Source organism: Eutrigla gurnardus (genome assembly GCF_963514095.1).
Source record: "Eutrigla gurnardus genome assembly, chromosome: 1".
NCBI classification, from domain to species: domain Eukaryota; kingdom Metazoa; phylum Chordata; class Actinopteri; order Perciformes; family Triglidae; genus Eutrigla; species Eutrigla gurnardus.
In genome coordinates, this window is record NC_139915.1 from 26,583,009 (window position 1) to 26,871,366 (window position 288,358).

A 288,358-nucleotide genomic window follows, 5' to 3' on the forward strand; every position below is an offset into this window, starting at 1 on the left:
TCACGCGCAATTCTTATGGCTCTCATGAAATCGTGTATATGATTGATTGGAGTTGATTATGTGACTTTAGGCTGTGCATTTAGCCTAGTTAGCTCAGCTGTTAAAATGTCTTTCCTTTGCTAAACGCCTCTGTGATATGGTTTGACACACTATAAAGGGCGTATATAACGTAGGGCTGTGGGTAGCCATTACCAGCTTTGACAGGCCTACACAGTCCAGTGGCTTGTCAGAAACGACAGGCAAACGTGTTGAAATGGAAAGTGGCACCGGTTACCCCGAGAACGGCTAACGAATCCCCTGGCTCCGGAGCTGAGCGAGGGTCTGCAGACTATGACAGATCCACGCTCGCTCCGCTGAATCCGTCCACACCGCGTACCGCTCCAAGCCAACTCACGAAGGCATCCAAAGACCTGCTAGCTGTCCACATTCTCCCTCGCACCACGTCTAACGAAGGCCGATACATAGGTTTTGTTGAACCAGAGGATAATAATTGCTTGACTTTTATGATAAAACTACCATGCGTTCCTAAATGCTCCGTAGAGTCGGGGGGGCTGTGCAGCTGGACGTCGACCCGCTGTTTCCTGCAACGTAAAAAGGACATTGTGCGTTTGATATTGGTGCTGTCTGGCGTCGGTGTTACCTTGTCACCAAAAAGCCAGAATTGATTGGTCCGAATGAAGGGACGCGGCTCCTTCTCGGCCCGTAAATGAATGCGGCAAAATGTGACAAAGAACTGAGTCGCTCTGATGAAGGCTGCGGCTGTCAGCGAGCGCCCGGGCCTGACTGGCACATCAAAGCCACCGAAAACACAAGGAAGTGGTGGCATTTCCAACAACAAATCACACACAAATCATCCTTCCTCCATCATCGCTAACTTTACCCCATACTCAGCACTGACCATTAAGTCTGAATTGAGTCACACTCAATGGGGGAGGAGGGCTTTGAAAATAACTCTTTATCTGTGTGTTGCTGTTTTTCAGGGAACACAAAAGGACAGACGAGACCATTTATCTGCAGATTCTTTAAAAGAAAAAGAAAGTCAAAGAAAAAAGGCGAAGCCTACCTGATGTTTTCTCTCCCTCTCTCTCTTTTTTTTCTCTTCCCCACAGCCGCTGTCTGTGCCTGCAATCCCTTTATCTGCCTTTCATTAGCGCCTCGCTCGCCCTCTTCGTAGGGCGGGTGTCTGGGAGATAGTCACTCTCTCCCAGCCTGTGATGTTTCTGCAGATTACAGAGGGCCTTTGAAGCCACTGCACTCCTCATTGCCAGGGCCTCAGACGGGGCCCATGCCATCTGTCACATTGATGGCAAAGTAGTGGAATGGGGCTGAGACACCCTCTGTTGATCCACGCTTTTGTCTTTTATGTGTCACATTTGGATGTCGCGTGGAAGCCACACCTTTGTAATCTGCTGCTGAAAGCCGAGGCCTCCGCAGCATACAAACACACACACATACACACACACATACACAGAATAATGGCTCCTCCGCAATTACTCTTACCTGTGGGCATCAGTCTCTAAATGACACAATTATCGTCATGCCCTCACAGTCATCGCTGGTTTCCTCCCACTTTTCCAAGACCCTGGAAATCACTATCATGTGGGTTCTTTTTATGCTGAAAACCCTGTGGGAAGGATTTGATTGTTCATGAGCTTAAAGGACTGTAAGTTTTGTCTGTTGCAGGCTGAACAAGTCGGCAGAACAAGCCACCAGCAGCTCAAAGTTTACTTTTACAAAAGAAAAGTTTTCACAGAGAAAAATCCAGAATTTGATTTTTCTTCCAACGGTTGATAAATGCACAAAAGTATTTCTGTGGTTGTTACACTGAATATGTAAATATGGATTGCAAACACGCAATTTAATAATAACCGCAGTGGCACTACAAATTCATTTTTTAAATAGAATTCAGAATAAACTCACAGATATTATTAGCTGTATTTAGCTAATGAAGCTAATGCTGGCTCAATTAGTCGGATGATTACAACTTGTTTATATGCACTTGATGGCTACATGCTAACACATGATATTGTGCTAAAAGTCGGAGGCGAGAGCTACGTGTCCCAACAAAAAAAAGGCCAGTTGATGACCCATGTAGAAGAAGATAAAGACACAGCATTGCTCTCGTATCACACAGAAAAGCTGGTTCCTACAGTGTGATAAGGGAAAGTGTTAGATCTGAATCATAGGCTTCTTCCCTCCAACATCATCCTGTTTGGCAGCTTAGCTTCACTAGAAGACAGAGGTTAGATTTGTGCTTTATTGCTCAAGTTTTTTAAACAGGATGTTCCACTCCACCCGATCTCATGGGATACAGCAACTGTGTCATTAAGATGCATTTTGTGGACTTTTCACGTGTCATATATACGCCACGGGCAAAACTTCACATCACATTGTTACCTTGCAACCATCGCGGTTATGTTTACGCAACAAAAGCATTCAGGAAAAACATGATGGTCGGGCTTAAAATGCGTAAACTAAGTAAAATACATACGTAAAAAAACACTTTTGGGTCTTGAACACTGGTTTCCTGGGCATTTTGTTGGACCGATCCACCTTAGTGCTGAAGTGGTCTCTTACACATTTTATACTCCGCCACTTGTGGATACTCGTGGATACGTTTACATTGCAGGCCTTACAGGCTACATGGTGTGGTGGAAAAACACGACACATGGCAAGCAAATAAAGCAAGAAAGGCGTTCTTATTGGACGCAAAATTACAGACAGATTGAGGCGACATTCATACGTGGAGCAGTGGGCTGTTTGACTCCTAACATTATTTAAAAAGAGTCATTTAGAATGAGGACTAATGCATTCTGTGAATGGAAAGTTAGCATTGCATTGTTAGCATTGTATCGTTTGCATTGACATTCATTCATTCATTGACTCAAACACTTAATTGACTGTTAATTAAGCACCTAGATAACTGCAAGATATTCGATTGTGTTTCAGCATCCGCAGGCCTCAAACAGGCATGTTGTTTTAGGGGCTCCAGGCGAGGAAGGGTGACAGCTGAGACGGTGCATTTTGAGGACCTGGGTTTGCCTGTTTGTAGGGAGGGAGGGCCTGATAAACCTCTGAAGGAGAGCCAGATTACAGGCGCCGCGTTTTCCACCTCAAACGGTGCCTCTCCCTGTGTCGAGATGATAAACTCCCATTGAGTTTGCAAAGACCATTTCCCAGTGGCCGTCTCTCAGTTTATAGGAACTTTTTCAAACGGCGAAGGATCTGACGGAGGATCGTCACCGAGCTCGCAGGCTTTTAACGCGTCTCCCCTGTGTATTTTACTCACTGCAGGGCCACCTTCTACAGAGACTCCGATCGACATTAATCAGCGGTCACCCCCCACCCTCCCGCTGCTCATCCTGTCACACATGCTCACACTCACACAAACTCCCAGATATATGATGCATGTGAGCATTTTGATGTGTGCTCCGTGAAAATAAACTCCCATCGAGCATCCCCTGTAGAGTCACATCAGCCTTCTTAAAAAAAAATCCTCCATTATAATGGAATAATACATTAAGTACCTTAAAGCAGAGGGTGATGTTAAACCCCAAAAACATTAAGCAAGGCCGATGAAATCGCATACTAACATACTATTTATACTAAGTATGACATAAAATTGAGTATGTAGTACCTTGTGTAGGCAACAACTGCCAGGATGTATGCCAGATCAAGAATAATTAATATGCAACATGAGCTGATGGATGGTTCTGGCAAAACATGGGAGTGCACATATTGTAGATATAATGTACTGCAGAAAAAATATTTAACACTAAAGCATTTATTCAGTTTAATTTGCCTAAAAATAATACTGGAAACATTGAGTAGAAAAGGTAAATGATTTCTATTTGTGATGATTTATATAAAAAGCTAGCTCAGACAAGTGTTACACGTTTTTTTTATATTAATTAAAAGGGTAAAAATGTATTAATTAAAAAATGTACATGATATGCAGTAATATGATGTCCTCATACTTGATAAAATAGTGCCAGTAACAGTTCAGGTGGAAAGTGGTACTGCAGCATACAAACATACATACGCAGCGTGTGGCATGCAGAACGTTAGTGTGTGGTTTCTAACACGAATTGGAGATGGCAGATGCAAAGGCGACACTAATGCCTAGTTCACATTACACGACTTTGACCCTGATTTTCCACTACCATGGAGCAAAACCCACAGATCAGTGAGAAATCTGCGTTGGCTCGTTGCTTGCACATTGGCCAATGAGTGAACATTCCAAGGACGCGAGCTGAGAGTTGGTTTCTCTTGATGGATGTCATGGTGGAGGGCAAACTTAGCAGAGGAGTCGCCTCGCATGGAACCTACCTGCTATGTGTTGCATTTGCTAGTTGTTGTTGTTGCACCAGTCTGCATGGAGGTCTGCATGAGTAAACATAACACAGGGAACGATCTGCATATGGGAAATATTAAAGACGTGTGTGGCAACGTCAACGAACTCGACTGCGCCTCGGGTCACTTCTCCTGTGTGTTTTTGTTGTCAGAGATTCCATCTGGTGGAAGATCTGGTATTGTGTGAACCCTCGTCGTCGGTCAGTCGTGTAGTGTGGGAAAACTCCTGATTACAAGACAAGTCGTGTAGTTTCAACAGAACAGACATCTGATAACTCTGAAAGTTGTGCAGTGGGAACTTGGATGAAGGAGCAAGTACAACCTCGTTGTTGATGTTAAATAAATAGGCATCAAATGTGTATGAATAAAAAAAATCATTAGCTACTATGTTGACTATTGTTTGATTTTGTTACCTCCATAAGAAGATTAGCCTAATTAGCCTTTGTCACCACCCAAACAAATATCAAAATATAAATTTGCAGACAGGACCTAAGACGAACACATTCAGCAACTCTAGTGGTGCTTCCTGTTGGTTCGGTTATTGAAGTAAAACTATGATGTCGTGGTTGTGAATCTGGCGGGATTCTGGTCTACTGTAGAAACACGGCGGTGCAACACCGTTGAAGAGGACCCACTCCCTATGATGGGCTCCTATTAAGCTCACAAAAACACACAGATTCTTTTAGCTGATTATATTATCAAATATTCCATTTCTGCCAATAGAACCCTAATATGCTCCATACTGGCCCTTTAAGACATGCAGTTATTGGGTTATCGCAGCACGGGAGCGGTCCAGACCTTCATCCACACAGACCTGGGTAGGTGGCAGAGGACCACAGGACGGGAACATCATGGTAAGAATTGATACTCAAAGCCTCCCCACATAAAAAAGTGTTGTGGTTGCAGATAAAAATAGAGTCACCATACACATAAAGCTTTGACGGGAAGATGAGTGACTGACGCTCAAAGATGTTGCCATGACAGACTGGCAGACGGGAGAGAGAAACACTGAGGCAGAATGATTGGCTTCTCCTCTTTGATGTTTCCGTCTGACTTACTTGTGACGGCTGGTTACATCTTCAAAACCGTTCTGCGTCGACAGCTGTAATGACCCCAAACATTTCATATCTGAACAGCACTCTAACAACTTCGAATGAAAAGAACTGTGACCAAAACCTAATGCCATATTCTTACATCTGTCCAGAGAAGTTATTGATTTGCCACCAGGTTTATGCTTGATGTAATTACCCGCTGGTGCAACTTTCAAGTTTTCAAACTTGTGCAGGAAACAAAATGCTACAAAAACCCAGACATATGATGCAAATATTCATGGGGAAGAAGATGACATTTTGTATTTTAAATACATTCTATCAAGTGCAAAACAAGAAACTGGCATGTAAAAGTAAAGTTTTAATTTAGGAGCAGCTCAAACTCTACAGCATAGTTCATTTGGCTTCCGGTATACGGTCGAACCATGTGCAAGACAGATAACCCGCCTTTCTGCGCCTGTTTGTATTTTTGTTGCCTATATGTGGAGAGACCAAACATCCTCCAGTTCCATGCAGTCTGCAGAGTGGGAAGTGGTTTTGTTGGGATGCCGCTTTCATGTGGAAACAGTCTCTGGGTCCATTTAGCCCGTGTTGTGACAGAGGATAATGAAATTCACAACATCTGCCATATGTTAGCCCCGTTTTGGTGTAAGCGTGGACTTCCCATGCGTGTTCAGCTCTACAGCTCCATGAAGCAGACGGATCCCACGGCCTCTCTGGGGCTATGGTGGTCCGGCCCCAGGACCGCCATATAGCCTGCCCTTCCTCTCCTCGAGGCACGCTGCGTTTGACCACCGCTGCTTGCTATTAATGAAGGCAGTCTATGAATACAAGCTTGTTCCCCTCTCTAGACGGGTTTTTTAAAGGCTTACGATGTGAGTTCAGAGTTACACTTGCCTTAATGGGATTTGTTCCTCAGTGGAAACTAAAGCCATGCAATTTAAAGCCACCATGTGTAGGATTTTAAAACGTTTTAATTTGGCGCCATCCAGTGGTAATATCAAGCACACCACTCTGATCGAGAGGAAATATGTTTCTACAAAATAGAAAGACAAAACAAAAACTTATGATTTAAAAGATGCAATGAGAACAGAAAATATTTCTCATGATTTATGATGAACTTAATGAAGATTATTTGTTTATTTTTCACTAAGAAAAGTCTTATCTGTGATGCAAAATAGCTTGTTTATTAACAATATATAAAGTGAAACCAATATGTTTAAATGCAATTTTAAGAGATTTAAGCATATTTTGATGGTTAATCGCAAAATGGTACAATAATTCACTCCTGGCGTTTTATGGTTTCTTTTCACATTGTCCACTGTCTTGCCTTGACATTGTCAAAATATGTACCGTTTATTTTTTAATTAATGAATAAAAGAAGAATTTTAAGTTCCCTGCTCTGTCTTTTATTTAATTACTTTTCATGATATTTTTAGGTTTTTGCAGTGGTTGCAGCATTAGTGACGTCTTCATAAAACCTGGAATGTGCTTCAAAGTATGCACACTATCTTTCCTCCATGAATTAAACATCTGTCATTCATCAGCCCATTCAATATGTGCCTATTTAATAGAGCATAAGCTCTGCAAGGCAGCGAAGCTCCAGACTGCACGGAGTCCTGTGCAGCCCGACCATAACCAAGTGTCATTTGTGTCGTTTGGGAGCTTAGCCTGGTTTATTCAAACAAGATTCATTCCCACATTAAATCCAACTGAAATTAAATTGCTTTTTTTTGGTCTGCTACAGTATAAACATCTGCTCTGTAAAGCACGTGTCTTGTGTTCTCCAGAAAGGGAGAAATTTGGACGGTTCCACAATGGCGGCCCCTAGTTTTGCATTAATTCAACACCTCTGGTTTAATGCCGGCAGCGTGCAAACAGCTCCGTCCAGCTCAGAGAAAAAATAGCTGCTATTTGTATGACCTCTTTTCCTACCCTTTAATGATATAATAATAAAACATGCCCGTTTGGAACGGACTTAATTCTTGGCTTGTGATATTGCTGCTTGCTGGTTTCTTGAGAAACGCATACAAACAACTTCATTCCCGACACTGCACTTCATTGGGTCCTAAGCAATAAGTCTGTTAAGTCAAATCAGCCTCTATTTTAAAATAAAACCCCACATTTTTAGATAACATGCTTTTGTGCTATCAAAATAATGTCATGTGACATGTTAAGCGCTGTCCTCACAGCCTCTCACACATTCAACCATTGACCATGTGACGTCAGTTAAGTCCCTAAGAGTTCAAGGTTTAGACCTTGGAGGGGGGTATTGGGGAGATTGGGCTCTTGTCTTGCTCAACAACACTTGACTCACTGAATGATTCACTTGCTCCAACAGAAGATGCTGCGGCTCTCTGTTGGTTCTGGTGCTTTCATCTCAATAAATGGTCCATGATGCAGACAGACAGTTAAAATCTGGAATCACAAGGGTACACGAGATAACGTTTTTTTTTTTTTTGCCCATGCTTGAAGTTCAACTCTGAGTTTACTCCGCCCCCTAGCGACCATAACCACTTCGCGTTAGTACCTCCTCACCGGCAGATGGCGCTAGAGGCCCGCGTCGATCTGCGCAGTACCGCCCTGTACTTCGGTACTTCCGCCAGCACAGAGATCAGAAGCAGCGACCAACCGGTGCCAGATCAAAATACAAACAATGGGCAAGAAGCACAAAAAGCACAAGTCCGAAAAACACGGACACGAAGGTATTTCCTTTTCAAATAGTTTTTTTAATACACTACCGGAAGCCTCTGATTTGTTCGCGTGGTAGCTACGTTGGAAAAGCCCTAACGTAGCTTGATTATCTAGCGTACCGCTAGGCTAACGTTAGCTACCGGGCTGATTGACGCGCTTGCTCCCCGCGGGTCTCTGTCAATACGCCACAGTGCGTTTATAAATACAAATGCATGCAACGTAAGAGTATAATACAACATTAGCTGTAGCCGCGGCTTCACCACAACGCCCTGCTAGGTTAGCTAGCTGTTAGCGGCTGTTTGTCACTAGCATCTTTCAGCTAACGTATATAAAGTTACCCACCGTCAGCTGGATACATGGTTTTTGTTTGACTTGATTTCCACAGAGTATGTAGAGAGGCCACTGAAGCTGGTGTTGAAAGTGTCCGGAAACGAAGTGACGACAGGAAGCTCGAGTCTGGATACCTTTTATGACGAACCTGCGGACTATGACAAGCCCAAGGACAAGAAGAAGAAGAAGAAGAAGGATAAAGAGAGGAGCTTAGGGTCGCCGGAGGATGACAAAGGAAAGAAAAAGGTAACGTCACTCAAGATCACATCCTTTTCTTCCAGATGTGAAATTCGGTGTTAAGCCTTTTGAGGGTGACATTTGTTTGTCTTGTAATTAAAGGTAACAAAGAAGAAGAAAGGACAGGAAGCAGATGGAGATGATGAACGGAGCAGGACTCCCATACGTACAGAGCTGGATAAACAGGAAGGTTGTCTCCAAATTCGTCTGGTGCATAGTTCACATCACTTTTAATGCAAAAACTTTCCTTGATGCTTTGTTGTTCTTCCTTGTAGAAAAGGAACAAACTCCCCTGCAGGAAGCTTTGAACCAACTCATCAGGCAGCTCCAACGGTGCAGCATTGATTACTTATTGATAAGATATAATTGTGTGTTTCTGCGTGTTTATTTATGAGCTGAAGAGTAAAGTTAGTGTATGTCTGGTGCTGTGAATGAATCCCGTTTGTGTGTTTTCTCCTCAGGAAGGATCCCAGTGCATTCTTCTCATTTCCGGTGACGGACCTTATTGCTCCTGGCTACTCTGTAATTATCAGACGGCCTATGGACTTCAGTACAATTAAGGACAAAGTAAAGAAAGAGTACTATCAGTCGTTGGATGAACTCAAGGTATGAGTCTCTTGAATAACAATAACGCTTTGTGGGCTCTCTGCAAACATCACTCTTCTCCACGTTAGACTTTTTGAATTAGGACCGTCAGTATTTGGATCAATAGCTTGTGAAAGATGAGGTGTATCAAATTTAGAAGACTGCTCTTCTTTTAAAGTGTATACAATCAACATTTGGGCAAAAAGAAACATCGGAGGGGGACTTGGTAACGGCAGATAATTGATATTCAAGGCTTCAGGGCCAAAAAATGTGATGGGTCAACCCTAAATATAACTGCAACTTGGGGTGTTGATGTTGGATCAATGTCAAAATAAGAGTAGCACTTGCAGAGAGGGTACATATTGAGTACAATAAAGCAGAAATACCCAAAGTTCCCCTCCTATAACAATTAGCATGGGTCGTGGCATCTAGAACAAGATTATTCACTCTTCAATGCATTTAGATTCACAAGAGTTGTTTTTGTCGTGTGTGTGTGTGTGTGTGTGTGTGTGTGTGTGTGTGTGTGTGTGTGTGTGTGTGTGTGTGTGTGTGTGTGTGTGTGTGTGTGTGTGTGTGTGTGTGTGTGTGTATGTGTGTATGTGTGTGTGTGTGTGTGTGTGTGTTGATGCAGGCGGACTTCAGGATTATGTGTGAAAATGCCATGATTTACAACAAACCAGAGACGATTTACCATAAAGCAGCGCGGAAACTGTTACACTCTGGGATGAAGATCTTGAGCCAGGTATGAAACTGAAGATTTAGAAAAAAAAAGATCTCGTTGAGGTACAGGATTGTCTCTTTCAGTTTATCGTGAAGAGAATCGTGAACTCTGACATTTGCCGTTTTGTGCCCATTCACTAGTACCGTGTAAAAATAACCTTTTAGTAGGGGTAAAACAGCTTCTTGGGACATTTATTATTTTTGCTGTTTCTGTATCATATAAAGTACATCTCTTTATATTTAGCAAAGATATCCAGGTTTATTTTAAAACTGTGTTAGAATACAGTGATGATTAGTCAACATGCAACCTTTCCTTGTCTGTTAAAATCAAACAAGTGACAGAAAAGTCTCAAAGTTAGGGAGATTCTTCCACAGAAATAAATCCACTGCTGGTATTTACTGTACATGTGTATATCTTCCCATTCTCTCACACAAAGCTTTTTGCACCACAATATATCCTTATTTAACTTTCTATACTAGTTAGGAAAGTGCAGCATTGTTGTCTGCAATCAAGTTAAATGGCTTTGCTTTGACTATAATGCAACAGATGGGGGCAGCAGATAGCCTCAAATTGTGGTAGCAAGTAGGTTTATCAAGCAAATGTTCTTCTCTCCTTCCTGGCCTTAAAAAACTCTGATTTGTCTTTCTAATAGGAAAGACTGGATAGCCTGAAGCAAAGCATAGAGTTCATGTCTGGCTTCGACCCTTCTGCCAAACTGCCGGGGAAGACTGAGGAGCAAGGGGGCACCAGCCTGGACCAGAAAAGAGAGGGACCCTCGACCGCAGGAACCAGCGAGAGATCCCAGACCCCCAGCACACCCAGGTCCTTTACCCTGCTCACTTTACATGCATGTTTCCTCAAGTCACAGTCATGTGCCACTTCGGCATAGCTGCTCTTAAGCTCGGAGTGCCTCGCTGATATACAACCGAAATAAATGCCGACATTCTCAGCCACACTTTAATGCAGCTGACCGAACCGGTTTCCCAGACACTGTAGGTTTCTACAGACTCATTTTCCTCCTCCTATTACTAAAGTGAATCAGTTTTCCACTGGAAGTGGACAATGTGAGGAATGCTTTGCAGCGTGCTGGGTCTCGTTTCCTCTCGAGTCTGTACGTCTTTTAAATCAGTAGTTGCTCAGTGACGTAACAGACCCGCCGATTAAAGTCATGTGTTGGTGATGACTCACCCTGAGAGGAACAGCTGGAGAAAAAGAAAAACGAAAAAAACTTTTACTGTGCTGTTTTTTTTGTGGTTTTTTTAAATTCATCCACTTTTTACCTTCTGTTTGAAATATTCACGGCATTTCATGACGTCAACAGAACGCTTCCAGGTAGATTATCTGAGGAGCAGAGCAGAATGGAAGCGTTTAATGAACAGAAGCACTTGCACATGTTTTCTCTGTGCAGTGTGCATGCTTTTTATCCTTGCCACAAAATAAAAGAAATATATTTTTTATTCACAACCAAAGAGTCTCATCTGTTTCGGCTTTCAATTTGTGTTCCCTTTGCAGACAGGACAAGGACTCCAAGGATGAAGCTGCAAAGGTAGAGAAAGAGCTCGAGGAAATCCGCAAGGTCATTGCAGAGTCTGGAGGAAAGCTGTCCAGCAGAGTGCTGCAGTGTGATGTGAGAAAGCACGGTTAAAATCCCAAATGTTCGACCATAACACGGCCGTTTCTCATACCGAAAAGGTGATTGCTGCCATTGAGCCCTTTCAATTTGTTTGTGTAGTTGGAGTTTGTGAGGCGGAAGTCCGACGGCTCCACCACTCTGGCCATCCTCAACCCAGCAGATCCATCGGCAGGAGGTAGGTCCATCTGCAGCCAAAACAAAGCCCAAACAAATTACTAATCCAACCTTTTTCAAGCACAAATGTGAATATTTAGCTGGCTTTCGTATACTTGTTTTCAAATTGTAAACTGAGTATCTTTGGATTTCGGAGTGCTGCTTGTACACAAAAAAGAGAAATAATAATTGGCAGAATTGGCAGGTTGGTCTGAAATTAATAAAGGAACTGAGGTGCTGAGAGCACTTACGAAAGTTGATGCAATGTCAAAGAGTGTTTCCTGTTGCAGATGCGGGCTACTGTCCTGTGAAGCTTGGCATGATGTCCAATCGGCTGCAGAGCGGCGTGAACACCCTGCAGGGCTTCAGGGAGGATAAGAGGAACAGGATTACTCCAGGTAATGTACTGCTTCAGACCCCCCTGCCCCCTATGGTTGAGCTTACGTGACAGATACTGTCTGTGTGGAACTTTCTGTAGTGTCCTACGTCAACTACGGGCCGTTCACCTCCTACGCACCCACCTATGACTCCAGCTTTGCCAACATCAGCAAGGAGGATTCTGACCTTACCTACTCCCTCTATGGCGAGGAGACCAGTTCCCAGGACTCAGACAGGTATGTGCAGTATGGCCAGAAACGCACTCCAGCGCCGTGGCATTTACGCAGACCGTCACTTGAGGCATTCCTCGCTGATTACTTTCCAGATGTTTCTCCTTTTCACTCTGAAGGAGGTTTGCTGTAGACGGGGCCTCATTCTGACCACAACCCCTCAAATTTTTTTTTATTATCTTCTGTCTATTGTGTTCAGTTATTTCATGGTCCTCTGGGCCGCTGAGGTAGACATTTTCATTGTCATTCTGTTGCTAAGGCAACAGCTATGGTCCCAGTTTTCTTCCTGTCGACTACTGCATTAACAAGCATTGCACGAAGAAATACAAGACTTATGACATGGTTTACTATATCGCCACCAGTTCAGGGGTTATTGCTTGGTCACTACACTGTGTCTACTCCTCAAAGCACACTGTAACGTTGTTTTCAGACATATGAAAGTGCATTATTATTGTATGTATTTGACTGTCTCTGTTTTACAGTGTGCAGGAGGTTGCGTCGATATCGATTTCATTTTTTTTTTTTGGCCAAGAAAGTCATTCAGATCTTTACTCTGCTCCTGCATCAAAAACAGTGACACAGACAACGACACAGAAAACAATTAACAGTAAATGGCTTTTTCTCTGTGTGTTTGTGTGTGTGTGTGTGTCAGCTTGTCGGAGTTCCTTGCCAAATCAGACGAGTATGTTTACAAACTGGCAGACAACGTTCTGGATGCACTGACGAACGGAGAGCATTCAAAAACCCTGAAGGCGACTGAGCCAGTAAGCGCCTATTGTTTGTGACATCTTAAGTGATCCGCGTTGACTTTCCTCACTAATGAGTTAAACAGCAAGAGACAGAAGACTTAATTTGTTGTTGTTTTGCCTGTTCAGGTGGTGCAGAAAACGACAAATGCACAAGAGGACACGAAAGGCAAGCAGGTGAGCGTTGATACCCACAAACACAAAACCAAAACAAAACTGTCCTGAGCAGCTCCCGCACTGGAAATGGAAATAGACATTAAGTCCATAATGATAAATATCAGCGTGCGCTATGTAACACGAAACCCACGGCGTTCACCCTCGTTGGCGGAGGATGTGATGTTGAGGAGAGGAGCTCCTGCCGCTGCGTTGTTCGGCGCACAGCACACATTCTCAGATTACGCCTCATGTGCGGATACTTCATTTCATTTTGTCATTATAGATGGCCTCTGCAGATGGTTGCTACGTCAACCAGCTGTGTCAACATAGCAGGGGCCTGCCTTTAGCTGTGATCCATATGTGCATGGAAAGAACATTTCCCTTGAAAACACAGCGGCGGTACTCGCGCGAGGCCCGCTGTTTGGGGAATTTTGAGAGGCCCCGTGTTTTCTTTCGGTGCCCGCTTGCTGCGTGGCTGAATCGTTCCTCAGAGCAGCGGAGGAAACCAAAGCGCAAGCCCCTCCGCCAGGCATACAGCAAGCCTCTGTCCTCGCAGTTTGCTGTTCTTGGCCGCTCTCCAGCTCACCCTCATCCCCCAGCCCGGGTGTTGCAGCTTTTCATTAGCTTTGATTTTATTGGAGCGAAGAAGCAGCGTGACTAAAAGAGGCTCCAAAAGCCCTGGATGTTCCCTCGAAGCATCAGCTGTCTAGTGTGGAATGCTTTCCCCCCCCTCTAACCTGACCAAACATGTTGTCTCGTAGGTAGCTGATCCCAAAGCATCCAACTGTAACAGGCTGGACTTCCTGTTCTCTGCTGCAGGCCTGCAGGTGGCCGAGGAGCTCTCTGGGGGTAAAACGTCTCACTGACTCAGTTGATGTTGTGTATATAACACTCATTTCATTATAGATTCATCTCTCTTTTTAAAAAAAGCAACAATTTCAAATGTATAGTTTTGTCGAAACATATCATTCTAAGCTGAATATCTTTGGTTTGAACTGACTAGAGAAACTGGAACTAGAGAATGTTTGGCACATCTGCTTGACTAGTTAGTTAAAAGGTCTATTTTTCTAAATGTTTGGTTTTCTGTTGATCCATTATATAAATACACATTTGTCTCAGCCAAAGTTACATTGCATAGCCATAAATGGGAATACATGTGGAAGAACACATATGCACACATCAAACGACTCGTAGCTTTTTCAGCTCAGAATTGGATTGAAAGCCAAAGAAACTATTCAGATGAACTATAACCAAACATCATCTCAATGTCATTTGGATAATAAACCCATCAAACCAGATCACAGATATGATCCATCCAACCCAGAGAGGACACGTATTTCTGAACCTGCTCAGCTCTGACCGCTTTACATGTGAACAAAGTTCATAATTACACTGTAAATGCTGATTCCACTGAGGTAATTCAAAACAAAACAGAATTAGATGAGCCATTTAGCATTTCAGCACCCCATTATGTATCCCCTTGGATCGCTCTAACAGCCCATCACAGTCTCATGTTCATGCGAGACTGATGGGTCTACATCAGGCCACAGAAAGAATGGCTGTATTGTATTCACTACGTGCAACTAAGGTCAGGAGGGGTGACCACAAGGTAATCGGAGGAAGCCAAAGGAAGTACTAATGGTATGTGTGTTGCCTTGCTGTCCCCCGCCTTCTCCCCGATCTGTCACAGAGGCCCTGCACTTCCAACAGAAACTGGACGAGACTACAAAGCTCCTGCGTGACTTGCAAGAAGCACAGAAGGAGCGTTTGAGCACCAAGCAGCCACCTAACATGATTTGCTTGATGGCCCCGACTGCCAAGGAGCTGGAGCTGGGTAAGAAAGTGTCGAACTACTCCTTTAACAAATCACAGAACTTCCAATGATCTGGCTAATGAACGGAGACTTCAAGAGAGTCTATCCTGTCTCCTATGATTGACCCCAACCCTTCTTGTTTGCCTGCAGCCGAGAAGGTGACTGGGAACTTGGCTGAGCTGACTGGTCAAGTGGCACCATGTGATGTCAGCAGTATCTATGGCATCAGGAAGGCCATGGGCATCGCCATACCTCCTGAACCACCTGGGCCCTTCATTGACCTCACTACAGGTAAACGCACTGAGAGTTGCTTTTCACTTAACGTATAAACTACCATTCTGGTTGTCTGTGTGTTCATGACATCAAATTTGATGTGCCTTTACTTCACCTTAAGTCTTTTCTTTTTGTGGCTTTCTACTTCAACTCTTTTACTATAATGCAATTATTTTACATGCAGCTTTAGTTACAAAATAATAATTAAAAAATGTGCATACAAAACATAAAAAAAAAGATTTCTCATAAATGAAACTACCAAACAGTATTTCCATGTCCATTTCCTTTTTAATTATTTTTAAATGTATCCAGCTGGGCAAAATGAGCATTGCGAAGGTGTCACTCGGGGCTCGGGGAACGTCTGACATCATTTCTCACTGTATTACAAACCATACAATCAATCGACTAATGGAGAGAATAATTCATAGATTCATTCCAATAGGCAAATATTCATGAGTTGCATTCCTTTATACAAAATGGTTTAAAAAAAGAAGCTCCACCTCAACCAACTTCAACAGTAAAACCATGCTTTTACATGAATGCATGAATAATAATGATGCAACAGTCACAGGGGCCATTTGTCTGCATAAATACATTTCCGTATATATAATATCACTTTAGTAAAGTTTTCAACGCATGATGTGACACGGTATTTTCTACAGTGTGGTCTCCGTGCTTACGCCAAGCTTCTGAATACTTCCTCCACCACTGAACCACATGTCTGCTATTTGTCAAGTTAAGTCTTAACCTTACAAATACAAAGTGTCAGCAAGAACTTGGCATCTAATGTTTTCTTTTCAACGTTTTCAGTGCAGGAGACGGCTGAACCAATGGAGACCTCCTCCAGTTGTCAGGACACAGTTCCGGTCGTCGCAGTATGACGAAATCCCAACCACCTTTACAGTTTAATTAAGTTAAGTTTTTGTATGAAAGGTGCTTTTTGTGTGACATTTGTATGCATTTCAGTCATTAAACCTCTTTTTCTTTTTACATATAAACATTGGCTCTTGTGAAATATTTTATGACAAACTGCAGACCTAGGAAAACATTTATTTCATTCTGTATCTGTACAAATTCAATGTCACATTTGTTCACATAAAGGCCATTACATTATTATTATTATCATCATTATTATTATTATTATTATGTAACCACAATTACAGACGGTCTCAAAAGATAAGGCCACAAGACAAATCAAGTATTCAGAGACAAAAGAGGCAGGTTGGTCACGCACACTAAAGACACCAAGAAGAGCGTCGCAGGTTTCCCTCGTTGCAGCATAGATGCAGCAAAGCAGATGATGGACATACAGCACACGGATTGTGTAGTTCTCTTTGAAACGCAGCAACTACCTTGTCGTATATGTAAAATTATACAGTTGTTACTCTGGCCAAACTACACAGCTGGAACCTAAAAGATCTTCACATAAAGAGCAAATGTATATTTGTATTGAAACAGGTGTTCCTAACCGCCACACATATGTCATGCTCATTACACAGTAACAAAGCAGTGTGTCAAAACGGGAAATTACGCATCGAATGAAAATTATGATCCGTACGGAATGCATTGTTTTGTTTTTAAAGGCCAGAGGTGAAAAAAAAGTACACAACTGGATTCGGCGTTAAGTACAATAACATATTTTTGTCTATTGCAAACAACATCTAAGTTAAAGACAAAAAAAGTACAAAAGTGACCGATAGCTGGACGTAAAACGTGTGTAGAGAAACGTACTGACCATCTCGCCCACATCTCGATCTGTTCAACAGTTCCAGAGTAGAAAGTGCTGATCCAGCGGTCCATCCGCCACACAGCCAAGTCCTTAATACGCCTCAGTGTTTTCATTCATTAACATCACAGGATCAAAGCTGTATCACAGTCAGTTCTGTCTCAACACTTGGTGGAGTGCAGCCCTCTACAAACTCTTGGCTTGCGTACACGAGTCTGTCTCCGGTTGTGTTGGCTTTGGCGGCCTGGCCTCAGCTCAGCCCCATACCTTGTTGCTTGCTCATGTCGGTGCACACAAAGAAGGTTTTCAGCTCCCCTTTGCCCTTGACATTAATTAATCCACGACACTCGCAGGAGTAGCCCAGCTTGTGCAGCACATCGGATGTTTCCTCTGTCACCTGGACGTAGACACAGAAAGCACAGCTGCAGCTAAAAATATATACTTTGTACAGCAAGATTATAACATTTCTTGCGTCACATATGGAGACCCACATTACATTAAATAGTGCCAAAGTCAGCAGTTTATACTGTAAAAATCCTTATCCATAACATCCTATGCATTCATATTTTGGGATGCCACTTTTGCTGTTGGAAACAACTCAAGCAAAGAGAACAAAAAAGAGCTCAAGTCTCACTCTGTACTTCACTTGATGAAGGAAGAACAAGAGATTATGCAGCTTCGCCCCAGAGACACAGAAAACATGACAACAACAACAGGCGTTGATATGGTTGAAATTGGTGAATTTTCCCTTTCAATGTTCTGACTGTGCTGAATGTACCTGGATCTTTCCCAGCTCACCGGTGCTCTCCATTCTGCTGGCCACGTTCACCGTGTTGCCCCAGATGTCATACTGAGGTTTCCTTGCCCCGATGACTCCAGCTATCACTGGGCCATGGTTGATGCCTGTGGAAGAACAACAAGTTGAACTCTTGCTAGTTTATGACCAATTGTATAACGTCCACATGTAGAATTTACAGAGAGAAAAAAAAAGTGTAGAAATAAAACACAGGATGAAATATAAGATTCAATGAGAAAAATAAATGAGTCATCCATCTACAGATCTCAGGCTGCATACTGGTTCGTCGTTTAGAGAGTTGAGAGAAGAAGGAGAAATTAATTCAGGTGATTTTCTGAGTGAGCCATAACTTTCCAAGTAATTCATTTCATAGAAGAAATTTTTCTCACACAATTTAATTAAAAAGAAACTACAAAGATGTACTCAGTAGAATCCAGATCTCCAGCAGGTGTGTCTGCAGCACTGCTGTATTGTGTGATTGAATGAATACAACCCACATTAGCTCACCTCCTGTCTAGACACTAATGGACTGTAAGGCCTCGTCAAACACACTTCATTCAGGCTCAAAAGGAAGTGGCGATAAATGCAGCCAACCGGCTCCAAGTCGTTGTATAACACATTTCAGGCAACCTTGTAAAAAAACAAGATTGTGTGCACTGGCAGTTCAGTTAGCTGTTAGCAGTTAGCCAAGCACACCTTCCAAAACAATAGAAATTAACGTTTCCCCCCACTGTGTCTCAGCTGGGGGTCGGCGATGCACTCATCTGCGTCATTACCGGCCCCTACCAGCCAGGGCCCGGATAAGAGTAGTGAGGGAAGAGTCTACAGCCAGTCAATGGCAGTGTTACCGAAAGTGTGAGTCACCACAACCGCCGCCCAAGATATTATGTACACACACACACACACACACACACACACACACACACACACACACACACACACACACACACACACACACACACACACACACACACACACACACACACACACACACACACACACACACACACACACACACACACACACACGCTGACTTATGGACGGACGCGCAATTATATGATTCTCTGCCATCACAGAGGATCTCCAATCCCTTAATTGCTCCTTGAGGGGAAGGACCAGTGGGAAAGAGAGATGAATTCTAGAGGGGCTGAGAGGTGCCTTCACTTTATTCCGTTACTTTGAATTTTAATGCAAGCGATAGAGTAACGAGAGGAAAACTATTCACACGTGGTGGAACCAATACATCAACTGCACAATCCAGTGTTTCCCATACATTGATTTATGTGTGTATGTGAACAGCCCCTCTATGTGCACACACTGAATGAAAACATGATCATGCATGTGATGGGAGAAAAGATTGTTGTCGTGTTTTCCCCAGAGAAGACGGCTGAATAATTCCTGAATAGAATCAATCTGGAGTTCACGAGTCATGAGCGCACAAATTTGTCCAAAAAAGTAATTATCCAAAATTAAATTATTATCCCCCATCAACCACAAATAGATTATATTTCCGTGGGAAACCCTGGAATAGTTATAAGCCTTGTGAAATTGGCAACAGACAAAACGACAAAAACATGAAATCCAAAGAAAAAGTCTCATAGAACACTTAAACTACTTTATAATAAACATCTCAAAAGTGGATTTTGTTCTCTTTAGACACAGTCGCTGATAAGACGGTTCAAACAAGTTTCAGTGTTTATGGCTCTGAGCGTTTTATCTCCCAAGAAATGTGAATGTTTTAACAGAAACCTTTATCCTGTAAACTGCCTGCTCAGAATCAGCTGTCTGGGAATAACTGTCAGGATTGCACACAGAGACAGAGATTAGGGTTTCTCATACACTCCACCACGTTCTGTCTGTATTTTATGGCTTACGTGTGACATTCACTTCATATATTAGATCTATATAAATTAAGCATAGTCATGTGAGTGGACACAATACAAAGCAGATTCTACAACAGTTTGATAGGTTTAACTTCACAACCTAATCTAGTCTCGGCGAATGCAACTGCTCTCGTGGCACGAAGACTACATAGATGCCAATCATGTACAGCGTAACCAAGGAAACCGTTTGGGTTGTGAGCCCTAACAGAGCTCGATACAATGCAGTGCACTTGGTCAATGAAAGGTTTGTGCTGAAGCTGACACTCACCCACACGGAGCCTGAAGCTATTGAAGGAATGTCTGTTGATGCCGTCCAACTTGCCAATCAGAGCGATGGCAAACTCCACCATGATCCCTATCTGGGCCTGCTGCCTCTCTCTGTCCTGGAATAACACGTTTAACAACATCAATATGACAGCTTCAGGCTATGGGTTTTTTTATGACGGATTGATTAACCGTTATCAAAGCTGGTTTGACCCGCGTTGACCCCGGTGTGAAGCGGTAGCTTACTCCACCTGATTGTTCTCCTGACCAGGCGTCCCACTAAGCCCTGCAGCAGCCATGTAAGTGCTGCCAATGGTCTTGATCTTCTCCACTCCGCTGAACTTTGGCTTGGACAGCAGCTGTTGGTTTAGAGATAATAAAAGATTGTTTAGTGAGAAATACATTTACATAGCAGGGAGAATCATACTGTAAAGTTTTAGCCCAACAGTCAGGATCCACGTGGTTAACTTTGGATGTGCATAAACAGAGCTACTGATTACAGATTAGGGCTTTAAAGACATCATGTGTGAAGCACTTTGGGAATGAACTGATGGATGAGGATGTTATTCGTTTCCCTCTTTGCCGTTCTGACCTCGTCAAAGTCGGCGATGATCTCGTTCAGGAGCCTCAGGCATTCCAGACCCTCCTTGTTGATGTCACACTCTGTGTAAAATTCTTTGAAATCTGGCACTGATGCAAACATCACACAGACACAGTCATAGGACTTGTAGTAGAGGTCCTGTCAGATGAAAAACAAAACAACCAAAAAAAGCAGTTAATCATTTTACCCAGGAGGAAACAGACTTGAATACTAATTGATAGTGGCCGAAGAAACTGTATAGAAATGCCAAACTCAAAGAAGATACATTTCTAGAGTTCCTTTTAACAAGTCAACAAGTTACCATATAATCTTAGATGATGCTTGGATAACAGCAGAATTAATGCTCACAAATTACCTTTTACCAGCAGCATACATCTACAGTGTACAGTCTATATCTACATCAAGTCAAAGATAGGATTTTTTTCATCTCAACTCCTGTTTTCCATTTCAAAACAAAAGACCTCTTTCTGTGAACAGGATCCCTTCATCAATAAACTTTTGTTCTGAAATGTACCGGCTAGAAATTGTTGATTGTTGTTGTTATTAACAAATCCACACAGGCTTCTTGCTTTCTGTCTAAAAATAAATATAAATTGGATTTCTGATTAAATTAAATGTCTGCGTGGACACTACTCATGTGAGTGAGGCAGCCGTTGATCAGTGCTCATGCAGGCAGTTAGAAGTTATACATCACACGCAACACTGTTTCTATACTGAGAACTGGGAAATATCTTCAATACATCCTTTTGTGATGTGAAAATAACACTTTGTTCATAAGTAAGATTAGTAAGAATGAATTAGTAAGAATTTAACTGACTGATACCAAACCGTATATCAACAAGTCATTGCTGAAATAATTAGTGAATATTCATTCTTGTTTAGGTTTTACACAACTAGAAACCATCTTGTGATGGTCCATTGAGGTTACTAATGTGTAGGTTGAGTCCTTCTGTCTCTATAATGCTGATTCATTATTATAATTTGCCTTGCTCCATTTGTGATGGCTGAATAAGTGAGCAACTGATGATTTAACTGGTTTCTTATTTATCACTAATCATATAGCACATAACAAACAGGAGCCCCCCCCCCCTCTCACCTCGTTCTTTTTATTCTCCCCTACAAACAGCGCTGCCACGTGGGCCGGCAGCACATTCTCTAGCAGCAGGCGGTTCAGGTTCTCCCTGGTCTCGATCTCATCCTGCTCTGTGCGGTTCTTGTACTTTAGAAGGAAATCCTGGCGAAAGCAGGACTCATTCTAGAAGACAAAAATACGAAAACGTGTGTGAAAATGAGGGAAACCATAAATTAAAACGATTTTCTTTGGGATTTTCCTGGATTTCTTGCAGCCTCATTTATTTATGTATTTCTAGAAGTTTAATACTTGTCTACGGCAGGAACAGACAAATATTTAAAAGACATAAATACATTCGTAACAAGCCAACCAAATATTGTACTTTAATTACTTTAATGTAGAACACGTTCCAGCTAACCAATGTCATCACAGACATTTTCAAATATCGTGGTTACAGTGAGTGTTGCCACGTCTGCAGTGTGCAGTCTACATTATCTGTGCCACTCTGATGAAGTGCTTTGAGAAACTGATTCTCAAGCACATCAAACACAACATCGCAGCCAGCCTGGATCCTCACCAGTTTGCATACAGAGCCAACAGATACCTTCTCTCTCTCTTCACTCAGCCCTCGCACATCTTGAAAATAACAACACCTACATCAGAATGTTCCTTATCGATTTCAGCTCAGCATTCAACACTTTCTCCCCCGTGAAACTGATTGGTGAACTTAACACTCTGGGCTTGAGTACTGGACTTCATATAGAGAGGAAGTCAGCATTCTGGGAATCAGCATCACAAGCAACCTGACATGGTCGTCACACATATCCATCCCGAAAAAAAGCTCATAATCTGTAAACTTTTAGAGAGGAGCGATAGGAAGCATCCTGCCTGGAAATATTCCAAACTGGAGTAGGATGTGCATGGACCAGGACGAGGGAAGCTCTACAGCGGGTGATTAAATCTGCACAGAACATCATTAGTACCCGGCCACCGATAATGTGATATTGATGACAAGAGGTGCCTGCGAAGAGCCCAAAGGATACTCAAAGACAATACCCACCCCAGCCTCAGCCTGTTCACCCTGCTGCCACCTAGCAAGAGAAGTATCAGCTGCTGTTCCACCAGACTTCATGGCAGCTTCTTTCCTCAGGCTGTGAACCTCCTACATCATCCTCCACTTTGCACCATATAATATATTTTCTTGTTGTTGTAGTTCTTCGTTGTGCAACCCCATTGTACAACGACAACAAAGGAACGGGATACATACATGCACATTTCAGAAAGAGAGTTCAAGATTGACATTACCTGTTGCGAGATGATGAGCATAGTGACCAGGAACAGGGTGATATATATGCAGCTCATCACCTGGGGGTGTTTCACTAATCCTAACCAACTCAGGATGGTGTGATCTTCTCTGCTGTAAAACAAACAAAAGCATTCGTGGCTGGACTTTGATTCCATTTGTACATATCATGCATGATTATTCTGTGTAAACTGAAATGAATAGATGTGATGTGACCAGCACTGATTGATTATATTGTCATAAGGTGGCCCTTAATATACGGCTCTGACTCCCACCTGCTGCAGTTCCAGCTGTCGAGCTGCTCAGCAAAGAGGAAGTTTCCATAGACCACAAAGACTTCCCTCTTGGTGCTGAGGATGATGATGTAGTATGCAGTGGAGGCCAGGGTGAGGAAGAGCACTTTGAGCTCAAAACTCACCCTGAGGAAGACTCCACATGCAATGAGCGATAGGATACAGCAATACACGGAGTACTGAGAAAGAGAAGGGATGAAATAAAAAAAAATAAAAAAACAGAAGACGTCCTTCTTGCATGTATAAGTGGCATACAAACAATTAAAAATAATTATAAGAGGTTTTATAACACGTTATGTGATTGTAAGCAGAGATAAGGACATTGCTATCAATATTTGTCAGTTACGATAACTCCTGTGAAGCATCTTGTCTTTTCTGGAACCCAAACACATATCAGTACTATTGGCAAATACCATTTAATCCAGTCTGATATGAAAAAAATAAATAAATATTGCCATTTCATTATTGCCAATGGTTAACAAGTCCCCCACTCACAGGCAGGTAGAAGAGAATCTCCTCTAATCCCTGCTCAAGGGAGTCATTTGTGTGATGCGGGCCATCAATATCAGCGGAACATTCTGGGACACGTGTCTGGACGAAGCACTGCAAGGGGAAAAAAAAAACTTGACTGACAAGCGACCACTGTACGGTGTGCTCTGAAGTTCAGCTATGAAGTGTGACACAGCTAGAAATAGCAGCGTCTGTAACGAGCCTCTCTTAGCACTCAGCATGTGAGCATAGTTTTACCAGGTTGAACACTGCCAAGATGATGATGACCGTAGTAGTGATGGTGGCCAGCGGGAGGCGCACACATGGCCGCTTTACCACCGCCTCTGACACAGCTGGCAGCCACTGGCACCTCGACAGCTTCTCTGGAAACAGGCGCTGCAGGGGAAAATTAGGGAAAACATGGAATCAAACGGGTATCAAGACATCGTGTGTGAGTGAGTCGATGCTATTTCCAGTGAACGATTCTGTCTGAGAGGAGAAAACACACGACCTTGTGAATGACTGATTGTCAGGTCTCATCCACCGGGTCAATAGGTTAGCTATAGAAAGCCACAGTGAATGCAAGGAATAACTTCCATGACGTTTCCAGTCTCACTGAACTAATTCTAGCATGGTGTAGCACACATACATACACTCTGGCCTTTATATGCCACTTGCCTATTGTAATACATTTGTGTTTGTATTCATCTTCACACAACAGCAATGTAATAATATATAAAGAACTTCACATTTTATTTTCTCAAGCACAAGTGGCACAAACTGAATTAATTTAAAACTACTTTAGAGCAGAACACTTGTGAGTCACACACGTGACATGTAGAACAAGGCCAGGCCAGCGGTGTACAATTTGGGACATAAGCAAGTGTTTCTGGAGAAATTACAACTATTTTACACTGATGCTTGACCTGCATCCCAAATGTTGCTGTGAAAGAGTGATGACAGGTTTGTGGTGCCTGTGAGGCTTATTTTTTCCACTTTCTTCAAACCTAAATGCTAACTGGGACGAACTGCCCAAAAAAAGAGTTGAAACTTGAACTTAAAATCACCCGAAAATATAAATTTGAAATGTTAACGTAACATACTGACCTGGAAGTGACCTGCGAAACAGATGGCCAGGATCAGCAGCAGCACACAGGCCAACACGCCAAATGACATCCCCAACATCTGTCGACTGAGGGAGATGAAAACCATACTGTGTTACATGGATAGATTATTTGATAATAAGTAATAGTACAAGCTGGTCTTACTCACTCCTTTGTGACAAACATCTGAACCAAAAAGATGCAGAGGAAGATGAAGGTGGCACAGCCAACATAGTGTTTGAACATTGGCAAGTCCAGGGCTCGGTACTTAGAAAAACAGAAGACACCAGAACCTCTGTTTAAGCACCAGAATGCTTAAATGGTAAGGTAATCATAAATGCTTTTAATTATCTATTTGCAGTTTTGAGTCCAACTAACCTGCTTTTCCAGATCTTTCTTTGGAAACCACAGAGCTAAGCTGCCACTCTCTTCAGTCTTTGACCACTGCCTGAAAGAGAGAGCAAGGAGGGCAGGAAGGAAGAGAGCTTTACATAGGGGTGATTTTCAAAATACATCGTGCAATAATGATAGCATTATCTTGATATCAATATGTGTAACAATGCTTATTAAAGTATTTACATGTATAGAATACCCAGACTAAAAGTCTAGCAGCTGTGTGAGGCTATATTTAGCTATGCTCAGCATGCTAACATGCCCAGAATGATGATGCTAATATAATTACATTAAGCAGGCTTAATGTTTACCATGCTCACCATCTTAATTAAGTGTGTTAGCATGCCAAGATTTGATAATTAGCACTAAACACAAAATACAGCTGAGGCTGATGGGCATGTCAACAATACATTTATTTAATACATTTGGTCATAAAACATGGTCCTGGCGAAGTTGACATTTTAACCTGATGGTGTTACAATTTTACAGTTTTTAAAAGTTATTACTATTTATTGTGAGAGGCACATGAATGTCTGTGCCAAATTTTTAAAGTACTCCATCCAAAAGTTCTTGTGGCTTCTCACTCAAAACCACAAATGTCAAGAGCATGAAGTCAGGGGATAACCAACGTCAGCTGGATTCATGTTTTGGAAACTATGAATGCCTGCACCAAATTTCATGTTAATCCATTTCATAGAGATATTTCTCAAAAAACAAAATCTAAACAAAAAAACCCAACAAACAAACAGCCACACTGTTTTACTTCATATCATTCACTCAAACCATCGGTGATCTTACCACAAATTACTTCCATTAATGTGCATCCTAATTTTCCTAACATTTCAACCCACGGAGGGTAGCAGAGGGTTTTCTTCCTTGTGTGATTCAGCGCAAATTTTAGCCATATTTTTCACATTATTTGGGTTACATTATTTTATTAAATGTTCTACTTGCATGAAATGTGATTTGAATTGTTTGGGAAAATGGACCTACTTGCTGCTGAGCTCATCTATGGTAGTAGTCATTTCGTTGTGCAGCTCCTCATCAAACTTACTCTTCTGGGATTTGTTCCTGCACCGGAAAGCACAGAGACAATTAGGAAGAGGCAGACGGACAGACCCTGAAACACGCAGGCCGACTGGAACAGATGCTGGGAAACCAGATCAGGTCATGCAGGTTGCTCAGGTCCAGTTCGGCTGTGCTTGGAGGCAACGTGGTTAATGCCATTCTGAGCATTAGTGAGAAAAGAGAAATATGGTTTGTGCCTGTGAGGGAGTTATGTAGAGGGAGTGTGCCGGATGCAGAATGCTGTGTGTTAGATGATCTCTGTGGGATACAGCTGGAGTGTGTCTGCCATGCTTCTGCTTGGAAACCCCTGACTCCATCAGGAAGGAAAGACTCGCACAGATGCACAGACCCACATACACATAAGCCCCAGTCAGTGATCAGTGTTAATAGGAGCATGTCAGTCCTCTAACAGCGGTTACAGGGTTTCTTGTGTCTTTTCAGATCATACGTTGCCCTGAGGTAGCAGAGAGTAAAGACCAGTACAACACCACTGCTCAGGTTAGTTTAAAGACAGCAAGGCTCTCCACTAAGGCAATAGTTCTCACCTTGTAGGACAAGACAGGTGTTTTGGGGATGTGGGATTCACCAAATGGAAGAAAAGGTTGGTTGGAATTATACCTGTTACATTGGAATTCAATGTGCAATATATTATCTCTTTATTTATTATTGTGATCCAACTAAATTAGCCTCTTTTCCAACAAAAATGAACCAATTCAACTAAATGATTCATTTTGGGGAACTGCATGAAGCATGCCAATTACTGGGTCCTAATCTGCACTTTTAAAACAATGGTGGAAGCTCATGAATTATTTTTAGTATCTGCCAGCACGCCATCTTTCATATATACACTTCGTATATACTTTAAACAAGTGACTTTTGTTTTAAGGTGTCACAAGCCCAAAAGGTTGAGAGCTACTGCACTGAGGGGATGAGGACCTTGCGGGCCAATAAGGCCCCACTCACTTATAACTGCTGAACGGAGTGGTAGGCAAGGTGAACGGTTCTTCTAGAGACTCATCAAAGCTGTCAGGGCCCAACAGTAAAACACAAACGCATATTCATCACAACAGAGCAGTGGGGAGCAAAGAAAAAAAAGAAAAAACAGCTAAATGTATGCTTGTGAACAACAATAGCACCTTGTCACTTTTAAAACCAGAAACAAAATAAACTCCTTTATGTAATGTTATCCTGCTTGAGTGGGTGTGCCTCATTTCACTTGAGCCCCAGACATGGTCACTAGCTGCTGGCGGTGCTACAGTGGAGTGTGAGTACATGAATGAAATCAACAATTTCTGAGATTTCCATTCTATTAGCGTGGAATGCTTTTGCTTTCAGGCACACACTTATCTTTTCTAATCACATTACTCCTGCCCACATTGCTTGTGTAGGTGAGTCTTGCCTACTAATCAGTAGCTAACACTTTAAATATTTGTCCGTACGCTTACTGGCTGTGTCGGGCAGGCAAAGGTAATTAACCATTGTAAGCTCCAACCATAATCAATTTGTCTATGCATTATTTGAAGGTAATGGAAGGGCTCGTTATAGAGCTCAGCACTCCCACCACTCTGCAGGAATGACTGCCAACCCAGCACAGCTGTACATTTATTTAAATGTATTGGCAAATGTTTTATTTGCAGTTTGAGACCAACTCCTCTAACACTCCTTTTGCTTTGGTAAACACATGCTGACCTATTGTCAAATTTTAAGAGCAATTCCGCTTTTATCCCCTCAACTGGGATGCTCATGGGTTTTAACTACTTAATAATTCATCAATGATAATTCAGAGTCTATTGGTGCAATGTTTTGCCCGTGTGAATTCTGTTTGAAGGGGTAGGCAGCACACCTTATATCTCATGTCATCTCTCTGTCAACTGTGAATCACTTTACATCAGAAAAATGTTAAACGTTTGAATTATGGATTACACATCCAGAAGTAGAAAATGTGAGTGCAAAGGAAATCTCACATGTAACACGTTGTCTAACATGACTGTTTACTCTAGTTACCTCCATTACAACACCATGGTGTTACCCACTACTGACATCATTCTGTCAAAATGTCTAAGCTTTGATGAAAAGCATTCATCTTATGCTCTATGATAATCTGTAAAGCTGAATATTGGAAATAATGAAATGCATAAAACAATTTTGGCATAGTATATTAAAAAAAAATATTGTTGATGAAATGTGATGAAGATTCCAAGAACGGATGGGAAAGTCCTGCCAGGGAATGTTGATGGGAAACACTTGATGCTGTCAAGCAACAGTGCTGTTACACGGGTCAACTTCCAATGTGTGTGAGCTCACTCGCTTTGTTACAGTTTAAACAACGCAGTTAAGCAATAATATGTGAATTCATTTTGTAGCTACTGTTGCAGCTCAGAGATGTTCTTACCTCTCAGTGAGCTTGGAGCCGGGGGTCGAGCGTAGAGGGATGTCCTGGAAAAGACAAGGACAACATTCACCCGAAAAGAACGTATGATAATGTGTTGAAAACCAAACCCACTGAAACTCAGTTCATCCAACTTTTTAACAAATACTTGAATCTCTCGCAAGAAAACTATTACCGTTAGTCATTATGTGCATTTTGCTTTGCGATACCTCTCAAACACTATGCAGTTATTCATCATAAAAAGAAAAAATCAGAACAATTCTTAAGGCCCTCAGCTTGCTCTGCTCCAGCAGAGGGGTAGCTGTTGCTTTAATAACAGCTGACAACAACCATGTGCTTACCTTGCAGCGTGACTTGCCATTGACAATAGAATCTGGGGTGAAACCCTCTCGGTTCTGAAGGTGGGCAAAAGGTTTGACGGCACCCCAAGATTCCAGGTAGCGGGTCATACGCACAGACGCCCTCATTTTCAGACCATCATTCACCCGAGGTTTAGGTGCACTACGGCTCCTCAATGATGGGTCCTTAGACTTAATACACAAACAACATCATTGTATTTGCCGTACAAGCTCTGAGTCATTTGAAAGTTAAAAAAGGTACAAAACTATGATCATTTTAAAATTCTATCAAAAACACAAATTAATCTGTACTGAAACCAAATTCAACATATTTCTCATTCTTTCCCTCACATATAGAGAACTCACCCGTGGATCAATAACCAGGTAGGTTTGGATGTTGAGCTCTTTTAGGTAGGGGTCCCTGAGGTGGCCATTGCCGTCTTCAACTTCATAAGCCTTGTTCAGGTGCTTCAGAGTTGCCTCTGTGATGTGAACACGTCTGAACGAGTGAGGAAAGAGTAGGAGAACGTACAAATGACTTAGCTTTGGATTTCTAAGACTTATTTCTATTGGTCGATGGCACTTATTTATTGCAATGATACTTTAGCTTTCAGTGTTACTTTATGTATAAAAGACAATGCAATGGTAATATTCTTACCCCAAAAGAAGACATCCATCCTTAAGTAATTTACAGTATCTTGTTATGAAATAGTAAGGGTGATTTTATTTTTGTAAGTCGGCTTATGTAATAACCAATGAAAATGTTGATATTGCATCACATAATATTTAGTTGTTCCCTGGTAATAAAAATAATTTAATTTACACGATACATACATGTGTATAGAGATTTATGAAAGTTATCAAATAAAGGTATTAGCACCTACCCTGGAAGTCCTCCTGACTCCATGTGATTGGCCAGCGTGACATCATGTGACCACACGTCAAACTGCCACTTGCGAAGGCCAATGACACCGCAGAGCACATTTCCCGAGTGCACACCCACTCTCATGTTGATATCTACTCCTGTGGCCTCCCTTACCTGCCTGGAGGAGTTTCACAGCAAAACAAGAGCTCAATGTTGTTGAAAGTTGTTTAGATGCAGATCATCACAATAAAGTCTACCTCCCTTTCTATATGTGTCTATGTGAAGCATATTGTATGTCAGTTGTCCTGTTAATACAGATTTAAAAACAAAATTCAACAGAGCAGATTCAATATTCACTCACACTTTCCTACTGTTGTAACCCACTCTTTGAAATGGCATGCCATTTTCAACTTGTGTAATTCTAAGCATTACAAGATGTCTTCTATGTAACACAAACTGTGTTTCCCTAAACTTGAGACATGATTACTGAGAACGTCTCGCCCTACCACCATTACAGATGCACCACACATTCCACTGAGAGGTTCCACAAAAACCTTTTTAACAGACTTTTTTTTTTTTTTTTTACATAATCAATCTCAAAAAGTAAGTGGCTCATCATATCTATCTTAAGAGTTAAATAAAGAGACACTATATGTTTCAATCAGGGGTTGGAGGTAATAGCTGGCACAAACTCACTTGATGGCTTCACACATGTCCAGGCCCATTTTGACGCAGTTCTTGGCATGTTTAGGGAGAGAGACAGGCAGCCCTGACACACAGTAGTAGCAATCGCCAAGGATCTTGATTCTCATGCATTCGTTTTCCTATAAGGAATGAGAGGAGGAGAAACCTGGTCATTTACCTGGTTGCTTAAACTGTAGGTCAGCAATAGACATGATACGAGTGCACTCACATGCCAAGACATGGGAGGTAACCAATACAACCGCAGTCTTGTACTACTGAGGCATAAGTGCCTTGGTTGTGGCTTGATAAGAAGAGAGTGTTTCCTTGTTCTTTAGTCAGAAATCTCACGACAACAATCCTTTCATTATTATTACTACAATCTCTTAAAGAGCCAAACCGCCAACTGCAAGTTAAGCTTAGAGGTTAGTGTTGTTCAAAGTAGTGACACAAAGAAAATGATCACTTACCTTGGCAATTTGGTCAAACTTTCCAAACAATTCATTGAGCATAATAACAAGCTCTTTGGGAGAACAGTCACTGGCCAGTCGAGTAAAGCCAACAATGTCAGCATATAGAATGCTGAAAGAAAGAAAAAAGAACACAATAGGAGTTTAACAAAAACACACAAAATACACATAAACAGAGATAATGTCTGACTGTTATTAATATAAAGAATACATATTTCACTAACTGAGATACAATTCATCACTGGATTTTCAATCTGTGAAACGACTTTTCAAAGTGATATGGACCTCATAAATGTACTGATAGCAGTCAACCAGTGTTTAACGCATTGAAGCATACTTGAAGCTTACACCATTTGTGTCATCCAAATTTGGTTCTGATTTTCTCCACACATCGTTGTAGGCCCATTATGACCCATTATGACCATTACGAGCCCTAAATTGGGATGTAGGATTTCAGGCAAAAGAGCTCCTGACCATCCTCCCATTAACCTCTAGTAGACCTGATCTGTGACTCATTAAAAAGCCGATGCTGAATCGTAGCCAAGCCGCCATTAAAAGCTGCCAGTCAGCAGAGGGACACTGTTATTTCATCTGACTCCTGAAAGGCCCCGCACCTGGAAGTTCGACAAAAGCCCCGCCTACACAGAGCATCTGCCATGCCTCCCTGTCTAAGCATGCCTGGCAATGGTGGGAAATGAAATTCCAACCATTGCAATGTAAGCCCCCAGTGAACACCATGGTTAGATGGAGGTTCACATCATGTCAAACAATGGACATAAATATAAAAAAATGGCAAACCACCACAAATGGCCATTGATTGATACAATTATCCACAAAGCAATTCACGCAGGCTGTTTGTTTTACTTGTAAACCCCATGTGTGTCTGGGGCTTGATTACAAGCACTGGCTGTTTAACATTTGCAGCCTGGAGGAACCCAAGGGCCCCTAGAATAGACCCTTGGTTCCTCAAAACCCTTTTCTTTAAAACATTGCCAAAGATACATAATTTATCTTAGCCAGAAGCTTTAAAAACAGACTTATTTTCACTGTATTATTAATATTGTAAATTTTGAGTGAAACTGCTCATCTGGTGACCAGCAGAGGGATACAGACCCTGCACCTGTTCCACTGCCCGACTGAAAACAGCCAGGTGTTTCATGAGACAGACAACACAGCTAATGACTGGTCTGACTGGTGTAATTATAGGGATAGGTCAGGGTTGCAGCCTATCATTCAATACCTTCTTACTAAATGAACATGTTAGCAAACATGACGGATGCCTTCACAATGATGTCTTGATAAGCAAAGACCAAAAGTTTAGTGTCTAAACCTTCTGAAAGACAGACTGTCTAGATATGGCCAGCCAGATCGTGTTCTGTATGTCTTTCTGCAGAAATTTCTCTTTAAAATCAAAGTGCCAATTAAAGAGCCACAAAAAAAAAGCTTTCTTCCAGTGTATTCATTCTTAAGAAACACTATAATGCAATTCCATTATTGAGGTAAGGCAGATGCTGGATCGTGCCTATATTTATCCCAAAAAAATAAGCTGAACAGCCATCTGCCAAAGTTCAGTTAAGCTGACCCAATATCTGTCAGCACTTGCTAAATTAATGAAACCCTTGTAAAACAAAGAGCTGAAACTGGGTCACTGGTGCTCTGAAAACAAATAATAATAATGTCCTTTTGTTAAGAGATGTGGTAAAATAAATCTGCTTCTACTTTTTTCCCTTTTGTGAATCATCTGTTTGTGAAATGACGTGTGAATGCAGACAAAGTTGAAAGACAGGGAAATAAAATAGGTCTAACGTTAAGTTGAAAGAGTTAAAGTTGCTGTTTAAGATTCACGTTTTCAGTCTGTCATAGTGATTAGTACTCCTAAACTATCTGAACCTCCTGGTGCCATTTGTAATCTGTGTAGGCCACAGAAACTTGTCACATGAAAATAAATACACTTCCATTGATACTTCTGCAAAATATGTACATAAACATTGAGAAGACATCTGAATATCCTCAAAAGGTCTGATCAGTAAGTCCGGCTTATAACAATCCCCTTAAAATAAAGCTTCCATGATGACGCAATCCTTTAAAGCAAGGGCTATTTAATGCTCAATAAATCCCAAAATCTATGGCTTCCCATGTATTTTAAGGTAGTTTGTGGTTGTACCTGACGTTCTCGTGCCTCTTGACATAAAGACTGTGGAAGTTGTTATCTTTGACCAGCCGCTGTTGTTCTTCTTTGTCTTTACAGTCTTGCAAGCGCTCCATGATTGTAAGCTTCATCTTCATGGAGATGTAGACGGGCAGCACCGACTGCAGCAGGTTCTCCTACAAACACACACACAATTAGTTACATAACGGCAATTTAGGTGAGTCAGGCTTATTTGACTGTCACACTCAATGTACGGTGATGAGAAAAGAAGCCTATCTGGGAACAAACACACAGCCACACACAGACTCCCAGACCCACCTCATCGACATCTCACTCTTTAATATCCAGCTATGAACTATAGTCTCATCAGGCATCTATTAGAGCGTTGGAAAGTTAACACTTGTGCACCTGTGCTGACATTGCAGTCAGTCTGCCATAAAAGTAAAGAGACCTAGAAGTGTTCAAAGTTCAATGGCTTGATTAAGACAGGAATCTGAAGTGGCATCTTCTCAAGAAATGATTAATCCCTCTTCAACATACCAGAGGGGCATCAAGTGACATCTTCTGATTACACTTACCGATTCAAGTTGTTCTTTGTTAAATTCAATAAGACAATGGCTTTGACACAATACAGTCGCTTTAGAATGAACACTTGGATTTGAATGTGGATGTGGAGAATACATATACAATGAATTGTAAGGTATGAGACCAAAGCAAGTGTATGTGTGTTTGTGTATGATTTTGTCTGACAAATGTTTATATTTTGTTTTAGAACTGTGCTTGAAGATGAAATATCAATTCCTCATTTAAGCAGGTATTCAAGCATACAACCCTGTGAGTCACAGTTATGTACATTGTATGCCAATGAAAACTGGATTTGGGGATTTCTTTATACAAATCTTTCTTTAATGTTTGCTCAAAGTAGGTCAGGTGGTATGTCTGTGTGTGTGTGTGTGTGTGTGTGTGTGTGTGTGTGTGTGTGTGTGTGTCTGTGTGTGTGCGTGTGAGAACAGCGATGTTCAATTCATTAGAGTTATTTTCAAAAGGGATTTGGATCTGGGCTTTAGCCAGGCCACCTAAGGACATTCACATTCTTGTTTTGAAGCCAATGGTCATATGGTTTGCAGCATACTCCAGGTCACTGTCATGTCTTCTAATACGTTAGAAATATCTCTTGAAGAATTTTCTGCATTTGGCTCTATTCATGGATCCTTCGATTTGCTCGTCAATAGAGCTGAAAACACTGGCTTTTGACTTGTTCCTAGTTTGACACCAGATCGGACTCAGTTCTTAAGAGCTCAGATTATTTTTCTGTAGGCTCTCGGGACATCCTAAGGACTCATAGTATAAAATTGCGCCTTAAATTAATTTGGGGTGTTATTGCAAAAGGTGAATGTGGTTTGACTCAAAGCATTCCAACTTTTCACTTTTGATTAATCTTTAAATTAACCAAAATAAATTGATATATTGAGTCTATGCAAACCAAAAACAAAATAATCAAAATGAAATATATATATATATATATTTTAAATCAGGTCGTGACAACAAAAAATGTGGGAAAGGTCAAGAGGGTTAAAAACTCACTGCTGTTGCTAAGAATGTTGTGAGTATGTGCATTTCTGTCCGTCTACAAGAATAACTACCTTTTTAGTTTCCCCACTGCAACAAAAGCATGAAACTTCTCATAAAGTGAGATAGATGAGATTGTATAAATGAAGTTTGGTAACTGTAGGATGTTTCACACGACATAGTGCTGCTGTTAATATTATCCATTAGTCATTTATTTCTTTTATTTCATATGTATAGTACTTTAATATGGAAAACAGTCACTAAATGCATGCGGTGGCATACATTCAGTTGGATTTAAGGGAACGCAGTAGGTAGAAACATTTCAGGAGGAACAAACTGGGCTCCCTCCTGCTGAAATAAACGTGGGAACACAATGTGAGTTCCTGATTGGTTCCCCATTTGCCGCGTTTTTGGATCCTCCCCCAACATGCCATTATGTCCCTGTTCTTTTTGGCTTTTGACTTCTCTTTTTTCAGCCCCGATTCAATTACAACAGGAGGTTAAATGTTAACGAGTATGTCATTCCTTCCTTTACTGCTAGGCAACACAACAGCTTCCCTGTCAGCACATTTTATGTCCCGTACTAAGCAACAGTCATAACAAATGACTGTTTTAAAAATCTGAAGTCAAAGCAAGTCAGCACAGATGCATCCAATTTAAAAGGCATCACAGGAAAATCTAATTTGAGAGGGATTTGTTAGTCGCAATGAAAACATCCATGGGAGAGTCAACATGAGGCCAGCCATAGGCAAAACTAAAGGATGAAATAAAATTATAAGGCTATAGCAATAACAATTACTGGCTAGCTATTTTTTATCATTTGTCTGCAATGTTTGTTTCCATTCAGTGAGGTTACTAAAATATAGATAAAGCTTAGAATATACAGCACACTTTTCCTCACTAATGAAATGATATGAGCCTAACTTGTGTGTGTGGTGGGAGGCTTCTGTTTAATTCCCCGGCCTAAAGCCATACAGGCAGTAATACGTTTAATAATTTACATTTTTCCAGTTTTTTATTACTCATAGCTTAAGAAGTGAATAGTAGTGATTTAGTTTTATGTTTCTTTAATATGTTTAGTGTAATTGTAGCCTTTGACAGAGAGTGTATTACACTAACCTGTTGTCTTTTCTCGATCTCCAGCTTCATCCGCATGCTGAGGCACCTCAAGGTGTCTTGAAAGGTCTGCCTCAGGGTTTTCTCCATCAGGACCTTGTGGAAGGCACCGACCACACTACCACACAGAAACACCACTGCATTGGACAGCAGCTACAGAAACAAGACACAAATGTTAGAACTCAAAAGGAAAGACGTGTGTATCTGAATCCCTGTATCTCCCGGCTGGAGTGGGATTTGCAAAATTAATGTACTTTGTCAGTGGCTTACTTTCAAATTGTGTTTATTTTCTTGTGTCTAACTCTGGCCATCATTTTATTATGTCTAAATTCTGGTCATTTTTTTTGTTAAACTTAATAAAGAAGAATATTTACACAAAACAAATCCTGAATTGCTAATCTATTTTGGCTTGAAGCCTTCAACACACAGCTGCATACCGATACTTAACCATTACAGAAACATTTCTACAAAAATAACAGCATAGTTTTTATCCAACTGGTTTTACCTGGTTGGCGAGGTAAGGATTGGACTTATTGTCATAAATGGTGAGACGCAGTGTGAGGACCATGATGTGGGACAGTGAGGAAATGAAGCTCAGCACCACAGCGTACCACAACTGGAATGGCAGCATGGTATACACCGTGAAAATGATGAAGAGGAAGAAAGGCACCTGTAAACAAAGGTTCCATTACTTCAATAATTCATCTGTTATGCCACGACTAAATCAAATTCTATTCATTCACTCATTTTGAGTAATTTGGTGCCTTAAAAGTGTATGACACATCTCAAATTTCACACTCTGAAAAAGGAAATCATTTTGGAACTGCATTTGTTGTGTAAGATTTACATGCTTGCAAGCTTGCGTAGGAGGACCATATTGTAAAAGTCATTTGCAAGAAAAAAAAAAGATAACCTTAAACTGAACCCAGCTGGGAGATGAGGTTACCTGGTCCCATGGCAGGATGATGGGGCCGCTGAAGATGAAGGTGTAGCCCATGGTGAGGTGTGTGGCCCATACAATGAGGCCCAGCAGACGCCTCCATTGTTGCGAGAGCATCTCCGTACACACCAACACAAACACGGCCAGAAACACACACAGGCTGCCGCTCACCACGCTCACAAAGGCACAGTGTTCCTTTGCGCTCTGTTCCAGCAGCAAGGGAGAAAAATAACAATACATTTTATTACAGTAATATCAGCAAATTGAAGAAAATTGCCATTTTCATAAATAAACACTGACTGAAAAAAGTTTGCATCTTGAACACTGGTTTAAATAAACACCTTTACTAGTCTCAACAACAACCATATATTTAGGGCTACACCATGGTATACTGCGCACTTGCTAATCTGTCTTAATAAGCAATGTTTTTGTTTCTCACTGATTATACAGTGCTCTGAAAGTAAACCTGAGGTCTGAGGCGAGTATAAGATGCTCCTGAGAACCATTGATATTCATCAGCGTTGAGGCTTATGTTGGAGTTGGAGTTTTTTTTAATCTGCTTTTCCATCATGTCCTGTTTGCTCCAGGCCAACATCTTCCTGACTACGTTACTGTTCAGTGAGAGGCAAGAGCAAGGGGAAAAGATCATGTTCCTTTTTTGTGCATATGTGTGCCTAGAAGCATGTTTGCATGTGTGAATATCTGTGTGTGTGTGTGTGTGTGTTGTGCATGTAAACGCATGCATGAAAGCAATAACTATGTTTGTCCAAGTGTGTGTGTGTGATAATCTTGGTGTGGGAGGGATGGAGTGGGTGTCAGAGGGAGATCGTGAGTGAAAACAAAGGGTTAACAGAGCTCAGGAGTAAGACAGACGCACAAAGTCAGTGTTAATAGACCTCTGCTCAGAGAAGGCCATCTCTGCATTGTATGTTGAGCTTTCTGGTTACCATGGCAGCATTGGAAGAGGCCAGATCTCAACTAAAGCACTTTCTACTCCCTATGTAGCTGTGAGTCTTGACAAAACCTTTTTGTAGATGGGAAATTAACAAATATTCATTATGAAAAAGAGCTGTAACCATGTGAACAGAAAAAAGGGTACAATGTTTAAAACATGGCACACCAAGGACACAAAAAACACACATGGAAGTAGTATTTGCACACTTTTCATGTATTATTCACATTAATAGCATTTTTAATTCTGTTGTCTGTAAGTGCAGGATGTTACTGGGAGACAGCTTTATCTATATAGATAAATAATATTGACAGTGAGCCGTCTACCATATGTCCATTTTTCCTTTACAGTAAATGTGCGTATGGTCCGGTTGTTCCAGGACTGTTTCTGCCGGTATGATATATTCCTGCAGTAATGTCACCAGGGCAAATTCCTGACAGCTTTAAACACTGTATTCCTGTTATTTATGACCAAACAGACAGCTCAACAGTAAATAATTTCTCTACCAGATCATTATGATTTAAGTAGTTATAGATGACAAGGGTCAAAGCCGCAGTGGCTGGAAAAAAAAGTGTGAAATTACAAAACAAGATCCATGCATGGAGTACACAGGTGTCTTATAATGAAACATAACCTTGTAGAAAATGTGAGTCTTTGTGATTCTAAGAACCCAAACAACAGGCTGCTTAACACTGTATATCCATCCAATCAGAGCATGAGACTGGGGCTACGAGTGGCACTTGGAACATCGGCTCAGCTAGTTTTCCTCTCAGTATTGCTCTTCATCCGATGTGGATTGGAGTTATATAAGTTGACAGTGACATTTTTACACCGGTAGCCACCCCCTTACAGCACCCTGCCCCTCCTTTGCATTTAACAACAGTGTTATACAAGTTCCATCCCTGGATTTTCTCTTAACTCCTCTGTACCCCTGGCAACTGTGTGTGTGTGTGTGTGTGTGTGTGTGTGTGTGTGTGTGTGTGTGTGTGTGTGTGTGTGTGTGTGTGTGTGTGTGTGTGTGCTTGTAGGAATATGGTTAAAAAGAAAGAAAAGAAAACTAATAGAAGGATGAGTGATGGCTGGTGAGGATGGATGAGGGGGTTTGCATATTTACTGTCAAAATTTGCAATCTAGGAATCACTTAAAACCAACGAGACAGTTGTGGGACATAAAATTGAGTGAGTGAGAGTGTGTGTGTGTGTGTGTGTGTGTGTGTGTGTGTGCATGCATGCAAGAGAGTAAATCGTGTGAGTATAAACATGTGTAGGAATGGAGCCATTTCAAAGGACTGTGTGAGAGTGGAAGACCTTTATGTACAAGAACAATGATAAGAGAAAGGGAGTGTGCCAGAAAGTCAGCAGTAAGACAATAGAGGGAAGGTTAAGAGGGTTTTTCCAACAAGGGAAAGTAATTTAATCTTCGGTGAGAGAAGCTGTCAGTTCACTATACGAACCGTTGGACCGACTGACTGCTACCTGCCATCATGCCAAAATCAACAGTATGCCACCGATCAGCCGAAGGCAATGAATACCTGCATTTTCCTGTCAGAACCACGACTACACTCTATAATTTGACAGCTACATTGTTTTAAGCAACATTATTAGTTCTTATTCATCTCAGTTTTCCAACGAACCTCATAAAAATGTTAAGTTAAGTGCAGCAGGGTTGTGTATTTAGCAGGGAGAGAGCACGTCAATGAACAGACATGTCAGCAGGCATATATTCCAAGTATTGAAGCGCTACCACCGACCTCACTGTAGAGAAAGGCAAGAAAATGCCCTGACAGAGAAGTATCATCATCAGCATCATCAAACCTGTACCTGGTGTTGTTAATAGATTCATTTATAACCTGTCCCCTTTTGTAATCGAAGGAAAGCGACTGAAATATGCATCCTCCATTTTTGTGCCTATTTCAGCGATGTCCTCCTTCACATTCAAACAGTTACACAATCACTCACTCATTCACGCTTCTGGGCAGCTGCACTGGTAGTGTAGGGGAGTTGAGTGCTTTAAGTGGCTATCGAGGGAGAGGAGAGTGTTTTTCATTTGTCACATTTTCACAGCCAACCTCGAGATGCAAACTGACCATCCAGTCACATCCTGCTTTTCTTAATATTAGGCAACTACTGCTGTTCTACTGGGCCATGTTTGTCCCTGTACACAATCCGACCCAATGAATTCTCTCTGCAGCATCAAAGCAAAGGAAAAACGCTACCGGGCTGTGAATCTCTAAAATAATACGTACTGCATCTTGATACAACTGAACTAACACCTTCACCCATAGAGAGCTGAAGTGAAACTGGAACTTATGGGTTGCAGAAGTTAGACAACCTCATTGACATGTGTAACTACCCCAATAACTAAGTACAGTCTTGGAGTAGAGCCCGTCTCAACAGTATGCTGTGTGGCTCCCTTCATATGATAAATTAAGTATTTATTGAATATTGTTTATTCAATACATTTATGTTTTATATAAGCCTTTAATGAACACCATTTGTTCATGTGCTAAACATCTCTGCCCAGCAGGACAGAGAGGATGTGTTAAGATAGCAGAGATTACAACTAATACATTGATTAAAAAAAAAATTACTTGAGAGGAGAGCATTGGTGGGTTACGTAAGTACCTGTACTGCTGCTGTTGTAGTTTTTTCATTGGAGCTTTAGTTTGTTTTAGTCTTTGACTTTGTTGTGTCACATATTCTCATTGTTTAGTCAAGTTATAAAAGCTACCTGCTGCACAATTTCAGCATTGAATTGGATGCCTCTAATGCTTAGTACTGAAGAACTTTTTTCCTAGTTTCATAACTGACTAGCCATTGTACAGTGCATAAGAGTCAACCTGCATTCAACTTGTTACATTTAAGTGAACATGTGCTAAAAAATGTTGAAAATTCAAATGTCAACACCTTGGCTTGCCCCACTATCATGTTGTTGTGCCATTCCTTCCACCCTTGCATCATGTGTACTGCAAGGGCATACAAATACTAAGAAAACTGTCAAAGTGTAAATAACACAACTAACAGTAAAGCACTTAAACATTTACACCTCATCAAACAGAAAGAAGACTGTCTGTTCCTCAATTTTCTCAACTTTACACTTGGGTGTATTGAGCACTCTGGGAGTGCTGTGCAGTGTATTGCAAGTAGACCCCTATTAACTGTTACACCGCTAAACAGCATGCTGGTTACAGCTCACTCTCTCGTCGATGTTGGTGTGAACTTTTGCATCCAAATGATGCACATACTCTACTATTGCTAAGAGATCCAACTATGTCAAATCAGGTGTATTGCTCTGGACTAGTGAACACATTCTTTGAACACGCTCATGGTTTTAGTGAACGGTGAATCGAATGTATCCATTCGCAACTAATGAGCAAGAACGTGAGCATTGTTAACTTTCTGGACAGTCAACGAATGCTCACGTACTGTGTGGCCGGCATGCCAGCATGGCAGTGCAATCAAAAGGAGTGAAGACAGACATCAGCCTGTGTCTATTGAATAGACAGAAATAGACCTGAATAGACTCTATTCCATCCCTGCCTCAAAAGCCTCAAAAGTCAACGTGATCAGCAAATGAGAATTAGGTGAAGCCCCGTGGTTTTTTTGCATGCGGAAATGTTTTTCTGCTTACTCCTCGCACTCGTATCATGTGCACATACAGATGTGTAATCAGTACATCGAGGTAAAACAACGGTATAATCATGGTGATGAGCTTAGGACATCAACAGTTCAAAAGTCTGAAAATTAAATCTGAAAGACTAAACTCCATAGAACCCAAACAATTTAAAAGATAAAACGGAAGAATTTGTTCTTTTTTTGGGACTGTGAGCTGCAAGATGAACTATGAACTATGAACGTGAACTAGGTAATTTTAATCTGTGTGAACTGAACTTTGAGCTAACTAGTGAAGTGTGAACTTGCACAACACTACTCAAGACCTAAAGAAGCACAATGTTGAGCATTACCCATTCAAAAAAGACATTTTAAACAGGCACTGCGCTCATATGATCAATAACCTAAAATACTGTATGATATTCAACACTCTCCATGACCAGTGTGAAATCTGCAAACAGAGCTCAATTTATTTCCGTTTTTAACTATGGATGTGATGACTCACCAGTCGGAGGGCAAAGAAGAGGATGAGGAGGATTCCACAGGAGAGCATGGAGAGGCCCAGCAGGAGCACCAGCGGCTGATACTGGCTGATGCAAGAGAATTTGCGGTACAGGGCCTCATTTTTCAGCTCCTGGTCGTTCAACAGGTACTTCCCCTTGGCTGGCATGGCTCACGCTTCTTACAGAGGCATATCAGGTGTTAACAAGGAGCCCACACAACGTATGTGTGTGTGAGTGTGTGAGCCAGAAGTTTGTTAAGAAGGAGTCCACAGTTCTAGATCTGTTAAGGGCCCCTTGCTAGGTCATGACGCTCAAGTGAAACTTGTGTTTTTCCCTCGGCGTGGCATCTTGAATCTTGTTGTTGCTTCTCTCACAGCTTCGTTGTAACTCTCTTTACTCGTCGTCCTCTCCGTCTCTCCCCCTTCGCTGGTCCCTTTGTGTCTTCTATCCTCTGTCTGGTGTTGGCAGGCAGACCTGCTTCATCCTTTGCCAGCTACTGTGTTGCTCCCTGCAGTTGGTTTGAGTAATAAGCCTGGGGCTGGGAGACACGGAGGAAGAAGGGAGGGGAGTTTAAGAAAGGGGAGGAGAGGGATAAGGAGGAAGAGCAGGAGGAAAACAGTCGCTGGTGAGGGCAGTAACAAAGGTCATCAGTGATCCCACCAGGTTTCGGGATGTAATGGAGTGGTGAGGTTGGCAGCTCCACTCCTTAGGAGGCACATGGAAGGAGGGGGGGGGGGAGAAAAAAAAGAAAATTATTTTACCAAGAGTTTAGTGGCACACACATACACAAAAACAGCACTGGTCAAGCTAAGACTTCAACATGAACAGAAAATATATTGTTTTCATGGGAACATACACAAAAAATACTGCTTAACTGATCTGAAAGGGGACTTGGCTATAACTTCTAAGACCAGACTATAATCAGGCACTATATGTGACTCACTGGGGAATATTGTGAGATAATCTGGATCCCTTGATGAGTACACGCTTATTCATACCTCTACCATTTCCACATCCCAGAAAGCCCCATGTCTGTTTACCCTGGGGTCCAGGCTCAGTTTGCCCAGAACTTTCACAGAAAGCAGCCATAATGATGGGCCACACTGCTAATGAGATCAGTTGCTTAGGAGCCATTTACTCAACAATACAACGTTGTGGAATGAACTGCTTTACAGTCACAAACCACTTTATTCTCTCCCCGTTGAACTAACAAACAAGAGAGAACCACAGCCAAGTTGACATTAATAAAAGGAGACAATAGGCAAGCAAACCAAGGAGAACTGGATTTGTGAATTAGTGTGTGAATATGTTCAATAAATAAACATTTGCACAACAAATAAATTAATGAACGATCAATTTCACATTCACAACAATCTGAGCATAATGTGGTGAAACTGCATGCATTTAACCCCTTTCTATTAAAGAACAACACATTGCCTGCTGAGAGAGGGACCACATTGCATTTACACCACAGAGATTCTGTGGAGATTCCAGGAAGTTTCTGTCAAAACACACAATGTCAATATATCTTCAAACAATGGAGCTGCAAGAAGACCTAATAATCTCAACAAACAGTCCGTAGACACCACATTGTGAGAGGTGAGGCAGTGGAGCTGAGGTAAGGGCTGCATTGTGTTGATAAATACATCCAACTGTGATTCCTCTGAAAATGCAGAGGTTGTAAAAATGATTTATTATCTTGCTCACAAAACAAGAGAGGGCTGGATTTGCATGTAACTATCCAGGTCTTGCTAATAAGAGCTACATATATTCATTTGGGAGAGAGGAGACACTGGGCTTGAAACTCAATAGAAACAATATGAACTTCGCACCGCTGTCAATAGAAACCTCATTTCCTCCCGTTGCTAATATTGCTGTGCCGGTGTGTGTAAGGCACTGCGTCATGTTTGTCCCTCACATAGCAACCTTGACAGATGCTATGTGCCATAAAAAGAGAAAAGCAGAGCAAAAAGAGGTCAAGACATAAACACACCCACTTGTTGCTGTGTGTGAGAGAAAAGTCAGGCGTAATGCTTGCATCTTGTGGTGATAAAATGCATCGCCGCAGTGAGCAGTGTCATGTTAACAACAATTTTCACTGCTGCTGCTGGACAAAACTGCATCCAGCTGTGCTCTCTCCAGCCTCAGATAATACACCACAGTCTGCAGGCAGTAAAAGCAAGAGGAAGAGCAGGGAGGTAAACCAAAGCTCATAGCGCTGGTGAGTGTCTCCTCCTGCATCAATAAGAACCAGCTGGCTTGGAAGAAGGGAACCCTGAGTAGATGTTTACTCTGTTTACGTTCACCACATTACCTACTAAATGCCACATCTTAAACCTGGAAGCGACGGTATGTACATCCTTAAGCACACTTTTACTATAAATGTCATCATAACTGGTAGACAAAGCATGAATAAATGTCAGCTTTATAAAGGCTTAATTTTATGATCACATGCATGACAGTTCAGGCATTCAACGACGCATTGCTGTCACTTAAAAGCAAAACACTAGTACGATTGAAAGAAAAAAAAAGACAGAAAGAGACAGTAAAGCTTAGGCACACAAAGCAGTTAAAACAGACAGTCCACACAGTATGTATCTAAGGAGAAACGAGGGAGTTCAAGGTAACTACTTTTCAATGCTTCTCCCTTCTATCTGCTAATCTACCTTCCTACTGAGAAGAAACTATACAAAGAAGAACAAAAAAAGCAAAGAGAAACCATTAGCTGTGATGGCTTTCATACAGGATTTTTTTCCTTTAATCCATGCTCCCATGAACAAATGTCTGGATTTGTATTGTTTCTCTGCACTCTGATCAACCAGCCAGGGATGGACAAGACTGAACATGATCAGAAAACAACCTCAAGTACAATACATGAGCTACCCTGCTCCGGTTTTTGCTGGAGGGCAGCCCTTTAAATGCAAAAGTCTGTCACAGTGTGAGTCACTAGTGAGTGAGTGAGTGAGTGAGTGAGTGAGTGAGTGAGTGAGTGAGTGAGTGAGTGAGTGAGTGAGTGAGTGAGTGAGTGAGTGAGTGAGTGAGCGAGTGAGCGAGTGAGGGAGAGAGGGAGGTTACACCTTTGGTCAAAGTGAATGAGGAAGTTACACCACTGGTCGGTTGGCTTTTGCCCTTTAAAAATGGATAGGCGCGGCAGTAATTTTGCTGGTAATGTCTTTCTTATAATCAAACTGAAACAGCTTTTCAAGAGTATCAGGTTCTGTACCATTTTTCTGAGTGAAACAGGATAGGCAGGCGGGATACAACGTTGGGAGGAATTTGATTTGATCGTTCAAAAGATTACCACAATTTAGCACATTGGCCATTCAGGGTTCGGCCTATTCTATGGAAAGGTCGAAAACCTAGTACGAATATAAAGGAAAAAGGAAGTGAAAAGGTTAATCAAAAGCTCTTAAATGTATAAACCAGGTCAGATGACTTCAGCATTTAGAGGGTTTGACAAGTCTTTAGACAGCAATTTGACACTGCAAGAACTCTCATTTACCAGATGTGAAAGCTCCTGGCTCTGATGGGGCTTTTTATGCTCCAACTCTAAAGTTACCATGGCAAAAAAGCAGCACCATCAGACCTGTGGTTGTGCTGTAGCGCTGAGCTGGGCTGGGAGAACAGACAGGGATGTACGCTTCAATAGAGGCGAGTCTTTCAGCAAGCTCGGGTGAATAGCTGGAACTGTGCTGCACTGACTGCCAGGTCTTTTACTATGAAAGCTTGGCAATTGAGGGAATCACATAGCAAACCTTGTAAACTGGCGTCACTAAATCCTGGAAAAGCAGCCATACAAAACCCAACCAACGTCACTGTGTGCCTGCTGCTGAGACGCAGGAAGGTCCAGACCCCCATGTCAAAGAAAAGAGGAGGTGAAGCCTAAAAGATGCTGGGAGCTGTGTGTCGGTGTGTGTATTTTGTAGACTGCTTCAGAAAAAAACGGCAGTGTGACAATGATAAACGTGGAAACTGTGCTGGGTGGGATTTCAGTAAATAGGCCTACACTGGGGAGACTAATCTATTGCAGCAAGCTTCTTTGCTTGGTATTTTTAACGAGTCACCATTCTGTGAGGTCTTTTTTATTATTTTGGCATCATTTCTTTTATATTTAGCCATTACTTCTGTGGTGGTTTTGCAGCTACAGTGCAAAATTCGGGTTAAGTACTGGTTATAGATTGAGTCATCATTTTGTTTAAATACACAACAACAAAGATTAAGACTAAAAACAATATTGTTTTTACTCGTTCCATTTGCATTAATCACATTGAAGACACTATAAAACACGTGTACTGCACATGAGCATTGACACTGTCACTGATCACAAATTGCTATTTACACCATATAAATCTGCACAAGCAGACAGAGCAGCAGAGTGATATGTTTAACCTCCCAGGAAACAATGCCAGAGTAGGTATCTGCTTGGCAGACAATGCCAGATGCCTGACAGGAAGCAAATCAGTTGGTGAGCTACATACAATGCAATTCATACAATTGTGTATAATTGTGGCTCAGTACTTTAGCATTTTAGATTTGGAAGGTCATCATTTATTGTAAATTAATATGAACTTCCCTCCTACCTAATCTTGATTCAAGGCCAGGAGTTTGTAGTAATTTTTAATTTCAACAAGAAATTCACAGGAAATGTTCTGGTTCAATGAAGTAATCACAAAGGTAATAAACTAATCTTATCTACAGATCTGGCCAGATCTTCACCAAACCTACGCCCAATTCAAAGCCTTTTCGTGGAGAGCAAACAGGCAGATCTCTTTCCTAAGCAAGTCACTCTGCTTTTATGGCTGCCTTTGTGTTGGCATTCAATAAGCTTGGACAAAAAGGGGACAAAGAGTGACCTCTGAAAACGGTGAACAACATTTTTAAGCCCATACTCCACAGGTCCAGGGTTAAGGGGGATGCGGGTAAAGGTCAGCCAGACCTTGTGGACATCAGCTATAGAGAGGGTTTTGTTTGGTCAAGCTTGCAAGACAAAAAACACAGAAATATGCCATTTGGTGTCCTAAATAATACCTTCATACGGTTGATGTATACGTACTGAAGAAGAGTTCAATGCCCATTTAACCCATTCATATGAGACAGGTTAATCTGTGGTTGTCACCGTTTGCTAAGACTCCATTCTGCCGTATACTTTCATAGCTACACGTCTATACAAAACCACAGAAGGCACACATTTACATGAAATACTTTCCAAATATAGTTAATTTCAGTTTCAAGGAAACAATCGATAAAATCTGTATTTTTAACAATTTTAAATATGCCTCATTGATTAACTGGAGCATTAACTGGGCAAAGACAACAAAATCCTTTACTTCAAACAAGCTGTGGGCTTATTTGGAAAATGGTTGTCATGCTGTTTGAGGCAGATCCCAACTTTAAACCTTCTTTTAAACATTTTTTGCATATTTTATAGATAACACTAGAGCCATAAACATGTGTAAACTATGCTTAATTCTCAATTTTGTGGCCAATGAGGCAGGGGGTTTTAAAATAATTGACTTAACGGAGGAACTGATGATTCAATTGCAGTTAAAGACATGTCATTATGAAGACATATTACAAATATGAATAGTCGATATAGTCAGTGACTTAACGAGACTGAATTACCCCGTGTTATTTTCAGTGTGTACATGGGTTAAATTCTATGGTCAGAATTGGGTTGGGGGCTAGGCTACGTAATCTTGCAGGAACTTGCCTATACACAGAACCTTTCAATAAACAGATGACTGATGTATGTCCTGCAATGCACAGGGAAGATTAGATTAGGCCTCCTGTCCTTTCCCCCATCTCCCCATCGCTCCCCCCCAGTACTGTCTACTGGTATTGAATTAGCCACATTCACCAGAAGGAGCTGCTGAAACCTAACAATATTAACAGGATGCTATCTCAGCACTGATTTAAGCGTCAAATGCCATTGCTTATAATAAATACAGGAAGTGCAAGCAAGAGCACCACTTGCTCGGAAGCTGGCCGTCACTGCTCAAGTGTTTCACATTTACTTCCACAAATTGGAGCAGATTCTCACTACCACAAGTGAAACCATCAATTTTGCTGCTCGACACAAACAACAGTCCAAAGAGGGGTTTATTGATTTAAAAATACATAGAATTTAGATCTAAACATATCAACCATGGAGCAAATCCAATATTGAAATAGCATTCATTGAATTAGTCTATGCCATTTCCTTCTCATATGCCATTTGGCTTTGAAGACACCTGCACACTCACAAAAGGAAAATTGTTGTCCATCGGTCACCAGAGTCATCCTTAGCATAATGTCAGCATGTACAATTAGATGGCATACATGAACTATAGATGTAGGAATTGTTTGGTTTGGTGAACTTTTCTTTTTTATCAAGCTTAGTTCAGTATTTTAGTTTGTGCTAAAGCCATTAGTGTAGATAATACATATACAATGTACTATCATACAGACTGAAAGATTAACTTCATGGAATGTTTTGTCCCTCCCCCCCCAAAAAAGAAATAAAATGCAAAGGAACTTTGTGAAGAAATACAAGGTGGAAAGAATGTGCTACAATGAGACAGACCATTGTTTCCAGTTGGTGTAGCCAGCCACATCCCCATTTTAAGGCTTCATAACTGGACCTGCTCCATCCGCTAACTGTGGAGCTGCAGGGCTCCCTCTGTATGCCCAAACCTTCCACCACCACCACCAATAAGAAAACCATAATTATCCCCGAGTACGCCAGCCAGCCCAGCTTACTACCGGCGCTGCCATTCAAAGAGAAACCTCAACATCTACAAGCAGAGAGATGTTTACACAGCTCAACAAAACTGCTGCAGCAGAAACGGGTTGCAGCTTAAGATCAGCCTGATGATGGTTATTTTTCCAGGCTACCATAAAACCCTGGCTTCTGGCAGGGCCATCTGGTGCATGTTTTCTACAATCTACTCTCATACGTAGTGATGTTTCACACTGTACATGCGCCGTCATAACTGCAATGTTTGATCATTGCTGTCACTTCCTTTAAAAAATAAAAAAGGCATAATTGGCAACAATTTACTAAAAAGCAACATGTGGACTGATATAAAAGTTAATAATAGTGAATAATAAATTAATAGTAAAACTATCTTTTCTTCCTGTAAAACAACATATGATGCATGTTTACGTAAGCTAGTGCCAACCAATTCCAACCAAAAATAACCTGACATCCATCCATCAATTAATTAATTAATAAATCTGCTACATTCTAACCCCACCCACTTTTTCACAGTCCAATACATTTCTTCTCCCTGTATAGTGAAATGCAAAGGATTTCATTTAAATACCTCTTGTAACTGTACACAGCTTATTTAGTCCCCAAATGCAATTGCTAGGCATTAGAGGGACACATATTCCATGATGGTCATCCTCATTAAACACATTCTCTGTTATTTTTAGGAAGCACTGACAATGGAGGCCCCACCAAGAATGAGCAACATTGGCAAGGGATTTAGCTGTGGGAAAACCCCTGTAGTGCTGTAATAGTTGACCTCTTGACCTGCAAATCAATTCTTCTCTGTGCTCTGTGTGCGATGTTCCAAATCACCACCACACCTTCATCTGTCAACTGTGATGACTGACCTGCATCCTGTGTAAGGATGGGACTATATCATCGGGATAAAAAATAAAAATAAACACTCATAATAATCGATCTTGGTGAATTTCCATTATAGGGATAATCACAAATATCGTCAGGAGTGACTTGAAGATGTCTTGCTCACTACCATAGTAGATAAAGAAATAAAAAAATTGAGCCTGAAAAATTACAGGATACAAAATGATTTTTATCCAGGGAGACCATATGATTCATGATTATCTTTTTTAAGATAATCTGATTAATTTCCCTAAACAGGATGTTCACTAAGAAAGTTGTGTCTTATCTGTGATGCAATAACAATATTTTTTCTTAACTAAATGTAGAATATTATTCTGGTATGTTTTAGTGCCAGTAAGAATTTTAAGCACATTTTGATGATTATTGGGATAATACCATGGATCGCAGTTATTTTGGCCAAGATAATCATAATATGAAATTTTCATAGGGTTCCGTGCCTAATCCTGTGGCAAAGTCACTGAAAGATCTAACCTTATAATGGAAACACCTTGTTGCCTTCCTTGCAGTCTCCTCTATTTCTGTGACTAGTTGGGAATAAACGTACTTGAAAAGGGATACACAATAAGGTCAATAGCAGATTCTTTAACAGTAAAGTTTTACTCATGTGTAGCTGATTTACTCTGTAAATATATGAAGAAAGTTGACTAAACAAATTATTTTAAGTGCATTGGTCGTTTGCTTTTACTGATATAAAATCTGTTACAACTCCATTACGTGTTCATATACTTTGTATGTAGGTGTGTTTTACATTCTCTATATTCGCTCATGATTGTTTGTACAACCGGGTGAGGTCTTGTTCCACATCAAATGTAAATTAGATTAATGGGGCTACGACAGCAGTGATTTACACTCCCCATTGACAATGGAATTATTTAATATATATTACACAATATCACAATACAAGTGGGAGGCGCACACAAAAGTGATTTGCTTTTGTGTGTGTGTGTGTGTGTGTGTGTGTGTGTGTGTGTGTGTGTGTGTGTGTGTGTGTGTGTGTGTGTGTGTGTGTGTGTGTGTGTGCGAGCGTGCATATGTCTGTATACTATGAATTGTCGAAAAACATGTAATCAAAAGAAATTTGGCAGGTAAGCTATAGTATGTCTCTTGCTCTATATGTCAACTTAGTACTTTAGGTCAAATTAGCATTAGAACACATGCTTCACCAACAAACATAAATCAACATAAAGTTGAATCAACAGCAAAGTACATTCGCCATGATTTATTTAGCAATCTTGATGTTTGTAGTTTAATCAGTACTTGGTCTATGTGCTCTATGAAAAAATCCCTACAATAATCAAGGATTGAAAAGTTCAATGGAATAATACTGGTAACATTCCTGCAGTATTTCAACAATGTTGAACATTTTAAACAACGCTCATGAAGAAATCATCGCTGTTTTTTTATTTTGATAATTTTATTGTAGCTATAACTTTGAATGGCAAAATTTCGCACACTTTTTGTTAAATGATACCGCAATATGTTTACATGTTTATCATAATGGTGCTGAACAATACCATGTGAATAAGGTGATGTTATCTTCATACTATGTCAGGGAGTATTGTGCCTGTATATAATTTTCCTGACAAAAATATTTTCGCACTCATTGACAGATCCATGTATGAACTCCACTATGTTTGATTTTGAAATACTCATTGTCAAAGAGGTTACAGTACTAGGGTTGTCACGATACCAGAATTTCAGTAGTCGATACCAATACCTGTGAATTTCCACGATTCTCGATACTAATTCGATACCACAATTTAAAAAAAACAACAACAGGACCCATGTACTTTTAAATTCACTAATTTATTGAAAACTGCTTCAAACTGTCAAGTATTTAACACCACTGTGCTTTAAGATCTTTTTGCACAGAATTTAAATTGCAGTACCAGCTGCCAACAGACCTATAGCCATCCAGTATAAAAACAAACAATACTGTGCTTATAAGGCACTTTTTGCACGTCGGCTTGTTTGAATCAAGAATTGCTCCGGATTCATCCGCCTCGAATGCAAAATATTTCCACATGCGACTCTTCGCAACTGTCTTGTCGACGAGTCGACGTGTTGTGCTTTCGCTCCCACCTGCTGAAGCCATTTTTTTCGAAGACGGCAAGTTTTCTTCTTCAGCGCCGCTTACTGCTCTGTGCTGCTCACACGCGTATACTGCCCCCGTCAGTTCCGCCAAGAATCGACACGGCTCGCCGAGTGAAAAGTTGTATATTCGGTTCTGACGTTACCAGAAAAAAGCAAGTATTGAATTATTTTTTTCGTGTCGGCATCGAATTGGTACCGAAGTATCGGTTCTTGTGACAACCCTATACAGTACAACCTATTGAAGTTATAGTTTACACTCCTGTGGTCCATTGCTTGGGACAGATGAGACCAACTATTCCCACACAGCTTTGCAAAACAGCAATTCTCATACTGGCCTATCTGATGTTCAAATACAGTGTGCATTAGTATAATATTAGTCTAAAGCTTTTAGATTGAAGGGATTAAAATTCCCTCGGTGAGTCCATGCGCAGACTATGACTTCATCCCCAGCAATATTTAATTCTTGTGTTGGAATATATCATGTGGCTATGATAGCATTGCAGCCCATTGCTGCATATCACGCTCTGGTCTCTTCCTCCACTCGTCAAGGTCTCCAACAGAAGCAATGCAAACAGAGCGACAAAATATTATGTAAATAAAAGATGGCTTGGGTTTAAAACAAGCAAGGCCATATCTGTCACATTTTAGCAAAAGCTACACATTCCATTTACATCCCGACATGTGAGTGAAAATGTACAAAGCCAAAATTAAAACATTGCATGAGTATATATGTAGGTTTGTATTTGAGCAGCATATACTGGAAGTAAATTATTGCAGGAAACAGTAACAGCCACAGACATGGTGCATGTACAGTATGTTCAGTGTTTTACTACAGTGTGTCACATTCTCCATGTCATCTTATTTTCTTTACTCCAGACATTTACAAAGTAATTACAGCATTTGTTCATGTAGTGCTTGTGGTGGGAAGCCAGGAAGGATGCACTAGGTAAGGGGACATAAAGCTGCAGGGGATCCAAAAAAGAAAACTGCATTAAAAAAAAAAAAAAAACGCTAGGGGTGTGCGATATGACGATATTAGATTGTGAACTATTAAAATGTCTCAAATGTCTCCGCGATCGGCCTTTACAGAGAGATCGTATTGTGCTTCAGTGCTCACAGAAAAGTTTTTTGTGTGTAAACGCAGACGTCTTGCACGTTTGGGCCGAATGTTGCAGAATGTTGCAGAATTGCACATGCACATTTGATTAAAATCTGTTTGAAAGGGTACTTTGGCCTAAATGGTCTGTTATTCTGTTTGTTACCTTGTAGGGCTGTATTTTTTAAAATAGGGAAATTAGTTTGGTTGGACTGTTCAGTAACTTGCAAAATAGTCTTAAAAACCAACATGAAAAGGAATGATAAGATCGTGGATTGTAATCCTGCCTGAAAAAAATTGCGATATGATATTTTTGCTATATCACCCACCCCTCCACTAAAAGTAGGTTTCAACACAACCAAATAACAGATAAATAGATACGAGAATGTGCATGCATTTGTTTGATTTGGCTTATCTACTTCTTTAGTGCAGACTCGCAGGGAGGAGTCAGCTTGGCTGCATGCTAACAGCTGCCTGGCTCTGGCTCAAACATAAAAGACCACTGAGAGTTGTCAAACACACCCTGTCCACACATCCTCATGCACACTTGCATGCACTACAACCATCCAGCCACAGCCAAACAAAACGGTTCAGGCACAGGTCTTGACGGCAGCCAACAGTGCTACTACGAGAGGGGCGAGGTGACAGGACGTTCATTGACACTCCCATCCCTCAAAATACCCCTGATAACTTGGCCTTGAGCTAAGCACGTAAGCGTTGCTCAGGGGTCATCAGTATAGAACTCTGATTGGCACAGTGATTAGCAGTGTTGCATCACAGTGTTGGGTATCCTCCCATGCCAAAATACCGGCACTTTAGGCATTAGATATCATGAGTACTCTTGATTGAGGCACAAGCTTCAGAACTGGAGCTGGTCCAAGGGCACTGAGCTATGACTGCCGGATGACTAGTGAGGAAAGATCAAATATATAGGACGCCTTTCTCCATAGGAGGTAAGTAAAATATTCTAAACGGTTTCTGTTGAGTTTGACATTTAAAACCCAATGTCTTGCCACAGAGCTGATGGGGTGGCTCCCTGGTGTAAATGTGGTGACTTGCATGAATAGCTGAGCCTAAAAAAAAAATAACATATATAACAGGAAGAAGAAATGCTGACTGTATGTGCTATAAGCATTGCATTGCAGGGCACATTCTCCTAAGCCTTCAATTACAGCTGTGAAGCAGCAGAGAGGTCAGACAGTGGGAGTGACGCACAGAGGGATCTCATTACCTCAAATGCCTCCTGGGAGCTACGGGTGACTGGAGTGGATGGGGCATGAGGATTTAACTAATAGCATCGTTGTCTCTTTAATGAGTGTCTTCATTAGCACTCTTACAATTTGTTTCCCTGTACTGCCTTTTCATACAACTGACCAACTTGAGCCTCTTTACTTCACCTCACTGTGGTCACCAGCACACTACTCTCCATGACTCTCAATGGAGGCCTTGTCTGTGGCAGCCTTACAGTATAGGGCACGGCTAGAGTTGCACGTTTTGTAAAAGCCACCCCCTATGTTTTGCCACTGCAAGCCAAGGAATGTTCAAGAAAGCATCACTGTTGAAGAGCCACAGTTAGGAATGTCTGCAAGCAGCAGAACCCTTCCTGGGGTTTCTGTGGCTGAGTGGGAAGAAGAGTTTTTCGATGAAGTTGGGTGAAGGCGAGGTTACTCCCACTTGATTTTTCTGAAAGGAACTGGCTTGAGATGACTGGTGTTTCCCTGCAGCCCCTCCCAAGTATGAGTCACGGTCTTACTCTTTGCTGCATATAGACAATGTCATCCAGGTGTGAAGAACCCATCCTATGTGTTGAAGGTATGGCCCCAACGACAACTAAAAGATCCTTTTGCCTGCAAAATATTCTTTTTATAAATACTTTCTTTTGTTAATGCCTCTGTATTTAACAGGGGCAATGATACGTTATGTTTCACTACAAACATAGCTATATGTATTTTGTGTATAGAGAGTTAACACTTCTTAAAAACAGTGATGATTCAAACTAGGGTTGCACGGTATACCGGTACTAATTTGGTACCGGGGTACTGAGGCATTTAAAACGGTACTATATTGCATTTGGACGGGACCGGTACTTGCAGCGCGGCCGGCAGCGCCCGCAACAGCGCGGCGAACTCGCCACGTGACGTCACCGCGTTGTAACTACAGCTGAGAGGACGAGGAGCGAGCAGCAGCTTGGGGAGATAAAAAGGAAAAAACAAGCAAGCCGGACGAAACAGCTAGCTAGTTAGCGAGCAGCGTTGACTGGGGCAACAAACGGAGCAGGAGGAAAGCTTGGAGCGAGCGCGAGAGACAGAGACAGAGACAGAGAGAGAGAGAGAGCGCGAGCGAGAGAAGCACGGAGAGGAGAATGGCTGCTGCAACCGTCACCACGCCGCAACTTGCGGACAAACCAGCGCCGCAAAGTGCGATATGGCAGTACTTTAGCTTAAAACAAATGCGCAAAGCGAGGCACGGCGATGCGCCACTGTGTAAACGGTGTTTAAAACATGCATGGCTAACGGCGGAAACACCTCCGACTTAGCCAAACACTTAAAGGAACAAGCCCCCAGACCTGCACACTGAGCTCAGGGAACGACAGGTCATTTAAACTCATGAAAAAAAGCCACATTCAGTGCTAAAAGCAAGCGCCACCGCCCTTCACTCTTAACAAAAGTAGCTCTGGAAGAAAAAAAAAAGAGCTGGTTTATTTATATTATTATATTTTATATTATATTATTGTATTTATATTTTAACATTTTTAAAATTGTGTGCATTAGAAAAGCTTGTCTTTGTGGTATTTTATTTTATTTGCTGATTAATATGTTATTGTTCTAAGATTTTCTATTAAAATAAAGTCAGTAATGACATTTTTTGCGTTCACTTTTTATTTGAAAAAGTACCGAAAAGTACCGAAATACATGTTGGTACCGGTACCGGTACCAAAATGTTGGTATCGTGACAACACTAATTCAAACTGTAGCTTAGACCTGCCATCACATTTTGTTTTTGGGAACGTGCAGTAGGAGCTAGGCTATTTGTCTCTATCTACAATGGCTTGCTTGCCACCTGCCCTGAAGGGGTCTGGCTTAAGAAGCTAACTAGCTAACTAGCTTAAATTGGGCTGGCTTTTAAGGTGGACCAGCTATTCTCATTTTAGTCACAAGCCACTCCTCTGATCCTGTTGAAATGTCAGGAAGTGAAAAAACAGATATCGCTCTAGCATAATCACTGCCCACCTTGTATCAAGACACACACACACACACACACACACACACACACACACACACAGATAGCATTTAACAATGTAAAACGTAGCTTGTCTAAGCAGCAGCAGCCTCTACAAACTTGTTGCAGAGGTGTGTCTGACTGTCAATCAATCTATAGCAGATTGCACCATGTTTTAAGACGGGAAGTTTCAGAATATTGTAAGAGGGCGGTAAAATTGTATCCCTCCCACTCTACTTTCCTCACTCCGTTTACCTCTCCGTTTCTCCAAATGTGAATGTATCTCATCAGAGCTCGAACGTCTAACGGACTCACAGGTTTTCAATGCTCCAAGAGCTCTCAAGTGAAGGCCAAACGTACCCTGTGACATGCAGTCGACCGCACACCATCTTACTTCCTTAGCAACAGTGACTCATTTCCCTCACAACTCAGCAAGGACAGCTTCATAAAAAGGGAACCTGCACAATCAGTCACAGATGGATGCTGTTATGAAAGCAACTGCTGGTTTTAAGTTATGTTGGGGGGCACATGGTTACTGCCCTCCTAATGAGCAGTTAGTGTCTCTTCAAGTAAAATATGTTGTCATAAACTGTTAAATGAGGAGAGCACATACATTTTCAATTAAGTAACTTTTTGTATAATTCTTGTATCAACTGTAAGGTGGGATATCATCAGGGGATTGGCTAGCTAACCGTAATTAATTAATGGAATAGCATCCTTGACTACGAGACATCTGAGCTTAAGGCTTTGGGTCGCTCCACTGGACCACTGCATCCAAATGCTGACAGCAGCAGCCCTGTGTGACAGGCTCACAAAGGATGCAGTTAGTGTGTGTGTGTGTGTGTGTGTGTGTGTGTGTGTGTGTGTGTGTGTGTGTGTGTGTGTGTGTGTGTGTGTGTGTGTGTGTGTGTGCGTGTGCGTGTGCATGCGTGTGTGTGTGTGTGCATGCGTGTGTGTGTGTGTGGGGTCACACAGCAAGAGAAACCAGATCTTTCAAAGGTAGTTGTTGCCATAGCAGTCAAAAAGGGTGCCTCAGCAAAAAGTGAAGTGATTAATTTAGTTAATATTGTGTTAAAGGAAAACACCACCACATTTCCATACTGAACTATGTTCTGCCCTGATCTGACAACTGGAAGCACTTCGACGTCGGCGCAGTAATATCATCACTCAAAACATGACGGGACTATATACCTTCTGCTTGTTTTCACAACCCTGTACGATGCACGTTATAACCATGATGTTTGATTGTTCACAAACTATCTTACTACAACCTGATGCTTCCTCAACTGTGCACAAACTACTACAGGTAGTGCAGGCGACGGCGTGCAGGTCACGTAGGTTCTATTGACGGAAGTAAGAGGGGGAGCGGAGTGATGATATTACTGCGCCGACGTCGAAGTGCTTCCAGTTGTTATTCCGCCATACTATATAGTTATCCTTGTTATCCGCTTAGAAAAATTGGCATGTTTCATTTTGTGTAACCAAACTTGGGTCGTGTAACTACTCACGTAACCGTATTTAAATAGGGACAACGTGGAAGGGCTTGGTCGCTTCTAACTTCACCCCCCTTTGGATCCTAAGGAATATACTGGGCCAAGCTACATGCTAGCAAATTAGCGCTGCGTGGAGTGCGCGCAAGAGCCATTGAGTGCACGCACAGAGGAGAGGGAGGTATGTATCACCTCGTCTAAGATCAGGGCAGAACATAGTTCAGTATGGAAATGGGGTGGTGTTTTCCTTTAAATAAAATTATTACCACTAAACAACAAAAACTATTTTATTTGTAAATGTCAGTCACCACTTGTATCTCCCTGTATTCAGCGTGGGCAGGTCTACACTCCGATGCTAATTCTACAAAAACAAGACGACCAATGGGGAACTGAGTATCTGGGAGTTAATGACACGTCATCGTTTTAAGATCCTCCTCAAAGAACAAATTCAAGAAGACTCGACTATATATCACCACTATTGCAGTACCAAACTCTCATAAACCAGGATGATACTATCAAGGATTGAACACCTTGTGGGAGACATCAATTGTACAAGGTGAAGCCAATAAACTGCACGTGTGCTCGTTTAACCTCTCTGTGATGCTTTATAGCAATCTAACGAAAGACAAAAAATATATATATATAAATATATCTACCAAATCATTTTGGCAAAACCAGTTGCCCATGGATGAAGGGCGCATTTGCAGCTGTTAAGGAAACCATTTGTATTTTTTTTAATTATCTACATGTTACAAAGTAAGAATGGACATGGTTTCTCCAATTTAATTAAGTATTTCTTTGGATACCTACAGGTCAGTGGTTTGGTTAAAAAAATATACCTGTCCATCATTTGAGGCCCAACAGAAAAAAATATATATATTAATGCTTGCAATTTGACTCACTGAGAAAAGTGTAGTATCTATTCTACATGAGACAATCCATGTAGTCACCTCTCCTTCCTTTTACCACTTTAAGGTGTGATGAGAAGTGGAACTGGGCTCAAAATATCTGAAATCTCTCTCTCCAGTTCATTCCTCATCAACATAGATATGGTGCAGTCTAACAGAGTTTTAAGTTTTACTTTACAGGCTCCATCTTAGAAACAAATTCACAAAGTCATTTCAGGATAAGAAAATAATTACTTCAGATGCTGGCATACTAACCCACAGCCATATGTTTTTGTCCTGAGCTCTTAAAAGATTTTAATACCCTTAAAAAAAAAAAAAAAACAGTGTATGTGGTACAATTATTGATCCCAACCCTTTGGCCGCCATATTCAGGGCGGTCCCCGTGGACTGAAAAATCACCGCTAACCAAGCACTCGACAACTGGAAAAAGACTGCCACGGCATCTCGTAAACCTAGATTTCATTAAGGGTAGGAGCACAGCAACGCTGGTGGACTGAGGTTGACAAAATCCAGTAAAGTTCAATAAAGAAAGGATCATATTTCAACCGGCTCCACTTTAGCGGACAGAGATCCATTAAAATATGGGGAATCAACCCTGATACTGATACCTTACAATCAGCTTAGGATATACATTTACCTAGTGCAGTTTGAATTGTGTGACTCAAGCCTCTATCCAGTTGCATATCCCCCTTTTATCTTAGGGTCCTCACTGTATTCATTCGATAGGTCATCTACCAGAGAGCCAATCCTGGCTAATCACTCATTAACCAGCCGAGCACAATGAGTGGCTTGTTGGAGCAGCAAAGTGCAGCAAGCCAACCTGTGACATGCAAACATACATCTCTGTAAGACTGAATGAGCATACTTGTACAATGCAGACACAAAACAGCATCCACCGAGAGCAGATCAACAAAGTAAATACTTAGTATTAACTATTTTTTCAGCAAAAATCTTTCCAATCCAAATTGGTAATCACAGTTAAAAAGATTATTCATGCCTGGGAGCTGTTTGCCTACTGTACTGAAAATTCCTCTTTTCATTTATTGTCCTCCGTTACTAATGTCTTTCGCAGGTAAGCCTTTTTTCAGTTCTAAAGTGAGTTCTGAAAACTCTGTGTCTCAATGGCACTTCTCCAGATGGGATGCTCTCATAAGCATTGCATAATATCCTTGAACCACAACAAGCACATAAAAAAAGAGAAATTTAAATGGAGGGGTGGGGGGAGAGCAAGACACCCACACATCTACACCATCCGCATTGAAACGAACAGTCGCAGGAGACATGCATCGACTCAAACTGGCTGCAGGGTATTTCAACATTCGACACATCACTATCTACAAGTACAAAGCCACACAAGGTTGCTTTATATGTATCTGTGTGGCTCAAAGCGTCTCATCCCAGTGCATCATATTGTATTATGCAAGATTTAGGGGGTCTGAAGGTATGATTGATTGTATCTTTTTGGGTTAGATACATTATTCACTTCAAGTGTGTGCCTACACTGAAATACACTTTTTTACCCCCTACAATCTGCTGAAGGCAGGTTGTAATTAATGCTTTCACAAAGGAGCTGTGGGCGGGGAAGGTGCCCAGGAAATGGAACGATTTAAGAGACAATAGAGTGAAGAGGCATTTCTCTAATGGCACTCCACAGCATCCCATCTCAGCGGCACCGATCCTCTCCAAACAGCAGAAGTAAAAGAGGGCACGGCCTTTTATGGCCCCTCAAGAGCTTTCCCGAGTAAGATACATTAGCAGTCTCAAACAAGTGGGACTGAAAATTAGAGGTTAGATGGTGTCAATACAAAACAGGATGAAAATACAATACATAATTAATATCACTATTATGCGCGCACACACACACACACACACACACACACACACGCGCGCGCAGTGGTGTGGTGGTAGTTGATGAGGTGGGTGTACTGCTAGGTAGATGGGTAGGTTACAGAGGAGGAAGTGGGTATACTCTCCCATATATTCCAATGGCTTTCTGGCTGATAGGTGGGTATACTGTAAACCACCAGAAAAAGAAGTGGGTATACCCCGTATACCTGCATATACCCTCCACTACACCACTGCACACGCGCACACACACACACTTGGACTTCCATCTTTTTCCTTATTTTTTTAAATGTTCATGCATTTGGGGCGAACTTCACTAATTTATCCAGATCTGGTCACTCATAAGAATACAAGAACAGCACCTGAACACACACAAGAATGTACGCTCATCTAAAATGTGTTGCAAGACAGCGTTTCCCATATATTTGAACCACAGCAGCAGCAATCATCACTAATATCCTGACAGCCTAACATGCTGATAGATACTGTGCTTTTGTGTTTTTAACTGAGCTAGACCAGACCTTCGGTTAAAACAGATCAGTGATGCCATTGTTCAAGTTTGCTGGAAGTGATGTAATGCAACTTCAGTCCGTTTTATGTGGAGTGAGCTCTTCACCAGACTCTGTTTTTAAAAAATTGCCTTTTAAATGGTACCTTGCTTGTCAGCAACTGGTCATATGGCAACTTAGGGGGCAATTTGGTGAGTGAGTGAGTGTTCAACTAGGTTGGATCACAGGAATAACACGTCAAAAAAAATACCATACATACACATTCACACCACAGGGTAATTTAGAGTTTCCACTTGACCCCACCAGCACGTCTGCACTCAAAGAAACCCCAGACACTGGAAGAAGATCTAAACTCCACACAGAAATGAAGAATGTCAACCACTGAGTCACTTTACTGCCCCTCTGGATATTCAGTTTGCCAGGTTTTAGGATGAGACTCACTGTTGGGAACCGAGCAGTTATGATTTTATCAAGTATATTCATTTCAGCTGCATGCATTTGTATGGTCTGTCAAGAGGTTAAAGTATGCATTCAACATAAAAAAAATAACTAAAACAAGTCCGCTCACAGATGCTATTGAACAGTTTAAACAGTGGGGTTGAGTCTGGTGCAGATTTGATGACGTCAAAGACAGAAACCTTTGAACTTTGAGTGACTTTAGAGAACCCGCTTCCAGTGGCATCCTGCCTTATTTTTCTACAGTGGGGACTGGAAGCTTCCTCAGTTTTGCAGCACAATATACGGGAAATCCTGGGAGTGAGAGATGGAGAGAGGCATCACCCAAGTAAAGGTCATCTCCACCCGACACCCTGCTGTCACACGCATAGACCAGTGGGTATTGACATGAGGTTAAGCGCACTTTAAATAGATCAAACAAGCATAAGCGGTGTAAAAACAATATAAACATTTTGGAGGAGATGAATCACTGGTGATCTGATGACCAATGTTTTTGTACCTGTATTTACATCCTTGCCATGTTAAACACTCTGATGTGACACCTGTTCTCAAAAAAGCATTATAAACAGTGTGTCAGAAATAATTTTGAGGTGATGTTTGAAGCTAAAAGTGGACCTCTGTGTCTTCATAAACTACGGCAAAAATCACGTTGTACATCTTTTTTTGTGTGATGTTTTACTGTCTCTCTTAATTTGCACACAAAGCAAGCAAAGCAACACAGGAAAAGATAAAGTGTATTTCTAACATGCATGTCAAAGGCTGTGCTGAGGAAGGATTAGTGCTGATCTCTAGCTGGAAGCACTAGAGTCTGAGTTAATGAGTCCGATTAGTCCCCAGTGAGTGTTCAGGGATTAGCACGTTGTCCACCAAGAGCAACCTTTCACATATCATGCCCGAGGTGGAGAGAGAAAGCTGAGAGCCTGCTCAAAAGTGGATGAGAGAAAGTAGGGATGAAAGAGGACAGACAGAGTGAAAGACAATGGGATAGAGGGGTGAGATTGTGAGCTTTATGAGTGGCTAGAAGCATTTGGAAAATGACCCTGTGATGTAAAATGCGTATTATGTGTGGAATCCTACCTGTATGTGAGAGAGTTGAAGAGACAAAGCTGGATGTCATTTCTCAACTGAGACAGAGGTAGGTAGTCTTTAGCAGTAGAGGTTCAGTAGGTTTATTCTGACACACATCCTTCCCCAAAACTCTGAAGTGCATGTGTGATTATCTTTCATAAAGTAACTCTCAGAAAAAAATGCTAATAATTGCAGAAAAAAACACATACTGAAAGCAGTACAAAAAAGTGTACGTCTGTCTTCCTGACAGACAGTGTCAACCCTGCTTCTAAAGAAAGCCTGAAAGAAGTCACATAGACATTTCCTGTGGAGGTTTCCTATATTTCCTGTCAAGGTCACTGTCACTGTCGAGCACATACCGAGACCAGGTATTTACCTAATGCAAGTATGTCAGAAGGTTTGTCTGTGTGTGTGTTTACGTAAGCCACACAAGTCAGCAGAACTCTCTTTAGCACCACTGATGATGTACAAAAATAGCACATTTGACCACTAATGGATATGTTTTGAATAATTGGAACAAAACTAAAGAGGGGTTTAACCAAAGAGACGGAACATTTCTATTTTCTTTTGTTATTTGTCCAGAACAGAAAATCACATGTTATTCGGCAATCATAGCCTGTTCAGATAAACAGCACACCAAAGGATATTGTTGATAATTATGCTTACATAAATGAACATTAGTTCACAAAAGCCTAAAAGATCCTTATTGATTCTGTGCCAGGGACTACAAATGCATAATGTTTTTTATGATGAATGTGACATAACAGTGCAGACAGTTAATATGTAATCTGAACATCTGAAAAATTCTCTAAAACTAGATGCTCCATTTTGGAAAAAAACTTACTGACAGACCCTTGAAAGTCCTAAAACCTCACTTTGGGAACCAGAGAGAACAGAGAACTGTCTACATGGTCAGCTGATGCTGCATGACAGAGGAAAAAGTAAGAACACAAAACAACTCTACCACTGGTTATTAAAAGACTTGTCACAAAACAGCGATGAGGATAGCGGACTCTGGTGTCACTCTAAACAGTACAGATCTTTTCCAGATTTTAATTTGAGTGTGTGTGTGTACACGTGTCTATGCTGCACAACCCTCAACAGACGTTCCCTGTCCAGATCCATCAAGCTGTAAAATTAATCTAATAACCTCCACAATCACAACAAGCTTCCCATCATTTCCGAATGAGATACATCACAGCATCACAATGGATGATTGCACACCAATGGCAAATGCCAATGTATGTGTAAAAATCTAAATGACAGTTTTTCTATAAAAAGGACCTCGGCATTACAGCAGTGCATTGATCCACTAATCCATGAACAGGAATTTAACCCCAGCCAACTGTAGTGCCGCTCTGTAGTCTATTATACTCAAACAAATGAGCTCCATACCCCAAGTCAATGCCCTGTTTACTCTCATTTGATTTTTAACCACATATATGCATTTCTTTTATTCTTTTTCCTCATTGACAATTGTGACAAACCAGTTCCATTATACTTACTAATTAAATACATTTAACTTTAATATTTGCTGCTGGCTGGATAACAAAAGTGATGAAGCGCTGACCCTCATAAAAAAACCCAGCTACTGGTGACCCCATAAACTATCTCCATTTACCACGGCAGAACTGACAAAGGGATTAGTGATGCAATCATCCAAATGATGAACACCCCACACACACAGCGTGGCTGTCATCCTTGTGCAAATGGTGACACTATGGCCTCATATGTGTATCTATGTGCACTGCATTGTTGAAGTGTCAGGAAAACATTTAGCATCTAATCCCAGGGTTTTCCCATATTTTCCTTCATCTATTCTTTACGAGCATGAATTTAGTTTACAGTGCAAACAGCAATAGCTATTAAGCTTGAGCAAACAGTTTTAATCAGCTTCTTTTTTTTGTGAAGAAACACTGTGCCATATGATGTTTTCACAAGACATTTGTGCAGCAACGCAATCTCTTGTTGCCACTAAGAGAAACCTCAAGACTTCCTTTCATCCAATGTTTAAACTGCATGATGATATCAGGAAAAAGTACCTTTTACAACTTGTTTAGGAAAAGTTACAGCCGAGGAATAGCATGAAAGAGTTATGGCCATTGTTCAGACAGGGGAGTGAAATACCTCATTAATTGGCAAATCTATTGACAATTTCAATCTAATTTGGTTACATGTAAACACAAGCTGATGTGTGGTTGCTCCATTATAATCTCTGAAAACTAAAATTCACATTAATAAAATCAACTAGCCTGTAGTATCACATGCATTAAAAATATTGTTACACTGCTGGGTTAATAAAACAACATTTTCTTCAACAGACAGTAGCTCCAATGAAAATAATTAACAGCGAGTGCAGTGATGTAGCAGCTGCAGTAAAAAAAAAAAAAAACTATTTTAGGGTCCTATGTCAATCATAATTGTTGAAAATATCTTGTTTTATGTGGTAGTATGTTTTTTCTTTTACAAGAGACTACTGAAACAAGAAGGTACAAACACTAAGGCGAAGGTGCTAAAGCCCATGAGCATAATGTTCCAGGAAGAGATACGATTGAGATAACCTCATTCAAATTAGCATCTTAGACAGCACTTCTGCATACTTGTTAAAAGGAAGAAAAAAAAGAAAAAAACATTTCCTGCCCTAACGATATTTTGGGGTCAGGCTTAGTTGGAAGAACACCAAGTCACTGACAAAAGACAACACAAGAAGACTGATAAGACTTGTATAGGTTTACTGCAAAGGCATTTGAGAAATTGCCTTTTTAAAGAAAAATCGAAGAAAACTTCGGATGGATGTACGCTGAACACCAGCGTTGTTTCACACGTGTACTATTCTGCTCAATCGATTCAGACAACCCATACACTTGTGATGGAGTCATAATATAATATAAAGGCAAGTAGGTAAATAACGCATATTTGGTGACTGGTTTTACTTTAATTCTCACGCTAGCCTACTGCTTTCACTGACCGAGCCGCTCAACACATTTTCGGTGAGAACTAACTTTGAAGCTGAGTCAAGTCAACGAGCGACGGTTAATCTCCCAACTGACGTTAAGTAGCATCGTTAGCTAGCTCGACGTTAACCCGAAATGCACTCAATTCAACATCAAGACGGTGGATGACAAGAGCAGCCAGGTGAAAAAGGCGACACGGAGATACAAAAAAACAAAAAACAAAATAGTCGAATTTATGACTAAACTCTGGTTAAATGTATAGCTTTGAGATTAAATTTAAATATTTTAGGAGTTGACAACATTTGGGGACATAAAGTCGTCTTTTTCATGTTTTTGTTTTACCGAAGCAACAATTAACCTTGCTTTTAGAGGCGTGACAACTGCCGCATGGGTTTCAGGCTCGAAGCTTTCAACCGGGAGACCATTGTTGTCTATTGAACGAAGTTAAATGTGTCTTACCTGACGGGTTTGAGTAATGTCCGGTGGGGGAGAAGGGGGGACAGAAGCTTCACAAATGAGCCGGGATGAGTCCGGGCTGGGAGCGCGTGCTGTGGTCCCCGCGCGCTGCTCAGAGTGACAATGCCCCTCCTCCATCTCTCTCACGCGCCTACCAGCGATCACACACGTTTCTTTTTTCTTCTTTAAAAAAAAAAAAATATTTCTGCAACACTTTCCATATCAAATTACATCGCAGTATGTGGACATTACATTGAAACACTACCACTCAAGCAAGGAAGCAAGCAAGCAGGAAACAAAAAACTCGTCTCAACACGCGGTTTAATTGTACTGTTTTTTATTGCATGAATTGTAATAGCTGCAGAGAAACGTTTCAGATGAGTACAGTAGGGTTTTTTGCAGGTTTGAAGCCTCCCTGTGGTGAAGAAGACATGGTCAGTGGACATTCAGATGGCAGGGGTAACTTTATTCACCTTTCCTCCTTGTCCGTCTACCACACAAAACCAGCGCTTACATACTGCATTTAAACCCGCACCTGTAGCACTGAGGGATGAGAGTGGCGGCTGTTAAATTAGTGCATGGGCTTTATCAAATGTGCTTCACTGTCTTAACACAGATGATTAAACGTGCCCAGCGGTGAGCATGCCATTCTGTGGAGTAAATATATCATGAAAAGGTGGTTGTTATTGCTGGCTACTGTTTTCTTGTTTTACTGTGGTTGATTGTTTTCACATTTTGGGAGAGAGGCAATACGAGGATTGCGGTGTGCTTGGGTGCGTAAACTCCCTCTGGCAAGCTCTCCACAGTTATATGTGCGGCAGCTCACTCGGTCGAAATAACAGAATATCATCAATCGCAAAAAAAGTATCGCAGAGATACACCATCCAAAATGCAGTATACAAGCCCCAAACTCTGTGGGTTCAGACGAAGAGCAACAGCTCCGTCTACAGGTTAGTTGTTGTACTACAACGACAAGAAGGGGAGATTGACATAGTGAAGTATCCGTTTACAAAATAAAATAAAAATCAGCTCCCTTTTATAGTAAGTAGACCAGCCACATATTAAAACAGAAATTTCACCGTAGGACTTTAAAATGGTCTCTCAAAGTTTTCAAAGTAACTTGGTCACTCAACTGTCACTGAAAAAAAAGAAAGAAAAAAAAAAACCCCAATGAAATAATAAAGTTGGTAATTTTACTGTACCTGAACACAACTGTTCCCACCCCACCCTTCCCGCAACATATCCAACTTCAAATATAGGACTCAAAGATATGGTCTCTAATGTTAATAATACATGTATCCATACTATATTCATATAATTAATAAAAAAATAAATACATTTAACAAATACAAATGATTTTTCAGATTGTATTGTTAACACATTGTTTTTTTTTTTCAAGTGTAGGATTTCTCAATAAAACCATTATACCCCCTTATTAATTTAAACCTGTACGCTTAAAGCCTCTACACTGGTGTGGCTGTGCTATTAAGCTGGATGAGAGCTCAGGCTCCATCCAGTCGTCTATAGGGCTGTGTGTGAGCGTTGGCTCACTAAAAGGCTAAATGTTAACACTGTAGCACACTCACAGAGAGCAACCAGAAGTCAAAGTAGATGCTGATGATTTATGTTGGCAATGGGACCCAAACCAGCTCTTGACTTTGGCCAAAAAGCTGAGGGCACAAGATGTGCACGTTTACATGTCTTCAATCGGTATATCTTGTAAAAAGGTAATATGAAACATTTTCTTCTTACTAGTATATATTTTTTTAACAGTTTTTTTGCTAATGCATTTTTTTTGTACAAATCTTTGTATAACCTGTTTAGACATAACAAAACAGATTAAACCAACAGAAAAATCAACCAACAAAAAAATTATCATGCATAAGTTATGTCCCACTCTTACTGATTGCATTTGTAAGTTACCATCTTAATAAAATCTGTGTACATGTTTGTCTCTCGTTCAACATGACATATTTCTTTTTGTACATTTTCAGCCATATACTTTTTTTTCCTCTTTTTTTGTGGGGGTGGGGGATAAAACATTTCATCCTTTTTTCCCCAGCCAGCAGTTCCATTGGAGTATCACTCCAGAGTAGATTCCAGACACCCCGACTTGTCTATTCCTGTACAGCAGGAGGCGCAAGAGGCGAGTTGTGTAGATGCTGGCTGTAGGAAGGAAAACCGCTCCTTAAAAGAAGCTATCGGGGAAGCAAATGAGCATTTATCCATTGTGATTCCATGTTCAAGTTCAAGAAATCAAACCCCATTTCCTATAACAATTTTTTTTTGTTCTTTTTTTTTTCCTGCTAGAAATTGTTGCTCGTCACCCCGAAAATGCTTGACAGATACTGTAGATGTTTTTATACTTCTAACAACCTCCCGAGGCTGGAGTCTGGCAGCAGAAGGGGGACAGGACAGTCAGTCAGTTGCAGACAAGGACGGGGAGGGGGTGGGGGCGGGTGGGGGGTGGGGGCAGGCGAGGTCACCCCTATCTGCAGAGGTCCTCTTGTGTAGAGTCTCGCACATTTTTCCTCTTCTTGCTGTTGCCCTGGTGGTGTGGCTTGTTGCTCTGGTGACTTTTGGTGCTAGAGGAGGAGCTCTGCTGCCCATGGTTGCCGCTCTTATGGTGAGAACGAGACATTCTTGCCTGGAAAGAACATGCAAGGGGAAAAAGTAAAAAATAAATCAGAGTTCCTGCAGGACATCCATTGGGTATGCAATACAATATAGTGTCAATATCAAGCATGTTTCATCAGAAAATGCCACAAAATGTGATCCAAAATCAACTATTTGTACATAATATGGATAGTCAGTGATACAAATATGTGTTGCATAATGTGTTTTACATGTATGAGGTAAAGCTTAGCGTACCTTTCCTCCCTTGTTGCTTCCAGATGGAGTGCTGTTAGTGTGGCTCTGTGTTCGGTTATTATTGACGACGGCGGGCTTTTCTCTGTGGGTGCTGGCGCCTCGGCCAGTCTGCTGCTTGGCCGTCTTACACGGCGTGCCATCAGAGTCCTGTTGAAAACACAACACAAGAGTAAGCATGTTATCACTGGGAAGTTTCACTCCTGATGCTTCAAGTGCAACAGATAAAAAGCAATAGCACAATATTTCAAGACTGTGTGTGTAGCTGCAGCGCTGACCGCATCGCTGGAGCTGGAGTTTGAGGACGTGGAAGAAGGCGACAGCGGGGAGGAGGAAGGAGAGGAGCGCAGTGAGGGGAACGGGGAGGAGGAAGTGGAGGAGGTTTTGCTGTGAGGAGCCGACGGTAGAACTACGACAACATCGTCATCGTCGTCGTCATCGGGAACGTTGTTGTTGCACTCATCAAGCTGCTGGGTCTCAAACAGTGTGACGTCATTTCCTATAGAGACAGAGATGGGGGGAAAACACAAAAGTCAGCCCAGTTTAAGTAAAGCTCATGGGGCCCCGCTACTGCAGTTCCAGCCCATACCAGTTAAAAATTTAGTTTCAAAAGGACTTCAAATATTTGTATTAATCTAAAAATAAAATGTGGACATACTGTTGAGAGGCAGATCATTCTGAGACGGGCTCCCCCAGTTCTTGCGGATCCATTCCCTGTAGTCATCCACTTCCTGTGTTACCCGGATTATTCGGCCAAGTATGCTGTGATGGAATACAAAGGAGGTTTACCCGTTATACCAGAGTTTATACAGCTGTCAGTATGATAAGTAACACTATATTACTCTATTTTTATGATCAATATATACAGTTACAGTATATGACTGAATATTGCAACAGTCGACTGACTGGCTATGAGGGACTTACCTCTCCGTCTCGTTGTTGGGATAGTACTTGGCAATGGGTGATACAGCGTGGCTGAGCACCACATAGGCGTAGTCGAATGCCTGCTTCACCTGCATGGCACCGTATGAACTCCGACCAACATCGTTATCTGTTGGACACCAGACAGAGTTCATTTCTGTAAATCTGAAAACGTGCCAATATATGCCGCTCCCATGCCGAACCACTTCATTCTTTATGTCCACTGTTCCTACCTGGCTGCAGTGGATCCTCAATGTAGAGCATGGAGGGCCTGTAACCGTCCATCATGTTCTTCTGAACCTCGTCTTTGGCGACGTAGCAACCGCCGTCTTTTATCCTGATACCCGTTTTCAGATAGTTGAAGTGGCGACCGTAGAGCTCGAAGAACTCGATAAGCAGAACACCCATGTTGATGTTGGGACTGCACACGTCCTCCCTGTAGTGAAGCTGCAAAATACACAGTACAAGAGGAGTTAATTAATTCATTCATTATTACAAAAAAATTGGCAGTAATTAGGTGGTAATGCAACGAAATCAGAAAAAACGCCAAGAGGGGGGTGAATACTGTAGGAAATATCTCAGAAAATATCAACTATTCTGAACAAAAAGTTCAACTCAGGTGTTTAAGAATCACCATTTTTTTGCAAAAACTGTCGTAAAAAAAAGGAGAGAAATTAAACTACAGAACTGTGAAAAATCTCTCTGTTAGGGCCCAAGGTCTCATATAGTTTAGCCAATAAGTACACAAATTATTCAAAACATACAAACAATGAGTTGATAAACAAAAAAATGACGAGCTCTTCTAAGTGTATCTGACCTGCAGGAAGCTGACAGCCATGAGGAAGAGACTGTAGGAGCCGATTCCACCGGTAAAAACCTCATTGAGGTCTCGCTGCAGTAGGAACTGCTTCAGCACCAGGACCAGGTAAGGCAGCACAGGGTATTTCTGCAGGACCAAACACAGACAAAGTCAGGATGTAGAACGGAATTGATGTTGACGCCTACAGCACCCTCTAGAGGACAAAGATGTGCAGGATTTTTTAACAACCTGTCATACAGAGCAGTGACATACAGAAGGCCAACTTCCAGTTCAAGTGGGTTATTAAAAAATTACTCCCAATATGTCACACAATGTCTTTTACATAAATTACTTTTAAAACGTTAAACGCTTGTCAAAACGATCCGTTATAAGTGCTACTAAAAACCCCTTGCATTCTAAAATAGCAACATTATTGTGAATTTAATGTTGTGTGAAGGGTACCAAACAGATTACAATATTTCTGGCTTCTTTACATTGTGTCTAACCTCAAGCTGCAATTATGCTTGTAAATAATACAGGAAAGGGTTGCAAACTGTACCTCTTTGAATTCCTTGATGAGTCGCGCAGCTTTAACGCCACTCTTCACATTGAAGCTGATGTCCACTTTGACCTCAGTGAAGGAGTCTGTCAGTTTGATGATGGGAACCTGGAACCACAATCATAGTTGGCTCAAGTGCCCGCTGACATCGTTGCTGGAAGACGTTTGTAACTTAACCCACATTCATAGTTGTACTTCAAGTCTACAGTAAACCCGTGTTCTCTGATCTAATCCTTAACTAAACTGCTTGAGCAATGATTTAAAAATGTTAATATGTAATATGAAAGTGAAAGTTCAAAGACAAACAAAAAGGCTTTATTCAAATCCTTTAAATCCTGAAATAAAATAAACTCAGATTAACAGAAAATCCAATCTATGCACAGTTGAAAAATAAGGGCGTGTGGTTTAAGTAAAACCTGATCAGCAGGACATAAGAGATCCAAAGCTAACGGTAACAAGCACGCTATAAATATTGTGTCAGCACATACAAAACGTACAACATTAATGTGGATGACATAACAGTGAAACATTATATGCTAGCGTGTGTTGTCAAGGTTTTGGAAGTGTCACAGCAGCGTGCGTTGATGAGATTTACAGCTTGTGAAAACTAACTGACAGCTAACATCGGAGACCTGAATATGACAGTCAGCATTATACTGATAAATGACTGGAATAATTAATGCTGACTGTTATTAATCCTATTTCAACAAGTCAGACAGTTTTACTTGTGGATTTACATGGTGATCACCAGACAAATGACTTTAATCCTCGACAAGGAAAAGACTGACAATTAAACATGTCACACTTGTGAGTGAGTCTTACCGTGGCCTTGTCCAAGACCTTGATGGAGTTCTCATCTGCGACGTTCCTCTTCCGGAGAGCCTCTTCCAGCGTCCAGAGTGGGAGCGTCTCCCACTTCCCAAACACAACCAGGTCAATGTCACTGGTGGGGGAAAAAAGACATGACGGGTATGACTTAGGTCCAATATGCAACTCACAAGAGCAGCGCATACAACAGCACTCATGGAAAGGAGCATTTATTTTCTCTTTATGACAAAACAAATCACGAAACACTTTCCATGTTCTGAGCAGTCTGTAACTAGCCGTAAGTTTTGAAAAAACTAAATAACACAATTTTCCTCTTACAAACGAAAAAGCAGACCCTCGCACAATTCAGCACACTTGCATTGTCATAGGTAAACTGAGGTATTATACAATGGTGGTGTTCCTGTGGTGGAGCTGATACACTAGAGAGGAAACCCCAAAAGAGCTATTTTTAAATATCCCCCCCACATGGCAGCTTGCTGCAGACGGCTGACTTTGCTTCCCTCTTGTGGATGATCGCTGTGTGACTTTAGACAGAGTTTAAGAAAGCCAAGCAGTGTGTGTGTCTGTCTGTGTGTGTGTGTGTGTGTGTGTGTACTATTTTAGCAGTGTCGTGTGTTTGCTACATACAGAATGTTACACGCAAGCACCCACTACAAACAAGAGTCACACACGAGAACACAAGTACACAAACGCATACAGTGTAAATAAGCTGCGCACTGTGACTTAAATACAGGCAAATGCACTCTTTGGTTTTCAGAATAACAGAAGCACGCACACAGACACACACAAAGAGACAGAGACACAGACAGACACAAAGAGACAGACCGACCCACACACCAACACACACACACACACCGACAGCCAAGTGTGCATCAGTTAACAGCTTAGTTCCATTAAAGTGCTCAGTCTGGTGTCAAGAGTCTACTAATCCAGCTGCCATGTCTGCGTGTCGGTGTCCAGCAGTTATTTGTTGTGAGTAGGCGGCTGTGTGTTTCTGTGTACGTGGCGTGTCTGTCGCAGTCCTTTCTCAGAATTACATTTTTTTATTTTTAAATATCTATGATCAGCAGAGCTAAAATTGAGTAAAAACACTTGACAAAAACAAAGAATGATTTGCTGGCTGGACGGAACACTTTATCCATAGCAGAGCAAGGTGTTTTTTTGGTAAGGAGCCAGTTCACAGGTTGGCAAAGATAAGAAGAAAAAAAGCAAGTATGTGTTGAAAACTCTTGGCTGGTTTAGTAAACAAAATGGCTCACCTTGTTGGAAGATAAAGACCCGTGCTGAAACTCCCAAACACTTGGACCTGGGGAGAAGGAGAACAGAGTTACACACATATAGATCTTTTTGTTTTGTGGATTCAATATATTAAATTAATTTATATATGCACATCCTGCAGAACACCCAAAACATGATCAGAAACCTGAACATTTTTATCATCGTGTTTGACTGTTGTTTTGAGCTTTTAACGTCTTCTCTTCTAGACTGCGATAGTTCTATCTTGAAGATTCAAACGTGCCGACTTGTGTCACCATGAAGGCGTCAACCTGGCACTCTGCTCTTTTCCCATGCTGAGATTTACTACTACAAAAACCTGTTCTTCGTAACATCGTGTTGATTTAATGACAAGCCCAGACAATCTGCACAGGCGTGGTTCAAAAACTACCTTTCAGGGATGAATGGAAAGAGTGTGAGTATTTGAATGTCACTTCAGTTGCATTTCAAGTGAAACACCAGGGCAATGAAACAAGGAAAACCTCCATTTAATGTCGCACAAATGTGGAAATTGGCTATTGAGAAAATAAAAAAACTTGCAGGCTGTTTACACACAAAGCAGCCCTTTATGCCACTGAGCCTGCACACTATTAAGGTGCCTATAATATCTTCAACCTTCTACCTTTAACCTCCAACTGAGCAGCACACAAGTTGGTGTCTGAACAGAAATAGAGTTAAGCCTTGACCCCACCTTTACTCCCTTAAACCACCTCCCTGCATCACACACCACCCAGTAGTACAAACTCTGGTTTACAGCCCCAGTCACATGGCATGTTAAGACGATTGTAGGGACATGTTTGTGAATGAGTGTGAAACGAGTCTCGGCTCAAATTTTATGATTAGGATTTATGATCATTTTATTAAAATGTAATTGATTGATTTTTCACCCAAAAAAGGATTTGGGTCTTTGTGTATCTTGTAAAGTGATTCCAGTTTATTTAAGTGTCATTTCAAGGGATATTTTGATGATTATTGGGATAACATAAATCTCGTTATTTTGGTGACAAACATGACATTAAATTTTCATATCGTCCCATGTCTAGAGGAAACGGCATGTTGTCTCCATGGTGAGCCGTTTTATCTCGTCCTGCCACTGTCCAGTCAAACTTGTGTTTTACTTGTGGTGGTCAGAGTTTCAAAAACATTTCAAAAGCTACACTCAACTATAATAGAGAAGCTTGGGTGGACATTTTTTGGTACAGCTCAACTCCACCAACTTCCTTTTATACTGTATGTGGCAAGATGTGGGCGGGCGATAGACGGCGGAACAATTTGTGAGTGCCTGGCGGATGTCTACGCATCTAAGCTCATCAATTAAACAAGCATCAGACTGAGTAGATGATCCCGTTGCTCTTGCTCAATGCACCGTGGAAACGGCATAAAACCGGACAGGCTTGGGATAGTAACGTGCTCCTTAATATAGGAACAGCTAAGCTTGCAGCGTACACGCCGTGTAGCACATTTCTAAATAGCGGGATCAAAGAATGCCTGAGATGGTGCTGATAAAATGGTCCAAGTGCAGCGGGGAGATAACAGAAAACAACAGGATGTTTATGAACGGCTGAAGCGTATAGCCAGTAGCTGGCTCATATGCAAACTGTGGTAATTGGGTGGTGTTGTTCCAGAGGCCACTGTTTCCAAGGTAGTCTGGTCACAGTAATCAACCAGGGCAACAAATATTGTGTTACTACTTTCACTATGGCACAAATCCATTTGTTTTTGCCAAGACAAAATAACCTCTAGTGATGCTAAGTAGGGGCTGCATGGTGGTGTAGTGGGTAGCACTCTCGCCTCACAGCAAGAGGGTCCTGGGTTCGATTCCCGGGTCGGCCTGGGTTCCTTCTGTGTGGAGTTTGCATGTTCTCCCCGTGTAAGCGTGGGTTCTCTCCGGGTTCTCAGCCTCCCACAGTCCAAAGACATGCAGGATGGGGATAGGTTGATTGATGACTCTAAATTGCCCGTAGGTGTGAATGTGAGTGTGAATGGTTGTCTGTCTCTACATGTCAGCCCTGCGATAGATTGGCGTCCTGTCCAGGGTGTAACCTGCCTTCGCCCAATGACAGCTCCAGGGATCGGGGATCGGCTCCAGCCCCCCCGTGACCCTAAATACAGGATAAGCGGTAGAAAATGGATGGATGGATGCTCCTCCTTCCTCAGGCCGAGGCACTCCTAAAAATCACTCTACCCTGCATCGTAAAATAGTTGTTTGTTGTCGTTTTTTCTTCTTATGTTGCAAAACGGGACTACCAACCGCATTTCGTTGCGCAACTCCCGTGTTGTACAATGACAACAAATAAACCTTGTTTCTTTAAAACCTTCAGCTGACAGCCAAGATTTTCTAGCAAACAGCTGGGGGCAGTTGTCAGCCTGATTATCAGTGGCACATTGGAGAATCTGCTCAGTCGCACACTGTGAACCAAGCCCAAAAAAAAAAGAAAGAAAAAAAGTGAACTCTTTTCGTTTTTGGTGTTGGGAATGATACGCACCTCAGCACTGGGCCACAGGTCGTGGATGACTCCCTTGATTCTGTCCACCACCTCCAGTCGCATCTTCTCCTCCTCCGGCCGCGGCGAGATGTACTTATAGAAGTCATTGACCTCCTCGTGCAACCTGCATATAAAACAGAACACAGTGTTGTGATGAAAGAGTTGGATTTATTGGTGGTAATCTAGAGAATTAAATATCCAGAAACTATGATGATTTCCATTTGAATTAGAGATGCAGTCCATTACAGACCCAAATAACCGGAGCAGGCATCAAAGACAATGGGTCGATGTGGTACAGGATACCATTATTTTAATAAAAAAACAATTCAGTTCATTTATATCTACATTTGTTTCATTTATTTCCCTCATAAATTTAAGAAAACAATGGTTAAGTCAAGCCTGATATTGCCTTACACATAAAAGATTGATCCAAGTCACTTTCACAGTGAGGCATACAGTTTATGCATTAACACACTGCTAGCGAATCCGGCTAGATACCAAAAAAAAAAAGTTTAAACATGAAACTGTAGAGATTTGATTAAATAATACCATTAACCATCTTAAAATAAATCAATTTTTGACCGATTTATGAATTGATAATGACATGTCAACATCTCATATCACACACATCTCATATCACACACACGTTTCAGCCACCAGACAGAGGGGTATTCCTGTTCTCCTGGTCCAACATGTGCACTGCCTGCTAGCAGAGAAACAATATGCAAAGCCAAGAGTCTGTGTGCCAGCAGTCTCCGCCACAGATACAGATGTCAGATACGGAGTCACACTGACTCAATGTCTTCTGACATAGACAATAGCTGTGTTCTCTTCTGTCCTACTTTCACATTGACACACAAAACCCCAGCAACTAATGTCTCAAATTATTCTCTTCATCCCTCTGTATGTCCAATCATAAAAAACACAGACATTAAATACATTGTGTGATAGCTTAGCAAAAAAAGGCTTGTCAAATTGAATAATAACTGTAGTTTTCCCTCCCGTAGTGATAGAACGGTGTCACAGAGCCAGGCAGCTAAACAAGACTTGTCACCAAGAGTAAAAGCCTTTTAATTCATGTAACAGCAGAATGAGAAGCAGGATGTTGCCAAAAAGTCAACCTTCCATCAGCAAATAAGTCTCTAAAAAAAGAGCAGGCATCCCCAGTTCTCTGAATACTTCGATTATCAGCTTCCCTCTGGAGTGACTGATTGACTTCACGACTATCATCGGTTGAATATTACTTTGACTGATACTTTCTGTCTTAATGAGTCATCCGTCAGGTGTCTGATACTAGTGGAGGTTACTGAAATCAAACAGGAGTCTGGAGGAAGGAAGACTGAAACAGGGCTCTCTCTTCCCAAAGAGAAGCTGCTGTGTTTTTAACGTGATCCCAAACCGAGTGCTTTCTTTTTTTGGTAAAACAGCAGGGCTGAGAAAAACAAAACAGGAACCCCTACTGTGTCCCAGCGGAGAATAAAAAAAGTAGTCTCAGGGCAGGCGACGCGAGGGTACCACTTTTGTCCTTGGAACAGGTCGCTCTGCCCACATGCGCTGACCTTTCCACTGACCAGTTTTGTGTCCACACACACACAGACAGACACACACATGTCTGTGGGTGGACAAACACAAACATGAAAGCATGCACACACACACACACAAGCATGTACACATGCACGTGTACGCACAGACAACCGTATAGGCACACTGTCCCTGGCAGACCGTAGAGAAAGGAGAACTGAGGAAATGTAATGTTTCTGCTTTTAAAAATAAAATAAAGGCAGCAAAGTAAAGTCTGCGTATACCACAGAAAGTTGGAGCAGAAGAACATTAGCAGCTACAAACACTGACTTGCTGCCGTTTGGATAATGCCTCTAAAGAGCCCTGTGAGCCAGGACAGCTAGTCTGAAGGGTTATCAGATGACTGTACAGTAGCTCATGTTAGGAATCAAGCTCACCAGCTGTGTCAAGTAGGGCAGGAATTAATTATTGTTTTCATTATCGTTTATCAGCCTATCATTTTCATGATTACATTCTCAACTGCACGAGAAATGCGCGAGAATAGACACTTGACTAATCATTTCAGCTCTAGTCGTGAAAAAAGTTAGTTAGTTGTAAGTTACAAGGTGCAGTCTAAAAGTGAGTTTGCTTGCAAAGTGTTTGATTGGCCAATGCAGTCCACGGCTATGATGTTATAATTACGGCTGTCCCGATCCCAAACAGTCCTTTAATATCGCATATCTGCATATACCGATCCATTATAGTATGCCAGGATTGGCCCCGATACCGGCCCTTCACAACGGATCAGGAAATCCCCAACTTTACAGGTGAATCTGCATGTGGGGTCTCATTGAAGAGACTGCATGTACTGTATCCCTATCGACGATCCACGCGACCAAATGTGGTGAATGCAAAGGGAGGCTATTAGTTAAATGAGGATGTTTTGCATATTGTATCAGAACTGTGTTTGTTCCACACGCAAACACGCCCATTAACTAAAATTGTGGTTTTATTTTGATATCTTCCTTTGTTCACAGTAAGATATCAGGCCTCCTGGAAACAGAGTTTATATTTGCTCTGGCTGTTTGTTATGTCACACAAAGCTTTGAGCTTTTATCCCAGCATTACAAGAGACACCTTGTTAAAGGGGTGACCCAGCCATCCCACCCTTTTTTTTGTCTGATAACAGGTTGTTTCAATTTCTATTGTTGCTATAAAAAAAAAAAAAAGTTATAAAAAAAAAAGTTAGTTTTCTGTCAGGGAAGTTGAGGGAAAAGTTTCAATTTACACTTATTGTCCCTCCTCCAACATGGCAACTGACCACCACTCTAAATGTCGATGATCTAATCTCTTTCCCCTGCATGCACAGAGCAGAGACTGCAGCCTCCGTCAAAAAAACATTAGGTTTTATTTAAGGGTAAACGAAACTGAGTAGCTGCATTACAAGTACAACACTTGTTTTGATTTCAGTAGCAGTCTCTGTAGCTCAATCAGAACCAACACCATAACAACTTAATGTAATGTACAATTTAACTGAAAGCTTTTATAGGTTTGTAGCAAGTATGATCTCATTAAGCTTTAATGTATTTTCAAACCTTCTTAGACATCAAGATTTATCTATCATAATCTTTCGGTTTGTTTCTATTGGGGTGCAACATAATAAACTTTTTGAAATTCTGGTATAACTGAAAAAGTTTTCATAGTAGGTTTCATTTCACAGCAAACAAGTCACCCCTGCTCCCTTGTTATCACGTGTTGGGACCAACCATTGAAATCACATTTCATGCCCCACCTTCTTGGATCAAGTTTCATCTCAGCCCTGCGCCTGACTAGGGAGCACATGGACCCTTGGCACTGCTTATCAGTTAATCCCACTTGCCTATATCACTGTAATGTTATGTAATCTCAAGGAACAGATCTCCAGAGCTGAAAGAGAGGGGAAAAAAATGCTCCTTAGCACTTCTTCTTTTCAAAACGTTTCCCTCTGGCATGATTATTTTAGTGTTGCTCAAATGTTGCCAGTCATTTTTACTGCTGTTGCGTGTAATGTTAGCTTTCCTGCAGTTAGAGCGTGTCTTGTTTTTGAGTGGCTTTCTGTATAAATGACTAAACTATGAATGAAGGATGACAGAGATATGGAGTATTAAGGTATAAAGATTACACCTTATCTTTTATCCGAGTGATTTTTTCACTACATGCAAATACACATTTCTAACTGAATCAATTAATAAAGAAAACCCGCCTGACCTTATTAGATTGGACGAAGCACATAACGTATTGGAATTGGTTTCGAGACAGAAAAAGTTGGATCGGTGCTAATACTGCAATCCCTTCTTGCAAATCTATAATGCATATCTTCATGCTTTTGTATTGTGCACATTGCTTCACAATGAGGACCCTCGACATTCCTACGAAGCCTCTCCATGTAAACACCTTGCCAGAGAATCATAATTTGGCCTTTTACGAAGCTGGAAGAGGGAGGAACGTGGAGGAAAGAGAAAATGTGAGACACAAAGGTAAAAAGAGAAGAAGGAATGACCGAGAGCTGGGAAAATAAATGGTAGAGGGCCAGTTATACACATAAGGTGGAACAGAAAAGTGGAGGGAGAGCGGATTGGGTGTGGTGCTGAAATGCCTTCATGTGAACGAGTGCCATCTGTTAAATTGGGTAGGATGAAGGAAAATGGGGTTATTGTCGCATCACACTGAGCAGAACTAAATGACCGTTCAGATATCTTTGCACTGCGGTACAAAGGTGTCTTCCAATCGCCTGTAGCATAGATTTAGAATTGAATGCTTAAAAGCAGGCGTGCTGAGGCATAACATGTTTCAAGGAACATCTGCCTGAAGCATGATGGATGAACATAAACAATGTGTTCCAGTGTTATGCATTGGATCGGGTTGGTCTTTCAGGAGACGGCTGAAATGGTGACCATTGTTGTGGGCCAGAAAGAGTCTCAACATCGTGACCCTTTTTTTGCAAGGGCTTGAAATGTAGGGCCCCGACATCCTTTGCAACAAAAGAGGGTAGCGTGTTATGCAACACTGTTCTGTCTAGGTTGACAGGGGTGCCAGGAGACAAACAAGTCACATCACACATAGTTTTTTTTTTATTTTTCATAATGAGGACAACCACAAACAGAGGCAGGGTGTCGATGTCTCGCAGGTGGCCGATTCATTAATGTTTCATCAATGAGCTGATCTGGGGTGCTAAGTGTTGGCCACTGGGACAAAACGACTTAGGTTACACAGTAGCCCAAACACTGGCGACTGCTTGAGGTAGGCTTGGTCACGCCTGAGTGATGCAGCAGGGTACTGTGGTCAAAACAGGAACAGTCGGACTATAAATAGGGCAAAACCAGTGCCAGAATAAACATACTTCTAGTGGGACTGGGAGTATCACACCAGTAGTGTCAATCATTTATTAATTGCCTTAGCTTTCTAAAAACGAATGAGTCGACTGATGTGATACCTGTATAAGAATAACAGCAGTCGCTTCAGAACTCAAAGTGCAGTTTGAATGTTGCAAACGGGAAATAAATGTACAATGTGTAACAATTGTTCCAAATCCATTTCATTGGTTTCAATGTAGTAGTTACGCTTTCAGAATAGTTTGTAGTGTAGCTTGCAACTTTCGCCAAAGTTTCTATTGCTGTAGCTCCACTACTGCCAGTGGAGTAGCCTGTGGCTTCACCTCCTACAGTTTAAAAGTAGCTTTCTCCATGTCACATGACGCACATTTGCCACCAGCATGTAAGAGCAAAGACGACTTTTGACTGAGCACATGTCTCATAAAGGACTTTTTTTTTCTTTTGACATCTCTTCCAAATCAAGAAGAATACCCTAAAACAAAATATAGCACATCCACGACTGAACGTCGTACTGTTCATTTTCAAATACATTCAACTTAAATTAATTTATTTTTTAATGTAGCAGTTCATGTTTCTTCCGCTCTACATGGTAGCATTCCACAATGAAAGCTGTAAAATGTCCGTACTAAAACAGCTTACAATGTGACTATTGGGCAACACTAATGCATTAATCACAAAAAAAAGATTAACTTAGGCCACGAGAAAAGGAAATTGTCAAAGCACAGTCGTTCTGTACACATGCCGAGAAGGTCACAGTCTGACAACACGCTACGAAGGGAAGAGAAGAAAAAAAAAACAGAACACTGTGTGTCGCTCGCTGCATCAGTCTGGAGCATGGGATGGCTTTCCATTGGACAGGAAGAGGGGGAGAAAAAAAAAAAAAGAAAAGAAAAACACATTCCTCCCTACACATGGGAAGGCTGCGTTATGGAGAGCTGCCCACACGTGCTGTTCTGACGGGGCCCGTTTCACCTACAGTCGAAGCGGCGTGCACGCAGGCATCTCTCCACGGGCTTACACGCTCTGGCTGGGAGCCAACCAGTGAGCTGAGAGAAGCGAGCGTGACATAGATGTCAAAGCCAGTGGAGGCCGGAACCGCAGTTCTAATAATGGAGCTTCAGTCACAGAGGTGCTATCTGTGCGCTAGTGCTGGGAATCATAAATCTCCAAAAGACAGCCGCAGTAAATGGCAATAAAAGCACGAGCCGGGGCCACTCATCAGTGAGCGATTAACCACGCATTTCATTAGCCTGCAAGTGATGTTGCGCTGCACCGCTCGGAACTAGCTGCCAACGCCAGGCTTTGCTAAAATTCATCAAGCATAGGCCGCTCTGTCATTACTACCATTTTGGGCAGCGGGAGCAACGTGCTTCGCATGAATATGACAGTCAGCACATGTGAGAATGTGAGGTTACGGTGAAGACGTCAGAAGGGCAGAAAGCTTGTGCCTTCGCATTCACAGACAGGCAGGGAAAACAGGACACACACAAGAGGCATTGTCGTGGTGCCCTTGTGCACAGCAGTAACCCTCTAAAAATACTTTGATGTTCCCAAATACAAAATAAATTGAATTGTCCCCTGAGAAAGACCTTGTGGTGGTGTCATATATAAGATAAAAGAGCAGAAAAACATTCAACTAGAGCTGATGAACTGATTGACCTGGCAAAGTAGGTTGACTGAATATATACACGACTCGGGTGTGCTTCCAATGTACATTTTTTTCTCACCATAATACCCACGATAACCAATCAATAAAAGTGCAAAATGCAAAGATAAGACATTTACAAGAGACAAAAGTGCATTAGTCATGACACTACATAATAGTAATAATAAGGGCAACTATTATTATTTATTAAAGATGGCGCCTGCTCAACCAAATCACCCCATGTGTTTAATTGGGTTTGTTTCTTCTACTTGGAAATACAACTATCAACTGAGCTGTGAAAGAAATGTTCCCAAATAAATTTCAGAATTACCGTTGATTTTGCACAAACGGTAATGGTATGGAAAGGTGCTGGCCGCTAAAAAACAGAAAAACAGATCCATCTAGTAAATCCACCTATCGCTCTGAATTCATTCCCTCACAATGGCTCTCTGTTATAAAATGACTGGAACTTTGGAACGTTGCATCTTGCCTACACAATAAAAACCCACAACACCAGGTCTGAACCCAGTTCTCTCCCAGGCCTTCCTGACTTCCTCTGCCCTAAAGAGCAGATCTACGCCACCAGAAAACGAGGTGGGAACACTCCCTTAGAAGTCCCAATCTCATTGGATGAACACTCAATGGGATCGTGTTTCTCTCTCAGAGGGTTGGCTTTGTTTTGTGGAAGTGAGGCCGTGTGGAGCATGTAAACACTGGGCCTTTTCCATCGCGAGGCGGGGCCCGCTTGCTGGGACCTTCTCCGACTGGAGGAGCGTAAAACACAAATAAGCACATGCCTCTGCATCTGTAGCCAGCCCACATGGCCAAATATAGTGCACAAACTGTTCCAGGGAAAAATGCATCTGAAGTTACTCCCACTTTCACCCTTTTTGCTACTTGCACATTTAAAATGCAACAATAATTTCCAGGTTTTCCTCGCCTTAACCAATCAACCCAACTGAATGGTCCAACCACATTATATTCCCTGCATCAGACTGTATGACACACAAAAAATGGCAAAAGGTTTTGCTCATACAAAAGTAAAACGATTACAAAATGTGCATCTTTAAACAAGAGCCAGTCACACATGGGACACAAACAATGACACACATCAACAACATTCTACCACCCGTAATGACAAAGCAAACGTATCCTCAATTTGGTGGATTGCCTGTGTTGTACATGTGCTGTTACCATGGAACAGGGTGCTAATTACTCTTCCAGACTGAATCTCCCAAGCAACAAAACACGCATTATGTGGAATTAACATAACAGCGGGAGCTTTTACATCCACATACATACCGTGGGTCTATGTGTGTGCATTTCGAAATAGACTTTTCTGTAATGCCATAGAGCGTGCTCCCAGTGTGAATCATAGGGTGCTCAAGGCTCTGAGCTTCAGGTTCTGGTATTAGTAGAGCTAATCACGAAAGAATGTCCTTATGCAAACACGGGGCTTCCATATTACTATAAATGAGGATCAGCAAAACACTGAGCTCCACACTCTGGTGTTCTGCTTGTCTACACATGTCGAACAGAAAGGGGCGGGGAAGGGGCGAATCTCTGCACCTAAAAGGTCTTTTAAACACAGCCCAACCCACCAAAATATTTCTCCCAAGTCATAATATCTAAAAGAACCGCTGACAAGGAAAGGAGGTCACTCACGTAGTTATGAGCTAATAGATTAATTTATTATACCATGGGACTAACTGTTAAAAGACTAGCTCTGGTACAACAGCTAAATATGCATGCTCTGTACTGAATCAAATCTCACATTGACTGAGTGAAGAGGGAGTCTCTAGTTTATGTTTCACTGAATCGTTCACTGAATTACACGGACGTGTGCTTCGTGAACTGTCGGAAGCCAAAACACATGACCAATGATCCAAAACATTGCTCAATTGTAGTTTAAGATATGCACATGCCTTTCAGCTTTTATATTCATCACCATGTCTGATTGGATTTAGTCACAATTTGAGGAACAAAACCCGTTGTAGTTATGCAGGAGTTGGTGCACAAAAAGTCTCCCTGTCAGTTTGACAGGTGCTGAGACTTTTGTGACTGCAAATAGATTGTAGAGCAGCTGAGATCAGCTTAAATGCAGTCGATTACAATGTCTTCAGTAATGAAAACGTTTCACTTAAACAAGCATCCAAACAGCCATTAAAAAAAAAATCATTAAAATCCCTCATGCAACACATCTTACATTTCCTCTGTTCTATGCTCAGTATGTTCCAAAACCTCCTGTTCTCAAAAAATGTCTGGATTCATGAGTCTGTGTTGACATGTCACACTCCAGCAATTGCAATTTCAAAGGGGAAGCCGTGCATTCAGCCATATTTGGACAAAACTATGTGAGTTGACAAGTCTCTGTTAGCATGTTGTTGCTTCGTTGTTCTTCTCATCTTTAGAAATATGCTGGTTATCTGATCATTAGGTTGTTTTTAGATGAGACAGAAGAGGAAGTGATTAGGTCACCAACAAGCCAATCATAAGGGAACCACGCACAATATTTCGCATTTCAAGAGGGGGGCGCTGGGTCTCAGCACCACGTATACGATTGTGGACATTTACTGGTGTACGTTTGCAGAGTCAGCACACGTAGCATTAACAGGACCAATAATCAGTTGTCACCCCACAATACTCCAATTAAGGATCCACATGACATCCCATAATATCCCTTCGCCAGTGACACGACTGTATTCTTAACGTATGACATTTTAGCCGAGTGGTACAGTCTACAAAACAATGACTTTGGGTCACAGTGAACACACTGACCTTTGCTGCTCACAACACTGAAAGCAGTTGGTCAACTTTGGCAAACACATCAACTCTGACTTCCTCTGAAATACTGCCAGGCTCTCTCCATTTAAACAATGTGCTGCTGACAGACCAGTTTACTCAAGTATGCACCTTACCTAGCACGCTGGACAAGTACAGTAGTGCACAAGTGTACAGTGCACGTGTGTACAGTGCACATGGTCCAATATTCAACACCCTAATAAACACTGTAACGTTAGCAGGAACAGGATTAGAAGGGTTCAGTGCTAGTGTTCTGTTTCTACAGTAATAACCCCAAAGGCATTATCTGTTGCATTGCAATGGTGGTGTGTCAATTCCTCCAAAAGAATATCTGAATCATGCAAAAGTACTGGAACAATGGATCCATGGTTTCCTGCATACTCCAAATACACTCAAGGAATTTGAGAATTTGAACTTGCCTGCACCTTCTCGAGGAAGTTCGATTTAATGACTACCACCACCTGCACCTTCACCCTGCAGTGTAAAATGTCCTGAAATGTGCCTGCTTACCATTGAATACTCACTTTCACAGATCATTTACTGTACAGAAGTTACTGTCGAGTCGGTGGATAGGGGAAGAAAAAGTGGGTGGGGTGAGACGGCCTGACAGCCTCACTCATCTCACTTAAAGTGTTAAAGTGTTTGAAACGACTGAAGATGACAGCTCATCAACTCATCGTCTGCAGGATTGCAAGTATCTCTGACACCCCCACAAAAAAAAACTAAAATCAACTTTATTAAAACTCTCTCTTACCCTACAATTCCCTCCGAGTAGTTCCTCACTTTCCATGGCGTGCCTGCGTAACCGTCGTAGCCGCCAGTGTTGGAGCCGCTGCCACTGTTCAAGAGGCTAGAATTGAATCCGAAAGTGCTAGCTTTGTTGTCTCTTTTCCTTTTGTTGGGGTGTCCGTCCGTCAGCCCCCTCCAGAGCACCGCGACCCCGCTGCCCTGCTGCTGCTGCTGCTGCCCCCCTCCGCCGACACCGCCCCTGCCACCGGCTCGGTTGTTGTGGTTGCTATTGGTTTCCAGTGGTATAAAGTCCCCCTGCACCGTTAGTTCTCCGTCCCCCATTGATATCGACATACCCTGAGTCCTGGCCTCACCGCTGCCGGTGTTTGAGTCAAGTGCCCCGTTTCTGCTGGCGAGGACGGCTCCCGACGCCCCGTTGACGATCGCCTTCAGGCTCGACGTGCTCTGGGATCCGCTGGTGTAGCTGTGATTCACATGCAAGTACCCGAGTCCCTGTGTCGTCTCCCAAATCTGCATCCACAGGTTGTTAGCGGGTCCACGTTGTTCTGGTTGAAACCAGGCGATTCTCGGATCCATCAAACGACCCACCCCACCACCGAGCAACGCTCAGCTCGTGTGCAGCTAGCCAGGTCGCTAGCTAACGTTAGCTAACGTTAGCCTGCTACAGCCTCGTTATAGCTGCTCGCTAGCTCAGGTTCTCTTGCTGCTGCCCGTTACTTCTAGGATCTGGTCTTTAAAAAAAAAAAGAAGAGATATACGTTCCTCAGCGGTGACGAGACGCAGTTGTCAGTCGATATCATCCGCTGGAAACGAGACAAGATTGTGAGACAAGTGTTAAAAAATGGTTGGTCGAGCCAAAGTTGAGGTTGGAGACTGGAGAAACGTGCAGCTGCTGCCTGTCGAAGTGCCTCTCTGACCCTTTCCCCTGATCGTGGGTCCCTCAATGGCGAAGTGTACGGCGGCGCTGCGCATGCGCCGAGTGAGTGAAAAAAAGGGGGAGGAGAAACGCTGGTTACGCAACAGACAACTGTTTTTTTTTGTTTTGTTACGTAACGATATCTGATTTATTATTCTCTCATCAAATATAACCAGACAAGGTGTTGAGAGTACTACAGCGTTTTGTTTTATTTGACTAATGTTACTCTATTGAATGTAGCCTACTAATAACACATGCCAGGATTTTAACCACCTCTTTAAAGACTAAACTACCACGGTGGTAATACAAAGGACATATTTATTGCAGAAAAAAAGACTATCTTGTAATTTTCCAAAGTGTCAAAATGCCAAAAATGCTTGTTCTGTCCCATTAAAATTCTAAACTAAAGATATTTTATATACAGTTATATAGAGGGGCTAGAGCTAAGGAACCCTTTCATATAAATTGTACACATTTCTTGGCTGGAAGCACAAAGCTGTGTGAGCATTTTTTGCTTGAATCAGTTTTCTGACATTTTAATTATTTTTCTGTCAATCCACTAATTCAATCGTGCTGTATGGTGATTGTATGGTGAGGGTCAAAAGGTGTTACTTTTAAGGAATTTCTTATATGTAAGAGCAGTGAAATTTAGCATCAAAATGAAATACTGTCCAGTAGCCGTCATCGTTTATCTACATTTTAACTGACATTTGTTGACTATTAGAAATTGAGATTCGTATGATGAAAAGAAAACAAACCATCATAAGGAAATGCTAAAGAATTTATTTCCAAAAAAGGCATTTATTCAAAGCCTGATGGCACAATCTCCCTCAAATTTATATTTGAAATTACTTTTAATCAATGGCATGTAATTTTATAAACATTTCCATGAAAAGGTGTGGAAACCCAGATAATCTGCACCCGACTCTTACAACGTAAGAACTATCACAGAGTTCATTTTGACAATGAGGTAAATGGCAAGTCACCATTCAATTGTTACCATTTACTGCATTAATGAAAAGCGAGCCGGAGACTGTCAGTTACTCAATGCTACTGTAACGATGGATCAGGTGCAAAATAAATAGCACTCTCCTGGATTTACATATTTTCAAACCTGCACTGTTGGAGAACAGGATTTCTCCCTTGTAACAGCAATTTTCGTGTGCTGACTGATCATTACAAGTGATCGGTGTTAGTGACACCCAATCTATTTTCAATTTGGGCAATTACTTTGTTACTGACAAGCCCGCTTTCAGTAGAAAGTTGGCTGCTGTGGTGACTTGCACACAGAAGTTCACAGAAAATACCACTGCAAAAGTCACCACTCTGTGCAGAAGAGCGGCGCCTGGCAGAGTGTGCTAAGAGATGGAGGGAGCTGAGAGAGGCAGAGGGAGAGAGTATGTGCATTTTTCTTAAGGCTAATATGTCTTAATAGATTTTAATGTTATCACAACCGTGGCAGTGAATGTGACAAATCCTTTCAGCCAAGAATATAACTGAAGATACAGTCATTTTTTATTTAGTTTTGTATTAAGCAAGCCAATTTCTTTCTCAACAAAATTGCGTAGCTGATACTACAATCTTTTTTTTTTTTTTTTTCCATGAAAAGGCCTGTAATATAGAGTAGCTCTGCCTCCTGCCCTTTGTAGCAGAACTGCAAACATCATGTTTTGCCGGTTGGAAACATGGGACAAAATTAAGGATGCACATATCAAAATTCAGTGTCTGCTCTCCACACCTGATCTCTTAAAAATGTTACCGAGGGACACAAAATTATAAAAAGTAAAGTCTTACCACAATTCTGAGTGGATAAGATATCGACCAAAGGAGGAAAAAAAAACCCTCTTTACTACTTCCAGTTTCTAATATCAGATTTCACCTCATCTCTCTTTACAACAAATAAACAAGTAAAATAGTAAATCATTATTTAGAGAATATTAACATTGAAACCAAGCAAAACCACATGGTATCCTGCCAACATAATAAATACTTCCAGGTTCGACAACTTGTTATGCTCCTGCTGGCATATCCGTCCAAACCATACAGATTGCAATGTCAAGTTATTTTTTTCTCCCCACGTTCTCCAGATAACCGATGAATCTCCTCAGGTTGACTTTGATGTTGTCTAGCACACACAGCTGCTGGGGGCTGTACTTGCCTCTTCCGTCTTTACGAATCTAGTAGAAAAAGAAAATCATTATTTAAAAGTTAAGAAAAATGTCTTCTTGTTTATTTATTTTTAAACGGCACACATGCACTGTGTAAGCATTGTAAGCAACACGAGAGGGAGAAGAACAACAAGAACAGCATTCAATAAAAAAAGATGACGTCTCTTGTACCTTGGCCTTGAATACAGGTTGAAGTGCCTTCAGTGCAGGTAATAACTGGATGCTTTTGGCAGCCGCCTCTGCCTCGTCTCCATCTGCAAAAACATCAAACAAAGCGTCCAGGGCTTCTCCGTTCACAACCAGGTCGGCGTCCTTGGTGGCCACTTGAAGTAAGGCATTGCCGATCATCTGTGGGGAGCAGAGTTTCTTAGAGCAGAGGTCTTCAAAGTGACAGGATGGAGGGACCCCCTCTTACATATCGTATAAATTGAGTTGCTTATTAAACCAGGCCAATAAAAGTGCCAAGTATAAAAGTACTTTGTAACGATGTATGTATACAATGCTTAACCATTAAAATAATAATTGTTGACAGATTAATTCTATATTGGCATACAATCACAATTTCAAAACACACAATTTAACAAATAGGAAGATTTATATTTTCTTATTATAGGTTATATTCATGCTAATGTGTATTTTGGGAAGAAAAAAAGTTCAAATAATTTCAGGGATCCCCTGCAGTAACTCTGCAGACCCCCTAGGGGTCGCGGACCCCCTTGTTGAAGATCTCCGTCTTAGAGGAAGAACAAAAGTTCCAGGTGAAGGGTAAAATTAAAGAGAGAAGAGTATACCTGCAGGGTTTCAGCAGTGCCCTTCTCTTTGGCTAACGTGCTGCCGGTGATGCCCAGAATGGCGACGGCGTTGACCCTCACGCTGACAACATTGCAGCGGGCGGCTGCTTCGCTCAGACTCATCAGCTGCTGGGGGGTCATGCACTAAAAAAAAAAAACACAAACCAACCACACATGGTCAACAGGGTTTAGTGAGAACTGCGAGTGGGTGTTTGAGCCTGACAAGAAGACAAAGTCTAGCTTCTATGTTGCCTCTCTCTGTGTTCAGTCAACACTGTTAACAAACATGGACACAGGTTAAAGGGGCCATCCCCTCATTTCACACCAGTTCACTTTTCTTGTAATGGGGAGTACAACTGTAGCCTGTAAAAAACAGTTGAATAACGTGTGCTTTCCAAAGTCTAAAGGAAAGTAACCCCTGATGATGTCATCAGGGTCATCTCAGTTTAAGCTTGGAGACTTCCTCAAAAACTAGATGTGCTTTTTCTTTAAGTTTTGGACATTTACCAGGCAGAATACACCTAACAACATGCTACTGAGTTGCATTATGGAAAATGTAGGACCCAACAATTTCAACTCTTCCACATGGTCCTTGATCATTTTGATTTCTTCTTCGTTTGTTTATTCTGTCTGCAGTAACCTTTTAAAATGACAAATTAATGCAAATGTTTAAAGTCACCAAAAGGAAAGGCTGAAGCGGTGCTGCATTCTGTACCTGGGGGATGTTTTTGGAGGCAATCGTCTGTAACAGAGACCGCGTGGCGCTGATGACGGCCTCCAGGAACTCCTCATCTTCAAGTTTCTCTGAAACATGAGAAAGTAAATGACTTATTAAACTGCTGCAAATGATCATTCTAGGATTACACATTTATTTGTCTGCTATGATTATATTGTGGTTTTCACTTTCCACCATTTGTTTTCCAAATCTTGAATCAAAAGTTACTGGAAGTAGTATTTTGCCTATATCCCTGCACGTTTAGTGAAACATAAATGCGACTTGCTTGTGCTTAATTAAAATATGACATAAATGTGAGACCTGCTGCACCAAACACCAGCGTGGACAGGTGCTGGGCTGCTTCCTGCAGGGCTGCAGCTCCTCCAAGACACTCGGGGTCCATGCTGGAGAGGATACTGTGGAGGCATGTCAGCGCCCGGAACTGAACACGCTGCAGCCTAAAGAAGGAAAGATGGCTTTTTGTCACAGAACTATCTCAATAACAGATATCTGCATAGCGATGCAAACACGATTTTGGTTGACATTCTGGTTTCGTTTTGTAGTCCTAGCAGTTTTACCAATGACGTTTGAGCGGGCTTCGGCTGCATGCATAATGCAACATAATGGCCGAAAAGCAACCGGCTAGCATCTGACGACAATTAAGGTTTTGTTCTTTTTAAATCTGTATTGAAACATGAAACAAGCCCTTTATGGACGTCGTCTTTCCACTCTCAAGTCTCCAGCTGCTAATCGGACTGTAAACAATGGCCGGCACACAGAAGAGGAAGTCCATGCCTGGATATCTGTTATCCAGATATCCGCTGGCCACACCGGAACCCCTGAAATATTGGACGTTGCCCCCCAGAGGCTAAATAGTTGAACCGATAGCCGGGACACTCACCAGAGTAACTATGAATACAATATCTGATACAGATACCATTAAACTAATTTTGATCTGACAGTTAAGTTAAAGAAAGGATGAGAAGTGGGAAGATTACTTTTTTATCAGGCCTTTCCACGAGGGAACCTGATGGCACACATCCATGGCTTCCTTTGTGGGGAACTGGGTCTTTTTGAGGACCTTGAATCGAGACACAAATCAATATATATTACTACAATCATCTTTATACCATTTAGTGTGGTTTCATAAAAAGATCTCAATGAAACTGCACTGCTCAGGTGGAAACGTGGGCGAGGTTCACGGCGTCATTCCAACCATATTTTAGCTATTTATTGAATAATGCTGACGTGAGGTGTTACTGATGAAGCAGAAAGGTATTTGCCTTTTGTGGGATGCTGTGATTGATCAAGGCTCCGTGAATCTCAGCTGACAAACACAGTGGCGACATGAGATTGGACACGCCATCACAGAGGCCGTCCGGACCCAAGTCGCTGTCGTCGCTGCTCGACTCCTCCCACTCGTCGTCAGAAGGGTCTTAAGAGGCACACAGATGTAGAATTGATCAGGGAAACGAGGCAAACGCTGCCCATGCAGCACAAACAAAGCCGTTTCTAGGCAATTATTGTTATTATCACCTATTACATATGCGTGCACAGTGAACCGGGAAATAATGTTGATGAAAAAATGCCAGGGGTCAGCGCTGTTGTCCCTGCCTGCAACACTCACCGTCAGAGCAGCACATGTTGACGATGATCTCTAAGGACGTTTGCTGGGCTGTCAGCAAGGCCGTTGCCTCCCTCAGCTCCTCCTTGTCCCTCTGGACAAAACAAGCAGCCATGTGAGTCAACATCCTACCAAAACGATGACTGTTAGCACTGTTATCACCCAGTCTCAGTTCAGCTGCCCGCCACAAAGAAGAGATGCATTTCCACAGACGTACTCAAGCGTGTTTGTAACGTCATTTTTGAAGGGAAAATTCTATTCAGTTGGGGGGGGTGGGGGGCGTGCACACACACACACACACACACACACACACACACACACACACACACACACACACACACACACACACACACACACACACACACACACACACACACACACACACACACACACACACACACACACACACACACACACACACACAGGTTTGTTTAGCACAGAGAAATACTTCCCATAGCTGTATATTTGTGCTGCTAAACTGGAAAAAAAAAAGCTCAGATGGAGATAACCCTCATTGCGTAACCTACAATACCTACGGGGGGGGGGGGGGGGGGGGGGGGGGGTTTAGGACGTCACCATGAATGTCACCCGTAATCCCGGGGCTCTGGCTGTGACTGAGACGAGAGGGACAGCTCTGTCTCGCCGGGGTCAAGTCTGGGGACTGTCAGCATGGTGGAAGCCAGAAGCTGGTGCAGCTGAACCTTGCTGAGTGTCCCGAATACATCCCCCCCCCCTTCCCAACTCCCCCGCAACCCCCATCCCCCCGAACCCGACAGTTTGTCTGCTCTGTCAGTCTGGCTCGAACTCCAGCATGACTCATCCGCCACCTTTTCACCTAGCATTAACATGCTCCTCAGAAATACAAAACCAGATCGCTTCGCCGCCGCAAACACAGACCGCCGTAACTCGTCACATCCTGATATTTACAGCATTTAGAATGGAGCGTTAACTTCTTATTAAGCCATGTAGAACAATTTACATAGTAAATACACTCAATTAGTTGCATTTTAAGATTTGGGACCATGATGTGTACTGCATGGGATACTTTAGAGTAAAAAAATAAACAATTTATTGTTATTTATCAGCTGATAGAAGACTGATATATGTGCAATAAGTTAATACCAGCCAATATATCCTCTCAGCCAATTGATCTCCCTGGCTCTAACCGGGAGGGAAGCATACTGCTGATAGTGACACAGGGTTCATAATCTCTCCGACGGGTGTGATTTATTGGGTTCAGAAGGCTGACTTGTACCGCGGCTCACAACCTGACGTAGGCATGAAGAGGAACAGCATTATACAAGATACTTAACGAGACGCCACTTACAGGCAAAAGGTCGGAGAAGTCGTGATCAACTTTCGATGCTTTTCCGTTCCTGTTGCGTTTAGGTGCTTCCTCCTCGTCCTCCTCCTCCTCCATGGGGGGCTCTCCTGCAGCCTGGTCATCCATGCCTGTTGCAGCTGGTGCACTTCTGTTACGGACCTCCTCTGCTTGTCTGAGTTCAGGTATCAGCGTACCCGTGTCCAGATCCAGGCACTGGGACAGGGCGGCCACCACGGCGTTGATGGTCTGAGCCTGGCGGGCGGCAGGCAAACTGCCCTTCATGTTCCACAGAGTCCCTGAGGGACACAGAGTTACAGCGTAGGAAGGTGGCATTAAGATACATTACAGCGTTTGTGCCTTAAATAAGCAACTTCTGTCCACTGTGGACTTTTCAATGTCACTTTCAAACTTGTGTAACCGTGACAGTTTTAGACAATGTATTGCTTTTTCTCAAAAAAAATACAGAAAAACTGTACCTGCAGCCAACGTCCTGAGGAGCGTGTGTGCCATGTCTGGCTGAGGCGTCAGCAGCACGCTCTCCACGACTCCGAGCACGGCAGCGTTCAGGCTACATAGCAGCTCCGGGTTATCCTCCGTCACCGTGTGCAAACAGTGGGCTGCCCCAATATAAAAGGAGAAGACTTACAAACTGTTCTCACCGTTGAGAAACCCAATTAGTTAGAGGTTAAACTTGACTTTGGCAATATGACAATATGATTTCTGAAAGTCATATTTAGAAGGAAAATAATATCTATTATCCGACATTGTAACAGAGCTGAGTGGAAGCACCATCTACACATTTCATCTAAAAAAAAAAAAAGCGTTGCGTTGTCACACATAACATCTATGCATATTAATAATATCATATGCAACCTTCAGACAACTACCATGATCCTGTTATTCAATATATATATATTTTTGTGTGCCATATAGTCCCACTATACTCTCATTATACTCCAGAGTGTAGACTGCTAAACAGCACTAAAGGTAAGAGGAAAAATATGGTTTTTCGATTTGGGGACAAAGTGTCCTTTTAGACATTATGCAGAATCCGGCTGACGAGAGACGATTCAGAAGCGGAGCATCTGTTCTTCAGCTGACACATTTATAATATAGTTTGAAGTTGAGATGAGTGAGAAGTTGGTGTTTTATAAGCATAAGTAAACATCTGCAGCTCACAGATGCTTTATGGCTAGACTTCAATATGACAACTTTCAGTCGCCTCAAACCTCCACAGCCGTGACTCATTCTAAATACAACATTAGCTGGTCTCACAGTACGAGTGCTGTCATTAACCTGTGTTTCTATGTATGTATTCCTACGATTTCTTTATCCTAAAGTAAGGATTTGCAGCAGCTTGGTAATGCAGGCAGGTCAAGATGAATGTACGAGCTGCGATGTATTGACTGACAACAGAAACAGAACAATATGTAAATGGAAGAATATTGTGAATTCAACTGCATTAAAACACGGAACAAATATCACAGAAAAGCATTTTAAATGCAGCATTGTTTACATACACAGTATGTTTAGTAACTTGCACGCTCCAACTTCCCTGTCTTTCTGATTAAATGTTAAAACCGTAGCACACGTGTGTACTCTTGTCTGTGCACGAAACACATCGCACAAAATGGGACCAGCACATAAAAAGAACAGCTCCGCAGCACTATTAGAGGTCTAACCCTCCACTGGGAACCTTTAATGTTAGTGGGGATGGAAATGTCAGTGCTGCTTAGAGGTACATTCACTTTTATGGCATCAGGACGTGCGCCAGCTCTAACAGAAATCTGTACGTCCTGTCCTGATATTTAGACCAAAACTGAGGTTCGTCATGAATAATATATTTTGGCCAGATTGGATGCACAAACACCTTTATGAATCAATTATAACTTTGGATTCTTTGCATATTGATCAGCCCTACCAGCAGATGTGGCCAGTTCCACGTTGTGGGGGTGTCTCTCCAAACACTGGACAACCACATCCAGGAGACCCACTTTGTTGAACACAGACAGCGACTGGCTGCTGCTCTCACTGGAAGGACGACACAACAAGACAGACGGATGTGAGACGAGCAAGACATGCACATAGAAAGACATCTGATAATGGATAACAGCGGCAACAGCGGCGACCTATAAGATGAACTAAGAGTGTCATTCTCTGGACTGGAAAGAAAATCTAAGCAGGGTGAGGTATTTAATGAGGATGCATCTTTACTTCGGCAATGAAACCTCACCTCATGAGATGCTAACTAGCCCAAGAAGACTGATGATAGGGGGCGTTACTGCACGCAAATATGGAACGAGTTGCAAGGCGCCAAAGAAAAACAGCGTGCATGCTTCAGTGAAACACCCTCGTGATAAACAAAAGGTTAAAAACAGCGCTGTCCACCAGCTCACACAACCTCTTGGCTTACCATAGATTCCACAGTAGGTTCACAGCCTCATTGGCTACATCCTCCACCGCAGACCTCTGGTCTTTCATCGCCACGGCAGCGCTCTCAAAACCAGCGCAGCTCTGAAAGGAAAAACAATGTGTTGCAGCAAAACGGGTGAAACCGGTATGACCTTTGCCGTCGTCCATCCTAAAATGTTAACTCTTTATATCGTGAAAATGCAGCTCAGCCTGAAAAAGTGGATGTAAAATGAATTCAGTCGTATATCAATTATGATTCAAAATGCCTATTGACAATGGCGAGCTTGAATGTGGTAAAATGAGGACATGCAGAGATCATCACTAATTGTAACCTAATTGCTGAGGGTACGCTAGCATGCCGTAACCGCTGCTGATGAGGAGGAACTGAAGTGATGGGGTGAGCTAAAAGCGGCAGCGGCGGCACAGTCTCACCTCTCTTAGCAGCTCTGTCAGAGGAGTCATGACGTCGTGCTTCACCATGTCCTCGCACACCTCCTGACCTCCGCATGCACTCAGATTCCTGTCGGGGAGAGACACACACTCATCGTTCAGTCGGGCGCGGAGTCGCTGTCGGAGACGGCGTTTGTGTAAGAGAAGCGGAGCTCTGGGGCCGTCCCGCGAGCGACTGTTATATTTTCATATCCAGGACATGAGCCGGGATTTAAGGTTTTACTGGAGGGTTCTAGTCAGGGCGGGTGTGGAGGTCGCACTCGGAAACAACAACAAGCGTTGACTGATGGGGATGACGACCAGCGCTAACAGCCAGATGTCATCATCACTGTTAATTAAGCAGTTTAAGGAGGGTGTAATACATGTAACAGTGCCACATAAACAAACATTAACAGAATTAGGTGTATATTTTTATCTAAAATGTCATAAGCTTGTAATAACAGGAGTTTTTCTTCTTACAGTGGGACCTTTTATTGTAGCATGGCGCCACCTGTAGAGTGACGTAATACTCACCACACTGGACTACACTGTTTATGGTAGTAGGAAAAACAGAAAAATCCCAATTTATTTACAAGAAAAAGCCAAATTGATTGAAATAATGTGCTCTACGCGTTATCCTCATCAAACCTTTTCTGATTGCGTTTCTTTTTGCTCCTCCACTGTGTTATTAGGCTTATGTTTTTTAAGTGTGTAAATCTTTTGTTTATTTTCTGCCTTCGGCTATTACTGTTACAATATTTGTTTTCTCTTGAGGTTCTTGTCTAAGGTTAAGAACATTTTCATATCCTATCAAATCAAGGTTAAGCCTGAATAATCATATACACCGATTCTGGTACTCAGTCTGAACTTTTGACCTCTGACGTGCCCACTCGGTTGCAATTATAACTTAATTAATTTCCACTTTATTTGTCATTCCACAGCAACAATAAAAATTAGTTAAAATTAACTGTTGCGTCCTAACAATCAGGATGTAAAACGTGACCCAAAAAAAAAAAAACAGAAAACATGAATCCAACTCCAACATAAGTGTTTAGGAAACCAGCTGGACAACAGGCGTGAAAGAACCCACAAGAGAATGAAACCTGAGCCAGAGAGTCATACAGAAAACAGCATTAACAGCCCTTTAACCCAATAAACATATTTTTAATCTTCTAAAAAGTAATTACTTTAAACTGTTGACATATGAAGTGAGCCAACAGATCTTTTAGAGCGAGACCTGGCCCTTTAATTTAACATTCAACGATGTTAATCTTCAATCTCCAGGGATCTCGAGTAATTACTTTATTCAGCATTTACAAGCTACCATTAAAAAAAAAAAAAGTAGTCCACCTGTATTCAAAGGACTCCATATGGTCTTCATCTCTGTGAGGTACGTGTCTTCTCTGGCCACTCCCATGTCTGACAAACACCCTCTTGTAGAGTTTTCTATTTTGAATTCTGGCAATATTATAGAGGGCACAAAACCTCTGGACATGATGGTTTAAAGTCCTCCTGTATTTATGGACAACACCACACCAATGACAGGATCAGGGGGGGGGTTTAGCTCAGGAGGTAGTGCGTTCGGCTGGCAACCGCAAGATTGCTGGTTTGATCCTCGGCTCCTCCTAGCTGAGTGCCTGGTGTCCCTGAGCAAGACACCTCACCCCAATTGCTCCTGACGAGCTGGCTGTCGCCCTGCGTGGTTGACTCCGCCGTCAGTGTGTGAATGTGTGAGTGAATGGGTGAGTGACAGTCATACCTGTAAAGCGCTTTGGAGAAAAAGCGCTATATAAATGAGGCCATTTACCATTTACCATTTATCAAGTCTTTCTCCCCCTGCTAACATTCATGTGGTATGCTTGTCCTTTCTCTGCCACTCGTGTGTTTGTTAAAAACTGAGTCCCTTGCAGGAGCTGTATGCATGTTATGCGGACCCGTTTCCCCAAACCACTAGACCTAGTATTGTTGAGGCAGTCCACACCGCCGCCCCTCCCGACTCACCTGAGCGCCCCGGTGGCGGTCTCCCTGACAGCCAGGCTGCTGTCCATCAGCATGGGCCCCAGGCGCCTCACAGCATCCCTCTGCAGGAACCCCGGGATGGTCTGACTCTGCTGCACCACCCGGGAAATGCTGGCACATGCAAACTCTCGCACATCCGCGCTGGGACTCTCCAACTGTGGAAACAGGCACACGAGCCACTGTATGACATGACCTGTTTATGAAGTATAAACCCTTTATTATATATATATATTCATTTAATAATCTACATTATTATGTTATCTCTTGTTATCTTTTATTATCCTTATTTTATTGTATTGTATGCATTGTATGTAATTGTGCTTTGGCAACACATTTCATGTCATCCCAATAAAGCCATATTAATTGTATGCTGCACTTCTCTAGCACAAGTAATAGGAGGATATAAACTTCAGTCTGAAAAGTATTTCAGACTTTAAAGTTGTAAAAAAAATTAATAACTTTACACTTGACATTATATTCATCCGTGTTAGTGGACTTACCGATCAAAGAGCAGCTCAAGTCATCCTAATACATATACACCTCCTGTATACGTCATTAAAATGTTTACATGCCTATCCACCATGCTAATATATAACATAAACGAACAGCAGAGGTATTTTAGCGACATACTTTCTCCAGCAACTCCGCCGCTGGACAACTACCGTCTCCCAGGTCTTCTTCCTCGGCGTCCTCCTCCTTCACAGCATTCGTCGGCAACCCGACAGCGTTGAACTGCGGACGTTTGAATTTAGTGGTTTTACTTTTACCCATTTTTAAGAGCGACTAAAAGTGCAAGCTGAGCACGAAACGTGAGTTCTTCTCTCCTCGTGCAGTCTGGCTCAGCGACCAGACCTCAAACACACACACTCAAGCTCCAGACAGCGTCGGAGGCCATGTGGAAGCCTGGTCCATGCCGTAAAGTGTTCCTTTACTAACGGAAAGCGTAGCTGCTGTCGCAAAACCACGCGCAACGCAACCACACGGCTTTTCGTGCAATAAGACAAAACAATCAAGACAGAGTTTTACAACTGAAGTATTTATTTTGTAAATAAATTTTAAAAATAGAAACATTTACTTAAAATACATGCTCAACATCAGGGACAGAAATAAACACATCTGAATTCTCATAATCAGATGAAGATCAGCAGTGACACTGTTAAAAGGCCCCATCAGTTCATTTCTTCTTCTTCTTTTCAAATGCGTTTCCATTACGGTGACAAATGTCCACCTCAGTGCTGTTCTCCTTGGTGCTGTTCAGACCACCCAAAGGACTCAAGGCTGGGTGATCAGTGGCTATCACAAAGACCAGTAAGCACTCGAGCTTGTGGTTACTGGATGTTCGGTCGTGGCTTGAGAATAAGTTTCCCCGTCTGCAAAAAAGAAGGAAATAATAACAAGTGTTTACATGTTTACAAAAAACACAAGTTGTCGGAGCAGACTTTAGGTCAGAAGATCAAAGAGATTTTATAAACTCACATCGTCACAGGACATGTTGTATTCTGCTAAAACTGTCCGACAGCGGGCGGCAATACTGAAGGGGCAAAGGTCAAAGATTTCAACTTGTACACCAAAAACCCAAAGGAGGAATCACTTATATATATGTGCATTTAGCCGAACATTTCTTTCAAGCTCGACACTTTAATTATTACTTATAACTTTAATTATTTTTTTTTTTAAATCATGCTTCTTCATATTAACTGCAAAAGACAAAAGGATACATCGATGGTGCCACAACTCGTTTGTGTATCCCAGCAAAGAACAGAGCTATAAGAGTGATGCAGCTGATGGTGAAGAAGGGATGATTCCACAGTGATGAAAAGAAAGACACCTGCAGAACAAGAGGAGCCAAAAAGAAACATAAATTACCAAGTCAATTACAAAACTTTCACTTTTACAGATTACATCTGTAATGAGTTTAGGATATCAAAGTGTGGTAAGACATTTTAAAGGAATAGCATAACATTTCCCACTGCATTCTGCTTCTTGGGCTCCCCCAAAGCCAGTGTGCTTGGTGCGTATTAATAATATTCAGCGCCATAACTTGCGAGGACAACCAAGAACAAAGAGGTCGGTTGGAGGAAACAGTAGTCTGTATTTTGTCGTAGTAGAGAGATCAGCGATGAGCTGTGAAAGCGAGCGACCTTGTTGCTAACGAAATAGCATCAGCATCAAAGCCATACTCTAAGGGCCTGTTGTTGAAGACATGCATCAGCAGAAATCCTGTGTCCTGACAAGTGACAGACTTTTGACAACAGCAGACTGACAAGAAAACTCTGTGGCACAAAGATTGAAGATGTGTCGGGAGATGAGGATAGAACAAAGTAAAGTAATTTGTCATTTTTGCAATTGATGAGAGAACAGACATGACAGATGTTGCTCATACTTGCTATAATAATTGGTGGTGCTGACTAGAATCTGACTGACTGTCACTGAGGGAGTTCCTGGAGTTGTGGCTAATGATCGACACCACAACATCAGATGACATTTTCAACTCTCTAGTTCAGCTTGTTCACACTGCTATAGGAAGAAAACTTGGTGTTGATATGTATAGGTTGTATTAGTCTGGCTCACTTGAGGTCAAATTAAATTTGTTTTTTTGATACTTCTGACTTAGATGATGAGGTTTGACATTACAGAGTGGTGCTTTTACATGAAGTGAGGAAGACTGTTAACTCTGTTATGGTGGTGCAAGAAAAACAGCCACACTCAAAATTGTTGGACACAATAGCTCAGCTTTCATCACAGTCAATTTCAAATGAAACTGGATTGGTTTTGCCGAGATATAATAAAGTAATAAAGATACCGGTAGATAGATATAATAAAGTAAGATATCACAAATGTAAGCCTTCATATTTAAATTGTAACATTGAATGCAAATTAATCTAGATGCTCACTGAGTCTGTGTCAAAGATCAGACAAACAAAAGATGATGATGATGTCATTTATAGACTCAATCCTGTAATTCCTGTTGGCCGTCATTGTAGCGGTCACTAATAACTTAGAGCATGATGTATATTCTCTTTGGGATGACATTTCCCTTGAAGCCAGAATGGACACAAATAGACATGTTTGTCCACGAATACATACCTTTTGTGTGTCCGGGTCTATTAACCAGTTCCAAGCCCCAGTAGCCGTGCAAACAGACACCACTATCAGAATCACTGCAACAAGACAGGAGAATCACACACAGCGAAAAACAACATGAAACACTAAATTAATACTTTGTGAATCTCAATGTTGGTGGTTACTAAGTATTTACCCTGAGATTATATCCACCAATGCTGGATTTACTGTGTAAGCAGTGTCTTCACGTCATTTGTTTTGCTTGACAGATTTTGGCAAATAAAAAGGTATCACGTGCTTCATCTTCTCTGCCATGTTTTTTTTATTTTTTTATTTTTTTTACAATAATCAAAACTAACTGTCACTCACTTCTCCACCTGCCTGTCGCAGGTTGCAAACAGGAGACGTACTCTGTCAGTCTTCTCTCAAACGCCTTCAGGTCTGAAACACAAAGCGGGCACAATGAAACACTGAGGGTTTTTTTTATAATGTGTTAATATCGTGGATGTGTAACCTAGCAACAACTCGCTCGGTTTGCGTCACTTTGTAAGTGGCTATCGCGTCTTGTAAGTACGCAACGATAACGTTCAACTGAAGCCAAGACAGGAGCATTAACGTGACCGATATATAAAACATTATATAATTCATGACTCGGTAACGTTATATGTGTTGAGCTAACACCAACGACACCGTAGGAACAGACTGTTTATAGCTGTTTAGTGGAGCTAGTAAACATGCTAAGTGTCGTAAGACAAACGAGCTAACTCAAACTAGCATCTGAATTTGATCTCCTATTAAGACGTTTGCTTTGAATTATTTCTGGTGAATATAGCTTTGAGGCTAACGCAAACCAGCAGCTATTTAAAATGTCCTTGTTGGTTACCTTCGGCCTGTTCCAGGGAGTTCATATCTGAGCCTCGTCCCAGCAGCCTGCTGTTGGCCGACTGACTGCCGTCAAGTGAGCCGTGCTGGTGGAGTTACGGTACGGGTGCTCGGAGAGGCCAAAAAAGATTGAGGAAAGACCCGTAGTTCAACAATAAAGTAAAATACGACTTATATTATAGATTGTTTAATTCAAATCCTTATTAAATATTTTAATTTAACCAATGTTTCTAATTAAAAAGATAGCTCCAACGTTAAAAAACAAAATAAGTAACTAAAACAAATTATTAATAGTCATGACAAACTTTCAATGGATTCCTTTTCAGCATATTATATATGTATTATATATGTGACCAATTTGTTTTAATTCAATGTAAAACCATTTTCACATGTGTGTGTGTGTGTGTGTGTGTGTGTGTGTGTGTGTGTGTGTGTGTGTGTGTGTGTGTGTGTGTGTGTGTGTGTGTGTGTGTGTGTGTGTGTGTAATATTTACTTATGGTAGGCCTACGTTTGAACTGACCTATATTTTAATTATTTATTTTTACAAAATTAATTTTACTTAAGTAACATTTCTTTACAGAAAGAGTACAATATTTTAGTCCTATTTCCATCCCACGATAGTTTTCTTATTTCAGCACAAACGGTGGTATATTCATTGAACAGAAGATGGCAGTATAAACACTAAATATACTATACACTTGATCTGGGAATAATCTCAGGGATAATTTACTTTATAAAACACAGATGCGCCTCGAATGGGGGAGATCCTTAATTTGATTGCGTTGTTTTTTATTTTTTGTGCTATTCACTCAGTGCTAGCCTGGAGCGGTCTGTAAACTCACCTCATTGTTACTTCACAAGCCCAGATTTTCTTTCATTTTAAAAGTCGTTGTCTTCAGCCCCAGCAGACACTGACTCAAGTGACATCACGTGTATCCTCCATGCCCTGCAAACAGACTCTAATGTGCAAAATCATTATATCAGTTACGGCATTGCTTAGTCTATAAAAAAAAATCATTTAAATGCAATTTTAGAGCATGTTTTAGAGCATTTGAGGGAGTCCCACTGGCGAGCCCACGGCTGCTCTGCGCTGCTCTCTTACAGTTTATAACCCACCACCCTCCGGTTCCCCCTCAGGTAAACACTGTTAGCACGTTTGTCTTAGTTTATACTGTTAGTGCTATTTTGCTACGAGCCTGGAGTGCCATGTTGAGAGCCATTGAGAGGCAATCAAAAATGCTCCCAATCTCATATTAAGCACCTTTGACATGAAAGTTGATAATTGAAGTTTCTCATTTGGACATGCACTGTTAGAAATTACCAGCATTTCACAATAATTAACAGTATTATTTTACAGTAACTTGTTGTAATTTAGTTCCCCTGTAATATCCCAATGAATACCTGTAAAAACTACAGTATCTTTGGATTTTACAGCATCTAACTCTAATGTTACAGTAAAATCCTGCAATCAAAAAACCCCTGTTATATCACAACAAGATTTGTAATATCACAGCAACACAGTAAAAAAATGCAAGGATTTCACAGCATTCAACAGTGAAATACTGTATTGAACTATCCTGGGAAGTCACATGACATAACCGAACTTGGTTTGAACTGAAGACGCGGCGGTTTCCCTCTTCTCATCCCGGCTGAATGGAGAAGGTGAGCAGCATGCATAACTCTGTTTGCAGCACTTACACCCATGTTATTTAATATGATGATAATATTTACTTTCACATGAACGTTATTCGCATGACACAGTTCATATTTTGTTAGCAAGTGCCCGAAATTGTTGAACGTTATCTCACAGCATTTGCTAATAGCAGTAGTAATAATACTAGCTAGCAAACGGCTGCTAGCACGATTAGCAACGATTTGCTACGTGAGATAAGAACAATAAGACGAGAGAGAAATAAGAAGGAAAACGAACGGGAAAGGAAGTGAAGAAGTTCGTGTTTAATGTCGCTACGTGTACTTTTCAGTGTGTTATATGGTTAGACCATGTAGCCCAGGTTTGATTTGAAGCCGAACTGGTCCGTAGCGGGCCGTTGTTTCCACTCGGATGTCTTTTCGTTCCGGACTGTTACTGGTACTGTTGTCGTCATGTTCGCTCGCGGGGCTGGTCTGTTCTGGGTTAGCGTGTGCGGGGGTACATGGAAGTGTTTTGCTGCATATTAGCGTAACGTCGCCGTCACTATTCTCCTCTCATGAGTGGTCTTTCCGCACCGAGACAGTGGGTTACCCGTGTTAGCCGAAGCTAACAATACACCCGCATCCTCCAGTTCAGCTTCATATCAAACCGGGGCTACGTGGCCGAACATAACGCACTGTAGAGTACACGTAGCGACATTAAGCACGAACTTTTTCACTTACTTTCGCGTTCGTTTTTGACTCCAGAGCAAAAGCGGTTTTGCCGAACGGTAGCCGATCTAAGCAGGCTAATGACTAGCTATGGGGAATATAGCGGCTCCCTGCATCGTTAGAGATATTCCACATACTATTCTGCAAAAACGCTTTTGCTCTTGGTCAAGTTTCAGCTAGGGATAATATTGCCGTACACAGGTGATGTAACTCCAAAAATGTCCATTACATTTATGTACAGATCATGTTTTTTACAACATACTCATGATCATAATCTGCATTCAAACTGAAATTCATATTGTTGGTTGCCTTTGTGTAATTTCTCCTTTTTCTTTTTTCCAGGTCATCAGATGGCCAGGCTAACCATCCTGTTCAGTGTCAGGCTATCAGGTAAATAGATCAGGTAGGTGACGAGTTAAAATGCACCACAATGTTCCACTGTAAATTGGTTGGATGTGAGCATGTGTATGAGAATGTGTATAACTTCGTTCAGCACACAAAACAGCATACTAATGCCCCCTATTATTACTAGTGTGGGGTGCCTGACTGCTACAGAAAACACACAGGACTGCAAATTCATGTTTAGGAAGCAGAGGTCCTACCTGCAGGCTGCTGGGCCTATACCACCAGCTCTACCAACCTGACCCATCAGCTCTACCAGCTGACCCATCAGCTCTACCAGCTGACCCATCAGCTCTACCACCTGACCCATCAGCTCTACCACCATCCTTGAAATGTAAAGATTTTTTATTCAAATATTTAAAATGTAAAATGAGTGATTACATTAGAAGCCATTTATTACCTTTTATGATTTACTACCTCTGACCAATGAACAATATTTATCCTTTAATGTTAAATCCATGCTATTGTGTGTTACTATGTTACAGCCATGTGCCACTGCTGTGGACATCAGTACTCCAGAATGCCCCAGCACCTTCTGCTTGATCATTCAAGGTAATGTTACTTGGATCTAGTATCAACATTTCTAACTCAGTATTTTGTTTTGATTCTAGAAATCTACATCACCACAATAAATAATGATAACAAATTACATTTGTATAGCCCTTTGTATCTGAAGCAGATCTCAAAGTGCTCATAACACATGATGTTGTATCTATTCATTTTCAGGTGACATGATGAAGCCCTCTGGATGGCTGATATCCATCGAGGGACATGTCGTGATGGGCCCACACCCTTTGTTTTTACACGGAGTAGCTGCTTTCTTCAGCAGCTATTCAGTCTTCAACCTCGAGTATCCTGCTGCTGGATCGGCGACGCTGGAGTTCATTCAAAGGTATTGTATAAAGATCTCTTTTAACCTTGTAATTCACATTATAGTACAGGCTTCCAACTCAATGATTATCTTGAGTTCTAAATTGCTGACAATGGAGGTACCTGAGGCTAGCCTGGTGAGACCATCCTGATCTCGCGAACTCATCCATAAATCTATTTAAAACTGAAACTATCTTTGCTTATTAACAGGTGCTTCCTGGGCATCAATCCTGGAAGAGGCTCAAAGACCAAGAAGCGGACAACAATGAACCCTCATGCAAACGCCCTTTTGAGGAAACCTATTGACTTTGAGTGGCCATCATAGTGAGACAGGTAGTTCACTCGCAAGTTTCTGCACAATTTATCTGCATTTTAAGATTGCTTTGGAAAGTTTGACTAGGAAGTTGAATTTCTTGTATTCTTGAATTTCTTGACATTTGCTGTATGTTGAAAAATATTTATTTGTTAATAAATATGCCATTGGGCTAACATTGACTTTACCTCAGAGTTGTTTGTTCTTTTACAACAATGCATTGTAATATCACAAGACTGAAATCACAGTAAATTGCTGTAATCCTTACCGTGAAAGTCATGCAAAATTTATCCAATAATTTATTGTGAATTCACAGTAAAAGTACAGGGCCTTGTTGTAATGATGTACAGCAAAAGGTTGTAATTCCCCAGTAATGTACTGTAATATCACAGTAATTGCGTTGCCATAGAAGCTGTAAAGTTACAGTATACAGTTGTGCTTTTACAACAATGCATTGTAATATCACAATACTGAAATCACAGTAAATTGCTGTGACTTAATTTACAATATATTGTTGTAATCCTTACTGTGAAAGTCATGCAAAATTTATCCAATAATTTATTGTGAATTCACAGCGTAAAATTTTGCAGTGTGCACTTGACCTGACGTGCAAGTTAGTTGAAATTTGTTGGGAAAAGCAAAAACAATGAGAATCACCGAGGGCGAGAGGTGGTGTGGTGCACTGCTGACAAAATGCTATTTATTTGTCTTTTTCTCTCGTTTACAAAAACCTTTTGACTCTCTTTTGGGAAGGTCTAAACAGAGGCTGTCTCCAGGGAACAAGAGAGATATGGAAGGACATGAATTTCCTCTTCATATCAGAGCCAAGGGCAAACAGTTTGTGGAGCTTCAAAGACTGGAGCAGTGGTGTTCTGAAGAAGAGGAAGCTTTTGATTTGGCATCTATTTACAGCATATTTCAAACACTACGCACAGGACACTTTATTTGTTCAGTCTTTTCCAAGAAATCCTGTAATTATTTGGGACAAACATCCCCTTTGTTTGGACACGTGGATTAATTTTTTTGTATTTATTCAGATTGCGATCTGTGGCCACCGGGTTTATGTAAACAGATTCCGTTAGTGGGGTTTTTTCATGCACTTAATGAAACAGAATTGGAGATAAAATGACAGCAGATCTGTCAACCTGGGTTCTAATTACCTATTTCTCTCTGATAGCAGTTCTTTGTGTTCCTCAAGGACATTTAGAAAGGTCACATGTCCTACAGCGGGGATCCGACCTGTGACCTACCAGCTGTCTTACCCACAGTTGGGCTTCTCTTTCAGCAGCTGACATTAAGTGATGATTCTGCTGATTCATTCCTCTGATCCCTTTGGTCCATGCCTCTCCTCGGGTCTTTCTTTGTGCATTCCTGTGTGATACCAGCCCTCCTGTGTGCGTGTGTGTGTGTGTGTGTGTGTGTGTGTGTGTGTGTGTGTGTGTGTGTGTGTGTGTGTGTGTGTGTGTGTGTGTGTGTGTGTGTGTGTGTGTGTGTGTGTGTGTGTGTGTGAACTCTGGCAGCCGACACACCTGAGTCTCACCATCTAATAAAATGCTGCAGTATAACAACCCTGGTTTTCCCTCGTTCTGCTATTGTAGTGGCTCAATTCAGCCCCTGGATCTGCACCAAGAACACTTTTAGCCTGTCTAACATTATCTCTGTTCTGAAAACTAAGTTTGCAATAAACCTTTTAAGGGTCTTGTGTGCTTTTGGGTTGACTAAATAAATACTGAACATAACACATTGGGTGGCAATTTTGGGACGTCATTATGGAACAGGCTGTTTGAGTCCACCCTTCTCAATGTTGAGAAGATACATTATACTGTATATATGTATACAATGATGGTGTACAGCCAGTCAGTCCCTGGTCACCGCCGCTTTGTCACGCCTCTCAGCGCTCTGAGGCCAGACGCCGCAGAGGCTTGAAGACTGTCACAAACTTGGGTTTTTGAGATTGAAAGATATGGGTTTATGAGGCAGTTTGGGTTTAAAGAAAATATTCTATTGGATGCATTGTGGGATAGGACCCAACATTTTAGAGCTTTCATTAACGAATGGATAGACCATTTTATTTACTATTTTTTTGAATGTGGACTTTTTAAAAGTCAGCATAAATTTTAACCATTCTTTTTTTTATCTTAACAAGATTACATTGAGGATATGAGGTTAGGTTAAAATTAGGGTTAAAGAAAAAAGTTCAACATTTTGGAAACAGAGTTGGATAAGAAAAGTGATACCACTCTCTCTGACCTAATACAATGATTACCCTCTCCCCAAAACCACATGTGCAATTGACTGATTACTGTTTCATTCATATGTGTTGAGTGCAGGACAAAAAAGACACAAATAAGTCAGTCAAATCCAAAACAACGTGTGTGTGCTTGTGTGTGCATGTGTGTGTGCGTGTGTGTGTCCGTGTGTGTGTGTGTGTGTGTGTGTGTGTGTGTGTGTGTGTGTGTGTGCGTGTGTGCATGTGTCGTCTTCCCTTCCTAGTTATCAGGACTGATCTCCTTTATGACTTTTTTTTGGAATCAGCTGAAGATTTTGTCCAACAGCAGCAGAAGAAGAAGAAGAACAAAGTGCAATAGAAATATATTAAATACATTTACACCTTTTTCTTAAAGGGGAGCTGAAACATTGTATCCATTCCATTCTGGGACTTATCTCCTAGTGAAACAGGAACAGCAGGCGGGACATATAGCGTCGGGAGGAATTTGATTTGATCGTGATTGATTTGAAAGATGAGCTCATGACCTTATCTAGCTCTGTGCAGACTGATGGATGTCATAACATTATTGGTTGGTACTAGCTGATGTCATATTTTTTTTTTCCAGGAAGAAAAAGAAACCGATTCCTAAAATATTTCTTTCTGAATATGTTGTTGAATAGGTGCCCAGTATGACCGGTGATGTGATGGAAAAAGGTTTAAAAGGTATTCTTTTCACTCCAGCTTGACTTTAATGTTCAAAAACATTTAAATAGACTACAACTACATAACTTACTTGATGGTATGTGAGTGCAAATGGAGGCTCAACGGGTGGGTGGTCTGTCTGTTTTGTGTTTCTACGAGGAGAGAGAGACATAAAACTGGACTTCTTCTCTCCTCGCTGCCAAATTCATCTGGAGTCACACCAAGCCACCAGTAATATGTTTTCCTGGACTGCAGAACAGAATAGACCAGAGGGCATCTAATGAACCAGAAATGACAAATCGCTGATTTTCCTGCTCATTTCAAAACGAATGTTGGCGAATTTATGCCCGGCATGAATTTGGGCCAAATGGACGGGAAAGTAGCAGCTTAATGCACCATTTGTGGCTTATTTTCCAGATCTGATCCACCCATGCAGTTTCTGTCACGGCGGCTGTTTCCGCTGAAAAAAAGAAATAGGCAGCGAAAAACTTATTTTAAGCATTATTCTGAAAGTAACTGGTTAGCAGGCCAAATCCTGAATTCCCTCGCTGTCTCTTGTTGTCTGAGAAATGAGTAACGAGAGAAAATGATCAATATGCCAAACACGAAGAAACAAACCCATCTTTACTCAAACTTTTCCCCCCCTGCTTCATGTTGTCAGAAGAAATGCAAAGTCATGTTTACCAGAAATCTTTAATAAAAGACAAGTGTTACACCCTTGTAGAGAAGATTGACACAGATACATAATACACACACACCATGTCATAGTTGGTCTTATGTACAAACACATTATTCAAGCGACTCCCATTCACACGGATGTGCACAAACACACACACACACACACACACACACACACACACACACACACACACACACACACACACACACACACACACACACACAGAGCAAGAGAGAGAGACTGATTACTACGACTGATTATCTTTCATATCCAGCTATACCTAATGTATGTTTTTGGCCGTTGGTACAGTACACTTTTACAGATGACTGGGAATGCTTTAATGCAAACAACATGACACCGGCCGTCTCAGTGTCCAGCAATGAGTGGAAAGACAAAAAAAAAGAAAATCCCTCATTGAACCACTTCAGCAGGATGTTACAGCTAGCTTCATGGAAATGGTTGAAGAAGAAACAGGAAGACGAAGAAAGAAGAAGGAGGACGTGAGCGGTCGGAGGGGGGGGGGAGCGAAGTGAAAAGGAAATAGAAGAGACGAGCGAGAGGAGGAGAAAGCGCTAGAGGTGGACGAGGTCACGTGGGCAAGGTTAAAGCGTCCCTTCGTCCAGCAGTTTGTTGATGCCGTTGCAGATCTTCCTCAGGGAGAGTCTGTACTCCTCTCGGTCCCCGTACAGCTCGGCCAGGAACTCGCCGTGGGCGAAATGGTTGAAAACGTGGTCGATGCGTGCGTGCGAGCGCGCCGTCAGGTGCTGCTCGACCAGGGCGTGAAGCAGGTCCCTGCACTCCAGCAGCAGCTCGGACAGAATATTCCTGTCAAAGGTGTACTCCACCTCGTAGAAGGACACCGCCGTCATGGCCGCCTGGTTCATCTTCTTCTTGAAGCGTTCCACCGTGTCCAGCTCGTCGGGGCTGAACTGGTGGTTGCGGTACAGGATGCCGATCTTCAGGGCGATCTTGATGACGTCCTTGATGATCTTGTGGGCCTCCTTCTTGCTCTTGGTGAACTCCCGGCTCGTCTTGTAGAGCTCGTCCAAGATCTCGCTGCTGGTGTCGTCTGTCAGCATGTTGGCCACCACCATGGTCGCCATCTTGCTCAAGATCTTCTTCTGGGCCTGCAGGGCCAGGGAGCGGGAGTTAAAGCTCTCCTGTCCTGGGGAGAAAAGAGGAAGACAAGTGGTTTGGGGTTAATGCTACAGTTCAGAAAGCGTCAACCCAACATTGTCTTTTCAACGGAACAAACAAAACAGTAAAATAATGATCCTGCTAGTTGCATGCATTGATAGGCTATAAGGCAGAATCCATATCGTTTAGGCCACTTGGTGGCAGCAGAACAACCTGGAAACACAATGCATGCATTTAATGTGCAGACTTGTAACCTATTCACATGAAACAACACGAGCATTAATGGAGTCTTGTTTGTGTATGCCTGATAGCAGTTCAACTTTTTTGCTCTGTTTTGGTTTCCACCAGCTCCTGGAAGTTGCATGCAAAATGCCAACGCTAAAGTTTGACTGAAGGCAAATTTGTTGTTGTTATTCTTTCCAATGAAAAGAAATTATGTAAATTAACAGATGAACAGACAGTGTGGTGCCTTTAAGAGATATTGAATGGATAAACTCAGGTTTTTTGCTTCATAAAAACAGTCGACCAGCAGTGACACTCCTGGCCTTCCAAACGCTTTCTAATTCACAATGACAATAAGTTGATTCACGATGGGATTTTTTGTGTAAGCTACTTTTAATAAGGTACCAGAGTGCACAAAAAGCATAAAAATAGACTAATATAGACAGAGATCTGGCCAAATGTCCATCAAATTAACTTTGAAAATAGAGAATTCCAAAGGAAATTATCAGAGTTTTAATAGTCAATAGCTCCTCATTGTATCTGATAAATATTACTGTTTGTTTATTGACGGGCCCCTGGCGTCCTATCAGTTTGCAAAAGCAAGTTGAGTATCCCCAAACACTGGCAAAAGATAGAGCACTTTTACGGGACTTCTATGTTATTATTATAGTCTTTAACCAACGCTCTTAAACTTCAGTATGTTTACATACAACAGCTGACTTCCATCTGGACAAACAGACAACTGGGTTGACCCATCGTAATAATAATATGGGTTCTTCCCTTCTCATGCTTTTACTGACACACCACTTATCCTCGCGTAAAGAACTCTGTGTGCTTAAAAAATTTTTTTTTCATTATTCCGAAGAAAACGTCTTTCCGGTTAGACAACTTTCTGTTATGCAACAAGATCATTGGTAGCCGCGTTTAATGTGCTGTCATTAAATATGAAGGCAGAGCATGGTGCAGATTCAGGTTTGTATTTTTGGCATGGACTTCAACACTTGGATATGAAGAACCTGCTGCTCATGTTGAAAAAAACAAACAAACAAAAACAAACTAACAAATTGTACTTTGTTTTAAAAGAAGTTTAAGAAAGTAACTTGATACAGGACTAAGTGGGAGCCGAGGAGCAGATGAAACGTGGTGTGGCCACATTCATGGCAGGGCGGCGTCCTTCCTGGAGCGGCCCATGGTGCGGTTGGCTGACTGAGGGAGGAATGATTATCTGCCCTGGATAACATCCAACAGCTGCACGGCGATAAGAGCCTCTTTTGCACACCGTCTCCCCTCAGGCAGATCACATTTTTACGCCGTGTCCCGCAGCAGTCATGATTTATCATCGAGCAGAATATCAAAGACGGCCTGTGTCATCACACTGGCGAGTCCAGCAGTTTAACATGAGTCTCTGGGAATGTTGAGGAGTGGGTGGACGGAAAGGGATTTTTTTTTAATTTAGGTGCCACCCAGCTACACATTACACACAAGATTACTTCTGTTATGATTAAAGCCCAGGAAGGAGGACTCACTTCTCCCCCCCTCCTGTTCCCTGGTGACATCGTAAGCCTTGTCCTCCTCCACATGTATGGCAAAACAGAGACAAAGAGAGAGAGAGAGAGAGAGAGAGAGAGAGAGAGGATGGGGGCGCCGTTGCCCACTAAGCTCGGCACGGAACGGCAGATGAGGCCAAATTCAAAGACACCTGCTTCGTTGTCATTATAATTTGGATCAAAGCCGACGAGCTATGCGACCATGCAGAGTTCTCACCATCATCCTTTCACCTGTTTGTGTGTTTATATTCTGCATGTGTGTGTGATTTGAAAACAAGAGGTTGAATTGGGGGGGGAGATCCTATCTGTGGCATTTCATGTGAGGATGTATAGAAGTGACATTTCATGTGTTTGGGTTTGAAGCTAAGTGACATTTCATGTATAATAAGGTCACTTTGACATTTTCGACTAATAATGCAAATGTCTTTGTCTACATTCGTTTCCCGATACGATTCAGATCTGATGTCCAGCTCCTTCATGCAGCTTTGTGAGAGCGGGGTGACACCGATAGACAAAAGTGGAGCGGGTTAGTATGAAGATGTCAAACCTGCAGGAATAAAGTATGATCACCGTGATCAAAGTGAATAAAGCCCCAGTCACTTAGTAAATGGAAGACTCCTCTTCTTCAGGCTCTGTTTTGGTCTCCACCAACCGTTGGAGGGAATATATCTGGCTCTTCAGCTGCTAAATGCTTCACTTTCTGTCTGTGTTTTGGTTCTGGGTATGTAGCTAAAGCTATCAAAGCCTTTTTCCCTGAAGGAAACAAGGTTGATGAGACTTTTCGAGACGGAAGCAAAAGTTGCGTGCCGCAGAACCAAAACAACAAGCTGAAAGACGCCTAAACTCTCCGTAGAGCTCAGAGTATTTGCATTTCAAACAAATATGGACGTATGTGCAGCCTTAACTTCGTGATCCTATGTGTGACTTCTCCCTGCAGGCTGCTGTTCACACCACTACTTACACCAAATATGTCAAGTAAAAAACCTGGAGGTGACAAATAGATGACAAGTAGATTAGCATCACAACAAATAATACAGTGGTTTAAGATGAATATTTGAATAGGAACACCAGGACATATGACTGTGGTTCTCATTAGGCAGATCGGTGCCTCTCATCAACAGGCTCTCTTTGTCACTATGTTATTTCCTGTTTCGCTGAAGCAGCTCTTTGTTCCAGCGAGCTCTCTGATATTCACAAACCCAACTGGATAGATTTCTGAAACCCTGGCACACTGATTAAGGTGACAGCTCGCTCCATAAAGCCTGCCTTGTCAGACCAGTGGTCGGGCAGACTATTTGGGTTTGGATCCTACCAGCTCCATAAGCAAATTTCTCTTCCGCACAATGATGGAGATCTGTGGTTCTCTGCGCTGAGATCGGTTTCACTTACTCATTCTATTAAAGAGTCCCGCACGCAACGGAAGTGATTGGCTCCTTTCTGTTATTAGTGCAGAGCTAAAAGTAGACTAATTATTCTCCCGCCACCCTCCGACACACAGCCCGGAGCCTGTTTCAGTGGACCAGCAGGTGGCTATCAACCCAGTTGCCTTGACCCCTGTCTCAAGTCTGTTTGCACGTCCCAGAGTGGTGAGGAATGTAAGCAAAAATGAAGGGGTGTGAGTAAGGGTTGAGGGGGGAAAAAACGGTGTGAAGAAATGGACGCAAGGCTGAGGTGTGAGTCAGAGCGCCGGGGAAAGGAGGTCGGTGACTCAGAGAGTCTGGATGGAGATTTTAGCACATACAGTAAGTGAGCATAGATGATTATGTGCACATGGAGACACCGAGAAGTCCGAGTTCTCTCTGTCTCTCTGTCTCTCTCTCTCTCTCTCACATACAGCCTGTCACCCAGAGGCCTCGATGAGTGACATGCATGAGCCGGAGTGTCAGAACGAGTTAAAGAAGAGCCCAAGCTGTCAGCGGAGAGACGTCCAGGAAACTGTCTATCCTGTCACTTATCTCGCTCCTGCTCATTATTTCCTCATGTTTTCCTCAAGTGAAAAAAATAGAGGGAGTTTTTTTTACCCCCCATGTGGGAATAAGGGACCGAAAGCGGACCGGGAGCACGAGTCGTCTCACCACCGATGCAGTTTCCGGCCCATCAAAGCGGTTGCATAAGAGTGTTTTTTGGGGAGTTGGCGAAGTTTACTTTTAACATCAGGATTAGTAAGGTGCTCGCTGCTCTCTGGCCGCGGCTGTTGACCAGACAGTCTCTCTTTGTTCCGCCTGATGTTTTTAGAGCACTGAGTCAACAGTTTCTGCTGCGCTGCGTCAGAACATACATACAGTGTGGAACATGGAGACCGGCCAAACCTGCCCGGCTAAAGGTGGTACCCTGCAAAAAATGTCCATCTGGGCTGATTTATTTTCATTTCAGTCAGATGCTTTTATATCAGTGAAGTGGCTGTTTATAGCAAAATGGCTCGACAGTATAGCCATCACAAAAACAAGCATTCATTCAAAGAAGAGAAGTCATAGACATAGTCATTTTGGTCAATATACTGATTTGCTTTCTGAGTTCTGAGTTTTGGCGTGTACACACAAACGCTGTGAAATGACTTTTCCTCTTTATTATTGTGTATTTGGTGCATTGAACTTGGCCCAAGCTGCCCTGACCCTTGTGGCTGCAGCTAAATGCTAATTACATGTGTTGTTGAATTTCAAGAATTATACTGTAAAACCACAAACTGGTCCGGACGAAAAAGATGTTTGAAGATACAGCTGCCAGCTTTGTAGCACCGGTTGGCAACATTAGCATTGTAGCTATAAGGTGGCGCCATTTAGAAAGGCTACAGCACCATTGGGAGTTGGGGAGTGGAATGTAGGGAAACATTCTTATTTTTCCACTTTAAAGATGACTTTTGACGCGAATATTGATAATAAAACAACAAATGTACTGTAAAGCTACAGCCAGAAAGCATTTAGCTTAGCTTAGCTTAGCACAAAGACTGGGAACAGGGGGAAGCAGCTAACTCAGCTCTGTCCGAAGGTAACAAAATGGAAAGGTAAAGGTAAGTATGCTTTCTTAGAAAGTTGAATGAGCTGATCCCGGGCCAGTTAGCAATTAAAGTCAACACAAAATGACATGATTTGCTAATCTGGAGGTTTTTCTGCAGCGTGCGGGGCAGCTGGGCCGTGAGACGGGGTCCCGAGGCTTGTGTTGGTCTCATTCCAACAGTAACCAGAGGGACGAGCCACTGGCAGGACCAGCAGCTAATACTGAAGAGGGCCGACTGGCCTTTACTGAGTCAACGCTGGAGGCACTTGTGGGTTTATCAGCTGGAACACTGCAGAGCACACATGTGAATGCGTGTGAATGTGTGCGTTGTTTGTCTTTCAGCGGCTGTTATTTCTGTGTCTCGACAGCAGACAAACAACCTCAAAATGAATAGAAGAAAAGACTGCTTATGTCCAGTGATGATCAAAGATATTATAGTAATTATATTAATGACTGAATTGATCTGTATTCAGTCACTAACTGTCAAAGTAATGATCAAAATATGAAAGAAAGGCAGACGAGATCAAAAATAAATCCTATTAACAAATCAATAAACAACATTAGTGATATTCATTAGCAGAGAGGATCGACATCTGGCCTCGATTAAGAAACCTATATGAATGGCTGCACATATACGTAATGAGAAGAGAGCATAACTGATGTAGGCCTACTGTTTAATCGTTCCAAAACCTGCTAAGTTAGTGCTTGTGATGCAACATAAAACGTGTGCATTTTCACATATATTGTTAAAGAAACTTCCACAAACACATTATTACAAAGTAGAAAAACTACAAGGAAAGACAAGGACAAACTAAAATAACCCTCCAGCTGACTTTTCTTGCAGTTTTTTAAAAATTATTCAAATTATTTTCTCTCTTTAGTTGAGCTGGAGAGCTGTGAGTCATTTACTTCTGCAGCCACATATAACATGATCTGGACCATTCAGAGCTCCTGCAGGGCTCAAGATACTGAAATATCAGGTATCAGGAACTCACACACACACACACACACACACACACACACACACACACACACACACACACACACACACACACACACGCGCGCACACACACACACACACACACACACACACACGGTTGCTATTGACAACATGCTCATGTTAAGTATTAGACTAAAACCAGGTCACACAGGTCTCTGCAGGTGCATTGGATGTTTTCCTTCTTCTGCCGGATGGACACGTACACATGTTCACCACACCTGCTCATATGCTCACATAACGGATGAAGGCAATCATTCTGTTAGGGATTGGATATTAGCACACGATGAACATGTGGTTCGATAAGAAAAAGAGGAAAAAGAAAAGTGTCTATTTACTACTACTCTACTCTCGACTCTAAACATTATTAGTTCAAACAGCCAAACATTAAAGGTTGCTGACAGACGAACTGACTCGGAGACGTGGAAAAAGGTAAGAGAGCAGGAGTGTTCTTGGCAAGAGACAAACAAAAAGAATGCTATGGAGCCCAGTCGTTGCCTTCATCAAAATCCCCTGCTATACGGGGGACGCTCCACACGTTTACTGCCCATGTGCAAGCTATTATTTTAATGCATTTTATAACCCAACAGCCAATGCTTGCCTCTCTCTCTCTCTCTCTCTCTCTCTCTCTCTCTCTCTCTCTCTCTCTCTCTCTCTCTCTCTCTCTCTCTCGAATGAACAGTTGCACCCTGTTAATGGTAAAACAGCAATCATTTTCCAGACATTTTCCTCTCCGATATTTTCTTTTATAAGGGGAACAGCTGTCCAGTTCCAAATCCCCCCTTTGCCTCATATGCACACTGGACTTCTGCAGTAGTTGCATTTATATTTCATATACAGGAGACAAGGGGACTTTAAAGTCTGCCAGCCTGTGTGCTCGGGCTGGAAAAAAACCCCTCCCTTATAAAATGTGTCATCCATCACATTTCACAGAGTACAAACACAACTCTAAGAATGTATCAGTAGTGAAGAAAATGTCAGGGAAAAGAGAAGTCAGAGACGTAAACGAGGGTGACAGCTCCACTCCCTCTTCCTTTGCCGTGGCCTTTTGCTTTTGGTTTCCACCGAGGACTCACTGCAGACCCGGCTGCATGTACGAGGTTTTCGGAGAAAACAATGGAGCAGGTCATTCAGCAACAGTAAAGAGCTTTTTAATAGCCTGCAGGGTTCGTGTTAAGTGAGCCTGAGAGGCCGGTGGGCTGCAGTGGGGAGGGGAGGGGGCCGGTGGGTTGTGCCAGCTGCTCCCAGCACTGGTGGAAGAAGTATTTAGATATCTTACTATTTACTTACGTAAAAAATAGCAACATTATAAGAGTATTAGCAACAAAAAGTACTTCCAATGACGTTAAGTGGAGTGGAAGTATAAAGTGGCTTAAAATGCAAAGCATGAAGTTGCTTAAGTACAAGTACGTCATAATTGTCTATGTACTTGAGTAAATGTACTGAGTTACACCACTGTCAACTGGTGAAAATGTGTCACTCTCCAGGCCGCAGGCACACACACACACACACACACACACACACACACACACACACACACACACACACACACACACACACACACACACACACACACACACACACACACACACACACACACACACACAGAGAGAGAGAGAGAGAGACAGAGAGAGAAACATATCACGATGCTGGCCTTCATACTCCCCAAAAAAAAAGGAGCTGCAGAAGTATCCAGGCGGTGGAACAAATTTTGGCTTTTCATGTCCCTCCTCCACTTACTCTGGACCTGCGAAGGCTCCGTTCTGGCGTATTTGTGACTCCCACTGCTCTATTTTGAAGATGACTCAAACACACCACCTCTGTTCACTCTCTGTCTGTTGTCATGCATGTGTGTTTTTTAACTAGCTTTGCATTGCAAATTTGACGTACTTACACAGAAATTGAGGCAAATAAACAGAGCTGCATAAATAAAGGTGAAGAATAGACAGGACTCTTATGTACACAAGTAGTGAAATGATATATGAATAAGTATATAAAAAATGACCAACAATAAAATTAAAATAAAAAGAAACAACAGTCGCCAGGACATTCTTTGCACCCGGAAAATACTGAAACGGATATTTTCCTTTCTAGATATTTTGTTCTACAATGGGAATCCTGTTTGCTTCATATGTATACTGAAAGCTGTAAAAAAATACAAATGATATACTGTATATATACACAGAGTGTAGGATTTAGATTGACAGTAAGGGATGATATGTGCATTGCATTACACGTTAGATTTAAAAAACGTTTAAATGGTATTTATTCGATAACGGTGGATATTTGGACAGTTGTAGATGAAAGCAACTGGGGATGAGAAAGAGTGAGAAAGATGCGGTTTCGGCTGAGAGATAGAGAGCGAGACACAGTCCACTGTAGTGCATTGATGTGCATTATTCATGACATGTTAAAAACTGACTCTGAGCCAGTTTTCAAAGGGCACTCTGGTGCTGGAAGAGGTCATTCAACGTGCCATTAACAGCTGCTCAGGATTTAGAGGGGCATTCACACCTGTAGGGTTAATAGGTAACTCCCTTTTAATGCCTTAATGACTTGCATCTGTGTGGAGTGGGGTTTAAAGTTCGTTCCCTTTTTTATCGATGTGGATCATTTACGCTGATCCACGCTGATTGCGTGTCTCCGGCTGGAACTGGAATGCACAGGTGACCGCGGCTAACTCGTGCTTCACTGGAGCAAAGTGTAAACGCAGGAAACACCGACGGATCCTCCTCACAGATCCCCGAGGCTTGGAAAGGGCACGCTGCTCACTTTGTGTAAAACGCATGATAAAAGGATCTTTTTTTGTGAGCTGTTAATGGGTTTTGCAGGTGTTAACTGTCTCTGCCGGAACCTAGTTTTTATTTGACCCAAAAAGGGAACGTGGATGAGGAGAGGAGCAAAAGAAGCTGCATCCTCACAGAAACACAAAGATAAAGGAAACAAATTCATGGAAGAAAGCAAACAAATTCATGTCAAACTGATTCAGGCCTGAACCTATGAGTCACCTTTTTAATGTTTTTTTGTTTATTGAGGACGGTGTGATTCTTTTCCTGATAAGAGGATAATGTTCTCCCTTGACAGCCTCACCACACTCACAGGAAACACAATGTTCAAAAAATAAATATTGTTTGCTACATATTTACCAGATCTTTTAAAGACTGGCCTTAATAATCCATTCATAAGAGCTAGTTATACACGTTTATGTTGATGTTATATCATTTGTTCTGATGACACTAGATGATATGATATATGATTATGTTTTTCCAACCCCACCATGCACACAACTTTCCAATGTTGAAACTGTGTCAGACAATTTCCATAACAGACAATCGCCGTGACATCACACAGGTCAGGTAGGTGTGCAGAGCTGTTAAAGTAGGTTTAATGAACGTTACTTTTAGTTTCACCCAGGACATAAACAGCGGTCTCCTGGATGCAGGTCCTGTGTGTGTTTGTCCCATAAACCTCCACTCCCCCCGCCCTGTGTGGACCATCTCGCTCTTTATACCACGCAGCAGCTCTGACCTTCTAATAGTGACACCGGGGGTTTTAGATTGGAAATAGTTTAAAGGCCAGCACGGTATCAGACACCATGGGGCACTGACCAACTGTCAGTATTTGAAGAGTTGGGAACAGAAAAACCAAATGAATTTCCAGAGAATTGAGCGATTGGGATCATTTTGGTCTGGATAAGATGTCAAATAAACATTCCCCTGCCTGGTGGACTTGTGGGTGTGTCGGATGTAGTCAAAAGAAAGACGGATTTAATTGAATGCAACAGTCAAAGCAAAGGAATGACAAGCAGCCTTAATGAAAATGAGTTGACCGGGCCGCTACACATTAAGATGTTCTCTGTGTTCTGGTCAGGAGAACACATGGAAGTGGACACCCAGACGAGGTTTGACTCAGCAATTACTGGCAAATGCACAGTGGATGAAAATACACAAACCCCGTTGGAGTGTTTCTCAATGAAAGCAAATTGATGTCCGTTGACGCAGCTGTAATGAAGAGGTCTGATACGCAGTACGAGGACCGAACGTACAAGTGTGTTTATCCTGGGATCGATCTAAGTGTCTCTTCTGTGACTAACAGTCCAAAGCACTTAAGAGCCACTCGGAGTCAGGAGGGACACAAGAACAGATTGCCTTTGGCCTTAATGCCCCATCCCTCATCTCTTTCTTCGCCCCTTTCTGTCTCTTGGCTTTAATGGCCGCGTCCCTGTAGAGCTGGAGCGGAGGGACGAGGCGAAATGAAGCAGTGGCAGGAGATTGATTGATTAATGTGCCGGCGGCTTGACTATTGTCACAGTTATCGAAGGGGAGAGAGAGAGACGTCAGTGATTTGACCTCCACCTGTAGCTCCGGTCTTCGCTTTCTTAAAAGTCTCCCCGTTGGGAAGAACGGTCCACAGATGATGGGACATCCAAGACATCCTGTTAGGGCCCTGTGAGATCCCTGCCCTCTGACCTCTCCTCTGCTGTAAAGCTAATGACTTCACCAGCTGTGGTTCGCCGCTGTCATCCATTGTTTAGCTGGTAAAGAGCCAGGCCACAGCTAGCCGGTTAGCTGGGCATGGGAACTGGCTGGAGGCTGTCTCCCCTCGCTGCTCCCCTCCTCTGGGAGCCTCTCTGGTAAACTGCTCTAATTAGCTGTCAGGTGGGAGTCGGCCGAGGGCTGAAGTTCTACTGAAGTTTTGAGTTTCGAACTTACAGTTTGAACTTCGTTGGAACCGTCTTGACTCACAGGAAGTGATGCTTTTATACATATTTGTCAGTGCCAAATCACATAACAACCAACTGGAGTCGTGGAATGTGAGGTGCAAAAAAAAAAGTGGTTTGGTTTATGTGAAAGCTGGTTGACGCAGCAGAGAAAAAAAAAGATCCTGTAGATGAACCACCTCAAAAACAATATTTGATTCATAGAAGGTTCTATTTATAGAAAGTTGGGTACAAATGTGTGGGCGTGTGTTTGTGTGTGAACCATAATGACAGACTGTACGACTGAGGCCTAATAAGAAACAGAGGAGGATAAAATATTCATGCTTTCCTTACTTTAACAGGCCAGGAAAAATAAAACAGACAGAAGGTTCACTCGACTGTTTCCGTCTGAAATAAAGAAACTAAGCTATTTGCGGAGAAAGGAAGAAGGCGAGAGAGAGAGCGAGAGAGAGGGGGGGGGGGGGGCAGGCAGAGGCGCCATTATGTACATATTAATTTCACACCTTTCAGTCAAGAGAGTAGAAAATGAGAGTACGGAGGATGTGTTTAGCTTGAAAAATGCACAGAAGAAGAAAATAAAAACCACAGCCATCCTGCAGCCTGCAGATGTGTCACCTTTATGAACGTGGAGGAGCGACAGGAAGAAGGATGGAGGAGGCGTTCAAGAGAGAGAGGTGAAATTATATGACTGTCATTGATTGTCCAGCTCCTGACAATGTGCCTCTACGTCAGCCACACAACGTCATAAACCGTTCCCTCCTCCATCATCAGCAGCTGTATGAAGGACCGGATGTAGCGTGCATCTCTGTCTCGCATTCTCTTTTTTTTCTTCCTCTCTTCCTTCTCTTCTGCTCATTTCTCATCAGATCAACACTGAGCCGAGCGTGAGTGGCAAGGAAGTAAGTGTTTTCCGGCCCTGGGTGAGTCCTCTCATAGAGCTCAGCCAAGTCCCAGCATGCCGTGGCATCGCTTACAAAGAGTACTCGTACGTGCACGCACGCACACACACACACACACGAACACACAAACACACGAACATAATCAGCCAAGCCCTTGCCAGCTCTCCCCATAACTTTGGCCTCCTGGTTTGTTTACCAGTTCACCCACTACAGCTGAGTTTACGTGAAAAAAGTGAGGCCCTGGGAAGCTTCAAGGCTCAGTCTGCCGTTGCCTTTATATAGAGCTTTTCCCTCACATACCAAAGGGTCAGGTCTCACTGTACATTCATACCATCTATGTAAAATTATAAACACTGAGTCAGTGAATAAACAGAAATGTATCATGTAAACTTAGTAAACTCATGTCATTTACACGCACACACACACACACACACACACACACACACACACACACACACACACTCATTGCCATGCAAGGTGCCCATCAGAATCTGAACTGATGCCCAGTCACTCACACACTCACTCACCAATGGCACAGCCAATTAGGGGTTCAGTATCTCGTCCGAGGACACTTCGCCAAGCGGACTGGAGGAGCCGGGGATCGAACTGACGACCTTCCAATGAGCATTCCTTCTGTGACAACGCTAAATCCTCAAGTACAAGTACGTCAGTACAGTGCTGTACTTAGTTAGCAGACTTCCACCGCTGGTAATCATGGAAATGATCAATCATACGGCCAACATAACTGTACCAGTATTTCACACACTTCATGGTTCAATCAATTTGTGAAGAAGCATGGCGACTTTTAAAAACATTCAATCATTGTGTCCTTGGCAGCCTTTTGCAAATACCAGCAACAAGCATGACCAGCTCGACATAATCAGGGAAGTGACTGGGCCAGTCTAGTTGCTGCAGCCACGTCAGACATGGCTGGAATAAAAGGATGTTTTTTAGACGGCAGAGATTAAGTTACAACTTAGATGTCGGTAAAATGACATTAGAAGAGAGTATTAGTGAATACCATGAAGGAAGAAAGCCAATGCAATGACATAAGTACGCTAAAACTAGTAAGACATTTTAGTAGCAAGCAAGCTTTTCAAAACAGAATTCAGATTGAGAGATTTGCATTACAGCATTTAGCATTTAACAACTCATGGTGAGGCAAATTAAGTTTCCCAATGGGAAGTTTTTGTATTATTAATATTGACCCTTTAAATTCTACTAGCCAGACAGATTAAAATTTTAAAAAAGTGAAATAAACTACATTGAGAAAATTACATGGAGTTATTAATGTTATGGGAGCAAAGGTCAGCCGCTGCTGCCTCAATTAAAAGGTTGCTCTTTGATTGAGGTGATAAAATAGGAGACACTTTGGCCTTCAAGGCCCTCACTGTGCACGACACGCCGTAGTGTAAAGCCAGAGTGCTGCCGCTGCTCTCTTGGCTGCCAACCCACCACTAACTAATGACCAGGAAATAACTGTGGTTCTCTCTCTCTCACACACACACACACACACACACACACACACACACACACACACACACACACACACGTTTGTTGAGTTGACTTTTAGTGACTGCATTCCTCCCTCTTTCCCTCTCTGCTACCAGCCGAAACCCAATCCTCACACAAGTTAATTCAAATCCTAGACTTAAAGGATAACAGAGCACAGAAGTTTACTTTCCCTCTGTTGCCATTATTGCCCATGAAATGTCTAAACCCACAAATGTAATTACCACATTTTCTCCTTGTGTCTGCTCTGCCTCCTCTCCTCGCACCGCCGAACGTACGCTGAAAAGCAGCTTAACGTGACAAACTACTACTAGCTGTCGCCGAACGTGCGTATTCGACTTTTTTTCCATAATCTCATAACGCTATAATCAGCCCAGTCCCTTCAGTGTTGTGCCAGAGTTAAGTGTGAAAAGCTTTGTGTGTAATTGCCTCCCACCCGTTGCCTCGTTTCGCTGTTGCCTTTTTTTGTTGCCTTAATCGTTACGTGGGAGAGGAGAAGTCTCCCTTAACTCGATGTTATCTGCATGCCGAGGTTATATTAGGAGAAGGAAGCCGAACTGCTTCCACTCAACCATGGAGTCCATGTTGAAACCAGATATGAGTTCCTGCATCCATAGACTGTATATGAGAAGTGGACAATGGGTTGTGGATGACGGTTTTAAAGCCTCAAGTTTTATTTTTTTGTGAAGCAGAAGTGACACTAAATACAACCGAATGCTAAATAAGACATTTCTAGGCAGCCGAAGGTTACATTTCACTTTCATGCGCCTTAAATCACACTGTGAAAGGGTTGGAAGATGAAAAAAACCCCTCTCAGACAATGCAAACATTAGCAACCAGGAGGTAGTCACACCCAAAAGCATACTTTATCGTCTGTTTTCCTGCAAATAGAACCATCATTTAATAAATGAACATCATTGTGACTCGAAGGAGACTTGAAAGTAGCGATTGAGACAGTAAATCATGTTTACGATGTTGCTGAGGTAATAAATCAACCACAAGTAGGGTCATAGACTTCTAAACAATGGCACTTCTCTTTTCAGCCAGAGGAAGCGGACCCAGCTGGCCCTGAAAAAGAATGCAACTTTAAGCACTTCCGCATGGGATCCCAGATCTGGATACCTGTGCAGGCTCAACGCTCCACTGACGCCAGTCCAGCCCTCCCCTCTTTAACACACACCGCCCTCCTTCAAATAGCTCGCCTCTCACACCCGGCGCCACTGGTGACTGTTTGCTTTGCTTCGACTGGCCCTACGGCGAAAAAAAAACCACAGCCTCCTCCTCCTCCTGAGTGTGTGTCTATGAGGCCTTGTCAAAATGTGTCTGCGGTCTGATTTCATGTTTCAGAGATGGCTCCGCCCGGGGGAAACAATTCTCTCTCCAAATCTCCCACAAACACCATGATACGCCACAGTGGGAAGACGCAAGCGACACACCGGTCAGAGACCTGGGACTTTTAGGGTTTAGTGTCTTTAGCTGCATGCTAGATGGGGAAAAAATAATAAGATGAAAAAAACACTTTCTCCTGAGTCGTCTTTTCCACTTTCACTCCTGTTTCCTTTTTTTTTCAGTTCATGTTTCAATTTTCCAGAACCAGCTCCTGGTGTCTCGAGTGAGTGAGCGCCTGCATGTGTGTGTGTGTGTGTGTGTGTGTGTGTGTGTGTAGTAAGCACTCTCCATCTGTGGGCCAGATTAAAGGCAGAGGGGGGAAAAAACTCAGGGATGCATGTGTTTGGAGAGTGGGGAAAGGAGAGAGCAAGGCAGAGAGTGCGGGCAATTTTTTTTTCAGTGTGTGTGTGTGTGTGTGTGTGAGTGTGTGTGTGTGTGTGTGTGTGCGTGTGTGTGTTACAGTGTAAACAGGGCTGGCCCACTCTGCCCGTCTCTCATGTGTAAAGCATGTGGCCAGTCTAGCCAACATGGCAATCATGAGGCAGAAGCTCTGATTGCCGGTTGCTGCAGGCCGGTCTAATGCAGCCATGATCTTTAAAGTGTTTGAGGAAGTGTGTGAGTGGCGTTTAACCAATAGCGTTGTAGTGTTTGAAGAAGATCACCTGGCTGAAGATTAAATTTAAGTTTTGGCATCAAACATCTGCACCTTTTTTTTTTTCTTTTTTCCCCCCGGTTGTTTCTAATTGAACCACAGCGACAGCCCTCATGCCCTTATGCATCCCACAGCTGTTATTCCAACAGCCAAACGGCTTCTCTTTTCAACGAGTCTGTTTTCCATATAAAATTTGAAGTAAAACACAAACGGCTGGAAATAGCTCTGAGGAGATTGGCTAGTTATAGCGAGTTGCATCACCGTGATGATTCAGCCCGGCGGGTTGATTATTCGGCAATGCAAATATTCAAACCAGAATGTAAAATGATCACGGCATCGACAGTCCTCAAGCAGAGCAGGTGTGTTGACAAGCGGCCTCGGTTTGACTCGGAATAATGATAACAAGGTGTGGTCATCTTCACTCCAGCACGGGAAGGACGGGGCTGCTGGGTGAATCAGGTCGTGGGTATTGGTATGGTCAGTGGATGCTCGGTGCATGACTGGATGATTCTGGGAAAAATGTGAGCCTTTGTGTGTGTGTGTGTGTGTGTGTGTGTGTGTGTGTGTGTGTGTGTGTGTGTGTGTGTGTGTGTGTGTGTGTGTGTGTATGTGTGTGTGTGTGTGTGTGTCTGTAATGTCTAAAGGATATTTCTAGAGCAGTTACAGCACGTGGATTCTGGTTGATCTTTGTACTTTGACACAACAAAAGGCACAGAGTGATTGCTCCGGCTCAGCCCAAATCCTGACTCACACATGGTACCTGTCATAAAAAAAAAGCTTTTTTGTTTTGTTTTGTGTTTACATTCCCGGTGTGGACTTAAAAAGTAGAAAAGCTTTCAGAATCAAGGATCACATTTTGGTCTTTTTGTAGATTTTCTACATCTATATTCACAGAGAGACACCAGGAAGAGGAAACAATAATAACCTTTCCACCAACAGAACCTGTTTAACATGCTGCCTTTTATCTCCACACACACACTTGGTGTTTTATCTAACTAAAGAGCTGGAGCAGATATTTCCCAGCATGTCTGTCAGAAAATGCTAAACCTGGTAAAATGAATAATTCCTGTATAAAGCACTTTATCAATTTGTATGAAATACACGTAATGGTGAGCCAGGACCGGTGGTGTCTGTCACCTAGCAACCATATTTTCACAACTTATACCACTACTTCGGGTTGTGGGGAAGTTGTTTGAGCAAACATCACTAATTGTTGATAACGACGGCGTCTGATGCTGAATTTAAGGGATAGCGCTCAAGGGACTCCGTGATGCCGGTCTCGCTCTCTGGCAAAAGCCAGCAACAGCTCGAGGGCAGAGGAGAAGGCCACCCAAAAACAAAATACCTCAATATTTACACATTGACGTTTGGGGACAGTTTTTGAAACGCGTAGATCAATCGCACGCCCCTCATCCACACTGCTTAGGATTAAGGGTCATGTTTGTGTACGGCAAACGCTTTCACAATACGCCTGTTTTCAAAATACATTCGCTCAGGTTTCATTGGGACACTTGACCTTATCAAGTGAGCCGCACCGGTTTTATTTCACTGACAGCAAACCGAGGAGTATAAAAACTGCAGCACAGCCACAAAGACACATTTCCAGTAGGAGTAAAGGCACTCGCTGGGAAAAAAAATATGTCATTCTGCTTTTGCTCTCATGTCACCTTTCCTCTTCCACACGTGCAACATTGTTTTCATGCCAAAAAGTCTCAGCTACGAGAGCAGCATCACAAAGGCTGTGTCACGTTACAGTGAGATAGACAAAACCTTGTTTTAAACCCTGAATGTGTCGATGATACAGCCATGTCATCACCTACTTTCTGCCTCTCATATTGAGGTTTCCTGTCTCTTTGCAGACAGACAGACAGACAGACAACGTTCCAGATGGACAGACAGATGGTCAGAGTTCAACAGAGCATTATTAACATATGAATAAAGAATCATCAGAAGTATTACACAATCACTAACCCTAATAAAATCATGTCCAGTAGCAGATCTGCTAATAATACCATACATGTTGGTATTAATAATACCATACTGTTCCAGTAGGCAGCGGCAAGTTACGAAACGCATTTGATTTCCATGATCTTTGAACTCTGATCTTATCTGCAGAAGGCCGTTTTCATCTCCCGGCTCGTATTCTCTACAGGATCGCCGTTCAATAAGACGCCCACTCGCTCGGAATGCTGGGAAATATACACAAATTGAAAGACAGCCAAACTTCAAAAGATGAATAAATCTTCGCTTTTGCTTTTCCCTTCACTCTGACCCCCCCCCTGTAAACCAACTTCCAGTTGAACTGTGAATAAGAGATAGTGTCGGTGGCGGCGGATGTGTTGATGAAGAAAAACTGGCTGCACGTGTCGCGGCTCGCCTGCTCCTTGTGGCGACTGAGCCGGCTTTTCATCCGCGTGCTCAGCTTCACAGCGTGCGTGGATCAGAGACCACAGCAGGTCGCCATACAGGCATCTCAGTGAGTAACACACTCTGGATTCAAGCCAGTCTTAAAAGTAGTTTTGATTCTGGATTAAAGGAGCATTCACATGTGCAGGATTGACAGCATTGTGATTGAAATACAACCTGATAAAATGCTGAAAAACAGGCAGAAAGAACTCCCTGACCCGACGGGTCAACTCATACACAGTGCTAACACACAACAAAGTCAGTCAACATGATGTTGTGGTTGCAGTGATGGTCTGGGGGGGGGGGGGGTGGGGGTCTTACCTGGAGACAGGTCTCCATCGCTCTGCTCTCCGGAGTCTGAATCCATCTTCCCCTGCAGGACACTCGGAGGCTGCAGAAGCTCTCGGATTCCTCTTCCTCCTCGTTCCCTTTCCTTTCAAGGGATTCTTCTGATTTCTTCACCCCGAGGGAAAAAAAAGCAAAACGGGGAAAAAAAGGTAAATTATTGTTTGTTTGTTTTTTTTCTTCTTCTTCTCCTCGTGAGCTAAACTTCCCCTCCCAGCCTGGATCACTGCAGCTGTGAGAGGAAACGTTACTGGGCTGATTTGCTGAGCTGTCCTCCTTTTTCTATTTTTTTTTTTTAGTTGGGTGCTCTTTTCCTTTCGCTCTCCTCTCTTATTCTGACTCCCTCAGTTTCCCTCACTCCTTCTCCCTCATCTACTTTCCCCCGTGTCTGACGCTCCCTCCCCTCGCTCACTCTCGGTCCGTCCCCCTCTCGGTTTCTCTCCTCCCTTGTCCCTGCCACTTGGTCCCTCCTCCTCCTCCTCCTCCTCCTCTCATTCGGTGCTGTCACACTCAGCCTCTTCACGCTTTCTCCACTCAAACTCTTTCTCTACCTCTTTCTGTATGCTGTAAGTGCCGTCTCTTCCTCTCTCTCTCTCTCTCTCGTCCTCTCTCCCTCCCTCGCTATGTCTCTGGGTAAGAGTGCTGCCTGTGTTTCAGCACAGCAATGGGAGAGACTCATTCATGGCAACTTGAAATTCATCTCCAGCAGTAAAAAAAAACAAAATCCCATGACCCCCCTTGTTACTGGCTGTTATAAAATCAGTCACTTACTATCTGCGTTACAAGAAGTCAGACGAGGTGACTGTTTTACTTGGAGTCGACAACTTTGGGGTCGTTTACATGTGATAGGAAAGTAGTTTTTGAGTTGATGCAAACAAGACTCACGTTACCTTTCTATCGCTGATCACCTCCATCCGACGCATGCTAAATAATAAGATTGCTTTCCGTTCCTACGGGAATGTATTTGTTTTCTTGCAGAGACTTGTTTTAATCAGATTTTCAAGGATGCTTCAGCATTTCGTATTCAGCCGACAATCAGCTTGATTGATTTTCTGCAACTAAGCGCCCTTGAGTGCCCCACAGAAGAGAAGGTCTGACAAAGGAAATACAATTCAACGAATGCATAACTCGAAGAATTATATGAAACTTTTCTGTCTCCGGGCAGATTTATACTTCGATGGAATAGTTTACTGTAATACAATCACAATCACTGTAAACATGCAAAATCTGTGTGTTCATAGGGAGAGAATTACATGCAGTTCCTCTTATAGCTCCACAGAGAGTTTAACCTTTTTCAGCACGTTTGGTTTTACTCTTTTGGTTCCCTTTCACCGCATTTGTTTTTAGCAGCAGGTAGTGACGCTCTGATGAACCAACTGCATGCACCAACAGCAGACAAAGTGAGAGACAAGCTGGTGAGGATAGTGGAGCATTTAGCAGATTATATTTCCTTATAGAATTAAATGTGAGGCGGCCAGACTCCAAATTAAGAAAAACAAAGATATACAAAAAAAACAACAAACAGCACAGGCAGGGTCTCTGGGTATTTCCAGCACAGTTGCATTTCATTTTCAGTGTCTCAAACAACAACAGATTCTTTGTTGACTCACCGTTTTTACACATTGAACAGCCACGCAGGGGGAAGTTTATTGTAGAAGGAGATATAACAGTTTCTCCTCCCACTTAAAGCAGAACTTGGCTTTGAGTTAAGGTTATTTCACAGGAACTCTCTCTAATCACAAACTCTCTTTCTCACAGCTGAAAACAATAAACAGACTGGTGCATTCTGGGAAACGCTGCATGAGGGCAGATATGTGAAGTGGGTTTAAAGAAAATCATCAAAAGTGGGTTTTCTCTTTTAATCATCTTGAATCACCTGCCTTCGGTCTGCGAGACGACATGAAGCTCAGATTCAGATTCAGGAGTGGAGGGGGGGTTAGGGGGCAGGTGGGCGTGCGGTCGGTGGTCGGAGAACAGTCTCCCAGGCGATACCGTCTCCCAGGTGTGGAGCCGACCGTGGCTCAGCATGAACACTGGTCACCAGATGGCACCAGCCCGTCTGCCCACTGCCCAAGGCTCGCTTAGCTTCCACACTGTGCACATTTGCATGTGTCTCTTCTGCAATATCGCAGCGACAGAAAAATATAGCTGAGTTCCTTCGAACCCAGCAATGAAACTGCGTATTTCCCATACTAAGACTTGTACAAGTCATTATCCTCATTTGCCCTTTTTGGAATGAAAAGTTACCCAAGAAACCCAAATATGAAATTGAAATATTATTCTGGAGCGCGGTTCAGTGCATATGACCTCTTGGCGTTGTGGCTGAACCTCAGTTATTCCTTTTCTGACATCATCATCTCAATCATCATCTCCGTCGCTTGTGTAACTACAAGCTACTGTCAAATCTACCGGGTCTGCGTGGACAAAGCAACCACGCTGCACTAATAGGACACAATGACCACCGAAGAAGAATGATGTTAAAAATACTCCTTTACAAGTGAAAGTCCTCCATCTTAATAGAACATACAATATATAGAAGTCTGTGTGGCCTGATCACATAATAAACATTACTATAAAGCGGTAAAAGTGGAACTAAATGTAAATGACTCATCTTCATACTCATGTGAACCCTTTTGCAATAGTCATTTTGGAATTTCTCTCCTATAAAATGGTCCTAACAGACAGATGGATGGGCAAAAAGAGGGGGAAACAGCTGCAAAGATATAAAGACTGGCAGGCGTACCAAAACTTTTTTGCGTCTCGGCTGGCTCATGTTGAAAGCGGGCACAAAAGCAAAGAAGAAGAAGAAGAAGAAGAAGAAGAGCTTCCTGTAATGAACGCCACTGCCCTCCTCTGATGTTCAATGAGAAACAAATGAGCTGACTCTGCAAAGCAGGCCGCATGAAAAGGCCGCGAAGTGAGAGTCTCCCTGTGATCTGGTGCCTTTACTGGCACGGAGCCCTCCAGTCTGGGCTTCTTCAGACGGACCGGCCCGATGAGAGAGATTCACTCCCGTTTCCATTAATATGATTTAATTATTATGATTATCAAAAGCACCGCAGGTCACATGGGTCCGAACAAGTCTCACAGCATCACAGGAAACAGCGTCACTGCTAACTGTAGGAGGCATCGGCAACGTTTGGGAGATGAGTACACTGCCAGTTTACCCTATCTGGTAGATGTTTCCATGGCAACCGAGGCTCTCTTTTAATGAAGCAGTAATCCAGCAGGGGACTGAAACAGAGAGACAATATGGCCACTGGCATTTGAGAATTTTAGCACAACATAATGTGTGTGTGTGTGTGTGTTTGTGTGTGTGTGTGTGTGTTTGTGTGCGTGAGTGGGTGGTAAACAGCTTGCAATCAATCAGATTGTCAATCAGAGCACGAAGCAGGACGGTCCAAACTTTTTAGCTGCGAGGCTCGTACGTCTCGGCTATTTTAAAAGTCTGTCTGGCATCCTGCCTCCACAAATCTGTCATGGAGCAATAGAAATAGATGGAACGAGAAGGAAAATGTACATCATGTGACCAACGCAAGCCACAAATGAAGAACCGTGGACTTCCTTAAGAGGAAGAACAGACCGAACATTTCAAAGAAGTGCATCAAGATTGTGCAAGGCAAGCTTTAATGATCGTTTCAAAACTGTACAGTCATGCTTTCGGCTGGTCAAAAAAGTCAAATGCAGTTCCGTGTTGCAGATTTTAAATATTCATATCTCTGAGGTGACCTACCTCAAAATAGTCATGTAAAAAAAGTTTTAAAAAATCACTGTGAAAGACAAGATAAAAGTACACTTAGTGTGACATGCACAAGGGGGATCTTTCTGCCAAAAGCAGGCAAGGCTGACACAGTCTGAAACCACAAGCATTATTCAATTCCCTTTTTAAAATATTTCCTAAACTCTTTCTCTCTCACACACACACACACACACTCTCACACACACACACACACACACACACACACACACACACACACACACACACACACACACACACACACACACACACACACACACACACCACAGCCCCCAGTAGTTGACTCAAAGTGAAAGTTACCACAGATCATTTTAGCAGATGCCTGACATCCCACAGTTTGGAGCCCCAGGAATCATATTAGCTCAGTATGGACTCCATATACTGGAGCTCTCCACGTCTGCTTCACTACGCAGCCAAACTGCCTACATTATTTTCTTTTTTTCATGAAATATCTCAACAACTATAGTGAAGATAGATAGATAGATAGATAGATAGATAGATAGATAGATAGATAGATAGATAGATAGATAGATAGATAGATAGATAGATAGATAGATAGATAGATAGATAGATAGATAGAGTGATGGTGATTGAAAACGACAGTATTAGGCCCTCACAAGAGGAAGTGATAATTAAGACATCTTTTCACCCCGAAGCAGCTGATCTCGGTAGTAAGTGCTAACAAATATGACAGTTGTTGTTGGAAGTGACACTTTAAAAGTGATAAAACAAGGTGCTTCTATTCAATCACCACCTCGTTCAGCCTTTAGTCATCCCCACAATTTAGCCTTTAACTCTCTTAGTAATAGGCATCAAGCTTAGCAGAGATGATGAAGATTATCATGAAGATGACGGAGCTGCTGCATCGACATGAGATGATCTCCATCCTGATGGAGGACAGATATAATAATTGAGAATATAGTGATTCTTTCCCCAGCAGGACACCTGCGAGGAATAGCCTGACACACACACACACACACACACACACACACACACTCACTCTTACCGTTCACACATACTGTGAACTTGATACTGAGATGATTAATGCTCTGTTGCAGGTATTGATTAGAGTGTTTTCCTGACATGCTCTCCTCAATCAGCACACCGAGCATCACTGGAAGCGAGGCCTTTCTCTCTCTTGCGTCACTGAACAGAAGACTGATGGTTGACGTCTCTGACGGGACAGTTGAAAACCTTTTCTCTTCGTTTCTTTTCTCAGTGCTCCAACTCTGTGTCTCTCCACACAAACAATCAACCATGCAAGCAGAACTCATCTTCTTGAATGGGTGTTTGGAAAATGGAAGCAGCACAAATTGAAACATCTGTCTGTGAAATGTGTTGCCACGTTTGCCCACGGGCAGAACAATTGAACACAATGAACAGACTGGCTGCTGGAGATTAAGAGAGTTGTATTGTGTGTTGTGGTGCCCTCTGCTGACCAATATTTGCAAATACAAAATCTTTTTTTAGAAATGCTCTTTTCAGAATCTGAGATATTTGCTAAGTTCACATGTTCATACAGGGATCTCTCACCTCTCTTGATGCACTTACATAAGAAGAGATTAACTGAACAAATAAATGTTATAGACAAGAAGAAATAAAGTTTAGATAAATGTTACATAAATAGGCCGATATATAAATAGCACCAATGGCCAACAATAGAATAAAAAGTGTTCTACAAGCTGCAAACAATAAAAAAATAGTGCCAGTAAAGAAGGAAATAAATGAATGGGTATACATGGTATAAGTACAGTATTTACATGTTAAGAGATATATACTGCATACACAGTGTGTTGGATTTATATTGACAGTGATAGATGATGTTAAATATTTTTTTAACATTGTGGATTTAAAGACTGAACGATTGGAATCTGTAACGGCAAAGTTTACTACTAATAATAATATAATACACAAAATGCAGCTAAAAGTAAAACGATTTTTAAAAATAGAAGAGATATTAAATTAGTAAACACCCCAAAAGAAGACACCAACACAATATTACACAATAATTTACATTTACTTAGATAATAGCATGTCTAAACTTACATTTCACAAAACGCATATTAGTTTATAGTACAATTTGTAATACATATTAAAATACAAAACTTTGTACAGTCATGATATAATATAAATGAAGTAACAGAGGTCATGAATGAATGTGTAGGTACAACTCAGAGTGTCTGCCAGCTTCCTCTCTGTCGCCGTAAGAATGTCATGCTGAGACGTTCGGCCTCCTGCTGATGCTCGACGGGCTGCTGGGAGAGGTTGTTGGTCTGTGGGAGGCGCTCCAGGGTCAAGCCCTCATGGGGGCAGACGGAGTACTGGGAGAGCAGCGTCACCAGGATGGACTTCATCATCACCATGGCGATGTGCTTGCCAACGCAGGCGCGAGGGCCCGAACCGAACGGCTGGAAGTAACGGCGAGGAGCCTGGAGGAGGACAGACCAGAGAGGTATATTTAAAGCTCCCCGATGGAAATATAAATAACGTTTCATCACATTCTGGTTCAAATGTTACATCCTACTCACATTTTTCTTAAAGTTTTCCAGACTGAATTCGTTGGGTTTGATGAAGAACTCTGTCCGGTGCATCCGGCCCGTGTTCAGAATGATGTTCGTGCCCTTCGGTACCCTGTAGCCGTCTATGACGTCATCGGACAGGGCTCGCCGCATGGTGAAGTCCACCACCGGGTGGAAGCGCAAGCATTCGTTGATGAAACTCTCCAGCACCTGCAGCTTCTGAAGGTCCCCGTTGTGAAGTGCCTCCTTGCCTGCAGCGAGGCCAAGGCAACGTGATGTCAGTACCCTTCCTCTACCACAATAGTTCATCAGCGTCTAGAAAGCTGCTTACCTACGACGGTGTCTATCTCCCGAAGCAGCTGCAGCTCCACGTCTGGATTCTGTTTGAGGAGCAGCAGCATGAAGAAGAGGCTGACGGAGAGAGTGTCTGGCGCCGCGATCACCATCTCCAACACACACTGCCTCACATTCTCCGCAGATAGGTCGCCATGGTTCTAGAAACACAAATGAGACTAAGGGTCATTGGAGGTGGTGGTGAGGAATAAGGAAAAGGACAAAAGGGGGGATGGATTCAATCCTCAGACTGACCTGTGCAAATATGAGCTCCGCTGTGAAGTTGATGTGGTCCAGTTTCTCCGCCTGCTCCACCTCTCTCCTCTTCTGCTCCACCAGACTCTCTATTGCGTCGTGCAGCTCCTGGCTGTGAGACGACGCATACAAAACACATGAACATCCAGTGCAATGAAAAGGCGAAACATGAATGATGAGGCGGCAGAGTGACTCACGCTGCTTTCTTGTGCTTTTGGTGGATCCAGTCCAACTTGAAGTAAACGTCCGGTTTGATCAGCACCGTCTGCCACGTGTCGAAGTACTTCTGAATCTTCAGCAGCAGCTCTTTTTCTGGACAAAGTGTTCACACAAAGCCATCAAGACCACTGGAACCACAGCGTGTGTGTTTCCAGACAAGCAGAATTTAAAAACCAATGCTTACCATTGATGGGTACACCCAGGAAGAGTCTGTTGGAGATGTCCACCACGGTGCAGCGCAGCAAGCTGAGGACGTCCACGTGATTCAAGCCGTCCAGGTCGTCCAGGTGAGTCTGTGTGGAGGAGACGCTGACCTCCACCGTCTGCTGCAAGCCGGGACCTGTCAGGGCTGATCCAGGAACGTTTGTGTGACTAAGGGTTATGTCAAAAATCAAATATCATGCATCTGATCAATCAGATTAAAGGTTCTAATGTTACCTTTGGTGTAGTAGGTGCGTATCTTTTTCCACAGAGTGACATTGTTGTTAAATATGATGCCTCTCTCGTTCATGCCGATGCAGCTGAGTCCCTGCTTGCTCCCGAAACGGGAAGTATAATGTCCATTCTTCAGTACGTGGTTCACCGCTGATGCCCTGATGGTAAAAAAATACAAAAAAAGAAAGGTGATTAATTTACACTTGAATCGACTTCTTCTCTCTTTATTCATCGGCGTGAACAGAAACAACCAACCTGCTGAGTATGAGGGTCTCCTCTCCATCGATCCAGACTCTGACAATGTCTCCATACTTGTTGTTGTAGTAGTTGCTGGCTGTGCCGATACCAGTCCAGATGAATCTCACATATGACAGAAGTGGCCCCAAGCCCAGACAGAAACCAGGACCTGTTGTGGTAAATTATATTATATAGAATACAGTAGCAAAGAAAGAAAATGCAAAGTGTCCCGTTCCCTACCTGGTACAGTCCTCTTGTCTGTGTGGCTCCATGCAACCAGCAGGAGACAGACCAGCAGGATTAGGGTTCTGGTTGCCACGGAGATGCCCGGCGAGCCCACTGAGGTGGCGTTCGGGGACATGGAGAGCAGGTCTGCCACGATGGCGTCCAAACCGACAGGAGTCATCGCACCTTCACAAGCAGAGATCCGATCCATAAGAAGGCTGGTTTTTAAAACAGGGCACAATCCCGAGTGATGAGGGCTGCCTCAACAATGTGGGCTTCCCTCTTTATAAGGAGTCTGGGCTGGTTACGAGCCAGGTCAGGGCGCTGCAAGAGCCACAACAGATGAGGAAAATGGTAAACAATACACTTGTAACCTTGAGGGGCTGGATTTGTTCCCGCGCCCTTGAGCATCCAGGACGAGCCTCAGTTTCTTACGTGCTGTGGAGTCCGGTCCAACGGGTTCATGGATCCTATTTGACATTTTGGTGACGAGAAGCAAGCTGATGTTCAAACTCCTCCTTTGAACATCAAAAGAATGGGATTGGGAGATCCCACAAAGGAGCACCTGGCCTGTGATGAGTGAAAAATCTGTGGTATTGTTATTACAGCTTTATCTGCCTTTTCGTAATTAGATTCTTGCTTCTTTTTTTTTTTTAAGAAAGCTCCATAATTCAGTTTTTTTTAAATATTAGGCCTTGTACTGTAGCTCTCATTCCAATCTCTTTAATTGCCAGTATTTGTGATTCCTCTCAGATTCCTCTAAGGTCCACCAGTAGATGGAGAAGCAGAGCTGTGAGGCATTAAACAGGATGTTTGGGTTATTGGACCTGACATGCAGCTGAAAATCTTATACATAATATTTAATAAATATTAAAGGCAGATATTGTGGGTTTTTTAAACACAAGTTCATTACATTTCACTATTTTCACGCCATGAAAATGACAAGTCAAGAAAAACATCAATACTGTAGACTAATAATTTACCCGAATCAACAGAATGAAAAATCATGCAGTGAAGGAAACGGTTTTTAGAGCATCATGATAAACATTTGAATGAAATATCAAAATGAATGGTAATTTTAATGAGGCTCAATATTTTTAAAGTCTATGGTGCCACTACACGATTACTACATACTTATTATTTTCATGGTTACTACAAAATAAATGCATTTCTTCTTTTTTATGTATCATATGTATAATGTATGTTTAAAGACTGATATTTACTCTTAAATATAAACATATTAAGATTAATTAGTGAGCCATTTCCTGCCTTTATTGGTTTCTATGAACTATGAACTGAACTGTTTCTGGACAGCAGGTGGATTTATTTCATTTTCGATTTGATTTCGCAAATTTGTGACAAAGCCAATTCTGTTTGTCTCTTTCTCTGCCGCTGTTCTCATTTTCTCCGTCCGTATAAAGGACTCTGTGAATTCACTCACCGCCCACATGCGAGTCAAAGAATGTGCACGGTTCAAATGGCCGACTGTGTGCTGAGGCGATGCCCTGTGTGATGACTTGGACTTAGATTGTTCTGCACGATTAAGCGGAGACAACCCCCCCACTGTGTCTCCTGCAAACAGAAGTTAATGTAACCTCGTCTCCGGGGCTCTGGGTTGTGGTCAACCACATCTTTGTCTCCATCACTTGTGTACGGAGTTGTTCTGAAATGATGCAAGATTGATGGAAAGAACGTGTGTGATGTCTGGACAGAATTTATGAATTCCTCTTTGAGGCTTGACGGGCAGCAAAAGTGAAGCTGATTTGAATTCAGGCCAATGATCTTTATATGCTACGAGTTAGCAAAGAGAGATGATACCAGTTAGAAGATGAACTCTCCAACCTTCATCCATCACTCCACTTATGTAATACATTCCACTTACATAACCGACTTTACATGAACATCTCACTGTGTTTCATCAAAATTCATCCCTTTTGGTTCAATGTTTCAAATAATAACACATTTTAAACTTGTGAAACTTTAGTGTGAAGACAAAAACAAAAAAAGGCTCCAAGTTCCTTGGACGGAGAAAAGAGGCGGGTGGGAGGATGGCGGCTCGTGGGAAGACTTGTGCGGTCATCTTGCTGTCCTTGGCCTGCAGCAGCAGGACGGACGTGGACCTCTCAGCCCCGCTGGTAAGAACAGAGATAAGGCTGCTCTGCCAGCAGCTGCACCTGGGGAAGGAGGAACCAGAACCAGAATAGATCAATGAGAGAGGAATTTGGGAGCATGCCGACATATTCGCACCTCCAGGGTTCCATTTAATGGATCCTCATGGTAACAGAATCACTTCATGACAGCGTAATGCAAAATATAAGATACTCAGTCACAGTCTCGTCTGGTGGAGCTCAGAGCTCGGTGTATGAGAGACGACAAAAGGAACGACCTCAGTGCTCTTAAGATTGCATGTGTGTGCACATCTGCTGGAACGATACAAGCTGTCCAACAACTGGCAAGTGACCTACAGCCTCAGGCAGGAGGACCCACCACAGACCAGACCCGGTCAACAGAGGACCAGGTCCTGGATATAACAATACGTGTGCGTGTGTGTGTGCGCGTGTGTGTGCATATATGTGTGTGTTTGCAAAAGTAACACGGCTGCAAGAGCATATAGGTCAGCTCCATATATCTCACACCGCTCCACATCACACAGAAGGCTAATTACGTGACTTATTGAAACAAACTATATTGTCATTGAAGTAATTGCTGAGGAAATGAAACGGACCAGCTGCACTTAAGTCAGAAGAGATGCTACTGAAGAATGCTTCAAATGCCTGAAGTTGTTTCCCCCCCCCCTCCCTCGCTTCTCAACTGTCATTCTACATGGTGGAATGTCACTTTTCTAACCCAAATCAAAGCAATGGAAATGGGTCATTGTTGGAGTTGGTGGATGTTGGCTGTGAGGATGTGACAAGGATGAGCGCCTGGAGGGGGGGTGATACAGGAGACGGGGAAAGAAAGGACATCAACCAACTATGATGAAGTTAATGCCTTTTGATGTCCTGTTGCTTTCATAAAAATCATGTTTTTTCTGTTGTAACAATAATAATAATGCGTAAACATCAATAACCGGTCGGTTTGTCCGGTGTAATGCATGCTTTCATGTGTTATGCATGTGAGTGCTTTTTTGTGTGCGTACGCATGTGCACGCCCGAGTGTGTGATGTCAGTCTGCCCACGGCGCTGCACTAGAATGGGTTGTGCTGAATATAAATCAGGTGACTGAACAGGCGGGGGTTTCTTCCCAGACAAGCCCAGAAGATTGTGTAATGCCCACTCCTACATTACTGGTTTGCATGTGCACACATACACACACACATATACACAACCCCTTCTCTACTTGACGAACAACACAACAAGCACTGTATTTACCAGTCTGCCTTCAGATAGGCAACCCGGTTGGAGCACAGACACTGAAGCTGACTGGACTCTATTTGGAGCTTTCAAATCATCTTGACTGGACCTTGAATTTCAAAAAAGGACTTCCTTCCTGTTGGATTTTTTTGTTTGGCTTGGTTTGATTATTGTTGGCAACATTTTGGACCATTAAATCATAAAATCTTTTGCTGGAATCGCATCCCCCTCCGGATGCTGAAGTTGGCGGTTGACCCTCAGAAAAGAGGAGGCGAAGTGGTGACCATGTGGATCCCGACCCCCAGCATGACCCTCCCTCAGCGGCTGGTGCTCTACGGTACGTGTGCCGTGGCGCTGATGAACTCCGTGGGCCTCCTGGTGCTCATGGTCCAGCAGAACCAGCAGCGCGTGGCGTTGGAGCAGACGGGGGCGAAGCTGACGGAGGTGGAGCAGAGCTCGGTGGTGGAGTTCCTCCAGGAGGTGCCCAGGGGAGCGGCGGGGCTGCGGGCCAGCGTCGGGGGGCACTCGCAGGGTCAGTATCAGTACTCCAGGAATAAGAGAAGTGAAGAGCTGGAGAAGGAGCTTCACCGGGAGGACGGACTGGAGGTCCTTCAGCAGGAGGTCAGCCAGGAGGTGGGAGAGGAAGCGGAGAGGAAGACGAAGATGAAGGACGAGATGAAGCACAAGCACCGACACGGCCAGAGTCACCACAAGGCGCACGTGCAGGACGACATGATGATGATGATGACCTACTCCATGGTGCCGGTGAGATGAGATACCTGAGAGGGGACGAGTGAGGGGGAGGAGGCAAATCGATTTAGAAATACTTTTGACTTGATCACTGATGAACCAACTGGTTCCAATGGACAGCGGTCCTGAGGCCTCGCAACACCTGTTATTACGTAATCTCGAGGCCCTCAAGTTCATTATTTAGATGGAGAGTTGGACTGTACCATTTTGTGCTTTGTGCCTTTGAACCCTTACGCTCCCACTCCTCTGCTTTTCAGAGGAAAATATAATAAATATAATAGAGGAAAGTCATTTTAAAGTGTAACATTACGTAAATATAATTATGTATATATATATATATATATATATATATATATAATTACTCACTGTGGCTATTCTGCTGCATGAGTATTTTTACTATATGTTTATTTATGTAACATTTTAATTTGACTTTACATTTTTTATGTATTCTTTTACAATAAGGAGATATATGTTACTTCACTTTGGAAGTAAAGGATCTGAATACCGGTGAGACGGAGGATCAACATGACCACAGCACATTTTTGCTCCAGTGCTCTATAATTGGTTAATCGCTCTTACAATATATGAACCATATTTTTTATATTTTCTCTTTCTTTTCAGATCAAATTGTTGATCGATATTTGCAACAGCACCAAGGGAGTCTGCATCGCTGGTATGTGTTTCTCACACAATCCAAACAACCTACTTATGTCCTATAAAATCACATTTTAAAAAGCCCCTTCTCTCCTCTAACATCCTCAAACCTTCTGTTGCAGGACCGCCAGGACCGCCTGGTAAGGGAACCCTTCATTTTGAACCAAATTTAAAATCTGAAGCCAAACTGCATGTCTTCTTTGTGGTGAAGTGACCCATATCCTCGCTGAATGTGTTTTCCATTCAACCCACCGTGAAGACTTCATTTTGTGTGTGTGTGTTTCTGTAGGTTTACCCGGTGTGGACGGTATGTCTGCCCACAATGGGACTGATGGCATCCCCGGATTGAATGGACCACCCGGGGCTGATGGGAAAAGAGGGAAAAAAGGTAAGGACTAATTGAGACTTTACTCACCATCCATTTTGTATCAATGCCGCGAGTTATGCTGGCCATTTGTGTAAAGTACTACGTGTACAATGTAACAGTCAAAGGGTTGAGTAAAGCCTGGGGGCTAAAAAAGCACACGCAGCTAACACACACACACACACACACACACACACACACACACACACACACACACACACACACACACACACACACACACACACACACACACACAGTTTCCTGATCTATCTGTGTGTCACAACGACGTCAGATTGGATTTCGTAGACTGCAAAGGTCGAAGAGGTCAGCTGCCTCTCTCTCTCTCACATTCCCAGCTAATGTTATTCATCTCTGTGGTTTTTGGGCTTCGGCTAATTGAACCGGAAAACTCCCACCCAGTGTTCTCCCACTCCGCTTCACTGTGCTCCTCCACAGTGGAGGGCATGATTCACCCGAGGAAGTCAATGGGAATAGTTCATGGGTTTAACAATAGGGCAAAGTGTACCGAGTTCATGAATGCAATGTTTTTTGTTTTTTTACGTCAGGTGAAAAAGGAGAACCAGGGGAAAAAGGAGAACGAGGAGAGCCTGGTCTGCCCGGAGAGAAGGGACAACCATCCAATGACATCATTATTGAGGGCAAGTCAAGCTTTTACACCATTTTGCATCCCTAACTTAAAATGAGCAAACATGTCTTTCAAAATGCACAGATCTGGGACAAAACGAAGAATTTGAAAGTTCTTGTCCTCTCTTCTATGTGCAGGTCCACCTGGACCCCCAGGTCCTCCCGGACCCCCAGGACCTCCTGGCGCTCAGGGGCCCCCCAGAACAAGGCACCACAGAGCCAACCTTCAGGCGGCTCATACCCTGGGTAAGAGGCCTTTGTTGATCCATATCAAACAAAATACTCTGCAGTAGAGTTTGAAAGCTCGCTTTTGGAAACACAATCTCACCATGTTGTTCCGGAGCTTTTGATTGTGTCACAAAATCTACCAGTTTGCACAGTTGTCGCTAACAACTGGGCAGCTCCATCTGCTGAGGGAGATCGTGTGATATGATCAAAAGCTCCAGAACAACTAATGCGTGGTCCTTGCAGTGAGATTTTTTGACAGGCACACACTGAACACTACGGATGACGTCCAATTAAATTGCTCCTAACAGGGCTGTTACACGCTATTCCCAATGACGAAACCGCCTCTGCCAAGGAGGCTGTGAAACTCCACGGGAAGCCTGCGAAGAAGAACGGTGCGTGTTCAGAGAAGAGTGTCTACATGTAAATCATACGTGTGGCAGAGATGGAAGCGACTGAGCTCTGTGTTTTTTTTGCTTCCCCCCTCAGAGTGCCTGATAAAGTCTTTGATCAACCCCAGGAATGTGACAAAGATGGAGAACACGTTTGGCACGTGGATGAAAGACACAGCGCAGCTGAACGACGAGAGAATCTGGGTGGCGGAGCACTTTTCTGGTAGGTCGAGGACCATCAGCGTGGACCCTGGTGTGTCAAGGCAATGCAGGGATAGACTATGGTCTAGATACATTTTGCTCGCTCTCCCCCAGGTCGTGTGGTGAAGGAGTATAAAAGCATCGCCTCCTTCCAGAACAGCAGCAGCAGTGCCGTGGATGTCAGAAAGTTCTACCAAGGCTGCGGCCACACGGTTCACAACGGTTCCTTCTATTATCACATCGCCGGCACCTCCAGCATCGCCAGGTGAAGGCCAAAAGTGATGCAGAGCTGGACGGCTATGCTAAATTTTACGTTCCCTCAAGTTAACAAACTTCTCGTTTTGTTCCCAGATACAATTTTGACACCAGGAAGCTTCACACTCTCACCATAAACAACGCGTTGCACAACAACCTCGCCTACCTGCTCCAGAACTCCAAGACCTACTTCAAACTGGCGGCGGACGAGAACGGCCTGTGGCTGATCTTCGCCTCCAGCGTGGACGAGAGCATCACGGTGGGCCAGCTGGACCCGAAGACGTTCTCCGTCACGTCCTACATCAACACCACGTACCCCCGCACCAAGGCGGGCAACGCCTTCATCGCCTGCGGCGTCCTGTACGTCACGGACACCAAGGACACCCGGGTCACCTTCGCCTTTGACCTGCTGAAGGAGAAGCCGGTCAACATGACCTTTGACCTGAGGTCCCCGGGTGGAGTGCTGGCGATGCTCTCCTACAGCCCGAAGGACAGACACCTGTACGCGTGGGACCAGGGCTACGTCCGGCTCTACGTGGTCCACTTCATCTCCGACGAGTGAAAGACAAACAACGTGCAGACGTGACTGTTAAACAGCGACTGTTCAATCCATCTTTGAAAAGAGGTCATATTTAAATTTTCAACATCAGTCTCATCTAAATCTTCCCGTCAAGTGATCGGTTGTTAAAATCACCGTTTCGCTGAAGGAAATCCATTTTTGATCAATCATCATATTGTGATCATTTTGTATCAAACAATTCATAATTTATACATATTGAACTTATAACTCATCTGTGTTGTACGTTGTGACATTATGTGATGTATTTGCATGATTATCTTTTACGTATTTTTGTATTTAAATGCACGTTATCTCCTTCTGATATTCTGTACATTCAGACAGTCCGCCTGCCTTTGTAATGAAGCAGCACGGTCCATGCTGGTCACTTATTTATCTTGACAAGGGGAAAGAAAAGGAAAAAAAAAAAAAAAACAGCGCCAAATCACCCTGATGAAATAAAAAGAATTTATTCACTTTACAAAGGTAAAACTCTGACCATGACCTGTTCTCTCACACACCTCCAGGCTCAAGTGCCCTAGTAAGCGTCTACCCATGATATTGGCTTCTTTTGCATTATTACATGCACACGCACACACATACACACCAGACACCAGTAGGACCATTGGTAAAACACTTAAGCTACATACAGTACACATAGTGGGCCAAAAGAGGGAGAGAAACACATATCTCTTTAATAAATACCATACATACACTTAACAAAAGTTACAACTAATCCAGCTGGTATGATACAAACCAAAAATAAAGAAATGCTTTCATGTTTGTACAAGCTGTTGTGGTATTTCATATATATATATATATATATATATTTATATAATTTATATATTAAAACTATTTCAAACGTTTTACTACTAGGCCAAATAAAGCCAGACATTCATTTGTATATAACAGTTTCTTCTTCAATATCCTATTTATTTGAAATAAACTTTTAGTGTCTCCAGAATTTGAGTGCAAATATCTATTCCTTATGGGTGAAAACGGTAAAAACAACTAGCGAGGTAACACACACACTTACATACAGTAGACTGTGTTGCACATCTCCCAGTCGGATACGGTAAAACACCCTTACATTCCTAAAAATAAAAGGCAATAAGTTAAATAGGAATGGTCAACCAAACAAACACAAACATAAATAATTTAAATAAAACAATTAAAATAATTTAAAAACTAAATTCAAGAATATCTTGTGCAAAAAAACAGAAGTGAACCTTTGTGTTTCTGCTCTGGGTGGGTGGGGCATTCAGGTTTGGACCAGACGGATGGGAACATTGAAATCACAGTCACAGGAGTAAAACACATCGTCTTCCCAACAGGAATGTTCTAGCAGTGATTCGGCCACACAAACAGGCATTTGAGGGCGGGTTGGCGGGCAGGCGTAGAGATGGCAGACACAGCAGAGTGAACACACACACACGCACACACACACGCACACACACACACTCGACAACCAAAACCCGGGCCGAATTGAGCCCAAACCAGGAGAGGCCAGAGCGAGCGACGGGCAGCCAGTGAAAAGAGGGGGGTGGGGGTGTCACTATTGGAGTTATGCACCATCAACTCGTCCAGAAGGGCTGAGAAAAGCCGGGCAAAAAAAGGTAGGGGGGGTCGGGGGGGGCGAAACCATTGAAACAAAATGCAGATTCCAACAACTCGATTCACACCGGAAACCACTGACTTAATAACAAACCACAGTGCTGGTTACAGTAGATGCTAAGAGATTTCAGCTGTGGGCACAAAATGACAACAGTTACACACTTTAAATTTTTGCTTGAGCACTTTTACAGAGCACTATCAATAGACCTGTGATTGCACCGCGTAACGAGAACAGGACATGCATAGCTTCCCTATGGACACACTCTAAGAGTAGAGATTCCTCAATAAAATTACAATAAATCTAGCTTTAAAATCAAGTATGATACCTTTTGCTTGTAACTTTGCCTTCAGCCTTTAGGGTGGGAAAAAAATATTCGCAGCTCTGTTTTCCCCATTGTGGATATGATTTCTATCCACAGTAAACCCATGAACACGGCACACTCTGAAAGAGGTCAAAAGCGTGGTGGGCTTTTGACCGACTCTTCCCCCATCAATTATTCTATTAATGCCTAGCGAGTGTTACGTAAGCTCCTCGTGTTTTTTCTTTCTGTCTCTTTCCTCTTTGGACCGTCGCGAGTGGAAGTGAGGGCGTTACAGGATGTCGACCAAGCTGCTGGGGATATTGTAGCGGTCGGGGAGGACCCTCATCTTCAGGGTGCCGTCGGCCCCGCAGGTGAAGATGCGGTTGCCGGGCCGCGTTTCCACCTGCATGACGCCGGCACCGATGTGGCGGAAGATGGACTGCTTGGCGTGCTCGGTGCTGAAAGAGTGCATGAGGCCGTGGCCGGTTAACTTCCACACCTGCGGAGACAAGCAGAGGGAGAGAAGACGGCCAAAGGTGTAAAGCTTTATTATGAAGAGCCACTGCGATTATCAAGTGATTAATTCAATTTGAGTGCTGAGCATTTTCTCAAAGTAGCATCCAATTAAAAACATCTGATAACATCTGGATCAGATAAGGTCTCATGTTGATCTATGCAGTGATAATCTCCATCGGCTCTGCAGACTCCCGGCGTAGCTGCGTCTCAAGGGTGTAATCCTGACCTTTGATAATATACCCATTAATGCGATGTGGATGGCCAATAAAACACTGCTACTTTAAGCTGAGTGCAGCTTAGCGGTGGACATGGGATAAGCATGCTCAAATGGTTAAGGTAGCGCAAACTAAATAGTTGCAGGAAATGCACAGAAATAACAGATTAATGCTGAAAACGCAAATAAGCTATTTTAATTTAATACTCAACAACCAATAGTTTTTAAATCAGCACCATAATTGGTGATTCAGTCTGCCTTTATGTATAAATTAATATGATAGATTACATGTAGGCATGAGAGAGGATTTCCTGATCTTTTATATCCAGTAGGTCTGCATCTAGAATAAGACGTTAACCCTCAGTCCACAATCAAAGTAAGATTGCAAATGTGTTTTGGCAGGTCAGCGAGTGAGTGTTGGAGCAGTGCGTCACCTTCATGTTGCCCTCCGCAGAGCCGGTGACGAAGAAGTCCTCGAAGGCGTCCAGTGCGAGGGCCTTGATGGCCGAGTCGTGGGCCTGGAAAGTGTGGAGCAGCTGCCTCTGGCGGATGTCGAACACGCACACAAAGCCCTTCCTGCCTCCAGTGATGAGCAGCTGCTGTTTGGAAGCATACTGCAGCACGGTGGCCCCGTTCTCATGGCAGGGGAACGCTGAAGGGGTGGGTGGGAAAAAACGTGGAATTGGATCAAAACACAACTTGATATACAGGGAATGTCCCAAAATGAGGCTTGTCGGGTGCGTTTGGGATTTCTTACCGTGGACCATGGTATTGCTAGGTGAAATTAGAGTATCCCACAGGCAAACATTTCTGTAGACAAAGCAAACCAAGGATAACATTAGTGAGCGGGTGGCAACAGAGGAAGATTAGTGCTGGTTTAGCAGTGGCGTTCCTCTGTGCAGATGCTGACCTGTTATCATTGGACTGTCCGGCTGTGGCGATGAGGCTGGAGGAAGTGATGAAGGCAAAATCACCGCAGGTCTTAGTGTGGCACTGCCAACTCTGTACACAAACAAAAAGTACATACACTCATTTTAATGATTTTGTTTTTGTCTATGATGATGATTTAGATGTGCATGTGTGTGCGGGGGTTGGACTGAAGGAGGTGAGGGAGGTAGGAGGGGACCTCACCAGGTAGGGTTTGGGGTTGGAGGATGTCTGGTTGACCTGCCAGAGACTGAGGAAGCCCTCCCCATCAGCAACTCCACACTACAAGAAGAGCACAGAGCAATCAGAGCAATCGCATCGAATAGACTAAACACACAAGACGTTTCAGTGTGTGTGTGTGTGTGTGTGTGTGTGTGTGTGTGTGTGTGTACCTTATTGCCCTGGGAGTTGAAATAGAGCCGGGTGACTCTTGCGTTGCCTGCTTGTCTGAAGCAAATGAGCTGCTGCGGTCTGTTCCATTCAAACATTCTCACACTACCGTCCTGTGCTCCCGTCATGTCTGATGCATGCACACAGGGCGAGACGGGGAGAGATTCATCAAAATTAAAATGTATAGTGCTGATGACCTCTTATGCACAGACTCCATTGTGTAGGCACTTACAATACTGATAAATAGGATGGGATGTCATTCTCTTCACATTGTTTAGATTCCGCTTCATAATCTGAAAAATAACAGTAAAACATATGATTATATTATATAACTTGTGATTTCAGAAGATAAATTAAGAATTTTTAGGTATAAAAATTGTTATGATGTCCTAATCTCAGTCCTATTAATAAACACTAATGTGTTAAAACACTCAGGTTTATCTATCAGGGCCATTGGAAAATGTATGTGTGGTGGTTTCTTTACTCCTGAGCAATACAATGCTGTGGACTCAAAGGCCTTTAGATGGCTGGGATGGTAACTAACCAGACCAGACTTAAGGAAGCCCCCTTGGGTAATCCACTGAACCTGCATGACACACTGTGTCCTGTCTTCAACATTTATCAACATGGCTGGGACATGGAGAACCCTGGCTGCCGTGTAAGCGTGACGCAAATCTGTACCTTGGGTTACCGGCTGTGAGAGCTGCTGCTATCTCTGTTTATGTGCGTCCATCTCTGCCATGCAACCACACACCCCTCTCTGTATCAGCCGCCATAGACTCAGCAGGCCAGCTGTTTAGTCGGCACGGCTCAGTTTGGCTCGACATTGATAAGAATTGAAAACACAAACTTCTCCTGAAAATGTGCTACAGACTGCAGACTTATCTCCAAATAGTCAATTAGCTTTTTAATTCTGAATAAGAAGTTTGTGTCATGTTTACATTTGGGGTCAATGAATCAAAAACGTTTGCATATATATATATAATACTTTATTACTACTATAGTATGAAAAGAAAGACCGCTGAGCGATAGCACAGTCTACTCTATCCCATCTATAGGCTTCAAAACAGAGCATAGTTTCCCCCTACTGGCTGTTCCTGAGAACTGCATACCCATCACTGCCCAGTTTGGCTGAGTTTGTGTATATCTGTGTTCTAATGCATAGATTCATACCACACTAGCTCCCATGCTGGTCTGCCCACTGCCCAGCCACGGCATGGATGCAGAGACCGGCATCTGCGGTGGTGCAAAGGGTGCAGAGCTAGCCTGGGCAATGTTGGTATGAGAAGAACGATGATCTGCGTCGTCAGAGCTGTAAAACAAAACGCACCATAACCCGTCACTGACAGTTATTTACAGGGTTTCTGCAGGATTCACCAAGTTAAATTTAAGACTTTTTAATTCCACATAGACCATTTTTTAATACTACAGAATGCAAGAAGGGACAATGTGGCCACTAGATAACACGTTTCTATTATTTCCCAGCAGTTTATTATCATAATTCTGTACAATATAACTAAAAAAAGCAGCAGATAATGTGTCGTGGGTTAGCTAATTAGTAATGATTAATTCATTTAAATACATTTAAATTTTTGCTGAAATTGACACTTATTTGACCTGATCCCAATCTGAGCCCTTTAATAATGGTAATCTGCAGACACATGGTCCGATTTGATGATTATTTATATTTGATCAGCTTGAGCTGCAAATGCCGCTTCATTACAGATCGGCCCTGACACTAGGATCCGCTTGGGACTTGTTATGGCTGGGTTTTTTTCTTTTGGTGTTGTATCTGAATCACCAGAACATGCTACATTTTGTATGTTCACTGTATAGCATCATGCTTAATACTAATACGGAAATACAAACTTGAAATTATCATTAAAATTGTTTCTTTGAGCAGAGACAAACGCCACCGATGACCTGCCCTGAATCTTACCTGCGGGACTCCTTATCAAAGTCGTCCCCTATCCATGTGTAAGGCTGGACAGCCACCAGAGTAGACACGTCCACCTCCTGGACGTCATGGGTGGAGGCTAACACTATCTCGTTGGAGTTAGACTGGAAAAGCAGGGAGGAGAGGGTCATTGAGGGAGGAAACGAGGAGTAGTTTCCTCTTATTTCTTAGAAAAGAAATTATAGATGAAAGATTTGGTATTGTGGTACTTACCTTATTAATGGCAAATGCCATAATTATGTCAGACTCCTTATGAATGATTTTGGCCTTGCCTCCGGGGTAGCCCAGATCTGCCTCCACCTGGAAAGGAAAAGCAAATACACTATTGTTCAAAAGGTCAAAGCCACAGTAGGGGACTCAGGGGCCACTGAGTGAAAAATGAACAGAGCAATGTTTACAAGCCTCTTCCTCATAAATACGGAAGAATATATACTTCCAAAACACTTTTGGGCCATTAAGTTGCTTGAACGTACTGCAGAGTACAACCACATTCACCAGTGGAGAGGAGTAACCACACTGAGTGGTAATTAAGTAACTACATATCTACTATTTATTGGGGATTCCCAGGTTACAACAGTCTCCATCATTAGCAAGCCTTTGGAAGCCCTGACAGTGAGCATGCAAGTTAGTGTACTGTATGTAAGAACTCTCTTAAGAGGGCCCAGAAGAATCAATCCAGCTAGAGAGGAGAAAGGAGTGAGAAACACAGGGAGACGTGTTATTGGTAGGGTTCAGATGTGAGTGGATGTCATCGGCATGGATCGTGGATGTCACCCAGTCAGAATACGTTAGACGTAAGATCTAAGCCTGAAAGCCTGATTTTATGCCAGAAATATTGCCAGAGCAGTCACTGTTGAGCCAAGCTGGAGATATATATATATATATATATATTACACCATATAAGTTGGTGTATTACCGACACTAGATGGCGGTCGGCTCTCCTCCCATATTGGAGAAAGCAATGCACTGCTGTGGATGGCAGCAGCAGCAAAATGCATTTTAGTCACCTAAAAGAAAGTCAATATCAGTTTAAGTGCATGCTATATTTAAATATTTACACCACTTTATCTTGCCGTCAGACAGGTCTTTCTGACGGTAAACTGAAGCCGTTAAGCCTTGATCGGACTTTTGATGAATCCAAACCCTTTAAAACCCCAAACTCACACAATAACACAAATAAAGTCACTTATTGAAGCAGCGTTAGACTGGCAACTCCCATGTTGTGCAAGGAAAAATTACTGGAAGCTTCAGCTCCCCGTCAGAAAGGGCTGCTGGTGAAGTGGTGAAAATATCCTAAACATAGTGTACACTTTAACAGATATGGATTTTTAGGTGGCTTAATTACATCCAGAGCAGTTCATTGTACATGTACACTTAAAAAATGCCAACTATCCCTTTAAGAGCTTCAACCAGTTCGGTGCTAACATGCAAACCCTGTGCAATTAGTGCACACTACTTCTACTAAAGTTGAACGTACTTTCATGCTCCTTCAAGCTCGGCTGCACAGTGACTCTCCCAGACAGACAGACGGACAGACAGAGCCAGGGCTCTCGGCCGTTACGGTAAATGATACTACCTTATAGGGACTGCTAGCTCCTGCTATGCAGTTTGTGCTTATACGGTCCATATGGTTCTCTACAGACTACACAACACACACAGAGGCAATATAGACACAGAACACACCAACACGGCACGACACAAAACACATGCACACACACACACACATAGAAAAATAAAACATGGAATGAAAAGAAAGTGTGAAAAGGGGTTGACAGAATCTTTGATGTACACTTGGTGATAAAATGCAACAACAACAACAACACAGTTCACCCTCATTAGCATGGAGCTACAGTCGCGTAGCAGGATGAATGGAGATATGAACTATGAATGCGAGTGCCACAGTTTCATTTAAAGTAATCGAGTTGCTCCATTTAGCAAATGAATGTTGTAATAATAAGAAGCTGAGCATCTGGGAGCAAACATTTTATTTGTTTGTCTAATTTTGGACTGGCAGCCACAGTAGCGGTCTGTCTTGTGTGAAAGTGACTACATACATTGTTCCAGACATCCCAGAAGGCAGTGTGCTGTCCCATACTTAATTTAGGATGTCTATGGAGTCAAAGCAAGGATAACGACTATAACAAAAACAGCAACAGCAGCGATAAATGCTCAGTGAGCAAATCCCAGATAAAAGGTTTGTTTATCGTGCTCGCTGTCATCACTGCCTCCCTTTTAATCTCTGATAAAGACCTACATACATTATGATCTCCAGACTCCAGAGGCTACGTGGGGAGTGTGCGTATTCTGTTTTCCATGCGTATGGGTAAACTCTGCAGACATGCTGTGCTAAAATAAAATGGATGCATGTAAAGATACATATACTTCTTAGAAGAAGATAAATGGTCTCTTTCTGGCTTCTGCTTTCTGTCTTTTAACATCCTGACACTACATTTCCTGGCTGCGCATCAGTTATTTGATGACTCTTATGTGTCTTATCAATCACCACACTGGTGTGCGTCACAAAGCTATTATTGGCTACTAAAAGCCACTTTTTTCAGCTTAGTCACAGTAGGTGCGTTTCCATCAGCTGTTTAGATGCGCATCTAGATGTATCGCATCGGAAAATGATGATGGAAACGCCGTGATTCGCATTAAAATCCCCTGATTCGCACAAAATGAAATACGCTCGCTATGGCCGGGTTGTGGTTGATTCGAATGGGATGGAAACAGCTGTATGCGAATCAAGTGTGACGTAGCGCACATTCACCCCGACTGCTTCCGGTGTTTGACATTTAAATAGAGACCTCAACCACGCCGAACTGTCGGGACTCTCACCGTCAGAGCTTGCTGAAAAGCCCTCGGACATCGGTCAAACACCGGCCCGCCCAGCCCCACGCGAGTCCACACAGGCGGACTCTCCGTCGAACGCGAAACGCCAAGACGCGCAGCACGCAAACCAGCCGGGAGACAGACAGCTGAACACGGCCGAACTCGGGCCACTTGTGCCCACAAGGCTGTGTGAAAAGCCCATGCACCTCACCCAAGCACCGGCCGGTCCAGCCGGTGTCACCGGCAGGAAGACGACGGAATGTTTACAGGCTGGTTGCCATGCCAACCCGCGGAAAATCTTGCGTGACTTAGAAAACTCGCGCGAATTTGTAGTTTTCACCAAAGTCCGTTCTTTTGATGGAAACACACATGATTCGAATTTCTTTTAATGCCCATTTCCCAGTAATTTCGAATCACTTTGGATGGAAACATGGCTAATGTCTCTTAATCTGTCGATCTTGGCACTAAAGACTTTAGTGACTTGAGTCGGTCAAAAAGGGTCATTTTGTTTTATAGATCACTGTAAATATAAATAAATGTGTTATACACCCATTTTTAAAAATACAATTCCAAAGAAAATATAATCTTATATTTGGGCCAATGCAGTAACTGTGTTAGCGGAAGTGAACAAAAATTAAAATGTTACATTCAAACATTCTAGTGTAAATATGCACTATCATGACTTGTTAGATAAAACAATGGTGGGTTTAATCTTCATAGCTAATGATCACTTAAATGAAGAACAAACAAGCAAATGTTTGTATTTGCATGTGGGCTGCTGACCTCACTCTGCTTCCTTTTCTTAGTGAAGATGTAACGGATCAAAGTCTCCTGAAGAACTTCCTGTTTGACCAGGAAATGCCAAAGACGTCGGGCTGGAAAGGACTGATGGTTCTTTGTCCTAAAATATGATGGACAAAAATAAGTTGGTCACACATTGAGAGCATCCACTAAGGTGTTATGTGACAATTTATTTCCAATACCATGTAATACAATATGAGATACATTCTGTGTTGTGTCAAATACACATAGGGATTATTGATATGGAAAGGTCAAATAAAGCCAGAATTATTTAAATATTATAGTTTCACTGAAATCATATGTGCTTAATCTAAACTTGTGGAATCTAGTATTTAAATAATAATAATAAATACGTAATAAAATGAGTCAGACATTGCATTCTTTATTGTTTTTTAATTAAAAATGTACCTTGACATTTGCTACTGTTGGCTATAGGGTGCTTGTTGTTGTCAAAGTAAAATTGCTGCTAGGGTTTAGAAAAGGTCCGTTTTAAGTCAGGTTAATACTTAAGATAGTTGCATGTTCTCTGAAGATGCATCTTGGACATCATCTTTAAGGTATTGTTTCAAATTGTCACTTGCCCGGCCCTTAGTGTTTGAGAGCGTCTCTATATTTTCACATAGTGTACATAATTGAATACTGACTTGAAGGGCGTGTTGTCTGGCTCCAGCATGGCTTTGTGTCGGAGTATGGCGGGGCCACCGCCTGCACTGAGGTCAGTCGGGTATGTGTTGATGTAGTTGGGAGGCGGGCCGTCAAACTTGTTCATTCGCTCCAGCAGAAGCTGCTCCCAGTTCTCTAAAGTCTTCAACACGGCGTTGCTGAGAGGGGAGATGACTGGCAGGTCTGCGACGTAAACATAAATATATAGATTATACTATATATACACACACGGTATAGAGTCAGCAGCAACACCAGTACCAATAAAAATAACAATAATAATTTTAAAAATATTTCAGTGCATCTTCATACAGAATAAAGAGTGTACCTGTGATGTCAAGGCCAGTGAGAGGGAGGAAGTTCTTGACATTGTGATGAGCCAGTTTCACCATCACCAGGCGGATCAGAGCCCAACTACGTACCACAAAAACAGACATGCAGCCGGTTTAAAATCTGAAGCAAAGGTTTCAAATTAAGTAATCAGAAAAACAACAGTCGGTGACCCCCACCTGTATGAGTTGGGGTCAGAGTGCTCCGTTATCTGTGTGTCAGAAAGGAAGGCGTCGTCGTCATCTTCTTCGTCCTCCGCACCGCTTTCGTCTGAGTCACACAGAGCATTGCTGTCCGACAGCGGCAGGAAGGGCTGAGAGGGCGGAAATAATGATGGAAGTCAATGAAAAAGGCAGATGGAGATGGAATAAATTCTTGACAACCCGAAGACTATGAGTCACTGATCTCGGTGGAATGTAATGCCTTACTTTGGCCACAAAGTAGTCCCACATGCTCAGCTCTGGGGGAATGAACTTCTCCCTGTATGTGGGTCTCTCTGTGGGCAAGGGAGGAGGAGGGGCGGCGGCTGGTGTCTCCTTTACAGGGCGTCCAGGAACGAGCATCCTCATGTTGAACCTACGTCTGTATCGATCCCCATCCTCCGCAGGTGGCTGAGGGGGAGTCGCTGGGGGAGGAGAGAGAAAGCACGAAGAGATGGTATCACTCAAACACAATGAACTCTGATGCAACACACCGCATTATGCTGCAGTTTTTTTGTGCAAATGACGAGGACAAGCTCAGGCTCGGCATCATTTTACATCCAAATGAAGGTCGAGAGATAGATCAGCAGGAAGTGAACTGCACCCAGAAACCACAACGAGCACAGAACATCCGATGGAGCTGAATTATAAACTATGAACAGTTACCATAATCCTGTCTAAAATGTGGTTGTCGTCTACAATATAGCTTCGAGCCTCTGCGACTTTCATGAGTCATCGCACACAAAAGACAAATTGACACGCTTGGAAAAGAGATACGGATGCACACGTTCAAACGTTTAGTATGGAAGCGTGGGGCAAGACACGCTAAGCTGTGCACAAACCTGCACCATTATCCTGGGTGACTATCCCTGGCATCACACCAGACAAAAACAAGACACAAACCAGAGTAGACAGTGCAGTTAGACACACAGACACTACACAGACCATTACATAATTGAATCAGTGTATATTTGATGTAAGTGCGCGGCACAAGATACACACAGAGAAACACATCAAACGACCATGGCAAAATTTGTAGAGCAGTCATGTGCTAAGCGCTTTCTTGTATCCACAGCACTTGAGGGAAGCAGACACGATGAGACTGGTGACTGTAACATGTTTATTTTTGCTTTAAAATGAGTGTTACTTGGAATATGATCAATGAGTAACATTTGTGTATGGTTGAGTGTTTGAGACATGCATGTTCTTTTGCAGGGGCACTCAAAAAGGGCAGAGTTCTGACATTTTGCAGAGTGATTCATATCAACAGGCTGGCATTTAAGATCCCCCTTAACCAGCTCTTTAAAAAGGCTCTTTGCTGAGAGCTATCTCAGACTCTAGAGTGATATTGAGTCTAAATGCCAGCCCATATCTTCCTACCTCTGTGAGCACAGATTACTTTAGCCTAATGAATATGAATGAACAGTGAAGTTCAGTTCAACGGACTTGGACTTATACAGTACAGCTACTCAGGAAATGCCTCTATTTCTACAAATCTAAATATCGGATTCAAACAAACAGCTGAATCAAATCACACGAGAGCTACTAGTGATGTGGTTATTACCTCTACTACAAACTACTGATGTACAGCAAATATAGTCCATTCACAATCTTTTTAACCAGCTACAAAAGAGACAAAACAGGACTATTTGTACAGCTCCAGCTCTACAGGACTATATCTTTTTTCTAATAACCTCTCAAAGTGTACCTGGTTTAGTCTCAGATTCAGATTTAGTCTGAGAGGGTTGCTCAGCCTTGGCCTCTGAACACTCCTTGCTAGGCCCAGCTGTTGCTTCGGTGGCACAGGAGGAATGACACAATGAGTTGAGCTTGGAGGACGTTACAACATGTACATGCAACGCAGTACACACACACACACGCACACTCACACAGACAGACACACACACAGCTGTTGGCTTATCATAACACTAAACACGGATGACAATGTCTTCATAGCACTAGTGAGCTTTTTGTTTGTTATGGGCATTCACTAGTGGCTGCACGAGAGAGAGAGGGGTAAGTCAAGCATCCGCAACAATGCAAACCTGTACGATTACCATGCACTGCAATTCTGCAAACCAGCACTGCAATCCACCAGCTCAGTTACTCACAGCTGGCCTTAGTTGCTGGTGCCACAGTGCCCAACCCCTCTCCCCTTGAAACGGGAGGAGGGGGTCGTTTGGGGCTCTGGGTTTCAGTGGGGATGGGAGAGGGGTTTGGGGTGAGGCGGCTCTGCTCAGGTCTTCCTGCCTCTTGAGAGTCCTCTGGCCTGGCTGCCTCAAAATCAGCTGGCACTGGGACACAGGGCAGAGGGCACACTCACACAAGACACCACAGTGCAGCAGCATCTTAGGAGCATCAACAGGACTAGGTGTATGTCTATGTGACTATGTAGACAGGCCCGAGAGATTGGATGCATCGCCTCAGATCAGAGAGAAGTCAGGATGTTGAAAGACAACAGATGAGGCAGGAGAGGACAACGGCAAGATAAGAGTATAGGGACAGTGATAGCTTATGAAGAACAGGGAGGAAGACAAAAGACAAAAAATGACGGTGATGATGGAAATAAAAGGTATTAGTAATTAACAAAAACAATAACAAACTAATAATTCTACCTGGTGGGGCCTCAGGCCTCTTTGGCTTTATGATGAGTTTGGCCCCTCCCCCAAACACAGCGGCCCACATGCGGTTGTTGAGGGGATGTGCTGCCAGGCGGAAGAGTTCATTGCTGCTGTGAGTGCCCAGGCCGTGAATGAGCAGTGCAAGATAAACAGCCATGACCCCTTCACACAGCAGCACGTTGAGCCTCGGCTGGTCCTCCTCTCTGGCAGACGTCAACAGAGAAATCAGGGACGACACACCTGCAGAGAGAGGACACACACAACGTAAAGATTAACATGAAAAAATAAAAAACCCTGCCACAGCAGAATAAAACACTATCTCTGCACAAGACGGAGCTCATTTATGAAACATTTGCATGATGGCGTGATCAGTCTCTGTCTTTCCGTTTCCTTCCCAGAGGCCATGAAGCTCCTAATATAGAACACCATCTGCCTCTCTGCATAAACACAGACTGCCTGCTCTGCTCTTCCTCTCCCACTGCTTTCCATATTCTGTCTGAATCCCATCTTTGATGCTCACACATTCACCGTCTTCCCTTTCTATGCATTCGATGAGGATTCTGGAACATGATCAAACTTATCTATCTCATTAAAACAATTCTTAAGAGTATTAAGATCAAAATGTCAATGACGCACCATCCCCTGATAGTAAAGTTTTCTTTAAAAAGAAAAAAATCTTTCTTATACTCTTGCTCAATCTAACCTGAAACATACCCATGGTTGGTCAAGTAAGGTCTTTATTACCTGGCCACTGTGCAGGAGCAGAGTTGGGAGTTATATGTTCTTCAATGCTTTCTGTGCGGAGTCGTTTCCTCTCGCTGAGCAACAGGCCTTGGTACACCATCCCTGTAAACTGGTTGGCCTCTGCCTGGCTGCTGCCAAGCAAACGACGGAAAGATAAAGTTTGAGTGACAACCATACAAAACATGTACAGTATGTTTAACATTTAAAAGGGTCAGAATCAGGGTGTGGGTAGTAAAGCTTAGCATCAAGACCAACATGTTTATCTACTACGTGTACTTGCTACTGTCCTGGAGGGAAACAATTAGAAAGAAAATAAACACCAAAATATGCAACTATGGTGTTTTTTTCAGGAAAGCAAACCAAATCTTGCAGACAGTTACCTGTAGCTGTGACTGTCACACAGTGCTTGATAGACGCAAGCAGACAGAGATGCAGCTAACGTGTGCAGAGCATTCACCTGAGGACGAAAGACGGGCACATTTAATTGATAAAATATAAAAATGAACGACTACAGATGACTGTGAAAAAGACTCTATAGACTCTATACTCTGTCTATATAAAATTGGATGGTTAGTCTATAGTTCTGACCCGATCATCCATGATGTCAGGATGCGGCGTGCTCTCCATGAAGGTGATGGTGTGGAGGATGTCGTGAATGTGGTTGCTGAGGTGGAGAACTGGATTGGCTATGACCGTCTTGGTGGGGGCGATGCAAGCGGACAGCAGAGGCAGTGTAGTCGGCAGAGGCAGAGGAGACTGCAGCTGCTTAACGGTGGTCTCCTGCAGGGTGAGACAGGAAGATGTACGTTTGCTTTCGCTGAAGACAGATTGTTGGTAGCACATGCGTGTGTTTACGAGCATGTATGTGTACCTGCTGGCTCTCCTGCAGAAGGAAAAGAAGCTCCATGCGAACAGAGGTGACTCCTCCTCCCTTAGCTCCATGAAGGCTACAGTAGGACAGAAACACCCTGAGCAGGGCCTGGTTCTTCCTCAGCCACGCCTTGCGCCTCTCAGAATGCTGCTGCTTGGCCTGAAGACGCCGCCGCTCCATCTGGTGACGCTCGTAAGCCCCGGCCTCTGTGCGCTCCAGGGCGTCGTCCGATATGTCCACTGATGCAGTGCGCTCTCTCCAGCGCTCCACCTCCGAATCTTCATCCTTCCCCTGCACCTTTGTGTTGACAAAATGTATGCTGTATAACCATGGTCATCCAGGAAGAAAATAACACTTTTGCTAATATCTTGTATTGCACAAGTGAATATAAAGCCGTATGGACTAAATCAAGACTGAACACCAAGTGTACCTTGTAGTTGCAGATCGTATGCATGGCCGCTATCTCCTTCTCCAGCCAACTGTAGAGCTGAAAGCGGAGCTTCCCTCCATCCACCTCAAAGCCTGTGGCCAGCGTACGCAGCTCTGTCATCAGGATCTTCAGGCAAGCACGGAACTTCAGCTGCTCCGCTATCACGTCCACCTCTGACTCACCCTGCAATATATGAGAGCATCTCATTGGAAAAGGGCCACACTGTGCAGATTCACTTACTCCAGGGTTCCATAAATCAGTTCTGGGTACAGACTTCACCATACGATATATATTTTTTTTAATAATGAGGCTTGAGATAGATAAGAGGGTCAAGACCTCAGTATTGGTTGTATCTATGGCAATGGTCTAGGTCTTAGAGCAAGGCTCATCAACTGTATTGACCCTTCCTGGGTCAGTGTCATGACAGTTCAGCTGCTTTTGTCGGAGATGTTAAATCCAAATAAGTTTAATTTGAATGCTAAAGTGCTGGTTGTGAATCAGATAACACCCCTATATCCCAGTTAAGTCAGCAGAGAAACTGCCCTAGGCATCAAAATCTCACTGTGTGTTTGATGTTCTGGTCAAAGAGATACAGACTCGTACTCAAACTTTGCCTTAACCCGAGAAGTAACACATTTGTATTATTTTAAACAGAGAACCATACTATATTATTCTCATGGATGCTCATATTATTCCCACCTGTGAGTCCTCTCTCTGCAGTTTGGGGCCACCACTCTCCAAGCCGGCGTCTGCTTTGGTCTCAGCCTCTGGTTTCTTCATGGTCAGACCATCATCGTCCTCATCTTCATCATCATCTTCGTTGCCCCCTTCCCAATCCAGCTTCAGTTCGTCGTCCTCCACCTTGACCAAAGGCTGGCTCCAGTCCAATGCACCCCCACTATCATTTCCTCCCCAGGCATTGGTAGGGGCTGCAGGGGCACCCCAGTCCAAGCCTCCCTGGGTGCCATTTTCCAAAGGCTGGGTCGAGTTTACGTTGGCCTTGGATGAAGCTTTGCTGAGAGGCGAGGAACCAGATTTTCGACTAACTTTGGGGATTTTGGAGAGCACTTCCAGAGCCAGAACAGGGCAGCCCACCTACAGGGGATTTACATGTGATTAAAACCGTATTATATAACATTTGCATAGTTGTCACACTTTACCAATCTGTATTAATAATATTACTGATGAGCCCACCTTGAAGTGGGCATTGGCAGTGGTGAAGAACAGTTTGCGCTCTATAAGGTTGATCTCATCGGCGCTGCTCTTCTCAGAAGTGCGGCCCACAGTCGTCACTGTGCCCTCTGGGTTTGCAAAGTGGCGACGGATGATCAAAGGGTGTGTCCTCAGGTAGTTATAGAAACTAAACACCACAGGGTTGCAAGCTTTCACCATCACATCTAGCAAAGAGGGATGAAGAAAAGGAGAAAGAAGAAACACTTCAAGCATCGAACACGATGTAAATAGGGAGCAGAATGAGCCGGTTTCAGTGGATCATGCTGTGTAATACTGGAATGTCAGCAACTGACCAGGGTTCTCGTCATCCTCTTTGGGGATTCGTTCCAACAGTGTGTCCAGAGCTCGCGTGTAATCCTTCATGATCCAGTAGGCTATGCTGCGCAGGAACGGGTCAGGGTGCAGTTTGGAACAGTGGTAACCACTTCCATCCTTGTTACAGCCCAGGACCTTCTCATAAAGGAGGCCTTGGCAGGTGGGTGAACTCTCAAAGTCAGCCTCGTACAGCCTTGCTACAATCATGGCTAACTGGAGATCCTCCATCTTCTCCAACAATACCTGTACATGATGGGACAGTGGAGGACAGGTGAGACTGGCTCAAAAACTACAAAAAGAACATTTAAAAAAGTAAGCATCAAAGTGCAGAACTGGAAGGAGTTTTTGAGGTAGTGGTTCTGAAGCATATACTGCTCGTGTTTGTATTTCCTTTTTTGTTTATCTGTATATTTTGACTGTGCAGTATAAAAACCCTGGCCAAGGAAAAATATGCAGGCTTTTTATGGATCTTATCAGTGTAACTTAGAGTTAGTATATACAGCTCTCCAAGCAACAGAAATCTGCTTTAGTAGTGATGTAGTGATTTGACTCATGCAAACACGTCTTCACACTATATTAAAACAGGGCTATGCCAAGTTTCTAAAGTGAGGGAAATGACAATGGAGTGTTGGAGCAGACTCAACAGTAAAAAGCTATGTCTGTGTAGAGTGTGTGAGTTGTTCACACCTCTATGGCATCTTTTAGTGAACCAGCAAGCAGGAAGAAGGCAGCGGACTGTTCAAAGCGCTGCTTTCCCAGCAGGGAGAAAGCATTTTTCAGAGCTGCCTTTCGCCATCGGTCTTCACTGAAGTTGTTCTTGAAGAACTGAGTCATCTTCTCATCATGCTGAGATCTGAGAGAATAAAACCACACAGCCCATAATCCCATGGAGGTTCTTTTGAGGAACGTAACTGAAATTAAAACTGTAGCTCAATTTAAAAAATGATGTGTTTTGAAACGATGTCCTACCTGAAGAGCCCCCACAGGACAGCTTTCTTCTTCATGGCCAAGTAGAACAGAGCAGCATCAAGGGGGTCATTGTGTCTCTGGAACGCAGCTTTACCTATCTGATTTCACACAAACATCACAGTATCTAAGTCAACATTTTGAGTTTGAACGTATTTGTTGTTATGATGTTAAGTACACTTCAAAGACAAAATAGGAATCAAAATATCAAAACCGCAGATAGTCCAGAGGAGTACAGAGAAAAATGTATGTCTCCAGATACAATAACTGCTGTCTTGGCTTTGAATTTCAAGTGTCAGTTTGATGGCTAGACAAAAGGCCTCACAAAAGACAAAAAACTAATTTGTAAATATAAAATTACATTTAAATTATGTTTTAATATTTTTGTTTTGTTGAGACATGCTGGATCAACTCTGGTATATTGTTGGTGATGTTCTAACTGACTGCATTATACTAAGGTACAAAAAAAAAAAAAAAAGGACTCGGACCTTGAACATAGGTAGAACCTCTGAGACAGTATACTTATTTATGTGCAGAACATTCTGCAAGTGGTATAAAATATCAGTTAGCTAGTCCATATTTCCTTTTCTAGTTTATCGTTTGCATCACTGTCCTAATGTTAGAAAGTGTCGGTTTTATTTGAATTTGTCCTAGTACCTTCTCCACCATTTTCCGCAGAGTGTTGATGTTGCGTATCCACCAGCCCACTCCAACAGCTCTGAGCTCAGACCACTGTGGGTCGCCTCTCTGCATGGCTGGGATCATGTTCAGCAGCTCTTCCTCCGCCTCCGAGTGGAAGGCCCATGCAAAGTGGCACGTTGATAGACCTGCCACAGGGAGAAGGAAAGAGAAAGATGTCTGAAGTTCATTCCCAAGATTAAATGCGCTACAAATTTCAATCTCATTATCACAAAATCAAGACAATGTAGTGTGTATTGTTGCCATACAAAACAATGCTCTTTCTCTGCAGCAATATAGTGAGCAATGTGGTTTACCCTGGTGGAGAAGCTGCATGCGGTAGAGGGGGGGCAGGGAGGTGAGCAGGCAGGTGTGAAGACGCATGGCCAGCAGGTACCTCAGTCCACACTCATCGAGAGCCTCGCCACCTACACAAACACAACACCAGGGAGCCGTCAGCTTTGCCATTATTGTTCAGCCGACCGCTCTATTAAAACAGCAACCACAAAGCTAAGCCCTTTAAAACTCCTGTATCACTTGTGTTAATGTGATCCTGTCGGAGACGGTGTCTCCTGTCCCTGAACCTTCTTACCCTCTCTGTGCTTACTTAGCCCTGGAACAACCTGCTTATGTCTTCATCTCAAAAGACTAAATAAAAAGGATGGAAAATTGTACAGTGTCTGTACATATGCAGTTAAAGAGGAACAGTATAAGCACCACTGTTTATGTTAATACAGATTTGATGGCTGGAGATTAACTTTACCCATGAACACACAATCAAGAAAAAATGATGCTTAGCTTTTATGTCTACAACCTTCAGTCAACTTCAATACAATCTCTTACCAAGGGTAACAGCTAACGGCCCGGTAGACCATAAGGCAGGCCAACATGCTTAATTACAATACAAGTCCATTCTGCAGGGACGAGTGTATCATGTGTCTTACATACAAAGTACAAAATAAGGCATATTAATTCATCCGCAAAGGAAAAATGAGCATAGGGACAGCTACAGAATAAAGACCCTGGAGGAGGTCTGTCTCATTAAGTTTTTTTTGCTAGTTGAAAAGGTGTATAATACAGAGATGTCTGTGAAGCAAGCATCATAAGTGCTTATTGTGGTATAATGTATTTTAATGTGGTACCTCAGCTCAGTAAACCTTGGTACAATAGGTTATATTTACTTTATATTATATTATTACTATTATATTATATCTACTGTAACTCTACTGTACATCACAAATATGATTGTAACCCATATGCACAAGAACATGTACTAGCCTGTGTACTGCTGATCAGTGGAGCTGGTGACCTCAGCACTGGTGGTTGCAACTGTATCGGCCAAGGCCACCAAGAACATCTGCTCCAGTCTGGTCAGGCCTGGGAGGCTGGAGTGCATGAGGTGACTGGACAAAACCTGGACACGCAAAGGAAGAAACAACAAACTCAGAACGCCCGATTCAAAAGGTGTTTAATGATGATGCAATATGTGAGTAATATGTGCAGATTAGCCTATTATATTATCATGGTCATGTTTCGTCCCCTTTATTCTCCTCTTCCTCTAATAATAAATAAATAATACAGCAATACCTGAGCGTGCTCCGGTCCAAAGTAGGTTGGTCCATATTGAGAGAGGTTGATAACTCGAGACTTCTTCTCTGGTTTGTCGGTGGCAAAGTTCACAAAATCATCTGTGTTGACCGTTTGCACCTGTCAACACCAGAGGAAAGGAGTATTAGTGGACTACATACACCTGAAACAATAAAATTATGCTCTCTTAACTCTACCTACCTGAAAGAGGTCAGCATACTGGTCCTCTGTGGACTTCTGGGATCCCTCACCATCGGCCCCCTTAGTTCCCTTAGGGGCCTCTTCGGCTCCCTTGTATGAGGTGTCCAGGTCGGCCAACATGAGAGAATAAAGGGGCAAAGGGGGGATGGAGTTGATCTCTGTATAGTCCCTGCCCCCATCGCGGCCAGCCACAATGGTGTCTTTTGCTGTGCTGCCAGTCACACTGATGGTACGAGACAGATGTCTCCTGGCTCCGCCCTCACCTGCCTCCACATCCCTGACCACAGCAACTTCTCCGGCAATACATTTCACCAGGTGAGCAAGGATCGCCTGATATACAGAAGAGCAATGGGTTACACAGTGTATAGAACAATGTGGATTACATGTGCTTGATAATCACATAATTAGTCTGTGGGCATCTGTCTTTTGGGTCAGGCTAATACAGTAAAGTTGGGCTTCAATGTACATTAGCATACTAGAGATTTGAATAATGTTTATAAATGAGAGTTTTAAATAATAATTTTGCATATTTGACTGAATGAGCCGGAAACAAACTCGCCTTGGCACGGCGAACCTTGCCCAGGTCCATGAGTTCCAGCAGCTGGGTGGGATGGTACTGGGGTAGAGTCGGGGACAGTGAGTGAGCTGCTTCAAACAGTCCCCCTTCTTGAAGTCCTGCTGGGGCGCGGAGGCCCTCATCCACCGCAGCACTCCCTTCAAACACACTCTTAGACCTGGCTCTCCCTTCAAAGGCCGAGGAGGAAGCCATAGGTTGACCTCCAGCAATGTCCGCGGATGATAGGTTACCCTCCTCTCCCTCCCCAGGCTTCTTGTCCTGATGCCACTGGGCATACACATGCATTTCACAGTCCATGCCCACCACCAGGATGCCATCCCTCACCCAGGACAGGGAGACCGGCAGAGACGGCGTGCCGTCCACAGAGGACAGGAGGTCCACGGACCGAAGCAGGATCCAGCGTGAGCGGATGCCCTGTTTGATACTGCCCCCTAGAGGAAGGGTGATGACAGCCACCCCCTCCTTGCTGCTGGTTGGCTCATTGACCACGCCAGAGATACGGCCATACATGAGAATGTTGGATCCAACTCCCACGGTGAGGATGTGAGATCCGTCCTCCTTTGATAGCCAGTCCAAGTGAACGTAGTGCTTAATGTTGGGGGAGCTGTGGTCTCTGCTCATGTACAGGTCAGACCTGGCATGGAGAAAATTATAAACTTATGAAACAACCATACTGATAAATATACCAGCTGGGATGTTGCGATCCCAACAATTAATACAAATTCAACCAATCCCTTTGAATCAAGCGCAAGCTTGCAATTTTGTCCAATATCCGCCGCTTTCCCGTAAATGTCCTAAATAAAGAGGGAGCTGGCACGGTGGAGATCACCAGATCGCATATCACAAAATATAACTGGTTTTCTGTTTGATGATAAAGCAATAACTATAAAACAATAACGCCTAAAAACATTGCAATATGCATTGTAATTTTTTTTTTAAAGCTGCTGTGAAATCAGGCATTTAAATCAGCACCAATCCAGGAGAGACTGCCATATGGTGGCTGACAGATTATGATATAAACACATAAGCAGTGTTCGCCTGACCTGCTGTAGACAAAGAGGTTGGAGTCCACACTGACTCGTGGATCCAGGGTTGACGAGGGTCTGGTGAAGTCGTCCAGGTGGAGAGTTTGCTCTAAAACCCACTCTGAGCCGCCGGTAGATTCACACTCATAGATGGACACGTGCATGGAGAAGTCCTCTCCAGAACCCTGCAGCTGAGGATAAGAGGGGAGCTTTCTCAAAATGTCTAATTTAAAAAAAACATGACTCATAGGCCAGACTGCTGTTCATAGACCTCAACTCAATGGAGTTTCAATACAATGACATCCAGCTCCAAATACTTCAAATATAGAGTAGCAACAGGATATGGAAGCAGATCCTCAGATAGTTGGGTTTTATCAATTCCCGGCGGTTAGCAAATATTTTAAATGCACTGCAGTGTATAATATTCAGAATGTATGTTTATCTTATTTAGTTCCTCCATCACTATTCTCCAGTTTACATAAATACTGTATTCACATGCTAATATATGGAACTTTTTTATTAATTTTGGAGGATCCAGCCTATAGGTTGAGATAATGTTTATTCACTGCATTTACATTTTTTTTATTGCAACTGTCAACCTCAAGGTTTTTGGTACAATGCTCCATTACAAAGCTACATTTTTTATTCCTTACCTGTCCTTGTCGTGTTTTTTTAAAGGCCATGGCCAGTCTGCCGATGTAGGAGCAGGACACAGCGACAGGCCTCCCAGACACACACACAGCACTGTTGTTGTCTTCTTCCTCATTCATCAGAGCCCAGGGCTCCCAGCGGTACATGCGAGTGTCCCGGTCGTCGTCGCTATACCCGTCATCACCCTCCACAGCACAGCGCCAGAACCGCACGCGGGAGTCAGAGCAGGTAGTGACAATCAGGTACGGTGCCAGGCACACGGGGTAGATAGATGAGGAACTCAGATGACCTAGCAGAAAGAGAAGGCAGTATGAAAACTGAGAAAGTTTCAAGCATGTTGGGAAAAAACCCTTTCAAATGTCTCACTTTATTTTCAAACCGATTGCGAACGTGCACTTAAATCAACGTGGGACTATATCACCTTGGGAAAACAGGATGGTACGCATTGCTTTAAATTTGGCAACAACATGGTGTCAGTCATGTGAAAACGGTGTACCCATCCCAACCTGCAGAGGGCGTGGCCCTGGTAACCTCCACTCCGTGGGGGAGGTCGAGCCGCTTGCTGTACACCAGCTTGGAACTGAGGATGAGTTTGCTGGCTGATTGCAAGTTGGCTGTAGAGGCTGACCGGGGCAGGGGTCTGATGGGTGAGGTCTCCGGAGATGAGTCGGGATTCGCAACTTGATTGGGAACCATGAGCTGGCTCTGGAAGCTAAAGTCTGGGCTCGGCTCATCTGGAGACAGAAACGCAGGAATATTATGGTTTAGTAAAGGAAGTGTGATTTAGATAAAACAGGTAGGCTTCACATTTAAGAATCATGCTAAAAAAATATCCACAAAACTTCCAATTGTGCCAATAACTGCCCAACTGTGTGCACCGTACACTTACCAACACAAGCCTGCACAGACTTGAGGTGCAGGTGCCACATCTGCAGGACAGAGTTCCTGTTGAGATCCTTTTCTATTACCACCAGGAAGAACTTCTCAGAGAACGGGGCAGGTTGGTAATCTGGATATAGTAAAATTACATTATCTTCTAATACTCAGGGTTGAAAAGTACGAGGAAACAGATCTATCCAATGTTCAACGTGATATACCTTCACCAGACGGAAAGGCCGGTGTGTAGGCTTCTGGTTCTGTGTGAGGCTTGTAACCTAGAATGAAGTCCTCTTGGAAGACATGCAGCAGCTGGGTGTTGGCGCCACACTGGATGCATATGGAAAAAGCATCAAACAGGTGACCATGTCTATTGATCTGAAAGCTTTGGTATTCCAGGCAATTCATCTCTGTACACCACTGATTTGAGGTGGGTGTGAACACCACAGCTGCTAACCTGGTTTGTAATGACGTCCAACTCTATGATACATCCAGGTCTGGCAGTCGACTGCTGGCTGACGATGTTGAACACTTCGCCCACCAGTTTCTAAACAGAGACACACGTGGAAAATGGCAAACCATCCGTTTAGTGTACTGCATTTGAAACCACTAATGCGGTGAGAAAAATATGCACATTAGGATGCAAAGTACAGGGTGATGCAGGCTGGTGGTTGTTATGAAGCAAGAGATAGAACAAATAGCTTTATGAAGAAAATAGATCTGTGTACCTGATGTAGATGCAATTTATAAATACAATTTGCATCAAAAGGAAATGAAAAGCTCACAGATGTTGAAAAGCTGGCCTAAAAGAAGAATTTAATATCTGTGAATAATGTTGATTTTATCTGATTTGTGAGGTGCAGTGGAGAGTGAGTGTGTCCACTCACAGACGTTTCAGGGTCTGACAGCTCATCCAGTAGTTTTCTGGCATCCACCACAGCTTGATAGAGACGCAGGTTTTTACCATCTGATGCCACGAAGCAGGCGCTGGCGCTGTTACAATATGTTCCTGAGGGACACAACACGATGTTAGTTGTAATAATGTATTAACTACTATTTGTTGAACAATAGGAACATATTCATAAATTGAGCCATGTGCCTATAGCAATGATAAATACTAGATCCAGGTTGGATCTTAATGGAAAAGGTATGTTGTTCCTTTTTAATAACAGTCATGGAAATATGTTGCTAGGCAATAATAAAGCATTGAAATAGAAAATAATCAACTTTTTAGAATGAATCTCACATGAAAAATGTGCTTGGCTAATGCATAGCATTGGAGGTATATATACTTCAATTCCCTGAATGTTATTATATATTGTGCATACATTTGGTGCAATTTTATCCTGACAAATAGTGAACCAAATACCAAAAGCAGAAGTTCAGATTATTCAGCAATAGTGAAGCTTCCACTTTTATATTATAGTTGTTGGTAATCATTTACTCATAACAAGAATCGATGGGGTTAAAACTAACACCCATCTAAAAAACACAAAAAGCATGGTGTGCTTACCAAGTACAGAGCTGGGTACTAGTGTAGGGAGCCAAGCAACATTGCTGAAGGCTGAGGTGTGCAGAGAGTTGATACGGGCCAGTTCAGAGACGCCACCGGTGCAGGACAGGGGTCCAATATGGTCCACCCTCCACAAGATAAGCTCACTGTAGATGGCATTGGGGTCATGGAAGGTCCTTGTAGCTGCATTACGAAGCTGCTTCCTGCTAATGGAAAGGTAACGCATCGTAAGAATGTTTTCATGCAGAGGACAACAAGATCATCATTTATGAATGCGTGTCGCACAGTGTTGCAATAAGCAGCATCTTTGGAATTTCAACAACGTCATCTTTGCACATTCTTCTCCCCGTCATTTACTTCCTCCTGTTTCTTTCTCTGCCTTCCCTATTGGGTTGTACCTGGGAAGTCCCTTTGGTATGGGAAAGGTAGGAGGCTGCTCTCCTTCCAGGCTGCCAGGGGCCGAGGGAGGGGTGAGGAGAGCATTATGGTGAGAGGAGGTCAGCAACAGTGGCAGCACTGTGTGGCAGGCTTGGTCATTCAGGTGGAAGCGGTGGCCGCAGTACCGGAACTTGTGTGATACGGTCAGTACGTTGGAGAAGGCAGAGCGCTCGGCAAATGTCACTGCCCACTGCAGAGAGAGAGAACCAAAAATGAGAGATTAGAGAGGGCTGGGAAGGCTGAAATGGAGCTGGACGATATGGAGAAACATTTTTTTAACAAAGACCTAAATGTGGATATTGTAATAAAATTGTAGGGTTCCCTATTGGTGTCTAAACAAAGTGTTTATTCAGCAATTTTAGACAAATTTTCATTAGTAACGTGGATATTATGACTAAAGGCAAATAATAAAACAGCTAGAACAGTCCGGTAAACTCAGAAAATGACCCCACTATACTGTATTGCAGCCTTTAAAGCCAACAAAAGACAACACTTTTGCAATACTATGATATCTGAAATCTAAGATGATATCTATGTCTCATATCACAATAGTGATATAATATCAAATGTATCGCGTACAAACAATCAAGTACAATATATTAATTTGTGTATGAAATGACATTATGTTTTCCATGTGAAATTTTAGAAAGGGTTAAGGAGTTACATTACGTTTTTGGACACACACGTTGGTCATTTATGAAAACATGCTTACATTGAACCTGGCGGAACAAGGGCTCTTCAATTTCGTTCTCAACAATCTCTTACCTGATTGAGAGATCCGTCAACATGCTTGGAGACCATCATGACAGCAGGACTGATGCCAGGGCGGGGATTGAGAAAGGGGGCCAGAGCAGGTGAACCCAGGCTGGCCGAGGCTGAAGCAGAGTGGGAGACACGCTGAACCGTCCCCCCCTGCTCTCCTGCACCGGCACTGTCACCCTCAGTCAAAGTGCAGGCGTACATCAGGATGTTTTTACTCAGCGAGTTGGCATCACCTGTAGGAAATGCCACTGGAATACGGGAGGAGAAGGACACCTAATGGGAGAATTGGAGGGAAATAAAATGAATTCTGACCACAGGCATATATTCATTACAGTCATTCAGTCCTATAGAGACCTAATGAGCAATTCACACCAATGGGATATCAGCGAGAAAAAGAACATTTCTCACCTGAACCTGTCTGAAGATACCCTGGTTGAATTCGTCCAAGTACTTCACATGCCAAACCAGGAATGCTCCATCAGCAGGGTGGATGGTGAATAACATGTCTGGGCTCTTGTTCCACTCTGTGATCAGAGTCTCCATCTTCCTCTCCAGCAGCATGGAGGGCAAAGGCATGCTGGAGCTTGATCCCGGGGAGGATGCCTTAGTGCTTCCCTGCTCCCCTGGCTCACCCTCTTCACCCTGCTCTGAGGACGCTTTATCAGACATCTCGTCTAGGTCTAGAAAGCCAGAAAAAATATACTTTTACGATATGAAGATGCTTTTATGTGTTTCAAGGAATGTGTGTTGGCTTGGTCGTACCAAAGTCAAACTTCATATGCGATCCTTCAGGGTCCAGGGGGTCCTCGGTAGTCTGTTCAAGCTGCTGTTCAGAGAACTTACGGAGCTGCAGCATGAAGAGGTCCATGGATGAAGTGAAGCTGAGGTCCTTATTGTTGAGCCAGTGAACAACAAAGCCTCCACCACCAGAGCCATCGTCTGGGTTGAACACTGCAGACTCAGCCAGCACTGCTGGGATATCTGACGGAGGAAGAGGGAGATAGGAAGAAGAGATATGTGGATAGAAGTAGTAACAAGGGAAAAGACTTTAAAATATTACTGAGCTTATAAGCTTAGACTAGGTACACAGCTGTGCTGAATGTCTTGCTCACTGATGCATTTATATTAGGTCACAGAAGCCATTTATGCTGTATCACTTGCTGTTGCACAACACATATCATAAGCAAAACACATTTAGTTTTGGATAGCCATTTTATCATGTTTTACAATGAAACCATTCTTTAATCATATTTTTAGTTAATAAGTTAAAGCAAAAACACAATATAAGAAAATCATAAGCCAATATCAAATCTATATATGGAAATATAGAAGTGTTTCTGAGCCATTTCCAACAAAGACACCCTACCTGTGTTGGGGTTGATACTGGCGGAGATATGGAAATGACACAGAGCGTTGGCATGATGGGCGATGTGGCGGTGAGTGTGTGCGTCCTGTGTGCCAAGCTGAGAGGGCAGCAGCTCACTGTGAGCCACCAGAGCAGAGGATCGTCGCCGGCCTCGGCGCAGATGCTTCAGGTGGTGGATTGACTAATTAAGCAAATCACAGGGATAAAACACGGGAGGTACACATTTTATATTCTCTTATTAATGAGATCTGGTCAGATTTGACTGAGTAAGTAGGTGTACCTCTAAAGCATGCTGGATCTTGTCCTTATTGCCTGCCAGGCCTGGCAAGCTGGAGCTGAAGGAGTGTGTGTTCTCAGAAATCTGTCCTCCAAGCAGGCTGTCTTCCGGAAGAAGGGTCTCCGACCACAACCTACACACACCATCCTCGCAGGATGTCAGCAACACATTGCACACCGAACCCCTAGAAAAAGAAAAACGACTTTAGTAAAATATAAGGAGAGACTGTATAACATTGATGATATAATTGATTCAATCAGCGACACAGCCAAACAGAGAACTCCTTCTGGCTCGCCGCTTCCACCAAAGATTCACCGTTCTTAATTTGCACACATGGCACATATGGACAGATAGCAACTCACAGTGATGATCAAATACAGGCAGTCAATGACAGCCTCACACCTGACAGACTGTCCACTTTGTGTGGCACGTTTCAAAGGGAATTCATTCCAAAGTCAGTAACACCTATATCGGCTGGTGTTCTGGAAAAATGTTTTTACAGTGGCAACCCTAATACAGAAATGATGTGTACTTAATGTCCCAATCCAGAGTAGAGAGGACTACCTGTTTACTGGCAGAAGGATCCATGAGTGAATCACAAAAATTTACAGGCAGCATAATCAATACTTTTCGTAAGTAAAGCTTTTTTAATGTTGCATAATAGAAACGCTGAAATCTCTGTAAGCGTAAAGCCATAAAAGTTTCAATGCTTTAAATTTACCCAAACAAATAAAGAAATGTAACAGCATGTGACAGGATACAAATGTTATCACATGGTACACAGTAAAGAATTTACACCCTTGTTTATTAACAAATGACTCAGAAGAGGCAACATCTCTATTTTTAGTCAATAAATTATGTAATGCTTTAAAAGACAACAGGCATGTACTTAAATATGTAAACAATAAACATGTCACTGGCCTTACTGGCCACGTGACTGTGTGTGTGCTCTCTTACTTGGGCATGAACTTGCTAGTCTTCCTCCAGGACATACCGGTGACCAAGCGAGGATGGGCCAGGTAAACAAAGGAGAAGTTGACAGGAAGGGGCTTTTTATCGGAGGGGTCGTGGACCACCACTGCAGAACGCCAGCCCGTGGTGGGATACCACACTTTAAGTAAACAGTCATCCTGCGTATGAAAACACACGCGTGAACATACGTCATATAAACACATCATCACAGACTTTACAATTACAAAAGCTGTTCAACACTTGTTTAAATGAATGATATACCTTCCCAACTGTTGCAAAGTACTCCCCGTCAGGAGACCACTTGGCAATGTGAACAGATGCAGCAGTCCTGAGAGCAACACAAGCACAAACAATGGTATCAGCAATATTCACTTCTCCATGGTGAAACTAATCGCAGAAGAAACACATGTTGTTCTCTAGTCAGCTGTCAATGAGTATGTGGGTCAACATTGTGCAACTTTGTAATTTCAGAGCTTGCACTTCCCCGTTCTAGTCTCATCACATGACTCTGTTAACATAATACGTCTATACATGTGTACACAGCTTAAAGCACAGATCACAGACTCAAATTGGTAAAATCATATTTTTAATAAGGTAGAATAAAGCCTTTATTCTTGTAGTCTCAGTAACGTGTGTTTCAAGAAAAAGAAAGTGAGAAAGCAGAAAACCAAGATTCGAGAGACGCAAGGATACTATGCTCATGTTTTTAAAAAAAGTATGGTTAGCACTACACTTGAAGTAAAATATGGAAAACATTTGGGTTTCACAGCAAGGAAACGTAGAGCTTGACGTGGCTAAAGCTATCTTTTTATAAAATATTACAAATTAATAATCATATGGAACCAAAGTTACTATTGTAGCTATACTTCCATTGACGTTACTAGGGGCTGTTGTATCCTTGGTGAAGTGCACTTAGCATGAATAAAGAGCTGGGTTTCACGTGTGGCTACCTGCTAGCATGTCCCAGGTGATGTCATCATTATCAACCAATTAGCGTAGGTGTCTCACGCGCTGGGAGGTTGTAATGCTAGGCTAGCTCGCGATCATTGGGAACCGAAAATAATGGCGGCTAACGTAGACATTGACGTGGTGACTGTTTTGCTTTTGAATTGATTTCCCAAGTGACATTTTCAAGATGAACAATAATTACCTGAACGGGGGACAGAAAGACTGGAAGGGCTCAAGCGCGCAGGTAATGGCTTCGTTGGGCACTTTATCGACGCTAACGTACGGCTAGCTAACGACAAAACTTCTAAATAACAAACCATTTTGCTGCCCATGCTTGTTCTTCAACGCCGTCAGTGACCCATGGAATAGTACTGGTTTTGACAGTCTTGCCGTAAACAAGACAGCCAACAAACAGCAGAGCTACGGTAACGTCATGTGGTTCAATTACAATTTTGGGGGTCACGCGTCCAAATAGGTTCAGGACAAATACGTTGACAGAGAGATGCGCGTGCACACAGCGAGAAGTTGAGGGAGAATTGAAGCGTCGCGTGCTCGCGCTGACTGTGCAGGGATTGTCGTTTAGGCGACGCAGCGAAGGCATTGATTAATTAACTGCTATCAAATAGCAGATAAGCCAAAACCAAGTGCGGCGCAATCGCGGTCGACGACAGCAGCGATGTCAGCAATGCTGCACGAACGTCACTCCTCATCGGGTATGTGACTTATGAAGGCGTAAATTAGATATTTTTTTAAATCTTAGGAGAACAAACTATTTGAATGCGAATCAAATGAAGTAATTAAAGGGGTGCATGCACTATTTTCACAAGCTAAACATTGTCATGTAGCAGGGGACAGCCACAATAAAAGCCTGCATTTTTTACTTAGACTCTATTCACATTATCACATAGCTTAACATTTTGACTTTTGTTTATCTGCTTCTTTAAAAAATATCTAGATATTTTTAGGAAACGAGGAGCAAAATTCTTTCAGGAAACAACATCTCGAGGGAATAGGTGAGACGCCTGCACTCACTACAAAGAGCTGCACATAACTGATGGAAAGCATCCTCTTTGCCAATAAGCAGTCAGATAGAGGATCATAAAAGACTGATGTTGGTGGCATTGTTCGATCCACTTTACGCAGTACAAGCAGCCCTCCATTAAAAACACACAGAGGAGCCGAGGGGAAAGCTATGGAGCACACTCTGTTCTTACAAATCTCACGACCGAACTGAAGGGTTATGTACAACATGTCCGATTTTTCCACCTTTCTCTAAGCCAAGGGACTGAGTGACAACAAGCAACAACTCCATGATCTCACATGCTTGGTTGTTATTACTATTACAGTGTCCACGGCCTTAAATGCATCAAAACCTGCAGCAGAAATGCAACTGAACCAACGAGATTCTCGGCGGCACTGATGTCCATCTCATTAGGGAAGGACCTTCGTCAGGCGAAGAAAGACATGACTGCGCTAGGACATGATCGATCATTTTATCAGAAGGGATGGATTTTTTTTCAAGTGGTGAGTCATGCTTCATTATTTAATAATCTATAGAGTTGATAAAGTTGTTTTGCTGTCTGAATATGCTGCCAGAGATATATGGCCCAATTTCTAACAATGTGCCTTTATTGTTGGTGCAGTGTTTATGGCTATGTGTCGTTAGTAGAAAATCTTTTATGGAAAAACGGCAAGGGCCCAGAGATGACCGTGGTACCTGAGAGAATCTGCATAGTTTCAGCTTTTTTATGGGGTTACTTTTGCACATTGTTTTCTTATCTTAATATCAAATTGCAATGCTTGTAGAATCACAACAGTAAAAAAAAAATCAATGGATATCGAATAGGCACCCACGTGTCATGATAGTATTGAACTGGGAAATAAGCCTATTGTCCCAGCCCTACAGAAGAGTGGCTTACAACAGTGCACACAAACCTTTCATGTGAGGCTGTCTGCAAACGAGTTTGGACAATCAGTAACTGCCTATAAGTTTTTATTAGTAAAAAATATGTAATTCAACACCTTCAAGTGGAAAAATGAAAGTTAATGTTTTGTCTGCACTGGGATAGAGTGAACTCTTTACTGCATGTCACAAAAGAAAACCTGAAAACATCAGCTGACAGAAAAATAATGAAAAGTCATGCTCCCGTGTTACTTTCAGCTAGCAAAAATGAAAAGACCGTTCTCTCAATGCTCTGAATAAAAAAATATAGGTATGCTTGACCCTCAATCTAATCCAAATACTGGTTAGTTAGCTCAGGATATTTACATATGTGCTTTGTTGAGACAGCACTATGAGACCAAAAAGCAAAAGTAACTCTGAATAACTTCTCGTTATTTTCTTTGTATATTGATTATGTGGTTGACCTCATGCACATAACCTGGAAGCAGCACGTTTTTCCCCATGACAATAATGTTGGATACTTTTATAGTATGTGCAAAAGCAAAAATAACATACTTGCACTGCCAAACACAGTTCCAGTCATTGAGGATAGGGTGGGGCTTGTCATCATTCAACTGACCATCCTCCTCCTCTATCAGTGCATCTGTCAGTGGAGGTGCCCACAGCTGGAGCCGCTCAGTTGCTGCTAGGATACGGTTCCCTGTGGACACAAAAGCACTGTGTTACACACCTCATTCCACGTTCACTACTACAGTGCAAAGCCACATGAGCACTGTCACTCTTACATAACACGTGTTGTTCCAGGCAAAACACACAAGGCTGTGCTTAGGGTAGATTAGGCATAGGATGACATGAGTTTATAAAAAACCCTCACAATACGTTGATTGTGGTGAATTTTCATTATCGGTATAATCGTAAATATCGCCATGAGTGACTTGAAAAACGGTCTAGTTCACTTTTATGGTAGAGAAGTGGAAAAATAGAGCCTGATTTAAAAATATAGGATGTAAAAAAAATTATTTTACCCTTTGTTTATGCAGGTAGCAGTTATGATGTATGATCATAATCCTACATTTAAGTAATTTGATTGTTTTCACAGAAATGGATGTTCACAAAACAAAGTCTTGTATATGATGTAATAAAAATATTCCTATTATTTTTAACAAAATCGAATGCGATACCAATATGTTAAAGGGAGATTTTAAGAGTTTTTTAAAAGCATATTTTGATGATTATCGGGATAATATCGTGATTCGCAATTATTTTGTCCAGGATAATTGTGATATGAAATTTTCATATCGCCCCATGCCTAGTGTGGATTAATTTAGTCAGACAGTCAATGAATCAGTTAAACACAGAAAGCACTGGCATACCTTGTGGGTCCCAGGCCAGGTTGTAGGTGATGGCATCAAGGAAGAACTGTCCTGTCTTTTGCCACTGATAGTTAAGCTGCTGTTAGTGATAGGAGAGTGACACACACCATGCAATGTTATTGGCACACAAGGGTGATTAGGCTCACTCGATATTGATTCAAACCACTACATACGTATAAAGTACAGACATTTGAGCTCACCTTGTGGCGTTTGTTTGGGTTGGTAGAAAGAGGTTCAAAGATGCAGACTGTGTTTCCGTAGGATGCGGCAATCTAAAAATAAAGAGCTGTGTTCATCATCACAACATTACTCACCCCATCAGTGCTTCTGCACAGCCATTCCCACAGGAGAGGGGTTGGTGGGGAGTGGTGGTGTGGGAGAGCAGGATAGCGAGGAGAGGAGAGCATGGGCAGTACGAGACAGGAGCAAACGCATGGCTAAATGTACTTCTTTTTGCTGAGCCTAAGTGATAGATGGAAAAATGAAAACTGCCTGTGGGAGTGTGTCTGAGTGTGCAGTCAACACTTACCCTGCCAAGCTGGTGGGAGCACTCCACACAGCCCACCTGTATGTTTCCATTCTGAGCTCCTGGGATAATCTGCACACACTCAAAGTCACTGGCCAAGATCACTACATCACAACCTGAGCCATAGGCCTGAAAAAGAAATGGGCACAGGAAGAGGAACCAAGTGAGATCAAGCCACAATAAACTAAATTAAACCAAACCGCTGAAAAACAGAAAATATTACAGAGTATTAATGCTTTAAATAATATGCCTGGAAAACAGAGTTAATAAACTTAACACTTCATAGAGTTTACTGCTTTGCAGCTCCATCCAATGTTTCTTACTGCATTCACTTTCCGTACGAATATTTTTAAATTGAATATACAAAATAAGGTCATATAAATGTCTAAAAACAGAGCAGCCAATAGCACTTGTATGAATATTGCATGAGCAGGGAGATATTACAACAGGATTAGCATGGCTGCTACCTTGAACCACCACCATCGCATTGGTTGTGAAGATTAAACTTGCACAGAAACCACATAGCAGTAAAAACTAACATTAGTGGCTGTTTTACAGAACCGCTGTGTGAAAGGAATAGCACCTACTCATGTGCAATAAATAGACAAACAAAGTGAGCACAAACACAATTACCACGATTAATGGGCAAGCCTGGCTTAAGATTTGGACTATGAGCAGCAAGGTAAACTGATACAATGGTGTTCACTGGCATTTGGCAAGCATGTGCAGAATGGCAGCGATAGCAGCAGCACCTGGGAGACAGGCAAGCTGGCTTTGAAGCAACAGTACAGTCAGGATGACGGCTTGTGTCTTTCATTATTCAGGAGAACAGGAGGAGAGGCTGGGAACCACTGGGTCACACAGCGGGACAACATTACAGCCAGTGGCATAATCTAAAGTGACAGCTGAGGACGGAGTCATAGGGGAAGATTGAAAGATCCGATTGTACTCTACATGCTGTAGCATGAAATGTGAAAGAGGTAGAAAGAGAAGTGAGGTAGGCACCTTCTGCGCTTAACTATTACTGCGGCATTTGCTCCTACACATTACAGCTGGAATTAAAAGCGGTCACCGTCACGCACTGTCTAGGACGGCTCTGTACCTGTCTGTCTCTCGCTCACACACACACACACACGTAAGATAATATGTTAGACCATTCTACACTATTTGTCAGCAAGGTAATTTGGACCTAGTGGGACCTTGAACCACGCTGGCACTGTATTGATGAGTGTATCTGGCTTAAACAGGATGACCTATCATCACTGCTTTGTTCTTTTGGTTTGGGCTTGTGTGTGTCCTGTATGTCTTTCAGCGTCCACAAATCCCCATGCACACACACCCACACAACAGCAACAAGGTACTGAGGGATGGCAATACAAAGTAGGATGATTCATTAGTAGTAGCAGCATAATACAAAATGGCATCACAGTAAACATTGACTCAACCTAATATATAAAGATGGAAGGGTTGACAGCACAAACGGTTAGCACTAACATGTCAGTTTCTTCATCAACAAAGACATTTAAAGTCTATAGATCAGTTGTTTTTATTTATTTATTTTTTTTTTTGTGGGGTCTTTGAATGGGGAATACTCAACAGTCATTACCAGAAAATGACATCTCCCATCTAGCATTTTAATAATAATGGTTTGATTTATTTTTTACACACTAGATTTTAAGAGATCTGTCAGCATGACTGGGTTTATCTACTGAGGAGAAATGATATTGGAGAGTCTGACTGATCCTTTAAGTAAGTCAACTAAGAGTTAAGTACCCTTATGATTAGTCAACAGATAATTTATTTAAATCAAGGACCGCTGTTTGAACAAATATAATGACGGCATGAACACCTGCTGGATACCCATTCAAATCAATTGAATGTTTAGCTAGCTGTCACGACATGTATTCGATTCAGGAACAGATGGCATTAAGAGGCCACTGATTCTGTCTACTAATGTACTTGGAGCTACTACATCCAAGAATATGTTGCTCATAAATCCGCTGACTTAATGAGTACAACCCTGAAGCAGCAAGGATTCTTTCCTGTCAGTCATGTAAGCTGCTTACATCAAGAACGTTACAGCCTTCGGATACATATTGTCTTGCATCTTAGGTGAGCAGGGAATCTGTTGCAATGTAATGTAATTGTATTGTTTTGTGAATGAACTATTCTAATTTATGTCTAGGGTGAATAACGTCACTTTGTTGTGAGCATGTGATACGTGTTTACAGTAGGATATCAATATGATATGGTGTGTTTTACTGTATGATTTTAGCCTTTCGAAAGACAGCATTGTCATCTAGATTACTGATGAGATCTAGAGAAATCGATTAACATCTTGCTGGAGCATCTTAAATGCTATTTGAATTACCATCGGGAAGGGATTTAGCTGCTTTTTAGGGTAAATGTAATTTAGAAGGAAAAAAAAGAGTGAATGCAGACGTGCTGTGACAATGAAAGTAGAAGAAGAAGAAGGGAGATCACTTCTGCATTTCGACCTAACGCCATTAATTTCCCATAACTTGCGCAAGCAACCAGGCAAGCATGTTCCACAGCCACAGCTGCTACCATGTGAACCATTTTCATGTTTGTGCTAGCTTGACATGAATAGATCAATTCTGTCCTGTGGTAACCTGCTCTCTCTGTCTGTCTGTATATCCCAGGCAGAGCCCACAACACTGACCTGTACTTTGAACCCTCTATAGTCATAGTACAGGCCTTGTTATGCTCTGCAGCATGACTGTGGTGAAGCATTGCCATTAAAAGTAAAACTAGTCCAGCTAGAAGTGTCTTGTCTATGGTCAGCAGGATATAAAAAAAACCCTACAGAACAGATTCTATGAAATTGTGTGGACAATTACACCATGAGCTAAGGAAGATGGTGTAGGCAGCTCCCATTTCTGCCAGATGTTCTGTTATTTTGAAAGGTTGTATGCTACATAATTGATGGGAAAATGTGTTCATCGTCATTCATGTTTTGATAGAAGATACATGCGATAGCTACTTGTAGCAATCCAATAAAATGTGGTCGCATTTGCATACAGGTGTTGCTACAGTGACAAGTTAAATTTAAAAGGGCTTGCACAATATACAGAAAGTCCAAGACAGCATGTAAGCGATCTCAGAAAATGATGGCCACCTTCAGCTATTCAACATCACTGTCTTACATTATATAATGGTATCTGTATTCTGAGGTAGAAGATCCAGGTGTAGAATAACCATTTTCTATTAGTAAAATGTCATAATTCAGAGGAAGATGAAGCCTCAGTGGGAGTATCTACTCTCTCATTCTCTCTCTCTCTCTCTCTCTCTGCTTTGTAGTTTACATGTGCATGCTATTTTTAGTGCATCACACATCTGCAGCTCTGCATATCAAACCCACTAGGCTGTTTTTACATTTACAAACTCAACCACAGCTCCAAAAGCACTGTAATAGACCCGGAAGTAGGCTTTATATTCATGATTTTTCTTCAGTGTCAAACTTTCCCAATGTAATAAGACACAAATCACACTAAATATATATATAAAAATCAAAATGTTTAAATAGCAATTTATGTAATGGAAATGACCCCCCTTGTTATTTTGCTTATTTTGCCATCTTGTTCTTTCATATTCCTACTCATTGTTCTAACTATTCTAACCTTGGGTTATCGACACAAAACTATATCCACTATCCATTGGCCAACTGGGCCGGCAACGGCAGGGCACCTGTGTTTTACTCTCCATCTTTCAAACTCATTTTAAAAATATAGGTCTTTGGATTACTGTCAATATGCCAAATAGCATGAATATTTCATGATTCCACATCTCTAGCTTCATGCTTGCTCATTTGAACTGGTTCTTGCATGGCTTCTGTAGGTTAGCTCTCTCTTTGTGTGTGTGCGTGTGCGTGTGCGTCAGGGTCTGGCCTATGTGCCCTAAGGGGTCAGTGTGAGTTTAACGTCATTGGACATGATGTCTAGTGTTCTTCAAATACCCTCTCAGACACAGAAAACACCAGGCATGGAACTGAGGCCCTGTGGCAATGTGCAAGGCTTTAGCTTCACAACCAACCATGCTTTGTTGTTGAGCAGATACAGGATGACCCTAGGTACAAAGCTCGCCCGTTTGCATTCAAACAGCCTTGATTTGGGGTCAGTGTAAGGGGAGTGGGGGGACAACTTATCTCGATAGTTCAACATAAATTAAAAGTACAATTAATTACTGTGCTTTAATCAAGGGAACTGTGGGATTCACAAATGAGTGAGGAGACGGTGTCTGTATTTCTGAAAAGAAAAAGAAAAAAAGAAAACAACAAAACACTACTTCATTAATAGGCAGTGGAGACAGACCAAGCCCAGATTTGGCAGCCATCAGGCAGGCTCACAGTATTCTCAGCATGAGGGAATGGTGGCGAGCAACATAGCTGCTCGTGAATTTACTGTGAGTCTGCATTTGCAGAATTTAACCAATGCATTCACATTAGTTTAGGTGTGTATTTGGGTTATACGGTCTACATGAATCTGGTCCTGGCATCTCATCTAAAACCTATTTAGTCACCAACAAAGCAAACATCTAAACAGGCTACTCCCTCTGATTTCCATCATCTAATGAGAAATGACAAAGCAGAAGCATATTTTATCTCCTTCCCATCTTTGTGAACAAAAACGCTATTCTAGAGGATGTATCTCTGTTGTACATATTTATGGCTTTTGAAGTGTTTGCTTAACTGGATGCTATCAATAAGGTCATCATCATTTATCATCCAGTCTCAATACAGGAGCTGAGTCTTACTCACAAGAGCTGAACTACACTCTATTCTCGCTTTCTACTCCAACCGATCCACTTTAGAGATAAAAAAAAGAGCCCCAGCATCTGTCGGGGTTGTGAACTATTGTGCACGTTTTCCTATTTGCCATCACAATAGAGGATGTGATATTATAGGTTATTCCCATGTGTCGCTGCACTAAATGGAATATTGACAGACAGAAAAGGAATATGTACAGCTCAAAGAAGTCAATAAATAACAGACACAAGATTTGTGACTGACGGTATATATCATTTATATATATGACAAAACCTAAGTGTATTCAGTTAACTAAAGTCAAAATGATGACAGATAGCACCACGTTGTAAAAAATAAAATAAAATAAAAATGTAATTTTCAACATCCAAACACTGCCATTCAACCCCTCTAGCTCATGTATCCATATATGGCTCTCTACGTCACGGCTGGCGCAGCTGATGCTAGGATGACAGCGAGCTAATGATCCGTGAGGAGGATTTAACGGCAAATGGTAGCAAGCTTAGCTAGTCCTGCAACCAGACAAAACACAACACAATCTTCTTTTATGTTTCAAACTAAAGTGTGGCGGACCGGTGCGCAATTTTCTCTCGAGCCATCGTCACCTGAAGTGTGCACTGCGAAATTTCGTCGGAGCGTGTCCCCTCGCAAATATCTGACCAATAATGTTATGGCTGCGCAAAGGGATTCCCTTGCAGTAATTCTAATGTAACGAGATGCAGCTAAAGGTCATTCGAGTGGCTAGCGTTGACTGTATCGGAGCGATAAATAATACAACGCTGCCCTAAAAGAGTATGATGCAGTCGTTACCGTTGAACATCTACTTGAGGGTGTTAGCTTTGTCGATGAATGACTGACTGTCAGGGTAAATATAAGAGGGGCTTTGCGGTGAAGATGCTCCGAATAGTCGCCACTCACTATATGTGAATCTCTCGGTGCGGCACTTCGCCTAGCACACTATCCGACTAGCCAGTGCTTTAGCTCGCCAGCCAGCCAATATAACGCTAGCTAGCTAACTACCCCTAGCTAAGCTAGCCAGTCGTTAGCTTCACTGGGTGTCATCCCGAGCAAATAATATCAAAATAAAACCTCACCGTGAAAGGAATGTCATTCACGCTTCCCACCGAGTAGCAGCAGTCTCCAGGGTTCACAGCTCCCGTCAGCACCTGATGCAGATGCATTTTTGCTTGTATTTTAGCAGCAGATGGGGTGTTTTTTTTTTTTTTAATTATTAATAACGAGTCCACCCTTTCGGTTTCTCCATCTAGCAACGACTGGGAATTCCATCAGTAACGTTTACAGTTGTCCTCGACCTGGCAGCGTCGTCTTGCTTCGCAGACGGCAAAGGCTGCGGTGGATTGGTGTCCGACCCGTGTACCTGTGATTTCACCCGGCGCTGTCATGTATTTAAACATGTAAAACTGGCCGCCCGTCGCCTCTCGCTGTCAACACCATCCCTGCGATTAATCGTGAGAGCCGAGGCAGCGGGATCTCTGCAGCGAACCTGACATGCGCGTTCACGACGTTGTCCAAGCACGACCGAATGGCCATAGAACTGCGTAATCTAGAGTGGGAATACCAACTCGTGATTTTCACCTAGGGCTTCAGTGGTGCTACATTTTGAGTAAAATACACCGATTATTACGTTGCTGTGTCTATTCTTCAATGTGAGTGAATAACGTATGTACATTAGTAACCCTGATTCTTTCTGGGGCACCGTGCAGCTGCTCTAACATTGCGCTTCTATGTGAGCGGCGCGCCAGTTTGTAGAGCACCCCTCTGTCGGCGACTTGAGTTCATTGATAATAAATGTCGGGTCTGGGGTAAAACAGTTCTGTCAGTGACAGAAAATAACTTAACCCATAAGAGAAATAGACAGAAAACAGCGTTAAATCCAATAGAGCTGTTGTGTTGGGATTGATTCTCTTCGTATTTAAGTGTAATAATCACATAACATATAGCCAAGCTGCCAACCTTCATAGAGTTCAAATTATTGATATGAAACTGTTAATTAGATCATACTTTGGAGTGTCAGTGTATGTCTGACACAGTGTGTTGATAATTGGATTAGTCCATCGACATACATTTGATTTACTAACATTTAATAATCAAATAATTGGTTAATGAATTTTTCAGGCAACATGCCAAACAATTTGTGTTTAAAAAAACACATCTATTGTAATGATTTTCTGCTTTTTCATTGTTTTATATTACAGTAATTGAGTTTTGACTGTTACTCAAATAAAACAAGCAATTTGAAGGTGCCCATGTGGAGATTTTGAGGCAGTTTTTTAATGTTGCTAGTACAACACACAAGATGTGAAATGCCTGTCAATGATGTCCAAACCTGTTTTACAGAAAGCAGAGCATGAGTGAGTGAGAGCTGGCTGAGGTTGATTGTAGCTGCAACTGTCCCTCATCACCTTATCTATCCTCAGTCACCTCACTGATGAGATTTAATGGAGCAAATTATCGCAATACTTATTATCCCTTATATCCCTTTTGTATCCCCTCTCACATCCATTGTCACACTCTCCTTCATTGTTTCTGGATAAATGATGAGAGGTCTGACAGAGATATAGTGGTGATACACAACCAACCGTCATGGTATTGGCCTAGTTATTTAAGCCACACTGACATCATCAGGCACGGCCTGCCTGCCAGCCAACATGACACACAAGACAACAGAACAGAAGATTGCAAGGCAGTATCCACACATAGTATGTCAACAACAATGGTGGGGCACACTCATCCTGTAGCATGTGTAATACTGGCTGTCCATTTCACATTTAGTGACTACATTTTTTTGTAATTGCAAGTGTCAGACTATACAGATATTATAGACATGAAAATGACTGGTAAACTCCGAGGATGATTAGCATTATGTAACCCAGATAACCAGTAAATTGAAATTCAGGGAATCTCACTTTAAATCTGCCTCTTTCACCTCCTTTGCCTTCGAATAATTTTAAAGGCCAGACTGCTGTGAGGGCATGTGACTAAGACTATGAGTGCATCTCTCCCAGCTGGAGGATTTACCTTAAAGTACCTCTCTCCCTAACTGAAAAAAATAAATAAATCTAAGATCTCTCAAATTATGTTTAATGCAGTTTCTCCTCCTCGCCACTTTGATTAACATGGACCAAAATAGATGGAAAGGTTCATGTATTACCAGCGAGCTTATTTATGTGTGTCTGTGATTATTTTGGAGATGATGGAGGGTATCCACCACTTTAGATTATTAAAACATGGGGGATTCACCTCGTATACCAGAGGTAATGTGCAGATGGTCAAGAGTGCTGAGATCATTGCAGAGAGAAAGGGAGCCAACAAAGAAGTGTTTAAGAACATTCCATTGCTACAGTAGAGCTATGAGGAAAAGAGCGTATTAAGAGCAGGAAATGAGGCTCATGCACGTGTGTTTACATGAAGTGTGTGTGTCAGGGACCAAGCTGGTGGGCATGAGAAATGCACAGTGTAATTTTATATTGTAAAGTTCTTGGCCTCTAAAAAATAGGTCAACTAAACAGAACTGAAACTAAACTAAATATAACAGGGACAGACTAAAAAGCAACTAACTACTGAAACAGGAGGGTTCACATGTACAGTGTGATCAGGCCGTTTTAGACTAACGGGGGAATGACAAAGACATAACTATTTAAACAAAAGACAAGCATCAAATCATAACAATAACTCAGTCTATACTAATACATGAATATTAATATTATTATAATAATTTTTACTGCAGTAACATTAAATGGTTAAATCATTAACCATTGCCCCTCCCCATGAGGCAGGAAGCCCATGGTATGGTCCACTCAGCAGCAATCACTACATAGGTGAAGTTGATTGAGCTCGGCCTCCTTTTGTTGGCAAGACAGGACCTCCACAGCAACTCCCCAGGAAGTTTGTACTACAAATAAGAAACCATCTTGTCAAAACTATTAATAAAATGTGTTATATGCAACTCAAAACCTGTGTCATTTATGTGTGTATGATTATTGTATAAAGAAAACGCTTTAAAAACAAATGAGTTACAATCCTTAGTTCATTGTGGGGTTGCTACTTCGGCCATCAAAGTGTGTGTGTGTGTGTGTGTGTGTGTGTGAGAGAGAGAGAGAGATGGTGGGCACTGAGTAACTGTATGTCTGGATATTGCAGTGGGGTTGGAAGAAGGTTGATGCAGTATTTGTCGTCCCCGCGGTGCCATTGGGAGACAGAGCCTTGATCTACAGAGAGCAGAATTAAATGCATTATAGATTTTCTCATTTCATGGATGGCTGCTTGCTGGAGGGAGCTACAGTCTGGCCCTGAGGTGCAAGACATTCTGCTCCTCAGGACCAAAGTGTAATGGAGATTCTTCACAATCTGAAATAATTCAATTAGTGCATATTTTTTAAATGCATCTGTCATGAAGGATTCAGTGTTTACAGTGCGGGTGTCTTAGTTAACAACAGCTTGAACACAATCGTATCTTGTGTGTTCACAGTGAATTAGGAAACGTGGATTTCATTAAAACTCATTTTACAACCAATAAAAAACACCACACATGCTGCTCTGTGTGTTTTGGCCACTTGTGAACGGCATTTGAATTGTTTTAAAAGAAATTGGCCAAAACCAGCAGGGAGCAAAGAATTACCAACATAATTATTGATATTGTTTTCTGAAATAAGGTAGTTTTGAATTGTGTTAGAAATTAAGAGATTAAGGTATTTTGATGTTTGCTAATAATGCTAATAGGGCCCTGGAGAGCAACACAGGACATCTGTTATGTTGATTGTTGAGAGCATGCAGGAAGAGAAGATTCAAGATATCAGAACTGCTACTAATTTACACTATTAGCACAATCAGAAATTAAGCTCAAGGACCACTAACACTAATACACTGACTAAATGTAAATATGATGTAGGACTCCACTCAATCTTTTAGACATTATGCATTATACATTTGTAATGTATTTCCTCATTATCAGCTTAGAAAGGAGATGAAATGTGTCATGCTAATTGCGGAAAAGCAAAGAATTCGCCTTTTGGGCCCAAATCTCCTCCATCCGCTCATTGGGAGTTATCAAGGGCCCTGAATTATACGGAACAAGTGAGCGATTTGGAAGCCGGCTTAAAACCGGCCACTCAAGTGTTCATCCATTTAGGCGATTCATGAACAGATGTGCAGTACATGCCTCCAGTCTCCATGGCTTTTACCCACAAACATTTCACATAGCTGATAGTGTTCAACTATAACAACTGATACCAATGAAATACAATATGTGAATCATTTAAAAAGCCACATGAACGTACAAAGAGGCAGCAACAAAGACTTAAAATGCATTTCAGTCAGGACCACTTTGTCAAAAAGAATCTTTATTTATTTGCACAAGTTTCATTTGGCGGTATGGTACTGTTCTGGGACTCCCTGCTCTTCCACGCGCTTGCGTGGAAAGCCTGCAATGAGCCATCATGAACGGCATAAGCAGGGAGCGTAGCAGCAAAGAAAAACCCCAGACAGAGCAGAGCAACCAACAAGAACAATGGTAAGGTACATAACAGATGACTGGAGGAGCTGGGGTGGAGGTGGGTTGAAAACGCCGGCAGAGGAAGCAACGAGGGAGGTCAGGCTAGAGCAGTTTAAATAGCGCGCTCTGAATGCAATTTCCCAATAGGAAGCGAGCACGAGGAGATCAGCTGAGCCGTCAGCTGATCTCCTCGGTTTTGACAGCTACGCTGTTGCTGCTGATTTAGAGCTTGACGTCGTGGCCTGCCAGAACTAACGCTACGCTTGATGCTTGGAGGCAGCTGTCACCAATAAAACTGACTGACATGTCTTACTGTTGTATTGTATTTGTATTTGTTTATTTTCTTAAAATAGACATAAAATAGGAATAAAAAACAACAACAAAAACTGAAATAATCAAACAATTAGACATTCCAAGCAATATTTGCACAGCAATGAAAATCATAAAGCAAAATTGAAATGTCCAACAATTTCTTTTTCTTTACAGCTCGGAAAGGAGTGAGAAGAAGAATAACTTATTTACTCTCACCCCTTCTCCATAACCCTTCTTCCATATTAATAATTAATTCATTAATAATAAGTATTATTAATATTAGTACCATTGCTTATAATAATAATAATAACAATAATTATAATGTATCAATTCAGTGTATTATCAATTACATACTATATGAATTAGACCATAGACACGTAGACGTACCCTAGACATTTTTAGACATGCATACAGACATATGTATACATACAACTGATATACACATACAAGTCATATGCATGAAGTAACCCAAAATATAAGTAAATAAATAATAAATAAACATTAACCCCTGTTTGACATCCATCCCCTTCATCCCTGTACCTTGCGAAAAAGGTTTTTATTTACATCTATTCTATGGACTAACACTACTAGTAAGTTATTACATTTAAAGATGTCTAAACACAGGACTAAAACAAGTCAGTTGAGTGTAAGCAGATGAATAATAAACACTTATTTTTAATCATATTTTTTCTTTCCATTAAAACTGTGCCTATGCCTTTAAAGCAATATGCTTAAATAGGAGTACTGGGATGTAAAACATTTCATTATAACATCAATAAAACTTCATAAGTGTGTTATTGGGGTGCAGACATTGTCCTGGTACTTTGTGGAAAGCAACTCTGACTCTGTGGTCAGGGGTAAAGTCTACCACTAATGGCCATTTTTTAACCATGCTAGCGTTTTGTGTCAGTGTGAAAGAATGCTAAAGTTGCACGGTCACTGCGATCTGTAGACAGCATTCTTTGATGTGCGCATTTTAGGTCACATGGTAAGAGTAACGCACATTGGTCCTTTGGCCTGTCAAACCATACTCACAAACCACTGTACAGTGGTAATTTGTTCTTATTAAATCTTTACCAAATATAATTGGTTATTTCTGCAGCTACAAGTTGAATAATCTTGTTATCATAATAAAGGTAACACTTGGAGATGAATGTTGATCCTGCGGTCAAATTTGCGCGAGTAAGGCGGAGTGAAAATTCCCTGTGCATTTAGTTTGAACATACCTTTATAAACAGTCTATAATTGCTACAACATTTCACATTTTTTTTGTTCAAATCTAAAGCACTGCAGGGGATCTCAGAGCAGAAATGTCCCACAGCTAAATCCATCCTGTGAATGCTTTTATGGTGAAAAGTGGCCCTTGTGTTTGCTATTGTTGCTCCCAATCTGTGGCATCATCTGCTATTCCAAAGTCAATCATATGCAAAATGTCAATATAGTTCGACTAATAGCTTGGGGACCTTTGTTGCATGTCGTACTCCTCTCTCTTTGAGTTATCAAATTTACTCCTATCCTACAGTTCGTTGTTTTAAATATTTGAACAAATGCTTTTTCTTCTGGTGAGTGCAGGTTTCTTAAAATTTTTACTAATACCTGCAGTTAAATTAATGCAGTCCCACTTTACTAAAGGTGTCCTAACATGCTTTAATATCTATATTTCAATTTTAATCGTTACTTTCTGAAATGTGTATTCCTGCTTTGTATTGCATCTTGTAACTGCCGTTTTAACATCGGTGCTAAGTTTAGAGAAATGGCTGATGTCCCGTCTGTATCCTCTTCAGCCTCGGTATCTAGATGGCTGTCGGGGCCTCTGCAGGGATGGATGTTAATGTCTATTTCTCACAGCAGGTTTATTTGTTCTTGTATCAGCAGGCAGTGTCTTGCAGTGGCTGAGTGTAATTAGCTCTCCTCCTCGTCCTTCGGCCTCAACCGTCTCTCCCTCCACACCACGGTATTTGATTTTGGTGTGAATGTTTTTCACCTCATACAGTCTCTAGTCTCTTCTGTGCTCTTTCTTTCTTCTGCCCCTCCTCTATCTCTGTCTGGCACACACAGGAACCCTGCTCAGACTCTCAGAGATTTCTGTGTCTGCAGATATACTGAAGATTGATGACAGCTATTCCAGAGCATCGTCTTCGTCTTTGACACCCCCCCCCCCCCTTTTTTTCATCTCACTCTACACTCTTGTCGCTTTCCCTTCCTCTTTGCGCTCTGAGGAAGGTCAGTCTCTCTTACTGTGGTTAAACTAGTCCATCTGTCTCTTCCTGCTTTCCTGTCCAGCCAGCCTTGGGCTAACTGATGAATCTCTCACACCTGCAGTTGTTTCAGAGATGATTCACTGCCACTGCTGGTGTGCGTGTGTGAATTATTTCCTTTCCCATTCACGGGATCTTTTTTCAGGCCTGTCCCTGTGCTCCATAATGCAATTTAACTGTGTGTGTGGCTTCGCTCACATGGGTGAATTTGTATTGCGAAATTTCCTTTTCCCTTAATTGTACTAAAACAGGATTACCTGGGTTTTTTTTTTTCATTTCTGCCTTATTAAGCTTTATTGTGTTGCTTTGTCTCATTCACATTTGGACCACATCCTAACTTATTCTATTTTTGGCAGTGGGTGCTTTTGTTCCCTGTGTGCGTGTGTGTGTGTGTGTGTGTGTGTGTGTGTGTGTGTGTGTGCACGCATTTGTCTGTTTTCCAAGCACGTTTGCATACGAGTGATATACTGTAGTTTAGAATTTGTCAGACACAAATATGAGTTCTTCTTTGCAGAGTGCAGTATATAACAGAGGAGCAGATGGTGGGCGTGAGCAGATTTCTGAGGTGATTGAAGTGTGCAGAGAAGATCAAGGGCTTGGCGCACACACACACACACACACACACACACACACACACACACACACACACACACACACACACACACACACACACGCAAACAGACCGTACCAATGACTGTAATCCCAGTTGAGTTGCAACAGGTTACTGAATCGCCATGACAAAAAGTGATGAGCTCCAGAACAAAAATAGAAAAGAGAGCATGACAGCTGGATGGTCATTTATTTTAAAGGATGCATTGACTTTATATACATACATGAACCTCTGACTACTTTAGTTTGGCATTCACTGGTGCACCCAAATTAGCAAATTTGCATGTCAATTCACTTGTCCACAATTTCACACATATGCATAGAAAGAGGTTAACACATCTGCTATTCATATATGCGTCACAGAGCTGCTTACTGTGTCATCCTAGCCCATGGCTTCCTAATGAAGAATAGTGCTTGTGTCACTGCATTCAATATTGTAGTTTGGGTAAAACCCAGAGTAGATGGTTAGGTCTCATTTAGAGTTGTGAGTGCTACAGTGTTTTAACATCAGACATGTGACATCTGTAGACTGTTGACCATAATAGACAAAGTGACTGTGAGATCACTATTTAGTCAGAGTTTGCATGTCAGGGTCACAGACCGGAGCAGTTGGAGTCAGGCTGACGCTACTGGAAAAAAAGGTTAGCTGCCTGTGAGTGAGCGTGCTCTGACACAGCAGCTGCTGTCATTGAACTATGCATACATGTTGCGTTGTGCACCGGAGTTCATGAAAATATCCTCCAGTGAAGCAATGTTTTGAAATACCAAGGGGAATCACATTAGGAGCACTCTACTGTGACTGAAACCACTTCAGACACAAATTGTATTTGTGTGCAGAAGATTGCTCTTGGTTTGACTGAGTTACAAGTTATAGGGGAGGGAACTCAACCGCTGGAGGTCAGAGGTCATTTTAGGCTTTCTACATATGTAAACGCTCCTGCGGCATTAATGGACGGTAAAAGCAGGGGATATAGTATATTGTGTTGATCTCCGATGCCAAGGGACACTGACCAAGCGTCGATATTTGACGAGCTGAGAGTGAGAATTTGTTGAGCATGCATAAACAGTGATTACTCACTTCTTTACCATGCAGTTTCCTTCTTTCTGGCAGTCAATACAAATGTCTCAGAGATCTCAGGTAGGCCTAGATATCAGCTGCAATATCCAAGTTTGGATCTGAACATGTTGTGTCTCAATAACTATCTCTCAACATCAAGATTCACTCTATTGTTCCACACTGTAGGACATTTGGAGTGAACCCCTTCCAACAACAGTGGTTACTTGGCAGTTCTTTTCCATTTAAGGTGCAGCTGTCAAAAGCAGACAAGACAAATCATACACAGGCGTGACCCCTGATGGTGTATGGCGCTACATCAACAATGATATTTTCGACGATAAAAGAGATTATACATTTTACAGTGTGTTTTGAGACATGCAGCCACCATAAATTATTAGATTTCACTTTCTTATGTGAAGTTGTATCTGTTATATGTGACGTTTACCTCATTGCTGCAACTTGTGCTGAAACTGATTTGGTGCAATACAATATATATGACAGAAGAGGGCACTGTTGCCTGACAACTACTCACCTAAGGGCCTGTTTTAGCACTGAAGTGAGCAAATACATAAGATGCGGTAGCTGGCCGGGGGCCTGCTCTGTGTGGTTTTGGTGTAGGAATTAACTGCACTAAGGACGTGACTTATTTCCTTATTTTGCTTTGTGGGTCCTGGCAATAGACCATACCAGGAGTAGTGATTGCAGGATGAAATATGTCTGCGTGTGTGTGTGCGTGTGCTTGTAAAATGTATTCTTGCTGACATGTGCTGTGTCTATGTTTATGAGTGACTTGACTGTAGGTTTGAGTCTTTTGCATCTGGCTTTCTGTACTTTCCTGCATGGACATATGCAGAATGCATTTATACGTGTGTCTTGCATAGGCAGACGGGTTAACCCCAGGAATGTAGTAGCCTATAGAGCAGGAGGAAATGATTGTACCACATGGTGCCACTGCTACTACCGGGCGGCTTTGCCCCTCCCTCCCCTCAGTTTACTTACGGCTCTGTTGGTTCAATAACCTACAGTGAGCTTATTAGGATTATATCATAACCATGAAGAAAAGACAACAGATAGTAAGATTAGGAGAGTAACCCCATGAAGAAAAGTGTTTGCTCATTGGCTTAGAATGCAGTAATACGGGTAGCAAGTATTCCTAACAAATGTGTGTTTTTTGTCTAAAAAGTAGAAGACATTTCAGAGTTTCTGTTGAGTTCAGTCGGTGGGAATATGTCACAGATTTAGTCCTTCTTCATAGTTATACACTAGTCCACACTGTGTGCACAAACAAGCAGAAGATCATTTATTTAGGAATTATATTCAGGTTTGAAAATTTGTTTTTGTTTCTAATAGAGATTAGATACGAGAGAAAATGACTGCAATAATAAATGTTTTTCAATGGTGCCTGATTTAAAAGGGGACTGTTGTAAATGGGTCTGTCTGTATGTGTCTTTGTACTCTGGCTGGTCATTAATCTGAACTATCAGATAAGATGTTTCTAAAGAGAGAGAGAGGCAACCAAAAGATCACTCTCAGACTGATGGGTGTGGCGTGTCAGAGAAAGAAAGAAAGAAAGAAAGAGAGTGTATAAGGCCACAGCACTTGAAAAGACCTTGAGTTTGATGATGGCCATACTGCAGCCCTTGTAAATTGTAAAGGAAGCTCATAATAGACTTCTTATCTGGGCTGTGGAGACAATGAAGCCTGTGAAGAGAGAGGAGCAAATAAAGGGAACGGGTCTATGAGGGGGGGTGACTATTCCATACCTGTTCAAACAAGAGCCATTAGGCTTTGGCAGGGAGGAGAGAAGGCTGTGGTGAAATGAGATTCAATCCCAGGTGGAGACGGATTCAGAAATAGTTTTGTTTCTTTTTTCTAATTCTAATTTTTGTAAGTCAAAACTGTACTTGTAGTCAATACAAGTTAAAATCTTCTTGCTTCTGCTTGCCAGTGTGCTTTATAATACTCTGAAGAAGGCATGTCTTGAGTTACTTTTTATTTACATGTAGACACGCACAACCAAAACTGGATGAACATGAAGAACAATGGATGCTATCAAAATTGTTTGCTTCAATGCAAATACAACGACAAACATATATAGAGAGATGTGCTTAAGATTAAGAATTGATAGAATGGAGATGGGTGCAGTTTGTGGGACCGTAGTTTGTAAAATGCGACACTGTGGAAAACAAAACTTAACAACACTGCAATAAAGCAATTCATATTTTAATCAGAGCTGAAGAGAGAGGCAAACAGGGTAAAGGTGACCAGTGTTGAATGTTATTGTCATCTCTGTGATAGGTTGAAAACACCAGGCTGGATCATTTCGGATCATATGAAATGCAAACACTCAGCAGACACAGTATTGCAGATTCAGTTGACGCATTTATTTTTTCAGGAAACAGTCCTGGCCTTCTTAGGACCCTATGATTTCCCCGATGCTGAAAACGCGGACGGAATCGCAGAATCCTCCATAAATGATTGCACATACACTTGCATATTTATGCACATTTGTATGCTTTCTGAATGACAGGGAATTAGAATAACAACTACTAAAATGGTTCTTCAGTAAATGTATTCATTTTGATTCATCAACCACATAATAAGACACAATTTGATGCGCTAAAGTTGTAAAACACTGAATTTAGGAAAATTCAATAGGAAACACAGAATTTAGAAAAATTAAAACAGGAAACACAGAATTTGGAGAAAAAAAATAAACAGAATCTGGAAAAAGTAAAAACGGATTTCATAGGGCCCTACCTTCTCTTTGTATCATCAGCACTGCATTTTGCCAAACTTCATGTGGTTTATAATTATTGTTGTTATACATTCTGGATTAACCTTTCCCTCAACAATCACTGTAATCAGAATGTGTCTCTTCGATCACTAGGGGGCAGTAGAGACCAAGAAAAAAAAGCTCTAATACAAATGACTGGATTTGCCATTTTTGGGTTCACTAATAATTTACGTGCCTGAGAGTCCGTTTATGTCATCAATAGAGATAATAACAACATTCAGTGCTGAAAGTTGTGCTGAGGGTTTTTTAACCTATTCAGTCACATGGAGATCAGTTCATGAAAATCAGTTTTGTAAATCAACCAAAGATGGAGAGAATACAACACAGTGACCACAAACAGTAACATACAGAGGCAGACAGGCTGTGTGTGAGAGACAATCTCATTCTGCTTTGTTTTTATGCTCTCCTCATGTGGATTGAATGACATTATTATGATTTTCTGTAATGGATTCTGCCAGTGAAATATGATGATATATGGAGGGAGCGGCCTCTTCTCTACTTGGACTAATATCATCTCTCTCTCTCTCTCTGTCTTTCTCTCTCTCTCTCTCTCTCTCTCTCTCTCTCTCTCTCTCTCTCTCTCTCTCTCTCTCTCTCTATATATATATATATATATATATATATATATATATGAGAATGTGTGTGATTCCAGATGTGCATCTTAACAAGCGCAAATATTGCCCTCTCGGAGACTGGAAGTGGTTTGTTTCTGTGATTATACAGTCCTGTTATGTGATTCCTTCCATAATCACCTCATAAAGCCCTTCCCGCCCTCTACCAGTCACCCTTCCTCCAGTTCTTTCTCCTCCTCCCCTGCATCTCTTTATTCCATATGGCAGCACCCACTTGCCTCTTGTCTGTTAATGTAGTGCGTCCTCTCAACCTCCAGACCCCAGTATGGTATGTGGATGCACCTGGCCTATAAGAATGAGCAATGAGAGAGAAGAAACTGTGGAGCGTGTAGTGGCTCAGGGCACACGGCAGCCATTACGGGGCTAAAGCACCGCCAGCGTGCTTGATGAGGGGGAACAACGGAGCCTCGCCCTGGGACACTCCATTAAACTCCCCCTCTTTGTCTTTCTGTCTCTAGCTTATACGAACACACATAGAAACACACATACAATTCCATATGGGTCTCTGGTTTGGTCCTCTTAAATTACCAAGTGTCATGTCTTTTACCTCATGTTATAGGATAACCCATCACCGGGGCAATAGTGTCAACAGCACCCGTTTCTCCCCCATAGTCCAAGCATTGTTCTCTCCTTATTGCTCTTTCTTCACCCCAATACGTTTTCTCATAAGCACCTCTCAAGAGGCAATACATTTAAAACCTTTCTAATATGCAACAGGGGAAGAAACAGCCTTGAGCTATTTGAGGTTATTGAGGATCAAATCTAACAAAACTGCCGAGTCTGTATTTCAAAGACTGAGTTAAATGCAAAGAAACATTTAGGGGTCTTTTTTTTTTTTTTTTTTTGCAGAGTATGGCGCTCAACTATACTCATAAACCTCAAAGATAAGACCAAATAATAATCAATGATGAGCTTCTGAGAAAGGCTCGGCGGATCACCTTGCATAGCTGTGGATATTGATCATGAATGATGCTTGTTTGCAAACAGTAAAGCCAGGGTTGCTTAATGCAGCTCCTTCATTACACCGACAGTATAATTTTTCAGCAGTGAGTCGGACACTTTTCCCACAATTTGTCTAAATAAGAAATGGGCCATGAAAATATGTCCCTATATGCCAAACACGCTCCTTGCAACTGGAATGACCTGGGCTGAGCACCCACCCCTTCATGTGTTATTCGTCTGGAGTTATTAGCATGCTAATGGGTTAATAAAAGTCTTCTGGTCCTACGTTGCCTTTGGAATTGAAATATGACAAAGCACTTTTTAATGAGGATGTGCTAGTGTTATTGCTTTTTATTGGACTCATCTTTCATTGTAAAACTTTTATTGAAAAACTTTTGCAATTTTTTCTCTTCTCTCTTTTTGAGACAAATAATTGAGTTCGACCAAAGAGTAATCATAGATTTAAATGATACTTTTAGGGACAACTTTGATAAAGATAGCATGGGAGAATCCGGAACACAGCTTCTCAACAAGGAATTGGAGGGTTGCGGTTTGGCTGCATTCATTTTGAATCATTTCATGTTTTTTTTTAATTTGACATGTGACCTAAAGCCTATAATAACTTGATTTTTGGGTGCAACCTAGACCGACACAAACCTGCTACCTTTGGCTATTATAGTTATTACGGCTAACCAAAATATATTCATACTCATCAAGCACTTCAATTTACGGATCCCTGCAGGAATATGGACTGACTGACTTTTCTAACCACGTGTTGTGTTTAGGCTTAGGGTCTGTTGAGCCAACTGAGCAGAGCCTGTCAGTTTGTTAACAGTACAAAAAATACAGTGCAATATAAATATTAGGCATCATTAAGGCATTGGTAAAGGAAAAGGTATTTTCTACCGTAATTAATCATGAATTAAATGTACCATCCATCCGGCGGATCATCTGACAGAAAATACACGCATGGAGTTGCAATGAACAGGTGCATTCTGGGTCTAGCTAAAATGATCAAGACCTATCTTCCGGCAGTGTGACGCCTTTCTGGCTCAAAACCTTACTAGATATTAAACTCTATAATAATTCCAAAATGACACCAAGCTATATCATAGAACAACTTGACACATGGATTTTATATTTTCATCACTCATGTGGTACAAGCAATGCTTTTCCCATATTTTGTGCATACTGGCTTTAATATAAAAAAATAAATAACTTTATAATGTTACAGCACAGGGTAACAGAGGTTCCAGTGAGAGAGAAAAAAGACATAATGATCTCTTTCCTGTCAGAGGAGAAAGGCATCAAAAATGCAAATTGCATTGACTCGTATTCAAATGCATCTCTGCAAACCGCAAAACAGATGAGACTTGAAGGCTGTAACAAATTCTCAATTCAACGCTGGACAGCTCACATTTCTCCTGAGGTGACATCCTCAATATGATACTCATACATCTGTGATCCTAACAGCATTTGGCACGCAGAAATTACTTTTCATGAAAATCAGTGAGGTCTGTGTGGACTAGAAAGTACCCAGAACAAAAATAGCCAACCGGGGCAGAAATATGTGCTTTCTTTGTGCTGTTAATCATCATCGGATGCGCTTATTGATTTGATGTTGGAACAGTGTTTGGTGTGGGTGGGTGTGTGTGTGTGCGTGTGCATGTGTGTGTGTGTGTGTGAGCTTATTTTCCTGTGCTTACAATGGGGATGTGCACTAATTGTGTGTGATAAGGAGATATACTTGTGTTCTGGGAGAGCTGTAAGAATGCAGAGGACATCAGAGGACATCAGTGTGTTCGTGCAGGCCTTATCATCATGCTATGTTTCATTCTTAGAGAACAGTGCAGTAACAAAATTGCCCCCATCTACCAACACAAGGTGTTTCTCTCATCGTAAATAATAAAAAAAAGCAAGCTGACTGTCAAGAAACCGGCGTTCTTTAAGTTATCGGGTATAAATTGGATAGCACAAGACATGAGAAATATGTGCGCTGACACGGGCTAAAGGCTAAATGGCCTTCCTTTGACACTCGCTGAACTTTATTTTAAGTCATTATGCTCTAGAGAAAACGTATGATGCAATATCTGACCATAACTCGGCAATAATACCACAAGAAAGAGCAGTGCTATCTTAGTTCCACCTCTCCCTCTTACACGCTTACCGGCGTTCCTTTCTATTCACAACTAAATAATTCTCTATCATGAGTCCACCTGAGTGAGGATGGGTTGCTTTGGGAGGGCTCAGCTTGACTCCGAATTCTCCACTCATGAAATATTAACACCGGGGTTAAGAGCAGCAGAAGCGTCGATCCTGACCATGACTTTGAGAGTGCAGCATTTAAAGCAGCTCTGCTGGAAAGCATGACATGACAGGCATGTTAGCAAGGTTCCACATAAAAGGACACAGTGGAATTTGCATCGTAAAGCACTGCTAGTAGCTCTCTACCAAATAAAGGGGAATGAATCTGTGTTTGGCATATCAAACCGACAGCCTTAGGTGAGACACGCAAATTCCTGTACTGTGTGTGTGTTGAGAAGCGAAGGGCCAGAGAGGTCCCACCACAGCATCTGCTGGCTCAACAGCCACTCAGGCCTCTAATGAGGGTCTCCACCACAGAGCACACCCCTGTTAAAGACATAACAAATTTGTTGAAATGGCTGCCTGCTGTATTGTTTCTGCCATGATATTGTCTTTGATGTAGCGTATGTGCGCGTGAGAAAGAAGAGAAAAGGATTCATTGTGAAAGCTGTGATTACAACAGACGGATCGTGCACGTACTCTGATGTAAGACAGGACAAACCGTTTGGATTTGAGGATTGCCTTGCTAATTGGGATTGTGTAACATGACAGCCGAAAGCAGCTTGTCATACACTTTCCTTTCAAAAGACCTGAGTGTGACCCGAGTTTTTTTTATTTATTTTTTTGCTTGTGAAAGCTACCTCATTTTATCTGGCAGTTCATATTCTTTCTAACCTGATCTGCCGGATGGTTTTTCACACAGAAACATCTGAGAAGCTGTCATTGGAAACTGTTTGGAAAAGGGCAGTCACTTTAAAAAAAATACTTGACAGGTGATTGGAGGAACCATCTGTCAATCAAAATCTTGTAGAAGCTAGCCAGAAGAAAGGTGAACATCTTTTCCATTGAGAAAAGCCTACAGTGCTGTTCATTGTCTTTCATTACAAAATGTTACAATATCCAGTTGTGATATGACTGATGCTGTTGCAACTTCCATGCTAACCTCTTTGGGAGCTGCCATTGTTGTTTTGAATGAACAGTGGCCTCTCATTGTTGTCTTGCACACACCCAAACTGCCATTATCAGTTAAATAGTCCAATAAGTTTGAATGAATAAGTTTGATAGCTCAATCCCTCCTACTTGTTCTTTTCTATCTATCTCCCTATCTCTCTCTCTCTGTGCTCTCCGTCCTCTTTCTCTTCTATCTGAACTCAACCACATTCACTAGTGTATGCACATGTACACAAATGGCCCAGTTTGGCCAAAAGTGGTCTATTGTGTTCCCCCTCTTATCCAAACCATCTGGTCATTGTAAGGCCTACTACTGGAACCAGAGCCAAGTGGCCGAGAATTTACAACTTTGTGCATTAGACACGGGTGTAGGGTGTCGGAGTGAGCTGCAGCCTGCTGGATAAATAATGACTCTGGGCTATTCTTAGATAGGTTAGGAAACAGTAATTTTTGTGGAAGTTAATGTCTTAGCTGCAGAGACAGAGTAGAGTAGGTCAGGGTCACAGGGCCCCAATTTTACCCATTTTGTCAAACGCTAGGAATCAGAACCAGGGGTATATGGAAAATGTTATGTTAGGAGAGGGATCAGAGGTGAAATAGTTTGGAGACTGTTAATAGAATCAGCAGATGTTATCCCAACATTTTAATGCAGCAATTTCATATGGTTATAATTTCTTCTATTTGCGTAGTCTAGTCGTTTACCACAGCCATTTCTATTACATTTTGAATCTTATCTTATAGCAGCATTAATAGACTGGAAAATGAACTCTCCATGTGAGATGGCATTTGAATGTACAGTATGGTCGGTGTAGCATCAGCCAATTAAATAGATAACATTATTTCATTATTATTATTAACAGTAGGTCCTGTTAGCAGCAGATGTATATGTTATACTGAGATTACCAGTACAGTATGGTATTAGCTGTCACAGCAGAAATTTAATCTAACACGTCACGCGTGTGTGTGTGTGTGTGTGTGTGTGTGTGTGTGTGTGTGTGTGTGTGTGTGTGTGTGTGTGTGTGTGTGTGTGTGTGTGTGTGTGTGTGTGTGTGCATGTGTGTGTGCATGTGTGTGTTAGTGTGCATACAGTGTACTTCTTTATTTTATTTAACAAATTTGCTGCCCACAGGTTTCCATAGTGTAGTGGTTATCACGTTCGCCTAACACGCGAAAGGTCCCCGGTTCGAGACCGGGTGGAAACAACATCTTTCTTTACTTAATGCTTATCTTATCTTATCCTAAATAAATAAAAATCAATAGTACAACAATCAGCTTGAAACATTTAAGCTGAGCCACGCAAGATTGAAGATGTCCTTGCTTACTGTCAATTGTGTTAAACTGTGGCTCCTTGCAAAAGGAAACAACTCTGTAGTGTGTAAAATCGTAAAAATAAAATCGAAGTGGAAGCCAACTCTTTGTTTTTTGTTTTTTTGTGAAAAAGGAAGGATTAGTCTCAACTACACGGCAACTAAACATTTGTTAAAATGCATTTTTTGGCCCACATTGGGTGTTTATAATAGGTTGAGTGAAACCAAACATTTCAAGTTACCATCATGGCTTTTGCAAAAAGTCAACTTTAACACATTTCAAGAACATTATGTCAAACGCACCCATTTTTCCATGAGATTAAATCATAAACTGGATGAGGTTACTGGCCTTTCATCTCACCTTGTCAAGGGTCATGTCGTTGATTACCATTTATCTTAACTGGGTCAAGGTGTGCTAAGCAGCAGTTTATTGTGATGAAACAGGCTTTGGTTTAAAGAAATGATCTGTTTAGTGACAAAGCACAGAATAAAACCAAGCCTGCCTTCACCTCTCTCACCTCAATTATTTTCTCCCACCAACCTCCTGAGTGCGTCATCTCCCAACACACACACACACACACACACACACACACACATTCACACGCACTCCAATTAGTTCCTTCAACACATTTTCTATCGCCCCTTGACCCCTTTCCCTCCTCGCGTATAAAAATGTTGTGACCTAGCAGTCGTATAAAATCTGATGTAATCATAAATTAGAGAGCAAAACAGTCTAGTGTGTGTGTGAGAGGACTTTTATAGAGAGTAACAAGAATTATTTAATCAGCGAAACTAAAAATTAGACTGAGCCTAGCCTCATTTCATTTCTCGTGATGTTGTGGCCACTCTTCGCACAAGATAAGCTTTGCATGTAGTTTTGTCTTGTTTTCACACTTGGCCAACTTATTACAAGATACTTAAAAAGCAAAAAGTATAGAAATGGATTCCATGACTAATTCAGAGGATCGCATTCAATTTAATTTTCTATTCGAATTTCTGTTGATGTTATCAAATGAGTTAAGGAGTTTATCAAAGTTTTCCTATCTTTTTTTACAAACAACAAAAACCTTTGATCTCCAAACCCCAGGTTTAGCCTGATGTTTGTTGCTTCTTGTTCTCTTGTGTCTACATACCTTAAATAATGTGCATGGGATGGAAATGTGACTTTGCTTGTGGAAATAAAGATTCCTTGTTTAAATAGGAACCATTGCCTTGGTTGTTTATCGCTATTATTTTAGTTTGCAAGTGCAAGGAGTAGTAATTCAGGTGACATGTCTTTGCATTAGAATTATGATTAAGATCATGTGTTGGCTTGAGCAACTAAAATATGTTTTGACATCCAGCAGCTGAACAGGCCAATAGCTACTATGGGAGCCGTTTTCGTTTTGGGAAAATTATTATTAATTATTTTAACTCTATTTATAGTCATGTTATTTGTCATTATATATGTTTACGAAGTAAAAAAAAAAGAAAAAAAAAGAAGGGACCCCGGGCTTCCTCCGGGCCGGGTCACTCCTCTTCTTCCTCGGTTTTTCATGGGGTCTTCCATTCTTAGTCTGGCCCCTTACCTGAGACCAATTTGCCATGGGAAACCCTAGCAGGAGCACAAAGCACCAGACAACACAGCCCGCAGGGTCATAGGGACACACAAACCTCTCCACCACGGTAAGGTGATGGTTCCTGGACAGGTATTTGATTTGATATTTGGTTTGTTTGTTTGTTTGTTGTTTTGATGTTGTTGTTTTTTTGGTGCACCATTCCTTGAAGTACTACAATACCATGTTGATTCTTGGAGTGGACGGAGCAAGCCCCTATTCCATCTATCTAGTCCAATCAATTTAATATATGGTCCCCGGGTAGGGGACGTATCTTGAGGTGTTTTTTAAATGGCAAAACCTGACCTCCAGGAGAAAACCCTTTTTTGATTTAAAGGAAAACCAGAGTACCAGCAGAAAAACCCTTAAACTGAATGTGAATATTTTGGGGGATTTGTAGGGAAACCTGAGAACCAGGAGAAAACCCTAAAATCGAATGTGGATATTTTGGGGGATTTAAAGAGAACACCTGAGGACTAGGAGAAAAACCCTAAAATCAAATGCATGTAGTTTTGTCTTGTTTTATTTCTAGTGGGAAACCTGAGCACCAGGAGAAAAACCCACGTAGAATGCAGGGGGAGGAGGGAGCAGGAGTGGATGGGAGGAGTTGTGAGGTACATGGATGAAGGGTGATGTAGATGGAGGTGACAGAGATGGAGGAGGTTATTGATGGAGATGAAAGAGGTCTGGATAGAAGGAGGGGCTCCCCCCTTTCTATCCACACCTAGATGAGGAGGGAGGAGGAGTGTCGCCGCCGCACCTTTTTGTCCGGTGCATCAGGCTAAACAAACCCCTCCTCTTCTCCTCCCGTTCTTTCTCCTTCTTTTTCCTCTCCTCATGCAGTTTATCCATCATCTTCTGAATCTCTGTCTGAGTGTCCTTTTTGGAGGAGAAGACTCCTCTTCTCTGCCAAAAACAACATCTATTCTTCAGGCTCAGACAGAGCTTCTCCAGGTCCAGTTTGTCATCCTGGGCCTGTCGGACTTTGGTCTCGAGTTCCTTCCTCTCGCTCTCCAAGAGTTGGATCTTGGTCTCATGGCTCCGTTGTTTCTCTGCCATCTCCTCTTCCAGGGCGTTGCATCGTGTCTGACAGAAGCTGTTACTCTCCACGAGTTCAGCTTCCTTCACCACCAGCTGGGTTGTGGTGTCTTTGAGTTGCTGAGAAAGGTGTGCAACATTTTTTATTTCATCCTCACACCTCGCCACCATCTCGTCAAAGCTTTGTTTGCTTTGACGCTTGGCGGTTTCCATCTTCTCCCCCTTGGTTTGAAGACGGTTCCTCAGCTGTTGGATCTCAGACTCCTTCTCTCTCAGGGTTTCAGAGATCTTCAACGTCTTCTCCCCCTCGGTTTGAAGACGGTTCCTCAGCTGGTGGATCTCAGACCCCTTCTGCGTCAGGGTCTCAGAGCTCTTCACCGTCTTCTCCCCCTCGGTTTGAAGACGGTTCCTCAGCTGTTGGATCTCAGAATCCTTGTTCCTCAGGGTTTCTGAGATCTTCAGACATTTCCTCAGCTGGTAGAGCTTCTCCATTGTTTTGTAGCTCCTCTTTGTCTTCTCCTCTTCGTTTTGAAGGGTGGAAGGGGGCGGAATGGATGAAATGGAATGATGTCATATAATTTCTTTTTTTGTTCTTTAGTTCCGCCTCATTGATGAAAAAAAATATTTTTGATGATTTAAACTCTTTGTATCAAGATCTCTGTAATACGCCTTAATTAATAGGTAATTATCCTCTCATATGATGCTTATAACTATATTATGTATTGGAAAGATGATAAGTGTTCAGAAAAATATATTCACCTGATCACACAGCCCACGACTAACGTCATGAACTAACGTCAGAATGTTTTTTAACAGAGTGGCTGTAATGTCCTGTATTCTGTTGCAATTTAACGTGGTTTGAGACTTGTATCTGGCTGTAGCAGGAGAAATAAATATGGGTTCATGTTGTAAAGTTGTCGGCTCATGTCAGATCATGTATTTGAAAATATTAAATGTAAAATATCACATTGTGTTTGCAGTTTTTGCCTGACTTAAAAAAATTCACTTATTTCATCACAACAAGCCTGAAAAAAGAAGCTGTAGCATCTGCTGAGCAAGAAAACACTACTTTCTCTTTATTTTTGGATACAAATCACTTACAATGCAAGTACAAGTTGCTTTGAGACCGTGACACAGTTAGGCTATTCTGTTTTGACTGTATTATTCTTTGTTATCTTAGACTGTAACAGTTAGCTGGCTCTTCTCTCTTCATCCTCAGTTTTTTTCAGATTCACGCCTGGCTGTGTGTTGATAGGCCAAGTGCACAGTCAAACAGCTAAAAGCTGTTTTCCCTCCATGCACCGAGGAGGAAAGTTGCAATTTACACTCTTTCATTCTTGGCCTCGCCGCAGCTGCCCAAGTAGAAAATAGGAGTCATCCTTCTGAAATATTCATATACTGTAAAACCATATATGTTATGGTCAGCCCCTTTTGAGCATACAAACATGGTATGAGGTCTTTTCCACTTTGATGCACACATTTTTTGTAGGCATGGTTACACAATAAAACTAACAAATGCACAGGCAACGTGCGCTTGTGTGGTCAGTACCACAACAGTTGGGCCTTCATTTTATATTATGAATAACAAATGCCGTGGCGTGACAGCAAACTCAATTATTCATCAGTCTGAATGTCTTGAAAATGGAGCTGATGAGGCAGAGGTTTAATTTTAGCCCCCTATAATTTGCAGTGTAAATGGGAGTTTTCCAAACAGTCAAACCTCATTAGGAAACACCATTATGACTCACTGTGGAAAGAAAGAGCCACAGAGACGGAGAGCGAAATATAGATTGGTGCTATGCTATAATTTTACTGGTGTACCTGCTGCTGCATAGAATAGAACGACTGCACCCTTTGAGAGCGAATTAACATTTTATTTTTACATCGTTCCTTAACAATGTGCTCCTGCGAGGGGAGATATCACACTTTGATGGTCATCAAGATCTAGCTAGGGGCGACACACTGTGAAACAGTTACATAGAAGCATAGTGGCGCTAATAACAAAACTATAAAGTAATACAGTTCATGGGGAATGTATTTAACTGTAACTATCCTATTCAATTAAAGCTACGTTCAGTTAGATGCGATTGACAAATGTCTGGAGTGTCAGTCAACTGGATATAGCATAAAAACCTTATTCTTTGCAGTTGGTGGTCCCCTTTTCACCTCCTTTTTTTTACATAACAAACACTTTCACCGAGGAGACCACTGTTCATGTCCCGTGTGAAAGTGAATTCAAAGTTGTCTGTTACTTGTAGTCCATAACATTTTCATCTATTTAATTGTTTTTTTTTTAGTTACTATCTATCAAAGAGTGAGTTAAATCAATGGTGATTGATCATGTGACCACTAATGAAAGTGCTTGTACTTGCTGCTTTGCCCAGAAATAGGATCTCCGTGTCTGTGGCGACATTCCCGCACAAAATTCAAAATGAGTGAGGCTTTTTTACGTCAGTCAGCAGCGGTTGGTCTGCCCAGGTGGATGTCAAATTTTGTTGTTTTGTTTTGTCTCAGTTTACAACATACATCGAATACTACAAAACATATCTGAGAATGCAGTTTAGTATGGGAATGTAATTGAGAGGGGTAGTGCCCAAGAGAGGCTACAGCATTTTTATCCTGTTATAGTTTGACTGTTTTTTTTCCCAGCCAGAAATAGCAATTTACTTAATCTACTCTAATAATGTTCAGATAGATGTAAACTTAATTTAAAACCTTTTGAGGCTTCTCCATGTAGGTGCCCCGGTTTAGTTTCATATATGAGACTGATTATGATAGAGCAGACTGGGAACTGTGATGTTTTTTCTCTCTTGCATTTGGATAAAGTCCCCTGAACAGCACAAGGCTGTGCAGCGATTTCATCATACTCACCACAGTAGAACTGCAGATCGAGTGATGTCCTCTGGCCCAGAAAAATGTTTTGTCGTACATATTTTTTTGCAAAATTTCCTGAGCGTCACATGCATTAAAAAATATGCTTTTTAAATGTCATCTATAATTTAATTTATTATTTAAAAAACACGGAGAGCTATGGACATATTGCTATTGCATAGGTCATGCTTGCCGGCAGTCAGCCAGGTTCAGTCACAGAAAGATGCTAATGTAAATGCATTTTGGGAAAAGACAGCAATGTGGTATGAATGAGGCGCCATCTTGGAAGACCTCATCCAAATCTCATATTACATCAATTATTTGGAGAGTAGTTAAGTATAGATACTTCCTGGAGGATATTAAATTATGAAGTATCTGTGTAGCTGTTGTCATTGGATGGTGCTTCATCACACCATTATAGTGTGTGTGTGTGTGTGTGTGTGTGTGTGTCTGTGTGTGTGTGTGTGTGTGTGTGTGTGTGTGTGTGTGTGTGTGTGTGTGTGTGTGTGTGTGTGTGTGTATGCACACACTTGCAGTGTTTGGGGTAGATTCAAGAATAATTAATTCCACCGTCCAAGACAAGAGAATATCTTCTCTGTACAGAAGATCTCATTAAAAAGGGAAGAATGACATAGTATCTGTGGTGATAGACAGCTGTGATGTTTCACAGCCAACAAGTCCTCATACCTAAAGGATAAAACAGGTCGTTTGTGACTTCCAGAGCAACCCACATAAGCAGGATTTTAGTCATACTAGCATTGGTTCTAGGAATGACATGGTGGGTCTGTCAGATAATTGGTCCACAACTTTAGCTCAAACAACTTTAGGATCCACTACTGTTGCCTCACAGCGAGAGGATCCTGGATTCAATTCCCAGTTCTAGTTCCTTCTGTGTGGAGTTTGCATATTCTCCCTGTTTGAGTGTGGGTTCTCTCCGGGTTCTCCGGCTTGCTCCCAAAGACATGCCCCCCCCCCCCTTAGCAGTAGACGATGGATGGATGAACTTTAGGATCCATTGCTATGACATTTATACACAGAGGTTCATGATCCACAGATCTAGATCCAGATCTTTTCATCTAGTGCCATCATCAGGTCAAATTACATTTCCGACATCCTCAGGTGAACTGTGTGTTTTATGCACAGCTGCTGTTTGTTAAAGCAGCTTCACAGAGCTGCCGACACGGCTGTAGGCTCTTTAGTTTAGCACCTACCACTGCGGTTAATTTTAGGCAATGAATAACCACTCAGTTAAGGTCGGAAATGGAATGCAAACTGCGTTCTCTGGCTGGTGCACTGAATTAGACCGCTTGTTGTGGTGGTATAAAACATCATGATACTTTCACTTCTTCTGCTTAAAGAGGACAGTTATTATTTCCTCAACAAAAGGTCACTTCTCAGGAAAAAAACAAAAGTAATTTGAAGCTTTTGAACCGAGCACTAATGCAGTGGGTTTTTTTTTTTTCCTCACAGCATTGGCTGCTGCCATGTTATCACGTTTCGTCTCAAAATGGTAACAATTAATTAGAAGACAGGGGCTTAGCTTTATACTGGGGGTCCTATGAGGCTGACATTATGATCACAGTGAGTCATTGGAGACTATGAGTGATCCGTAACTCTTTAGGCTCAGCTCTGCTCAAAAGGAGAGAAAGAAATACATTTCATATTCCCAGTGGTGCACGCCACCACGCTCACATCCATCGTGCCCACACATGTGTGAAATTAAAGCTATCACTGCCTTACATCTGAGTGAGAATGCTATTTCTCTTGATAAAACATTTCAGTTGCAGAAGTATTGGCGAGGACACATTTTCTTGCTTTGATGGCCCGCAAGTCACAAGGGTAATAGCAACAAGATGCATCTACACGTACCGTAGGTGGTGTCAACAGATAGAAATGGGGGTTGAGCAAATGTGCGTTTGTGTGTGTGTGAGTGTGTGTGCACAGCAAATGTACACCACCTCGCTTATGTGTGTGTACGTGTATCCATATTCATTAGTAGTGCGGAGGAGAATCCAATAACGATTGTGTCAGTTGAGATTAAAGAGATTGACCTTTGGTGGCTTCAAGTGGAGCAAGGCTGTGTTTGTGTGTGTGTGAGTGTGTGTGTGTCTGTGTGTGTGCCTCCGTGACGGTGGGTGGGGGTTGTGAAGGTGATGGTGAAGTAGAGAAGGAAAGAAAAGGGAAGGAGACGAGGAGGGGAAAAGTCGCTGGCACAGGTAGACATTGCCTCAGTGTGGCTTCACATCATCACACCTCTGCTAACACTGCATTTGTTTCAGCAGGTGCAATGCAAACTGTTGCCACCTGTCTCTAAAAACTAGTGGAGTTTCAAAGCAACAGACAAAGTGAACAAAAGGGAACTCAAAAAGAGCAAAACATTTACAAGTGGAGGTAAAAGTAAGATGCATTTAAAAGCTGCAGTTGTTGGGCCATCTGGGGTCATTGGAACGAGCTGTAAACAACATTATTATCACCTCATTAAAGTTGCTGTGGAGAATGTTACTTCACGTATCCCACAGACATGAAGCAACGTTAGTCGAGTTTCTGTCACCTGTTTCATGTTAGTCCAATATTCACTTTTCTTTTAGATCTGTTTTGACAAACAACTCTTGAGGGAAATGTCTGTCCTAGTTGCTCCTTCATGCTCACCAGCTACTCGCTGACTTTGTCTGGCATTCCAGTGGCTTTAATCAGTGTTTTTTTTTCACTGAATACAGCTGCCTGCTGCAGCTGGATACAAAGTTGATCAAAACAATGAGCTGAAAGATATTGAAACACTCAGAGTTGGGTAATAATTGTCTTTGGGATTATTATGGAGAGCCGAAAAAATCACATTGTAAATAATAATAATGAATTGAAACACTATAAAAAAAAAATGGAATGTTTTGGTCTCAAAGAAATGATATGCTAATGCAAAACCTATTCATATTTTGTAGAGACATCGTATATCACTGAGTTTGCTTTCTTTCGAGAACTGTGTTTGCACATCTATTATATTTACACTGGTTAATATTATCACAATTATTTATTTATGTATTATTAACATTCCACATAAATTCCACATAAAATATCAACTTCGAAACCTGCAGATGTGACTGAAACATTGATTTTTCAACCTTTCCCAGTCCGCTCCATAAACACAGCTGGCCAACCTGAAAGCCTGTCTATTCTGGGAACAGCTAATCGAGTTTCAGCTTGGATCGCACACGGAGAATGTCGGAACCACATTTCTCTTCCATCAGAGAGAAAGTACTTTTGAGCGCCGTGCCGAGGCCCGGATTGGCACTCAGGTAATCAAGGAGTCTCTGTGTTTGTCTGAGTCATTCAAGAGGCTGGAACAGGGTGGTCATTATTTTGTGGTTGTAGAACTAGCGGGGGCCGAGAGAAAGAGAGTAGGAAAGTGATAAACGGGAAAAGCAGCATCTCTAAAGGATGATTTTCGGGCGGTCCTGTAGTAACTGTGCTGTAACTGCTCCCCTTGGTGCTCCTGTGAGAACTAGCACACATGCATAGGGAGACATCATGCAATACGATCGTATGCCTGCTTGTGAGATGATTTGCAGCTGTATTCACGTCGCTGATGGCCTTTGTTGCCACACATAAGCATGATATCTGTGCTGTGTACGCATTGAGCTTGAGCTGACTCCCCGGTGACCTTTACCTGCCCTGCTCCATTGTTGCAGAGTGGAAGTGACTGGTGAGAATCAATGGTCTCCTCTCATCAGACACACACATAGAGAGAAAGCGACACCCACACTCACACACTTGCCACGGCCATCATGCTGATGTAGGTGGGGGCATGAAGTCAGCGCTTGTCCCCTGGCGTCCCTCCAGCAGCCGGCGTGTCCTCTGTCAGACAGCCTGACATTCAGCACAGCAGTAACTCATCGATCCACATACAACAGGAGAGGGAGAGAAAAGAGAGAGACCACGAGAGAGAGAGAGAGAGAGAGAGAGAGAGAGAGACGTGGGGGAGTCAAGGAGGTTGTGGAGGAGGGAGAAGAGACGCTGTAGGGCTGATGGAATGATAGCTAGCCGGAGCAATAGATAGCATCAGAGAGTTGATAGAGAGCCATCAGGAAGAAAGTGGGGGGGTGAAGAGGCACGCTGGAAAGCTGACTGAGTGATGGACTGGTGAAAGTGGGATAGCCTGCCACTGGGCTGACAGGAACGCTGACAGGAACGCTGTCAGCTCCGAACAAAGTACTGTGCTCTTTTGATCAGAACTACTGGGTACTCTGACATGGTTAGGGCTTTGTTATACCTCTGTGGTGCCTTCTGTCTGTGGTCTGTACTGTGTGTAGGTGTGCCAGGCTTAGGTTTAGGTTTGGATTGTACTTGAAACGGTGCAGATGCCGTGTGAACAAGCACAGGTATGTTTATAGGCAGTGTTTCTTGGCAATACGAACTGGTTGCATCCATGGCCATCAAGTCTAAACGTGTAGAATACATTCCTTTCATCATCAAATGTTTTTAATAATCCTAAATTGAAAGCTTTACAGGTGAAATATGTGATCATTTAGCATTAGCATGGAGCGGCAAACACCTTTTTGCTATGAAAATATATACTGGAATAATGTCTGCCTGAGCAGAGAAGTCGCTCTCCCTCTGTGTGTGTTGTTATATTGTGCTCTTCTTGAATTGTTTACATATTCGGGCCAAACGTGCAAGCTTTTAGTGCATATTTGATAATACCGTCCCAACCGACCCACCCTCCGGTTCCCCCCTGAGGTAAACACTTAGCTCTGTCAGCACTGTTGCCGTTGTTTGCACTCTTAATGGACGCATAAAGTGAACTGATAAAGAGCTGGAGGCGGCGCCTTGTTATCTAAATCCTCTTCAGATGATAGCCAGCGGGTTCTGAGATTGCACTTCGGCCAATGCATTCTGCCTCCTTTGCACTCCACACTGACTGTTTACCTGCATTAATACCAAACCCTGCTTATATGTGATTACTCAATGCTATACGGACTACAAATTGAAACTAGGAATGATGCCAAAATCATGTCTTGTTGCCTACAGATTGTACATGTGAATGTAGGATCTATTCATAAAGAGTACAAAAATCAAGGTCCACTGACTTTGTAGCTGATTCTCAATCAGTTCCTTGATGGATGATGTTTGCTCAGCTATCATGGAGATAGCTCAGTTGTCATCATGTGACCTGGGAATGAAATATGGGTCATGTGATAGCAGGTCATTATCAGGCGGTGTCTCCGTTAAAAGATGGTGTTTTGGTTTAAGAAAGTTTGAAATTGCAAATTTAACATTTGGAATGTTTTGAAACTTGCACTGTATAAATCCATGTTGATGTCGGTTAAGCAGTCTGCTTCTTCTTGTGCACCTTTTTGTTGATGTGCAATAATTTTTGGATTGTAACTGCCAATTCATTTACATGGGTGACATATTTTGGATTTACCTTCCCCAGTCAACATAGCCCTCATCTACTTGGTGCAGCCTTTCATCTTCTTTTCATGTTTAATGGCTTGTGTTGTGTACACAAAACATTTGCAGTTGGCAGGAGTGTTTAGTGTGTCGCCCGCATTCTCCTGCACGTATGTGTGTGTTCTCATGCAAATGCTAGTAGTAGAGCACAAGATAACAAACAAAAAACATCATGCATAGTGCCAACATGAGTCAAAACCTCCAGAGGGTAGCTGTTAAGTACGCAATATGGTGATGTAGAACAATGTTGGAATTCTATTTTCTAGCACTATACCAAACATTCACTCTGGATCTTTGTTTGCCTGAAACTAGCCTTTCAGTAATGCTTGGGTCACGTTGTGGTGAATACCTGGGTGCAGCCAGCACTGAAGCATAGCAATGACATTAATCTATTCCTTCCTGCAGTTGCATTTAATCTGCATTAGGTAGGCTTCTCTTCTCTTTCTCCCTCATGTACACTCATCACGAATAAATCATCACCATCTCCCATGGTTCTTCTTCCCTGTATTAGGACTATTTTATTTTATTTCCCTAAAGATTTTATAGATCTTGTGGTCGTTACCGTATTTTTCATCATGCTGGTTTCTGTTATAATTCAGATTGTGTTATCCACGCAGTCGTGGGTTCGCCTGTCGCCTTGATCCTTTTTTATTGTTGTTTTGTCTGTTTGTTGTTTGCGGTGAGATGTTTTTAGACGCCCTTTGGGTTTTTGTCTCCCACACACTATTATTGATTACATCTCTCCCCTCAATGGTTTTCACCGTCATGATTTAGCATTGTTTTTCTGCTCCTGTCATTTCTCACTGTGCATATGTGCTACACCATTACAGAAGATGTATTCAGTTATTATTGTTCAGCTTCTCTTTTATCAATTAACAGATAACCGTTTAAATTTAAATCTACGGTCTAAAACGTGTAGAATACGCTGCTGTGGTCGGTCATTTCACATTTCTTTTGTCTGTTTTAAATCTTGCCTGCTCATCAGACTAGCCCAGCTATCTCTTCATTTGATCTGGAGCGAAAAGTATGTTCTTGTCATCCTTCTTTAGTTCGGCTCCAGACAGTGCTGCTAATGACTGCTGCTGGTTCCATTCACAATCATTCTGGATGATTAGGACTGTGACCTTTAGCAGAGCCAGATAATTCAGAGCTTAGTGATTTTTATCCCCCTCTAAATTCTGACAGAGAAAGGGAGAAAGAGAAAGAGAGAGGCAGATTGGGGCTTATCAGAAAGAAAGAGGGAGCAGATCAGAGAAACAAGGTGTAGAGGAGAGGATGAGGAGTGAGAAATGAAGGGGAAGAGGGTGTGGAGGCACAGATGAAGGGGGGGATCACACTGCACAACTCACCCTGGAGGCACTGACATTATCTAGGAGAGACCAGCATCAGGGAGAGGGACGGCAATGAAAGGAGAGGGTGGGGGAAAAAAGTGGAATAAAAGGAGTGAAATGTAGCTCCTGACGTTCTTCAAAAACACCTGACATTTACCTGTTTCTCATGTGTTCAGGCTAGACATTTGGAGCCCAGGAAAGGCCACTGATCCTCGCTCTCTCCCTTTGCTGCAGGAATGTCGCCTGTCTGCTGGGTCCACTCCATTTTCATCAGCACTAAAACAGCCTTAAGAATAGACTACGCAGATCAATCAATGACCAGGGTATACGACTGTGTTGTCAGAGGAATGCTAATGCTATCAATTTCTGTTAATAGTCAAGTATTTTGTGATTGAGATAAGCCGGAAAACAAAAGGGGGTCTGCCAGGAATGGTGAGACGTACAAATGAAGGTCTTGCAATATTAAGTGTGATGTGGTACTTCCTGTTAGACTGGTTTCACAAAACTATCTCCTGACCTCTTCAAGGTTTTATAATTGTGACAGAGGCAGCATTTAAACAAAATAAAAAAAATAAAAAAATCGTTCCTCTTAAGTGTGCTCCACGAACCTGAAATAGAGATGAATTTACCAAAATACGTCAAGGCCTGGTGCCTAAGTGCGCTTGTGAAATAACCCCAGATCATTATCATGTTCTCCAGCCTTTGCTCATCCAGCTGCTCATGTGGAAAACCTGTTGCCTTTGCAGTAATTTTTCCTGTCCATTATAGTAATTTGCATCATTACAAACTAAATGTGAGCAGGAAAGTCACACAAAGCATGCATGCAATGGTACATCGTTAATTGCATGGTCCAGTTGAGAGACAGTCACCCGCTGACCTCCAAATCACTGGCAATATTCAAATAACTCTTTATTGTAAACAGACGCATGTCCCTCCCCCTATTAACCATCCCTCCAGGTCTGCAGAATCAGCACTCTGGACGGATCTGTGGAGGAAAGCAGCTTTACCTCAACTTGCTCGGGCAAACATCATTCAGTCATGATTAAAACTCAATGGTTTGAGACCTTGTCAGATGCCACACGTTTAGCCTATATGGCAAACTGCCAGACCCGCGGCGTGCCTGCTTGTGTGTGGCTGGGCTCATATGCAATTATGCATGAATGTGCATGTCTCCTTTAAGGAGAGCCTGCACTGATAAATGATGATTATCAATCTCGGCTGTCACGAAGAGGAGCAAAATGTAGAAAAGAGGTCAACTGATGGAGAGCAATCAAGAATTAAGAGGTGTTGAAATGCAGTGTGGCATACACTGTAGCTACTGTACATGTCATTCTATCAGATCAGACAAATTAATGGAGTCACACATTCCTGTGGTGTGCACTCAGCAACAACAAGGATTGCAAGATGGCTTACAAACACAGCACCGGTGGACACTGAGGGCCAGCTGTTTCCTGACGTAAGGAACTGAATTCAGTTCATTTCCCTTGTACCAGAAAATACACGTTTGAATTTCTTCTGACATAAAAGAAAATATAGCAAATAAGGATCATGGATATACATTCTGGATGCAGAATAATGCTGTAGAATGTTGATGAATATGAGACTCAACAGTGAGCAGACACCTGAAATTGGGATCGTAACTTGATTGCACTAAGTAGACAAAGTATAAACGCAAATGTAATCGCAACACCATCAAGTCCTGAACATACAAAGGATAAAACGACATCTACAAGCATATGTTGTAAAATAAACAGTTAAAGGGGCATCAAACACATGTGAGACTGATCGGCTTATATTGGCAATCAAAGGGGATTGCAACTACATGCATAGAGCTTTGATACCCCCCCCCCGAAATCACAGAGTCCTGTATTTGACACAAACAACAACGTTACAGAGGAGAAGAGAGAGTTTGTTAATTGGAACATACAGTCATCGGCAGTGTCTTTGGAGAATTAAATATATCTCAGTGCAAAATAGCAAAACTTTCTCTTGTTTGGCTTGAAAGTAAAATGCCTCATGAAATGCCAGCTGCTTTCTAATAGCTGTGCACTGCTCTGTCGTCGGTGGACACGTCTTCTTCATCTTCTGTCTCCCAAATACGTGTTTTAAATGTGAATACTCAACATTTGGTCACATTCAACGTAGCTAAACTGCTAGTGAAATGCTTCAAAGTATATGAATTATACCATGTCCATCACGGAAGCTTCCACACACCCTAAAAATGAGTGTTTTTGTACAACTACTGTTGTAAAGTCGTTCCACCAAATAGACATGAAAGGGTTATCATTTCATTTTGAGCATGTTCTCGGTGTTCATGTGTGTAAACACGACCTCGACAGCAAGTTCATTGTGTGCCGGTGAGGTACGTTTCAGAAGAGAAGCCAGAGGAGAGCCGAGTCAAATGTCTGTGTTGACCCGTGCATGTGTGGGATCTGTCTGAGGTCTCCGAGCTCTGGCCCTCCGCCAGGTATAGCAGCCCACACAGTGAAATCCTATGAACGCTGCGAGTCCCTGTGTGGATATCGGCATTTCAATTATGCATGGATTATGCAATCAAAATCAATCCCCATTGACCTGCCAGGTGTCACAAAGTGAAGTCAGGGCAGAAAGAAATGAAGTAATTCAACTTTTAGAGAGAAGTTTTGGTTTGTGACCTTCTTTCTGAATGAAAAAGCTACTGTGTGTGTGTGTGTGTGTGTCCAGACAGAGTGAGAGAGAGTGGAGAGATTGATGCAGTTCACACCATTTGTCCGCCTTCGTCCTGGATCCAGTGACATGCGGTTCATTAACCTCTGACACATGATTGGTTAAAGATGGCTGTTTCAGCCGCTTCGTTACAACCGTTTCTCCCCCAATCAGAGGCTGTTAGCCTCCTTCCCAGCAACGAGCTGGCTGTCATGATGAGATTTCGCCGCTCTCTGCTCTGATCCGAAACCCTCCCCATTACTGATAATTTGGACTATTAGTTAGGGAATGCCATCTGGGCACTGTAATTATCCTCTTATGTTTCAACGCTTCCCTTTAACATTCCCCGTCCTTTCCCTAAACATCTTCTCCTCTCATTCTGTGACATAGGTTTAGGCAGAGGAGTGGATTGAGGGGAGATAAAAGTAAAGGAGTGCTGAAGATCAGAGACAGAGAGACGTGTCAAAAGTGATAAAGAGTGGCGGAAGAAATCGGATTTGAGGAATTCTAAATGAGAAGATGAAACTGATCTTCTTACCTTGTTTCCCCAGGCTGCCCGCTCGGTTTGCTTATAGCTCCTCAGATGATATGCAGAAGCACCCACACGTCAAACTACCTTGAAAATAGAGAGTAGGCACATCACAACATGTTTCATTAAAAGTGATCCGTTCGTTGGTATTTCGTTTTTAATTAAATATTTATGTTTTAGAGATTTTTTTAGATTTATCTTATTAGAAATTGCAATCTTTTATTAAGTGCCTTGCGTGAAGTGCAGTGTAAGTTATGCTTAAACTATCACAGCATGCACACGCACACACACGCAGACACACACATCCACACACACGCAAGCAGGCAAATAAACCAAATTAGCGTTTATCTGCATACCTCTCCAAAGCCTTGCAGACAGCTGACTGAATTATCATTACAGAGCAAACCATATGTCAATTATGAAACAAATCATAAGCAGTAATGTTTTCCACAAGCATTTTAAGGGTGATGTCAGGGTTGCCAAACTGCCAGCCTTACTAATCATTTCCACATTGCTTTCAGTAGGTGAACAGAACCTTTTTTTAGACCGCTCCTTTTACCCTTTCAAGTCCATTTTGCATTTTTTGTTTGATTTTGCATGTATATCTTTTGAGTGTGTGATACATTCAACCTCCCACAACGTTTAATTGCTTTCTTTCAAGTGAATTCAATTAGATTCCGTAATCTTCAGGCTATGGTGTACTAATATGAGTGGTAAATCATATATGGAAACTTGTGGAATCCGTACGGCACCACAACTTCCACCGTTGACCAACAAGTTTCCAGTCTACACACTTACATATACACTAGATGTTCCCTGTAAAAACCAAAACAATGAGCTCAAAGACACTGCTGTGCTCCATGGAGCCAAGAGCAGCTTCGGATCATTCCTTCGGGTTTATCACGACAAGTAATTCCTTTTCAGATCGCACATAGTTATTTGAATTGTAAATATTGGAACATTGATAAGTGCAGCTTTAAGTCAGGTTCTTTTCCTCTCTTCCTCCCATGCTCCATTACTCTCTTTTTTTACTCCCCTCATTCATTGGGAGCACGGATTAAACAGCTATCCAGCAGTTCATCAGCCTGCTTAAGTGTACAGCACAGCTTAATGTCGTGTCATGGGTTTGTGAGGGGAGGCAATCGGCAAAATTACAACACTTCACTTCAGTTTTTATAGATGTAGGGAAAACAACGGTTATATGGACTCAAATGAAATCAAGGATACAGGCGCAGGTGTCCGAGGAGTGTCTGCTTTCTTGACAAGCATCTTGCCGTTTCTCTTTGTGCCCAATCGTCTCCTTCACAACTAAATGGATTGGGTAGAGCGCACCACTGCTGGATCAATGTACTGTCTAGGAGAAGGAGTGGAGGATGAAAGTGATAATGGTAAGAAGCTCACAAGAAACACACACACACACTCTCACACACACACACACACACACACACACACACACACACACACACACACACACACACACACACACACACTTACTGTCATTCTCTCCGGCCACAGTCTCAGCATGCCCCACTGCAAGACTTGCTGTTCTTTTCAATCGCACACACACTCACTGATGGCTTGTCCTACCTCCACCATGCACACACACACACACACACACACACACACACACACACACACACACACACACACAAAGAAGGGGATTCAGTCTTGATTTGAGCTGTTCTGTCAGTCTCTCAGTTTTTTTTTATTACAGTTTTATGCTGCCAAGAAGACAACAACCGTTTTCCTGCCATCCCTTTCATTCTCTCAGACAAACAGCTGTCTGTCAGACACATACACACAAGCACGGACACACAGAATGCACTGATGAATTCCCTTGGTTGAATTATTGCATGTGCCAATCAAATTCCCTATTATTCTTGCGAGTTGTGCTTCCTGTCACCAGAGGATTTGTTTTGTGTGGGTTGACGAGACAATATTGTTGCGATTCCTTCTCTTTCGTCTTTGTTTACGTTACTGATTTACCATAATCTCAACCCTTCCTATCTACATGTCTTCTTATCGCTCTACATTTAAGGTGTAAGCTGCTTTCTTTGGCTTGCAACCCCACAGGCAATGTCTATGACTAGGGAACACTTATCTGTCTGCCCAGTGTGAGTGGGTCTTGTACATTTATGAATTATGTTGTGCCTGAATGTATCTTCTCACACTGCCATCACACCTCACCTCTCAGTACTTCTGCTTTTCGACACTGGTGACAACCCCACAAGACCTTCTATGTCAGAGCTGTTTCTATCTCAGCTTATTGAAGCTTTTTTCTTTCATTCTTTCTTTTTTCAAAGGCGCAGGCCATAACAGTTTAAACTTGCCCTTGGATCCTGAAAGCGTGACTGACAGCCACACACTTCTGCTCTCTCTTTATCTCTCTCAACACATGCCCTCTGTTATATTATACAGGGAAAGAAGTGAGGCAAAGGGAGTGTCAGGCAGGTAAAGAAGACAGAATGTGCAGTGAAAAGGCACTTCTGAGAGCTAAAGAGCAGCCTTGTCCTCTGATCCACGAAGCAGGACTACACACTGGAATAGAGGAATGTCATCTGCAAAAAAAAGAGTGTTTTTTTTATGGTTTGATAGCTTTAGAGCGTCTCTGTGTACCTACAGGACTCATCTACACCCTCTGCTGGGCTTATTTCTGCACAATGTGATCACATGGCACTTCCATGTCGGGTTGGCTGAATTTGTTTATGTACATTTAGATGTACTGGGGAGTGGACTGGCTCAGTAGCTGATGCTGGGGGGTAGATCAAAGAGGCCATTCTGCTTTTTTAGGATAACTATCCCTAAGGATTTGAGGCCAGGGGCTACCGGTAAGCTCCTGGGGACACAATGCTGTGTATGGTGAGTGGAATCAAAACGGAGGGGAGAAGGGGGGGAGTTAAGACAACAAGGGTTTGGATGAGGTAAAGAGAGCGAACAAGCTTTCTGGCTGACTAGTTTGGGGATGGAGTGAGGTGGTGGGGGGCTGTAACTCAACGAAACTGTGTATTGCTTTTAAAAAAAATTGAGGTTGTGAGCTAAGTGTGGTTGTGCAGACCAGCCGATATCACAGGGCTCCAGCTTAAAGAGGCATGTTTCAATCGTTGCCACTGGCTCAATCCCACTGCCAGAGCGCACAGCTGTTGGCATGTAGGTGTGTGGGAGATGTGTCTCTTTGTGTGTGTGTGTGTTTTTGTTTAAGTGCGACTGTATTTTTGGCAGCATGTGTATCTGGGTCTGGCAGACACATATGGCTAACCATCCCGTTATTGAGATTTAAAGCATCTCTTGAGCAGGGTCATGAAAACAAAGCTGCTAGTCTGAGGGCAGTGTAAAGAGACTGATTCTGTTTATTTCCATGGTTGTACAATATCTGTAGCAGAAATGTAATCAGGGTTATGTGTGTCCTCTGGGGCTCTAAGTGAGGGATGTTGTCATTCTATACAGAGCAGAGAGGGCTGGTTTTGCCTGAGATGGCCTGATCATTTACATTGACACTGATGATGCCATTAGCCAGCTGCCTGGAAGCCTGTCAGACATGTTTCAAGAGGCAGAGTTGCGTTTCCCCGACAGTGAGTCTCAGGCTCTAAAGCTCAACTCCTTTTTTGTTGCGACTGTTTTAAATGTTGGTTTATTTAACAACGTAAAGGTCATGATTCAATGAAAGTAGCTCAGATTTGCCACAAGACAGGCATGGCATTTTTTTTTTTTTTTTTGCCATGCTGTTAGATTTAAGAACTCAAGTGAAAGCAGATGTGTCATTTACGAAATGCCAGAAAAGACTGGAGATCATCACACTGGAGGCATCCCCAACTGAAAGTGTATCTGTTAATCTATTGCCGACAAACAAAAAGGTTGGGTCATTGTTTTCATCCAAAGGCACAATAAAATGACAAACTGATACAGCAATACCTTTCTCCAAAAACTGCAAGCAGATCATATGTGACTGAAGTGTTCCTTGACTTTATCTTGATCTTTTCAAAAATATGTCATGTACAATTGGAACAGTGCAGAAATATGAAAACTGAGCATACCAGCGTCCTTTTTCCAGCTTAAATGACAACTCTCTTTATGGCGTTGTCTACCCAAATCTCCACACCATCCACCACATGTCAGCTTACATCTCAAAATGCAACCATGCAAAATGTTGATGGAAATGCAGAAAAGGGCTAAATTTATCTTCAAACTAAAAGTCAACACATACACACACAGACACACACCCCAAATGTGTTAACAGTACCTTAGAGGTAGAGCTGTATTGCAGGGTAATGTACGACAGCCACTAATATAGGCTATCTTCCCTCACTTCCTACTACTGCTGCTCAGTTACCTGCACACATTATAGGTGCATAACAAATCAGCCAAGCATTTGACAGGCTGTGAGATTACTGGATGGCGTGTATGTGACGGCTAAGGGTGGTATGATAAAGACGGGAGGAGAAACACTTATTCTGGCACTTTCGAGGAAGCTCATTGTGATTACGTTATTTTGATATATGACAAGACGGTGAGAATTTTTCAGAAGTGGTGAAGCGATCAGGTGGCTGTAGACGGGGGGGGGTTCAGCCCCTTTTGTCTCGCACATTTCCTGATTATATCAGCTCCAGAGACGCAACAAGTTGGATGTGTGAATTTGTGAAAATGAAGATTGGCAGTGTACTTGAGGATAAGATTCATTTGGAAGTTTGAAAGTTTGTTAGTTTGCAAAAGCAAAACCGGAATCCTCACAAATGCTTCAATGAACAGAACATGCTTTGTGTGGTTTTTACCTTTGTTTAGTTCAGATTTAATTCTTTAACATCAAACACAGAATAATAAGTCTAAAAATGATGATACTCTGTGAAGCAGGTATTGATCATTTCATATCTCGATAATGACCACATGGTAAAGCCTGTATTTTTGTATCCTCCTCTGTGAATGAAATACTTGACAAATGGAAATGACCAAATACTTTCCAGGACATGCCTGACTTTCTTTCGAGCTCTGATCTGAGACTGTTTATGCATGTTGTGCCCTCTCTTCAGCAACACAGCTGTTCACTTCATCTTCACTCCCACATTCAAGGGTCAGAACATAACGCATCCAGCGACGTAAATATTGCCATCATTTATATGACCCAGTCCTAGTTCTTTGTAGTACAGGTATTGACATTTTTCATTTTATTTCACTTCTTTTCACATAAAATGTAAAATCACATTTAATACATTAACATCAGTTTTGATATGTGCAGCTCCTTTAAAGGATAAGTGGGACATTTTGGGAAATATGTTTATCCTCATCCAGCACCTGATCAATACGTGGTATACTCTTTGTAATCCGTACAAAAAATGTTTCTGGATTATTTGGTTGCCAGGACAAGTAACCAGGCAACCAGCAGAGACCCTGAATGCATTTACAGCAGTTCTGGTTACGCACCTGAAATGAAACACTTTCCTCTCGGTGCATGTGCTCAGCTGTCCCAAAGTAATTTTCCATCGACTTTAAGTCATTTACTTCTTTTGTTAAATTAATGTCACTCACCTCCCGGACACTGCAAATAACCACTCTTTTAATTGCAAACATGGCGACCTTTGTGGGAGGATTTGTATGAGGGGGAGTTTAATTTTAAAGAGATGAGTCATACACCGATTCATTAAAAAAAAATATGGGCAACTATGAGCATGAAGTTGACTTTGGCTGGATTTAAAAGTAATGGTTTGTCATAGCTCAGCAGTAGAGCTTCATGCATCACACGTCTGTCAGCTTCAAATGAAGTGCTTAGAAGTCTGAGGTTCATCATTGTGAGTCGAAAATAACTACGGAAACGTCTTTAAACGTCAAATCTGAGAGCTCAGATTTATTCTAGGTCACGCTTAATGCATGAAAAAGTGTTTTTGTAACTGATTTATAGCCTCATCTTTTTAACTGTTGGTCAAGATTAGCAGGCCATTTATTGCATGACGGCATTGCAGTCACTGAAAGGGCAATTGGATCTGATGAACACGTCAAATAATGTGTGAGGTCATGTCTTTTTTACCACAAACAAATGGACAATCAGGATACATGGTATTTTTTTACATGTATTATGCATCCTGGTTGACCTCGTATTACTACAGGTCTTCCCTCCTATGGGAACCTCACTTCCTATTCTCATCTGCTGGAGCAGCTTCAGTGTATGTAAATGCAGACACAGCCTGCCTCTTGTCCATAAGGGCACCGGGGGAGATTGTCCTGCTCTCCAGCCCATTAAAGAAGACTCCATTATCTGCACTCTGTATGACACACACACACATATGCATGCACACAACGACAGCATTGCAGACTATGGGCACATAAAGTAGTCCACCTTAAGTAGCTCCCTTCCACGCCACGCCATGCATATTTTATAACAGCCGGCATTAAAAGCCAAAGGAATAAGGAATGCCTGGCTAGGCAGCTGGGTTAGCTCTACGCCCTACTTCTTTTCTAGTTCAGCCGCTTTTGTTTTTGTTGCAAACACGCAGAGAACCGGACAGAGGATGTGTGGTGAGAGTCAAAGCGGGATTGTAAAATGAGGGGGAATGTAGGTCCGAAGATGGAGAGGCAGAATGCCAGAAATGTCCTCACCGGGACAACATTGCATCGTTGGCCAGTGATGCACTTTTCTCTGCATCCTTTCCTCATTTACGACCTTTCCCCCATATCTTGCTGCCTTCGTGAGTTGTCATATCGAAAGCAGAGTGGAGGCAAGGTCAAACCCTGAGATATGCTAATACCTGAACAGCCCTCCAGCTGAGAGACGGCGTACCGCTGCGCCTGTGAACCAGGACGACACCAAGATTGTGTTTTAGATGAAACACGCTGGACTGAGACCAAAAAATACAAATCCATCGCTGTTTGTGGCTCATGATAGCAGCTGGATGGCACCTTGAGGGTTGGCTGGTTTTTGTTTAAGTATGCATATGTTTGTGTGCGTCAGCATTTGATTGGGTGATTATAGCTCACTCTGCTGTATATTTACCGCTGTTTGCTTGTTTACATGCGCACATCAGGCAAGGTGTAACACCCTGGTAAGTCAACATCCCCCCCTCTGTCATCGCTGGCAGTGTTATGAATTCTGTCGCAGGTTGTTCTGTCAGTATAACACTTTGGAGTGCAGCATTTCCTTTTTTTGTCCCACCTTTGTGGCCAGCAGAGGATTCTGAGGTCAGGTACGAGTCAGTTCTGTCACACACGCTTTGAAGACTCAGGACACACACTCTATCCTTCCGGTGAACTTTTTTCCCCTCACTGTTCTCCGTCATCTCTGAGAATAAATATTTTATATTTGACCCTTGCCTCGTCTTACCGAGTACTATCCTGCAAGTATTAACAGGCGTTGGCATGTGTTTTTCATATAAAATGTTTCTATGCATTCTGTAATTCTGGAAATGTGTTCCAGTAGTGCAGCATTGCAACGTGCAGAGCAAGCGAAGTAGCTTATCGAGCGGGCTACAAACCATAATGTTACTTCTAACCTTGACCATAGACTGTATATAAGAAGTGGAAATAGTCATCGTCACATAATACATCAAATGAGAAGTAGGGTCATTTTCTCATAGACTTCCATGCAATTGAACTTCATTTCAGGAGTCGCCCCCTGATGGGTAGGGCTGGGTATCGTTTGCATTTTCATCGATTCCGATTCCTATTTCGATTCCTCATTTCGATTCCGATTCTTTTCGATTCCCGATTCCGATACCAATATTAATTAGAAAGTAAATAAATAGAATATATCAAGAATAAATTGTTTTATTTGAAAATTGGACAAACCAACACTGTTGCCTCTAAACAATAAGTCAATGTACAGTTCTATAGATGTTAACACTTGCTGCTTCATTATTTTACTTGAAATCTGCTGCTGTGTGATACACACACATACACAACATCACTCTCTGACAAGCAAACTGTCCCATCATCATGCTGTCCAAACAGCATGGCATCTACAAAGTAAGAATCCTATCAGTATCACCTAACATTAACGTCATTAATTCAAATACATGTGACTTGTCTGCTTATCTGTTTTTGTATAACGTTACTAACCTTTGGCGTCGGACTCCGAGCTCGTCGTGTTGTTGCTGTCCGCCGGATTTCTTTTCAGCCATTGTTCAAAGACGCCACAGTCCTTCACATTTACTCCGTGAGTTAATAAATGCTTCGCCATATTACTCGTGCATCCCCCCTTGCAAGAAATGTCTCTCTCGCAGGTGTTGCAAGTCGCCAATCCGTCTGTCTTCCTTGAATAACTGAACCACACTTTCGACCGTTTTTGTTTTGCGCCTCTTCCCTCCATTTTCTTCGTATCTTGTCTACACAGTACACCGCGCAGCCGCAGATGTGACGTAGTACGCGCGTCATCCACACAGGTCCTTGCAGATCATAAAAAAGGTCCTTGCAGATGCTCACTCAGAGCGCGGGGAGAACTGCCAGGAATCGAAATAAAGACTTGAAATGCGCATTTTTAAACGATTCTCGAATCTTCGGTTTCGGTTCCGGTTCCAAAATGGGAACCGGTTTTCGGTACCCAGCCCTACTGATGGGCAGCAAAGAAAATTGTAATGGGAATTTTGGATGTTTGTACTTTATAATCAGAATATTTGTCAGGCTGACGCCATCCGCATCTCCTCATCTGACTGTTATGCTATGACGAAAATGAATGCCTGTTTGTAGATGATATGAACATGAGTGCCACATTGACATAAGATAATTTCAGGACTATGACGCCTGTGTTCTGTAAATCTTGACCTTGCCTGTACATCTTGTCTTTGTAAGATAGGACATGATCCGTCCTTTGGTTCCTCCTCCTTAAAAGGGAGATTGTTGTTGGACTCAGGGTCGTTCCTGCTGATTCTTGACCTTTGCATCAGAAGGCAGGGGTGACCAGTCCCTCCTCTGCAGATGAGAATACTTAGTGAAATAAACCTCGGAGAAAAAGCAGATCCTGGTTGTTGATCTTTATTGGGCAGATTCATTTTTCCACAACAAAATGCAAGTTTTAGTCACCTCCGCATTGACTTTACTTTCCAGAATCGGAGGTTTCTGTCTGACCTTAACCAAGTAGTTCTGTTCCCTGAACCTTACCAAACGTTTCACAACTTCAACCACGTGACATTGTGTGTTTCTTCTAGCAAAAACCAGGAGGTTTAGGATGCAGGAGCGGCTCATATCTTAGTTTTGATCGCTATTTTCCAATGATAATCATGTCCTTCCTCTTATCTTCCTATACTGTGACTATGAATATTATTGTTTTTCTTGAATGCACATTAATTAATGTGATCAAAACCTTATTATCCTGTTTTGGGGAGCCATTTGAGCAACAATCACACCATGCTGATCCATGCCCTCTATATTGACACATATAAGCGTGTTCTAGTCTCATGGCACTACGGACAGGACCATCTCTCCATTTAAATGTTTAGGGAACGATCAGTTTGGGTTTGAATAACTATTGTTAAGGTTAGGGGACATTTGTCACCGTGTTGACAATATTAACTACTTGGGCTGGGAGCTAGAGGGCTTTGTCACTTAACTGTAAACATTATGATGCTGATGACGACATTATTCACTACATTTTGCCCTTCTATTTATATTTCAAAACCATTTTTTTTACGCAGCTTGTGGTCATATTGGCTCTGTGCCTTGTTGGCCTTGAACGTAAAGGAGCAGAATAAAAATCCCCATCCCAGTTTGATAAGGTTCTGTGGAGATCAGGGAGGCAGTTTGGCGTCTTGGATCACCACGCTGTCCAAGCGAGCTGTAACCTGGCAGCATGCGCATCCAAGATACAAGGCCTTGACTCCAGGTTGGCTCTGGAAGTGTGTGTATGTGTGTGTGTGTATTGCTGGCATGCTTGGTTGCCATCTGCAAGCCCCAGGGATTCTGGCTAAGGTGCACACGCACAGAAACACATAACACACGAGGATATGTACACATTCTCCTGTACAATCAGTGCCCTCGCTGCTGCTGCAGCTTGTCAAAGTTTGGGTGCAGGCATGTGTGAACCAAGTGAACTTTAATCACTCTCAATGCAAAGGATCAAAATCCTATTTCCAGGAAAGTAGGCAACTCTGAGTTGAACAAAGCCTCCAGCAAAAAAAAAGTCTCACCATCTTTCAAGCCCCCTCTCACTCTCACACACACACACACACATGCACACACACACACACACACACACACACACACACACACACACACACACACACACACACACACACACACACACACGTGTCTTGATATATTAAGGAATGTGTGTAATATCACTGTAAGCAAATCACTTCTATTAGCGAACACGGCTCTAAGATGTTGCATTATTCACACCCTCTGACTCCTGTGATCAGCTGGAAGAAATATATAAAACATGATATAAAAATGTCTGGGATTTAAATGTGAACGGCTGGTGTTTGCCAGGGGGACGTCAAAGTTCATCACAAACATTTTAGTGATTTGGCAGAGATCAGTAGGAGGACACTCCATCGCCAATGTTATTGTTCAACAGTCCAGATTAGCTCCTTAATACTGCAGGTCTATTGATAGTGATTATGAGCTTAACGCAACAAAAGAGATTGGTGATCATACACATTTTAGGTGATGGAAGATGATGCCAAAACAGCCGAGTCGATCAAAGACATGTTCAGGCAGCTTCATTATGTGAATCTAATGGCGCGCTGCTGCCGGAGATACCGAGAATCAGAACATAATACAAACAAAATGCATTCATGCCCCGTCTCCACTCATGGTTCGTAAGAGCGTCTTGTTTGTTTGCACGGATGCAAAGTGTAGCAGTTATAGATCATATTTGTTGAATACACTGAAGCTGATTAGCGGGGACGAGTTGAAGGCCCAAAGCTGCTTTTCCTAATCCAGAGATTAGTAAAATAATAAGAGGCCTGTCTTCCTGCTCAAACTCACACAGAGACAAAAATGCTGGTTTTGGCTCTGTCCTGAAAACGGAGCCGGTATCTCCACTCTCTCAGAACAGTCCCTTGGCCACACTAGTGACAGCCTCAACTAGGAGGGCCTCAGCAAAGCCAGTAAGGCTTATTGCCAAACCAGTGTTTCCAGTGCGAGCAGCGCCTAGGAACCTGCTAGCGTGTTGGGTACTTTAGAGCCAATGTTGGGTTGAAGATTAACCTACTAGCACAATTGAAAAAGTTCCAGGCTTTTGCTTTCAGACGCTGCTGCATTTATTGGGTTGCATTCTGGTCTTTGTCTGCTCGGGTTCACTTGTTCAAATTATGCCTGGGAAGCTGCACACAAACACGCACATTGGCGCACACACACCTAATTGCTAACCTCAGGGGACACTTCTCCGTTATATCACGAAAACAAAAAGCTACAAGAATTTACAAAGGTTACATTTTAGTTAGCGAAGCGACTCCATTTTCTCCCAAAGAGGTCCAAAAAATATATCACTTGGGTGAGAAATGAAACTTAACAAGAGCTCCACTAAAATATTTCACAGTGAGAAATGGGATTTATTCGACATTTCATCCATTTTAACATCCCTGGGATTTATTAAAAAAATGCGACAAAAGAGATTTAGATGATCAACACAGATATAAAAACCAATGCACATTCATGAGCGAAGGGAATAAAGCAAAGCAGAGCAAATAGAAAATATAATTATCCGTGTCTGTTTGACCCCGGGGAAAACACAGTATAATGCCACTGCATCTAATTCACTTGCAAAAGAGTTGAACGGGATGTAAAGCTTGGTTCACAGTGGACTCAGACCATGAAAAAGCCTCTTTTCCTCCAACCTTTCACACGGACAAAGAGCTGCCGCATCTCTACTCAATGTGAGAATCGCGGCTTTGAATCTGCATGTGGGACAGAGGCACCCGGGCTAAAAACAAACACTCACCGTGAATGAATATATACGTTTGCTTTATACTGATTGTCCTTTTCATACAAGCGCTGTGAAAGAGGGCAGGCCAGCATACGGTCGCGAGGACCGGCTACTCGCCCGACATAAGAGGGAGATCAGGGAGTGCAACTATTAATGTATTCTTTTTAAAAGAACGCTACTCGGCGGACCGTGAATTGGGCCCTTTCATAGGAGCCCGTCTCATACTGGTGTGAAATGAGGTGAAAATAAGCAGACTTAAAAGAGACGGCTTCGCAGGAAGTCTTCCCCCCAGAATGTCTGCAGAGGTTTGTTGAGGTGACCCAAAACAAATCAGCTTTTGAAGGGAGTCAAGGATGAATTCAGCGCACTGGGAAACAAACACACACAGAGGCTTCTCTCGCTGTCAGCGGATATGCATGTCAGAGCTAGTGCTGTCATTTTCTCACTGCAACGCTCTTTAATCACGTGCTTCTGGGCTCTGCACATGCAGGACTGTGCTTGTCTCTGGACTGCCAACTATAACCACAACATGCTACAGCCTGTCAGACTAATCGCATTGCACACACACACACACACACACACACACACACACACACACACACACACACACACACACACGAGGAATACCAACAAACACGGTTGCACTTAAGTTTGATTTGAAACTCAAAACATTCACAACAATTACTAAAGTCGGAGGAACAATAATAAACTAAACGGCACCTTTATGCGGCAGGGAACTGTTGCACGGAAGGGCATCTGTGTGCTGCATATTTATCAAAGTGACAGCAGGCGTCAGGGATACAGGGGCTCCAACATAACCACTTACTCACTAATGGCTTACACAGCCACGGATCATTATCCCTCGCAGCATAGCACAGCACAACACAACACTGCGCTGCACAGCACCATGCTGCATGGCAACCCCCTCAGTGCCGGCATTACATTGGCTCGACTGCAGTGTGAAGTGTGTAGGAGGTTGATTAGATATTTTTCGAGAACGCTTCCTCCGTTTTCAGCATCATAATCTTCACTTGGGTAGTTTGATAGTTCGAACTTCCAAGTCCTTCAGTATATTAAAGTGTTCAAGTCTTAAATGCTATAATTAAACGATTTAAATTGGACTCATCAAAGTAACTACCAAGTCAAACCGGTCAAGGAATGTGCGTGGTCAGATGAAACAGTTTAGCGAGATTATTTTAACAGCTCGTTTTGGAGGTGAACGTCTGAAATGTTGGCAAAAATCTGTCATTGCGAGGGAAACAATTGTGCATGCACAACTATGGCAAGTATGGAAGGTCAAAGTTGAATCAGGAAGTCCAGCTGTAAACTTTTGGATGTTTACAACAGATAGTTTGATTAATAATTGTGATTAATATAATAATTGTAATACCAGATGAGCTGACTGCCTCTGTTTCTAACTCTGTCACATTTCTATTTGGCATGTTTCCAGATCTCAGCAATTAACTTGATGAGTGGGATGTCATTATAATTGATAGGAGTAGATGATTTGGTCCTGTCACAGGTGGGATTAACAGTATAAATGATGGATGCATTCCATTTATAGTGAGCCAGTCCCAGAGCTCTGGCATTGTGGGAGCCCGTACCATGGGCTGGAAGTCTTGAAAGGGGCCCATTATGGCCTAAAATACAATATTAGAATTATCCGTTAACATTTTCCGTTACCCTGATGGTGACATATAATCGCTGTGACTTCATCACGAATAAGATTCTTCAAGGAATCCAGCTCATCTAAAAATGTGTCAGAGCTGCAGTTTTGTAGTAAGAGATTAACCTTTCACATCAGTATTGTCTGAAAATTGACGTGTATGTGTTTTTTTTTCTTCTTCTTCTTTTTATTCTTGTGCAGTTTCAGATTTAACAATGCACCACATCAGGCTGTGTCTCACTGTTATTGTAGACAAACAGCTCACACTTACCAACCAACACACACACACACACACACACACACACACACACACACACACACACACACACACACACACACACACACACACACACACACACACACACACACACACAAATAGGAAAGCAGGCAAAGCATCAAAATATTGTTCTTTACTGAGGGCTATAGTAATTCATATATTTTTGTTGACTTTCTTCATGTTTTCCTTGCTTTGCCGGCCTGAGAACAAGGCATTCAATTATAACAGCAATAACACTTCATATATTCTGACAGGACGGAGCTGTGGTATTCATCGGAAACATGATGGTAAGCAGTAAAGGTGATTAAAAAACTTTATAGCTGCCTATGCAGCCGATAATAGTTTCTCCTGGTGGACATAAAAATGCTAAATATGTTGGCCAAATTATTCTTGATCCATGACATCATTAGAGCTGTATCTGTAGTGTAGGTAGGTGTCACGATGATTTAGAGTCCAATTTAAAATGTAATATTTAGCCCAACTGTTTGTTTTACTTTGTGGATGAAAGGGGAGAGTCGGCTTGTGAGTAAAGAGAGGTAAAAGGTAGAGTCTGTCATGGCCACGGGGCATCGACTCAGTAAAAGCGTTTTGATCTGTTGGAGCAGGTGATGATGGTGGACATTGTGTGCGTCACAGGTAGATGGATTGAGGATGAGGCGGCAGTGACGGGGTTAGATGTATAGGGACAATGAAAATGGAGAGACGCCAGCAATGCCCCATCTGTTTGCTACGGGCGAGCGGAAATAATGATGGATTCATTGTTCAGTCAATTAGAATTCAAAGAGACAGCGGGGGAGAGAGAGGGAGGGCAGGAGAGAGAGAGAGAGAGTGTGGCGTGTTGGAGAGCCCCTGTGAAGAGAGTGTGATTTCACAGGCCAAGTGTGAATGGCTAACACGGCTGAGCGAGGGAGGTGAGAGCAGTGCCTGAGGTGAGAGAGGGATGGTCTGTTGGAGGTTGATGGAGGATCGGGGCTGAGTGGATGAGCGGGGCTCAGACCGAGAGCATTTCCACGCTAACAAGGGCTGTCCCAAATAGCATTTTTTGGGGATTCAAAGCGTCTGTGAGAAACATTCAACATCCAGTAGATCCAATATCCAAGCCTGTCTGACACATAATGCACACATTTGCATGCTAACGCACACAGAGAGGAGAAAAGTCTCGCTATCGTTTTGAAATACCAATTATCTTGAATTCGATACCAATATCACAGCCATACTTTTTTGAGTGAGAGTCAGTTGCTGTGGTTACGTTCACGCCCTCTGTCACTTTGTCATAATACCAGTCTTGATGGATACTACCCTCAGTCTAACTAAGTGCATGTGACTCATTAATCCAAAAGGTCAGGTGCTGTAGAGTTTTTTTCCAGTATTCCTCATATTTCCTCCCCCACTTTTAAACACAGTGGGTAAGGAGCATACATTTGTATTATTCTATGGTTTGAAGAAGAATACATGTAATATCTGGAGTGTACATCAATAAACACAAATGAGCAAAAAAGAAAAAAAAGGTGTTAATTCACGAGTTCAGAAAGGGGTCGAGTGGGTCATGGAAAATGTCCGTGGCCCACTGAAGAATATAATTGAATATCCCTGCTCTATGTGGACAGACTACCCAAAGCAACAGGGACAAGGGGTGAGCAAAAGAGTGTGAGAAGAAAATTAGTGTTTCTGCAGGAAAGGTGCTTGTGAAGAGTGAGAACAGCCCAGCCCCGTTCCTGACAGCTTTGCCTCCCAAATGACCAAAAGGAGGAACAAATATGATATACGCCTCCCTGCAGAAGGCTCTTACCGCTGCCATGCTGTGCAACAGTGAAACCTTAGTGCTGGTGCAGCACTTCTCCGCCGGGACTGTCGGCGCTAATTCAATTAACAAGGCACTTTGTTCGGGCTCTGCATTACACATCTGTATGCAAATCAACTCGCTCACATAACTTATGAGGTCTAAATGATTACATTTTGCATGCTGTCGCACCACAAAGCCTGTATATTTAATGCAGATACGTTTTTCATAGACTAAACCTCAATGGAACTATATTTAAATGATACATGGAGTTGTGGTCCACAACAGGACAGTAGGGAAGGGCATACCCACTCCTTTTACCCATTCTTCCCTTTATTCCTCCATTTAAAAAGGGAATAAAGTTACACCAGCTCTCTGACCTAACAGGTCTTCAAGGTCCCAGACTGGTGGGCAGTGAGAACAGACTCCTTTCTGAGACCAATGAGCCCTGAAGAATAGAGAAAATGACCTCTGAGAGCTGCTGAGACAAAGATGGAGGACAGAGAGAGGAATGGAATAGAAGAGAGGGGGAATTAAAGTTGCAGAGGGAAGAAGTTGAAATGATCTGAACTGTGTGAAAGCCAGCGCCGAGGGGAGGAGATACGACACACACTGAGTCACTAATGAGACTTGTCATGCTGATGATGGCTGAGGAGGATTTGGGGGAAAAAGATATTTCAATATGCCTTAAATATTTGAAATGGCTGGCATGCATCTGGTCAAGCAACGCTTTGCATATTCCCAATCGTTTTATTTTCATGAATAAGTCATTAGTTCATGTTTATAACATGCTGCTTTTAGATCATTAAATACCCGTCTTGCCGGAAGTGTCCACCTGGTGTCACACGTCAAACCTAAACCTGTCAGTCTTCTTAAGTTGTGGAGCTGGAAGCTGTGTACAGCTGGAACTGTCAAGGCACAGAGAAATCAAAGTAGGAAATAGTTCACAAACTGAGGAGTCAAGATGAGCATTTGTTCAGTCTGGCCCAAAGAAAAGCTTGCGTTTAGCAGGTGGATGTGATGGAGGGCTTTATGCTTACAGCTTGATTTCCACGCCAACTTCCCAAGCTGGGCTGGGCTCGAGAATGTGCAGCCGAGTGTCACGCACAATGAATTGTAGGCACTGTGGGACATGTAGTTTTAATTACCAACATGCTGCAGACCATCAGCACAGATGGACGTCCTCATAACTGTGGCAACGCTTTCCTTTAATCTTGTCAACCACCAACTAGTGTGTCCCCCTGGTAGAATATTTCCTTTCGATGCTGCCTTGGGGATATTTTGCTCCATTATTATGATGGTGGTGTATTGTGAGGCCAGGAAAGTGGCACTTTTGGGAAGGATCAGGTTCGGATAGGCAGACGGACTTAACTATGTTGTAGTTATTTGTGTTTGTGTTGTTTGTGTGTTTGACTCACAACCACAAACCATCTCTGTGAACTGTGAACTGTATACTTGCACATTTGCACTACAATGCACTATAACATCCTTTTATATTTGTATTTTTATCCATAACTTCAGACAAATATTTCTGCTAAACTGCACAGACTGAATACTTCTTACTTCTTGCTCTTTTGTTCATGTGGTTATACTTTCATATCTTCAGTTTGTAGTATGTATTTTTATTCTTTACATCACATTTTCTATTTGAGGTCACTGTGTGAAGAGAAACTGCAAAATAAGAATTTCATTGCTCAGTGTGAACTATGTTCCTACTGTGTGTGTTACAAATATATCTTGAAATCTTGTTTGAGGGGAGACACAGCACAAGGTGTTTGAGTGACATTGAAACTGACATTTTGAAGTCACAATTTATTTTTTGTGCAATTTTTTAGAACCCCACCTATAATTTCAAAGGAAAATGTGTGGATTTTCCACCTTCTGGCCACCTATCCAGGTTATAGTGTGAAAACGCCTGCAGTCGTTTCCGATGATCTCTGCATCTTTTAGGTGCTGCTGCAAAGTCTGTTGTTCTTCCTCATCCCAGTGGAGGAACTCCCAGCTTCGGTAGATGTAGGGCGCGATACCACTCAAAAACTGTTCTTGTCGCTTGTGTTACATTTCGAAGAGCTAAAAATTACATCTATATATTCAGCCGTATTCAGCAAGGCTGCTGACGGGAGGATATGGCCGATGGGAACACCCGACTGGAGGAGCCTTTGCTCAAATTGCCCTCCGATGCCAACAGAAACAGAATCAGTCTTCGGTAATGAATGTCAGCGTGGGAAGTTTTTGTTCGATGTTGTCGCCGACCACAATCCAGAGAGAGCGAGTGCATCACTAGCCACCAAAGTTTGGGCTGGAGATGTTCTTCAGGACCCAAAAGAGAAACTGGAAAAGACTATTTTATTATTTTTCTTTGTACTTCTCTAATTTAATTGTCTGCCTCCAAAGGAGTGAGAGCCGCCAATGAGCTGCTACAGCGGGGCGGCTTCCCACGGGCTACAGCAGGGGGAAAACAGGGTGTCGGCACATTTTCACATCTAACTCTGTGAATTAAGGATTCAACTAGAGTTGCTGAAGTTTTATTTAGTTTCTGTCTAGTTGGAATGAAGTGTGTTTTACGACGAGTTAAGCCTGTCTTAGTTCAGTGTAAAAGAGAAACTTGAAGGTGTACGGTTGTATTTTTTGGGTTCTGGTGTAAGAATATTGTCTTCATTGACCTTTTACTAAGTTTATTTTGTGTATTTATCAGCTGTCGTAACATCATCCTAGTATGTGTAAGGACAGCTGGATTTTCTGACAATGGACAACAATTCACGAGGGACCAAAACATCTTGGTAACCAAATCTGTTTTCTGTTCCCTTGGTAATAATATAATACACATTTACTGATGATGGAGGAAATCAGTTTTCTCTGAGGAGAAGCTTTTTTGCCAGATGGGCTCTGGACACTAATTACACTCAACAAAAATATAAACGCAACACTTTTGTTTTTGCTCCCATTTTTCATGAGATGGACTTAAAGATCTAAAATTCATTCCAGATACACAATATTACCATTTCTCTCACACATTGTTCACAAATCTGTCTAAATGTGTGATAGTGAGCACTTCTGCTTTGCTGAGATAATCCATCCCACCTCACAGGTGTGCCACATCAAGATGCTGATCTGACGTCATGATTAGTGCACAGGTGTACCTTATACTGCCCACAATAAAAGGCCACTCTGAAATGTGCAGTTTTGTCTCACAGCAAAATGCCACAGATGCCACAAGCATTGAGGGAGCGTGCAATTGGCATGCTGACAGCAGGAATGTCAACCAGATCTGTTGCTCGTGCATTGAATGTTCATTTCTCCACCATAAGCCGTCTCCAAAGGTGTTTCAGAGAATATGGCAGTACATCCAACCGGCCTCACAACCGCAGACCACGTGTAACCACACCAGCCCAGGACCTCCACATTCAGCAGGTTCACCTCCAAGATCGTCTGAGACCAGCCACTCAGACAGCTGCTGAAACAATTGGTTACTGAAACAATTTCTGCACAAACTGTCAGAAACCGTCTCAGGGAAGCTCAACTGCATGCTCGTCGTCCTCATCGGGGTCTTGACCTGACTCCAGCTCGTCGCCGTAACAGACTTGAGTGGGCAAATGCTCACATTCGATGGCGTCTGGCACGTTGGAGAGGTGTTCTCTTCACGGATGAATCTCGGTTTACATTGTTCAGGGCAGATGGCAGACAGCGTGTGTGGCGTCGTGTGGGTGAGCGCTTTGCTGATGTCAATGTTGTGGATCGAGTGGCCCATGGTGGTGGTGGGGTTATGGTATGGGCAGGCATCTGTTATGGACCAAGAACACAGGTGCATTTTATTGATGGCATTTTGAATGCACAGAGATACCGTGATGAGATCCTGAGGCCCATTGTTGTGCCATACATCCATGAACATCACCTCATGTTTCAGCAAGATAATGCACGGCCCCATGTTGCAAGGATCTGTACACAATTCTTGGAAGCTGAAAATGTCCCAGTTCTTGCATGGCCAGCATACTCACCGGACATGTCACCCATTGAGCATGTTTGGGATGTGCTTGACCGGCGTATACGACAGCGTGTACCAGTTCCCACTAATATCCAGCAACTTCGCACAGCCATTGAAGAGGAGTGGACCAACATTCCACAGGCCACAATTGACAATCTGATAAACTCTATGCGAAGAAGATGTGTTGCACTGCATGAGGCAAATGGTGGTCACACCAGATACTGACTGGTTCTGAGTCCCCAGACCCACAATAAAGCAAAAAAATGCACATTTCAGGGTGGCCTTTTATTGTGGGCAGTCTAAGGCACACCTGTGCACTAATCATGATGTCAGATCAGCATCTTGATGTGGCACACCTGTGAGGTGGGATGGATTATCTCAGCAAAGCAGAAGTGCTCACTATCACACATTTAGACAGATTTGTGAACAATGTTTGAGAGAAATGGTAATATTGTGTATCTGGAATGAATTTTAGATCTTTAAGTCCATCTCATGAAAAATGGGAGCAAAAACAAAAGTGTTGCGTTTATATTTTTGTTGAGTGTATAAGTTTTTTGTGCGTTTTTAAACATTTAAATGAACTATGTTGCATGTCAATTTAAAGATATACATAATCAATTAATAGTACACAATTACAGTATATCCTCTAACTGCCCTGAGGCCTCATTTATAAAGCTTGCGTACACACAAAACGTGGCTGGAAACATCTGTACGCCACTTCCGATGCAAAGGTTGTGATCTATAAAAACCAACTCGATGGGAAAGTGTGTGTACCTGTAAGCAAACTCTGAGGCATGCGTACGCACATTCTGGAGACTGGAGGGGAATCAGCGACACAGATGTAGCTGTGATGTCATGCGGCGTTTGTTAGGTAAGGAAGACAACAATCAATGCTCAATTTTTAACTGAATCTTTTATTAATTTAGAAAGTTCTTGCATTACTTCTCTTGTTTGCAAGCTCATCTGCAACATCGTTTATTGCACTGGCGGTGTCTCGCTGGAGTTTTAGTACGGCATCCGTGAGCACCCGACCGCTTCCCTGTCCGCTAATGTTGGTCCGCTCTGTCTCACTGACGGCGTCGACTGCGGCGGCAATATGTTGCCACTCGCACTGCTTTGTTTTGTTCGTTCTCACGCTGCTGTTGCCACTAAATAAAATGTTTTTCCAGGCCTCCACCTCCCCAACAAGTGTCTCCATCTCATTTTCTGAGAAGTTTTGCTCTTTTCTGGCCTGTCACCATGATTCACCGCATGCCGGCTCATTAATATACGGATCAGCATGCATACGGTGCTTTGCATTTGCCGTTAGTGTAAAAATGGGCGTGTACAATGCGGGATAAGAGGTGGATTCAGGTACGCACACTTGTAGGGAACATTGCTTACACTGTGCGTACGCAGGCTACACATTATAAATCTGATTTTTTTTGTGTGTACGCCAACTTTGGCTTTTGGGCGTGCAGACACTTTTAGTAAAGATCCTACGCACAGTTTTTAAATGAGGCCCCAGGTGAGTCACTCACACTGAAGAAATCCTAAATAATTAATCTTGTTTGTCTTATATTGATCAGGTCCAAGAAATAATGATAGGCTGGATTCTTCACAGTCTTATCTTGATCCTTAGTCTTCTGTGGTTTACTGGTTTATACTTGGTGACATGAAAGGAGGAAAAAAGACAGAAAGACAAGGACGGTGACAACAATAGACAGAGACACTGGAGAAGGAAAGATGGAGCCACAGTGGGGGAGTTGCCACTCTGCCCCGCCGCCCTTGCACGAGGCTGAAAGATCATCCGTATCCAGTAGCAACAGATGAGGAGAAGCACTGACATTCTTCATCCCTTGCACCCATTCTATCATCTGCACTTACTCACATATGCTACAGGCATCGCACTTCATCTTCATCCCACGGACATAACATGCACAGTTGATCAGCTTGATATCCATTCTGTCTGCTGATGAACCGCGCACTCGCGGCCTCGATGTCTGCCACTATCCCCACGGTGACAATCACGGCAACCAAGGTCGAATTGGACATGCACGATGTGGCTTTAACTACTGCCAAACTAATCAACACACGCTTCGCACGCACACACCTCCATCGACCTGCAGCAACACACACACGTATCCATATTTACATGGATGACACACTAACATGTAAACATACACAAACACACCTGTATGAATGCTCAGAGATGTGCAAATGCATGAATGGTTGCTTGTTATACGAGCACACATACACACACTTTCACTGACTCAGCTCACACACACACACACAACCACTGAGACATACATGCACCTTATGCACATACACACACACGCGCACACACACAGGGCATCTGTTTATCTGGTGACCAATCTTAATTGGAGCTGCTATTCTGGTCCGATGGGTCGTCCTCCTGTCTCATTCCCTCCCCTCCTCCTCCTCCTTCTTCTTCCTCCTCCTCAGTCTTCCAAACACTTATGCCTCGTCTTTTGTCCTCTGCCCTCCTCCTCTGTGTTTCTATTTTGGCTGAGTTGAGGCGACCTTTCTCTCTTTGTGTATCTCCGGGAGATCCAGAGTTCTCATCAAACATGACCTCACAGCACGGCCTCTCCCGGTTCTCCCTCTCCTCTCACTTTCTTGTCTCTCCTCCTCTCCTCTGTCCGTCCTTCTCCGGCTCGCCTTTGTTCTCCTCTACATCAAGTGAGAGGGACGGAGGGTTGGGACCTGCAGCAGGGAGTGCTGCTGAGTGGAGGCTTTGATCAGACGGCGAGCCAAGAAAGGTCGCTGACAGACTGTTAGAGCTCATCCTCTGCAGCCTTAAGACGTGAACTGTAGCTCAATCCATTAAACGCACAGAGCGGAGCGTGTGCATAATAAAGAAAACAACCCAGTTGTGCTGTTCGCTGTGGTACTCGTACGCTTTTGATGATGATACAAAGTGGCTCTCTTTTCTTCACTTCAGGTCGACATTAGTCCATTTTTTCAAATTTGGCATTCTAGCTTTGTTAAATTGTGTTTCTGTTGTGCCATGGGCCGAATGTGTGAATGTAATTGTCCTCATTTTTGGAAAACAGCGAAATTAAGAATCTTGTTACTTGGTAGCTCGAAAAAATGTCTAGGATAAATTGTACAAATGATAAAGTTAGCTCATCCCACAGAGACCAAGAGGGAAAATCCACTGTTTTAACTAGCCTGAGGTTACACAACCGGATTGCACAATACAGGCAGAGAGCCACATACGGTTCCTATCCAAACCCACCACATTTCTCAGGTGAAGGTTTTTGAAATCTGATGTCAGAAATTTCCCTTTTCATTAGCAAATCATGTTTGATATGAGCTTCAATCGACTTTGGGTTTGAGGTGAATTATGGAACACAACGGTGTGGACCGGTGTTAGTTTGACAATGGCAGGCGAACATTCGTAGCAGCGAAGGAGAACGTTTCATCAATACTAGAGGAATCCTTAAAGACCATGTTACAGCTCACCCAACTTAATTTGTAACTTAATTAAGATGAGTGTGCATGAGCTGGGATCATTGCTTCGCTAAACATGTAGCTGCAGAAGTAACAGGTGTATTTTTTATGCTTATTTAAGCTCTCAGGAAAAGAGGATGTTAAGCCTCAAGAATGTCTCCAGAATTAAGCCGCTTTCTGCTTAATATCCTTCAACTGTCTGAATAGTTTCAGTCTCAGTTGCTGCTTTGTTCTGTCTGCGTCCAAAGTGCAACAGTTTAGTGATCACATAGGCATCGCTGGTTCTGCACCAAGTAGGGATGGGACGATATAAGATTTTATCGTGGATCAGGATGAAAAACACTTTTCATTGTCAGGATCATCTCGTCACGATTGACTTGAAAAAGCTGTTTGCTATCATGGTAGAGAAGTGAAAAATAGAGCCTGATAAAATAAAAACAGGAAGTATCAGACCACACCATGTTGCCATATTTAAAAATGTATTGATCATTTATTTATGCAGGGAGACCTTATGATTTATGCTTGCCTTATTTAAGATTGTTTTTAATTATTTATTTTTCACAAAAAGGATGTTTTTACTAAAAAACAACATTTCTTATGGATGTCACAATTAATATATGTGTTCCCTAACAAAGTTTCAAGTGATACCAATATTTGATGGTTTATTGCCATTTTTAAGAGTGTTAAGCATATTTTGATCATTAACGGAATAACAGCATGAATCGCAATTAATTTGGCCAGGAAAATCGTGACTTGACATTTTCATATCGACCCATACCTACCACTAAGCCTTATGACACATATACAGTTAGTGAGATTGCAGTTTAATAAAGCCCAGGGGCAGTTTGCTGTAGGCTCTTTACAAATATAGATTACAAAGAAGGGGGTTTGGAATGGAAGTTTGCCATAAGAGCTCATACAGTTAAATATATGCTTGAACTGTAAACAACTTCTTATGGGAACATTAAATGATCCCTTTATATATTTTTTTCACTGCACTGAATGACCATAATGTTGCACATCTGCAGTAGTTGAAATGGGTTCTTAATCAATACCAGCAACACATGTGCTGTACTTCCACAAGTCAAAGCTGAGGATAAAGCTGGATTTTCTTTTAATATCATTAGTAATTAACTTTGCACTTGTGGGCTCAATGTCTGATACTGTATTGCTACAGCCAGAATTTTACTTATACTGGAGTCAGAAGTGTCCTTTTGTTAATTTATTAGTGTCTTTATTTACAAGGTCCAAAAGCAGTGACGGTTAAAAGTGCAATATACAAGAGTCCAGCCATTAATATAGCAGCAAACAACTATTTGTTATGTAAAGATATAGTAGCCATTTTTCTGCTCTCACCCTGAGAGGCATGGCCTCCATACTGCTCCAAGGTCATCTATATCCACAAATACTGAATGCTGTGTGTGCTGTGTTTGTGAGAGAGAGAGTGTGTGTGTGTGTGTGTGTGTGTGTGTGTGTGTGTGTGTGTACCACATTATAAGTGCTGACTCCAACAAAGGTGGCCTGTCGAGACCTGCAGTCGGGTTAAGGGTGGGACAATGAGGACGCTAAGAAAAGCATCAGGAGGAAGAGAAAAATAAGGCGAACAACTGGACAAAGCGAGAGAAAGGAAGAGGGGCTTGTGTGAGAACCGTTGCGGAGGGTTTCTCTCCCACAGGGCAGCCAAGCTGAGTCAGGACGGAGCGCAGGTGATTGCTGGCCCAGGTGAGGCTGTAATTTCCTGTCCGTAGTGTTTGTGTGTGTGGGCTTTGCACCTGCAGAGAGACATCCTGAAACGCAGCTGCTCGCCCTCAACCAGGCACAGGCCAGCGAGGTAATAAATATGCTAACGGTATGACTAACTCCACCATCACGTGTTCAGCTCCAATCTGTGCTTTTCATCTGACCTGCAGAAAAGAGCGCCCTGTTTCCAGCTCTGCTTTACATTACACCGCTAGTGGGCTGTTCAGCGCGGGAGGCTGGGAAGTAGGAGTAGAAAGAGGTGCCAGATTAAATGTTGCGTTTATACTCAATAGCAGAGACACATTGGCCTTTTGGTGAACATTAAGCAAATGCTTTGAACAGGCAGCGTAAAAAAAAACCCAATCCCAGATGGTGGAGTGGAGAGAATACTAATGACTGGGGCTTGACCATTCGAGCATCAGAGAATGATCTAGCAATGCCCGTAGAAATCAAATAAAAGGATATTTGAAGCCGGATTGCCGGAGAGTGGGCTTTCGGTGCTTTTTGGTTCATTAGAATGTGCCGGGAAACTTCCATCATTAAAATGTTTAAGGCTTTCTCACTCTCTCAATTACCTTTTGCATATATAAGTGGAACATATGTTTAGCCAGTAGCTGTATCTTTTAATGTGCTGTAATAGTGAAGCGCTGATGTATTAGCCTCATAAAATGATTATTATGTTTAGTTCCATCCAGAGTATGCTAATCACCCGGCAATGTTTTACAACATCTGGGGGAGAATATCAAATTATATCGGTGCACACCCCACTTTGATCTGCTTTCACTGGTATGAATATTAAAACAGACACATCCACATGATAAAATAGTGATGATTGGGGGGGGGGCTGTAAGATGTGGCGAGTGTCAGGATTGTCAGTTGTGCATTGGGCTAAGTTTGTAGGAACATCAATAGACAATGGCCCGAGGTGGGGCTGAATAATTCACAGGGTTCTGAAGAGACTTGTAGTGTTTTCTCTCTCCCATTAGGGAGACGCACAATATAGCAAGAGTTTGGCTGCGTTAACTTTGATCATTTCCTGTTTCTGAAGGGAAAACAATTAAAACAATTAATTAACATGAAGTCCGGCCGCTCGCGTGATTTGTACTTCTTATTCCTGTCGACACTCACTGTCAAACGTGCTGACGGAGACTGGCTGGACAAATTGGAAACAATCAAGATTTACAGTAGTGACAGCACTCTGCAGTATACATTACACAGAGATGTAGGAACACAACACCCTGAAGGGTAAGAATAAACCTCCCTTTTTTTATTTTTTTGTATTGAGATCTGTTGTGGCATCTTTGAAAATCATTACAACTCACATTTGGAAACAGGTGTCAGAGAAGAGGGTGGCACTGGTTTTTTTCATTCTATTTTTGATTTTTGATGGCACTTTATGTGTTTGCATAGGGTCAGCACTATGTTGCTGCTGCTGTTGGCTGCATGAAGCCAAACCGTTTTCTACCACAGGCAGAGAACTCAATTGTTTGATCAGTTTAAAAAAAACAAAACATCTCGGTTTTGCTCACCGGGGACACTGCACACACGTGAATACTCGACATATCATTTCATCAAGAGGTGCATTTGAGTGCTTTTGAATGCAATGTCTGTTTTTATGGCCTCTCAAGTTGAGTTTCTGTTCATTTCTGACCCTAAGTTAGATTTGAATACGCATGCACAAAAACTCCATTCAAGCATCCTTGACACACACACACACACACACACACACACACACACACACACACACACACACACACACACACACACACACACACACACACAGAGAGAAAAAAAGGGGAATGAATGAAAACAGATTGGGGTAGGAGGGGCTGGAACTGGCAGAGGTAACAGACTGGGGATAAAAGAAAGAAGGAGGAGGAGGAGGAGGAGGCGGCTTCACAGTAAGTGGTGCTCCTGCACAGAGGAGGTGGGGAAAGAGGTCAGCAGAGGGTTAAGTGAGGTAATTGGCACAGGATGCAGGTGCAGGTGTTTGAAAGCGCCGGTGTGCACGCGCACACGCACACAAACTTGACTAGAGCCTTGTAAAAGCAAAAGCCTGCCTACGCCAATTAGCTGGTGGTGAAGGTCAGTGAAGGTCGCCGTGTGTTCAAGAGAGATAAGTTTCCCATTAATGGGCGAGTAGCTGTACTTGACTGTATAGGGTCTGAGTCTCACACACACACACACACAGACACAGATTTACCATAGTTATCCATCCTAAAATAGACCTTCCCTTATCCAATCAGTGTCTCTGTCTGTTGACTTGCCCACAACTCAAGAAGCAAGTCCTTGTTGTCGCCAAGGAGTGAACCTGTCTATTGTTTGATTTATCTTTGTTTCATATTACAGCTCATATGCTCTAAACCGTGATGAAACTAAATTATTTTGCGCCACGCTCATATTTCAATAATTTACCTTTGTGTTCGACTAAAGGAACAGCAATGCTCTCATCCAGCGGAGGGAAAGTAAACAGAGAATGTCTTTGAGGTCAGTCGAGCCTGGTTGATTTTTCTGTGCTAGCTTCAATGTTCTGCAATAACATACAGTAAGAACATAGAGCTGGCTGCGAGCATTATTCCAGACTGTGGCTTGATTTATGATGTTTTGTGCACCTATATTATCACATCATGGGTAACCACAATAGATCTATATTACTTAACTTACTTTCTTTCCCTGTTTAAAATACCAGAGGGGTAATAAAACAATAGTATTGTCTATGCTTGTGTATTCGTATATTTATTTACCTGTGGCATGGGGTTAAGGTATAGCATATATGGCATATTAGGTAGGTTTCAGATACGAAATACCACACAATCACATCTCCCACTCTCTCTTCCTCTGCCATATTTCCCACCTCATCACACTAGGTTTCCACCATTCCTGCTGCCCCCCCCCCCCCCCTCCTCCTTACATCCTGTCATGTCTCCCTTCATCTTTTTCTCCCACCCTCCAAAGTACCACAAGTGTGCGTCATCTGGCCAGAGAGGAGGGTGAAGAGAGGGAGGGAGGGGGTGCGAAGGAAGGGAGAGCGGGAATCAATAGACTCTTTACTCTGCCTTGTGGCAGGGCTAGAAATCAATGGCAACTGGAAATTAAGCTGTAGTCTTTGAATAAATTGAAGACACTCTAGCATGCAGCAAAACAGCTTGGTGCAAAAAAAGAGCAGACCCGGTTAAATTAAAATGTAAAGGATGTTTGTTAGGCTGCGCTCTGGAAATATTTCGATGTACTGTCTTAGGAGAGATGCTGAGGCATTTGTAATCCTAGTGTCCTGGAATATCAAACCAATGTTTGCGGTCTCCGGAGGAAATAGCTGAAAGAATCTAATGTACTTTATAAGAACATGAGGCCATATTCGACAATACGGGTAATATATGCAAGCCAAGAGAGGGATACGTGCAGGGAAGAAGCTTAATAAAGAAGACGGGATTGTGTTGGGCTGTTTTGTCACCTGTTTTACACGCAATTGAGACTCCCTTTATAATAATAAAAAAAAAGAACACGTGTTTATAAAACACAAAATAACTCCCTCCGGGATTCATATTACTGTGACGGAGGTGCAGCCTGACATCTCTTCAAGAGCAGAACACAAAAATGAGTATTAAAGAGAAACTTGTTTTCAGTAAATATTGACGTGTTGTTTGTGTGTGAAGAACAAAGACGCAGGTCAAAGATCTATTCAAACAAGCAAGGAAGCAGGAGGAGTGATTTGAAAAGTGTGAAATAAAGTTCAATTTTGTATTTTACCGGAGCAGTCATGACAGGAAATGGTGCATTAATGATTTGGTGTGGTATTTCCCTTTGCTAATTAAAAGATAACTGTAACCTACTGCAAGGCGTGATTAACAGGAGTTTATCCATCCTCTAAAAGTCTGCACCGTAATCAATAATTCATTCCAAACCCTGGCAGTTTATTCAAATCAGTTAGCTTGAAATAACGACATAAACAAAAAAAGGGGGGGACCGGGAGAGAGAGGGAGAAGGGGATAGACAGACCCGAATGAGAGCACAACAGAGAGACAGTAAATGATGAGACAGGAAAAGAGAGAAAGTCAAAGAGAGGGGCTGACAGCGTGTTGAGTGAGACAGAAAGAGTTAGAGAGAGGTAAGCTCTGTTATTTCTCTGAGGACCTGTGTGAAGTAGCTCATACTAAGGCCTCTGGCACCACATCACTCCAACCAGCCTAATTGCAGTCCGACGGGAGTGGAAAAGCCTTGTACAGACCCGAAGGATTTCTGCATAAAAAACAGCACCAGAAACCAGCAACCTTGTGTTGCGTAACAGAGTCAAACTTGTGTCGTTTCCAGGGTTTTTGATCATTTTCTCTGCCCTGTATTTTTCAAAGTGATACTGGCATTATTTACAGCCGGTGGCTGAGGTTATTACAGAATGTAATTAACAAAGCTGAAAACAGGGAGTGGGTCCAGTTATTGGACAGAGGTTAGGGCTCATGGAGGACTGGTCTAATAGGAGGTGACGACCTCGGGAAAAGGTGTGTGGACTCGATAATCGTTGAATGGCGATGATCGTATTCATAGAATCTGAATAAAGTTTAGGGCAAATAATCCAAGACCTTGTGAATACGGCACGTGTTGAAAACTTTGCAAGCTCTAAGTCACACAGCATCCCACAAAAACCGTAATTACCAGTCAAAGTGATACAAGATCACTGTGGCGTTGACTAATAATTATCGGTCTTTAAAATGTCATTGTTTTCTGCCAATGTAGCAGGAAACTGATGTTTCCAGTCTGTTGTTTTGCTGGTAACAACAGCGAAAGCCATTTTCAGTGACACTGAAGCTAATAATTGGGAAATCCTTCCTGCTTGATGACTCTGGCGCCCCGGAGGGACCAAAGGTTGCCATCTGGAGGAAGAGGAAGGGGTTGGCTCAGAGATGAGGGTATACGGCTTGGGGGGGTAAGAGACGGGATATGAGTCAGAATGGCTAAGACATCACTCTACTTACTCAATATTCATTACTGTCACCCCCTCACATACAGACATCTGTGACCTGTGGGCTACTGGTCGCCAGCCAAGGTCTGTGGGTGTGTGTATGCGTGTGGTTTGACGGATAGCCGGGGTTGGGGTTGAGTGTCTGGGGCATGAGCACGGATGTTGCCGTGTGTTCACTGGAAGCACATTTACAGAATAATGAGCCAACGCAGCTTCATCACCACAGTGTGGCTCTGTGTCATCAACATCTGTAAGACAGAGGTCGGGATGTTTACCAGCTGGGGTTTTTTTACTCGGCGTGGCATGTTGGACCATATAAGTCTGTGAGTAAAAATTCATGAAGCAGATGCCAGGAAGTTATCCAACACCATCCACCCACAGTATGATATGAAAAATGAGAGACGGAGGAACAGAAGAGAGAAGGGGGTCTGAGACGGGGCCACGTTGGAGGGAGAATAAATCCTTTGCTGATTCCTCATAATGGAGATGCCCAGAATTCACAGCGGTGGAGGTCAGGTTTTTGTTCCTACATGATGGATCTTAAGGAAGTTAAACCTGGCTGCTCATTTTTGCCAAATTAAAAGTTACCAGGGTCCTCCGACATCTGTTGAGCTTTCAATTTGTCGGTAGCTCACGGATCCAGAACCTCGATTCAAAGCCACCAACACCTTAACCCGATGTTACCTGTTAACGTCTCATAACACGAAAGTTTTCTTCAGTTATGCGCGTGCAAGTTTTTTCCTCTTCTTTGTCAGCGAGGAAGTGAACCTTCACCACTTTTTGCTGTGGAATTCTGAGGTCAGACAACAGATTTTTTAAATAAAAAATTTAAATACCACTGTATCTGCTTATTCATGACAGTCTGTCCTCAAATTTAGCTTTTAGAAGTTAGGAATTGAAAAATGCGATGCCCATTTAGTATTTGCAATGCAAAGAAAGTTTTTGAGTAAAGGTGAGCGATCCCTTTAATATGCAGTACGTGCGTGCACAATTACTGTAATCAGCAGTGAAGAAAACAAAAATATAAATCCTTTAAGTGCTCCGTTATTTTTTCTTTATGCACACTATGTGCCTCTAAACAGTGTTGGCAATGTTACATTATGATCTGTTCCTACCAGTAAGACAGGAATTACTGTTAATAATTCATAACGGCAGTATAATTTTATACAGCCATATCAATATATGTAATGTGGTTCTGCATTATCCACGAGATATGAATAGAGTTGTTTGAAATTCAGTGAACTATTAACAAAAGTTACAAGAAAAAGCGAGCTGCATGTGTTTGGATCGTTGGAAGAATCCTGTGGGGAACCCTGGGAGAGCATGTAGGCCAGGACCTTTATTCTGTGGGTCATGGCGCTGACATATACAAGTGTATCTGAAGTTGACTGGCTGGTCTGGTTTTAGCTCCTCATCCATTCATCTGTTTGGATATCTTATTCCACCTTGCATACTCCCAACACTCATCCACACCATTGTATTCATGTTTTCATGGCCACTCGCACTCTTTTCTACACATGTACACATGTACAAGTCCCTACAGTATGTAAATATTTCTCGTCTTCGTGCCTCATGCTGGGGATCACGTTGTCTTTTCCACATTAGCCGCCCTTCCTGCTGACTCGCTCCCCCAGACAGTCGAGACCCTGACTGTGTCTTTCTTCCAGAAAGCTCCCCGCCAAAGGGATCGCGTTCCCTCTTTATTCTCTCTGATCTTCTCAGCACTCTTCCCGGTTTTAAATTTCAAACTGTTCTTGTTTGGCCCTCCAACCTGCACCGGTGTCCATTCAGCTACTGTGGTGTATGTTCAACGTTGTGCTCGTACACTTGTTTGAATTCACCAGTGTCTTATTTGTGTATTTCTCACTGGCTATCAGCTCCCTCGCGGCTGTGTTGTCTGAGCCAAGATTTAGGAATCTGACAGTTTCTTTGACATCTTTGCAAACAAACCTCACTGCTGCAGTCGGTGGTGGAATGTATATTTAATAAAGTACTGTACTGAAGCTCAACGTTGACATACTTTACGTGGCTTCTACTACAATAAAAAGACATGATATGCTTATATGATATGATGCAGTAGCCTATTATACTACTGAATATTCAAAGTAAAGACTAAAATGCATGTATTCTCTAGTGATATAGCCAGAATAGTCAATAATGATATCACACTGTAACATTTTTTACTTTATGTACATGTTGAAAATACCGTCTTAATTAAGTAACGTTTTTAATTCAGGACCTAATTTGTCTTTTTTTTTTTGAATATTTTTAAGTAAAGGAGTACTTCTTCCGCCACTGACTGCAGAAAGGTCTTGTTAATTGTAGATTCATGAATGATTATCAAATTAACATTACATTTATTTCATTTTAATTTAAATTGTAATAATAAATGTTGTGTCTGATGAGCTCCATATGATCCTAGCTGTAGGCTGTTTTACAAACAAATGTACCAATGCATTAAAGTTAAATGTTATAGTGCAAACATAAACATTCACTTAATTGCATCTTGCTCAGTAAAATGTCTTTTCGGCGAGAGGTTTTCAACATCTCACCCACAGTTAGGTAGGAAATTAGCAAAATTCATCAGGAGGCATTACTATAAGATGCAAAACACATTTGTGTAAATATTGCTCATCTAAAAGACCTTGTTAGCAAATAAGTGCAAACTGGGAATGACAGAACAATAATGGACTGCTGTTATACATAATCAGTGTTACATCCCATATGCACACATGTACACATTTAAATTAGATTTCATCCGTGTGTGTGTGTGTGTGTGTGTGTGTGTGTGTGTCTGTATTCAGGGAGGGTGCCCATTAGAAATGTCTTTCTCTGCAAATTATGGAAGAGGAAGTTAATTTAGTGAGAAGCTAATTAGTATGAATAAAAGAGAGCTTGGAGTCCCTCAGGGTGCCATACACTGTCAGGCTTTCCTTTAGACTCTCTGAATCCCCCCAGCCCCCGCTCCCCACCTTTCCCTCAATTTAAATTCAGCTTTCACTGCTGAGAATTATTATTGGCAAGGCAAACTCAGCATATTAGATCCGACTAGAGCTGACTACAATAGTAATATAGTGCTCCTTATGCTATTGTCAAAATAAAGAGTCAATTATCGCCTCAATGCCTCGATGTTTTAAGTGGACTAACTACTACATGAAGTCACAATTAGCATTGGTGTTAATCACATAGTGGTCTTTTTTTAAAGAATGAGAAGTAAATAATTTGTACAGTTTAGAGCAGCGTTTCTGTGTAAAAGATCAACATCTCTGGCAAAAGATAGCGTTAATTGCTTTATCGTCGAACTGATCCCTTGCAAATATCAATAAATTCCAAGTGAACACTGTTTAGAGAAAGTTGCAGTCAACATTGCTGTGCTCAGTTCTTCAGCTATACAACAAAAATGACTGTGATTTAACTGGAAAGCCAAACTATGCTGTGGGGAGGGATTTCATCGTCACACCAATCAATGGCTTTATTTACTTCCAAGAAGAAGTCACAGTGCATTTAGGTGTTTTATATCTGTGGGAAATATTAAGTAAATAAATCGCTGAGCTAATAATCAATTAAGCATTTAATCCTTTGAAGGTGAAATGATTGCTCTCGATCGAGGGCAGCAACAGATTCTTATGGGAGTGTTACTGTATGACTAAACAGAATAGGTAAATAGCTCTATCGAGTTTCACTTTAGTTTTGCAGGTTGTGTTAAATTAGGGAGGTTTCTTAAACCTCTCTGTCAAATGGGCTCTTTCATCCGTAGGATCTGATGAAATCTCGCTGAGCCTCCTGTCTTTGCTTTAATACAGAGCGGGCCTCGGCAGTTCAGTCTCCACCAACTCCACCAACGCCCATCACGCTCACATAAAAGAGGGCACAAGCCGCCGTTGGATCTGCTCTGTAAAGTATGTGCTATCGCATTAATAACATTTTGACTTTTTATGTATTTACTATGTTTATTTTTCAGTGTCAGTAAACATTCGTCAGTAGTGGAATGAAGTTGCACCAGTGCATTTCTACTATGATTAAGTGGCTGCCGTGATAAATTCAAGCATCAGCTCTCTCGCTACTGTGTGTTGAGCTGTGTGCTGACGAGGCCGACGGAAAAACGTGTTACGTTTCAGTCCATGTGACTCCGTGTTTACAGCACTCGGTTCATTTTTCATGAGTCAGTGTGAAATCTAAATGAACTCAAAGTGAAAGGTAACAATGAGTCTATTTATCCCGGTAGTCTGACCCGAGAGTAGCAAGCCATAGGTGTGACTCAGCCCAGTGTGTGTGTGTGTGTGTGTGTGTGTGTGAAGAGTTGTTCTCGGCAATGAGCCTTTTATTGTTCATGTTGCTAGTCAGCAGGAATCCACTAGCATCCATCAGCTCCCTCCTCTCTCTTGCTGAGCTTCTCCTTTCATTCATGCTTTGTGGGCATGTGAGGACAACGTCCAAGGATGTCAGCTGCACAAATGTTACTCTCCCTGTGCAGTCGTTAGATTTACTGACTAACTACTCTGTAAATGTGTTGGGGCTGTATGGGACCATGGTAATCAGTTGGGAATTTGGATTCATTTCAAGCGACAGTTTGTTATAAACTGTGTAAACGGGGAACTATTTGCTGACAAGTTCACACTATAAATTTAAATCCTGTTCTGTTTACAAAAAAAATCAGTAATTACAGGTTTATTTATCACCATAAATCATGAGTAGTTCAAGCGCAAAGTTATTAAATCAAACAAATTAGATAATAAAACGGTATTACTTATTCATTTGACTATTTTGTGCATGCAAATTACATAAAATAACAAACAATTTGTGTGCGAGAAATCATCACAAATTTCAAATTCCAATCTGCCGTGCTGCAAAATTAAACAAATAAAGGGAAGAGAAGTTAATTTTACAGCCATCTGGTAAAATGTTCAGTCTGCTTCCCAATCCCCCCCCCCCCCCCCCCCCCCCCAAAAAAAAAAACCAAAACAAACAAAAAACTCAATACATATTGTTATGATTCGATGTCTGAAAAGAAATGTGCAGCCGCACACAGCTGGTAAATCAGTGTCATGCTCTTATGATAATCCAGCACTTGTTTTATAACTATGTCACACTTCGAGTTGCAGCGTATATAGAACAAAATATCTTTTTTTTGCCAACAGTAATACAGTCAGGCACATAAAGTCAGGTATATAAATGCTGATTACAGATCTGTATCACCAGGGGGGTCATGCTAACGGACTTGGAGTAAGTTTTATGATTCTAATTACAGCTTTGTAGCTCCAGGAGGGCAATGTTCCCGAGCGGAGGGAAGCAACAGCAGATGTGTGGCGCTTCTCCGTCGTATCTCATGTCTTATACGGCAGTCTGTCTGATAGATGTGATTTATCTGTAGCATGGGGGAAGAACACTTCTCCCCTCTGACATTCGCACCCACCACGCTCATACAAAACGTGCACGCCGCCACGTGCCTGCGCTGCCGTCTGTTCACAATTCCCAGCTCTGACATTTTTGTTTCCGCCGTTTCACATTTTCTGAACTCTGTGGAGATAACTCTCGCTCGCTATCCCTCCCGCCTTCCCCTCCATCCCAGCAGGGACACCACAAGGTGACAGCATCCATCACCCGTCAACCATAACATATCATCTGCTGACTGCCGTCTCAGAACAAGGAGTCTTAAATAAAAGTCACATTCATTTCCAGGAATAAGATTTGAAACTTTGCTGGGTGTGTGCAGGATGGCGCTGAATTTGGCCTATGGCAAACAATCGGTGTGTGTTTTATCCCCCAGTCAACCTGTTTTAACAGATGCACACACACACTCACACAACCTCTCCTGTCCTTGTCACTTAGCCGTCAATTGTGTCATTGCTTGACCTCCACGTCTGCTTGCATACGTTGCTCTTTTGCTTCATTAGCATGATCAATACAGTCACATAATGGCTTTCTGCATTAGCGGATGAGTCTAAGTGTGAAGTCAAAGTGCGTGGTCAGAGAGGACACAAAGGTCATCAGATCAGCAACAGGAGAGCTCAAATATACACACATATACACGTGACCACCTAGCCGTCAGTTTTTATTCAAATAAATGTGATTTTTCCTTCCACATGTCACCAAACCATAGCACTTCATTGTTATAGACAAGATGGGAAGCAGGACCGTCCAAACGCCTTTGGCGAGGAGGCTGCTACCTCGGAGAGAATTATTGTGTTGTGTGCCTGTCCGAGGCACGCTGCCCAGTTGAGAAAACCACAGACAGATGCAACGCAGTGGAGAAAGACAAATTCTTCTTCGGCCAGAAGCAGCTAGACAACCGGACGCTGCATTCAGGAAGCACCCAATACAATCAACATGCAGTGAAGCAAAGCAGAGAGAACAGAGACGCGTGAAGACTTGATTAGTCCCTTCAGAGACAAAGACAAAATGTCATTAACCAGGCACCGTTGGAGCACAGAGACATATGAGCTGGATGTGTACACTAGGCAGATGCATAGCGGTGCTTCGACGTTCCACTCTATACATCATTAAGTCAGCCTCAAAGAAGGCATTTAAAGGTCCCGTATATTGAAAAGCAGATTCGCGTCATGTCTTTTCTCGTGAATACCAAGCCTAAGTGCTGTATAAATATTTCATATAAAGGTATCAAAACACACTCAATCCGTGGAAAAAAAACGCACAGCATTTCCGTACGGTTGTGATGTCACAAGAACACAATGTGTTGACAACATTACAGTTTAAAACATTCTGAATGTGTCCCACTTTATTTGCAGTTTCAGTGAACGCGACTGCAGCCCCTGTCTACTTTACTCCCTGTCATCAGCTGACAGGCAGTAAACATGGACCCCAGCTGTTGCTTAGCAATGCAATTCGGATAAAATTCAAGGATTCAAGGTAAAACGGAGCATTTCAGAAACAGGGTGTATGCAGGTGTATTGAGAAAAATAAAGACTTGTTTGAACACGAAAGCATATAAACAACTAGTAGAAACCCAAAATACAGGTATGAAGTTGAAAATGAGCATAATATGTCTCTATTATTTACACTACATATGATAAATACTCACTAAACACACTATGCTCAGGTGGACAGTTTTATTATGTCCATAGTCTGATTTTGGGGGGATGAACAATTAAAATGGTCACTATTTTATTAATGCATTGTATATCTTTGTGTGTCTGTGTGTATTATAGTGATAAGCACACTTCATGTGAGGTAATTAATGAATGACAAAACGTGAACTGCACTGGTTCTCATGCCATTCAATCATGTGTACAATAGAAGTGTATTTTTTTTTGCTATGGACGAAGCAAACTATAGCTGTGGTCTATCTTTATTTAAATTGTGTGCGTGTGTGTGTGTGTGTGTGTGTGTGTGTGTGTGTGTGTGTGTGTGCCAATGCCCTTTATTGTGTGATTTTGTGAGGGATCCACTGTATCAGTCAGAAGGCCGCTGCAGCCTCATCTCCGGGCTTGGAGACGGGGAGCTACCCGGAGGGATCACCTGCTCCATCAAAACCCACAGCTGCACAATCTCTGTAAGTGGAACACAAACACAACACACATTTTGTGATTAGAGAAAAATGGGGAATCTGAAATTCGGATGAAACTGTGGAGAGCGAGAGAGAGAAAACAGACAGCTGAGATGACGATGAGGTGAGCTCTGCGCTGGTATTCCCAGGTGCGTGAAAATATGGAAATGGAAAGATTAGAATAAGACTTTGACATTTCACTGTCCCCGTTTCCATTCCAGCGTCTACTGGGGGAAACAACATTGCGTAGCTATTTAAAAACACACCAAAATGCTTTTACAGTGAAATTAACCACACACAGTGTGTTTTTATTACATATTAAATCAATAGCAATGTTGTCAGCGGCCTCTGGAGATTTAAAAGAATCTGTTTTGCTCTTTCTTCTGTTTGATGTGTTGTATTTTAGACCTTCTCACTGCAGGGAGTTGCTAGCTAAAAATGAATAATTATTGTCTGTCAGACTGTACCTGTTCCTCTTATCCCATACTCGCTTCCCTGCAGCCTGTTAGCCATCAGACGCTATGACGACTCAGCTGCTGAGCTAGAAATGAATAGCCTTCACCTCCTGTCCCATATTAAGGTTCTCCTCAAATTCACTGGAGATTGACGTTCCCTGAGAATATTCGAAACAGCGGGCTAAATATAACTATGATTGTTCTTCTAATAAGTACTCAGAGAGCAAGAAAGATGAGTTTAGAGAGAGGTTGTTGGTGGTGGTGGTGGTGGGAGGAACGACTGCTGGTAACGGGGGGATTTTTTCCCCAAGACAAATAATGGTGAAATAAAGAGAGACAGGATTTTTTCAACATTTATCACGTTTAAGGTACCGTGTTGCAAAATTGTTCAATACAGGGAGCATAATTCAAGAGTTGTCAGTTTCACGCTGGAAAGCTGCAGGTTTTGATCACTAATTGCCGTTCTAAATGCCTTTTTAGCCGACAAAAGCTGAACACGGATTTGAATTAAATATAATTTAAACGTGACGTTGCAATTGATGAGTGTAGGCTGAATTTAGGAAACAAGACTGAAAGTCTTCAGTGAGTAGCGTCTAGGCGTTTGGAGGCTGTGCTCAAGCTAAATCATAATGTCTGTATACTAACATGCTCGCAATGGCGATGCTTCAGTGCCAACATGTTCACCATGGTAACCATCTTAGTTTAGCTAAGCTAGTTTAGCTCAGTGGAGGCTGATCAAATACTCCCAAGACTAAGGGAGTTGGGAGGGAGAGTTGTGTTCCTCTCATATCATTGGCAGACAAACTGATTAACTCGAAAGTGATATTTTTTTAAATATGAGAATTTTTTTCCACATCCATCTACCTCACGACTCCTCCCATCCACCCCTCCTTCCCCTTCTTTCTACGTGGGTTTTTCTCCTGGTGCTCAGGTTTCCCACTAGAAATATCCACATTCGATTTAAGGGTTATACTTCGGTGCTCAGGTTTTCCTTTAATGCAACATAATGTTACTTTGTTGTTGCATATTTAATAGACCCCATTTGGCAGTTCTGTGTGGAGCTAAATTTGAACTAATGATGATACAGACAGATTTAGATGCTGCAGATGGTTTAGCTCGCTCCTGGCTTGATGCTGCTTGCTACAGTAATCGTGTGAACTCCATGGTACAGTCAGGTACTGTCAGAATACACAAATAGCTTGTATCCACCCCCAGCTCACCTGTCAGTCAGAGTCCCTTATAGCTGCTAGATCACAGTGGGCTCACAAAGCCACAGCTGTGAATCCCTGGTGACTTTCGTCAAGGCAACCAGCTGCTGACATCCAGCCAATAATCTGCATACATTAATATCCTCATAATGGTTCCACTGTACTCCCCCAGCCAGAGAAGACCTGTGATTAAATTACACACCCAGACATAGATCACTGTCATCCATCTTAGTGAAACCCTGTCAGAGAGAGAGCTGGGCTCACTGTGCAATCTCTCTTGATTCTCTTCTCGCAGCGTGGTGGAAACCCTCCAATCAAATCAGCTCAAATATCAACACAAATTAGCATCCATTATAAAAAAAAACAGCAACGCTGCATCAAGCCTCCAAACATGACATATTCCACTATTTAGCCGGGGCTCCTAAGTACGATTGCTCACTGCCCACAAGAGTTAAACTCAGAAATAATTACCCAAGTCAATGGGTGCCACTATCTCTGTGATTGGTTGAGTGCTCAGGCGAAAGCTATTAAGTTTTCCTTTTTATTTTTTTCGCAGGATTTCAATTAAAAGCTGTGCGAAATGGTGGGCCTATCTTTAAATGATAGACCCCCAGAAATCCCTTCTCGAGGGAGGACCTATTGTAGTGTCCTCATCAAGACTCCAATTAGAGCTCGCCTATTATCTTTTATGATAAAAAAAGGGTATTACCACAAATGCACCTTATCCTCCTCTCCTAAAATAACTCTTTAGCTTTTCACCCCATAATTTCATTATAGGAAGATAGTCATTCATCAATTAGAATGGTAATTTTCATTAATGATGCATAGTCTCACTGCATATTGAATAAATGGTCCATTCATTCGGATCTCATGCTTTGGTTCAGTAATATCTTCATGAATATAGTATGAGACGTGAATATAAACACTGTGTGGAAATGTGAGGGAGAGAGAAATGCAGATAGATAGAAATATAGAGGAAAAAGATGGCAACATACCTTTTAATATTCATAATGCTGCTAATATATTGATTAGCTTCACATTCTGTTAACAGAAAATATCACAGTCTAACAAATGATCCTTGTCATAGGATGTTTTCTTCTGTATATTTTGGCCCCAAATGGCTTTCCTCTAATACACTTCCTGAAACTTACTAAGTGTATTACAATCCAAAATGATTCCATCTGTTAAAACTCTCACTCTTGATGAAGAAAGTTATTTTCCTACGTTCACACTTTGAAGGGTTGGTAATTAGATATTATTTCATTACATTCTAAGGACACAGAACTCGCTGGTCAGTGTAAAAACAACAACTTGTGAATAGTGTTGACAGAACACAACATAAGCCGCTTCATACACAGGAGTTGTGTCAATGGGATCAAGTATGTAATCGTGTCTAATCGTTTTGCAGCCAAATATCTGAAATGTTCCCAGTTTTTGTTTTGGTAATATAAAAAAAAAGGAGGATTCCATTTCAGAAACTCGAAAAACTGCCCCTGGAAAGCCTTCCAGAGATGATAAATAGAATATAAAGCGTTCTATTCTAAAGCCCAGAGGAAACATGTTGAGTCTCAACATCAGGTGTGGCTTTTTTTTTCTATTTATTGAGTCCATATAATTCAGAACATAGCGGGTAGGTGTTTATTAGCGCATCTGAAACTACGCTTTAAAAGAACATGCTGTTATTTTTCCATCTTTGTCAGTACAGAGTACCATGTCACGCTGAAGGAAAAACCCAAACTATTTGAGGAGAAGGTGTGAAGGAGGCAGCGTGTTGCTGGACTCTTAATATAAACTGAAGTAGTTTGGGATTAATGAAAGACAGATGCCACCTCGTATGCACAAGATGTCCTCAGACTCGTACGCACCACACCAAGGGATATGTGTTATCGGTCGTGACACATGCTGCTTATTTGTTTGTCTCCAGTAATGTGCCGCGCAACACTATTCATCAGCCCTCATTTTCCCCCATGGCAAGCGGGTTCGTGTGAGTTGTGTGTGCAAGTGTGTCCTGCTGAGGCACCAGCCCGGGTGTTTATTGGTTCCCCAGAGCAAAGGTTCCCAGCCTCATTTCAAGCGGCTTCACTGCTTTCTGCACTGTCTTTACCACAGCCTGTCATTTCCTAAACCAGACTCATATGCCGTTGAGTTATTTTCCTCACACAAACCCACGAGCCGGTAATGACACCTTATTTTAGGACTCACTAGTCCAGTCTGTATTTTTTTTATTTTGACATGGTTTTGATATCTGCTTTTACACAGTGTTATAGTGCCTCTTTGCCAGCTGGTGCCTTTATTTCTTTTTTTAGATTCAGTTCAGCATATTTTCTCACCTGAAAGCTATGTTCCTCTTTTCAGTCTCAAGCTGTAATTGCATCCACATCATTAAATTTGAAAATAAAAATTCAAACCCTCTATATGTTTTTGAAAACCTGATAGAAATGTGAGCAAAATCCAATTTCCGCAGCTGTCACATAATGCACCCTGGTGTGATCGGATGACAAATGTTGCATTAAGGCAGACGATGGCACAGCCCATGACCCCTGTGACACATCACCAGTCCAACCACACACACACACACACACACATCCATCACCTCCAAGACATGGCTCCACCACCATCTCCGAGTCAGAAACACCTTCCCCACCTGTTTCCATTTCCCCTTCCACTTGAGATGGAGGCAGGAGAGCAAGGCGAGTCTGGAGTGGAGGCGGTTATGGGCTGAAGATGTGCTAATGGGGAGAGAGTACATTCTCCCACACATCCATTCCCTGTGCTGTCAAGGAGCATCATAGTGGAACGCTGACGATGGGAACCTCGGTCCCTCCCCACCCGACACCTGCTGCTCCTCCATCTGCTGCAGCCAAACAGCCTCCTGCCTCTGCTGTTTATGCCCCCATCTACACATTCATGCATACACCCATTCATCCATCCATCCTTTCCGTCCATAAGAAAAGACAAGAAGTTGCGGGCCACAAAGAAGTTGTTGTCTTTTCTAGAGCGGCGGACAGCTGATATTGTTCCGTGTGAAACCCTTCAGCCACTGCTGCAAACTTTTAAAAGCTCTGCTGCTGCTGCTGCTGCTGCTGCTGCTGCTGCTTTTGGATCAGGGTGCTTATACCAGGAGAGTGACACGCTGAATTTACAAGCAGGGAGTCACACATTGAATTTGCATACAGTCCAGCTCAGTCAGGCTTCACACTGATGCTGAGAAAAAGGTTGATGATTTGGCCCTCAGGTACAAACCCCCCCCCCCCCCAAAAAACATGAAATATCACCAAGCCAGACACTTGTCAGCAGCAACATTTGCATCACTGCTTCTATCTGAAGCAAATGAGGAGGAGAGGGAGACTGGGTCAGCAGATAGAGGTTTGTGTCAGCAGAGAGGAGGGGGCTCCTCCATCTCCTCCACTTTTTTTTTAAACTATCATAGCAAACATGTCTCCAAGTAAGTGTGAATTCTGCAGAGAATAAATAGCAGCATTAGTGTTTTGTAGAAACACATAAACATCCAAACAGAAAGACAAAAAAAAAAAAAGCGTGTGACACCCACTGTTTGTGACGGGAGTAGCCCCGAGGACTGAAAAGAACAAATGGCATTTCTTATGTTCGCCCTGTAGCATCTGCTCTAAAATCAATCTAGGTGTTGCTCTTTCAATATCGTTACATCAGGTGTAGTCTTCTTTTCATCCCGAGCTCTAACGAGCAAGTATATTTAGGTGAGACTACCGCACATCCGAGCACATTGAAGCCGTGAAAAATGTTTCCGTCTCGACTCAATGGGTCCGATGAGAATCTTCAAGTCTCTCACAGTGTTTCCATAGTGGCTGTGAGAGGCTGCATGGCTTCAGTTATCGTCCATTAAGTCCCGGTTTCAAGGATGTAACACAGCCGAGATTGGAGCACAGAGGAGAGGGAGGCTATGAAAGAATATTATTACAGTCAACGCCGCTGTGCACGTGTGTGTGTAGTTCAGACTGGCACGCTCCGGTCTTTTGTCTCCCTGAGTTGACTGTAATGCACTCATAATATCAGGTCTAATGAGCGTGATGGAAAGAGTTTCATATCATGACTTCAGGTGGTCGTTTCGGGACCGGAGCACACAGCATAAACGTTGACAGGGTTACTCATTTCAGCTCACAGCCAGCTTAAATTTTCCCATAAATAATTTACCTTAAAACAACACTCTTTTCAAACAAGCATCACGGTCTTTATGATCGAAAAAAGACCCGATTCATTATTGAAAATTCCCGCAAAAGCGCAATTAAACATTTATTTCAACCCATCAAAGAAAAACAATGGTTTTAATTTTGCATGTCACATATCAGCTGTAATACTACATCATTTTGTTGTGTATGCTAGCCCCAGCAATTGTGTTGAATTATAGTAGAACAGTTAACACAACCTAAATATATCTATATATAGAATAAGGTCTGGCTGAGTTTGTGCCTCTCCGGACTGCTTTGTGGTTTTTTGAGGAGAGTTCAGCAGCTGACGCAAGCTACCTAGGGTTGCACACTGTTGGCAGACACACACACACACACACACACACACACACACACACACACACACACACACACACACACTCATATCCAGACAGGCAAAGATGCCCTCTGTTTGACCTGGGAACACTGCTGCCATGCAGAGGGTGTCTGACAGCCTCCCTGCGCCTCCTATCACTGCTGGATCGCTTAGGGACACACATTTGACTGAAAGCACAGATACACACACATGCTGTCAATTTTAGTGCCACACACAACCAAGACGAGGTCTGCAGCCACACTCGGAGGTCTGCGAGTCTGTTTGTAGACTCAACACTGGTTTGAGCAATAATGCTAATGTCAGCACGCTACTGTGACATGTTGATGATGACAATTTTAACACGTTTAATGGGTAAGTTTTGTATGAAAACATGCTAAGATAAGCAATGTAATAGGCTAATGTAAAAGTATTGGAATAGAAATTTTGAGCTGGTAGATTAAATAATCAGCTAAATGATTACCATTCATGCAGTGGTTGACATATTCGGTTAAGTATTTCATGTCAACAAATTCAGTATTTGTAGCAATATTTTACTCTGAAAAAAAAATTCCAACTGGCTGGTGGCGTCGAAATAACAAGGAAACCGTGGGATTCGTCTTCTGGATGTCTATGCAAACGTTTGTGCCACTTTGTGTCAGTATATTTCAGTCAGTATATTTCACCCACGTCTAAATGTGCCGTCACTGTCAAACCCATTCTGCACCTCCGTTGGCTCAGGTGTTCTCAGTCCAGATGCTGAGCGTGATGAAATCTAATGAGTGTGCTGATTATTGCAGAGCCGAAGGCCTCCGGGGGGTCAGAAGCAGCAGGTGTGCCAAGGAACTGAAGCCATTCTGAGCAAATGTTTGGTCTTCGCTCCTCCCAGGATGAGTCAACATGACCAGGTTAACCACCGGACCTTCCTCAAACACTGCTGGCCTGTGTGTGTTGGAGGAAGTGAGGGGGGTTTGTGTATAAGTAGGAAGGACCTTGAAATCTTGAAATGCAGCCCAATGAGGTGAGGAAATTTCCTGAATGACTTTTCCTATCCCTGTTTCGAAAAGGTTATATCTCTGTCGGCTAAATTTACACATTATTTTAAAATAAATGCACAACCTCCGAATGTGACAGAAGTAAGTCGACATCTTGGATCTGTCTGCAAATATGGTGTTTATGAAATGCTGACGTGACCTTGCCTGTGTCTTGTGAACATGTGAGCATGTAGTTAATCGTCGCAGGTTGGCATGTGACACGCACCTTTGTCTTCATTATAACAGCATCAGGCTGTGCACCATCATCCAGCACAATGGCTTCATTTAGCCCCGCCGATCTGCCGAGAGCCGCTCTGTAATAACACGGGTCAGGACCTGAGTGGGAGCGAACCGTCACACCGCCGCCGCCCTCTTCCATGATGAAAGACGCTGTCAACAATCCCCTTCGCCGCCACGCTAATCTACGTTGCCAATGCACCCGTCTTCCATCCCTCGCTCTAAGCTTTGGCTCTCCTTAGCTGTTGCTCCGTCTCCTCTCTCTATTTTCGGTCTCCCTGCTGCATCTTATTCTCTCGTCTCTTTTCCTGATCTGCAGCACTGAATCGTTCTTTTATTCTGCAATCTTCCCTCACGCACTCGCATGCCGTTCTCTATCCTTTCTTCGAGCTTTTGTTAAGTTCTCCTATTTTCATTTCCGTTTGCATTGTATTCAGCCTTTTGAAGTTGCTTTCTTTCTCCCTCTCAGTTTTTCAACTCCTGTAACTTTTCCTCAAGTTTGATCTGATGTGTAAAGAATCAGCTCGACCGTTGATCGATTGTACTCACGTACAACTTCAATTTAGTGTGCTTACATATTTCCACTTGGTCGATATTTCTACATATTTCACCACATGTCATTAGGTTTTTAACTAATCTCTATTTTGATTGTCAAATAATCTACCAATTGTTCAAAGGAATAATCAACTATTCTGATTATGAATCGCAAAATTACTCAACAGCTCTAAATTAGCTATCAACTTTTAAATTTAGATTGAAGTTGTTTTATGCATGGTAACCAACAATCTGTGTAGCTGGTGGTGGAGAGTATCTAAGTATCAAATCGTGTACTTGAGTACAACTTTGGGGTACTTGTACTCTGCTTAAATATATCCATTTTCCGCTACTTTGTACTTCAACTCAGCTACATCTCAGAGGCAAGTATTGTATTTTTAACTGCACTACATTTAATCAACAACTTGAGTTGCTTTTCAGATTCATAATGAAAAATATAATTAACAAATAAATGATATATATAGCCCTGCGATAGACTGGCGTCCTGTCCAGGGTGTACCCTGCCTTGGCCTAATGATTGCTGGGATCGGCTCCAGCCCCCCCGTGACCCTGAATACAGGATAAGCGGTAGACAATGGATGGATGAATGGATGATATATATATATCATCATCCATATATTATTATGGATAAAGATATTTATTGAACCCTTGAGGAAATTCATAAACAAACCAGCAGTATATATTTATGAAAAAATAAGCCCCTCATCTACCAGCTGCGAAACATTAACGCATCAGCAATTATTATAAAATGATGTCATATAGCCTACATTATTCTGAAATGAGCTATTCTGCCTAATGAGTACTTTTACTTCTGGTACTTCCACCTCTGGCTACAACATCAGAACCTGTGTAATGGCCAATCCACACTGAAAGCGTTTTTACTACCATGATTCCCAGGCACTTCCATTTTATTAAATGTACCAATCCACACTTCTTTTAAAGTTTATTTTTGCCACGTAAAGTAAAGCGAAATCTGTTGTAGCAGACAGCTACTTAAATCACAAAAATATCCCGCTGTATATGTGTTTTTTTGTTTGTTTGCTTATTAACCGAATTGATCTTCGGCTGCCAGTCTGTCTGAGAGCTTGCTTGTTTCACTACAGGCAGATTCCCCTCTCTCACTACAGTGGGCACAGAGGAAAAATCAATGAATTGATCTTAATATAAAGCAAGAATCTCTGTCTGTCTGCCTGTGTGTGGATGTCCTTTGTGTATCTTAAGAACCATTCAAGGATCTACTTCACACTTGATGTATTGATGGGTACCCAAGGACATGTAGTGTAGAAGTAGGAGCGATGAGGACATGCGACACGACACATATCAGTACACTAACTAATAAAAAAGCCACAGTGCAGCAGCAGGAGTGGGACTTTTTTATGACATACTGTAGTATGACATAGCAATATGTGACTTTTCATAGGTTTTTATGACATATTGTATTCATGATTTTTTTTACAACATACCACACTGACTCTATTTAAATCAGTTTTCATAACAATGACGTTTTGTGATATACTGTAATATATCTTTTGTCATGACTTTCGATGTACAATATTACTTTTTTCATGACTTTTTATGACATACTATAATATTACTTTGTTGACATACTGTACTAGAAAAAAAGTAATGAAAAAAGTCAAAATATGATATGCAAGACATAGTTAAGCATGAAAAGACATCTATTAGTTCTCAAAATAAGTCATGACTAGAGTCATGTCGAAAGTATGTCGAAAAAAGTTGAAGAAAGTTGGCGAAAAAAAGACAGTTAAAGTAGTTGAAAAAATCATGAAAAAAGTAGTCGTAAGTATGTTAAAAAAGTTTTTGGAAAATGTAAAAAAAAGTATTGGTATAGTATGTCAAAGTATGATCTAAATCAGGGATGCCAGGGTTACGGCCCGCGGGTGATAAGGGGAGAATTTTTTTTTAACTATTATTTTATCTATTTTTAAAAATATATACACTCAACAAAAATATAAACGCAACACTTTTGTTTTTGCTCCCATTTTTCATGAGATGGACTTAAAGATCTAAAATTCATTCCAGATACACAATATTACCATTTCTCTCAAACATTGTTCACAAATCAGTCTAAATGTGTGATAGTGAGCACTTCTGCTTTGCTGAGATAATCCATCCCACCTCACAGGTGTGCCACATCAAGATGCTGATCTGACATCATGATTATTGCACAGGTGTGCCTTAGACTGTCCACAATAAAAGGCCACCCTGAAATGTGCATTTTTTTTGCTTTATTGGGGGTCTGGGGACTCAGAACCAGTCAGTATCTGGTGTGACCACCATTTGCCTCATGCAGTGCAACACATCTTCTTCGCATAGAGTTTATCAGATTGTCAATTGTGGCCTGTGGAATGTTGGTCCACTCCTCTTCAATGGCTGTGCGAAGTTGCTGGATATTAGTGGGAACTGGTACACGCTGTCGTATACGCCGGTCAAGCACATCCCAAACATGCTCAATGGGTGACATGTCCGGTGAGTATGCTGGCCATGCAAGAACTGGGACATTTTCAGCTTCCAAGAATTGTGTACAGATCCTTGCAACATGGGGCCGTGCATTATCTTGCTGAAACATGAGGTGATGTTCATGGATGTATGGCACAACAATGGGCCTCAGGATCTCATCACGGTATCTCTGTGCATTCAAAATGCCATCAATAAAATGCACCTGTGTTCTTGGTCCATAACAGATGCCTGCCCATACCATAACCCCACCACCACCATGGGCCACTCGATCCACAACATTGACATCAGCAAAGCGCTCACCCACACGACGCCACACACGCTGTCTGCCATCTGCCCTGAACAATGTAAACCGAGATTCATCCGTGAAGAGAACACCTCTCCAACGTGCCAGACGCCATCGAATGTGAGCATTTGCCCACTCAAGTCTGTTACTGCGACGAGCTGGAGTCAGGTCAAGACCCCGATGAGGACGACGAGCATGCAGTTGAGCTTCCCTGAGATGGTTTCTGACAGTTTGTGCAGAAATTGTTTGGTTATGCAAACCAATTGTTTCAGCAGCTGTATGAGTGGCTGGTCTCAGACGATCTTGGAGGTGAACCTGCTGGATGTGGAGGTCCTGGGCTGGTGTGGTTACACGTGGTCTGCGGTTGTGAGGCCGGTTGGATGTACTGCCATATTCTCTGAAACGCCTTTGGAGACGGCTTATGGTGGAGAAATGAACATTCAATGCACGAGCAACAGATCTGGTTGACATTCCTGCTGTCAGCATGCCAATTGCACGCTCCCTCAATGCTTGTGGCATCTGTGGCATTTTGCTGTGAGACAAAACTGCACATTTCAGAGTGGCCTTTTATTGTGGGCAGTATAAGGTACACCTGTGCACTAATCATGATGTCAGATCAGCATCTTGATGTGGCACACCTGTGAGGTGGGATGGATTATCTCAGCAAAGCAGAAGTGCTCACTATCACACATTTAGACAGATTTGTGAACAATGTTTGAGAGAAATGGTAATATTGTGTATCTGGAATGAATTTTAGATCTTTAAGTCCATCTCATGAAAAATGGGAGCAAAAACAAAAGTGTTGCGTTTATATTTTTGTTGAGTGTATATATACCGTAAATCCTCTAATACTGGCCTGTATTCTATTACCGGCCAGTCACATTGGCCGGGGCAAGTGTCGACAGGCAGCATTATTTCCACCCTTCCCATTCATTCAGTCAGGTTCGCGTCGCGAAGATTTTGGCTGAGTTCTATATCAAAGGATTTACGGTATGCCCTGCAATGCATTTGACTCACGGCGAGTGTGGAGAGACGGTGCGCCGCTGCCTCCCGCAAGCTCTCGAAAATCTTTTAAACTGAATGTTGTCCATGTAAAATAAAGACAGATTCAGCAACTGCATAGCTTATTTCTCGCTTAAAATGTTTTCAGAAACACGTTTCGGTGAACTATTGTCGTAAAATAAGAGAACGTTTTCAAACGAGCCGCCATGTTGGTCAGTTTGAAATCCGGGAGCAGACAGACAGCTGTGAAAGCGATCGTCCAATCAGGTGCAGCCATGTAGTGTGCACGTAATTTTATGAAGGAGAGCGCCTGTCAATCATCCTCCTTTGTAATGTATGTAATTTAGGCCTAAATTGTGAGGCTATTTTTGTGCCAATGCAATTTCTTTTTGATGTGTAGGCCTTCATGAATAATTTCAAATATCCTACCTATCCATGTGTAGAGTCAATGTTTGGCCTTTTCAGTCCGAAAGTGTAATCCGGCCCCCTGAGGTCTCACTTGAAAAAAATCTGGCCCCCTGTCCAATTTCACCCTGACATCCCTGATCTAAATGATACAGTTAAGCATGACAAAATGTGTTTGTTTTTTTTCTCACACTATAAATCACTTAAACAAACGGGAAGTGACGTGTGGGATTCAAACCACAAACCACTCTATCTTTGCACCACCATCCATACAGTCACAATATAGTATATAAAAAAACACAAGTTTGTCGAAAACATTAGGAAAAAAATAATTGTAGTATGTAAAAAAAAAAAAAAAGACTTACCAAGTGGTCTCTGGTTCAAATCCCCCATGTCATTGTCAGTATGTTAAAGTAATATATAGTGTGAGAATTAATACAGGTTTTTTCATTTTTAAGATCTTAAGATCTTTAAGATAAGGTCTTTTAGATCATACTTTGAAAGTTTCATCACTGTTTACAAGATACTTTACCATCACTTTTTGACATACAATAGTGTGACGTTTGCAGCTGAGGAGGAACAAAGTGTTTGTGGAGGATTGTAGGGAAGAAGCGGGTCTGGGAGGAATGTTTGTGGTGCCACTGAGGAGATCGTTGCATTGGTCAATACGGGATGTGACCAGGGCCTGAATAAGGACTATTGTGTTGTAGACATACCATACTATGACTTTTTTCTTTACTTTTTTTCGACATACTATACTATGCATTTTTCCATCACTTCTCAACATACTATACTATGACATTTTTTTAGAATTTTATTCAAAACCCTTGATGAAGAAAACACTTAAGAAGTAAGTTTACTTCACAATTGTGACAAATAATTAATGTCATTGTATTATCCTGATTATCTCTTCAAACTAATAATTCATACAACAAAATTGTTTTTTTTAACTTATTACTAATTAAAGGAACCTGTAGGCCTACACTCAACAAAGTTGTTTTATTTGTCAGAGTCCAGTTGAAACAGATATGCTTACAGACTTATACATCAGGCATCGACATTTTCAACACTTTGATCACCATAAAACTCTCAGTCTTAAATCCTAAGTACAAAATATCAGACACTTTTGCTTCAAAGATTTAAAAAAATAAACGTGGGAGTCAACTAAATGTTCCAGAGAGGAATGCTGTAATAAATAAATGAAGAAAATGTTTTATTCAGATGATAAATTACATTGTTTTTTTTTATACATTTGTTTATGCCGGCTACACGGTTTTTAACACCTCTGACTTCATAGAAGGAGAAGACATTGGACGACGTGGACAAAGTGAAGAAACTGTTGTCCTCAGCTTTGGAACTCATCTGGGGAGAAAAGAAGAGATGGACGGCATTCAAATTTGCATCGCATTAACATACATATACATAGTACAAGTGAATTTGGCAGAAATGTTCTCTGCTGAAGAAAAATATGTGACGAATAAAAGCACCTGTCTAAACATCTAACACAACTGACAGTTAGAAATATGCAACAACACTACAATCTTTTAGAATGTGTATAACAATGAACGCTTCTACTACTTCTGTTACTAAAATACATTTCACATGTACTTGTGCTGTTGCTGCATTTGCTTCCGGTAGAAGCAAAATATCCGAATAAGTCTCCTACTAATACTGTATGTATGTATTTAATATAAATCACAATGTATTAGTCAAACAGGTGCTTGTTTTATGCTGTGGAAATGTTTGTTCTGGCTGGGATTGCTTTTGACTACAATGGTGTCCAACGTGGCAAAACATCAATCCTTCCGTCCACATTCATTATCCTGACTGTCAGTCGTATGATTTTATGCTGCGTGAGGCATCTCTCATAGTGTATCTCTTTGCATTTGTGTGTACGCTCACACACACACAATGGTTGCACGTGTGCATCAAGCAGGGTTGCTTCTACTCCCTGATGGATGAAATGGTTTAACTCCAGATAGTAGCTTTCATGGAGATTTATGAGCATGCACGTGTGGTCACGTGCACGCGCACACACGTGCACGCATGCAAGCTGACAGTTGGAGAGATGGGCGAGCTTGAAAGGAAGCTTGGGAATGGAGGGAGGACAAAAGGCGAAGGAGATTGGAGTGGAAGGCAACCTGTGAGCTACTAAGATATATAAACAGGTGAATGATTTTCTGTTCCCTCTCAGATTGTTTCCTCATCTCTCAGCCTGGCCCCCGCCCTTAGAGACACAGGCTGGAGCTGCAGTGTCTTCCTAAGCAGCGCCGGTAAACTATTTGGCACGGACATAAAGCTCAGCTACTGCGGCTCCTCCGTGCACTGTCGGCCGCCGTGCGCCACTGGCCAAGCTGTTAAGATGCACAGCCTTATTTCCTGCCCTGAATCGCATTATCTCTGGGGCTGCCGTACACCGATACAAGCAGCAGCACTTTAACGTCGAGACAATCGTGGTGAACGACAATCTTTGTGTGCACGGATACTCTTTACACACACACATGCACACACAAACATGATATGAACCCCGAGCAAAAACATGAGCCGTATCCTGGAGGACCAAATGCTCTGACCTTTGCAGAGATTCATCTTTTTTTTCCTCAAAGCGCTTTAGTTTCTTCTCTATTTTACATTTCATTTGGCAGGGTGGAGAAAAAAAAAGAAAAGGGGAATTTGAAGTGAAATCCAGGAGTTGCTTTCCATTTGGTTAGAAGATCAAATCATAGCTTTTATATGTGGACAATGATGAGATTGCCAGGCAAACAGCTGCATAGAGCAAACAATATATTTTCCCTTTTCTGAATTGATTTAGGGAGCGTTGAAAAGGACAGACACACAGCACAATGTGACATAAATCCTCGTTGGTGTGTGTGTTAGGTGACAGATTTGAAGTTATGTTAAATAAAAGTTTGGTTATACAGCTACGACTACAGCTGCTTAAACCTTAGTGCTGTTCACACTGTGTGTGTGAGTGAGAACATGATTGGGCTCGTGTGTGAGCGTATGCTTGCTTGCATATGTTTAGTAAATCCTTTAAACTTGGAGGTGTTTAATCTTTTATGTGTTTTCCAATTAGAACTCCACCTCAGGGATTACATCTGCTAAGAGAAAAATAGATGTTTGTTTCCAGGTAAAATCAGAAAAAAGTACCAAATACAAGATGTTTGAACAGGGATTTGTGTTGGGAATGAGGCTCAATTCTGTCGGGTCTACAGGAAGCCCCCAGTGAAAAGACCCCAGTGAACAAACAGGCCGAGACAACAGCCAGCCTTTTCAGACCGAGTGGCGGTGACACCTCTCTCAGCTAGTCTCCAAGCTGTCAGTCCCAACCAGCCTGTCACCTCCCCCCTCTCCATATCATTGACTCGCCACTGACTTAAACGTACGTTTGCCAAGCCCCCTCTGAAATAATGCATTGTGCTGGAGGAGTTATCATAGTGGACAATATTCTCCTGAAACACAGTCTTAAAGTGGACTTGAGAGAAAGGAGCTGGCTGCTTCACTTTCTCTCGGCGGTTGCTAGGTTAGATCTCCATACAGAATCACTGGGGCCTTTATGGGCGGCTGGCACCATCTCAGCCCCCTGCCTCCGACTGCTCCCCGACAGTGTTTATGGGAGAAAAGGGTGGGCGCCAGGGAGAAAATCATTCCTCTCACTCAGGGTGGCGTACAAGGACTTCCAATGCTCCTGCCACTCCTCGTGCCCCCTTCACTCCACCGGGGTCCCACAAGTGTTTCTGATGGCTGGTTGCTGCAGCCCCGCTCTCTGGCTTTGACCTCAATCCGTCTCGTTAAACCATAATTGGAAATGAGCTAGACATTTACCTCTCTGGATATATATCTGTGAACTTGGCCTCCTTTGGGAAATCCGTACCTGCGTGCCCCCCTTTCTCAATCTGAGGCTGGGATTTCTCACCTGCAGCTAAAATCATTTAGGCAGATCTGAGCCGGGGTGAAGGTTTGCACTGTCAGAGAGAGATAATTCAGAGAGTTTGGCCCAGGGCGCTACTTTACAGCTCAGGAGAGAGGGGCGAAATGACACTCGCGACCACACTTTATTCTTTTAGATGACAAATGGAGGTGGGACGCCTTCACCCCGCACTGCAGCCGCTGGCCATCATAAATCATCGGTGGAAACGATGTGTAATCAATGCTCACTGGTTTACTGTTCATTTTGTGACACCGGTCATGCCGCTGTTTAATCGTCGGCTTTACTGCATATAACATGAGGAAATGTCCCATTGCTAGAACAAAGGGGTGTTCTCATTAGCCCGAGGGCAACACCAACACCAAAGAGTAGATACTGCAGTATCAGACCTCTGCATTTTAATGTGCATTAGGTAATTTGTGCAGAAGCGAGTCTGTGTACCACAACGTGTGCACTATTGTGAATGCAGTAAGCTCTCAATGTCCTCACGTCTCCCATAATGGAGACAAAGACTCATGCAAGAAGAAATAAGGAGCTAGTGTACATACAGCACGCAAACACACACACACACACAAATACACACACTCTCTCTGACGCTCCATTTCAGACTAATCGAGTATACACCTGCAGACAGACCGCCTCCACCAGAAGATCGATGGCGGCGTCCTTGGAAACTTACCTGAAAACCTCAAGGTTGGCTTTCCCTATATCTGCCGGTGGGATGTGTTTATATGTACACTACAAGCAGTCACTGTTCAGTCATGTCTAAATATGTGTGTATACGCCAGTGTGTGTGGACTAATAACAGTGAATTAGCTTCTGCACCTTTCATTTGAAGGACACATCTTTTATATAGATATACACACACAATTATCAGTTATTATATTAATAAACTGCTTATATCATGCAAAGCAAAGACAGAGTGACTAATTTTCCTTGTAGGGATGAGAAGAGAACTAAAAATATAGCTTGTGAAAAATGACAAAAAAAAAACTAAGTAGTCAGGGAGTCACGCTGTGTCTGGCAGACCTGCTGGAAAAGGCTGCAGAATATTACCGTATTGCTTTACTCAAAATGTGGACAGAGCCAATTGGAGTCTGAATATGAGAATTTCTTAGCGCTAACTCACTCTACTAAGATAAAAAAAAAAAAGATTTATCTGGCTGCTTCTTTCTTCTGCTACACATACTGGCATTCCATGTGCTGAAAAAGCTCTTAAACATCCATATTTACAAAAAAAATTGTCAGAAACTGAATTTTAGATATTTTTTGATGGGCTACAAACATAAAACAATTACTCTTTCATCTTGACTCTGTACATCAAAGAACACCAACTTCTATCAGGGTAAAGCACCCTGAGATGAATCTCATGCTTGGATAATAATAAACACATTTCTCTAAATATACAGACCTGTTTATGCCCATGGCTCAGGGAAAAAAAATCATATTTATATGCACATTTCTGTACACTCATTCACATTGTAAGATGAATTTATATCTAATCCACATTTTGTCTCCATTATTGTTTAGGCCATAAAGAATGCCATTCAGCCCGGAAAATAAGCCACAGTGTAAGCATTATCAAACAGGTGGCGTCAAATAAAGCTATGATTGGTGTGTGAAATGAAATTTATGTTTGCTCCCTCAGCACCTTTACTGTCTCGCAGCACATAGCATATCCTGCACTGTGTTTTGCCAGAGGGGAATAGTTTGTATGGGTATGCGATGGTGGTTGCATATAAATTGACTTTTATCATATCTTAGTCCTCTTACGGTTTGTCATCTCAGCCAGAAAGCTGCACTCCACAAACCCCTGGGTCACAAGCTGCCATATAGGAACTAATAACAGGGGCTCTAAAATGTGTCCAGTTATTAAACAGATCAAAGTTTAATCGACAGACTCACTTTTAAATGATTGCAAATTAATAATCGTAAACATTAATAACCACAACAATGTCTTCCGTCCTCCTGGAAACACAAGCTTCTAAAGGTCTCCTGAAGCCAGTGGCTGACCTATTTAAGCCTCATAATAATAATGAAGCTGCCAAACTAATGACCATTCCCCTATTGCATTAGAAAGTACTTCCTCTCTTTGTGGCACAATGGCATCGGCTAAATGCAGAAGCCAGCAGCAGCAGTTGTCTGACACAGTCAGAGTCATCCACCCACATAGCCTGGCGGGGCGTAATAAGAGGACCACTAGGAATAACTCACTCAAGATTATTTTAAATTCAAAGAATGCAGATTAGCCACTCTCTCACCTTCCTATATATGCTGCTCTGCAGACTACATTTCCTCTCCAGAGTGAACACAAAGCCTAGAAAGAGATTGAGGGGATTATAGAGGATGATAGCTGGGGGAAAGGAGATGTCTCCTCTTTTTTTAAATGCTACGTGGCATGCTAACTGCAAAAAGAAAGAAACTACTCAACCAGCATACATTATGAAGTTAAATGATAACATTTCTTTGTTGTTTGTTCACATAATGGTGTACAAGTATTACTCCACATAACACACTGGCGAGCCGGAGAAGGCAGATAGTGACATGCCCTGTGTGATGCGATACATCACGGTGTAAATAAACAATGGATTCAGTTTCAGCGTCGGTGCTGTTTGTGATTCTTGGATTGTATTTTGCCGATGAGACTGTCACTGTGAATCAGTTACTGGTATCTTTAGTTTCCTTGCCATATTGACAGCTGATCTGAAGCCCTCTGATGCAGAGTCCTTCAACAGAAGACGAGACAAGAGGAGCCGGAAACACATTAGTCCATTTTGATCTGTTTAGCTGCTACTCGGGGGAATACGGGCGGGCCCACATAAGCAGATGACATGTACTGGAATAGGAAGGGAGGTTTGACAGAAAGTCCCACTCACACCATTTCATTGACTGACAATATGTAGAGATGAGAAAGAAGAAGGGTGAGATACGGACTAATGAGGAAGAAAGTCAAGAGCATGGCAGTAATTCTTATAATCTTTATTTTGTTATCAAGTAACAAATAGCATAAAGGATATAGCAATTCCATCACCCCCACGTTTTGGGGGACAGACTGATGTCTCAGTGGGAAGATTTCATCCCTGTGTGTTCATTGGAGACCAACAACACATGTTAGGGTGTCGGTATACTTCAACAGAAGTGGTTGTTGGGTGTAGATGAGAAATCCCAGCCTTAGATTCAGAAAGGGGCCACGCAAGTACAGATTTCCCAAAGGAGGCCAAGTCAAGCCTCTCGGCAAAAAGGGCAAGGTTTAATATTGGAGGAGCACCAGGCCTAGGTGTGTCTAACTAAAGTACCTGATGCATCAAAGAAACACAAAGCATAGAAGGTGTAAACACTTTTACAGTCAAGTAAATAGGAAGGTATTATGATTATCTACCTTTCTATTGCCAAACCTTTAACCTACACTCTCACCTCACCCCAAAAAAATGCCGGATCTCTAATTCCCTGCCGTAATACTAACTAACATGCATCTACAAAAACAAGGTTTCCATTCCCCTCTTTCCCTCTTTTCTTGAAAGGTCTAGCAGAGGACAGTCCGTCCCCAACTTCCCCGATCAGTTCCTCCCTTTATACTAACCATTACTTATCCATTCAGTCCCAAATGTTCACTCAGTCTCAGCCCAGACCATTGGGACAGTACTGCAAGCGCATCTCCCTGACGGGAGCCATCTGCCTGCTTCCCCCCTCCTGTCATTAGCCCATCTATGAGATGTTCCCAACACATATCATTGGCTGCAATCTGTCTGTCTGCCTTTACAGCCAACCAAACATCTGAACAGCTGAACTCTCTGATGGGTGGAGGGCTGGAAACTTCTCCTGTCCGTCTGCCTACTCTGCTACACCTCCCTCTCCTTCTCCTTCTTCCCCATCTCCAGTTGAAAAAAAACTTGTATTCTTTCGCTTTGTTTCATCTCTGATCCTGTTCTGATTTCTATCTCTTTGTGGCCTTCTCACGCGTCTTCCTTCCTCAAACCCGCATCATCCTCATCCTGCCCCCCTCCTTTCCTTCCCATTTTCGTCCCTGTTGGCAGGGCGCAGCCATATATTCGTCTGTTCCTGCGAGGGAGTGAGCAATGTGCGTGTCGCCCATGGTGGCAGAGGGAGCAGCAGAGCCTGACGTGAACATACGCTGTGAGAGCTCCCATTTATAACTCATTCTCCTAATGAACAATACGCTGAATGCAACACGGATGCAATTACCTCCAGGAACTGATTTTCATAAGGATGAACAAAAGTACTTGCTCTCGCCACAAAGTGGGAAAGTCAGAATGGATGCTAATGGAACCCCGGCAAAAAGAGAATTATAGGAAATTGAACTCGCACGTTTAAGAGGCTAGCACTTGACTCAACATTTGCCGCTCTCCGGCTCCAAGCCTGGCAACCTGAAGCCGAGAGAGTCACAGCCAGCTTTGCCATCTGCATCTCTAACCTTGCAGTGTATGTCACCGTAACCCCCTCCCTTCACCGTCATTGCCACGTTACCTCCATCATGCTTGATCACACGTGATTTGACAACCACTCGTGGATGGTTTGGAAGTTGGTTGTGTCACTTTTGCTCCTTTTTCTAGTTTCTCAAACTCTCCTATGTTTTTGTTCCATGTTGGTAAAGCATTGCCAGGCAGATAGGTGGGCATGTGTGTGGCCAGAAGATCAGACGGAGCATAATTAGTCCTCAAGCTTCAGAGCTCAAGTCGCCAGTTGTCAGCTGTCCCTCCTTCCACCTACCCCCCCCTCCCCTCGAAAATGTAAACAGTGAGGGGACGTCAGCAGGTTAATTAGCAGGAAGAATATGGTTTGGGGCTTGGAGACAGTTTAGACAAACAGGAGGCACTCACTCCCCTTGGCCCCTTCCTCGCTGGCAGATGCCGCCACCGCCAATGCCACGACCCCACTCAGCACACTTCTGGAGAGGGAAAAGCAGACATTTGGAGAGACAGGGAGACAGTTGGACAAGCACAAGTAGCTTTGGCCATATAGCAAATGGATGACTAGAGAGATTTTATCAGCCCCTGAAAAGGAATTTGTCTTGCTGTCGTTTATGCCCATAAAGCTCCTCGGCGGTGGAGTGTCGGTCCACGGAGCCGCCGCCATATGGCCATCTTGCTTGGTGAAGACGTGTAGCGAGAGACAGCGAGGCCTCCCAGAGGACCTCTCTCTCTCTCAGACAGTGAGCCTGGACGATCTCAAGGTCATTCAGTGGAGAACATGTGATGAGTTATGAGCCATGGTGTAAACAACTAGCTCAAGACAAAAGAGACAGTAAAATTGAGTGTTGTACGTTAAGCGGTGCAGTGTAGCTCGACCACAACTGTGTTGTATTGTCCTTTCAGGGAGGGACCGGGAGGTGGGCGGCAGGCGGGTGGAGGTACAGGTCTTTGATAGAGTGGCTTCATTACCTCATGTGAAGGGCAATCAGGCTTCATGCAGAGAGAGAGAGGGAGAGAAATAAAGAAAAGAGTGGAAAGAGTTTTTATCAGTATAGCTCACACTATGGAATCTGTATTACTACATATTGCATAAGAGACCAAATCAAACCGCCAACTAACCAGCAGAAATAACAGTGGCTGCCTTTATTTTAAACCCAATGCAGGTGCCAAGAAAGTCAAACTGAAACACGGCTTACCTTGGAAAAGAAGACGTTGTCCGCATACTGAAACTCGCAAACTCCCAAAAAATGTTTAACCTACCTGACCTGCAGTTTAAAACATTGCAACAATAAAATGTTTCATTTCTTCTTCTCTTTTGTGGGGCGCTTTCAAACGTGTGCAACAACAATTATCCTACCACGGAAGATCAACTTTTCATCTTGACATTGATCCTATCTCACCGTCTTGAGCTCCCATTCCGGCAAACAAGAACTGATGCTGTTACGGGCATTACCCTCCGCGACTGTAAAGGTTCTGGTTACATTATCATGGGCACACACACACACACACACACACACACGTAAAGTGGAAAAGTAAAGCTATACCTCCACAGATAGCGCTTTGTCGATGGAGTAATGGGCTTTCCTGATGGCAAGGGACCATAATATCCTCTAAAGAGGTTAGAGCTGCAGACGGGAGAATGAAGAATACAGTGCAGGAGGATGTGAAATACGGAGACAGACTGTGAAACACCCAGAGACTGGCTTCAGTTTAGCATTTATGGCAAATTGACGTCTTTGTCTTCATTTTTCCCTTTTTGCTGTTAGTCTCTTTCTCTGCGTTCTCCATCCTCGCCTGGAAAAAAGAAAAAAAAAAGCAGCTCACTTGGCATACTCAGTGCAGAGTAATGATCTGTCCATCACTGCTCGGCCACTGGCCACAACTCATTCAACTGGAGAAACAGTGGGATGCAGAAAGGAGGGAGGGAGGCAGAAGTCTAATGGGAATAATCAATGCCACTATATCTGATGACTTCATCCACTCCGCCTGTTTGCTTTGATTTAGCAGTTCATAATTCCTTCAGTGAATACAACAGTGAATCAATAAGACCATAAACTATGTTGAAGAAGGTGCGGTGGTCAGACGAAGGGTACACCCGGGCAGAGCGGAGACCGAAGGTTACGGGCGCAGGCAGCCAGAAGAGAAAGCGATATATGAAGGCATTCTCATCTCGCTCCGTCTCACGCTCGGATGAACATCGTCTGCGTAGAATTACACCTCCAACTGAATCAACACGCGGCGCACTCTCCAGGTTCCCCTTTCCACCTGCCCCGCCATGTAGCTGCCATATTTGTCATTATCTCAGAGCAGAATGAAACTCATCTGCGGTAGATGACTCACCATCCAAATGAAAACTCGCCGGGCCTGATGAAACGACATTTTGAATCATATTTTCTTTTCATGCTTGAAATGAAGTGCGACTAGATGTCCCCCTCTTCTATACAGCCACTTTTCACAATGAATCAAAACAGAGTGAAACGCAGAAAATATGAAATATAAATCTTTTCTCTTTTTTTTTTTTTTAGGATTTTTTCCAGCACACTGTGTGAGGCAGGAAGTCCCTAACAAGGCATGGCATTTAGAAAGAATAATAGTAACCTAGTGTGTTCTCCTCGTGAATCCCGCGGCTGATGCAGTACAATTCCATTAGCCAACCTCCTCCAGCTGAGAGCTCTCTGTCTCTCATTCATCACCAGCTGCAGCTCAACACAGCATCAACAGGGAAGAAAATTAACTTTTCCCGCCACCCTCCACCATTCGTTTCTCTCCCTCAGCCTCTCTTTCCCCTCCCCAAACTTTCTCCATCATAATTAACCTCTAATTCCTGCAGTTTCTATTCCGTGTGAATAACAAATGGGAAATACTGTCTTCCCATGACATCTGCCCACAAGCTGCTCCCTCTTGATACTACAATTACAAAGGGAGAGGGCTGAATGTCAATACCAACAGCACCACCTCTACTTCAACCCATCGAAATTGTAGCAACATTTGGTTTTATTTTAGTTTAATTTGTTTTTAAGAGACTAATTTTGCTTTTTTGGGGTACTGGTCATACGTGATAGCTTCGCATTTCAGTTCTGCACCATGTGGAGCTGCCTTGTGTCTCCATGAAGAAAAACACGCAACAGAGTGCAACTCAGTGATGGTGTAGCAACACAAACAGCTTCTGTAAAATACACTTTGAATACATGCAGCTGTTCCCCCCTCTCTCTCTCTCTCTCTCTCTCTCTCTGTATGATCCCTCTTCCCTCTCTCGTATCTCACCTTACTCCTCTATCTAGGAATCTCACTCCCTCCCCATCCCTACCGTTGCCTGTCTGCGGTCTCCGTCGGCAGCCTTGAGTGACAGATTTGGTTCGAGGTTCTGACAGTGAGATGCTGGTTCTATTTCACGGGTTTCACTCCATTCCAGTTGGGTCACGACTCCTGACAGTTGCAGTGTGATCCGAGCGTCTACTCCGCCTCAGTAATGTGTCTTCAGACTATAGTACAGTAAGAGTCTGTCTGGACGCCTGGAGGCCATGTATTCCGGTGTCGCTCGGGGCTGCAGAGATGTCACGGCATACGCCAAAAGAGAGGTGGTGCAGACACACGGTGCACAGCCCATTATAACAGTCACGTTGACTCTATCCTTTTCATTTTACAAGAGCCCATCATTATGTGAACACACACACACACACACACACATCTGCATGTACTTATTCAGCCCCACTCCAAGTTGGAATTAGGCTTTCTTTCCCTTTTTTTAATTGTATTCACAGTTTTTATTGTTTTTTTTATTATCACCAAAATTCATCTGTTTTGCCCACTGCCTGCTTGTTAAGAGTACAAATGGCATGCTGCGTACGAGCCTACCGGTGTGCGTGCGTGTTTGTGTGAGTACACCAGAGGAAACCTCATTGGCTCCCCTGCGGGCCACTGGATGGCCATAAACACAAGGACACGTTAATTAACAGTTTGAATGAGTGTGAGGGGGAGCGTCGTCCCTGAGTGGCCATGCGTCCATGTGTGCACGATGAGAAGGAGAGCCGCTGTCTCTGAAGGGCAGGAGGCAGAGCGGCCCCTGGCAGCTCGGGGAGGAGGAACCGGTCCAGGCAGTCCTTTGGCCCATTGTTATGTGGGATAATCCGAGATCTGGCAACCGGTGGCAGCACCAGGTGGTCCTGTCAATACGCAGAAGAAGAACATTGACTGGAAACAGGAATAGAGCATGCTGGGTCATCCCTGGAGGACTGAGGATGTCTGAGAAACATCACAAAAGGAGGACGACTGATGTGTGGTGGTAAACTGTAAACTGTAAAATGGGATGCTGCATGTTTTTTGTATTAGCGAGGCGCACATGGTCATATTTATGTGTGTGGATATATGCGCATGGCTTGTGTCGAGCATGTGAAAAAGTACAATTGCATCACCTTCCCAAGATAAATGTGTGCTTTCCTGAGCTTGTGTGTATGTGTGTGCACGTGCACGTGTCTGTGCAGGGTGGTATCCCACTAAATAAAGATTGCTGTGTAAAATTGCTCTGACAAGCAATGACTGAATCCGGCTCTAAGTGAGTGTGAAGGACAGCGTGATCTCCAGTGAGAGCTGAGACTGTACCAGATTTCTGCAACCTCAGGGAATGTCCGCCGCTACCGCTAGTAAACACAACGAAAAAAAAAAAAAAAAAAAAAAACCACATGACCTACATGCATAACAACCTTAAATCCAGCGATCCAAGCTGCTGATGTGAGCTGACAGGGCAGCAGGAAAGCAAGGAGGGAAAACATATCGTTGGATCTTTTGAAGCAGATGACTCTTCACATGTTAGGTCACATGTTTCTTCTATCACATGACAGTAAAACAGAACAGGACGTCGGACCTTGCAGTTGACACACAGCATGTCCTAAAGTGTTTGTGAATGTGCTCGTGCTCAAACCAGCCGTGGAGCGTCTCTCATGGCTTTGAGACACATGTGTTTGTCCTCCGCGAGGCCCGGTATAGATGATCCAGCCAAGCGGGAGCCCTCATCGCTCACAGGCTGAGCTCATATACCATTAGTCAGCCCTGATCGGCTGGATCTGCAGCTCCCCTCCCTGTGAGAGAGGCAGGAGGAGAAATGAGCAGAGATAAACAACCAAAAGAGCCAAATTCAAAGTGGAGCATGAGAGAGAGAGAGAGGGAGACACACAGAAGGGAGGAATTGGAGGTGAGAAGGAGAAAAAAAGATAAAGATACAAGAAGGATGAGAGAGATGAAAGAGCGGTGAAATGCAAATCATTTACCTGGAGAACAACGGTGTTTTTCTTCTGTTTGCCTCCTGAGAAAATAACTAATTGATCTGTCCACTGTGAGATTGCTTCTCATCACGGGCTGATTGACTGTCTGTCACACGCACTCACTCTCTCCGAACGCTCAAATGCACAAGGCATCCGTCTCTTTCAGCCGCACACAGTATATATGCGTCCGCGCTGAAATGCATGGGCCCTGACAGGCACCTATCACACCTCGGCTTCACTCTGCTCCTCCTGCAGGACGGGGGAGACGGGGAGAGAGGAGTTTGACAAATGACGACAGCATTGTTTAGATGGGAGATGTCATGATTGTGACCGAGTGAGGGTCCCAGCCGTGCTGACACGGTGTGGGGTAAGGGATGTCACCGGTGGGGAGGGGGAGGAACACCGGTACATGGCAGATACATTTTTGAGCTGGATTGCCAGTCAAGAAAATGAAAAACTGACAAAAGAGAAGGCCCGCCATTCAGCTCCATAAGATTGATGCCTCTGCTCGGTGAAGGTCTGCGGTTCGGATTTTTATCATCTGACCTCGCACCGACAGCAGCTGTACAAGTTTTTCCAACAATAGAAAAACTGATTAAGTGGAATGGTTTTGGTTGAGGAGAGCAGCATTAGGGAGTCTGCACAGCCCCGGTTTGGAAAATGGGTTGACCCCGACGCTGGTCTGAGGTGAGACTTGCTGTTTCAGGGTCAACTGAGCTGAGGTCGTACGCTGAAGGAGTGGTCAGTATAGCCTGAGAGGACAGCGGGGGGAAAAGTATTTATTCATCCTATAACAGATGAATATAATTCACAAGCAGCATTTTTCTTAGCCCAGAATCAACACATGCATTATTCAGCCCCCTATATACTTTAATATAAATATATTTGTTTTTATATAAATGCACGTGTAGATATATCATGAAAGTGCTTATTAACGATACAGATAAGAACAACTTTAATAGAAAGAATGTAATGTATGTCAAAGAATCCTATTTATCCATCCATCCATCCATTTTCTTCCGCTTATCCGGTACCGGGTCGCGGAATCCTATTTAGTATCATGTAATTAAGGCGGTTTGATATTGACGTTGAGAATCTCAGCTCTGACGTATATTGCATTTATTTTTTTCATGCTCCGTTGTTCATGTCCATGGAAGCAGAACGAGTTCATAGGCTGTCAGAGGCTCCGCCTGTCAGGATGACTGTAGGGGGTCAGAGGTCACGTTGGGATATGGATAGCGGGGAAGCGAGCAGCTCCAGGCAGCAGCGTACAGTGCAGCGGCATGGCTCACAACTGTGTTTGTGGGCGGAGGACGGGGCTCACTGGCTGTCTTTTTATTTATTTTTTTATTTTTTTGTATCATTGCTCCCCACTGCCCACAACGCAGATCTCATCCTGGCTTATTCAGCCTGAATTGGGCCACAGTGGATAGAGTGGATGCAAATCATCCAAGCGTATATGAAGGAAGGCCGAGCCCTTGAGGAGAAGCAGGAGAAGATGTAAACTGAAACTGAGCCGACCTGAGGTTGTTTCTTATCCTTCGTCATCTTCTTTTGCATCTCAGAAGTCCCAAACACTGACGTATTGCTTTACAGTGCTGCATGTTGGCACATTGTTACTGATCATTTTGTGAAATGATGGGATTTTTCTTTTCATATAGGACTATAGAGAGCTGCTGCTTACTCTCTTTTGAAATATAAACTCTTATTAACTCCAACCACATTTAAATTCCTATATGATAATGACAATAATTATTGCGTCCTCATTCACATGGAAATGTATTTCCTTCCCCGGAAACACCAAAACAAAAGCAGAATAAAGGGTATAGTCTGAGAGACTCAATATACAGCTCACACATCTGGCATCTGTTTCCCTTTTGTAACCTTGCCAAAACTTTTCCAAGGATAGTGAGGAGACTGGGACTTTGGAAGGATGTGTCTTCAAGCTCCACCGGACTTCTGAAACGGGAAGGAAGAGGGGGGGGGGGAAGAAACAAGATAATAGATGCGAATGCGCCGAAACACAAAGCTGTTCAATTGCAATTACCACGCACTGCCTGGCAGAGCTGACAGTTTGAGAGAAGCGCCCTCGACGTGTTTTATTCCTGCAAACAAAAGACAAAAGACAAGAACGACATGTACACGAGCTCAACTGCCAACGCGGCCCACAAACTGAAGCCCATTCATGCAAATGAGATCTAGCGGCTGACCCTGCACATGACCCCTATGACCTCATGTCTAAGTATAATATGCAACAATAAAAACATTTAAAAAACAATACAAACGGAAGCAAAACTAATCCTTCCTAATCACTTCTTGTGGTGGTGTCAGTATCCACAGAGACCCTGCCTCCTGCTGGTATTTTCTTCTCATTTTGCCGCGGTCAGGACTCTTAAAAGCTTCAGCATCGAGTACTTGGACCCCATGTGGGGGTGTAGACCCCCAAGTCAATAACCAGAGTGCAGTTCATTCTCTTCTCCAGGCCAAACATCACCACCTTGTCACGTACCGAGGCTCCCAGACGTCTCGGGCTACAGCAGGATGAAGTGTTGCTTTGGTTCTGTATTCATTCAAGATCTGGCACCTTCCTGCAGGTCTGTGAGGATGCGTGGATGTGTTTATCTGTTATTTAGAACATAAATGTGGCGGAACATTCAGAACATAACGTTTTATTCTTCTGATTCACGACTTGTTCTCAATAACGGTCCCTCTTTTCATACGCTCTGTCTCTCTCTCTCTCGCTGAGCCGGAGAGGAGGGGCGAATTACCTCCAATATTTTCCCTGGAAAGTGCTGTCAGCGTTGCCACTGTAAGTCAAATCGAGGGGACACAAATTCTCATCCTTGCTCTTCCTCCAAGTCAAACTGTATCTCCGCCTCGACAACTGCCTGAAGGTCACTTCTCACCTCAATCCAGCAACACACAGCCGAGCCCAGTCTTCTGTCACGACATGCATTTTCTACCAGCCCCGTATTTTTCCTTTCACTTTAAATGCCATTGCAATCGTCCCTAATTGCTTCTTCGTATGTTCATTAGCAGCTGACAAACTGTGAACAAGCACCTCGCTGCTGTCTTTGTCTGCCTTCCAAACCCCTAACCTTCACAACCACCACCACCACCTCCACCACCACGTCTCCGTCGCCGCGGCGCGCCACACCAGAATCACAGGACACAATGTGGGAATCAGAGGGGAACCATGGTGTGGGCTGTCTCGCCGACACTGCTACTAATGAGCTGTAATCTAGAGCAGCAGGAGGCAATGCCTGCTCAAAGAAATTACTGTTGCTTTGTACATTCGTTCGCCCAACAGAGGAGGAGGCGGATCATAGGTGCTCATTTCCAGAGAACAACGAGAGCAGAGGGAGACGGTGTTAGAAGCCACTTTATGGGGGATCATGAACTTCCTGTGATGTGCATGTGCAGGACTGGAAGGTGAGCAAGCTGGGCGGGTGGGTGGAATCTATAAAAAAAAAAGTTCAAAAGTGGTTTCTCTTTATCAAATGTGCCGGTCCAGGGAGCTGATAGTGTGCCCCGGTCTCTTTTGTAAGTCCCTGTGCTGAATTTCCTACCAGTTACTTCTCTCCAGCCGCTTTCACCTGCTCTGTCAGACTACAGCTCGCCAATCCCACGCCGCCCCGACTCCCAAACCACCTCCTCGCATGTCCTTGTGTTTCATCACCCACCGGGTCCCGCCGCCGATGTTTGCCCGTCCAGCTCAGATCTGTTCGCAGCGGGAAACAATGGGAACGGTAAACAAAGCTGATACGTTTTCAGAAAGAAAAAACAGGCGTCGACATAAAAATGATCCGTTATTTATCTACGGCCTCGGAGATATGACACCACCTGTGCGAAGAGAGCAGGAAACAGAGGTAATATGTTTCGATGACACCGCCGACTGCTCTGGATAGAGAAGGTTTATGTCTACAGCAGCAGCAGCAGCAGCAGCAGCAGCGTGAGAAGAGAGAAGAAATACATTTATTTCAATTCAAGCCTGCCTCGGAGAAAGAAAAGAAGACGCGTCACGGGGGTACCAAAGGAAAACAAAATGCTTCGAAGGAGGAAAGATGAAACGAGGAGAGAGCTAGAAAGAGGGAGAGCGAGAGGCTGAGCAGTCTTTTCCACCTCGGGGTAGCCTGCTAAAAGCTATCTGTTCCCCTGGTGACCGAGCACAGCACAAGTTCTGAGGTTGGAGAACAGAAGCTTAAGCTAGGCTGGTGCGCACACACACACACACACACACACACACACACACACACACACACACACACACACACACACACACACACACACACACACACACACACACACACACACACACACACACACACACACTCTTCCCTTTCCCTCATCAGTCTTTTCACCATTTTCCCCCTCCTCTTTCAATCATTTCCTATAAAGAAGCCTCGCCTGGCCCTTCACCCTGCCTGTCAACACTTCATTAGCAGGCATCTGTTAGTAAGTAATCTCATCTTTCTGCAGTAGAAATACACAGCCATTCTCTCTCTCTCTCTCTTTCTTTTTCTGCCTCTCTCTCTCTCTCCATTTTGCTCTCCATAAGCAGGAAGCAAGCCAGGCTTCAGCGACAGCCGCGGCCAGCCTCAGCCCCAAACAGAATCAGTCGTGCTTTATTACATGTCAGCATCTCTTCCTTTCGTTTTTTTGTCTGGGGAAGAGATTATGCCCCAGGCCTGAAACGAGGGAGGGGGGGGGGGGGCAAAAGAGTAATGGAGGATGAGTCGATGGTGAGAGGAAGAGGAGGGGGGCGCTCGGGATCTCTCATTGCTCAAACCACAGGTGTTTCTTTAATACCTTTCATTGTTGGAGGTGACGAGGAAATGAGGGGGAGGTTTTATGTCTCTTCCTCCTTCCTCTTCTCTCCAGGACTCCCGGCACATTCTCTCCATTTCTCTCCATTTCAGACAAAGCAGATTTCATCTCCACTTGGCAACATATGGCGCCTCCCTTTCTCCAACACGCCTGTCGCGGCGCACACAAAGGCCACTTCCTCAATGTATTCCAGCTATTACAAGATTCATCAAAAATTAAAGCGGCAGTCGAGGAAGGCTGTAGGGGAACACGGAGCTCCTGAAGCGGCCGTCACGCAGATACAAGACAGAGATGTGAGAGAAATCTGCTCCGCGTCGCCACATTCACACAGAACCACACTTCCACATATGGTGGGAGAAAGCTCGGTTGCCCTGTTTGTAGCCGATCGGCTGTTGTTTGTGACTCACCATGTTCATATTCAACACGGCGAGCTGCCGCCACCCGCCCTCCTCCTCTTTCTCATCTCACTTGGTGATAAATACGAGTAATAAAGGAGATACATTAGCAGAAGATTGTCTTTTTTTCATTTAACCGGGAGACAGAGATGGATATTGATCATGTGGTGAGACATTGTCTCACTTGGCCAATCCGTCTTGCACTTCAACTGGTAACACATCAGCAGTAATGTAAAGTGGTACAGGGGAGGGGGGGGTTCAGTCCTCTGTATGTGTGGAGATATTTATTCTTCACATTTTGTATAATGTCAGATATTAGACCTTTTTATGACCCTCGTACACAAGGCATGCCAAGCAACTTCTGTGTTTTCCACCAGGAAATCTTTCCCGGTTATTTCTTGCAGTTGGAGATCATGAGAAAAGCATCTTAACCTTGCACCAGCCTCTCTGTGATCCGGTTATCTGCATACAGATTTACTAATGCAGCGTTTCATATTCATGCCCTCGGAAAAGTCGACAAATCGCATCCTCACTTTAGTCGGTGGACAGTTGTTGCTAATAAATCCTGCATACAGATCTGTGTAACTCATTCCCTCCTATGACACGGGTTAGACCCAGAGCTGCATCTCATTGCATCCGCTCTGATGTCCAAAATTCCATTTGCATAATTGCAACACTGGCTGTTTATAAACCGGTACATTAATGTTGCCAAAACAACACCATGAATATGAACACAGCAGTTTGACAGGTAATCTGGACACAGAATGCTCCCCGTCGGAGAGAGAGAGAGAGGAGGGGGATTATGTGGGAAATAGGCGCAGATTTTTTTTCTTTTTTTTTTTCTTTTTACAGCTTCAGCAGCAGGAAGCACCTGCGCCACAAGCGACCTCCCGGATGTGTCTGTCAAATCGGCTTCCCACACGGCAGCCGAGCGTGTGTGTGTGTGTGCATGTGTGCATGAAAGCGCTATGTTCGAATCTTGTTGACTGAGTCTGCACCTGTCTGCATTTGCAGGACAGGGAGATCTGTTTGTGTGCACTTGTAACTGTGTGTGTGTTTGTCCAGAGGTGTTCAGACTTTGAGGGATAGACAGAGCTCATACACAGGTCAGGCCTGAAGGCAGCCAGGGGGATGTGTGCACCGGGCTGTGACCACCAACAGTTGTGCAGGTCTTTGCTGTCTCCATCCCTTCATCTCCCTTTCCCCGACATCGTCCCCCCCTTTTTTTCAGAGCGAGCGAGTACACAGATGGTCTCACTCTATCAGCCATGACTGTCCGACAGCAGAAACATTTCCCTCTTTGCTGTTCTTGGCTCAACCTTTTACACCTATGCTTCCTATACTTCACACTCGCAGTAAACACTCATTCTGAACCTAAAGAATATGTCATATGTACATAAAAATGATTCATTTTTTCCCTCTCCATTAGATCTATACAACAATCGTAATTAGTGATGTTCACGACGACCCAAATCGTTTGAACGGCTGGTACAAACAAAGTCATACTTGTGAGCCGTCTTTTTATCACTGTGCCCAAATGTCACTGCCTGCCCTAGATCCACACAGTGGGGAGACAGGCGGCAGAGCCCCGAAGCACTGCCAGACACACACACACACACACACACACACACACACACACACACACATACATAGACACACACACACACACACACACACACACATACATAGACACACACACACGGACAGACAGACAGACAGACAGACACACACACACAGAGGAATTGTTTGTTGACCGGCGCTGAGAAATGAGCTTTAGCTGGTGTGAACAGCCACTCGTTCGTGTGAAAATTTACATATTGCAGCTTGTGCCTCCTTAAAAAAAAATAAAAATAAAAGAGGGGATAAAAAGAAAGAAGGATGAGCTGTTCTTTTGAACGGCTCTTGGAAAAGGAATGGAGCCATAAGATCCGGTTCCCTTCAAAGCCATTATTTCCCATCACAAATCATAATAAGAAAACTAACTGTGGAATATTGATGCCACAAGATTTTTATCTGATAAACATCCAGACACAGATAGCAGATAGCGTCACACACACCGCTAATGGTGTTCCCGGTGAAATTCAACAGATTACTTTTCTACACAAACTGACCAACAGCATCATCTTCGCATTTCTTTGAGCTCCATCAGTGAAAGCTTTGAAATCAAACTACATCAAAGATGGCAGAGCATCTGGGGTGGGGCCTATGATGTCATCTGATTGTTGATGTGGGGGAACAGCTTTTGTTGTTTTTTTACAAAACCACCAAACCCAATTATAGGCAATAACACAGGATAAAAAAAAGAATTGTCGGTGTAGTGAAACAGTAGAAAGTTTATTGTTGGTTAAGTGGATTAACACCAACACAATCTAACAATAATGTGTTTTCCTCGACTAAACTCTTTTATTTGTGTGTTTGTATTTGCCTCTCGCCCAATGTGAGCTGGGTAGCACCAGATGAAGATAAACGCATATAGATAACAGATGGATGGATTCTCGCCTCTGACGCATCGGATCGTCTTGGAGCCACAACACTTCTGCAAAAGAAATAGACACCAGCCACTGACAGGTTTCATCCAATCCTTGCATTATGCAAGATTTTTCATGCTTTTCAATATATTTAACTCTACTGTTAACAGAGGAGCAGACATATTTGCGACAGATGTGTATTTGACAAAAACAGCTGTGGCTAAACACCTAGAAGTCGTGGTTCTATCACCTAAACGAGACAAATTCAGCTCAGCATCCACGAGAAATATGATTGATTCCTTTATTTCCAAAATATATCACATTTTTGCCTCTTTAACTGCCGTACTCTCATTCGAAGCACATTGTTTGAACTTTGAAAACTGCTCAGGGCCGTGGAAGATACCACATTTTTGGACGGAATCCATTTTGGCTGTCAGGCTAAGGAGGAAATGTTCCACACTCATCATTGTGATGGCATCATGGGGGAGGCAGTAGCCGTCCTAGAATCCAGCATTCATGACTGAATATGTTTATTTGTGTTTGCATGATACAATATGTGTACATGCATTATTAATATACAGTGCTCTCAAGTATGACATTATTAATTATAGTGATTGGGACACTGCCAAAGTCTAATCCAGTTTTTTGACTTTCACTAACAAATAAAACCGAGAACATGGCAAAGTCTACATGTTATTTATTTCTTAAGTTGAACTAGACAAAGGGGTAAAATGGCAAATATCCACACGCATGCATGGGAGTCAACTCTTTATTTATGTGACAAGATCTCCATCCTCCTGCACACAGAGATATATCTACCGAACCATCTTTTTTTCTGGCTCAACATAAGGGGAGTTGATTTAAATGGATTCTTAAATGATATATAAAGCAGTAAATCTTCATGCATGGAGAGCTGCAGAAAGCACGCTAGGACTGCCAGGTGAAAATAGAAGGGGGAGGGGGGGGTGATATTTATGGTGACGATGACACTCCTTTTTCCAGTTGAGGAGACGACGGCTGAGCTCGAAGTACACACAGCAGGTAATGAGGAGACGTCTGCGGGGAGAAGTTTCCACACACCAGTTAATTGTGGAACAGTGACACACGTTTGTTACGCGTACAAAAACACACACACACACACACACGCGACAGCAGAGGAAGAAGCACCGAAAAACACTTCACACTGCTGGAAACTCGCTTCATTATCAGGGAAAAACAAGAAGGAATTTGTATGAAGAGCAAATATTTCCTCTGAGGACAAATCTAGAACATCTGAGTTATTTGCACTCCCTGCCTCGAATACACTTTTTACTGCTCTCGTCTCCAAAACTACCCTTCTACTGTAACAGTGCACCGGCTATAAGTTGCCTCAAAAATAAACACTGCACGCATCTCGAACCGTCCGCTTCGCCGGCTATATGTAGAGCAGCTGCGAAGAGAGGGCTGATAGGTGTCAAAAGATCATATTCATGCCCCACATCTTAAAAAGCCATATCAATATTCCGCGTCCATCCGAGTGTCTGGCCATGAGAGATGATTGATGCGTTTCTGTGGCGGTGGTTGGAAACAGAGCCGGGGGAGAGACGCGGGGGC

At 42.5% G+C, this 288,358-nt stretch overlaps 9 protein-coding genes and 1 long non-coding RNA gene across 17 annotated transcripts; 3 read left to right on the top strand and 7 right to left on the bottom strand.

Moving 5' to 3' along the window:
- Positions 1-7,996: 7,996 nt before the first annotated feature.
- brd7 (bromodomain containing 7) lies at positions 7,997-16,339 on the top strand. Its single transcript, XM_084013970.1, has 17 exons — positions 7,997-8,107; positions 8,482-8,672; positions 8,766-8,853; positions 8,939-8,996; positions 9,125-9,269; positions 9,880-9,990; positions 10,622-10,791; positions 11,482-11,596; positions 11,702-11,777; positions 12,046-12,153; positions 12,234-12,369; positions 13,016-13,127; positions 13,239-13,286; positions 14,027-14,114; positions 14,956-15,099; positions 15,229-15,369; positions 16,162-16,339. Exons 1-17 carry the CDS (start codon positions 8,059-8,061, stop codon positions 16,230-16,232), a joined length of 1,851 nt encoding a protein of 616 aa, XP_083870096.1. The 5' UTR covers positions 7,997-8,058; the 3' UTR covers positions 16,233-16,339.
- Positions 16,340-16,994: 655 nt separating this feature from the next.
- On the bottom strand, positions 16,995-65,769 carry adcy7 (adenylate cyclase 7). Of its 2 annotated transcripts, XM_084013898.1 has the most exons (27): positions 65,657-65,769; positions 41,928-42,630; positions 36,866-37,063; positions 36,425-36,589; positions 35,923-36,072; positions 33,250-33,410; positions 31,086-31,197; positions 30,631-30,758; positions 29,954-30,112; positions 29,436-29,568; positions 29,073-29,261; positions 28,735-28,778; positions 27,306-27,365; positions 26,268-26,345; positions 25,260-25,329; positions 25,051-25,148; positions 24,886-24,970; positions 24,037-24,174; positions 23,785-23,892; positions 23,272-23,468; positions 22,999-23,110; positions 21,718-21,876; positions 20,613-20,759; positions 20,272-20,379; positions 20,025-20,139; positions 17,856-17,980; positions 16,995-17,474 (listed from the first exon to the last, which is right to left on the bottom strand). In XM_084013898.1, exons 2-27 carry the CDS (start codon positions 42,090-42,092, stop codon positions 17,328-17,330), a joined length of 3,351 nt encoding a protein of 1,116 aa, XP_083870024.1. In that variant the 5' UTR covers positions 42,093-42,630; positions 65,657-65,769; the 3' UTR covers positions 16,995-17,327. The 2 variants fall into 2 exon arrangements, with proteins under 2 accessions (XP_083870024.1, XP_083870025.1); XM_084013899.1 differs by lacking the exon at positions 27,306-27,365 and having other exon boundaries at positions 65,657-65,768.
- Positions 65,770-65,986: 217 nt separating this feature from the next.
- tent4b (terminal nucleotidyltransferase 4B) lies at positions 65,987-86,357 on the bottom strand. Its single transcript, XM_084013951.1, has 12 exons — positions 85,462-86,357; positions 75,390-75,513; positions 72,888-72,934; positions 71,623-71,743; positions 70,801-70,908; positions 70,260-70,388; positions 69,676-69,889; positions 69,446-69,572; positions 69,180-69,283; positions 68,800-69,020; positions 68,525-68,671; positions 65,987-68,300 (listed from the first exon to the last, which is right to left on the bottom strand). The coding sequence occupies exons 1-12, from the start codon at positions 86,031-86,033 to the stop codon at positions 68,142-68,144; spliced, it is 2,073 nt and encodes a 690-aa protein (XP_083870077.1). The 5' UTR covers positions 86,034-86,357; the 3' UTR covers positions 65,987-68,141.
- A 784-nt stretch (positions 86,358-87,141) lies between these two features.
- On the bottom strand, positions 87,142-98,768 carry heatr3 (HEAT repeat containing 3). The gene is made up of 15 exons (XM_084018783.1): positions 98,486-98,768; positions 97,838-98,010; positions 95,840-95,927; positions 95,409-95,509; positions 94,917-95,026; positions 93,472-93,612; positions 92,999-93,291; positions 91,675-91,765; positions 91,331-91,482; positions 91,046-91,128; positions 90,369-90,505; positions 90,048-90,136; positions 89,333-89,476; positions 88,713-88,889; positions 87,142-88,550 (listed from the first exon to the last, which is right to left on the bottom strand). Exons 1-15 carry the CDS (start codon positions 98,624-98,626, stop codon positions 88,434-88,436), a joined length of 2,037 nt encoding a protein of 678 aa, XP_083874909.1. The 5' UTR covers positions 98,627-98,768; the 3' UTR covers positions 87,142-88,433.
- Positions 98,769-98,873: 105 nt separating this feature from the next.
- Positions 98,874-101,881, bottom strand: cnep1r1 (CTD nuclear envelope phosphatase 1 regulatory subunit 1). The gene is made up of 6 exons (XM_084018795.1): positions 101,802-101,881; positions 101,288-101,359; positions 100,943-101,016; positions 99,574-99,683; positions 99,332-99,386; positions 98,874-99,225 (listed from the first exon to the last, which is right to left on the bottom strand). The coding sequence occupies exons 1-6, from the start codon at positions 101,824-101,826 to the stop codon at positions 99,184-99,186; spliced, it is 378 nt and encodes a 125-aa protein (XP_083874921.1). The 5' UTR covers positions 101,827-101,881; the 3' UTR covers positions 98,874-99,183.
- Positions 101,882-104,344: 2,463 nt separating this feature from the next.
- LOC311023507 lies at positions 104,345-106,310 on the top strand. The gene is made up of 4 exons (XR_014598214.1): positions 104,345-104,898; positions 105,050-105,116; positions 105,291-105,456; positions 105,645-106,310. It is a non-coding gene; the product is annotated as an uncharacterized lncRNA (long non-coding RNA).
- A 3,122-nt stretch (positions 106,311-109,432) lies between these two features.
- tnfaip8l3 (tumor necrosis factor, alpha-induced protein 8-like 3) lies at positions 109,433-128,545 on the bottom strand. The gene is made up of 2 exons (XM_084013995.1): positions 128,134-128,545; positions 109,433-110,502 (listed from the first exon to the last, which is right to left on the bottom strand). The coding sequence occupies exons 1-2, from the start codon at positions 128,177-128,179 to the stop codon at positions 109,940-109,942; spliced, it is 609 nt and encodes a 202-aa protein (XP_083870121.1). The 5' UTR covers positions 128,180-128,545; the 3' UTR covers positions 109,433-109,939.
- Positions 128,546-134,085: 5,540 nt separating this feature from the next.
- On the bottom strand, positions 134,086-136,373 carry cyp19a1a (cytochrome P450, family 19, subfamily A, polypeptide 1a; the record flags this gene model as incomplete). Its single annotated transcript, XM_084014004.1, has 9 exons — positions 136,153-136,373; positions 135,931-136,081; positions 135,679-135,833; positions 135,425-135,589; positions 135,219-135,333; positions 135,022-135,133; positions 134,765-134,927; positions 134,443-134,684; positions 134,086-134,343 (listed from the first exon to the last, which is right to left on the bottom strand). The coding sequence occupies exons 1-9, from the start codon at positions 136,346-136,348 to the stop codon at positions 134,086-134,088; spliced, it is 1,557 nt and encodes a 518-aa protein (XP_083870130.1). The 5' UTR covers positions 136,349-136,373.
- Positions 136,374-139,560: 3,187 nt separating this feature from the next.
- On the top strand, positions 139,561-143,710 carry gldn (gliomedin). Its single transcript, XM_084009323.1, has 10 exons — positions 139,561-140,255; positions 140,862-140,913; positions 141,017-141,034; positions 141,184-141,282; positions 141,825-141,926; positions 142,042-142,149; positions 142,440-142,523; positions 142,618-142,743; positions 142,836-142,986; positions 143,073-143,710. The coding sequence occupies exons 1-10, from the start codon at positions 139,725-139,727 to the stop codon at positions 143,536-143,538; spliced, it is 1,737 nt and encodes a 578-aa protein (XP_083865449.1). The 5' UTR covers positions 139,561-139,724; the 3' UTR covers positions 143,539-143,710.
- Positions 143,711-143,986: 276 nt separating this feature from the next.
- On the bottom strand, positions 143,987-183,369 carry dmxl2 (Dmx-like 2). Of its 7 annotated transcripts, XM_084009271.1 has the most exons (56): positions 183,003-183,369; positions 177,129-177,254; positions 176,800-176,871; positions 176,600-176,678; positions 175,782-175,926; positions 172,637-172,703; positions 172,361-172,533; positions 171,407-171,587; positions 171,127-171,307; positions 170,523-170,741; positions 170,169-170,440; positions 169,764-170,033; positions 168,959-169,188; positions 168,561-168,766; positions 167,935-168,056; positions 167,505-167,594; positions 167,269-167,377; positions 167,061-167,180; positions 166,678-166,905; positions 166,174-166,460; positions 165,539-165,711; positions 164,478-165,129; positions 163,919-164,248; positions 163,718-163,837; positions 163,409-163,544; positions 162,448-162,558; positions 162,110-162,279; positions 161,456-161,553; positions 161,174-161,339; positions 160,465-160,729; positions 160,133-160,335; positions 159,638-160,033; positions 158,939-159,121; positions 158,509-158,805; positions 158,226-158,417; positions 158,018-158,094; positions 157,638-157,768; positions 156,888-157,133; positions 156,384-156,566; positions 155,981-156,058; positions 154,501-154,697; positions 154,252-154,385; positions 154,071-154,156; positions 153,727-153,928; positions 153,065-153,182; positions 151,029-151,094; positions 149,666-149,752; positions 149,435-149,556; positions 148,669-148,807; positions 147,728-147,788; positions 147,498-147,625; positions 147,310-147,387; positions 147,089-147,180; positions 146,936-146,988; positions 146,613-146,830; positions 143,987-145,947 (listed from the first exon to the last, which is right to left on the bottom strand). In XM_084009271.1, the coding sequence occupies exons 1-56, from the start codon at positions 183,087-183,089 to the stop codon at positions 145,738-145,740; spliced, it is 9,462 nt and encodes a 3,153-aa protein (XP_083865397.1). In that variant the 5' UTR covers positions 183,090-183,369; the 3' UTR covers positions 143,987-145,737. The 7 variants fall into 7 exon arrangements, with proteins under 7 accessions (XP_083865397.1, XP_083865399.1, XP_083865398.1 ...); XM_084009273.1 differs by lacking the exon at positions 155,981-156,058 and having other exon boundaries at positions 168,561-168,763; XM_084009272.1 differs by lacking the exon at positions 155,981-156,058.
- Positions 183,370-288,358: the final 104,989 nt, after the last annotated feature.

What these genes read in the sequence shown, in the direction of transcription:
- brd7 (XM_084013970.1), top strand. Translation starts at nt 8,059, where the DNA reads ATGGGCAAGAAGCACAAAAAGCACAAGTCCGAAAAACACGGACACGAA. An exon ending in CTCATCAGGCAGCTCCAACG is followed by an intron (nt 8,997 to 9,124) that starts GTGCAGCATTGA and finishes TTTTCTCCTCAG; the next exon opens with GAAGGATCCCAGTGCATTCT. An exon ending in AGCAGATCCATCGGCAGGAG is followed by an intron (nt 11,778 to 12,045) that starts GTAGGTCCATCT and finishes TTCCTGTTGCAG; the next exon opens with ATGCGGGCTACTGTCCTGTG.
- adcy7 (XM_084013898.1), bottom strand. Translation starts at nt 42,092, where the DNA reads ATGCCAGCCAAGGGGAAGTACCTGTTGAACGACCAGGAGCTGAAAAAT. An exon ending in GTTTCGCAGGTCACTTCCAG is followed by an intron (nt 24,175 to 24,885) that starts GTCAGTATGTTA and finishes TTTCCCCTGCAG; the next exon opens with CGCCTGTTTCCAGAGAAGCT. An exon ending in TGCTCATCATCTCGCAACAG is followed by an intron (nt 21,877 to 22,998) that starts GTAATGTCAATC and finishes TTTGTCTTCTAG; the next exon opens with AATGAGTCCTGCTTTCGCCA.
- tent4b (XM_084013951.1), bottom strand. Translation starts at nt 86,033, where the DNA reads ATGGATCCGAGAATCGCCTGGTTTCAACCAGAACAACGTGGACCCGCT. An exon ending in ACCTGTGGCCCAGTGCTGAG is followed by an intron (nt 72,935 to 75,389) that starts GTGCGTATCATT and finishes CCTTCTCCCCAG; the next exon opens with GTCCAAGTGTTTGGGAGTTT. An exon ending in CCCAACAACGAGACGGAGAG is followed by an intron (nt 69,284 to 69,445) that starts GTAAGTCCCTCA and finishes ATTCCATCACAG; the next exon opens with CATACTTGGCCGAATAATCC.
- heatr3 (XM_084018783.1), bottom strand. Translation starts at nt 98,626, where the DNA reads ATGGGTAAAAGTAAAACCACTAAATTCAAACGTCCGCAGTTCAACGCT. An exon ending in ACTTCTCCGACCTTTTGCCT is followed by an intron (nt 91,766 to 92,998) that starts GTAAGTGGCGTC and finishes TGTTTTGTCCAG; the next exon opens with AGGGACAAGGAGGAGCTGAG. An exon ending in CCTCCAAAAACATCCCCCAG is followed by an intron (nt 89,477 to 90,047) that starts GTACAGAATGCA and finishes TTTTTTTTTTAG; the next exon opens with TGCATGACCCCCCAGCAGCT.
- cnep1r1 (XM_084018795.1), bottom strand. Translation starts at nt 101,826, where the DNA reads ATGAACTCCCTGGAACAGGCCGAAG. An exon ending in CTCCCTGGAACAGGCCGAAG is followed by an intron (nt 101,360 to 101,801) that starts GTAACCAACAAG and finishes TTTGTGTTTCAG; the next exon opens with ACCTGAAGGCGTTTGAGAGA. An exon ending in CGAGTTGTGGCACCATCGAT is followed by an intron (nt 99,387 to 99,573) that starts GTATCCTTTTGT and finishes TTGCCCCTTCAG; the next exon opens with TATTGCCGCCCGCTGTCGGA.
- tnfaip8l3 (XM_084013995.1), bottom strand. Translation starts at nt 128,179, where the DNA reads ATGGATTCAGACTCCGGAGAGCAGAGCGATGGAGACCTGTCTCCAG. An exon ending in CGATGGAGACCTGTCTCCAG is followed by an intron (nt 110,503 to 128,133) that starts GTAAGACCCCCA and finishes TTTTCTCCCCAG; the next exon opens with GACAGGAGAGCTTTAACTCC.
- gldn (XM_084009323.1), top strand. Translation starts at nt 139,725, where the DNA reads ATGCTGAAGTTGGCGGTTGACCCTCAGAAAAGAGGAGGCGAAGTGGTG. An exon ending in TGGGAAAAGAGGGAAAAAAG is followed by an intron (nt 141,283 to 141,824) that starts GTAAGGACTAAT and finishes TTTTTACGTCAG; the next exon opens with GTGAAAAAGGAGAACCAGGG. An exon ending in TCAGGCGGCTCATACCCTGG is followed by an intron (nt 142,150 to 142,439) that starts GTAAGAGGCCTT and finishes TGCTCCTAACAG; the next exon opens with GGCTGTTACACGCTATTCCC.
- dmxl2 (XM_084009271.1), bottom strand. Translation starts at nt 183,089, where the DNA reads ATGCATCTGCATCAGGTGCTGACGGGAGCTGTGAACCCTGGAGACTGC. An exon ending in GCATATGAAGTTTGACTTTG is followed by an intron (nt 170,441 to 170,522) that starts GTACGACCAAGC and finishes CTGGCTTTCTAG; the next exon opens with ACCTAGACGAGATGTCTGAT. An exon ending in TAGCAATACCATGGTCCACG is followed by an intron (nt 146,831 to 146,935) that starts GTAAGAAATCCC and finishes CCACCCCTTCAG; the next exon opens with CGTTCCCCTGCCATGAGAAC.